Source organism: Toxotes jaculatrix, chromosome 2 (assembly GCF_017976425.1).
Source record: "Toxotes jaculatrix isolate fToxJac2 chromosome 2, fToxJac2.pri, whole genome shotgun sequence".
In the NCBI taxonomy this organism is placed as follows: Eukaryota; Metazoa; Chordata; class Actinopteri; family Toxotidae; genus Toxotes; species Toxotes jaculatrix.
In genome coordinates this window covers 3974006-4245938 of record NC_054395.1, presented here as the reverse complement: position 1 = coordinate 4245938, position 271933 = coordinate 3974006, and the positions used below count along the sequence as shown (strand labels likewise).

At 42.0% G+C, this 271933-nt stretch overlaps 14 protein-coding genes across 26 annotated transcripts; 6 read left to right on the top strand and 8 right to left on the bottom strand.

The window, feature by feature from the left end:
• The first annotated feature begins 21666 nt into the window (after positions 1-21666).
• Positions 21667-22256, top strand: nppal (natriuretic peptide A-like). The gene is made up of 2 exons (XM_041063667.1): positions 21667-21756; positions 21948-22256. Exons 1-2 carry the CDS (start codon positions 21673-21675, stop codon positions 22254-22256), a joined length of 393 nt encoding a protein of 130 aa, XP_040919601.1. The 5' UTR covers positions 21667-21672.
• A 3875-nt stretch (positions 22257-26131) lies between these two features.
• On the top strand, positions 26132-26824 carry nppb (natriuretic peptide B). Its single transcript, XM_041063740.1, has 2 exons — positions 26132-26254; positions 26525-26824. Exons 1-2 carry the CDS (start codon positions 26141-26143, stop codon positions 26822-26824), a joined length of 414 nt encoding a protein of 137 aa, XP_040919674.1. The 5' UTR covers positions 26132-26140.
• Positions 26825-29877: 3053 nt separating this feature from the next.
• Positions 29878-32691, top strand: nppa (natriuretic peptide A). Its single transcript, XM_041052176.1, has 3 exons — positions 29878-29988; positions 31497-31815; positions 32687-32691. The coding sequence occupies exons 1-3, from the start codon at positions 29878-29880 to the stop codon at positions 32689-32691; spliced, it is 435 nt and encodes a 144-aa protein (XP_040908110.1).
• Positions 32692-37541: 4850 nt separating this feature from the next.
• LOC121198208 (rho guanine nucleotide exchange factor 10-like protein) lies at positions 37542-63336 on the top strand. Of its 3 annotated transcripts, XM_041062176.1 has the most exons (29): positions 37542-37689; positions 37778-37837; positions 40152-40219; positions 42979-43269; positions 43364-43391; positions 43648-43721; positions 44891-45142; positions 45304-45443; positions 47645-47758; positions 47892-48000; positions 48364-48467; positions 48896-48973; positions 49431-49610; positions 49942-50058; positions 51231-51323; positions 51800-51970; positions 52173-52318; positions 53460-53626; positions 54301-54416; positions 54702-54829; positions 54931-55031; positions 55367-55488; positions 56342-56428; positions 56910-57127; positions 57500-57657; positions 57777-57919; positions 60049-60220; positions 60638-60754; positions 60939-63336. In XM_041062176.1, exons 3-29 carry the CDS (start codon positions 40183-40185, stop codon positions 61547-61549), a joined length of 4074 nt encoding a protein of 1357 aa, XP_040918110.1. In that variant the 5' UTR covers positions 37542-37689; positions 37778-37837; positions 40152-40182; the 3' UTR covers positions 61550-63336. The 3 variants fall into 3 exon arrangements, with proteins under 3 accessions (XP_040918110.1, XP_040918118.1, XP_040918128.1); XM_041062184.1 differs by lacking the exon at positions 37778-37837; XM_041062194.1 differs by lacking the exons at positions 37542-37689; positions 37778-37837; positions 40152-40219; ... (3 more) ...; positions 44891-45142; positions 45304-45443 and adding an exon at positions 46647-46830.
• Positions 63337-67202: 3866 nt separating this feature from the next.
• On the top strand, positions 67203-82659 carry LOC121198469 (immunoglobulin superfamily member 21-like). Its single transcript, XM_041062651.1, has 10 exons — positions 67203-67263; positions 74201-74313; positions 75549-75670; positions 75850-75968; positions 76705-76820; positions 78513-79038; positions 79798-79898; positions 81137-81329; positions 81423-81452; positions 82577-82659. The coding sequence occupies exons 1-10, from the start codon at positions 67203-67205 to the stop codon at positions 82657-82659; spliced, it is 1464 nt and encodes a 487-aa protein (XP_040918585.1).
• Positions 82660-84991: 2332 nt separating this feature from the next.
• vps13d (vacuolar protein sorting 13 homolog D) lies at positions 84992-128250 on the bottom strand. 3 transcript variants are annotated; one of them, XM_041062102.1, is made up of 69 exons: positions 127746-128250; positions 126836-127009; positions 126369-126446; positions 124906-125096; positions 124707-124787; positions 124159-124275; positions 123727-123831; positions 123146-123316; positions 122893-122993; positions 121929-122097; positions 121598-121699; positions 121151-121340; positions 120746-120928; positions 119795-119925; positions 119601-119655; positions 118863-119051; positions 118504-118634; positions 118288-118420; positions 115912-118182; positions 115641-115792; positions 114343-115398; positions 113585-113675; positions 113365-113491; positions 113077-113257; positions 112640-112822; positions 110180-110333; positions 109671-109887; positions 109315-109486; positions 108748-108863; positions 108320-108544; positions 107940-108235; positions 107422-107555; positions 107032-107187; positions 106230-106410; positions 105081-105155; positions 104773-104973; positions 103887-103976; positions 103549-103689; positions 103278-103403; positions 98591-98696; positions 98053-98205; positions 97810-97945; positions 97632-97679; positions 96715-96865; positions 96299-96515; positions 95962-96209; positions 95680-95871; positions 95448-95574; positions 95160-95302; positions 94212-94342; positions 93769-93944; positions 93254-93377; positions 92933-93168; positions 92730-92832; positions 92466-92623; positions 92204-92312; positions 91930-92100; positions 90017-90121; positions 89634-89783; positions 88432-88581; positions 88144-88240; positions 87904-88052; positions 87495-87629; positions 87163-87330; positions 86895-87027; positions 86241-86436; positions 85971-86102; positions 85588-85828; positions 84992-85438 (listed from the first exon to the last, which is right to left on the bottom strand). In XM_041062102.1, the coding sequence occupies exons 2-69, from the start codon at positions 126930-126932 to the stop codon at positions 85307-85309; spliced, it is 13086 nt and encodes a 4361-aa protein (XP_040918036.1). In that variant the 5' UTR covers positions 126933-127009; positions 127746-128250; the 3' UTR covers positions 84992-85306. The 3 variants fall into 3 exon arrangements, with proteins under 3 accessions (XP_040918036.1, XP_040918053.1, XP_040918043.1); XM_041062119.1 differs by having other exon boundaries at positions 98591-98693; XM_041062109.1 differs by having other exon boundaries at positions 128144-128249.
• Positions 128251-134038: 5788 nt separating this feature from the next.
• Positions 134039-147194, bottom strand: LOC121198495 (leukocyte elastase inhibitor-like). Of its 4 annotated transcripts, none has more exons than XM_041062706.1 (9): positions 147144-147194; positions 137146-137345; positions 136563-136703; positions 136239-136356; positions 135784-135926; positions 135350-135427; positions 134931-135020; positions 134678-134858; positions 134039-134531 (listed from the first exon to the last, which is right to left on the bottom strand). In XM_041062706.1, the coding sequence occupies exons 2-9, from the start codon at positions 137338-137340 to the stop codon at positions 134302-134304; spliced, it is 1176 nt and encodes a 391-aa protein (XP_040918640.1). In that variant the 5' UTR covers positions 137341-137345; positions 147144-147194; the 3' UTR covers positions 134039-134301. The 4 variants fall into 4 exon arrangements, with proteins under 4 accessions (XP_040918640.1, XP_040918649.1, XP_040918622.1 ...); XM_041062715.1 differs by lacking the exon at positions 147144-147194 and adding an exon at positions 146793-146835; XM_041062688.1 differs by lacking the exon at positions 147144-147194 and adding an exon at positions 138571-138685.
• Positions 142492-154444, bottom strand: LOC121198515 (leukocyte elastase inhibitor-like). 3 transcript variants are annotated; one of them, XM_041062726.1, is made up of 9 exons: positions 154422-154444; positions 145937-146138; positions 144990-145130; positions 144667-144784; positions 144212-144354; positions 143778-143855; positions 143384-143473; positions 143131-143311; positions 142492-142984 (listed from the first exon to the last, which is right to left on the bottom strand). In XM_041062726.1, exons 2-9 carry the CDS (start codon positions 146126-146128, stop codon positions 142755-142757), a joined length of 1173 nt encoding a protein of 390 aa, XP_040918660.1. In that variant the 5' UTR covers positions 146129-146138; positions 154422-154444; the 3' UTR covers positions 142492-142754. The 3 variants fall into 3 exon arrangements, with proteins under 3 accessions (XP_040918660.1, XP_040918679.1, XP_040918669.1); XM_041062745.1 differs by lacking the exon at positions 154422-154444 and adding an exon at positions 147144-147162 and having other exon boundaries at positions 145937-146133; XM_041062735.1 differs by lacking the exon at positions 154422-154444 and adding an exon at positions 146793-146862 and having other exon boundaries at positions 145937-146133.
• Positions 150061-167582, bottom strand: LOC121198564 (leukocyte elastase inhibitor-like). 2 transcript variants are annotated; one of them, XM_041062810.1, is made up of 9 exons: positions 154425-154556; positions 153569-153765; positions 152617-152757; positions 152293-152410; positions 151838-151980; positions 151387-151464; positions 150989-151078; positions 150715-150895; positions 150061-150568 (listed from the first exon to the last, which is right to left on the bottom strand). In XM_041062810.1, the coding sequence occupies exons 2-9, from the start codon at positions 153758-153760 to the stop codon at positions 150339-150341; spliced, it is 1173 nt and encodes a 390-aa protein (XP_040918744.1). In that variant the 5' UTR covers positions 153761-153765; positions 154425-154556; the 3' UTR covers positions 150061-150338. The 2 variants fall into 2 exon arrangements, with proteins under 2 accessions (XP_040918744.1, XP_040918752.1); XM_041062818.1 differs by lacking the exons at positions 152617-152757; positions 153569-153765; positions 154425-154556 and adding exons at positions 159717-159720; positions 167572-167582 and having other exon boundaries at positions 150062-150568; positions 152293-152442.
• Positions 162353-167079, bottom strand: lrrc38a (leucine rich repeat containing 38a). The gene is made up of 2 exons (XM_041063231.1): positions 166452-167079; positions 162353-162600 (listed from the first exon to the last, which is right to left on the bottom strand). Exons 1-2 carry the CDS (start codon positions 167077-167079, stop codon positions 162353-162355), a joined length of 876 nt encoding a protein of 291 aa, XP_040919165.1.
• Positions 167583-176706: 9124 nt separating the features above from the next.
• ephb2a (eph receptor B2a) lies at positions 176707-205183 on the bottom strand. The gene is made up of 16 exons (XM_041062230.1): positions 205117-205183; positions 190841-190905; positions 188741-189425; positions 184813-184968; positions 183007-183342; positions 182749-182873; positions 182427-182589; positions 181755-181863; positions 181045-181112; positions 180726-180848; positions 180081-180328; positions 179247-179462; positions 178481-178630; positions 178107-178300; positions 177846-178001; positions 176707-176815 (listed from the first exon to the last, which is right to left on the bottom strand). Exons 1-16 carry the CDS (start codon positions 205181-205183, stop codon positions 176707-176709), a joined length of 2970 nt encoding a protein of 989 aa, XP_040918164.1.
• Positions 205184-215730: 10547 nt separating this feature from the next.
• Positions 215731-221281, top strand: LOC121198402 (putative beta-lactamase-like 1). Its single transcript, XM_041062509.1, is given in 6 exon segments — positions 215731-215865; positions 217469-217540; positions 217643-217800; positions 218260-218480; positions 220028-220133; positions 220303-221281. Coding segments are annotated over 6 exon segments (1671 nt in total).
• Positions 221282-225719: 4438 nt separating this feature from the next.
• Positions 225720-229060, bottom strand: trappc6b (trafficking protein particle complex subunit 6B). Of its 2 annotated transcripts, XM_041063641.1 has the most exons (7): positions 228809-229060; positions 228632-228699; positions 227349-227466; positions 227143-227226; positions 226505-226598; positions 226400-226410; positions 225720-226265 (listed from the first exon to the last, which is right to left on the bottom strand). In XM_041063641.1, the coding sequence occupies exons 1-7, from the start codon at positions 228887-228889 to the stop codon at positions 226206-226208; spliced, it is 516 nt and encodes a 171-aa protein (XP_040919575.1). In that variant the 5' UTR covers positions 228890-229060; the 3' UTR covers positions 225720-226205. The 2 variants fall into 2 exon arrangements, with proteins under 2 accessions (XP_040919575.1, XP_040919584.1); XM_041063650.1 differs by having other exon boundaries at positions 225720-226410.
• A 1839-nt stretch (positions 229061-230899) lies between these two features.
• foxp3b (forkhead box P3b) lies at positions 230900-257594 on the bottom strand. 2 transcript variants are annotated; one of them, XM_041062791.1, is made up of 13 exons: positions 257504-257594; positions 257071-257126; positions 244408-244568; positions 242183-242273; positions 241716-241890; positions 238960-239052; positions 237935-238022; positions 236550-236624; positions 236176-236329; positions 234714-234790; positions 234298-234399; positions 231628-231749; positions 230900-231205 (listed from the first exon to the last, which is right to left on the bottom strand). In XM_041062791.1, the coding sequence occupies exons 3-13, from the start codon at positions 244555-244557 to the stop codon at positions 231148-231150; spliced, it is 1185 nt and encodes a 394-aa protein (XP_040918725.1). In that variant the 5' UTR covers positions 244558-244568; positions 257071-257126; positions 257504-257594; the 3' UTR covers positions 230900-231147. The 2 variants fall into 2 exon arrangements, with proteins under 2 accessions (XP_040918725.1, XP_040918732.1); XM_041062798.1 differs by having other exon boundaries at positions 244417-244568.
• Between the last annotated feature and the right edge of the window lie 14339 nt (positions 257595-271933).

Sequence of the window (271933 nt, the reverse complement as noted above, 5' to 3'; positions counted from 1 at the left end):
GCTGCCTGTATTTGGGAATGATTCAGCGTCATGCAATTACATTTATAAATGGGCCGAGGCTGCCCTGGATAATATTATTGTTTATAGTCTTAAGCATTGCTCACTTGTTATGTTCGAATCATTTTTTATGTTCCCACTTTAAATATGACCTATGGCACAGCAGGCGGTGTGCGGAATATGAGATTAAAAGAAACAGGGGATGCTATGTCCCGCTGTTGAAGCCAGACCTGAAGGACTGTTTGCCAAATACTTTGTGTGTCATATGACTTGTGGAGATTTAGACAGCGCCCTGTGCTTGTTTAGGAATTTGTAGTTTCTACAAATGTAGAGAACTGGCACATGGCAAAAAAAAAAAAAAAGCTGCAGCCATGGAACAAAAATGCAGAGACAACTCTGTGTAGTCTCTGTGTAGTGCCTTTATTATTGTTCAAATAAAGGTTCTTCTGATTTGTCAATCATACAAAGTGTGTCTGCATGATTTTTGGCTGTACATATTCATTCTAAACTGACTAAAGAATGTTATGTGTTCACTCTGAGTTAAGACAGTTAGTCCATTAATTAATGTGTAGATTGGTCATAAAAAAATAAAACAACCAGCAGATGAATCAATAATGATAATTGTTGCGTGGATCAGCTGTGTTGAAACTGGACAGTAAGCATATTATGGATGACTTTAATGTGTGCTGTTCATGCTGTACACTGTGTAATGTACAATGTTTGTGAGTTGAGAAAACAGAAGCGCCTTCATGTTCTGCTGCCTCTTAATGCTTAGGAAGAAAAGAGTTTTCTAATGTGCAAACACAGTTTGTGCATGTGTGTAATAATACGTTCAATATCATGACTGATCTCACACCAGTAGAAGCTGGCAGCTTGATGAGCACACCAGTCTGTAGGTAGCTATAGCTCGTCACTCATCAATGATCCCAGGATTATTCACAATGTTCAAATGTCCATAAAATTCTGTCCAGTCACCAGGTGGCGGTGATGCACCACAACACAACTCTGATATGCTGTACTGGACTGTACAGTCAAATAACTTTCTTTGGGAAGATGTTTGTTGCACTTAACACCCTCAGATTTTCTTTCCATCTCTTTTTTTTTTTATAATAGTCCTTAGGGCGATTTCTTTGTTTTCACCTTTTCAACAACAAAATACTTTCTTCAGGTTTTTTTTCCCTCCTTAAGCTGGACAGTCATTCTAACTCAACTTTTTATGAAAGTTCTGTTCAGTTAATCTAGTATCCAACATCACAGTACATCAGTTACCTCAGAGGGTTTTGCTCTCTTGCTGGGTAGCATCTCTTAGCCTGAGGACCCTCCGCCCGACGCTGAGAATGACTGTGACTCCTTCACACAGGTGCCACAGTTCCCAGCCAACCTCTGAGGTTGCTCCATCCTGGCCACCACACAGAGTGCTTGGCTCACTCCTGGCCCTTTGCTATCCCCCAGTGTCCTACATGCATTTTCTGTACTACATCAGTCTGTAGTGACTACAGCATCACCTGCACCTGTCTACTGCCCTTCAGCAGTATTCCATTCTACTGTGAGCTCACCAGGAAAGGTAGGAAACCTCTGTAAATCATTCTGTCCAACCCTCAGTGTAGTTCTTTTTTACTTGCAACAGCAAGAAGGATGTGCCTCTCTCGCTTGACTGGGTCAATTTGACACATATACACACCTCTGAATTACTTGGTTTAGGTACAGGGACCATTCCGGTGCACCAGTCTGTGGGAAACAGTTCCTGCATCTCAGGGTTATCAGGGAAAACAGTTTCCCATCTGCTTTGAGTTCATCTTTGCAGTCCCCTTCCATTTTACCTAGCCCCTCAAAAAGCCCCTTGCTGCACACGGTAGCTTGTTTGCTGAGTAGCAATAGCTGAACTTAACATAGCAGTCAGTAAAGAAGGTTCTCTTCTGTCTCCATGAAACAACCTCCCACTTCTTGTGCTCCACTTGGCAAAATTTATTGGAATCCAAAACCATAATGTAGGATACCACCTGTATCTGTCCACTGTGTGGCAGTGATGGAACATACAGCTCTGATAAACTATAATGTTTCAATTGTAACTAACTGCTTTACTAATCCTGGTAAGTTATTATCATCAAGTTATTATTAATAAGAACAATATTTGGGTTTCAAGTTTATGAAACATCATTTTTGCTCATGTTTCTCTTTTCTATTTGGTAATAGTACAGTTATACATGTTTTTAATCCAACAATAAATGGTCCAGAGAGCAAGTGTCCTGCTAAAGGAGACCATCCAAACACCAGCCAAGGGGATTTTTCACAACCTGGCAACCTTATAGTTGTTCTTTTCTATTTGGAATTCTTTTTTATAATTGATTAAGAAATAGTAAATTGTTAAATAACTATTAATATGTCATTAGGTGCATCACTAGAAGAGATTATAGGTTGTAAATAAGGACTTTACAAATTGTTTACAGCACCATAAAACTTTAGAGAATGATTCATTAGCTGATAATATGTTGTTAGAAGTCTGATTAGAGAGTGTTAAGATTGAGTCCTAAACATTACGAGATATCTCAGATTTCTACAAAATTCACTGTGGATATTCATGGTCTCCAGAGGATGACTCCTCCTGTGAATGTGAGGACACTATAAAATAAGATCAGGGAGGGGGAGAAATAAATGATGTTAATGGAGTTTCCTCATCAGGAGGAACTACAGAGATTTTGTGTGTGTGTGTGTGTGTGTGTGTGTGTGTGTGTGTGTGTGTGTGTGTGTGTGTGTGTGTGTGTGTGTGAGCCACCCAATGAAAATGACCTCCACAAATGGTCATCTGTTTATGCTTTAATCTTCAACACCTGTTATCATGTAAACTGGCAGAGTGGCTGGTAAGATTTTCCATTCGGATGTATCAGCAGGAGGAGCATGGGGCAGTGATTATGAGGTGTGTATGGTATACGCTGACCTACTTCTACTACAGCAGAGATGAGAGAAAATGTTCATACCACCAAGCAAATGATGCTCATCAATTACAAAATTGTCTGATTTCAGAAACATACTTAGCTAAGTATAGGAAGTATAGGAACGGAGTGCCCCACAGAAGAAGATCTCACATCAGCTGTGTTGTTCCATCCAAGCTCCACAGCGGTCAAACTAGCATGCTTGCTAATGGGCATTTCGAAAGCAAGCTTGGAGCTCAGAGTGCTGTTGTAGCCCTCCAGCTGTATCATGCTCCTGCTTGGCTTGGCTCACCAGCTTTGGTGATGGTTCACCAGCTCAGCCTACGAGCTGGTATTTCTAGTGATGTTCAAAGCAGTTCTTTTTAGTGACCTGCATCGCCACAATAAGTTTATTCAAAAGATTTGTTCATGGAATCCATCAGTGTTGATCGTAGCTCAGACTGCCTGATCCCTCTCACTGATCTGAAGCGGAACAGAAAATATATTTCTCATGATCCCCGTCCTCCAGAACCCAAAGCGCTGTCGCTTTGACAAACATGCCAAACTCTATAATTCTTCTTGAGAGTCCCCACTCATTATTGGCGATGAATTCTGGCTTTTAATGACTCCGAAATCTTTTGAATTTACCTACAGTTCAGAATCACTCAAGTGAAATCTTGTGAACAAATGAATGACGTTCACTCACAGGGATTCATGAATGAATGAATGACATGACACTTTCACTCAGTGAGTGAGTGTATCCCTGTACATTTACTCGTTTTTATTCCCTTTTAGGAATGACTACTATTCGTTCATACATGACACAACTGATTAGATTAGATTAGATTAGATTCAACTTTATTGTCATTACACATGTACAGGGACAGGGTAACGAAATGCAGTTAGCATCTAACCAGAAGTGCAAAAGCAGCAAGTGCAGGATATGGCAAAAAAAAAAAAGTGCAATATGTACAGTATTCACATTAGATATATACACATATGAATATATATAAACATGATATACAGATGAGTGTTTTTTAACAGTATGTACAGTTAAATAAGTATTATGAACATACTATACAGATGCATTATGTATCTAAGTGTATGTACAGATATACAGGTAATATGAACTTACTATATAGATGGATTTATGAATATATGTACACTATATAGAGAAGAAAAGTGGGTGGTGTGAGGAGTATGGTTGGTGTGTGTTGGTGGTGGGGGGATGTCGTCGGGGGGCAGGGTTGGTGTGGGAGGTGGAGGTGGGGGGGTTACAGGGGGGCTAAGTTCAATAAGGAGACAGCTGTGGGGAAAAAGCTGTTCCTGAGTCTACTGGTTCTTGTTCGGAGGCTCCTGAAGCGTCTCCTGGAGGGCAGGAGGTTAAACAGACCATTTGCAGGGTGAGAGGAGTCCTTGAGAATGTTGCGAGCTCGTCGCAGACAGCGTTTCCTCTGGACCTCCTCAATGGAGGGAAGTGGAGTCCCAGTTATGCGTTGGGCAGTTTTCACCACCCGCTGCAGTGCCTTTCGGTCAGCGACTGAAGAGTTTCCATACCAGACTGTGATACAGCTGGTCAGGATGCTCTCAATCACAGACCGGTAGAAGTTCACCAGAACGGCTGAAGATAGGTGGTTCTTCTTCAGTGTCCTCAGGAAGAAGAGGCGCTGATGAGCCTTCTTGACCAGGCTGGAGGTGTTGGTGGACCAGGACAGGTCCTCTGTAATGTGAGTCCCCAGGAATTTGAAGCTGGAGACACGTTCAACAGCCATCCCAACTGATGTGACCAGAGGCCATAGAAGCCACGAGAGTGTGACAGTGAGTCAACATGAACAACACCAGGACCCTGCACTGAAGCTGCTGCTGCCATCCCCATTTGATCATTTACATGTGTTTTTTCCTACTTTGACATGACAAAACGTCTGCTGTGTAATATATGAAGAAAACTAAGTCCAGTGTTAACCCACCACGACATGACAACAAACCGCAGTTTTCCTTGAAACTTGGTATTTCATAGATTATGAGCTGAGCACTGTGGACCCAGATAATGATGAATGACAGCCCTGGGAATCTCATTGTAGCACGGACAGGTGCACAAGCATTTACCCGTAAGTGGCCATTGTCAGAGCTGAGACGAACAGATACTCCCAACAGGTGCAGTGCAGCAGTAACCAGCTTTGACACCACCAACGCAGAGTTGAAAAGAAATCTGGCCTGAAAATGTCTCAGTAACAGGAAAAACATAAAGGCAGGAGACTGTTCTGTTAGGGCCAGTTTTAATGTGGTTGTTAGAACAGAGTAATGCAGGTATGACACTTTCAGAAAAGTAAAGACTGATTCTACTACACATATTTTCAGACAGTCTCTCGTGGGAGACGTTTGTAGAGTTGTACTCAATTATACACATTCAAAGTGCCAGAAATAATTGTATAACAAATAAAAAAAGGAGGCCTAGAAAGATAAATTCAAACCCTCTCTCACCCCCCGCACAGCTGGTCAGTCAGCTCATGTTGGGCGTGAGTGATGGATTGTCAGTTTCGGATGATCTAACTAAAGATCCGTGAGCCACAGTCAGTAACACCGACTGACCAACGGCACCAAATTACAAAAAAAAAAGTGGAAAGCGTGGCTGATGATATTTGGTTTGCTAACAAAGCTGTGCAGCAAGTGTTTCCTAAAAAGAACCTGAAGATGTTCTAAGAAATGATGGTAGATTAATGAGTGCCTCCTAACAACTGACAGGTGACTGAGATAATTTTAAGCTCTTTTTTCTATGCTTATATCATGAACAGTAATTTACATAAACACTTTTTTTTTCAAGTGATGTTTAATGTAAAATGTGTGTAAAATAGTGTTTATTTTGTAGTTAACAAAAGGCAACTAAACTAAAATACATGCACAAAGTAATCCCACAGTCGATTTCTGTGCCAGCTTCAGTCGTCATCCTCCCCCTCTTCCTACCTTCTGACTGAAATGTCACCTTCTTGATGATAAACCTTCAGGTTCTGTATCTTGCCTTTTCTTTTTTGACATGCTATTTGCCACATGCTGATGTACAGCAGGTCTGATACAGAAATGATGATGTTCACAATGTGTGTTCCTGAAACTTCCTGGGAAGCTTCATTCACATCGGTGGAGCAATCACATGGGGATCAGAACTGGGGAGTCTCTACTCTCAGGTTCCCCCCGAGTGCAGTCATTTCCACCCCCTCTGAAGACATCATGAACATTACCACAGTTAAACAGAAATTTGTCTGTCAAATGTCAGTTCACCACAGAGATCCATCAGCCTCCAGACATTACCTCAGAAATCCAGGAAACACTTTCTCCATCAGCTGAGAAGAAGGAAAAATCCAATTTTCTGTGTACAAAAATAACAAAGCTAATATATATTTTCCTATTACATTAGTGTAATATTAAAGAGACTGTGTGTATGTATCCAGTCTCTCCAGATATAGGAGGCTGAGCAAACTTTCACTGAGTGCACGCGGGATAGACACACCTATCACAAATGGGAACATACACACTGCTGTGGTGTTTACTGCAGTGAAACTAGAGGCCACTGCTTCTCGTCTTGAGGATCTGATGGTTTCTGAATGTTGGAGCGACTGCTAACTTTGCATTGTCACAAAAAACTGAAAATGTTTATGAGAATTGTAAAGTAAGAAGATCTGCTTGTCATTTAAACTCAACGTATTATAAGTTTTCATCCCCTCAACAGCTGTGAGCAGGTCAGATAGTCGTGTTTGTGGCACTTTATATTCTCGCTGCTGTAACATGATGAGAGATGATGATATTTACAAGAGACTCTTGTCACGCAACCTGGGCTGATTGAATGCCACGCTTTCATTTAGCTCCATTTAAACCAGCCAGTAACAAAACTTCACCTTTAACCTGCAGGGTAATTGAACCACGGCCTGTCTAACACACTGCAGAATGGCTGAGTAGCTGTTTGAAGAGGTGAAACGCAGGTCTCTGTCATTATTCAGAATTGGTGAGATAAGAGAAAAAAAACCCAAAACACTTGTGTACTGAGTGTAATTGTAGGTAATCCGTTAGCAGTGATGACAAATCACTGCAAACTGTCTGATGCTGTAAGAAGAGATGCGGCACCAGAGAACAAATCCTGACTGCTGCATCAGTTTACTCCTCTCTGATAGTCATATCATTTCCAAGTGTTATAATTACACACAGAGGCGACCTAATGGCTGGTGGTTAATAAGTCAGGTCTAATGGGATGAGCTGGAGGAGTAAAGATGGGTCACTGGAATCCCACCTTGAGCCACCCTCGCCTCCCTCAACAGTATCTCACTCATTTGCTTCATCTCCTCTCTAGTTTCAATTCACAGCAATTCCACCGCAGCCTGCCCTCCCTGCTGCCGCCTGCCTCCCCCCTGCTCCTGATGAGTCTCTCAAACTGTCATCTCTAACATGATCACTCTTCATTTTCAGCTCCTACAGGTTTGTTCCCTTCAGAATGTCCAATTCAACTCACAAGTAGATACTGATGGCTTGCGTTCACTTTCACTTTTTAGACTCAGACATGTCTCAATTGGAAGTCATGTTATTTTATTATGTATTTACAATACCTTACGCTTGATTGCTTTGTTATTTCAGTTCACTTTTAAATGATGAAAATGTTGGTGCTAGGCTGATTGGCTAGCACCAACAAGAATATAGCATGTACTGTACTGAATGATTGTTGCCATCAGTTGTGGAATTTAGTTAATTCGAAGAAAGCTGAGCAAAGCAAAACATGCTTTACACCCCTTCAGCTAACAGGAGTCAGGAGTTAACAAACCTGGATTCCAGTCAGTGAAACTGGATTGGAGGTGTGTGTTAGAGCCATTCTAACTTATAACAAACACACATTTTGAGTTTGGTGATTTGGGGCTTTGCTGCCTCTGGGTCTGAACAGCTCAACATCATGGAGGAAGAAATGAATTCCCGGGTTTGTATCTGACAGGATAATGTCAGGTTAGCTGGACCAGCTGAAGCTTTCATTTGTACAAGTACGTGCTCTTTCTGCTAAGTTCAAAGCCTGCTGCACCCCTGCTGGTGGCTGCTTTGTTAGCTGCAGGGTCATTAGCAGGGCACCGCTGCTCATGGAGGATTCATCCCTTATCCCAGAACATCTCATGGTGGCAGAGCAATGAACAGACGCCCCCTAAAACTAACCTCCACAAGGAGTTGCTAGTTCCTCCATGCCCTGTTCCATCTTCTCAGTCGGAACCAAAAGCTGTGATACTTTCCTGGTTGCCTTGTGCAGTCTGGCAGTCTTCAGAATCAGGTTTATTGTCATGTAAGTGAAAGGGTTTCACATTACTAGGAATTTGCTTTGGTGACTTGGTGCATACGTAGAAAGTAACTTCAATAAGCAATGTAATGTAATGCAATGTAAAAGAAAAATATATAGACAGTGTGAGTAGATGAGTAGATGAGTCACTGAGTCTCCAACTAACCTGAAGCACCCACCTCCACTGGGTGGAACCTCACACTCCATCCACCTTCCCTGCACTCTGTGATCAGATCTGCATAATTTGCCCTCTTCCTTTCATGGGCTGCCTCCAGGCTTCCTTCCCACAGGACTGTCAGTACAACCAGCAGTGCTTATTTTCCAGTTGTGGTCCTCAGCTCCACATTTGGTGGCAGTGTGGTGCTCTAGATTTCCCCTAGGAAATGTACCTGCTAGCCCAGATGCACCTCCATTCTCCACTCCAATCCTTACTTCAGGAGCTGAGGTGGTAGTCTCCTGTTAATGTTAGCTGTTGCCACCCCTTGATGAAAAATTAGTTGAGTCTGCGGAAGTTTCCAGAAGTCTTTCCAGCAGTGCCCCTGCTGTCCCTGTGCCACAACTTCATTCTGTACCTCTCCTGCTAGATCCTGGTAACCTCAGAGACAACAAAGTCCTTCTTGCTTGATCTGGAATGTGGCCTGGGTGGGTCTCCCCATCTGAGGCCTGTCCACCTGATCTGGACTCACCACCTCCTGATGTTGCAGTGTGCTCACTGTATTCTGAACTTTGTCCACTCGGGCATGCACATCCCTTCCCGCCTTGTTGGAGGAGTCCTATGACTCTCACCAACCTCACCTTCTTCTGTTGATTGTGCCCGAGTGTGATAGATTTCAAGGGTAGATGGAGTGAATTCCACCCATACAGACTTGCTGCTGAAAAGCACCACAGAAGTCCTAGTCATTGATGATGGAGTTGGCTTTTGCAACTGCCCTGCTTACAGGATGAGGTGACTTCAGACAGCTTCATGGACCTTATTACTCTTTGTTATATGAAGTGATAACACCACACCTTGTACTTTACTGGTAGCTGGTTTGAGTCGATCTTTGACAGACCCGCTGAAGGATGCTGAGGGATGGTTTTAACCATCTCCTTGTCTGTGGGACTGGGCTAGTCTGCGATGTGGGGGATGTTTTCCCTGCCTATGGTAAAGGTGGCCTTATCGCTCCACTCCCCTTTGACTTGTGTGGCTTGAATTTCCTCCATGCCCAGGCAAACTTGTCCAGGCAGTAGTGATGTAGTGGCCAGTAATGTCATCTTTATAGATCCTTATTGGTGGAAGCCTCTGGTCTACATGCAGCTAGACTCCTCCCACCACCTGCCTTGCTCCAATCAGTATGACTTCTTTGCTGCTATGAAGAGGGCAGTAGAGATGGGACACCCCAATCGCAACTGCCAGCTGCTGCTAGCCAGTGGTGAACTTTTGCAGCATGAAGCACATGTGCAGATCGTGGAAGTCGCTCATAACAATGGCCTTGATGTTGTGTGGGATGTAGAAGTCTGGTGCAAAAGCAGTGAGGTGGTGTGGTACTGACCTGTATGCATTGGCCAGGTCTACATCTATCATGTGCGGGTCTTTTGCTTCCTTCTTAGCGGTTTGGATCTGTTCCTTAATCGCTGTGGTATACTCAGTAGTGACAGGACCATGATCCTAAACATGGAAGTAAATCTGCTACAGAAAAACTTCAAAAAAAAAAAAAACTTCAAACAAAGAAAATCGACCTTTTGGAGCAGTCCAGTCAGAACCCAGATTTGAACCAGCTGAGCTGAAGCAGTTCTTTGATGAAGAAAGGTCCAAAATTCCTCCTGAACGTTGTGCAGGTCTGATCCACAGCTGCTGGAAGCTCTGATCTGAAGTTATTGCTGCCAAAGGACGTTCAACCAGTTATTAAATCCAAGGATTCACTTACTTTTCCCCTCAGGACTGTGAGAGTTTGATGAGTGTGTTCAATAAAGACACGGCAGATTAGAGTTGTTTGTGTGTTATTAGCTTCAACTTGTGACCAATTAATGCAGAAAACCAGGTCATTCCAAAGGCTTCACACACTTTTTCTTACCACTGTGTTTTCCACATACCGTTTTCCTTAATTTACCATAATCTCATTAGTGTTGTTGTTTTATGCCAGAGTCGCAATATCAGTTTCAATTCAGTCTGACACACAACTGTTTTTTTCTCCTTTTGTTCTTTCCTTCCTGTATTTATTCTCTTTCTCCTCTGTCCTCCCCCTCCTCTCTCCCTCTCCTTCCCCCTCTCCACTCATGTCAGCCACACTCACTTGTCCCGAGGTGTGGAAGGCGACTGAGATCATTAGGGGAAATGACTCTTGTGTTGCATACCAGCTCTGATAATAAAACTGTCACAAGGGGGGACAGCGTGATGACTGCAGCGCCGCAGTGATTAGAGAGAACACGCTTTCTGTCTGACTCGCCGTTCTCAACCGCTCCACCTTCTCCCCGCTCCATTTGTTTTTCTTCTTTGGTTATATAATCTTTTTAATGATGCTAAATGAGAATGATCATGTCTGGCTCCCTGAGCTGTCTTACAGTAGCTGTAACTTGTCAACAAACGTGAGGCACAGAGGCAGACGCCTTCACAGAGCAGGTCATTTCATTTCTTCCAGGAGAATGTGCTGCTTTGTGGTGGTGGCTATTTAGACTGTTTATGTTCATCTGAAATACAGCAGCCATCAGTCTGAGTTTACTGTAGAATACACTTCTACATCCTGCTGTCGGTTTAGGAAACTCTGCATGATCCTCACCTCAGTATATCCTTCTGAATTTTAATCAGCCAAATCAAGTGGGTATCCTCCAAAGTTCCAGCCTCTTCAGTGTGACTTTTTACGTTACTATTTTCCCTGCATGTTTATGAAAGCAAGGAAACTTTCATCAAGGAGACACAATGAGAGAACTTCACACTGGACACACAGTGAGTGAGTGAGTGAGTGAGTGTGTAATGGATGGATGGGTCCCCCTCAGTGCCACATGGACAGAAGGAAGCATTTTATAGACCAGAGACTGTCTCAAAGTGGACATGTGAGTATTGTTTTAAGGCAGACTTGAACCTGTTCTATCCTAATGATGATGCACCCTGAAGTATTCCTTGAAGAACAGCAGTGAGGTGCAGTGACACTGGAGCCAGGCAACCACAGCAGACGCTGCACAGAGGTGATGGCCGCAAGGATACACAGTTATTCGCCAAGAAATAGACCAAAGACTGGTCCTGTGAAAAGCACCGAATGCTGTTTCCATTGTAGATCACTAGCATCACAATGGCATGACATGTAAATAATGGAAACCATGTTACTACATGTGGATATGAATCAGTTACACATTGTTTTGAAGTGAAACACAAAGGTGAATATTGTTGCACTGACTGACTGAGTGCAGCACTGACTCTGTGATGTGATGAGCGCTGTAGACGTGTCAGTCTGGGAGGAAGTTCAGCACCTCTGCAGGCCAGATCTCTGTATCTACAAGGATCGCCTGACACTGTCAGGGCCTCGCTGACCTGCTAGGGGGCGCTGGGGTGAAAATGAACTGCTTGGACCACTGAACTAACAGGAGTGAATAGAACATACACAACACAACACACTGTAAGATACATAACCATAAAGGTCTCAAAATAAGACATTATTAGTTCAGAATAACAGGCTCATCATGTCAGCTGATGTTGTGTTTTATACCAAACATTCACATGCAGATTCTGAATTAAATCACTGTTGGGATTTGGTTGGTAAATCCAGTCAGAGACACAGCTGTGGTTGCCTTATTTTGAAGGTTTAGGTCTTTCTCTTATTTCCTTCCTTACACGACTATAAAGCCCGACAAGCAGATCCATTATGAAAGATGTAGCCCTGGCTCTGTCACTTACATACAGTACCAGGTTTAATGGCACATGAGTAATAAGAAATCCCATGTGCTTTTCATAACTACCCAAATGAGCAGATAATTATTCACAGGTGCACTGTGGGTGGTGTTGTTCGTGCAGTCGTCAGGTCTCTGCGGAGAAACTCCAAATTGCTTCCCCGGGGACTCGTTGGCATCAGATTAGTGTTTCACCTTTATAAACGCAGGGTATTTGAGAGTGCAAGCGGCCTGCTTGTTCGTGTAGACACCAGGTTGCTTTCTGTTCTTTGTGTGGTGTTACCACTGCATTAGTGACTGCGGGGGTCCTGGCAGCCCGAGGTAATGTCATTGATATCTGTCAGGACGCAGCGGGAGGCCAGCGGTGGGGAAAGGGGGGCACTAAAGAGCTTTTAATGACATTGTAAGCAGCTCTTTGCATCTGTGTGAGAACTATGTCTTGGAGGCATATGTGGAGTTACACACTGGAACATATTTTGATGTTGTTTTGTTGCTTTGGAGAAGGACTTTATGAATAGAAAATAGGGACTTGAACTGAGGCCACTCTGTCATTGTGTCATTCATTCTATATTATACAATAACCTATTAATTGGCTTGCTCCATGTACACTGAGTGACATGTTTAGACTCCATTCAAATGGAAATATTCTAGATTAATAAATAATAAAAGGAAAACAGTGAAAGAAGGGTGACTGTGAATTATGGCTTTCATTTTATTGATAGAGGCGAAAACAATCTGAGGGCTTCATGTGTCTTTGGTGTTGCTTGTAGTGTATTAACCAAATGTGAAAGCATGAATAGACACATAGTCACAGTGACTGGAAGTTAAGACGCGAGAAGAGTGCACTGGAAATTATTGTCCTTTAAAATCTGGAAAAATTGTCCATCCTTTTCCATCCGTTATGTCTCTTAGACAATGTCCTTTTTTTAAACGTAACTATAAAAAACACAACTTTTAAGAGCCCCTGCAGGTTCTGTGTCGACAGCCTGCTAATTTAAAAGACTAATGCAAATGTGTTGGCTCCACTGAAATAGAAAAGAGGCTTACCAACAGCACTGTAGGAAAATGGAGCCTGGTCGAAAAGATTGTGATTTAAAGCATAGTCACCTCTATCTGGCACTGTAACCTCCTCCATATCACAAAAACACAGCGATTCAACATCATGGTGCATTTCATCATAATGAGCAGCCAGAGGACGGTCGTCACCTTTCCTCTGAACTGTGCTCTCACGTTCGCTGATCTGTTGTTTCAGCCTCCTGCTGGTCTTCGCCAAGACCACAGGGCACACTGCGTCAAACAAATAACACAGATGGAGGCACAATAAAGTGTTTTTCCAGTCAAAGAACCATAAAAGAACAAAAGTCTTGAAGGTTATTATTATACTTATTACACAGTTTATTTGGCTGTAGTTGGGGAATGGGCTCAGGAGCGCCTGTGTAGGTGATAGCTGTTTAAATGCTGTAATATGTGACTGTGTTTCATCAACTCTGACTTGATCTGATCGAAAATGTTTTACAACTATTTCACAAAAGATCAGAGTGTGTTTTATGCTGTGCCCTGTTAAAGGCTCGACCCGCTCAGTTTTCATTTTCTGGTGGGTCTCTCTTCGGATGGGTTCAGGATGGGTTACAAATACAAGCTTCTGAAAAAAAAAAAAGTGGACTTTTCTGATGTGATGCAGTTATGAAGGGTTTCTAAGTACAACTTTAAAGCCATCAGTGAGTGGACTGCTGGTTTATAGAATGGTTAAAAAGAAAAAAAAAAAAAAAACTTTCACATTCTGTGAAATGTGTTTGGTTTAATAAAGACCAACTCTGAGATCCAACCATATTCTCTTGCTTTTTAAAAAAACAGGTAATAAGTTAAATAAGAACCTCCTATTGATAGAAATCTGTCTGAGCAAAATAGAATTTTTTATAGTGTGTTACTTTAGACACATTACGCAATAACCACATCTTTATCATTCAGGTTTTCTAACACCACAGGACAAAAATACCCTTCAGTCTAAATGGAGCAGCATTTAAATACAAATGCACTAACACCACAGTTAAGAGAGTCATTTTGATGAAGAGAGAAAGATGAAGGGAGACACCAGGACAGGAAACCACACAGATGTTTGGACATCCCTCTTACCCAGTGTGCATTTCCTCCTCCTCTGTGTCTCCGCTGGTTACAGAGGACGTTTGGAGGATGGAGGCTCAGTGGAGTCACTTTCCCTTGAGGAATTCTTCGATAAATCTTTGTTACTAATTTATTTCCCTTTAAGTGCTGATTAGTCTCTAGGACTGGCTGACTTCTTTATGGGTGTATAGTCGTCTGCACTTATTTACAGACTGGTTCCCATTTCCTGTGTTAAATTGCTGAAGGTTGCTTGACTGTGTTGACAGTGTTTGGGAGCTGATTTATTTATTTTTTTTGTCTTGCATCATTGCTCCTATTTCTCCTGTGCACCTGTCATTAAACAGGTGTGTAAGACGAGCCCTTCTGGAGTTTATATTTTGATTCAATACAATTTACTGCATGTGTTCTCATAATGCTCACAGATAAATTGTTTTAATTGTCTTTTTTTGCATTAAGTGACATATAAAAAAAAAAAAACAGCTGAGCCCAGAGACTCCACCTCAAGCACTCACCACGAGTGAAGCTCTTTAAAGGTAACAAAGAAAAGTGTGAAATGAATGTGGGGCATCTGATTCCCAGTGCAGTGCACTAAAGGCACAGCTAATGAGTATTAAGGCCCCTGACACACTCATCAAATCCATCACTTAACAGAAGCCAAGAGTTAATTAGCAACCACAATACAGATTCTAACTGACAGTGACATGTGACTCATTTTATCAACTGGAGGGTGGATATCTACAACACTAATCTGCAGGTCTGACCCAGTCAAACAGAGGCTGTCATGGGTTTTATTGTGCTTTATATTACACAATTTCTTATAGTAAAAAAAAACAAAAAACAAAGAAGAAATGTCAGCACCCAATCCAACGATCAATGACACACAGCGACAGTGACTAAAAGTGATCTGGGTTAAAAACAGCATGACCTGAGGCTAAATATATGCGACACCATCCGTGTTGAGTGAAAATAGCCTTATCTGTGTAAAGGTGGCATTAGAGGGGTCACATTTACAACATGTGTATGCTAGTCTTTCCACAGCCGGCGGGAAGGGGAAGGCATGATGTAATGGCGTGGGAGCCTGGGATCAGTCTAGGACAGGAATAGACAGCGCGGCCTGATGGATGCCGGGAAGGTTAAAATGGTGTTCTGCTGCAGCTGCAGCCGTCAGCAAGGTGGACTGAAGTGACACCGAGGTAGCACCATGATGCACAGCCATCTCTGAAAACTGTTTAAACTGACAGCTGGGAGAATACAGACCCCGCCCCCCAAACTTTGGAAAGAATGGCCCCCAAAAAGGCAACAGCAGTTGGAGGCAGACTGCTGTTGCCCTCCCCCCTCCCCTAAAAACATAAAACGACTCTATAGGTTGTCTGTGCAGCAGCTTCTTGTGACCCATAGTTACGCTTTATTGTTAGATGACCTCAAGCGATGGTTGCAGTTATTATGGGAGCAAAGGAGGAAGTCAGGTGATTTTGTATAAAGAATGACAAAAGAAAAAAGTTATTTTAAAGGAGGAATAAGTCTTTTTGTAAACACTGGAAACCTACAGGGAACAGACCTGGAAAACAAAACTTTGCTTTGGGAAAAACAGTATTAACCAACTTTTTCTTATTGTGTAATTAAAGTAAAAAGGGAAGAACAGCCACACATTATATCACAGCCTCAAACCTCATTCTTACTGTGTAATTAAAAGCATTACGATATTAATCACTAGGTTCTCTATTCAACATTAAAGTCGGGCACAGGAGCTCAACCTAACCAGACTGTCTGAGTGTTTTGAGTCCAAAGTTAATGTTCTCCCAGTGTGTGTGTGTGTGTGTGTGTGTGTGTGTGTGTTTTTCCCCACACCTGAGGTGAAAACTCAATAGAGTCTAGGTTTCAAACCTCTGACCCTCAATGGTATCATGCTGCTAAAAGCTAAGAGTGTGGTCACTTCCTCCCTGACCCTTCCTCATGTCGCTCAGTGTGAGCTCTGACAAGCCTCACTGGCTCCATCCTTCCCCAGATCTTCTCATTCTACAACTAATAAATGATCTTATCACAGGAAAATGATCAGTCCTACATGGAATACCATCTACAGGTACAGTACAGAAATAACCCCCGGCCTTCAATCATTCAGACATTTCATCTCCACCAACCAAGTTAACAAGTCAACTGGACCTACCTTATGGTTCACACGGACCAGTTCTGACTGCTATTTTTGGCAAAGTGGTCAATGATTACCAGAAAGTGGAAATGAGTAAGCTGTGGACTGAAGAAGGTCAGAAAGAAAGGAAAAGGTTAGGGTGAAAAGAAAAGAGACTTTTTTTTTTTTCTGAATGAAAACATTTAAAACATGAAAAGCGTGTAGAGTGCAGTAGGAGCATTCCCAGATACACGGATTAAAAACTGGGATTATCAGTGTGAATATAATGATGATGTGTTTTTATGCAGGGTAATCTGTTTGAGTCTGTCTGAGCAGGTCCCAGGTGCGCGGTATGAAACAGTTCTGTTGTGCTGCTCTTTCAGTCCAACAACACACTGTAAGCCAATGAGTTACACATATTACTCCATCAGTGGCTGAAGGGTAAACGTTTCAGTGAAAGTCTTAGTGTTTCACTGAAAAGCAGAATAAGGTTCTGCTCCAGCAGACAGTAGCAGATAGCAGCGTGTTGGTGATAAGATGATATGTTCATGGGAGGAAGTGCTGAGCCGGTGTTGACAGGATGGCACAGACGAGCATCCACAACTGACTGTCCCCCCCACCCCCCCCCCCGTCCCATCCTTTATCAGGTGCCACATTCCCTGCTTACACCACACATCACTGGACGCAGGGTTCAGACAGTGTTAGAAAACATGTCATAACCATGAGTTATTGCCATCCTTGGTGTTGCCACTGGCATGTTAGCAATGTGTCACGGCGTGTCTGCCTCAGGTGACGCTGTTTGGTAAAACATTACACTTAAGAGTCTCTCGCCCCTTTTCTCATTCTCACCCATAAAAAAACAGTTGACCTGACTGAGCTCACTGCATTGACTGATGTAATGGTATGAAAGGATATTGTAGTGGCAAAGTAAACTACTAAATCATTAATTATTAAAGTATTAATGGGGTTTTTCTCTTTAAGTCTTGTTCTTTCTAAAAGCCCCTAATTCCTGGAAGTAGTCATATGTATACTGTGCTGTTCTTACATAAAAAAGGAGATTTAATAAAATGGAGATTTAACTTGACTGTTTATTAGCAAGTAAAAGCAGGTGAAGACCTCACTTCCACCTCTGTTCTGAGGGGTTAGAGTTTTGACATCTAAAAATACTTGTTTAAAATCAGGGAAAGATCATGGTCATGGCTAAAGAGTATACAAAACTATTTTATACTATTTTACATTAACTGTACGCACCTTGATCTATAGACTTGAAGCAGCTTTAATCGGTATTTGGTCACATGGGGACAGAGGACAAATCTCTTGGATTGTTTGTGTCCACCTGATGAATCTAAAGTCTAAAGGTTAGCTCTGTTTCTGGTATCCACCAACTCCTGGCTCTTTGGCGGCTAAATGTTCAGCAGTTACTCTCTGACTGTGTCTGCCTGCTGTTTTCTGCTGAGCAGGTAGTGAACAGAGGCTTCTTATAGCTTTCAAGAGTTTTTAAGAGTTCCTGCTGGACCAGGTTTGATGAGAGCACTAAGACTGGACCACAACAGCACAGCTATGGACTGGAAAACCAAAACATTGAGCTGAGGTCAAAATACTCTACAGAGTTACTTTGGATGATGGAATGTGGTTAAGCAGGGCAGAGCTGGTTTATCCAGATGTTGCTTTGCAGACTTCAGATGTTTGTGATGAGGTAGCAAATGAGGTTTCCCTCTGATGATTCTTCCATGCAGAGCTTGTTGTGCATCAGTGCTGCCCAGTGGATCAGTGAACCACCTCTCCTGTATCAGAAAAACCTCTCTGCAGCTCCTTTGCGGTCATATGGGGTCTGTTTTTACCTCTCTGTCCAGCAGACCTCCTCCTTAATCCGAAGGTGTTCTTGGTCCAGATTGGTCTTTTCACGACCTCTTCTGCTTCTGTGGCATCAGCTAGCTTCATTTTCAGATCCTTAAAATAAAACGTAACTGTTTAAAGAAAGGCTTGTTTTTAATGTGTTTGCAGAAGCTGGATTTACTTCTTTACACTTCACATTTCAACAAAATGTGGAATTTTCTCCAGAGTGCCAAAACGTCTAACTTTTTAACTTTGCAGCCATCGGCATTCTGCATATGTTGTGGCGTGCGGGTAGTTGGTATATGTGCGAGGCTTAATGCTGATTAATTCTGTTAGACATAACAGTCTGGTCTCTACAGCACTCCCTCTGCTGTGATGCTAGTTTGTTGGAGGTTTCAGCAGCACGGTTCATGCATAGCAGCAGCTCAGTGACGTTGCACTTGGCAGAGTGATGTTTTGAGCTAAATGTTAATGTTTACCATGGTTGCCATCTTAATTTAGTGGTTCCCAGACTGGGGCAGAATCTAAAAGAGGACTGTCAAGCAAATATTTAGCAGATGAGGAAACCAAACCTCTGACTGCCTCAAACTTCACAGGTACAAAAACAAAGACAGGAAAAGATGAAGACTTGTGAAACATGTATCCAGCTGTTGATGGTCACTGAGCTGAATCAGACGGATCATGACCTGTCTCCCATCATCATCAATTTACTTACTAGATGACACTATCTATGAATGACAGTGTCATCACTAAATATGTGGCTCCTTAGAAAACATGATCGTATCTTGTAGTAGAGTTTGCTTTAGCATGATAACAGCTATGGCTGACGTGTACACCTTCAGTTCTATGCCAAAGTTTGGCTGTCTGAACCAAATGACATGGCAATCCATCCAATAGCAAAAGAAACAAATGTGAGCTTGCTGGTGGCGCTAGAGGAAAAAACAGGTTTCATCCATCTGGGGACGGACCACACATGTACAAAATTCCATGGCAATGCATACAGTATTTCATCAGAACCAGTATTTCAGTTTAGACCAAAGTACCAATCCATCAGGAGACATTTCCATCACTAAAAAGTGAACCACGTTTACTCTCCATTCTACAGCAGTGGAAAAAAAAAAAACTACATTCTCATTCACATCATCTACATTCTGTAAATTCAATCAGTTCTGGTTAAAGGAGTGATAGTTCTGTTAAACTGGTAGTCACTTCACTGGGGAGTTCCTCCTGAGGGACGAGCCTCTGGGAACCACTGCAGCATTGCCTGACACACAGCGCTGACATCAGTACAGATGCCTCTCATTTCAGAGGTCTTTGCTTTAGTTCAGCGAGCTCCATCGTTTAGATGATGAGGCGCTTATGTTCTAATTAAGGCCTTTAATGGAGGGGAACCAGTGTGAGGGTGGATTGCACGTTCTTCATCTAAGTGACAGTTAAGAGGTTTAAATGTCGGCCGTGAAAACCGGCACACTGCTCGGCTCAGTCCTTCTCAAGCTGTAGAGACCTACAGGGAACATACTGTCAGCTGATCAAATACTGTCACTAACAGTCATGTCGTCAGAGACAGAGAATCAGCCTGAAACTGTCATGTTTCAACAGCACACTCATCAAAGTGAAATGTTTGTTCATCAGTTATGTGACTGACACACAATGGACCACATCTGACTAAAATATGTTGCTTTATTCTATATTTAATTGACATTAACATTTTTTTCAGTGTACACTATTGATGCTGTTACTCATGTAATGGATCTAAATCCGCAACTTCTCATTTGACTTAAACACAAAAAGACAAACTTGAGTGAGTCACTCACATCACATCTTCCTCTGTGTGACAGGACCAACAGATAGAATTAGCAGAGTTCTGATTCTTTCCATGAAAAAAAACAACAACAACAAAAAAAAAAAAAAAAACGTGGAATATTCACTGCTGCCCTGAGGCCCTAAGTCAATTTGGTATGATGGCCCTCCAGTTGAGAAGCTGGTGAAATGTCAATTAGCTGTCATCCACCTCCACACAGTGCACTCAGTTTCACAGGGTCCAGGGCTAATCGCTCATCATTTGCCCTTGATACCTGTCTGGATGGTGGCAGGGCAATTGGAGGGGTGGGGAGGCTGGGTGGTAAGGGGATGGGGGCATGATGGAATTTGGGGGGCACAAGAATACAAACACAAGACAAGCACATAGAGGCATACACACACACACACACACACCAAGTACACAAACTTCAAATGAATCTTAATTTTCACCACCTCCACCTTTGCAGGTGCACACATCAGCCTCTTCAGAGTATTTGTGAGGAATGAGACAGAGAAAAACGACAGCAAGTGTCACTTCACACTGCTCATGTTTCCACTCAGCAGCAAACCAGGAGACAAGGCGTATGACTTTGATTTGACTGCACTGCAGGGAGACTGTAGGTTCAGGATGTGTTAAGTTTAAATCAACCTCACACCAGGGAAATGATTAGTTAGCCTAGCCCCAGCAAATATACGTGTTAAAAAAAACCCCAACAACCTAATAAAAGTGAGTCAAAATCAGATTAAAGATTCAGTGGTTTATAGATTAACATTCTGTATTTTAATCAATTATTATCTAAAGAACAAAGAGCGGCATCACTTGTCTCCTGTCAGTTTTACTTCTGTGTCTGTCACCACAATTTTCTGTTCTCCTTATAAGACAGTGCACAATTGATATCCAGTGCTATGACATCCACATATGACGTAGAATGCACCTTTGTGCAGCAATGTAGAATGATTCGATGATGGCTTCTGTGCACTGATTTTTGTAGAAAGAAACTTGTCACTGAACAAAATCAGGGTGTTGAAAACAGATGTCTTTCTGCCGACGGGGCACAGGCCGATTTCAAAACCAAATCTGCAGTGAATCTGAGAACAAAGTTTATGCAATGCAGCTACAGAATTCACAGTTTGGATTAACAGCTGCAGTTTAAGTTACTAAACAAATAAACAAACAAATGAAGAACTTTTTCCCAATGGAGCAAAAACATGGGAAATCAGAAAACAGGAAAAAAAGGAACCTGAGAGCTGAGGGGCAGCTCAGTATGACACTTAGCCCAAACAAAACCAACAAATGCTACTGAAGTTTGTTTAGTTTATGTTTGACATCGCGATGTTTGGTTTGTGGTAACTGAGAACTCAGATGCATCATCAATATGAAGTCCTGACCCCGAGCGGCTCAAGACCTCAGCCGAGTCTTCAGTCATGTCGTCAGACCGCATCAGAGGAGTTTGGACCCGTGAAGACTTCCAGTCCCGATTTTCAACACTCAGGTTAGCCTGTACTCCCACGTGGAAGGGCATTAGTCACGCCTCGTTAATTTCCTCAGACCTCGTGACGGAATCAGGTCGCGTATAAAGGCAGCACCTGCCCAACCGCTGGAGAGCCAGAGGAGCGCGAGACGGAGAGGAGCAGGGACGGACTGAGTCGCGCGCCACCTAGTCTGTAAGGGGACAAGAACTGAAAGAAAAAGAAAAAGAAAAAAAGATAAAACACTGGAAAAGAAAATGAACCCAAATGTCTCCGTGTGCTGTTTTTCTCTGCTTTTACTGCTTAATTTCGTTGGAGCCAAACCGGTTTCTGACCTACAGGTAAATTTACCTGTCCTTTAATGAGTGAGTGACATGTGAATGAGTGATTATGAGTGTGATTATAGGCTGGATTTAACTTCTCAGACACACTGAAGTGACGTGAATGCAGCAGGCCTATCTGATGATGAATTGGTGTTTTTATGTTGTTAGCTGTGTGTTTGAGGTGATGTTTTGTTTTTTTTCCCCCACAGAGTTTGAAGCAGCTTTTAGAAGAGGAGATCAACAGGGCGCCATATTACTCCTCGGAGGAGATGGAGGTGGAGGGGAAAGATGCAAACACAGACAAGTCGGTGTTCGGAGCTCCAGAGCAGCACCCATGGGACTCCTCCGACCCCAGCAACTCGGCACTGGCGGCTAAAGAAGACGCCCTCGCGCGTTTCTTCAAGGACCTCGTGAGGACCTCCAAGCGCTCGTGGAGCCGGTACAAGAAAGGCGGGCTGAGGAGCTGCTTCGGTGTCCGGTTAGAGAGGATCGGCTCCTTCAGCGGGCTGGGATGCTGAAGGTAGGAGTCAGGGAACCGTGGGAGAAATATTATGATTTCGGTACCATAGTTGTATTCACATTTTTTGTTTTAATTGCTTTAAACGGAGTTCCTGCGTCTTTGTTTTTTGTTTTTGTTTTGTTTTCCTTATTATTATGATGATATTATTAAATCTAAGACAATTTGTTTGTACAGTCACAGTTTTTATAAAATACAGGAAAGACATTACAGCACTGTGAGACGCTTTGTGTCTGTGGAATAACAAAAGGAAAAAGCAGTTAGACTGTGACACAGAAAAAAAAACCCTCCGCAGACCTGATTTGAAAAGAAAAACTACATTATCACAGTTATTGTACGTCCGATTTGTTCATATAATACACAAAAATATTTGATCTTATACACCAGTTTATCTGGTGTATAAGATCAAATTATCTTTTACAAAGATTGCACAGATTAAATATGATGCAGCAGACACATGCACACATAACAAAAAAAAAAGTTCAAATCCTCCGTGAATAGTTTTCTGTGATAAATTCATTTTAATTCATTAGCCTGAAAATACATCAGAAACATTTCATATGTACTTACACAGACAGAATGAACTGAATTGTAGCTGCTTCTTCACACTGACTCTGAGAATGGATTCACTGAACATCTGCATGGGAACAGCTGTAGGTTTAGGGGCTCCTGGCTCAGGGGGCTCCTGTGCAGCAGCTGCAGTTGTGACCGATTCAGAAATCAGAGCTTAACAACCCGCTCTTCATAGTCTGGTGTACTAATGTGTGTGTGTGTGTGTTTTTTTTTTTCTGTCAACAGGTGAATCAGTGTGTGACCATAACCAACACCGGAGCTGTCCTCGCACTCACGAAGCTTTGACTGACACTTTAAAAGGGCGGTTATTCTGTCTCCTCTGTCCATGGTTCACATGCAGAACTGTGATTGCTTTTTTCATATGTCAGCTGTTAAATAATAAATTATTGTAAATGTATTTATTATTTATTATTTTCTTGTTGGATAAGGTAGAGTTGCCTTGTAATAGACTGTGTTCTAGTAAAATAATTATTTTGCATAATAGCTGATTGAATTGGTTTCTTTTTTGGACACAGCCGAAAGCAGCTTTTTTTTTTCACAGGGAACACTGTCATACTAAATGCACGTTCAATAAACCGGTGTGTTAGATTCACATATTATATTTATTATTATTTCAGCTTTGAATCGTCAGCAGTTAAAGGAGCTGAGTCTGAACTGTTTCGGAAAACGTGAACACGTTTCGCCTGTTCATGCTGATATTTTAATTACACAGATTTCACACACGTATCCATGAACAGTGTGTATTTTAGGTTTTAGGTTTGTTTCCTTTTTAACCCCATTTTGGGTTCGATTAAAAAAAAAACAAAACCTAACTAACAAAAAAGAAAACAGCAAGCAAAGAAACAAACCAAAAAGGAGGTGACGGCACCTGGTGGTCTCCATGCCCGGGGAACCAGCCAACCTGCTGAACACAGCTGAACTGGATGGAACAGCTCGAGTCTCCGACCTTTACGCACGCAATAAAAAAAAAGTGCGCGTAGAACCTGTTATAGGCCGGATCCATGCCATCAACCTCCCTTTAAGCTTTCCTGTTACCGATCACACATCATCATGAAAATCAAACAACTTCACAGTTTTAAAGTATAAAATGAAATTTCCACAGTAACTCCATTACTGCCTTTAAACGTCTTTCTGACGCAGAGTAACTAAGTACATTTACCTAAACATGCATTTAAGTACTTTAAGCAATTTCAATTTCAATTCAATTTTCAGTTCAACTCAGTTTTATTTATATAGCTCCTTCCACAATCAAAATTGTCTCAAAGCGCTTTACAGAGACCCAGAGTCTGACCCCAGATCAGCACTTAAGGCGACAGTGGCAAGAAAAAACTGCCTTCTAAAAGGAAGAAACCTTGAGCAGAATTTGGCTCAGATGGGGGACCCTCCTGCTGAGGGCCGGGCTGGGTGAAAGGAGGAAAAGGAGGAAGATAGGACAGCTGGGAATGGAGGAGAGGAGGAGAAGGACATGCAGCATATAAAACAGGGTTGGCAGTGAACAATGTTAGAGGGCCAGCATTCAGATTACAGAACAGTGGATACTGAGTCCTCAGCAGATTACAGTTATGATAGGAAACAGAGCACAGAAGCAAAAAGCTGTCATGATTGGTAATTATTTACATTACAGTCTGCATAGAATATTAATCCAAAATGTATCTGAAGCAGAATGGAACATTAAGCATAGTAATGTGTTAGAAATGGATCATTGTAGACAATAAACAGCAGCAGGTGGGTGGAGTCAGGACCACAGACAGAGAACATGCAGCTCCGGAGCCAGAGACACCTGCAAAAAGGTACAGAGACAGAGAGACCAGAGAGAGACAAGCACAGGACTACGGGGGAGAGAGGACACAGAGTTAATGACATGGAATAAAGGTTAATAAATGTGAGAGTGGGTCTGAGGAGAGAAAGAGAGAAGAGAAGAGGTGTGCAGAGGATCATGGGAAGTCCCCCTGCAGCCTAGGCCTATAGCAGCATAGCTAAGGGATGGTTCTGTTGCCTGAGCCAGCCCTACTATGGGCTTTATCCTTAACTGTAACAGTGTCTATAGAAATAATTGTGACTAACTATAGGTTTAGTCATAAAAACTAAAACTGTAACTACAACTAATTATAAGATTTGTCAAACAAAAAGCTTTTAAGCCTAATATTAAATTTAAATTTAATTTCTGTAGTTTCCCGTTATTTATAGCCTCTCAGAACCAACTCTGAATGTAGAATTTTAGCAGTATATTTCTGTGTGTTCAAGAAGCAGCAGTACCATACACATGCTATATAATCACCTGATAAAGTTGCCGTGGACAGTGTACTAACAGATGCTGATTAACACATCAGTGGACACAGAGCAACACCATCCTTCATTTGGAGCCACGTCTAAGTCTAAGATGAATCTAAGTCCAACATTCCCTCTCTTGTAGCTCTGGTTTGGTCTCCACCAACTCCTGAGAAACAAACCTGGCTGCTAAACAGCTGCTACTGGAAACCAGAGTGATGAGAGAAGTGAGACTCAACCAAAACAGTAAAGCTGTAAAAACAAAACTGAGCTGAAAGAGGCTAAAAGAACTGAAGAGCTGGTTCTAATTCTCTGTGGATTCATCAAGTGTCACATTTTGCATTGTAGTCATTTGAACCATTGCTAATATAAAAAATATTGACTAGCGCATCCCTCATATTTTTAAATTATAAGTGATATATGTCAGACTGTAATATATAAAAATCAGACTAATAGTCTTTATGCTATGCTTCATGTTCATCAATATTCATTATGTGATGTTTCTCTTGCCTTTTGCCACAAAGAGGTCAGAGGTCACAACCCGCCAAAGAGCAGCTCCCTGAGAGCTGGGAGCACACTTGGCAGTCTGAGTTAGGTTCCTCCCATTGAAGGCCGGTCTCTCAAACCAGCAGGCTACCCTACCACAATCACGTACACCCCTCAATGTAGTAACACTGTCACACTCTGTGTTAGTTTACTACTTCCCGTAGCTCAGTGACAACAATGTCCTGTGTGGAGGGGGGGTTGGAGTATGTTTCTGAAACAAAGTAGCATATGGAAGCAGCTATGTCATACGAATGCCCCATATCTAAAAGACAACGCTTTAAAAGGAGCAGTTTCCGACAGCTCCTGTTATCATAATCAGGTGTCAGGAATGCCAGTCCAATTCCTGGCATACCTACTTGTGTCAGGCTTAAGTATAAAAGAGCAGAGGGTGCTGCTGTGGGCTCCAGCATCCAAACAGCTACTGGGCAAAAAAAAAAAAAAAAGCCGAAGAGCATCCATCCATCCATCGATCCAGTCACCAGGAACTCACAGAGAAACATGCATCTGTCTCCCATTCTCCTCTGCGGTCTCCTCCTCATCGTAAACCTGCAGCTGTTCAGCACGTATCCCATCAGCACCGGCTTGACTGACACTGACATGGACATCTTAAAGGTGAGTCTCCAAATATCGCATTCTAAAACTTGGGTGTGGAAAGTTGGAGTTTTAGGGCTCCACCATGGCTCCCTGTGGAAATGTAGCTGAACTTTGTACTGAAGTTGAAGTGCTGCTCTAAGTGAATAATAACATATGTAATCAGTACGTGACAATTAATTAGTGTCGCAACTGCATAATCAACAAAATGAACTTGAAGGACATTTTACATGACTGTGTTTATTTGGGGCTGAAACACTAACCCAACTCATGCCTGTGTGGATGCTGCAGGTGCTGCTTCACAGACTAGAAGAGTCAGTTTCAGAGCAGACTGAGGTGGACCAGAGAGTCCCTGCAGAGCAGGATGGTCTGGACAGCCTGAATACTGAGGAGGACGGAGGTGAACAGCAGTCTCAGACCGGACTGGATGTGGCAGCGATCAGGGAATTTCTCTCAGCCAAGAACCTGAAGAGCGTCCGCAACGACCCGTCGAGGAGGTCCTCCGGCTGCTTTGGTCGACGGATGGACAGAATAGGATCCATGAGCTCTCTGGGGTGCAACACTGTGGGCAAACACAGTAAGTTACAGTAACTCTACTTCAGTAATCCACAGCACCCCAGCAAATCCAGGCTGATCTGGTCTAACTTTTATGTGTCACTGAAAAAAAAATCCACACAAACCAGCAAAATAGCTCCACATGGTTTTTTTGCCTGTCTTTGTCCAGACAGTATTATATAGTTAAATATAGTACACACACACACACACACACACACACACACACACATTTGTACCATTACTGAAATGAATGAGAAGATATGAATCTTTATAACAGAGCTGTTGTCATCTTGTTCTCTTGCAGATCCAAAGTAAAGATGAAGTCTTACCATCAAAATTCTGCAACTGCAACGTCTCTACCAAAACATATTTTTATTTGAATGCTATTTATTTACTAATATTTATTGAATACTGTTTGTGGCTTACAAATATATTTATTTAAAATTGATATAAGATTGTTCTGTATTGTTGAATGTTTTAATAAATGTTTACAACTGCACGTCGTTGCTTAAGAAGTGATTACTTTTTCCATTATCAGTGTAAGAGATTTCAATTTGAAATTCAAAAATAACATTGCAGCTACTTTTCCCAGTAATGCTGTTACTTTGCCATTTGGCTATATAGGAGTTGGCTGTGTAGGATCAAATCAAGTCGAGTTTGTTTATAGAGCATATTTCATACAACAGGCTTCAAGATATAAAGAAAAAGAAACAGGAAAAGGTCACAAATGATAAAAAAAAACATATTAGAAGGTTTTACAATAAAAAAAGGAAATAAGATAGGAAGATATTTCCATCATTATAAAAAGGGAATGATGGCAGATACAGATACAAGTTTTAGTTATACAATGTATTTAGAACCTAACTAAAAACTTAGTGACCTTAGCAAATTGTATTGGATGAGGCCATTCACCAGGTTGCTGGCAGAAACTGATAAATATAACTGTGTGTCATCAGCATATAGGTGATACAAAGTATCATATAGCTCATGTGGAATTACAAACATGACCATAATGACTGAGGCTGATTTGGAATTTATCCTAGGTATAGTGAGGAGACCTTTGCTTGATCTATCCAGCGTATATTAAGTGAACATGTAAACACTGTAGGAAGGATAGAAGACATTCCTAGGAGTAAAAACAATAAGAAGTATCCTCAAATCAAACCTTCGTTTTACTGGCAGCCAGGGAAGAAAACTTAAAATAGGAGTGATGTGTTCAGACCTTAGTTGCAGGATCCTGAATGAGCTGGAGGTTATTAAACACCTACTGTATAGCTTTGCTACCCTGTCCCTGTGAGCAGGGTTAGGGTTAGGGGTTAGCACTTTTGCTGGTAGAGCGGCAAGGCTTTGTGTTAATTAATTCCACCAGATGTAACAAAAAATCATTTCTCCAGTACTCCCTGTGCTGTGGATAGTAAGGAGCACTCCACATTAGTATGGGATTTTTTTTTCTTTTCTTTTTTTTTTTTTTTTAGCTCTGAGTCTATTTCTTCTCTCTGCTGTAATCTACACATGCAGCAGTCATAATCACACAGATCTCCTGCTGTTTAAACCCCAAGAACATATCAACACTATAATGACTGATGAAGGCCCACAGTGTGGCAATGAGCTTTCACATTACATTATAGGCAGGGGCACAGAAATGAAGTCACTCAGCTTTTCATTCCTGCATTCTCCAAATGAAGCCTGCATATTTTAGTCCACCCACAGCTGCCATGACGTGGTCAACACGCTGAATGTTGCTTAGTTACTCGCAATTTGATGATCTGGCTTGATGATTGTTCGGGAGGTCCACGGGGTTCATGTTATAACTGAAATCAAAACCCCAAACAAAGCTCCCAGAATAAACAGGCCTTTTAAATGGGTTAAAACCAGTGGTTAATAAATGAATTCACAAGACAAAACTAAGGTTCAACCAAACAAAATAACTAAGACACAAGGCAGCTGAGGACTGTGTCTGTGACTGTTCCTCATTCACTTTGCCTTAATTAAGAGGTTCCTGAAATGTGAATCAGGTCCGTGTGTACAAAGCTACAGGAGGTGATTAGCGTAGCTAGGATGTTCACAAAGTAAGAGTTAAATCACATATAACTCCCCATAAAACCACCAATGGTCTTTGTGTTTGTACAGTTCTCTTTGTGTATGGAGTAAACAAATGACGTACTATGTTAATTAGTGAGCTTTAGAGGTGCACTGCTGAACTTCTGAAGAAACCAAGCTAGCATTTTCAAGTCTTTATGTTAAATTAAGCAAATTGCTTCCTGGCTCTAGCTTCATACTTAATTCAGAGTGGTATCAGTCTTGTCTCACTCTCAGCAGGAAAGCAAATGAGAATATTTTCTAAAATGTCAAAGTATTGCTTTAACATTGACTGTTGTCTGTTAGCATTCAGGCTTTAACACTGAAGCTCTGACTAAAGGTAAACAGCAGCATAAATGATACACCATTCTGTTTATTTTTCTCGACCTTACAAACTGAAACATGACTCAAAACCAGACAGAAGTAGGAAGAAATGTGATCAGCTAGAACATTAAATATTCCATTTGACACTGTTTCCTTTCCTCTCTCTAATCTAAAGCATGTAGTCACCCTGTAACCCAGGAGCAGCAGTTTTAACCCACTATGGTATTTTTCAGGCTCATGAGTGCAGACAGTGTGAAGTATTTGCATGGTGAATGCTGGATTCCTGTTAATACTCATTGCGTCTGAGCTCAGAGCTCCAAGATGGCTCCTGAGGTCATGCCACTGCTAGCTGGTAAGCATGATTATACACAGACACATATACTGCACACACACACACACACACACACACACACACATACACACATCACTTACCACCAAGGGCCACTTAAAGGGACATCTGACCAGCTGCCTTATCATGCAGAGGTGTCAGAATGCACTTGAGGTGGTCTACAAAATGATGAGCCACTGACACTGACTGTCTGTTGCATGGTGAGTGTATATGTGTGTGTGTGTGTGTGTGTGTGTGTGTGTGTGTGTGTGTGTGTGTGTGTGTGTGTGTGTGTTGGCATGTATATATAATCTTACAGTGCAGACTGTAGTATCAGTAGTAGCAGCAGAAGGATAACATGAGGACTGCGGTCCTGTGGGGCCTGCTGGCCCTACTGTGTCAGCACACACTGGTCAGCAGCCACATACTGGGAAGGGCCTCTTCTACCAGTGACCTTGCTCAGCTCAAGGTAAGAAGCCATGTCAGCCCTTTAGTCATCACACCTTTTTGTCTGTCTGTGTGTGCGTTTATTAATTTACAAGAATCTAATAACTGGCAGTGTGGAGAAGGTACTAGGTCAGCACTTCAAGAGCTTCGTGTTGCTGAACATGTTATTTTACGTGTCAGTTTTCTTTGAAGTTTCTACGAAAGAACCATGGTACAATATGTAACATGTACTAAACATAGATAAAAGGCATCCTCTGCATATTCTCACCAAAGAAACAGTCCCTATAAACACTGTGAGGTTTCAGGAGAGTTAGTTAATCAACAACTCATTTAAGTCAGGAACAAGTGTTTCATGTTAAACTGGCATTTAACCCATTTAACTCCACATTTGCCTGAGAACTTATGAAACCATTGTGTTAGTAACTTCCGGATGATTTTTCCATCAGAATTAAGTCATGAATTCCAAATTCCCCACTGATGACCCCCCCCCCAAAAGTAAAGCATGTCACCTAAAACTGCTGTGAAATGTTGTTTCAATTCAATAATATTTATATAGCTCCTTCCACAATCAAAATTGTCTCAAAGCGCTTTACAGAGACCCAGAGCCTAGATCAAATAAAAATGTCACCAATTTCTTAACAAATTATATATCTTATATAATTTGACAAAATCTAACCCTAATCAACATCCAGTCTCCTTAGGTTAACAGGAAAAGTTTCCATCTAAAGGTAATGGAACTAATATCACTGCTGTTATGTGAATATTAGAGCCTGGGTACATCAAGATGCAGGAGAAGAGGACACAGTGAGATTGTCTCATAAAAAGAGCTCCAATCAAAGCTCAAACAAACAAAAACAATATGGAAAAGAAAAGCTGGAAATATGACGTTTCTGTTCTTGTCATCTGTTCTAGGATGGTCACAGTCTCCACATCGCTCCACACAGATCTGATGTTTCATTCGCAGCAGCTTTTCATTTCTTTAGAGGAGCAAAAGCCTCAGTAACATTTAAGTCATATGCTTTGTGTACGTCATGACTTATTTGACGTCTTTTCCATATACAAGAAATCCTCATTTTAAATGATACTGATATTTATAATAATGTAAATGACTAATAATTCAGCTTTTGAATATAATCTGTAGTGTGGTTTACTTCATATTAGCAGGGTCACACACCCAGCTTTTGTTCAGCACATGCATGCATAGCAATACAGTTATCAGTTATCTAAAGTGCACTACAAAAGCTGCTGTGTGGCAAAAAGTGTGGGGTATGTGTATTTAGTGAGTTTATTACACTATTATTATATTATTCATTGTGTTTTTGCCATAAACCAAAAGAGACACTTCATCAGTTTTGAATATGGCACAAATAGCACTGGATCAGATGCTGACGGTGTGCACTCTGAGGGCTCTACCCAAGCACACGTGTTTAAAGTTCAGCAAGTTTTCAGTCAGCATGCTTCCTGAGTCTAAAACATATTAGCAGAATGCTTGGGTTTTGAATCTTAACCTTGCTCACCTCTCCACATCAGTCTTTACTGGAGCGCTTTGAGGAGACTCTGGCTCAAGCAGCCCAAGAGGAGGACTCTGAAGCTGATTATGAAGGGCCAAACCAAGAGCTTCAGCGCAGCCAGGCCAGCCAAGGATGGAGCCTGGACCAGGAGGGGGACCAAGAACCTCTGACATCAGAAAGATCTCAGCTACCGGCAGAGGGCCACAGCAGGGCCACGAGTCAGAGGAGCCGTCTGCAGGATCTGCTGCTGACCGCCAGGAAACGGGCCTCCAGCTGCTTCGGAGCCAGAATGGATCGGATAGGAAACGCCAGTGGTTTGGGATGCAACAGCGCGAGAGGTGAGAGTGCAGCTCAGGATGGCAGAAAGAAATCAAAGCAGGATTTAGATACTGGAGCATGGGCGTCAAAACTTTGTTCTGCTCAGGTGGTTATACCGTAGTTTATACTTTTGTACATAGCAAGAAAATGTGGCATGGTTATGTGACATTTTGTTTACGTCCTGATCTTTCCTCGCCGTGAGGGTTTCATTTCTTCTTGAACCATAAAAGGAGTCCATTTCCCCTCCAGTGCAACGCTCACACCTCTGAACACAAAAAATGTCTCGATCCATGAAATAGATCGAGACAAAAAATGTCCCATGGAGCACCTTCACTCTCCCAGATGATAAACCATCTCAGTTTGAAAGCAAAAGTTTTACATTTTTGGGGAAATATATTTAATCACTTTCTTTCTGAGACTGAGATGAGGAAATACATTTCAAAGTCATGTCTGTGAGTTTAATGAGGACCTGGATCAAGAGAAACTTTCCCCTGTAGAAAGTTATTGCTCATTTTCGGCATGAAATTGTTCCCAGCATGTAACTGCCCCTGAAATCACAAACTTTGAACAGGGCCATGATAACCGTTTCCCCCTGCTTCCAGCCTGACCCTCCATGAGACTGAGATCCACCCGAACACGTCACTGTCAGAAAGAAAGCAAACAACTATTTCCCAAAAATCTGAACCATTTCTTTATATACAACGTGATCTTTCCCATAGAATCACCTCATCCAGATCTGCTGCAGCTCACTGTTGGCTGTAATGAACACCGCAGCCTCTACAGACTACTAACATGAAATAAATATGCAGAAATACCCTCCAGTGTTGATGATGATCAGCTGTTCATAATAAATGATGTTTGCTTTTTGTCTTTGTGTCGTTTTTCCATCAGGGTAGTCTGACAGTTTCCTGGGACACATGTTGGATCATAGTTTTATCTCCAGCCGAAGACGCAGCCAAAGAGAATGGATGTGTATGATTTTGCTTTAGAGACAGTTCAGCTGTGTGTATCTTTCATGTGTTTTTCTGTAACATTAACACCCTGAAGGACACGAGTTCACTACATAACTGTATGTGCTAACAAAGATAAATAAACTCTTTTTTTCATATGAAGAATTCTGTCTTTTTTTAAGCCTCCTCCATGAAATATAGTAAATACTCTCTGTTGTCTAAAGAGGGCTCTTCTCTTCCTCATTCAAATCATACCTGATTTCATGCAGCACGGTCACTGTGATATGAGCTACAAACGTCTGTTTCTCTGACATGACATGTTAAGTGGACAATCATAATGTCATAAAGATAAGATACTGAATTATGTGTTCACAATCAGTTGAAGATCATTCCAAATCCCACACCAGCTTCCCTATGTTTGATTTTTCTTCTTTTAGGGATGACAGTGTCACACTGTACCAAACCATGGTCAAATCAAAAAGCAAGTCTACTTGAAATAATTTAATGGTGGTTTACTTCATATTAGCTGTTGACTGATCCTACCATCTGCAGCCTCAGCAGAAATCCAGATCCATTAGACCAGGCTATGGTTTTCCAGTCTTCAGTGGTCTAGTTTTGTTGAGCCTGTGTCCGCTGCAGCCTCAGATCTCTGGTCTTGGCCGACAGGACTGGAACCTGACGTGGTCGCTGCTGTTTTAGCCCATCTGCTAATAAATTGCTTCCAACTTGCTGTCAAATAAAAATAGATTGTTGAGAGAGGAAGTGAGTCATGCAGGAAATATGTCTGATTCACCCATTAATAACTGTTGTCTAACTGCATTTGACAGGCAGCAAGGCGGAGAAGTCACTGTGGGTTATGATGAAGTAACTGTCACACTGTTCTGTCCAGTTTGATTATGGAGACCATGGAGGTCAATTAAACTCCGGTACACCACTGAAGCATTTCACCTGACGGCAGCAGCCGGCCTGACAGCTGCTGAGCTAAACCAGCCCAAACTGACCCCAGTCCATTTATCACACCATGTTTCATAATGTCTTTGGAAACCAGCAGAGCAGTACAGGACTCTGAGGGTGGCTGCTGAAAGCCGGCGTTAATGGTCTGATCCCGGTGATAAGGACAGGCGCAGGTTTTCCTTTCCACTGTGGACCAGACTGACCTGATTGCTGGTCTGTGCACCACATCAATGGGAGCCTCGTTCTTTACGCTCCCTGTGAGTGGGAACTTAGAACTGGGCTTTAGAGATCTACCAAAGTAGATAATCAGCATGAACATGCATCTATTCACTCTGAACTCTGAGTCTGAAGGAATAATTGTACAACTGTCACACATATGACTAAGTAAGCTGTGTAAATAACAGCTTGTACAAAGACCTATTTAACAGGACTAAAGCCCTGCTGACAGCTGCAGTGATACACCACACCGTGATACAGCGTTAGACAGAATGATGTACCTGTTCTTAACATTAACATTGAATCTCTGCACATTGCTTCTACTGTTCTGCTCTACAGCTCTAAAACAAAAATGGGCACATGGCTGTGCCCATTTCCATGATACAACGGAATGAAGCAGTTAATAAAACCTCAACGGTCTCAAAACTGGGGGAGCTTTGATTTCCCAGGGGACAATTTGTCTCACAACGGTGTAGTAACAGATACCTTCACCTCCCCTCAGCTTTTTTCCGATCAGCATCACTTTTTATCAGAGAGCGCCCTCTAGTGTAGATTGACATTTATTTTCATTACAACTGAACTTGATTGTCATTGATGAATTTTTTATTGTGTGTGTTTTTTTTTTTTTGTTTTTTTTTTGGGTCACTTTTCAGTGGTGTTGTCACTGCCTCAACATCTGCTTCCAGATTTGGACAGTTATATTATTATCTCATTACATTTGTTACATTCATACATAATAATAAACATTATTATTCTTTACGTGGATCCAGATTTTTTTGATTTATGTTTAATCACATTTTTGTCTTTTTCATTGTCAATTAAAAGTATTTTATTGATCAATCTGATGATCTCAGTAATCTAACTAGTAACTGTAACAGTAACTATGCCCAGTACAGGCATCAGTTAAAATGCTGCCAAGGCACAATATACAATTAAATCAAATATTAAATTCAAATGAAAGTGGCTATAATCAGTATTTTCACTGCATGAAATGACATGTGTGATAACAATGTGACAATGTGGGTCGCTGATGGACACAGAGGATTATCAGATGAATCTGCAACTCCTCTCAGCTTCAGGGAGCTTTATAATGAGTTTCAGTTTCTTAATAAATAAAAATAAATAAACAAAAAACCCAAATGAAATTAAATTCATAAAACAATTAAATGACAGTACATTAAAAAAAAAATTAAACAAGGCAATTTAAACAATGAAAATAAATTATATTCACAAATTAAATTAAATGAAATATTTTTAAAATTAGAATTAATAATTAAATAGATACAAATAAATAAAAAATAGAAAAATGAAACAATAACTACATATGAATTCATTAATATTTATCCATTACATTGTGTTAATTAAATTAAATTGTTGCTTATTTTGATGTAATACTCTAAGTAGCATCTCCTCCAGTTAGAATAGGTGTGGTGCAGATACAGGTCAGTGAGCTCAGAGGTGTCCACCTCAGCTCACCATGTCTGATGACATAACTCATACAAACTGATCAGGACTGGTCTCGTGTTGAAGTCTGGTCGAATGTCCAGGCACGGAGACCAGAGAGCAGGGACAGTGAGTATCCACTGGAGCAGGACACGACAGGAGGTGGTGATTGAGAGACAGGTGCAGGTGAAACTGAGGCAGAGCAGACCATGAATCAAAGTGAGGAATTATAACACAAAGAATTCACTTTAGATAACTTTCGAATCAGCCGCACGTTACCACATGAATGAAGTGACTGATCTGGCGAAGAATGGAGTGAAAGGCTGGTGTTCAAATACTGCAGGGAAGGGGTGTGGTTGACTGGCTGATCGGGCACAGATGAGCAGGTGTGCTGGTGGGAATCCAAAAGTAGGTCAGATAAGCCCAGGCAGGAAAACAGACAAACAGGGGACAAACAAAGCACTGAGAATCACTGATATCAGTGATTCTTTGTACTTGTATGAATCACTTTAAGAACAGGTCTGTGAACAAGTTTGTCAGCACCTTCCTCTGTGTTGCAGTGACTATCACAGCTGAAAACCAGCCACTGAAAGCTTGATTATCCAGCACTCAACATGGGTGAAGCGATAACAAGGTTCCTGGAAGAAAGGGGGCTGCAGAAGAACCTGGTCCAAATTGCAGGTAATGGGCCCCGTGTCTATTCTGTAACACTCTTGATGAGAAGTTCAGTGATCTAGAGCCCACCACCATGACCACCAGCTCACCTCAAAGCTCTGAGGCTGGGATTAGCCAAATGTGGCTCCCAAGAGGAAACTGGAGCAAAGAGTTAAGACTTCAAACTGTTAGTTATAGCTGTATTGTTGATCATCATCAATTTCTGATTTGTTTAACCTAATAAAATTTTGTTGCATGTCAAAAACAACTTCAGACAACAGTCATATGACTTTGCAATGTTTACTGGGGTGTGGCAGAAACCAGTGTATTCACTTTAATCAAAGAAACGCAGCTAGATCAGCAGCTTATGCATTGCATGCTACTTGCTGTAGCCAACAAGGTTATGCAGTATTTACTCAGCAATGCAAAGTATGTTACTGATCAGAGAAACCAGAGTCAGTATACCGTGACGTGTGCTGAGCTGAAGCTGTGAACAGAAGCTTCCAGCTGGTGTCAGGCTGTATCTGTCAACACCATGAATATCTGTCAAACTCGGTGCTTTATTGATGAAGGACAATCGTTTGAGATTCTTACATCTGCAAGGGTGTACCTCTCCCCCAAAGATGCTGATCTGGGATCAGTCTTTCAGACCAGCAAACTGCCTCCTGAATGATGCTTTGCTTAAAGCCATGTCCTCAGCCATGTCCAGAGTGTATGAGTTTCCGTTCCAATTCTTCTCAAGTTCAAGTGAAACACAGATACGGTTTGTTGTATTATTTTAGGTTTTCAGACCTAAAATATAAAGATATGAATCTTTATAGAATCTTGAATAAAGATGTGTATGTGTGTAGTAACAGAGTTATAGATAGATAGATAGATAGATAGATAGATAGATAGATAGATAGATAGATAGATAGATAGATAGTGAACGTATTTATAAGCACAAGTGTAGTATAATATGGAACTACTTAAGTAAAGTGTACCTCTAGCTTGTTCTCACAGTAGAACTACTCGAAAAACAAAAAGAAAAAAAAAACCAGACGTCCACATCTGCACATATGGTGTTCATTCTAATTTTTTTCCCTTCACTTCAGTCAGATTTAAACTTTTTGTTTTGGATTGAGTTCCTCTACATCCAGACAAACCCAAGCACCACAGGGTGCTCCTGCTCGGGCTGAACTTAATCCTTGTTTTCCAGGCGGACGGTTAAAGCTAATATCGATAAACTGTCGTATCTACCGGTGGATGCTGAATGTACAGAAAGAACCGGTCGCCGACAGTAGGCAGCACATAATATGAGTGCTCAGACCTCTGCTTTGAACATATATATACATATATTTACACATATAGTGTCCCATTGAAGCGCGGTCTGCTCAGCCCGCACGCGGACAGAGGCTGCTGATAAAGGGTGTTTAGCTAAATCTCCGCCCCAGACTCCAACCGAGCCGGCTGCGCTGCTCTCTGCGGCGGGAGAGCGGGACAGGGAGAGGAAGAGGAGGAGGAGGAGGAGGAGGAACGAGAAAGGAAACACAACAGGAAAAGCCTGGAAAGAAGAGTTTTATTTGGTGGGGCGGTTGGAGGACCTGTGTTTAACCAAAGACATGTTTTTGGAGTAGGAGTGTGAGAACGCTGCGGGACAGCCGGCGGACTGCGTTAGTGGGACCTTTTTAAGGGGAGGTATGTCTGAGACAACTTGTTTGGCTTTCATCTCTGTCTTTGAACAGACAGCCCGGACTGTAGCCTGATACAGCTCAGCTGTGTCCAGGTTATTGACAAGCCAATATCAACTCTATGGGAATTATCAGTGAGGAACAACATGGAGGAGGTCTGTACATGAAGACCCTTTGACATGTGAAAGTCTACAGTGTTCAGTGTTAGACTTACAGCCTGTAGCTTATATTCTGTTTTCAGGAAGTTGTATTCCTACAAATTAAAATGTTTTCACATAGTTGAGTTGTCAAAAAAAGATCAAACCACTGAAATATAATGGTGTAGTCTGTTTAAAAGATGGGAAATCATGTCCATATTTATACAGAATAAACTATAAAACTACAACAGTAACAATATACACTGCTATATCTACTGGAATAAAACATCTGTATACAATAAGAAGTTTATGCATAGCAAATCTGGCAACCCCTGTGTCACAGCAACAGGACAGTGTGACTGCTGAAAAGGACCAGCATAGTTCCAGTCTAAGTTTATGAGCGACATGTGACCTGTCAGAAGAGCAGCACAGACTGCAGGTTTATGATTAGGTGTGTCTTCACCGTGTAATGTTCATAATTGACAGTCAGTGCTTCTGCAGCTGTTTGTGCTCCAAGAAAAACAATTGGGGACCTGCAGTAAACCTGCCCAGGGCAATGTTCACAATATCTGAACAGCCTCTGACTGACTCAGACTCCACTGAACAGTGGATATGATACAGCTTTTAGAGCTGCTTTTGTTTACTGTGTAACCAGAGACCATTTTCAATAACTGCAGACACATGATACTTTGACGCCAATTCAAATCCTAACACTCTGCGATCAGACTGCCTGGAGAATCTATGGCAAGGAGACTTTAGGTGGAACAGCACCTTACAGACACACCGAGTGGAAGAGGATTCATCCTGGGGACCAAAGAAAATATCATTAAACCCAGTGTTTGGCACAGGGAGTCATTTTAACTGATGATGGAGCCATCAGTGAAAATGTCACAGGGTCCAAAATCACTCAGAATCTGGCTGCTATAAATCTCTAATCCACATTTTCAGCTCAGTCTGGCCAGTGGTTGTTGACATGTGTTGTGTTGTTGTCCTGACTGACAGACTTACTGACGTTGTTGTCTCATACAACAGAGTTCATCAGCTTTCAGGGAGACATTATGCAAGAATGTGCCTTCATCTTGTTTCCATGTCCGGCTTGGGGCTTTAACTGAATTCTGTCATAGCAGTGGGAGTCAGTAGATCACTTATAGCGGACAATCCAGAGGCTGTTTTCTCATCACGGCCGACTGACAGAGCTCCCTCTCTCTCTCTCTCTCTCTCTGCTATTGTCCATTCAGATGCCAGGCCCACGGTTTCACCTTCAGAATGGAGGCTTTTTTTTTTTTTTCACCACATAGCCTGCTGAATTATTTATCCATCTTTGTTTTAATTTGACCTGGCACACGGGATTGCCCTCTCAGTCTTTATTATCTGAGCATTTACTCTCAAATGCTAATGACATGACCTCTAGTACTGAGAGGTCTAGTTACCTTTGAGAATGATCAAAAGCTGTGGTCTCATGTTTAAGTGGTTTGTCATCTGGTTGACTAACAGAGTCTGGGAAAGGGCATGTCTGGATTTGCTGTACAGGAATGTAACAGGCTCATGTTGCTTCTAGCAATACGCAGCAAAATACAACTATAGCTAGTTGTCCACATGGATAAACACAGGTTTCCCCAAACCTCTGATCTTCAATACATCTGTCTGTCGTCACATGTTCGCGTGAGAGCAATTTTCCAAATTTAAGAGATGCTTTACAATTCTGTTTTTCATTATTCGTTATCTGTGTTTCATTGTATTAGTATTCTTTATTTTACATTTCTGCGTGTGTTTATTCAGTAGACATGATTTTGGGGACGTCATTTGAATGTTGGATTTGAATTCTACTTTTTGGACATCATTTGGAATCCTACTCTTTCATCCGGATGATTTTCTCTGATTGAATCATTTCCAGACTTTGGTATTTTTTCTGAAATATAGAAAGAATTTTTACTCCTAAGTATTTACTCCACCGTTCATGATGGACAGTTTTAAAGAAACAAAAGGATCAGAATCAAAGCAGCCAAACCAGAGACGTCTTCTTTATTATTCCACACTCTCTTTTTTTTTTTCAAAATCTGCTGTCTACATCACCCTCAGTGTGACTCGGCTTCTGACGGTTGGGTGGGAGATCTGGGTGTGATGTAACCTGGAGCCTGCAGCCGAAATCCAGATCACTTCATCTAACTCCACCCCAGACACAAAAACCTTTACACATCGTTTTTCACATATCCAGCATTAGATGGGCAGCAGTATGCACTATGCAGTAGAAAACTATCGTGCTTGTGTCAACAGTTAATCATCTCTCTGAATAATTAAACTGTCTTTAATGAGGTGATTTGTATGTTCGCAGGAGCTGATGTGACCATTTAGAAGCACCCAGCATGACCTCTCCACACCCACTTCTCTGTCACCCTATGGGTGAGTCATTCATCTGTCATATTGATGTTCAGTGTCATCTAGATTTCCATGTGTGAATTCTTTCTCTCTGGCAGATGTGGATTGTATGGGTTTAATGAGCTAGCATTGGGTCTGCACCTCCACTCCCATTCAAAACACCATGTCTCTGGGTGGAAGAAAACGGTGGAACAACAACTTGGACAGAAGCAAAAAACAGAAAATCATACAATTGAACAATTCCACAGGTGTTACGCTGCTTAATGCACTGTTTGAATGTGCTGTCAGTCTGCGTAGCTATGTTTGCTCTGCAGAGGAAACCCAGTTTTACCTCTTTTTACTTTCTGTATGACTCCTGCTGCTTTCATGTTTAGTAATCTGCTCAGAAGGATGTTTGAGATCTTGAAAGCGTGTTCTTGACCAGCTACCATCACCTCCCATTTTAAAGCAGACGGGAAGCAAATACTGCTTTATTTTTACCAGCAGTCTGGTTTATAAGGATGTCCTGGAGCTGGAGGCTGTTGACTTTCAGATTTGTACTGTAGGAGATAATCCACTGTGTTCATGGTGCATTTGAAAACACCATTTTATAACAGTTCTATCAGACACTGATCTTATGACCCCTGTCGAATAATGATAAACAGCAGAAGCTGAAGGTTTTATTTCCTTCATTAATCCCAAATTAAATACATTTCTAAGTTACTCCACAGTTATTCACTTGCCAGGTGACAGGTCATTTAGGGTGACCTGTCACCTTAGCAATTCTCCCAAAATTCTGTCTCAGACAAAAAAGAAAAGGGAGAGCAGGAAATTTTTATTCTATTGTGCCAGGCTGCAGTTTTTGCTTTGTAAGAAAATAATCTCAGCTCGTCATCTTGTGTGTTATGTAAGATTAGAACTGTCTTTTGGATAAAAAGTACAAATGAATGAATGAATGATGGTAAGGTTATTTATTATTATTATTATTATTATAAACCATTACAAACTGTTTATTATTATTGAGTATGACATCAGTATGACATCAGTAGCCTTGTGCCAGGTGCAGAACAAGGTGAACTATAGTATTAATCTCCACAGACTGATGATGATGATGATGTTTAGATATCTGTAGTGGATTTCTGGATTCATGTAGTTCAGTGAGAGAAAGTGTCTGGTCCATCTGTACTGCTCTTCCATAAAGCTGGGGCAGATTTAAAAAGTAGCAGACTATTTGTATTCTGTCTTCTGAAACTGTCTCAAGATCAAGATGCCCCCTGATGACATCATCAGGGGAATTGTCTCAGAGTCTGTTTCCTAATGACACGGCATATGTCATTACACCCCGCAGCACGGAACAAACAAATTTTGACAGAACAACAAAATCTGACCTGTGCATGTGCAGCCGGGCTCAGGGGGGGATCACCTGTAGTTGAAGCCTGACTCATTAATCCCCTGCTGTTGTGGGGGAACAGGCCTACTGGCCTAGTTAGCATATGGCGTGTGAGAATGAGCAAGCCTCTGCAGGCCATATGCTTCTGAGATATCCCTGACACAAATCTACCTGTCAGGCATCAGCAGGCCAGGAGCGCTGGCACAGTGAACTCTGGATGCCTCTCGGTGGAGCAGAGGGCTTTGAATACAGGGAAGTACTGTGAGAAAAATACTCATATTATCAACAAGGTAAAGACTTTTCTTTATCCATGAGTTCATATCTTGTTCATGGACTAATTAAAACTGGAACACTGTCTGAACCCAGGTTAACATACAAATGAATTTAAGTACATGCTATTTCATTACACTTCAGTACGTAACTGTTATCAGGGGTGTTATTTTTATTGCCTTTTCAATCCTAAAGTTCAGCTTCTTTTTAAGGTGTTTACTATAAATACACATAATCACTAAATCAAAATGTAAATGTTGACCCTGGGGCTTTTGGGAGCCCTTAGGGCCCTCTGAGGCAAGGTGGGTGTTTGTTTGTAAGCTGTGGTACAAATGAGGAGTGACAGGTGGAGGGTTAGTGCTTAAAAGCCATATGTTTAGAGTGTAATCTCTCCCACCAACAGCTTTCCATGGCCGTGGCACAACAGCGACTAATCCTCTTGTTTTCAGTGGCTGCTGGTTCCCATGCTGCATCAATCTGTTCAGCATATTGTACTGTCTTACAGTGAATGAGTGGTCTGTACCTTTAGGGCACTCTACCTGCTGATAGATCCTATAGATCAATGAGGACAAATAATAAGTCACCTTGTACACTTTGTTGGCTCACACCTCCTGGGGCAGTTTACTGCTCCTCAGGCTAACTGGAAATCTGTGGCAGTGCAAGTACAAACACCAGTCAGTGTACAGTATTAATGTGACATGAAGGCATTTCAGTGACTAGCTTCAGCTAGCTAGCATTGCTCTGTCCAAAGTTTAAACATATACCTACCAACACCTCTAAAGCTGACCACAGTTTGCAGTTACAGATGCTGCTGGGTAGCTACAGTGTGTAGGAAGGTGACATCCATGTACTTAAAACCACGTCCAGAGCTTTGATTGGTCAGTTGCTTCTGCAGCCAGCTGACAGTGGGTAGAAATGTCTGAATGACAGAGGAAATTGAATGTTTTGGCGATGACTCAGAGGTTTGCAACCACAGCTTCCCTCTTTCCTCTTGACTCTTACTTTTTGTTTCTTTATTCCTAACCAAAGAGGTGGGCACGCTGGGTCAGTACTGGGACTTCTCCGATTCACATCTCAACCCGGCGTGGAAAGTCCCTGTTCCTGTCTGGAGTTTACATGTTTGTATCTCTCTGTCTCTCTGTAGTGGGCAGTAAAGTAGTGTCTGTACCTAATGGGGCATCGCACATCGAGGAAGATGAGGATGAAGATGAGCAGGGGGAGAAATTTGAGTTTGATGACTGTGATGACATTGGACCTCCAGAGGTGAACTCTGGTTCTCCTGTGAAGTGTGAATGGACCACACACACAGAGGTGTCAGACCTTTATGCCCAGACAAACACAGCCCAGGAGGCAGAAAGGCAAGGCATGAATGGAACAACCAGTGCAGGGCAGGAGGGCCAGACCACCTCCACTGTGAACCAGCAGTACTGCTCAGGTGAATGCAGCTCTTACACATACGGTATGGATATGATGAAATGAGGGTTTACGTGCTTGATTGTATTATAATGTTCTCATCTCTTCTTTGGCAGATATGGAAGTCAGAGAGTCACCCGAGGGGTGAGTTATGATGGAATAAATTATGGCCTGAAAATATTTCAAACACATCATGCACACTTAGAATTTCATCAGACTCTGTAGTGCCCCCCTGTGGCCCAATAAGGGGCCTACAGTACAGTTCCTTTACAGTGCAATAAACATAATGCATTTATAAACAAAGTAATGTAATGGGAGACTAAGGACTGTAGACATTTTAAAGTGAGAAATATTATAATTCCTTCTTTGAATAACCTTTAGACCAAAATGCTCTTTGCAGGCGTTCCACCTCCTCTGATCTGGGAGTGGCCGGGGACTTGGAGAGTTTCTATAAGGCAAACAGTATTTATGAAGGTAAGAAACAAAAGGAAGAGCAGCGTCTGATACCACACATCCACATCCAGGCCTGAGGAAGAGCTGGTCTGTGTCTCTGTGCTCAGCAAAGTGAGGATGTCTTTGTGTTTTTTCTGTTCTCGTTCTCGTTCTCATTCGGACAGTCCAGGCATCACATCGAGCCAAGGAGTGGCTCAGTGTGGTTTCAGAGCTCACACTGAGATTGAACAAAGGTACACAGCCTGCCTGTGCTGTTAGCTTTGTTAGCAGCTAGCTCGAATTTGCTGATTGCAGTGAAATGCAGCCAGTGAAGTTTGACCCAGCTGTTAGCTTTAGTAAGCTGCCCTCTGCCCCATAGCCCCTGTAATGTCTGTGTACATAAAGTCACAGTTCCTGATCTGTCTGAGTGTGTGTGTGTGTGTGTGTGTGTTCACACCACCAACATACCACAAACATAGACCTGTCATGTATTTCTACCATCTGAACAGTAGTTTACAGTGAGTTCAGTAATTAAATTGTACCTGTGGCAACGTTCAAACGTTGAACTAGTGAGACTGTGTTTGCTTTTAATTGTATCTTTCCAGTCTTGACAGGTAAAAAGCGTGTGATGAACCCGTTCTTCAGAGACTTCCTGTGTCATGAATTTAAATGAGTAATCTCCCCTGAAGGCAGCAAACATTCTATCAGAGAATAAATCAGTATTCAGAGTCTTTACAGAGACCTGACAGAGACCTGAAGACAACAACACATGAAAACTCAATGCTGTGGCCCCAGTTTACCATAATGATGAATAAATAATATCAATTGATCAAAGGTGTACAGACACATATCACACAATGACATGGAGTTTAAATGTACCACCTGAGCACATTTAAAGCCCTGCTCAACAGAGACTTATGAACCCAGACAGGTTCTGGGTGTATTAAGTATAACCATTATTTATTTTCTTTTTTTTTCACAATGTTAATACACTACACATTTTTTTCATCTGTTGAAACACATGCCTCCAACACTTGGAGCCTCATTTAACATGTAAAGAGCATGTTTTGCTGTGTTAAAATGAATGATAATCACTGGAAACCAAATCTGAAATACCATAGTCAAGTTTTAGACAACATCATGTAAAGTATGTGGGACATTCAACTCTGCTATGGTCCTTTAACACTGTGGTGACTTTTGCTGTTTTGTAGGAAAGTCTTCTTTAATGCCTGAATGCGGTCTGGAGTCCAGCAGTGCTGTAAATGGAGACGGTCCACAACAGGACACTGCTGAGGATGAGGCATCGTCTCCAGTCAGTCCACAGACTGAACGTCAGCACACAGCCGGTGAAGACGGACCAACCAATGAGAGCGCAGTGACCTGCAGCCCAGACGCTGTGGTCCGAGACCCTGAAGTCATCTACGATGACGTGCCTGCTGAAAACCAGCAGCAGCCAGTGGACAGTAAGTTGTCTGAAGAAGGTCTTCAGTTTTTTAACGCTGTGGACTACACAATGTAAATACAATAACTATAACAATAAAGGCTTAAGAGACACAACTGTTAACTCCGTTACTGTGTGAACCTACTCTCTGTGCTTTGTTCATCTGTTGGCTTCTGTGTGTAGATGTGGATGACATCTATGAGGACATCCAGAGACCTGACCACCGTGGCTCCAATGGCTGGAGCTCCAGTGAGTTTGACAGTTATGATGAACAGTCTGACAGTGAGACAGCTCCTCCAGCGCGCAGCAGCACCAGCAGCAAGGTAAGATTAGCAATATCTCACTGTGGGTCTCTGAGTAGAGTCAAAATTGTGTGTTCGCTCAAAGTTACCGTGTACATGCTGTGTATACATCGTGTGATGACATCTATCAGGGGCTGAAGAATCGATGCATGTTGTGAGACATCATGGAAGTTTGTGTCATTTCAGTTCTGCATTGGGCCATTTTTCAGATTTTAGTTGCACTTTTTAGTTTTGCTTTGTATATTATTTCTGGGTTTCGTTTTTTCAGTTGTTTTTCCTCATCAACATTTACTGGTTTATTTAAAATCACTAATACTACTGAAATAGGGAAAACATGGATTAGACTGATATGTGATCGATATATAAAGACATCTATTGGTCACATCTTTAAAAACAAGTGCACAAAGTGCTGTACAGATCAAGGATTCTGAGGTAATATTAACTAACTAAAGAACATGTTGTGTTTTTTAGGTCATGATTATTCAGACCACATATTATAAAACGTATAATGGACTTGATGGCAGTTAAATAGCCATTGGAGTCATGTTTGTGTCCATCAGACGAGTCTAAAGTACCAACTTCAGAGAACTAAAGTCGCTGGCTGAGTCAGAGCAATAAGACACGTCTGTCAGTGACTTCCTTCCACTTCAGTGGCTTGTCCACAAGTGGACAAGTCACTGTTAAGAACAGCTCTCAGCTGATCACACGATCATCTGATCGATCACATGTCCACTCAGAAAAGAAACAGCCAATCAGAGATGTTCTTAAGTTTGGGAGCAGGAGTAAAAGTGAAGGACTTTTAGTTTCATCTTTCACTTAAGTGCAAAGTTTTACTTTTAAACGTGTGCTAAATGCAGGAGCACTGAGACCAGAACAGTAAAATGTGGTCTGTAAAACTCAGGCAGTGACTTTAAGATCAGGTGGGTTTTCCAGCTTCATCTCCAGTGGAGGGCTGTTCCACAAACCTTTTATTTTTGCATTTATACTGTTGAATCATGAGGAAATAATAAAAAATAAAAAAAATCAGTGATTATTGACCATAACATACTGTTCCAACCCAAATATCACGTTGTCAGGGAAGAACCACAGCCAGACTGTAGTTGTTGTACAACGTGAATGAAACCTGCTTTGATGAAAAGAGGAAGTGGATTATTTCTGGCAGCCCCTCGCTCTGTCAGCACTTCTGTCTTCTGCTTCACCGTGTGTTACTCCTGCTGTCGGACTTTCCCCACCATATCATCTGTTAGCGATGTGAAAACGACACAGTGTAACTCGAGTAAGGCTTTCAGAGTGGAGATGTCACGAAGGTGGTGATAAGGAAGAGCCTGGGTGTGAATGCAGAGGATGCCTCTGGAATAATCTGGATGTTTTTATGAGGTTTTTGAAAGGAGATTCACTGATAAATGAGGTAGGCGTCTCGCGTTCTAAAGCTACGTTCAAAGTCAGCGAGTAACGGATGAATGAATGAGAGCTGGGTATTGAATGATGTTGATCTTTGAGCCCAGCTGGAATTTGAACTGTCACCTACCTAAAAGCTGACACTGTGTCAGTGCTGTGACACTCCGAGTCTTCTTGTTTCATTTGACCTGACTTTATAGAGAGATTGAGAGAATTTCTGATGGATTTTAATGAGTGTCAGTGCAGCTTGAATACGTTCATGGGTAGGATTCAGTGTTGGGTTTGAATTTGTTTTGGAGGTTGTGGCAGACGGCTGTGGCTCAGGTGGAAGGTGGCGGTTTGGTCCCCGCCTCCTCCTGTCCACATGTGGAAGTGTCCTTGGGGCAAGACACTGAACCTGAAGTCCCTCCTGATGTGCAGGCCGGCCCCTTGCATAGCAGCTCTGTCGCCATCAGTGTGTGTGTGTGTGTGTGAATGGGTGAGTGTAAACCCCCTAATACAGATTTAGGTGACAGAGATCTAATGTTTAATAGTCCACATTTAATTCTCCTATTTTGTTGTACTTTGGCAGGATTGGTCTTAATTTTTATGGTTTTTTATGAATAACTCCTCTTGTGTTTACTTATGGTATAATTCGATTTGATGTTTGGGGGCAGAGAAGTGTGTTGGACTGCAGCTCTGTCTCCTGCTCTCAGCTCTGGGTTGTCATGGTTTAGATATGAGAGCTGTTCCGTCCAAAGTGGGATTGTCTTTACACATGTACACACTGACTCCACGTTCATTTTAGTGACCTCAGGTGTGTTAATCTTGTATTGTTCTGCCAGCTGCCTGCAGATGTGCTGAGGCTGAAGGAGCGTTGTGCTGTCACCAGGAGGGAGCTGGCGCTGCGTCTCAGCGCACCTCATGTTGCTCACATCAGACAGAGCTGTGACACTAAGGTAGGAAATGCCTTCTTCTTTTTTTTTTAATAGATAGAGTTCAGTCTTTGAGGGAGGAAGAATAATAGATTTTTAACAAAATGGTGTTCTTCCATTTTTGATTTCATCATATGAAATAACCTGTGTTTTCCAGGTGCAGCAGTTTATGAAAGCAGCGAGGAACGGTACCAAGGATGGTTTAGAAAAGACGAAGTTGGCCATGATTCGCAAAGTGTCATTCCTGCAGAAGAAAGACTCCACAGGTACAGAAACTGGAACTGGGATGAGCAAGTTCACCTGTGGCAGTCGGATTTGTAGTCTCCCTTTAGCACCGAGAATGCCAAAGTTATTTATTTATTTCTTCCTTTATATACATAAGAGGACGTGCACACATTTTGAACCAGACAGATAAAACCGTGGATAAAATGATTATAACCACACAAAAACTCCAGTTGTTGCCAGCCACATCAGCTTATCAGGATACAGAGCTGAGAACTGACTGAAACCCACAGAAAACTGGAGAAAGATGCAAAAATCATTTAAGCCGCAGCTGTCCTGTAAACCTGTAATAAGACCGCCTGAACAGATTCCTGTGATGAATGAAGTCGCTGTGTTTCATTTTTCAGGTGAGGGAAAGGACGATGCAGGTTACATGCATGTGTCTGTGTGCGAGTTAAAGCACCCTCCACCACAACTCTGCCCCATGCCAGAGGGGCTCAGCAGTCAGCAGGTGTGTGTATGGATGTAGGTGTATGTACACTCATGCATGTGTGTCTTTGTGAAACATCTGCAGGAAGTGCAGGGGTCTCAGAGATGGTAACACTGATTTAAAAAAACAAAAAAACAACAACAAAAAAGCAGAGCTAAGTAGAAGCCAGTGGAATACATTTGTGAATGAAAACGATAGTGGCACTGGAAAGAGAAAGTGAGAGCAGCAGACTGGTGACAGAGTGGGTACTGATGAACCATTACATCCTTTTTTTATGTCTGACCATCACGGTACATGCAATGTTGGGGCACATTACAGTTGAAAAATGTATAAGATCCACTGTGGTGTTGTTAAAACAGTTTATCGGTAGAATCCTGTCATATTTACTTGAGGTCTTTCAGGTTTATTCCAGATTGATGTGAATGTTAGTTTCTCGCCGCCTCCCTCAGGTTGTCAGACGTCTCATCCTCAGCTCCATCGTGCAGAGCGAGAGCAGCTACCTGGACTCTCTCAAGAGAATCCTCCTGGTGAGTCCCCTCTGTCTGTCAGCTAACTTAGGTTAGCCGAGGAGGAAGTAACAGTGGAGTGTTTCCAGCTGTCTGTTCTTCTGTAGACTTTTCTGGAACTCACTCTAAAGTTTCAGTTCTTGGATTCTTGCGTGGAAAAGATCTTACACCAGTGACGGTAAGAGCAGCAGAACCCCACTGATGATGGCTCTGTTCTGTGCGTCCTCTCTTTGGGATTTGTTGTGATATCAGTCTCTGCTTTATTTATCTGTTGAGAAATAACTACAGTAAGTGTCTGGAGCGTGCACTTAACGGCACTACCTTGCTGAAAATATTTGCAAAATGAAAAAAGAAAGAAAGAAAGAAAGAAAGAAAGAAAGAAAGAAAGAAAGAGAGTAATGCTTTGTATGCCATGCAGTCCTGAAAGTGACAGCACAGATCTACCGTATGACCGTGCTGACCTGTCTCTTTCTGTTAGGAGTACCAGAAGCCTTTGCTGGAGCCACAGAACAGTTTCCTTAACCCCAAGAAAGTGCGTCAGATCTTTTACCGTCTGCAGGAGATCCATCAGTGTCACTCCATGTTCCAGATTGCCCTGGCATGTCGCGTGGCTGAGTGGGATCACAATGAGAAGATCGGAGACCTGTTTGTTGCCTCGGTCAGTCACAAACACTTCTTCTTCTTCTTCTTTCTTTATTCCTTTCTTTTCTAGCTATATATTATAGCGGCCATGTTTACTTTGTGTTAACCTCTATTTCTGTTGATATTTTTTGAAGCGGATGTTGGCTGTTCTTATTTGTTCTTTGTCCATTTTTAGGAAAAATGTTCCTAAAAATGATTAGAGCCATTTTATGGATTTCTGAATGAGTTTCACTGTAAATTTGAGAGGAACTCAAAACTCCACAATCTGGGTTCATTATGCTGTAAACATTATAATATTGATTATTTATCAGTCGCAGACTCCTGATGTTCCACTCTCTCCTCCACAGTTTTCAAAGTCCATGGTGCTGAACGTGTACAGTGACTACATCAACAATTTCACTGGCGCCATGGCACTGATCAAGAAGGCCTGTATGTCTAAACCTGCTTTCCTGGACTTTCTTAAGGTGCTCACACTTTGTGTTTTGTTTTTTTTTTGTTTTTTTTTTTTCAAGCCATGGCTTTAGAGTTGCTGACAAACAGCTAAACCCTGTCTGCCCTGGACGGGTTTCAGTGGAGTTCTACAGGTGTTTGTCGGAACTGAACCCCCCCCTCTGTTTTATCCAGTGCAACAGTCTGTGCTGGACATACACTGAAACTTAATACATTAAAAAAAAAAAAAAGAAAGCGTTATTAGTTTTTACATCAGCATTGAACCTCAACACCAGAGCAAGAAAAAATAAATAAACAACAGCAACTGCCTGCATGACAGAAATGAATAAAAACATTTATGCATTTACTTAATGAAGTTCGTGGACAGGCTATCAGCAGTGTAAATCTAACTAAGAAAAGCATATAGATTTATACCAAAATTTATTTATTTTACTTCTTACTGGTGTAAAATGACTGTGGCTCCACAATAAGTATATAAAAGTAAATCACTGGAAGCTTGTAGTTCACTCAGTCTGCATGATTCTACAAGAACCTCTAATGGCATTAAATTGTTTCTTAGCTTGAAGATGAAGTAAAGCCAACAGCACACCAACTGAACAAGCCTCAGGGTCGCCAAGGCCTTAAAGTCAAAGGTGTCTGAGCAAACCTTGGCTCATCACATCAGCCATAATATTAAGCCAGTCTGGCAACATGGTCCAGAAAATCTAATCTGCCCCTGTGGTACAAAGAGTCTCAGGTAAGGACTCAAGCGAGTCCAGATCTAGGGTCAGTTTAGCTGTTTAAGTAGTCATGACCTTATCGTGACTATGATATGGTCGAGGAAGCCTGTTCCTGGAACATCGTTCCTTCTCTGAATCGCTTTATGAATCAGTTATTTGTGGCTTATTAGGAAAAAAGAAAACCAGCAGGTGGATCCTGCAGTGCTGATGTGAAGCACAAGTAAATTAGCTTCATATTTACAGTCAGGAGTCTTTCTGCGGACCTGTTGTTGCAGGTCTCTGTCTGTCCCACCTTTACTTCTGCCTGTCTCCACTGTCCAGTCTGATTCAAACAGACAAGCAAATGAAAGCAAAACAGTTTTGCTTTCACTGCCTAATTTAACTCCTGCCCACATAGTTACCATTTGAAGTGCTATGTTTTCAAAGCAGAGAACAGCGACCAACTCTACTTTCTATGTGACTTGCAGAAGAAGCAGGCGTCCAGTCCAGACAGAATCACTCTGTACGGCCTCATGGTCAAACCTATCCAGCGCTTTCCTCAGTTCATTCTGCTGCTCCAGGTGAGTGAGTGACACAAAGTGCATTTAAAAAAACCCCAAACATGACCACAGAAATACGGTGATCCAAATGGGCTTGGATTCTTTTACAAACAGGAAATGTAAAGAAAGGGGCAGTATGTGATCAGTATGAAACTAAGTGCTGCCACTTCAATACTGGGCTTTATTTCAAGCACTGAGCTGTAGCTCTGAAACTTTGTGTAGGAGGTTCTGATAAGAGGAAGTGAAAGACAGTCACTCGCGTCTGTGCTGCAGACTGTTGTGGGTCCTGAATGCCAACAAATGGTTGTAAAGCAGCCCTCTTAACACCTACTATTACTAAAGGCAAGCTTCCTTGTTTCCGGTTTATTAATATGTAATCAACTGATTTGTCATGTGACCACCATAGATCTCATGTACACAAAACAACTTTATCATCATCCTTTTCTTCAAAAATAACTGAACTTTCTGTGCTGGTGGTTGTCGATGCATCGTATCAGGACATGTTGAAGAACACTCCAAAGTCCCACGCTGACCGGTTGCCCCTGCAGCTGGCTCTCACTGAACTGGAGACCTTGGCTGAGACACTCAATGAGCAGAAGCGTCTGGCTGATCAGGAGGCTGAGATCCAGCAGTTAGCGCACAGCATGGGGGACCGCAGCTTCAACAAGGTGTCTGTCAAGGCTTTTGACATCCAAACTAATCAGCCACATTCATCATTTATTAATTCCTTTAACTTCATGCTAACTTGCCTGCTAGCTTGATTTTGTCCTTTCATAGATCATGTTCTGTGAACTGTAGTTGGTTCGGAACAGCAGGAAGACACTGTGAGAAAGGATCTGCTGTAATCATCGACGTGCTTTGTGCTTCCAGCTGCTGAAGTCGGAGCAGAGGCAGCTGATTCAGTGTGAACCGCTGACTGAGATTGTTTATGGCGATAACGGTCAAGTCCTCAAGTCGAAGGAGCGAAAGGTCTTCCTGCTCAACAACACCGTGATCTGTGCTAACATCAACCTGAAGTAAGTACGTCCCAGATCTTGAAGGTGGTCCACAGTTTGAAACAGATTCTCCAGAGTCTCTCGGACTAGCTGAACTAGTCTCTCAGCCTAGTTCAGCACAAAGACTGAAAAGGGACTGGACAGGGAGAGACTGCTAGTCTTCTTCTCTCAACTGAAAATGCTTTTGCTCAACTATTGTGGTGAATGGAACTTGCTCAGACATTTGCTCCCAAGGTCAAGAGTGAATCTGTTAGAACTATTTCTTGCGCAACGACCTCTAACATTCAAAGATTCAAAAGATTTTTATTGTCAATTCACTATATGTGCAGGACATACAGACAAACCGAAATACTGTTTCTCCCTCACCAAGTGAGAGGTGCCATTAAAAATAAAGATTAAAAAATAGAAGAGTAAAGCTTATGTACAGATAAGTATTTAGGTAAAATAAAGTAGAATAAGAAAGAAAACCTATGTACAATCAGAGTGTGCAGTATGGCAGCAGCATAGTTGACATTAGTACAAATTTATTAAGTGAGTAAAGTTCAGAATGAAACAGTGCACAGGAGATGGTTTATTAGCAGCAGATGAAAAGTTGGATTGTGGTCCAGGGGCTGGGGGAAGAGGAGGGAGGTAGTGGATGGAGTTCAGCATCCTGACAGCCTGGTGGATGAAGCTGTCTGAGAGTCTTGTGGAGCCCGGAGACTCCAGTACCTTCTCCCTGATGGCAGGAAGCTGTGTGAAGAGAGTGTGTGAGGGGTGCCAGGTGTCACCAGCAATGCTGATGGCTCTGTGGGTGAGGCAGGTGTGGAAAATGTCCAGTGCAGCCTCCATACCACACAGTGATGCAGACAGTGAGGATACTCTCGATGGTCCCTCGGTAGAAGGAGCACATGATGGGGAATGGGACTCATAGAGGCGTGTTTGAGCCTTCTTGACCAGTGATGTGGTGTTGTTGGTCTATGTACGATGTACTCTGATTGTACATAGGTTTTCTAAGTGCAGTGAGTCCTCTTCTCATGGAGTTTCCAGGTTGTAACACTGAACAAACCCCAGGTGATATCACGGGGAGCGGGGATCAGTGGGGATGGGATGCTTTCCTCTGTGATTTAGACTGACGATTGAGAGCTATGTAGTAAACATTCATAATATGTTTGTCCACCAGAGGTCCCCCTGACATCACCAGCCTGGTTCCTGTGGGTCCTAAGTACACAGTGAAGTGGTTTGCTCCTCTGCTTCAGACTCAGGTGGTGGAGGTGGGACAGGACAGTCTGCAGAGCAGGGACAGTTTCATCTCAGCCAGACGCCATAGCTCCACCTCCAGCAGCACAGGTACACCCACACTGACATACTGCAAATACAAGGCCTGCACAAGACTCACAGAGCTGAGACAGACAACAAATACAGATAAACAGACACCAACACTGCACGTCACACTGTTTTTTTAGGAAATAATTTAATGACTGCTGTGTGGCAACATGTCTTCTCCTCAGGGGTTATCCTCTCCTCTCTAATGATGATGGCTGTGCTGATGAGTCACTGATCAACTAGGTGTTAAACAGTCACTGTATGTTCAGCAGTAATAGTGGCCACCAAAACCACACGGGAGAACTCATTGTTCTGTTTTCATTAACTTATGGACCAGCCCTGCACCATCTACAGTGCTGTATTTATATTTGTATTTATATTTGTATTGTATTTATTTGCTATGTATAATAACATGGCTACAAAGCAAGTTATAGGAAAGTATTGACTCAATTATATGTCTTATTTATGGATTTAAACAGTGGATAATGATCACAGATTAATAAATCAATAGATTTTAAAGGGTGACTCGTTTTGCCCGTAGTTTCTTTAAATGTTGAATTTATACAGTAGTTGAATTTTAACATGCAGTCTTTTAAATCCATCTTACTTGTGCATCTGCCTATGAAAGTCCAGCGCTGACTCAAAAAAAGTTTTTTGTTTTGGTCTGTCCGATCAGATTGTGATTCCCTGTGTTTCAGGTAAAGTCTTTCTGGGTCCTCCCAGACTGTACCAGGAGCTGGAGGAGCTGCAGCATGACCTGGCTGTGGTGGAGGAGGTGTCACTGCTGGTGGGGACGCTCAATGGAACCTACCAGGTAACAATTTTTATTATTATTATTATATTATTATAGACATACAGTTTGAGTAATGATCTTAATGCTCGTATTTCTTCACCTGTTAGACTTACCTCATAGAAATGTTGACTCAAACAACTATCAGACCTGAGGAACATTAACATGTGACCACAGTTAAAGCTGCTGCTCAGTATAGGCTGAAACTTTAGATTTTTTTTTCCCTCATCTTTCTCAGAATATGTTAATAAAGCAGAAGACAGTCTAACCGGCCCTTTCTTCCTTTCTCCTCTTGTGTCTCTTTGTCAGAATCTGAACACCACGGTGTCTCAGGACTGGTGTCTGGCTCTGCAGAGACTCATCCGTCTGAAGGAGGAGGAGATCCAGAACGCCAACAAGTGTCGCCTGCGTCTCTCTGTACCAGGCAAACCTGACAAGTGAGTGTCGGGAGGTTCATATGAGACAGGCTCGGAACAGGGACACTAAGGTTTTTGAATGTTAATGCGGTTTCGTGTCCATACTATACTTCTGCTCCCAGGTCCGGTCGTCCAGTGAGCATCATGGTGGTCTTCAGCACTCCAAGCCCCCTCAGTAAGATCTCCTGGGTGAACCGGCTTCACCTCGCCAAGATAGCTCAAAGTGAGTTCAGTGTCGTGAAGCTAGGTTTCCATCCTGATGTAGCACAAATCTTCACTGAATTTCACTGGAGATGGTTCATGGAGACAAGCAACCGGTGGCACTAATTTTCCAGACTGGTGCCGTTAAACCATCGCAGAAGACGAGGGAGCAATAAAATGATGTAATTAAAAGATCACCGGTGGAAAAACGACGTAGAAGACATAATGGAAATATGGCGTTTTGTTTCAGTTTGTTAGACGTTCTACATGAAGAAGTCACGCGGGACATGAGTGACAGTGGAGTGCACACTTTAAAAGGAACACTGAAGTTTCACTGTGTGTATTCTGTGTGCTCAGGTCAGGAGAACACTCCGGGGTGGGAATATGCTGAAGAAGATGGGAGGACCAAAGCTCCATTTAGTTGTCCACTGCTGGCCTGCAGACTGCCTGTTTTCTCTCCCAAAACACGGCCACTGAAGGTGAGAGCTGCTGCCGCTGGTTACAGATGGAAATATTCCAAAGGAATATAGAATATGGGACCCTGTTATTTCTTTTGTTGGCCCTGTGTGTCTGTGGTTTTAATCTCCACCGAGCAGCTATACAGTTTATGCCGGTTGTGTATCGCTCTCTTCGTCAAGCAAGTGGCTGACTACAGCTGAGGAGCTGTCATTTACATCAGACTGAGGCTGAAGGGAGAGGATGTTGCAGCATTTCAGCATCAAAATGATTTTTTTTTTTTTTTTTGCAAAACAAAGCGTGAAAAAGCATTAGAAGATGATGAAATTGAAACCATCACAAATCTTGAAAAAATCTATTTTCAAAATATTTTTCTTCTGACTCTCCAGGACCAGATCTTCATTGTCTGTGTTTTGGCAGAGCTGTGCCCTCTGATGTTTGATCTGCTTCCAAGGCTGTGTGATGCTGTGGGTTGCGCCTATGTTTTAATAACTGTTTTAATGACTTATTCATTAATAAATAGGCGCAAAAAAAACAAATAAATAAATTAAATAGTAGTCACCTGGATGGAGCCCCAGTTCTACGAGTATCTGGCTGTAATTCTAATGGGCTTCGTTATAGGTTTACGCCTTCAAGGCTCGGCCCTGGCATCCGACAGATCTTTGCACTCATCACTCCATTAGGAGGTAGCATCCACCCACTACAACATCCCAGTTTACCTGCTCCTTGCCTCGTAGGCTCTGCAGATTGTATCGTTGTCCAATGAGCCAGGTGGCAATTGCTAACCGGTCATATCAAGTCAAGCTTTAAGAGGAGGTCTCCAGAGGATGATGACAGCTGCTTCAAACGTGTCTCTCTCTCTCTCTGTTTGTGTAGCTAGGGGCAGCTCTTCACAGTCCGTCTCAGTCCAGCCTGCTTGGGTTCTGCACTGCCAGTACGTCCTTACCACAAGGTTACCTCTGGGTGAGTACAGAACTATGACCTTCTTTAAATGTACAGTGCTTAACAAATTTATTAGACCACCACCCAATGTAAGGTTTATGCCACAGCGGCACTAAATTAGCAGCATTGGTAATTACCAAAATCATTTTTTATGTTTCTGTATTGGTTAATAAAACCAGTTTGTAGAAGCTCTTTAAACTGAAATGATATTTTTATTGCTAAAATATAATTATTATTTTTATCCATGAATTTTTCAAATTTACTGTTTTACTATTTTTACTGAAAAAATAGTAAAGATGTCAAATTATAGTGATTTATTTAAATTTATTTATTGGTGGTTGAATGTCATGCTGACAGGTGGTCTAATAAATTTGTTAAGCACTGTATGTGTGTGTGTGTGTGTGTGTGTGTGTTCATGTACTTCAATGGTTTTTCTATGATATCGTCTGCTGATCTGCTCACTGTGTCTTGTTGTTATTTCCCCCTTTCTCACCCTGTTCAGGTTGCGGGTACAGGAGGCACCTCCACCCACGGCCAAGTGGAGATCTTCTCCCTGAACCGAGCCACTCCTCGGCTGGTCAAGACCGTCCCACTGAGGTCCCCAGTCCTCTGTCTGGAGTATGTGAAGGAGCCGTGTCCCAGCACAGAGGAGGAGGCCGAGAAGGCCCAGAGTCCTGCCAAGATAGGAAACATCATCTGTGTTGGCCTGCAGGACGGCAGGTCAGTCACCTGTGCCAGGCTCAGTGCCTCAGTCTGTAAACACAGACTCTGTCAGAAATCAAACAGAGCAGATACAGAATGTTATGTAGTGAACATTAGGGGTGTTGGTAGGTGTATTTTTGAAATTAGGACACAACCAGACTAGCTGTCTCCCCCTGCTTCCGGGATTAATGCTAAGCTAGGCTAACCACATCCTGACTCCAGCTCTGTACTTAACACACAGACACGAGTTTAAGATCCATCTGAACGTCTCACTTTCAGAAAGAAAGATGTGAGTTTCCCAAAGTGTTGGCCTATTCCTTTAAGACTGTCTTTGATTTAATGTGCACACTTGGACCTTTCAGTGTAATGTGTCATGCCTTGTCTTCCCAGCATCCATGTGTACAGCAGCGTGGATACAGCTGTTCAGTGCCTGCTGACCCTGGTGAACCCTGACAGCTGTCCAGTCCTCTGCCTCAAACATTCGCTGTCTTTCCTCTTCGCTGGTCTGGCCAACGGCAAAGTAGCTGTGTACCAGAGGAGGACTGGAGGTTAGTGCTCAGTGAAAAACACCTGCTGCACCGATGTGATGGTTTGGTTTGGTTTGATTTGCATGTGAGAACCAAGAGTTCTGAAGACGTGCTAAATCATGGACCACTGTATTTCTCAGAGAGGCTGTGGGACACGGACTCACGCAGGCTGGTGTCTCTGGGCTCTGAGCCGGTCTGCAGTCTGCTGACACTTGAAGACGCTGTATGGGCCAGCTGTGCCAACCAAGTCTTTGTCATCCAAGGTTCCAGCCTGGGCACACAGGTACACAGTTTCAGCCTAAAACCAGTCTGATATGATGAGCTCAGGCTTCTGAAGCTTCATATGAGCCTCAGTTAAACTTTAGAATGAGGACTGCGGAGTTTGTTAAAACCACAAACAAAGGGAAACCATGCCCAACACATCTATTAATGTGATGGACAGCTTGGTGAAGGACAGTTTGTTTGTGTTTGTTAATTTAAGAAGTGTCACAGTCTTCCCATCGTCCACCGGCCGCCATTTTTAATCTCTTCTGGAGCGGGAACCTCCACAGACGTTCTTACATTCTAACGTTTTTAAGCTTGTTCACATGTTCATATGGTATTTTTTATATGATACAAGACAGATGACATTTCATGAGTGAAATAAGCACAGCACCAAGTATTTCCACTTTGGAACTGCAGTGACCCAATGTCAGACTTTCATATGTCAAAAGCCTGAAACCTGAAACGTCCAGAGCAGAGTGGACTTGCGGACTTGCAGAGAGCGAGAGCTTGCATTAACATAACCACTTACACATTGTCAGCCAATCCCATTTACAAGCTAACAAGCTAACAAGCCAACAAGCAGCATAAACAAATAAAAGATGCTAACCACACTTATCACTCTGATACGTCTGCTAGTTGCCTATTTCAGGACACAACTGAGTCCTCCTCTGAGTTTGGGTCTGACCGAGTTTCTCTCTCATGTTGCTCTGGCCCTCTTCCCGCGTTCTGATCTGTCATTGGTCAGTCTAGAGTAAGCAGCAGAGTGGTGGGCGGGGCCTGAGGCTTGAATAGAATTTTTCAGGGAGGAAGTAAGCGTAGATGTGCTTTCTACATATATCACCACATGTCTGAAGGGGGACTTTAAGCCATGTGATTTCTATACTATACTTCCACTCATCTCTGTTTTTTGTTTCTTTTTGTGCAAATTGAAAATGCACATTAAAAACATCTGGATGGAAACACACCTACAGTACTGAACCATGGTTTCACACACTACATCTCACACCTGCCAACCAGGGAGCAGCTAACCTGCTAACATGAGCCGTGGGGCCCTATGGCTTAACTCTTAGGTGTCGCCTCTGAAGAACATAACACTGCTCCACATAGAATGAAATCACACTGCAGTGAAGAGATCTTGTATGATGCATTATGTTGGTGTGGGATCACATCAACATGCAACACTTTGCCAGACACTCACCCCTGCTGGCTTACAGTGCAGTACTGCTGCCATTTTCACAGAAGCTGAAAATTAATTTAGCTAAACTCTGTAAATTCAGATAATGATGTCAAGTCAGATATTTCATACCCCTGTCCCAGCAGTGATCGGCTCAGTGTCTAGTTTCCTTTTCCTATTACTCTTTCATCAGCATGAGTGTCACATGTAATGAGGTTGTACACCTTCCCCCCTCTGCCTCTATCACAGCCAATGTATATTCTCACCTTCACACAACCAGCAAGCACAAGCTGTCAGCTGTAATTCCTCACGGTGCTGTCACTTTGATAGACCTGTGTCGGGGATCAGGTGTACACGGGAGGTGTGTGTGTGTGTGCTGCACTGAGTCCCCAGAGACTCCCACCACTTGTTGTGTATGAGCCTGACTGACAGCTGAGTGTGTCTCTGGAGCTAACACGCTGCCAGAGGCGGTGAGACTCCTCTGCCTCCATGTCCACACTGATGATTGCGGCTCAGTCTCTGTGGGGAAGGCTGGAAAATTGAATTGAGGGAAAGTGTTATTTTGTGGACTCAGTGATGTGAGTGTCTGTATTTCTGCTTTTGTGGAGCATGTGACCTCCACTATCAGGCCTTTGTGGAATTGTTGATATATGAATAGAGACCTTACATGGAAAGGCATTGGAGTTGATGAATTTCAAGAAAAGAAGAAAAGAAAGAGTTTGAATTTTCTTCAGATTGAATGGAAATTTGGCCACTAGCTGTCAGGATTTCATGATCACAACTTGATGCACAATGACGCACCACTTTAAAGTCTAGTTTTCATATTGCATCCATTGTAAATAAAATCGTTTGCCCCCCCCTTCTTCACTGGTTGTCAAATAAAAGGATGTCATGTTTTACCTTGAAGTGCTTGCTGACAGATTACCTGCAGGCGATGACCCTCTCTGTCTCCCTTGCGTCTCTCTGCACTGTAGAGTTTTGAAGCCCACTCCGATCCAGGCTGCAGTGTGAGCCACATGGTTCGCTCAGGTGGGGGTGTTTGGATGTCCTTCGCCAAGGGCTCATCCATTCACCTGTTCCACACAGAGACTTTGGAACCACTTCAGGAAGTCAACATCTCCACCCGCACCACCCATCTGACACCAGGCAAGTCCCAATAAAGATGTTAACACCCAGTCGCTGACTGTAGAGTAATTCAGTACCATGCTCAATCAGACACTTTCCATAGAAGCCTCCCTAATAACATTCCTACATATAAGTAGGTCACGATGAACCATTTGATATCTCAGGGAAGTAAGATAATTATGTTATATCTGCTGACTGCAGTGCAGCTCAGCAGCCGAGCTCTCAGTTAGCTATCACTGTTAGCCGAAGCGGTTTAATCAGTCAGTGAAGGAGGAAGATGACCTGCACCATCTTTGATTTGACATGGTTTGGACTGACTTCAGTGGAAGGAACCTCTTCTGATCATTGGAAAGAATTGTATGTGTGGCTCCGTATGTGCTTGAGGTTGTTCTCTCCACCTTATAAATCATTAAAAAGATGACCTGCTATCTGTTTCAGGTGAGGTTTGTGTTTCCAGCTTGCTCATCTGTCAGGGCCTGCTGTGGGTGGGGACCAGTCAGGGCATCATCCTCACCTTCCCTGTCCCGACCCTGGAGGGCATCCCCAAGATCACAGGTCAGCACTGAGCACCTTCCTATCTTCATGCTTAAAGTAAACTAACCAACAATAAAACAAAAAGAAAATCAGTGTACTGGATCATGATTCTCTCTTTCAGATCTAGCTGTTGTAACAATACCATAGATCAAATATTAGTTTCAAACATCTGCTAGTGGATCCAATAGTGTGTTGTACCCCTCAGGTAAAGGAATGACGTCTCTGAATGCTCACTGTGGACCGGTGGACTTCCTGGTGTCGGCCTGCAGCTCCCTGGCCTCTGACTTGCTCAGACGGGACTCCATCCTCAACAGCAGCGAGGATGTTGTTAACGGAGACGGAGGGGGAGGAAGAGGACGAGGAAGTAAAGGTGATGTGGGAGAAGACGAAGGAGGGCAGAGGTTGGAACAGAGCAGCTACCCCCACGATTCAGAACCTTCTCTACCAATGGAGCAGAAGCCCAAGCGCCTGTTGTTGCAGTACCGCCTCCGTTCAACCAGTCAGTTGCCTGGTAAACTGCTGACAGCCCAGCCCGAAGTGGGGAACCTGAGAGCCCTCCCAGACTCACTGGAGCACAGCCTGGAGGACGGCTCTATCTATGAAGTCAGCGAGGACCCTGATGTGTGGGTGAGGGGGCGGCCTGTGGAGTGGGGGAGGGACGGGGAGGCCCGGCGCAGTAAAGTCACCTCAACAGCCATCTTCTCTAGTGGCAGAGGATACCGCAGGATAGGACAGACATCATCTGCAGACACCTGCTCAGACTCCTCTGAAAACACACTGCTGGTGTGGCAGCTCCCCCTAACTCTCAGCCAATGACAGACGAGCGGGGCACCTGACTGAGTGACGCATCTGTGGACTCCAGCACCAGTTTACCGCCAAACCTTTCAACTGGACATCTTGTCTCAAGTCAAAGGAGCAAAGGACACATCAGAATCAGAAAAAAACTTTATTAATCCCCGTAGGGAAATTCTTTGAGATGTCAGTGGTTCTGTTGTGACAGCACCATAACCAAATAATGTTAGCAAGCTAACGCTAGGGGTGACATTAACTGTGAAGCCTAACAATACTTTAGTGAGCAGCTACCTCCAGGAATGTGGGACATCAGGGAGACCAACATTCTTCAGCTCTTTTCCCACATGTGATTGTAACACCAGGGTCTTCAACTCTATCAGGTTTTCACATTGGGACTAGTTTACGTTCCTGCTTTTGGATCATGTTTTGCAAATTCTCCGTTGTGTCAGTAGGTGTACTGAAAGCCAGGCTACCTGTTTCCCTCTGCATCATCCAAATGCGGGCTGCGCCAATTCTCTTTGTAAATCTGTCCCTGAGTCTTCCTGTTGAGTACAAACTGTCATGTAATTTGCATTACATGCACCTTTAGCAGGAGGATACCAGCGGAACACACTGCTGCCATCTAGCAGGAAAACTTTTTGCCTTGTCAGAGTAACACTGTAAAACCTTGATGAACCTCCACTAAAACATTTACCAGGGGACTGTCATTCCTAACAGCAGGAATATATATATATATATATATATATATATATATATATATATATATATATATATTTCAAGACTACAAAAAGCACAACTGAACAGAACATGGAGGAAATGGTTGAGTGTAAGATTCAAATATTGACAGCACCAGACGTTAACAGGACTGTATGAATGTAGAGAATGGATCTGCAGAGCACTGTTTGTTCTGTGTTCCTGACATTGGTTTGGTGTTGTTGAGTTTTAATAAATAAAAGATCAAGTTAAAAAAAAAAAAAAAATTCTTAAACCAACTTGCTCACACCAATTAAAAAAAAAAAAAAAATCAATCTGAACTTGTTTATAAGATAAATAATGTCGCTTATGTTCAATGTCCAAAATCTATTAAAGGGATTAACAGCCGTCACAGTATTGATACGCATGTAAATGTAGCTAATTTCCCATAAGAGAGGCACTATAACATGCTCCTGACATAATCCTGTGTTTACTTTTGTGGTAATTCAAAGCACTATTGGTACTTAGAGTGATATTTAAAAGCCATGTCAAAATATTTTAAGGAACATGTTATAATGTATTCAGGATAATGTTTTATGTAAATAGCACTTTTATGAAACATTATAATATTACAAGATGATTTTATCAGAAGTGGGGAGTAAAGTTGTGATATTAGACATTAAATGAGTGCTTTTATTTTGAAATAAAGCAGTGATTTCATGTCTGTAGTGAAAATGTCCAGTGTCCTCAGATCCAGAGATCTGACCTGTTGAATACTGCGCGTCCACAAATATGTTTGTTTTTGTTTTGTTTGTGTGTGAAATTTATTTATGTATGTCATCAAGTGATGTGGTATTTACAATTTGTGAATTTTGGACACTTTGTCTCAGCGTCTTGACTCTTTGGCAGCATGCATTTGAACCTCTTTACACAACACTTTAGTTTGTTTTCAAAATGTACAACTGCTACATGTTGTATGTACATGGTACATTTTCTTCAGTCTGAAAAAGGTTCAGATTCAGATTCAGGTAGATTCTTCACCTTCGTGTTGTAGCCATGCTGTATTCAGTATTTACTGCTACATTTCACACTGGCACTTTTAGATACAATAAAAGAAAAGATGTTGAAAGAAGTAGGTTGTTTTTCCTTGTCTGGAACTCTGTGTTTTTTTTTTTTGGTTTTTTTGCATAGTGGATAAAATCTAACAGGACGAGTATATAACGACAGTTGGCTGAAACATCTGGATTACAGGTAGGCTTTAAGCAGGCGTTTCTTTTTTTAATTTAATTTTTAAAATTTTAATGACTTTACTGATCCCTCCTGGGGAAATTACTCTCTGCATTTTACCCACACCAAGTGAACGAAACACACACACAAGCATGCACATGCACTAGAGATGCTGGGGCAGGCACTGGGGTAGATCAGGTGTGAAAACAATAGGGTTATATGAGGTTTAAGTAAAAACATCCAGTTACATTCAGGTGTATGCACAGACCGTATACACACCTGCATCACTACCAGAGCAGCAACTGAATGGTATGTTCAACATGAAATTCGTCTGGAGTCACAGGTGGGAGTGGGAGTGTCCCACCCAAACTGTTACATACAGGCTGGGGCTTCCTTAACCAGAACAGAGACACAGATTCATTTCTTGATGGTCTCTGAGAGATGTGATGTGCAGAGAGTTATTTTTAGAAGCTCGGCAGAGTTTAACCATCTGTCCAATCCACTAAAAGGAGTAATGTCACAGTGAGAAGTGAGTCTGTAGGTCTGCAGGCAGCGTAGTTGGATAGAAAATGGGCAGAATATGGTCAGTGGTCAGTGTGTGTGTGTGTGTGTGTGTGCACCTGCAGCTGACCAAGTAATCATCTCACAAGTCACTGCTGTATAAGATCCCAGCTCATTCATCCAGACTCAGGCTCACCTGAGGTTACCTACGCCTGTTTACCACAACACCTGCCATGTCCAGCCTCGTCGTCTTCCAAGCTCAGCCTCGGCCTCGTCCACACCCAGCCTCGTCCTCGTCCTTGTCTGATGTTTCCAGTTTGTACTGCTGCTGTCTGCTCTCCTCTGCCTTCAGCCCCCCCTGCTATATCCATAAGCCATTGGTTCCATCTACAAGTCAAGTAACATTAAATTACTACTCCTGCTCTGCGTTTGAATTCGGGTCCAAAACTAAACACGTCCGACAACCACGGTGTTCTCAGTGAGGTGGATAACCAGAATAGTGTTTAACTTTGTGCTGCTGCAGCCATTTACTGAAAATTAATCCAGCAGTTTTTAATTCACGTTTGTTCTAAGATGTGAAAACTGACATTTGAAACAATATCACTGAGCATGTGCAAGAAAAAAAAAAAAAGTGATCTGATCTGGGCTGCGCAGTAACTGATGCTGCATTACAATGTGATCAGTTACCCAGTCCTGCATTACACATGAATGAAGTTACCTGTACTCTGTGGTTCTTTCAGTTTGCACAGGTATTCTGATTATATTGTCACTCTTCATTCGCTTGTCTCCCTCAGTGATTATTTATTTATTTATTAATTTATTTATTTATTTATTATCAGTACCACAAGTTCTAATTGGTCATTTCTGCTAACATCCTACATCTGTCCCTGCGTTTAGTATCTCATTACTTATTCTCTTTCAGCCTCTTGACCAGTTCCATTTATATAAATGCTCATGACAAATTTCTACATTTACTCAAGTTGACAGAACCACATTTGTTTCTCATAGTCAGCTCTTGGTCTGAGTGTGGTTTTTTTTGGCATTAACTGCTAAACACTGAGATGTCACTATGTAAATTTGAGCGGCTGATGTACGTGTGACAACACGCATGTGGTAACACAGCAGCTATAAGTCCATTTGCGGAGCCTTCAGGGGAGACGTGGCCTTATTTTTGACATCTTTTAATAACATGGCAGGCTGAGTACAGACCCAAGCACAGCTAAAATATGGTCTCTGGCAGTCCAGCTGTCCTTAAACACTGAGCACACACTGCTGGCTGTGGTACTGCTTCACAGCTCTACTATACAGCTGCTCCAAGATACAACTATACAAGCAAAAGTTTTCATTGATTTTCTGTTGGAAGCCACTCAGGTGTCAGAGTGTCAGCTGGATGTGGACTGTTTCTCCTTCTTGATCTTCCTCAGACAACACGTGATCACCCCAAGGTCTGTTGTTAGAGTTGGAGTTTCCAGGTCTTCCTGCTCCTTGCTGTAGGACTTCTCCTGTATGTCACCGCAGGAGTTTTGATCTCCTGCTCTGTTTGGAGAGTCCAGCTCAGCTCTCAGCCTCTGAATGAGCTTCCTGGTCCTCTGACAAGCCTTTCAGCATGAGACTTCATCTCACGCTTCATCTGAAGGCCGTTGTCTTTCTGTTCTTCAGTGTGCAGCTCAGTCTCAGCTTTTTTTTTTTTTTTTGCATTTCCTCCAGTTGTTGGTTCACGTGGATCCTCCGAGTTTGCTCCTCGAAGCACTTTCTTTGTGGAACACATTGTTCTCCTGCTTTCTCCTGCTCTGCACTCTGGGGAGCTTGTTGGTCAGATTCTGAGAGAGAGATTTTTTAGTGGTCTCTGACTTCAGGTCAGTAGTGGGCTCATTGTCAGGGGTGGAAGCACTGAACTGAATTTAGTCTTCTTACTGTAAAAAGGCCATTCTTTGTGTATTTTTATTTGAATCAGTAATTTTACTTTGACTTAAGCATATAAGTCCCATCTGTTACAGAGTAAGAACTAAAGTCCCATGAAAAAGCTGCAATGTGTTCAGCTGGAAAAAGAATGAAAAAGCCCACAGCGCTATCGTTATCTACCGTCGACCATTTTTATTTAATTATCTGAGGTTTGTCCACTTCCTGCTTCATTAAGACTGTACTGAGGGAGGTGGCTGTATATTTAGAACTAATGAGCAGAGTGTGCACAGGCTGCAAAGTGCTGTGAACTGTTCCACTGCTGTGTACGTTAACATATTAATGCATTTCAGTTTGTATCCTAAAGGTGTTCTTTAATTTAATTGGTCTCTTCCATATATATATATATAACGCTCCTTCCTCCCACTTAGAAAAATGAAAAATAAAAGGCAGCAATGCTTCCTCAGAGTATAACTGACCGACTTTTTAACTTTTAACTGCATTTTTTTCTCAAGTTTTTTTTTTATATTTGTACTTGAGTAAAAATGTGTTCTCAGTAACAGCACTGAGGTATTTAAAGAGCAGCTGGTGTAACAACACACACGGAACAGAATTACTGAGTTACACACCTCCTGTTCTTCTGTTTAAATCCAGCTTAGGTGGATTTCACAGCTCCACACCTGACATTCTCTAACAATAGGACTTTGCAATAGTGCAATAATTATGCAAATAATTATTATGCAGTAATAATGCAAATACTTTATGCCATGATGGTTTGAAGTTCTCCTACTGTAACAAACTAGTCGTTATAGTAGTTTATTTTATATTAGGGATAGGAATCAGGTAAAGATAACAGACTGATCTGTTCCTCCTTAACTTTATGATGCTGAAGGTCGGTTCGGACTCACAGGAGGAGGAAAAAAAAAAGGAGGTGCAGAGACAAGTCCTGCAGCCAGAGACTACTTCCTGAACCGGCATCGGCTAAGGCTCAGCCACGCCTCGGTGTTGAGTCTCAGGAGCAGCTGAGTCTGTCGTGCGCGGAACCATCTCCAAACAGCAGTCAGAGAAAAGTTCCGCGTAACGGCCTCCCCGTTACGCGTTGCCATTGCACTCACCCACGCCCCCGGTGAGCCGGAAAGCATGATGAGTCCAAAAACAAATAGGGCGCAGAGAGAGAGTGAGAGTGAGAGGGAGGGAGGGAGGGAGGGAGAGAGAGAGAGAGAGAGAGAGAGAGAGAGAGGAAGAGCTGTAATCCTCTGAGTAGCGGCGAGCGGCAGAGCGCGGCAGCCTCAGTGTGAAGGATGGGAGATGACGGACGGAGCATCCCTCGGTCTGAGCCGCAGAAGCCAGCAGGATGATGACAGCTCCTCTCGCCCTCTGCTGCCTTCTCTCCGCTCACACTCTCAGTCTGACAGCCGGTAAGTGGAGCTGACCCAGGCCGAAGAAAGGTCTGGGGAGTAACTACAGGTAGATTGAGTGTGGAGGTGACACACTGTAAAACCCTGACAGGACGCAGCCTGAGTTTTATCACTTCATGTTTTAACCTGACTCATTCTTACAAGCTGATTTATGCTTGAAACAGGCAGAAATGTTGTTACTGCTCTTGTTTTGGGAAACATAAAGTTTTTTAGACATAAAAATCTCAGATGAGATTTTTGGAATGTGGTTTATGTGTTGACTTGTGCTTTTTAGCTGAGATTATTGTCACCAGTACTGAGAGCAGCTCATTACTTATATTGGATTTTATTAATTAAATGGTGTGTGTGTGTGTGTGTGTGTGTGTGTGTGTGTGTGTGTGTGTGTGTGTGTGTGTGTGTGTGTGTGTGAATGAACCACACCAATACGTCCATACAAGTCATGAAACTTGAAAAACTATTTTTTAAAAAATGAAAAAAGATGAGATTAAATTCAAGGTTCACCTGCTACCCTTTTTGTTTCCACATCTTTCAAGCAAATCAAATGGTCTTAATCAGCAAATGGAGTTTTCTCATTGCTCATCATTTAACCCAAGTATGGAACTTAAGTCACATGACAAGAGTGATCATACATGAGAGATACTAAGGTCACGTGACAATCGCCCAGTAAACTATGTTCACTGGTAGAGACTGTGAGATGCAGAGGAAAGAAAGAAAAATCGAGTAAGTGGCCTTTGAATTTAAATTTGCTGTCAGATGTCTTCCAAAGCATCTTGTAAGTTGTTTTTTTTATGTGCAGTCCAAACAGCAGCTGGTTTCCACTCAAGATGAAAATCACCCTGCAGAGACAGAAACCGAGAAACCTGTTTGCTTTGAATAATCCATCACAGCGAGCACTGTGTAGTTTTATTGTTATTGCTGCGTGGTAACACAGAGGAGACTTTTCAAAACTGCATTATCACAAAATGTAAGTGTGACCTAGTAAAGGCAGGCGTTATCCACACTGTGACGGATTATGTAACTGAAGCAGGTTTTAAGTCTCTGCAAGTACATCTTCATATAGCAGTGAAATACAAGGCAGGATTACTAAGCACACAATTTGTGGTTTGAGAACACAATCTGCTCATAGAGGTCACATTCCTAAAGCTGTGTTGAAGGATGGTTTCGGTTATCACGATTTACGTCCAGTCACTACGGTCAGTGCCAACACAGGAAGTAGTGTGTCCTTCACACAGGAAGGTGGACAGACAGGGTGTGGAGGTTGAGACGGTGGATGAGAGTGCAGCATTTCTGACTCTAATGAAGGAGGACAATGGAGGACATTTTGTCACAGACTTGCGAACCTTCCCTGTTGCTTAACCGGGATCAGGATTTATAACTCTAACCCTAACCTAACACTAACCAGTCCAAACCAAAACCTAACCTAACACTAACCAATCCAAACCAAAGCCTAATCTATAGGTTAGGTCTTAGTTTCCTCACCCAAACCATGCTTAAAGGTATAGTGAGCGATTTTGAATCCAGATTTAGTGAGTATCTCCTCAGGGTCCGTTGTCTGTTCTGTGTGTGTGCTGAAAATAAATCGGTGTTCCTCCACAGCCCTGACCCTGTAAACGGAAAATAAAAGGTCACAAAACTCTGATCCAGCCAATCAGCAACAGCTGGGGCGCTCATACTCATACTCATGCACTGGACAAGGAAAAGAAGAAGAGGGGAGATGAGGCGAAATGAGAGACAGTAACTCAGTGACATGCTAATGCATTGAAGTCCTCAAAGAGGTGAAGGTTAGACAAGAGCAAAGAGACACCGGTGGAGAGACCTCAGAGAGTTTGCTGTCTCCGCCTCACAGGTGTGTGAAACATTAGTTTTACAGAGTCAGTGGGGTCAGTGTTGTTATGTCCCAGTTGCTAATATTTGCAAGCGCTAATCCCAACTGGTTAGTTAGTTAGCACGCAGGTACCTGTGTCACATTTGTGTGTCAGGTACCGTTAAATGACTTGCCCACAGACCAGTATGTTGTTGGTGTGATGTTAGCTACAGTAGTCCTCTCTGCATGTTAGCTTAGCAGCAGCAACTGTAGCTTCACTTTGCTGTCTCGTTGTTTGCTCTACATCATGGTATTTGTCAGGTAACGTTACCCTCTTTGTTAGCTACAGTCCTAAGGTGCTCTCTTCTGTCTCTGCAGTGTTTTTAAAAAAGCTGTCCAAACATCTAGTGTGTTTTGTATGTTGTGTTTGTGTACATGTTGTTTGTTTGATGATGTTTTATAATACAGTGTTTGTTTTGCTTCAGCTGTGAGAGACAGTATCCACTCCTACGCCGTATCAGATGCTCTGGATTCTACCATATTTTTCTTTTGGTCAGCTAGCCCAGTTGTTAGCGTCGTTGCCTTGGCAATGCGCGGCCATGAATTTGGGGGCTGGGGGGGTGGAGCTTCTGAGGGAAGGATTTGTTCAACTGTCTTTCTCCAGAATCATTTCAGTTTATTTGCCATAACCATGACCTTTCCCTGACCTTAACCATGCTCCGGTGTTGTAGGGAGTGAGGGCAGGGCCCTCCAGCTGCTTAACCAGGCCATTATGAAATTACTGGGAACCAGTGGCTGACAGTTTGTCTGCTTTGTTTCCAATAATAAAGTTTAGGGACATACAATAACATTGCTGTGTTGTGGCTCCAGAGCAGGAGAGATGTCATCTAAGTAAGTTACCTCTTATTTTTGGAGATGTTTTCTCTATGGGGATAAAAAGCCCATTGTCTGCCTCTGACTCATACTGCTGAAGGTAATCTGTCCTTTAAAATGATTAAATGCTTGTGCCTGTTCAAACCACAAAGTGCTTGGATGTTAATCCCGAAGCAGAAGTCACAGATTTTCTGTCCGTGATCTTGGAAGCCTTTGTCTAGATTTTAGATTATGAGTGAATCTCTGCTAGAAAGCAAGAGCCGAGGCAGCCGTGGAGCCCTGACACGGTCAGAGGTGCCAGGATTCGGGGGCAGGGGGAGGTGTGTGTGTGTGTTGGGGGGGGGGGGGTTAGATACAACCAGTTCAGCCTTTTTACAGCCGCTATGACAAACTGGAAAGCACCAGAAAAAAGATAGTCAGAAAGTGTAACGGTAACAATTAAATATAGTAGTAATGATTAAATATGAGAGTAAAGATTTAATGCAACTTTGGTGTTGTGGTTACATCATGAGCAGAGGGCGCTTGCTTTTAATTTTGCTTCATTGTAACTGAGGTTTTAACTGATTAATCAACATTAAGCCACATTATTTGCTCCAGTTGATTTTCAGTTAGGGATGTTTTGCCCCCCCTCCTTCCCTCTCTTAAATACATAATGACCCTAAATTGTAATTGTATAATCTTTTAAAATCTCCACGCTTTCTGAATAAAAAGGGTTTGGTGGTGTCTGCTGTCTGACTCCAGCCGAGTCAAAACCTTGCTTTGGTTGGTAAAATACACTGAAATCATTCATAAAGTATTTATTCTTTTCTTTCTTTCTTTCTTTTTTTTTTTTTAACCCTGTTGCCCTTCATTTTTTAAACTATACATTATATATTAAATATTCTGGTTGTTATTTCTTAACATTTTTCAGAGGCTCTGTTCGGTCAGAGCTGGACAGTCAGGTTGGACTGCAGAATTTTCTATTCAATTTTCTTTTTTTCTCTCTTCTGCTGTAGTAAAGACTTCCTGATGTTTGGGAGATGAAAGGATTTTCATATATGAGTTCTCTTTCAGGAGGGATTTTGGCCTGAAGTTTGGCAGCTTGTTAGCCAGATGACAGATGTGGTTGCCCTGAATATAGAACTGAGCTCTGTGATCAAAGACGGGCATTAACATGAGGTGAACCCTCCGTATTTCCCATTCAGAGCAGCTTTTGTTTTGCCTGATGTCCACCATTCCTAATGCACAGTGTAGCAGCACCAGTTGAACGCTTTTTATGAGTCTTTCAACAGCGCTGCGCTGAGTGGAGCCTTTTATCTGACAGCAGGGCCGACTCCCTGCCTTCTATACTGGGAGACATATACAAAGAGGAGTTGGATAAGCCAGATTTATCTCCTCCAGAAAAGACAACACAAGACATGGAATATCAAACACTTAACAGTACACAGGCCTCTGTAAAGGCTAAGCTGTTGAATTGTCCTTTCTATGTTTGTCACATAAAGTAGGGCAAAAGCAGCCAGAGTCCACAGCCAAACCTAAGCTGAGCCGCGACAGTGATATCACCCTTCAGTATCTCATTTCACTAACCTTAATCTCATTCCAAAATATGCTGTCCCTCAGTTAAATGATTGCTTTCTGTTGTTTAAAGGGGGACATCATGAATCAGTTATGATGTGTGAGTGCTGTGTTTTTTTTTTTTTATGGTTTCAGTGTTATTCTGATATGTGTTAATCTCTCTGCCACATTGTTTGTACGTGTGCGGAGAGACCAGAGCTTGGCAAATGGAGCCAGCTCTTTAGATGAAAAAGCTGGAGGGAGGATTACGAGGAAAAACATGGGGAAATAATCTGTAGGCAGGCTGACGTCATGCGTCGCGAGCCGGCGTTTGCGGAGGTGAGGCCTGACTGCGATGACAGAGGGCATCAGAGTGCCTCTCGGCTCCGCCAGGCCGCCGCTCTGCAAGGTGCCTTTGGTCCTGGTCCATGTGTCAGAGGGCAGCCAATTCAGCTCCTGGATACTGGTCCACTCCACAGTGAATACATGCAGTTCTGTAAAGAAGAGTACCCCGCAGCAGGCTGGGGTTTGTTTCAGTCCCCGACACGTCGAAGCACATGTGGGATTCAGCTTTTTCATATGAAGTGTAGTAACATGTACAAAGCACACAGATTGTGTATGAATTCTGTGTGAAAAAAACACTTTTACCTATATATGAAATTCATGTTTTCACATGTGACATGTGACCTATACTTATGTATGAATTAATAACATTGAAGTGAAATCAAATACATGAGGTCACTTCATTTTTAAATGAAGTATCTGAAAAAAGGATTTTTCACATGATGCCTCATGTGATTAAAATATATATACAGTATATAAAGTGAACTGATCATATAAAATCTCACATGTGAGGTTTTGCATTTGAGCGGGGTGGTGGGTGTAAGGGGCGTGGGCGTGGGGTGGGCATAAGGGTGTGTGGGTGGAGTGGGGTCGGTGTCAAACACTGATGCAGTTGAAGCAATTTGCATTAACCTATTTAATCTCACTGGTACCAGCGCAGCAACATCTACATCTCAGCCTGATGTAAATACCATTGCTGCTGGGGATTAGTACATCTAAGCAGTGAGCTGTGTGAGCTGCCTGTGTGTCTATCAGACTGGTAGGGGGTGGTGGAGGGGTCGGGGTCAGTTCACCGTTGAGCACACACTCGTGGGGCGGCCGGCCTTAATGGATGGAATGATTACCACGCTTTGCATGTTTGAACAGCACCAACTGATGCTGAGCCGCTAATCTAACAGACAGGAGCCATAAAGTGTCATAAAGAAGCTGCTGTACGTTTTTGCTCAAGTTAATCCCACCCTCTCCGAGGGATAGAGTCCAGATTAAATATTCAAGTGTCAGAGGGGAGGGATCTGGAGCGCTCCAAGGAAAAAGTCCAGAGCAAATACAGCTGCTTTGAACGCTGCAAACATTATTATTATTATTATTATTATTATTTTTGTAGAAAGTTTTGATTGTTATCGATCGCTGATCGTTTCATTATGGTTTCACCACAAGATAAATCGTCTTATTGCTGCTCTTTCTGAAGCTATATGATGTTTTCACTGAATTAAATATTCAAACCCATGACTCCGAGCTCCGTGGCTGCACTGCTGCATCAAATTGAAATATTTTAGATGTCTTCAGTGTCTTTTTAATCCACATTTCCCCAAAAATCAGCCTGGCAGATATGGAATCTTTGGAACCTTTTGTGATAGTAATTAGGATTGAAAATAAAGGTGGGTTTCCAGTGTGTTTGAACTAAGTTTGTCTGGAGAGTGTGACTTTGGAAAGACTAATCCATTACCTTAAACTCTTGGTCCATGTCCCCGGTGCAGCCTGCTCACGCTGCAGCAGGTCTGTCTCTGTCTCTGTCCCTGCCTCTCTCTCTCTCTCTCTCTGCTCTGCACCTTTAGCTTTTCTCTGTCCTTCTGACTTCCTCACTTTCCACAGTTTTATGTGTGTTTTGCTTTGCCCTTGCTTTGAGGTACAGTATGTGTCTGCGTTCCATATTCAACACTGCTTTCCCTCTGCTACAGGTCCCAGAATTTCAGCTGCTCATTTTCCACAGTGGCTGTACAACGCAGCACAGTCATCTTCTATTTTATTACTAAGAGATACCATTTAGGTTTGACTAACACCTACAGCAAATAAAACCCTTCCAGTATCAGCAGGTGGACACAATAGCATAAACACCTGCACATTAAAATTGATGCAACCACCTTTTAACTTGGGGGTTTTCCACGACCTGAGCTGTAAGAACCTTGTGAGCCTTTAGTTCTTCTGGTGTATTTTACATATTGGGACATTTTGGATACACAATACAAGGCAACACAATGCAGGGCAACAGTTGGACTGTCTACACAGTGTCATAAGTAGCTGTGGGTCAGACAACAGCAGGAGTGCTGTTAACGTTGATTTTCCTGTACCGTCAGTACCTCCACTGTCAGTGGCTCAGAACAGCCTCCACTGTGTCAGACACTTTCCTGATGTGTTTGCATGAATCTTTATTTGACCTGCATGGTGTAAAGTGTAAATGTAACGGTGACCTCCATCAAAAGGTATTGATGAAGTAAGAGCTCCATGTTTCTTAAATGAGAGTGCAGAGATATTGACTGTGCAGCTGCTGAGTTCAGTCCATCATGTCCAGCAATGCTTTCACTGCTGTGGGGAAAGCAGAACAACACACACACACACACACACACAGTCTCTAAACGTGTCTCCCTGTCTTTGTCTCTTGGACAGGCTACCTGACCGTTTCCATTGAGCCTCTTCCTCCTGTGGTCATCGGAGACACGGTCACACTCAAGTGCAACTTCCAAACAGACGGCAACCTCCGAGAGATCGTGTGGTTTCGGGTGAGCACACAGGTGAACTTTGTGTGATAACAGCTACCTGCCAACTGTGTGTGTGTGTGTGTGTGTGTGTGTGTGTGTGTCTGTGACTGATGAAACCTCAGTGTGTCTGTTTGAAAACATCTGTCTTTACTTGTACTGAACCATGGTCATTGGTTAGAACTGAGAAAAATGTATTTGTACTGAGTGTACGTCCCTTGGCGCTGACTTATTTGGTGGTTGTGGACACAAACAAGCAGATGAGAAAGTGCTTAGGCACAGCAGTGCTATCAGCTGATTGCTAATGTCAGCACACTAACATGCTCCTAATCACAGTGGGAACGAACATTTTCACTATCAATTAACCAGTCATTTTCCTGATTAACTGATTAATCATTTGATCTATAAAATGTCAGAAATAGTGAAAAATATGGATCGTCTTTTCTCACTGTCCTTGGTGATGTCATCAAATGACTTGTGTTGTCCACCTGAAAGTCCAAGACCCAAAAACATTACTATTAGTAATATTATCAATTACTTTAAAAATAGTTGCTGATTCATTTTCTGGACTGATTGATTAATTGACTAACCGTTGCAGTGATATTTAGCCTGTTCACCACTTAATGACATTTTGATCATGTATGGAGCTCAGGAGGTGTCACAAAGAAAACAAATAAAGCCTATAATTAATAATCAATAATAAATGGAGTCTGAATTTTGAGTATGAAGAAGACGTTTCTGAAGCCTCCAGAACCCTGAAGCTGAGCTGTGATGAACTGGATGAATGGATGGATCTGTAGTCTCATCAGAGTTTTACAGATTCAAGCTTCAACATGAGACTGTGGGACGAAAATGATGAAATGACAGATGTAGTCTCTTTATGCTACTCACGCCACTCCTTGTGGACGGGAGTGGTGGTTTAAGTCACCCGCTGTGGATTCATTCACAGGATTTAGCCCCCATGAAGTTCCCTTAAGAGGTACAGTGGTCTCTGGGCTTTCTTTACCAGGGTGGAGGTGTGTGTCATGACCTTGACAGGTCATCAACTGTTCGCCTGCTCCACCTCAGCTCCACTGATGTCGACAGGAGTGTGTGTGTCTTTGCCTTTGTTATCATTGAGCAGTAGGTTGTTCTCTGTGAACCACTGTTCTTGAAAACTTCACAGTAGAGTTCCCTCTGCGTGTAGGAATGACACAAGCGTGGCTAATTAAGCTGTATTCACACTGTCATGTGATGTAAACGTACTCTCACTCTGTCAGGTGACTGAAGGAGGCAGTGCCAAGCAGAAGATTTTCACCTATGATGCCATGTACAACACCAGCTACTCCCACATGGAGGACAACCGCAGGCGGGAAGACCTGGTCTATCAGTCCACTGTACGGTAAATAACCCATCCATCCATCAGCTATAATGCTAATCTTTAAGGGTCTGGAGCCTTGAAGCTGGAGCCCATCCCAGCTGACACTGGGTAAGAGGAAGGGGTCCCAGTGGGATCTTTCCACTCTAGTCTTAAAAAAAACTGAACTCTTAAAAATCTGTAATCTCTGTGTACATGAACAGTCTCCCTGAGGTCCAGATGGAGGATGACGGCCTGTACGAGTGCCACGTGGGGATCTATGACAGGGGCGCCAGAGACAAAGTGATTCTAGCGTTGGGCAGCATCGTCCTCACTGTCATAGGTGTGTACTGGTTTCTGATCTGGTCTCATGATGGGAAATAATGGAAGATGATTTCATTTCAAAAATTCATTGATTGATCCTTTTCATTTTCATATTTTTATGCCTCCACGTTGATGACAGCTGTGGCTGGAGACATAATGTGTTTTGGGTTGTCCGTCTGTCTGTCCCTGTCTCGCGATACCTCAGGAAAAACGTAGCAGTCGATAATCATGACTAAACCACACTTTTTCAGTTTAAGCGCTTCTGACAGAATAAAGAAAAACACCTCAGCCACCTATAGGTAGGGCCAAAATCCTGTGTTCACAGAATTTATCTGGTAACCTACATTATAACTGAAGAAGCTGCACAGAAGTGCAGGGGCAGTAAAATAGTTCCAGCTGGTTGTTCCCCCATATTTCTGTTTTGTCAGAGATGAACTGTGTTAGCTTTAGAGGGGATGATAGGTGTGGTTTTGAGCCTGGACTGAGGCTAGTTGTTTCCCTCTGCTTCCAGTCTTTATGCTAAGCTATGCTAACCTCACCCTGACTCCAACTCTGTGCTTTTCTAACACATGAGATTGAGATGCAGCTCAAAATTCAGCATGTTTCCAAAATGTATTCCTTCAGCAGTCTCTACTGATGCATCACTTAGCCCTGATTTCTTTTCTTTTCCACACAAATACCTCATAACTTATATTGTTTATTTACTTTCCTTCAGTGAATCAAAAGCCTATGTCTTCTTTGTATTGTCCCTGCAGTACCTCCCAAGTCCATCTCTGTGGTGGCAGCCAACAGTCCGGCTCCTTTCAGCCGCTACGAGGCCCAGAACTTCACTCTGGTTTGCATTGTTACAGGAGCAAAGCCAGCTCCCATGGTGAGATTCAGCCTTTTTACTCTTTGTCTCTCTTGAAGGACTTGGCGTCCATAATCTAATTTGCATCGCTGCTTTGTGTGTGAGGAAGGAAAACTTCATAATCCATCCATCTACCCATTTATGACCATGGGGAAAAAAAAAAACAACAACTCTAAAATCTTTTGGAAATCGTGATGCTTGTGTGTTCAGTGCAGGATGGGAGAGTGGGAGCTCTGCTGGATTTAAAGTGTTAAGTGGTCACAGACAAAAAGAAATCAAAAGCAGTGCCCTCGTTTCATGCTCGCTGCTGTGGATTGCAAGTTTAAAATGAAAAAAAAGCTATTTACAGCTTTGGTCTGTGCCCTCTGTGACCTCTTTGGAAAATGTATTGGGAATTAATATCAGGGGATTACAGGACAGCTGCATATGTGATAAAATAAAAGTCCACTGAAGAGCGGGTTCACATGTCCTCAGCACCATCACATGGAATCATAATCATGACAGAACCACACTTGATTTCATTTTTCTGTTTTCCATTGTTACTGTGTTTATTTACTGAACTGGACTTGCTGTCTTTCTTTAACCAAGGTCACCTCTGCCCACCACTGGGCTGTGGGGGTACGTAATGATGGCAGGCGCCAGTCTCTCTGGTCACATGACCATATGTTCCAGCAATAAACAGGATTAACAGCAACAACCAGCTGTAAACTACCCACTGACACACAGATAGCAGTGTGTACAGAGAGAGAGAACTGCATTAATGACCCAGCAGCACTGCTGGAGCCTGAACAGTAAGGAACTTAAATACCTGCTCTGTAATGATGACCCACTGCTGCTGCTGCTGCTGCAGTCACCCACACAACCAGGACCACAGCAGCACCTGGACCTCCTGGAGCAGAACTCTCAGAACTGGACCCTGATAGTCAGCTTTAACAAATCTACAGAGGTCCATAGAGGCCCTGCATGCAGGATTCTGTAGGTCCACATTAAACATCCAAAGAGAAACACCAGCCAGTTCATGTCGGGCAGAGTTAGTCTGTTACCCACTGATTATTAATATTAAACAAATGACACTTACATTTTGGTTATAGCTCAAACGGAGCCCCCAAAGACACACTGAGATTTCAGGCACCTAGAACCAAACCCCTAAAAGAGCCCCTTCTGTCAGCTGGTCCTGAGACTAACACATCAAACAGCACCAATACTGGTCCACTTCAGACCAGCACAGCAAACCAAATTAATTAAATGTCTGATGTCTGATGAGCTGGAACACTGGATGAATCAAACCAAAACTAAAACCGAACAGATCCGAACCTAATACAGTTAGAGAGAGTCAGAGACCACAGTCTGACCACAGAGAATGGACTACACAGGAAGTCCTGGAGAGCAACAGAGGAGAGAGTCTGTGGTCACTACAGTACAGGTGAGGCAGAGACAGAGGTGAGGCAGGGACAGAGGTGAGGCAGAGACAGATGAATTTCCTCTTCAAATGTGACAAATATGATAAAATCAGAGGGGAACTCACCGTAAACTTAGCTGCACAACAGGTGGCTGAAAAACAACATCAGTGAATCAGTGAAGTCAAAGCATACCAGTCTCTGTGGGGACGACGACATTAAACCCTTTGTTCTGTGATCAAGATCCACATTATTGTTAAACTGATGAGTCAGTCAGTGGTTAGTGCAGTGGGTTAACTTTCACTCTGTCTCTCAGGTGTACTTCAAGCGGGATGGTGAGCTTATTGATGTCGTGCCAACTCCCCAGTCCTCTTCCTCCTTAGTGGGAGACCAAAACAAGGCCCCAGTTCAAGACAAGAGTCACGGTAGGAACCAGGCGGGACTCTGGAACTCCCAGGTTCTGAGCAGTCGAGACCTTGATGACACCAAACTCCACAAGTCCCTGTCCCTGCTGGAAGAAGAGGGGAAGCTGGCTCGGCTGGGTCAAGACAGCCCCAATGGCCCCGAACACGGCCAAGAGCAGAGGTCCGAGTCTGACCCCAAACCGACCACTGAGGTGATCCCTGAGACGGTGGTGAGCCGGGAGTTTCCCCGCTGGGTCCAGAGCAGTGATCCGCTCTACTACTTCCAGAACCGGCAGCTGCCAGTGGGTGATGGCACCATGGAGGTGAGAGCCATGCTGACCTGGAGCCTCAACCCCCAGCTGGACAACGAAGCCCTGTTCAGCTGTGAGGTCCACCACCCGGCTCTGTCCATGCCCATGCAGGCTGAAGTCACACTGGGTGAGTCGGGCACAGAGGATCCCCTCTGAACCCTGTCTCTCAGGTCACCTGGTCATGAGGTGACTGCAGAAGAGAACCAATCAATTCACTGATACGGCTTCAGATTTGTTCGTATGTAAAAGTGGTGTATGAGTGCAGACCTGGGACGTAGCGTAGTGTAGCTTCACATGGTGAGCCTTGGGGGCCTGCCAGGTCTGTTCATGTACAAATACGACACAGTACGAATGACTCTCGAGGGCTCTGCTATGCAGGGCGAGGGTCATGTGACAGATGCAAACAACTAAACGTGTCAGTAGACTATTTGGTGACCTTGCTAGCTTGTCCACTAGCTTGCGCTGAAAGATGCAAATCAGCAAAGAAGTGCGTAACAGTAAAACTTGGAGCAACACATGACATGATGACCCTTCATGAATATTCATGTTAACATAACCTTCTGTTAATCAGATTCTAAAACAGCATTTAATAATCTCCAGCCTCCAACTGTCCAACCACAGAGGGACACTCTGAGCGGAGATGGTGGGGTTTTCTGTTGGTCAGGGGCAAGCCTCTGGATTCATTCATTCACAGTGAACACATGAGGGCAACAAACAGTAAATGGGTCACGATGAGCTTTCAGTATATTTCAGCCGGTTTATACCATGGTTACGTGAAAAGGCTGTGGACGGGAAGCTATATTCAGGTAACACGTGCTGTTACGACTGTATGTTGTCTTACTGCACAGCACCAGTCCAACATGGCGTTTTTTTTTTTTCCCACCAGCTGCTCCCAGAGGACCCAAGCTGTCCATGAGCCCCACTAAGGCCAAGGTGGGAGACACGGTGCGGATTGCTGTCCAGGGCTTCCAGCTGGGACCTTCTGCAGTGAGTTTCCTACACGGTTGCTCTTTGAACAGGGAGACATCCACGTATCAAAGATGTGGACAGAATAACCATTTTTCAGAGTCTACCACACGTTATTGGATTGAGTTCCTTCCTCCCGGGGCAGCAATTGGTTTCAGTGCTTTCTCTGAAAATCAGCTTGCAGAGGCTTGAATTACATTTTGTCATGTGTCCTACGTGACAATGAAGCTGTAGAAAAGCAGGGACAATGTTAAAACACACTCCAGACTGGCTCCTTCCAGGAAACTGTTTGACTTTCAGTTAGTGGGATTCTTCTGTATGGGAGCCTTACCTAAAGTCACAGAATGAGAATGTGTCTTGAGTGTGGTGTTTTCACATTCAGCGCTTGAGCAGACATGATTTCACACACACACTTTGCACAGAATGTAAACAGCCGTGTTATTTTTGCTTCTGAGGAGAACAGCGTGGTGCGGCAGCCTGCAGCTCAGCTCCTGAAGGAGGAGGAGGAGGGAGTTTGCCCAAGGACACTTGATATGGATTAACATTGTTGTGATAATTACAATGCTCTGTGACACATCTAGATGCAGAGGATTTCCCTCTGTAACAAACACATCTGTTTCCAGAGCGCTGGTATATCCCTGACATGACACAGATGGTGATGATGAGCTCTCATCTTCACTGCTCCGTCTGTTCCAGGGTTTTCCTGGAAAACAAGAACATGACGCAGGTTTTTCAGTTTGTTCCAACGCTCCAATAACATGGCCACAGATTTTCAGCAATGTGCAGTTATCACCTCTGCACATGATAACAATGTGCTGTATATTTTTGTATCGTCTCGGGGTGGATGCACACACCTCTGCCTCAGACGTGGCCTTTCAAGAGTTCAGTTCAGTTGAAGGGATCCAGGTGATAGTTGTCTTTGTTGTTATCAGCAGCTGCAAAGTTACACACTAACTTCTGTTTAAAAAAGATCTCAGATTAAGATGTTAGTCCCCCAGAGCCCCACATGCAGGCTGAGGGCCCTCAGGCAGGGGCCAGAAATGACTGAGGCTTTGCCTTCAGGGCCGCGAGGCTTTGAAAAAAGCAGCCTGAGGAAATCAGCTGAACCGAGTCATTGTCATCTTTAATATCACCTCTCAAAACGTTCAGAAATAAAAACATCTTTCTTCTGTTTTCAGATATCAGTGTCCTCACTATGTGACCTGACCCCTGCAGCTTTCTGCTCACACACCTGTGTGTGTGTGTGTGTGTGTCCACAGAGTGAGGTCTTCCCTGAGCCCATGTACACTTGGACCATGGTGGGCGGGCGCCTGCTGGACGGCAGAGAGGAGCACAACGGCAGGGAGCTCATTCTCGAGAGAGTTCCCGCTGAGCTCAACGGCTCCATGTTCCGCTGCACGGCCCAGAATCCACTGGGCTCCACGGATACACACACCCGCCTCATTTTGTTTGGTGAGTCTGTTTGTTGGAGAGGATTCGACCTCATGGTTCATTCATTTGTTCACTGCTCACAGTAATTTTTTTCTTGCGTGTGTGTTTTCACAGAAAATCCGAGACTGAAGAAACACTTAATTGGTAGGTCATCCATCCTGTGACGTCATCCGTTCAGGCTCCTTTTAACCGTCAGTGTAACTGCTGAAACTCAAGAGGCAGAGCTGGAAAAGTACAGAGTACTTCACTGAAGTCAGAGTCATTGGTACAAAACTGTGTCCACTGCAACTTTCAGAGAGAAACATCCAATCGGAGAGCTCCAAACTCTGTCGCCATGCAGCTCATGGTGGAGGTTGAGCTTTGTAGAACTCACACTGTGGATTCTGCCTGGAGTCTTAGACCACAGCAGTGTGGCTGAGGAGGATCATGGGTACTGTAGCTGGTACTCTGTATCTGTGTTTGTGATCACAGGATCCAGCAGCTCCAGCACTTTGCTGCTCTACAGTCAGTCAGTCAGGGTCAGTCAGTCAGGCTCAGTCAGTCAGAGTCAGTCAGTCAGCAGGCGTTTCACATGACGCAGCAGTTATTAGGCAAACAGAGTCAGTTCTTGTGGCAGTGTCTCAGATGGGATGGGGATTAAAGGACAGCCTTTTTCTGACTAAAACCATGGTGACTGAATGGGTCGTCAGTCACTGAAAGCTTTTACAGATTTGAGGGTCACTGTATAAACAGTGTCAAACCCTGACAAGGAAGCAGCAGCAGAGACCAGACGTTTCCCACCAGACAGGATTTTAGGAGCAGGCACGATTTCTGACCATAACACCAAACACCACAGAGGCCAATGAAAGTCAAAGTGGCCATCCTAGATTCAAACTTTGATTGACTGTATTTGAACCAAATGTTACTCAATCAGGAGGAAATAGTGCATTAGCTGGGACTAGTTTCAGCAGCGGATTAATCCGCCAGTGTTTGGGGTGGCAGGACAGTGTGTGTGTGTGTGTGTGTGTGTGTGTGTGTGTGTGTGTGTGTTCACACACTGCAGCTTTCTCTGCGGTTGAGAGGAGTCAAATACATGAGACATCTCAGGCTGTGGTACACAGTACGTGCTAGAGACGCTCAGTGTTGGTCTGACTCTTGCACATGTGATTTGCTTCCAGTAGAAATTCAGAACGCAGTCGTATCCTTTAATGTTAAGTCATGTTTGGTGTGTAATCATGTGTACCTACAGCCGAGCTCTGTAACACCTTCTGTATCTCGTTTGTGTGCAGCTATCGACGCCTCGGCCGGTCGACGCTCCCTCACCTTAAGCTCCATGCTGCTGCTGCTGAGCTTCTCCTGCGAGCTGACGTGACCCGAGGCTCTGCTGTGACCCCCCCTATTCCCCCACCCGCCACTGCCCTCCTCACACGCCCACATCTACCTGAGGCACCTGCTCTTTAATGACCCCCCCCCCCCCCCAAGTATCTAAACCTCCACCCAGCTGTTAGCAGCAACACTCAGCGCTGCTGCTGGAACGTTAAAAGACTTCAACCCTGGGAGAGAGGACAGATACTGACTCAGCATCTGACACACAACAACAAACGCAACACACAACAGACATCCAGCTGCTGTACGCCATGTCATCACACTGTGAGCAGCTGTGATGACACTGATCATGAGTCTGTACCAGGCTCTAACTGTTTCATGCTGAGGGAGATCCTGGATGTAGAGTCTGTAATATGTCACTGAGAAATAAATGCAGGGTTCACACCACATCCCAGTGTTTAATGGTGCTAGACAAGGACGGTCCTGATAGGCTACAGGCTCTACAACACAAGTCTACTAATCATACGATGACAACAATAGGGCTAGTTAATAGACTAACATTAATAAAACTAATAAGACTGACAATAACAGTCAATAACAGAGCCTAATAATGGGGCTGTAGGTGGTCCACAGCAGCAGATCCAGACTCTACAGCTCTGGAGGCAGGTGAACCTGCAGAGAGCGACAGCAGAAGAGAAGAGAGGAGAGAAAGAACAAGACTAAAGGAAAGAGAAGAAGCTGAGTTAGTAACAGTATTATTAATGGGATTTGTATGAGAACAGATAGAGAGAAAGAGAAGGAGAGAGGTTCAGTGCATCATGGGAAGTCCCCTGGCAGTCTAAGCCTATAGCAGCTTAACTAGGGGACGGTTCAAGGCAAAAGCCTGAGCCAGAAATAACGATAAGATTGTGAAAGTGATCAGAGGAGCCTGTGACCACCCACAGAGGCTGCTCAGACCATAAACCACCATCAGGCATTGACTGCTCTGGGCTGTTCACTCTGTGGGTTCTGGTGAGGTTGGTTTAAGGTTACCCGAGTTCTCAGACAGCAACACGTTTGCAGAGGAGCATTTGTAGCTTTTATTTTGTTGTACAACAGCCGATCACCTTCAGCTCCACAGTGACTGACAGCTGATGTGAGGTGAATTTTCGCCTTGTGTTACAAATACCACCTGTTTCAGTATTCTGAAATCTGCAAACAGCCAATGGGAGCACTGCTTTCAGAAAGGAGGAGACTAAGTAACAAGTAACAGATACAGATGTTCAGAACATACCTGATTGTCCCACAGTCTCTCTGATTTCTCTCCGAGCCCTCTCCTTTTTCTGTTTTGTCTCGGTAAATGACAGAACTCTGGACGGGCGTCCAGACGGCCATGAAAAGTTTATCCTTCATTTCTGATTGTCGGTGACGTCAGGAGAATCTCTGATCGCTGATAGGCTTTCATGACAAAAAGTTTTCACTCAAGTTGAAATATTTTCAGCTTGCGAGGTCGCGTCTACTCGTGTGTCTTTGCATTGACTGATCACCACATACCACGACCTAATGCTTGTGCTTAACATGTTGGCGTTGAACTGGATGGAAGATAAAGTTCTACTGTAAAAACACTGTACATTTGTTGTGGTTGAGTTTGGAAACAACAGGTCGCACACAGTGAGCGCTGCAGTCGTGGTGGCTTTATTTAAAGCAGTGTCTACGTGAAGGTTATTTTTTACAGATTCACAGACTGGGGGCCCTGTCCTGAACTCCACTCCTTCTGCTCTGCTCTAGCACACAATTCAAACTCCAAGCTCCAGAAAAAAATCTCATCTGACACCAAACTGAAAACCCAAAGCTCTCCACAATTAAACAGGCAACAAGTTGTGTGTACAATTTAGAGTGAAGCCTGGTTTAGAAGGCCGTCCGCGCTCTCCTCCCAGGAGGAGAGTTAGTGGTTAGAAAGAACAGAGGGGCTCATTTAAAAAAAAAAAAAAAAGGCTGCTAAATAAAAGTAGAGATGCCCAGACCTGGAGGTGTGTGACTGTAAAAGGCAGAGATAACAACACACAGCTCCAAGTATGATGTGTGAGGCAGGGGAGCTGCAGGTCCCTCCCCCCTCCCTGTGTCAGTGCAATTTACCCCATCCACACGCGCACACACACACACACACACACACACACAGTCTAATAGTCTCTTATACACAAAATAGAGATGTAAAGGCAGTTTGTTACATTTCACATGATTTCAGCTTCCGTTGTGATTCTTCATACTTCATCATTGATACAGTATGTACACTGCTTTATAGGGTTGGTGTGTAAGCTCTATTTACATTTCTGTCTATTCACAAACATATTGAACAGCTGTGGGATGTGTGGACCTGCTGCCATCAGCAGTCACATCAGCACAGAGAGCCAGCTTGTTACAGGTGTTTCCTACACATACACATAAACTAACTCTGCCTTGCATATGTGGTTTTTTTTTTTTTGGTTTTTTTTTACATATCATGTACACGTCTGTGCTTCATCAAACATCAGGTCAAGTGACCAAACCATGTGCACGGCTGCCTGACTGATTCCCTTTACTGCAGCTTGTTAGAGGTTAAAAAAAAAAAAACCAGGAGCCTACAAAAAAAAAAAATTCAATAAAAGCCATAACCTTCAGAGGATTTAAGAAAAGATAGAAATCCTTTCAGACCCTTTGTGAGAAAAGTCACGTGATCAGGACTCCAGCAGTAAGTAGTCCTCATTCTCAGTGGCGGGCAGCATGAGCTGCTGCTCGTAGTACAGACTCTTGGCGTAGTTGATTTCTTGAGAGATTTTGACGGCGAGGCTCTCGTTCTTCACGTGGACCTGCGGAGAGGACGGTTACATGGTTAGCAGCAGAGCCGCCACCACCACCACCAACACATGTCCCGGCATGTAATCATGGACATAAACCCTGATTGTTGAGTTTGGGATTTAACTGAGTGTAAAATCAGGATCAGTCAGATGAGTCTCACCATGGGTTTCTGGTGGGAGGGGCCAGGAATGGCCACCCCGCTGCTGGTGCTCTCAGCCTTCTTGGTGAGCTGAACGTACACCTTCCCATGATCCTTAGAGACCAGGCAGTGGTAGAGGTCGTCGTATTTGACCTCCAGGAAGATGGCCTCGCGGTCCACATAGTCCCCCGGCTTCAGAAAGTAGACCACTTTGGAGGAGATGAGGACGCAGTAGCTGTCGATGGGCTCCACAGCGATGAAGCTGGAGTGGGAACAGGAAACAGCTCAGTCTAATGGAACTGCAGGTAACCAGGGTATCACACACGCACGCACACACACACACACACACACACACACACACACACACACACACGCACACACACAGCCAAATGAGCGAGACTCACAACTCAGAGTGGATGTTGTCCGTGAGGCGGAAGAGCTGCTCCTGACCGTCAGCTTGAGTGCCGGAGTATCGAGGCAGCAGGCCCTGGGGCCCCTTACAGCAGCGAGGCTTCCTGACCCTCTGCACGCTGAGCCTGAAGCACACAGTGAGATCAGAAACACACACACTACTCTTTGTGTATTGTATAACCATGAGCTTTGGGAAATGCAGGTCTCCCCAGAGACTGGGTGTAATACAGACGGTGCAGTCATCGTACAGGTGACAGACTCACCTGTGGTTACTGAGACTGGCCATGTCCCGGACCGTCTGCGCTGTCTCTGAGGCAAAGTCCAGCGCTCCGGCCACCGGTTTGGTAACCGTCCCGACCAGACCTTTACCCAGGCCCGAGAAGAAGCCGCTGACCCCACCCTCTGTCTTCACCCCCTCCACCGTGGAGGTGATGATGCTGGTCATGCCTCCGATGATACCTGGGGAGGGAGGGGGGAGGGGAGGGGCAGATTAATCCCTGACCTCTGACACAGTACAGCAGCAGTTTACTGATGCAGGAACTCAGTGAGGATTATTTGATGTACGTCCACTGTATTACATATGAATTGCACTTTAATCTGTACTGACTGCTTACATGACTGATCTGCTTTTATATACTGTATATTTGTATTTGAAATAAATCTCTGCTGATTTCACTCTGTGCATTACACTTCATACAGACTGCAGCTGAGATTACAGAAAGTTAGAGCTCGCAGGTAGTGAGGATTAAACTGTGGCCCAGACCGTCAACGACCGACAGCATGTATGAATGTGCTGCTTTTCTATTTCGGTATAAAACAGCAGGAATATTTGGAAACGTATGTGACACTACATAGCTACCATAGATTAAATTAAACTAAGTGACAAATGTGTGTCAACACCAGGATTTAAAGAGTACCGTGAGCCAGTCCATGGATCCCTGCTACCAGGTGCTCTCCGCTGGTGGCTCCGTGGTATCTGATGTACTCCCGCTCGCTCTGGTGCCGGTTATCCATGGTCTTCCCCAGCCCGTCCGACAGAGTCCCTGCAAACTGATGCACAGAGGACACAAGGATGTTTCCAACTCCCTGGCTTCTTCCACTGTTACACCTTCCAGCTGCTTTTCTTTGTGATTCCCCCCCAGTGTGATCACACAGTACTAAAAGCAGTCAGACTCAGAGACGTACCTTGGCGGCAGAGTTGGACACACCGTGGGTCACATTGCGTATGAGACCGCCCACGTTGCCGTACTTGATGAGCTCAGACACGCCCTCGGTGACGTCATTGAGGAGGCCCATTGGATTTCCCAGGAAGTCCACGGAGCCCAGGATCTGGGCTGCCTGGCTGATCAGCTCCTTCAGACAGACAGCAAATTCTTATTAGTTCATCGTCCAAGTGGCACAAATTTGAGGACATGCTTAACACAAATACACGTTTCCATTGCAGCTACACTGTGTATGTGTATCATGAGTATCTAAGTTCCAACCCTTGTTATAACAGCAGCGTGTGTTCCTCTCACCTCCCTGAAGTGCTTGAGGATGTCATTGATGATGATCTCCTGGGTCTCGTAGGGGTGCACTCTGGTGAACGGGTACATGTTGATGACAGCGTCTTCAAAGCGAACCAGAGGAAAGCCCAGGGTGCCTTTCAGAGCCTGCAGTGACAAAAAAAAAAACAAAACAAAAAAAACATTGTCCATGTGAAGAAGATGTGAGAAGATGTAAAAGAAGAGAAGGTGGAGGGTACAGGAAGTCAGAGAGTGAAATCATGTGGTAACAGGAAGCGGCAGCATGACTTTCTGTGATCCGAACAGATGGATTAAACTTCACTTTAGTTTTTAAGTGTTCTTTGAGTGAGTAATACTTGCCTGTGCTGACTGAGTCTGACTAAAGGAAGAGTGGTTTTAAAACTGAAGTATGTCAGGTTACCTTGAGATCAGGAGGCAGCTTGTGCGAGGTAAAGACGCTCAGTTTGACCTGAGGGAGGCTGATCTTCAGGTTTTCAAAGTAATAGCGTTTGGGAGGCCCTGCGTCCTCACTGGGTTTCTCATGGAGGTTTTCATCCAGCTTCTCCAGCTCTGCATGTATCACAAATATTTGTGTTTTTTTTTACTCTTACTGAAACAGCGTCACACACATATCAACAGTGACACTGAAGTAATGACCCACCAGCTTCTGTCTGTCCGTATCCGAAGAAGCTGAGCAGCTTGAGCAGCAGTTTCTCCTCGATGATGACAGTGAAGCGTCGGGCCGTCACCATGAGGTGCTGCGAACACATCGGGGGGGGGGGGGGGGGGGGGGGGTTACATCACAGGACACGTGAATCTAGGATCACTCTAATGCATCGGAAATGTCGGGTTTGGGATGTACGGAGGAATTAATGGAAAAAGAAAGACTCCAGTTGTCTGGAGAACACAGTGATCCAACGTAACACGGCACTCATTCACCCTCGCTCACCTTGAAGAGATCAGTGAGCATGAGGTTGCTGGGAACCTTGACAGAGTTGACCTGCAGGGCCGGCCCGCTGTCGTTCACGCTGCTGTCACTGGAACCGGGAGTGACGCACAACATCACAGGCTGGGTGGTACCCAGCAGCTGGTTGTCCACCTGATAACCAGAACACAACAGACCAAGTATTTATACAACAAATAAGTTTATATGAGTACTGATCAGAGTGTGACATACGGTGTCCGTAACACAGGCATGACTTCACTTTCCAGACTGTATGATGGTCTGGGAACAGGCTTCAGCAGTCTGTGCTTCAGCAGAGACACCAGGACATTTCACCTGCTGACTAATCAGCTGATCAACACCAAATGTTTGCTGCTGAAGGGGGAGGTTGGTGGTTATGTTAATGAGCTTCCAACCCACAAGTCCAGATGGGACTGCATGATGGTGGAGGATGGATTGGTACCGTTCCTTCTTCATGATACTCTATCACCTCCAAAACATCCACATCCCCATCTCTCTTATTTGTGGTGCTGATTTTCGCCGATCTCTCTTACTGGTTCCAATGATATGTTTATCCTCCAACCCTCTTTCTTCCACACCTTTTTCTATCATCATAATGTCTCTCACCCTTTCGGATGCAAAAAAGCTCGCCCATGCCTTTGTGTCCTCCAGGCTTGACTACTGTAACGCACTACTCATCGGGATCCCTGGCAAGAGTCTTCAAAAAACTTCAATATATACAAAACAGTGCTGCCAGGATCCTTATGAGAGTGAGAAAACATGAACACATCACACCCATCCTCAAATCCCTTCACTGGCTCCCCATCTCCTCCAGAATTCAATAAAAAATATCCATCCTCACACATGAGTGCATCCATGGCAACGCCCCGGTCTACCTCAAAGAACTCCTCACTCAGCAAACGTCATCCCGCAATCTCCGTTCCACCAACAGCAACATCCTCCATACCCCCAGAACTAAGCTCCGGTCAATGGGAGATCGAGCTTTCTGCTCAGCTGCCCCCCCCCCCCGTCTTTGGAACTCCCTTCCAGACCATCTGAGGGCCCCACAGACTGTGGCTTCTTTTAAAAAGGCCTTGAAGACCTTTCTCTTCAAGAAAGCATTTTAAACTTGTTTATGTTTTTATTTTATTATTATTCTTATTATTATTATAACATTCTAGTTTCCCGATGTTTTGCAGCGAGCTCACTTGGATGTTCTGAATGCTGAGCTCCAACACCTCGTTGGCAGCGGTGCGAATGAAGTGGACGTCGATCCCGGACAGCGTAGTGAACACCAGCTCCTCTGGAACCTTGTTGACCAGAGACACGCCCAGACCTTCATCCAAGCTCACCAAGACCTGAAGATTAATACAAAAGAGAACAGGGTTCTCATTCAGAAAATTACTGTGGAACTGCATGCAGTGAATGCAACATTTCTTTTTAAATATAACAAAATAAGAACCAAATTTGATTAATATATCAAAGTAAGGTGTGTGGGGCTTCCTGAATATGTCATGTAGTAATTAGGAGTTATTGTTTTTTTTTTTTTGCAGGACGTGAAGTGACAAACCACGGTGCATGTAGCTCGTACCTCCAGCTCCTGCTCAGGCTCTTTCTTCTTCACGTCCTCTTTGCTGCGGTCCTGCTCTGAGCTGGGGGAGCTGCGGATCATTCTCCTCTGGTTGAAGTCACTGATCTACAAACAGTGAGGTCAAAGAGCCAAACAAACATCTGTCAGCAGAAGTGATAGAGGTCTATCATCACCGTTATGAGAGCTACTGCCAGATGTTCTCAGAGAATCAAAGATCCTTTACATTGTGATTTAAAAGCCTTCTGCAGCAAGAGCAAAACCTAGGATAGAAAGTGCAGCCAGACTGTGTAGTGGAAAGGAGCAAGGGTTTCATTTTGACTCAACTAAAATCCTTATTTAAAAAAAAACAAAACATGTTAAAAAGTATTTAACGGTCATAAATGTGTAACTACATGTTGTTGTGTTGTGTTGATAGTGTTCCCCATCAGTTCTTAGAAGTGTCACAGCTGCTGATCATCGCTTACATGTTGCTTATGTACTTAAACTCCATCACCTTTATATCCTGGTTCAGACGTCGGGTTTTAACAGTGCTGCACCACATGGAGAAAATGTAGAACACTGTAAAGCAGCGTGGGTGTCTCTTTGATGTGTGACTGACATTAGGATTAATTAGAGCTGAGAGAAGGAGGCTCACTGACAGTAACACAGAAAGGGTGAGTGCAGAGAGCATTCAGAATAAAATGGACTGTTACAGTTCAGTGTAGGAGGCCGGGTGAATTAACTGTGAACTTGCATTGATACACAGTATGAACACAGGTGCTTATTGATTTGAACAATGTTAGATTTAATACTTTTCTCTTGTGTTAAGTTCACTTTAATGATAAAGGCTAGTTTTTAGTGAGATTTTTGTTTAGTTGGTGGGCTCAGTCAGACTCAGTCGTCTCAGGCTGATTTCAGTTTTACTGGTGGGTTCAGACCCAGTCATCTCAGGCTGATTTCAGTTTTACTAATGGGCTCAGACTCAGTCGTCTCAGGCTGATTTCAGTTTTACTGGTGGGTTCAGACCCAGTCATCTCAGGCTGATTTCAGTTTTACTGGTGGGTTCAGACTCAGTCGTCTCAGGCTGATTTCAGTTTTACTGGTGGGTTCAGACTCAGTCGTCTCAGGCTGATTTCAGTTTTACTGGTGGGTTCAGACTCAGTCGTCTCAGGCTGATTTCAGTTTTACTAATGGGCTCAGACTCAGTCGTGTCAGGTTGATTTCAGTTTTACTGGTGGGTTCAGACTCAGTCGTCTCAGGCTGATTTCAGTTTTACTGGTGGGTTCAGACTCAGTCGTCTCAGGCTGATTTCAGTTTTACTGGTGGGTTCAGACTCAGTCGTCTCAGGCTGATTTCAGTTTTACTGGTGGGTTCAGACTCAGTCGTCTCAGGCTGATTTCAGTTTTACTGGTGGGTTCAGACTCAGTCGTCTCAGGCTGATTTCAGTTTTACTGGTGGGTTCAGACTCAGTCGTCTCAGGCTGATTTCAGTTTTACTGATGGGCTCAGACTCAGTCGTCTCAGGCTGATTTCAGTTTTACTGGTGGGTTCAGACTCAGTCGTCTCAGGCTGATTTCAGTTTTACTGGTGGGTTCAGACTCAGTCGTCTCAGGCTGATTAGAGGGCAGAGATGTATCAGCACTTCTCTGGGCTGTTTACTTTGTGAGATTTTGGCTTTCTTTTAACTTAAAGACATCAGGCTAAAGTTCAACTTGTTATCATTCAGACATGAGAATTCAACTGAATACCCCCACATCATGAGAGCTTTGGATTAGAATTTTTGGAGTGCAGAGCATCTTGGCTGCTCACCACATGACATGATGAAATGTACATGGAAAAAAAATTGAAAAAGGCAGACAGTGTTCCCTGGGAATAACTGCCTAACTCAAGTGGCTTTCAAGTGTATGGAAATGAAAAGAAAGGTTTTGTACTCACCTGCAGGACACGAGTGGGTCCGTCTGGCAGCACCTGGACCGACAGCACTCCAGAGCCAGGCCTCATCTTCTGGTTGATAAACTGCTGCTCAGGGCCAGGCTCCAGCAGGCCTGAGTCTGGTCCCAGCACCACCTCAGCTCCATCATACAGGCCTGCCATGCCACCCTTCACCTGAAGAGTAAGAGTTATGCATTGAAAATAAAACTGAAGGAAGTTATAGTGGAGAACACGTGAGATTAATTTCTGAATACTTTCTGAAGCGTGGTGGACCCACCTGTACTACCAGACGTGGAAGGCCACAGGTCAGCATGCCTGAGCTGAAGTACCATGTCTGGGTGGTACTGCGGCGTGAGTCTGGCCTCCTCAGCATCAAAGGCTCAAAACTGGGAGAGAAAAACACACAGGCATTCATTTCCATGATAGATTTCCTTTCATTTTATGGTCCAGGGCCCCGAAATAGTTTGTAAATTACTCCTGAGAGACTTATCTGTTGCGCTAAGCTTATGGACACCACTACAGCTGCACACAGCACAAACCTGTTGTCGCTAACGGCTGCAAGCCCAGCAATGTCCAGCACCAAAGAGGAGTCCAGCGGGCGCGGCTGGGCGGGTTTGCTCTGCGGCGGAGACGAGCCTTCGTGGCACAGCATGCCAGTCCCCGTCATCCTCCACAGCTGAGAGCGCTTCCCCGGCTCCTGCACAACAATCAGTGTACATGTTGCTACAGATTCCTAAATGGAACTGTCTCAGTGTTTCATTCATGGGCTGCAACTCATGAATATTTTCATTATTTTACAGTACCTTCTTTTTCAGGATGACCCTCTGAGTCTTGGTGTCCACATCCAGAACTAGTTCAGCACAGCTCACCAGACGCTTCTTCCCAACAGGTCTCTTCTCAGCGTTCCTGTACGAACAGAACGATGCTGCTTACCTTCATCTACACGATAAAACTTATAAGTTAGAAAGTGAGGTTCTTATTAGTCGGTCATGACATCGGTCCATACTGTGAGAAAGTGTGGGTGGCTGCGATGTAGATGAAGTTCTCGTAGTAGAGCTTGTTGTATTCTCTGAAGAAGTTCATGTCAGCCGTGACCTCTGAGGATCCAGCCCCCTTCACAGTCAGCGTGAGGTAGGGGGGCAGTATGGGCTCATCACAGGCGTAGTCCAGCTCTGAGCCTGCCTTCACCTCCGTGTGCAGCCGGATGTCAGCCACACCATGTTGCCAGAACTGGATGGGCACCTGAAGGGATTCAAACAGTGGAATCCATTACATGTATTCTAATTGGTTAAGTTAAGTTACTGAAGCTGTCACCTCAGTGGCTTACCTCAGAGATGTTGTCGATGCGGAAGGGTGGAGGCAGCTGGTCAGTGTCCGTGAAGGAGATCTGGTAGGTGGCTCCCTTCAGGGTGATCTCCGTCCGCAGGAAGAAACAGTTCCCCAGCGTGTCCCTGTTCATACAAAGATCCTGTCAAATACTTCACCCACCCACTGTACCTCAATGATGATGCACTCAGAGTGGGTGGAATATTAGGAAGAGTTCACTTCTTACACTTATTACAATAAATAATTCTAACAATATTCTCTGGTAAACAATGAAGAGTGGCAGGTGTAATAATATAAGGACCAGGCTAACTATGGACACATTTATGTTCCAAACTGACCAGTTTATACCATTTATACTCTCAACCACCATTTTCAACACAAGAACTCAATAATAAATAGCATAAAAACACATTTGTGATTTTGGGCTTTAAAAAAAAAGGATTTTACCTTATGATAACGGGGCGTAAAGATCCAACCTATTCTGAGTAAATAACATTTGTAGCATCTGTAGCTCACCTCATGTTGACATGGAAAGATTTTGGTTTGTTGACCTCGAAGCCTCCGGACCAGGTGCAGTTGGGGGTGTCCATGAGGCGCACGCACAGCAGCTGGTCGTAGTCATTGCGGGGCCAGTGGAAGACAACGCTAGAGCCTGGCAGGGTGGAGATGTATCCCTCTGGGTTGGCCGTACCCTTGAATGAACGTATTCATGAATGACCTCTGTCATTTTGTATTTATTGTCCTATTGTAAGAGAAACTGACCTTTGAACAATTTATTGCTTTCTTTCTTGGAATTTTGCTTTTCTCACATAGGTCAAAGTAGAGATGGCAGAGTAAACAGAGAGACAGGAAATGATGCAAAAGAGAGGGAGGGGTAGGACGCAAAGATCCTTGGCCTGAATGGTGTATTCCTTAACCAGTAGGCAGAAAAACAGCCGGTGAACAGGTGAATTCCTCACCTTTCCTCTCGCAAACTCTCTCTGAGCGAAGGCCAATTTGTGCGTCGAGCGGTTGTCCAGCAAGTAGCGCGGGGCAAAGGTCACTATGTGTGTGTCCCTGTAGCGTCCTTTCCCTTTGCGCACGCTGATGCCTGTGTGGATCAGAGAGGTAAACAATGAACGTCGGACAGACGTTTTTACTGATAACATGACAGTGGCAACCGAGATATTTCAGCTCTAATATCCAACCGTGAAGAATCTGAGAAAAAAATGTCTTAAAAGTTATATCTGCATCTGGAAAATGACACGCCATAAACAGGAAACTAAACCTAACTCTACAACTGCAGTGCCACACAGTAGCAAAGAAAGCCACAGTTATACGCAAACGCCTGGGCGATCACAGGCTGTCTCGCTCACACGGCCATGATCTTCAGTGACGCTCAGCCTGTGTCTTGAATAGTTCATGGTGGGCATGGTGAGATCTGCATCGGATCACTGTCTGTTGCAGAAGCCAGCCTCTTTTCCTTGTCACTGACTTCATGACATTTGCATCCAGAGTTTGCTGATATTCAGCGGGATCCATTCTTCCCTCCATCTGTGTAGCGTCACTCCATCTGCGCCACTGGCTGCCACACAACCCCCGAAGCAGAATATTTCCACTCCCGTTCTGAACTGTTGAAAAATCAAATCCTGCTCCCCTTTTTTTTTTTCCTCAGTCTGAACTTCATCTGTTTGTAAAACCACTCTGGTTTATCCTGATGAGCTGGTAGCGGTTTGATATCTTTTCACAGCCCCCTCTGCTTCTGTAGCATCAGTCAGCTTTTTCAGGCTTAATATAGGTCATTAAAATGATCTTCCTTGATTTCAATCCTATGGTCTGAGGATCGAGATCTGGATCCTGTGTATTAAAGCAGACACTAGTTCAGTTAGTGCTATCCGTTTGCATTGACGGTGAATGTAGCAACTTGCCTATGTTGTAGATGAGGCCGGGCCTGTTCCCGTGCTGTATAACCTTCACTGCCCTGACTCCACTCCCACCATCCAAGGAGAAGCCCTGGCACCAGCCTGGTACTCCCTCTGGGTGGATTCCTTTCCCAATCCGCATAGTACACCTGGGGTTTGTGATAGACAGGGAAAATATGGAATGCAAGGATAGATGAATAAAAAAACACCAGGAGGATGTCCTTTGGGTAGAACACTGCAGTGTGTATAGTCTAGATAACAGAATGGAGTGGTCTGGTGGTGGCACACACTCACATAGCAGGCTGCTCCTTGTCCGTGTAGCAGAACAGTAATGGGCTGAGGCTTCGGGCCAACTCGTGCTCTTCAAACTGACCTGCTGCATCAGCTTTGCCATTGTCCTGGCGGAAAATTAACGGCAGACCTGAGAGAGGAAAACTGCTTTAGGAAATGAATAACTGACTGGATTGGGTGTTTTTCTTTTGAAATGTGCACTACTGCAGTTTTTAAATTACAAAGACAACGTTACCAGTCTTGTTGATGAGCCAGTAGGGGGCAGAAATCAGGATCTTCAGTGCCCCTTGTGCCCGCAGGATGATGCGGATGGTGAGGCACAGCAGACGTTTGTTGGTGTCGTACAGCCGCATGCGAACCACATAGTTCTGAGTCCCAGGAGGAATCAGCAGCTCTTTGCACACGGAGAAGTTCTCCAGCAGGACTCCTGAAGGACACACATCGTGAACATCAGGAGTGAGAACATGGGAAGTGTTTAGGAAACGTGTGTGGTGACAAAGATTCGGTAGGTCCTGACCTAGCTCCATGTTCTGCGAGGTGTCGGCTGCATGCAGTACGGCCTCTTTCCCCGGCTTCAGTGAGCCTTTGATGGATGTTCCTTTGATGTAGAAGTTGAGGTCACATGGCAGCAGGTTGGCCAGCACCATGGTGGGCAGCAGGTAGACCGTGTGGCCCGGCTGTCGATAGATCTGCTTTGAACTGCCAGAAACTCTCTTGGCAGGCTGCTGGTCCGGGTAGTTCTCCTTTTTGATGACCACGCAAAATCTGCAAGACGCAGACAAAATGAGGGGAACGGTACCACACGTGAGGGAGACGACGGCGAAGAAACAAAACGTCTGAGTAACTGTTCTTACCTGAAGTTGCGCTTGAGATTGTCATCAAAGTCCGCTGACTGACACTCCCTCTTACTGCTGCTGATCTCTCCGTGCCGCTCCACGCTGGTCCAGTGGATGGGAACCTTACAGAAGAATAAGCCCAGACCTTTGGGCCGAGCCTGCAGTCGCCAGGATGTCAGGTGGAGGGGGACCGCCAAGGCCTGGCCAGGCAGGATGGGAGGCAACACCACTGGCTCTGTCAACACAGGTACACAACTGTAACTACAATTACATTTAATTCAGTTGGGTTATGATACAATAAGAAAATGAATGGAATGAAACAGGATCAAATATATCATATTACATAAAAGACAATAAAGGTACAATATAGAAAAAAATGATCATATAAAATAAATAATTCTTAATTGAATTAAATAAACGGAGCAGTGTCTTACTGTCTGGAGCGGAGGGGCTGTCCAGTCTGACCTCCATCGGAACATCCAGCCGGTTCTTCACCATGAGGGCAGAGCGCACAGTGATGACCTTCCTGGCACTGCCCTCCATGGTGATGGAGAAGACCACTCTGACTGGAGGCAGGGCCGAGAACTGAGGCACCAGAGAGATTCAGATCAAACCATCAGGTTCATACTGAGCACTGGTGTTTTTTGTTAACTACAGGTCTGCCATCAAACACTAAGGACATCCACAACTTTAAGTATTATTATTATTATTATGATGGTGATTATTTTTTTTTAGAGGCGGGCCTTATATTCTCATGCTCTGTTTGTAGTAGTATGTGCCACTATGTGTTAATGTGTTTTCCTGACTTCTGATCTGCTCCTGTTTGAATTCCTGTTCATCCAAACTCAACACTTCCTCCATCTTTGTGTTTTCTTGATCCATTCAGCATCATGTCCATTTCCACAGCTCTAATTCCATCAGTGCGACAACAGTGTCAGTGTCATAATCACATCTCTGCAGCTCTAACCTCTTCTCCAACAATATCACAACATTTTGGAAATTCACTGGTTAATTCCAGTCTCTTCTTTGCCATTTTTTAAGATTGCAAGAATCTTAAAGAAAGATTTAGGCTTTAGGTTTTGAACTGTTGGTTGGACAAAACAAGCACTTTGATGGTGTCACACTGCAATCTGAGGAACTGTGACTGCTGTTTCCCTATAATCTGATGTTTTATTAAAAAAAAAAAAAAAAAACATCTGCAGATTAATTGATAATGAGTTGCAGCCCTGAACCCAACTTTACTTTGAAACATCCACCCATTTGTTTAGTTTCCTGTTGAATAATGAGCATAAAGCTACTGACTGTATTCTAAATGCTCACTTATCTAAGAAACCAGACTTGCCATACTCACATAGACATGGGGGTGGATGATGTTGGTCCTACTGATAGGACTGCCAACCTGTGGACGAGTGAAGGACAAACGAAACATCTGACATCAAACTCTGGGCCAGTCCGTTAGGAACTCTTCAGATGATCAAGGCGAATTTTAATTTTTAGAGTTTTTGTTCAGGAGTTGTTCTCATGCTCACCGTGTTGGAAGAGTTGTTTCTGTCCGGAGCTGCATAACGGAAGAAAACACCCACTTTGTCCACAGACACTGGCTTGACTTGCTCCCATCCACACACCCGAACCAGCAGCTGGTGCAGCTTAAGCTCATGAGTGTGTCTGCAGAGGAGGAGGCAGCAAGGGATCAGTGATATATCATCACAATCTATGAAATGACAGGAACTAAACTGCTGAGTTAAATGTTATCAAGAAGTCAAAGTCTGTACCGGTGACGGAGTTTCTCTCGGGCCTCAAACTCAAAGGGAATCTCCTCCCCTGGCAGCACCTCTCTCCACTGGCTAACATTGTGGGTGTCATCAGTTCCTGGACCGTGGACGTCTGAGATGGAGTCTGCACTGCTACTGTGAGACAGTGCCACTCTGTGGGGAACAAGTGAATAGCTGTTTGTTCTCAAGGTGGTGCTGGTATAAAGGCCAAAGTACTGCATGAGTATGCTCAGTGAATTTGATGGGAACATGATCAATCAGGAGATATGTGTTTTAGCTTCATGTCCATCTGGACAGTGGTTTTTTTTTGAGACATGTTGCTCATATGCATACTAACAGGTTAGCATGTAGCACTGGTAACATATGGATGATGCTGATGCCAGTGTTCTCATTACTTGCGAGTTTATACCCAGCAGCAAAATTTGGTGCAAATCCAACCACAGGTGGGGATGTGACACCTTTTTCACTATATCAGGATAACGCCGTTCAAAGTTGGCATCCAGATACAGTTTGTGCTTTATAATACGGCCACACCTACCTTGTGGGGGTTGTAGTCAGAGTGGCAAACCACATGGTACATCCCGTGTGGTTGCGCAGAGCATATGGCACAAATGGCTGCCTCCGCTTGGACAGCTTGACATCTGCTGGAAACAGAAATGCAAACCCAATCAGAGAGAGAGCGGAGCAGCGTGATCGGTCGTTTTACATCATTCAAAGCTGACTTCAGTCATGACTGCTCAGGTCTAACAGTCATGCGCTTCCTTTTGTCCTGGGCTGTGAGACCTAAAAAGCAGCCAAGGCACATGTGCTTTGGAATTCCGTCCTTTAAAGGGGCACTCCGTCAATTTTACACAAAAAAAAATATCTGCAGCTCTGGAGACTCTGACACTTTACCCCTGATGATGTCATCAGGGGTTATTTCTCTCAGATTGGGCTTCGAGATTACAAGCATAAAAGTGAACAGAAAGCCTATATCAACAACTTGAACTATGAAAAGATGCTTTTAGGTGCATTATCCAGTACACTAGAGACAAAAAGTCAAGATGTCTCATCCTGGACCCAACTTTACAGAAATCACTGGAGTACCCCTTTAAAAAAGGCAACTTGTTTAGGAATGAATAAATCATACTGAGCTTCGCAAATTTGCAATTATAACAGTATAACTGGTTATAATTGGCTGGGTCTACTGCTCATTTTTCATGTTTTACACATGAACAGAAACTCACTGAGCACTTTATTAGGAACACCATAAAAATATTGGGTACTTCCTCCCATTGCTCTCTAACAGCCTCAGTTCTTCTTGTCATAGATTCCACCAGATGTTGGAAATCTTCCTTTGAGGTTCTGCTCCATGATGGCATGATTCATCAAATCATTCCTGCTGCCAATTTCCTGTTCTACCACACCCCATAAAGGTGTTCTACTGGATTCAGGTCTGGAGACTGGGGGAGGTCACTGAAGTTCACTGAACTCACTGTCATGTTCAAGAAACCAGCCTGAAACGCCGTTAGCTTGAACATGGCCAGCAACAACACTGTGCCGCCACACACCATCACACCACCACCACCACCATCCTGGACTGTTGACACAAGGCAGGTTGGCTCCATGGATTCATGCTGTCGACCCTACCATCTGCAGCCTCAGCACAAATCCAGATCCACCAGACCAGGCTACGGTTTCCCAGTCTTCAACTGTCCAGTGTTGGTGAGTCTGTGTCCACTGCAGCCTCAGGTCTCTGGTCTTGACCGACAGGACTGAAACCTGACGTTGGTCTCTGCTGTTGTAGCTCATCCACCTCAAGGTTGGATGTGTTGTTCATTCTCCCAGCACAGTTGTCCAGAGTGGTTATCTGAGTTACCGTTCATATGTTGCACTGCTGCCACGTGACTGGCTGACTGGATAAATGCATGTATAAACAGGTGTTCTGAATATAGGGCTCAGTGAGTATATAATATCTACAGATAAATATATGGTATCAAGTACAGACTAAAAGCACACAAACACTCATGTCAATTTGTAGATCAAGAATGATTTTGAATGAAGTCACTCAAAGTAAAATGAACACAATATTGCTTCAGTATTTTTGCTCTGTATGTACCATCGTGTTGGATTATTGCTGTTTTTATGAAATGCCACAAAACTCACGTCCTATTCATACACCACAGTGAATGAGTAAATCTTATTGAACAAAAAAAAACAAAAAAATAAAAACAAAATAGCTTCATGGCCAGTTTCTCTGTGTATGTGTGTATACACACACATACACAGAGAAACTGTAATTGTGAAATGCTCTAAAGCACACTACTCTGCAATGTCAACATGTGCAACGGTCTACAAAAATCAAAGAAGACTGCTGTGCCATGATGTCAAGTGAGTTTTCACAGGATTCACAACAACTGGCCATGCAGTGGAAAACAAACGACAAACCAGTCATGCAGTTCAGGCAAAGTGCAAAGCAGAAAGAAACTTAAATCACTCCGGAGGAGGAGGAGGAAAGACAAGACGGACTGTAATCATAGTGAAATCTAGGCTAGAAACTGACTGACTAGACTGATTTTAAACACAGTCATCATCACTACTCAAACCTGCAACATCACTGAATATACAACGTTCAGCTGTGGAGCAGATTTAACTGTAGCTGAAAGTCTGACAGAATTCCTGCTGTAATACCTCCAGCATCCACTTCCAACAGTGTATCTTCAACTGCAGAGGGCCTCTCAACTTTAACACTGTTCTGTCCAGATAAAGTACAACTACTGCTACACTATCCTCTCATTTTAATTGGATTTTTTAAAAATACATTTGTACAGTTGAATATGGTTTACCTGGCTTATTCGTCTTTTACAGCTCATGTCATTATGTCTTTCTAAATCTTTTTATTTTCTCATTACAAATACAAGTTTAGCCATCTCTCCTGTTTGCCTGCCACACATTACCAATTACAGTGGTTTGACATTCTTTTTGGCATAGGTGCTGTGGGACTCTCTCTGATTGACAGGTGATCAGGGGCCAGGCGTGTATGCACCAAATTCATAAGCCATTTCCCACACATTACATGTGTTTATATGTTCTTTTTTAATTCCAAGGTGATTGGGCAGGTAGTGAAGGTCTGTGAACTTATGCTGTCTCAGTGTCTACTGTCTCTCATGGGGACGCAGTGGTTCATGGTCGGAGCCTTGACTCCACAGGACTGCCCCGTGCGATGGTACTACTGCTGCTATTATCTATTTTGATAGATCTTGCTACAAACTGACATTGCCAAGATGTCTACGTACCTATGGGGAAGAGTTCATGATAACTGAATGAGAGCTTTGATGCTGAGTGTAGGGGGTGAAGGAGACTGACTGGGCGACTAAACTCTGAACTGTACCTCTGGAGTGAATCTGCTGCTCGAGGCAGGTCAAGCTCGCTGTGCTCCTAGTTCTAAGATGAGCAAGAGGAGCACCTGACAGCGGAGAGAGACAGTTACAACACAACAGAGACACATGCAGAGGGAACACACAAGAGGGTTAGAGGTTCATCATCCTCATTCAGTACTCTGTGCTGGCAATCATCACTTCTCTGCATATTAGAAACAGTGCAATTCATGCTTCACTTCAGGTCCTCTCCCTTCTATTTACATGTGTTCAACGCTGCAACCAACATATCACAAGTCCATTCTTTTCAAATTCAACTAGAGGACCAGAGGAACTTGGTTGATGAGTTGCATTTTTTTTTTTTTTTTAATATTGATGCTACTTATGTCATTAGCACTTCTTAGTTAATATTAAAAATAAAACAAAACACTATAAAGGCTGGAGCAAAGCAGCTAAAACCCGTTGTTGTGTCTACAACTCTTCAGAGCAGAGCAACCCATCAACCAAGTTTCTCACAGGAGAAACACATACAGACCAAAGTCACTGACTAAAGCCCTACCAATTTTAAACCAGCTACTTTATGGATAACTGGTGTTATTCTATGTTTTTCTTATGATCAACAACTCTCATGAAAATATAAAAAAAAAAATTATATTTTTGACTTCTCTACCCTTTCTGTCTCTCAGCTCCAAGCTCATTGGCTCCTGCTGAGGAGCCAGTCTTTGAATATACAGTTTCATGTTAAAAAAAGGCTCAGGAATTTACACGTTCCTCAAAATCCTGCATTTGTTGCGGACTATTTTCAGAAGTGGATTGATACACATTTGGTGCTCTAGTGAGTATTTGGGGAAGCAGGATGGTGTATGTGGGACTGATGTGTTATAGTTTTTGGACAACGGAGCTCTGTGGCTCAGAGGAATCAGATAAAGTGGTGAAGCCCTTGGAAAAGACCTGGTTTCCTGAATGAATGGGTCATAAACTGTGCTGAAGTTAATAACACAACACTTCACCTTTTATTTTGAGCATCCAGGAGTCGGCTGTGTGCCCACTTCAAGGGAGAATAGCTGCAGAACTAAATCGTCTCCACTTATGGACAATTTGTCTGATAGTAGAATGATGAAGTCACTGATTGGACTTCATATTTTTGACACTGACTTTCTTTTTCCAACTTACATTGTGATTGTTTAAATGATGTACTCAGTTTGGACAAAAACAACACAATGACCAGAGTGTTATTAGCTCAAACAGACAAACAAATAAAAATCTGACCAAATTTGAAGACAAATTTTAGAAAGAAATGTAGATCATTCCAAATTTCTCACCACTGAATATCAGACTTGTACTCACACACAATCCATGTTAGTAGGATACATGAATTGTTAGTTTAACTCCGAACATGAAATTTGATGAGGAAAAGAAGGGAAATATAGAATATCACCAGACTTATAATTATGCTGCCATTGAGGCAATGTTGTGCAGATTGTGTTGCCAGCTAACATGTTAGCTGTGACTAGTGCTGGTGTTTTCAACTGTAAAGACAATAACAAATAAATATGAAATACACCTGCACAGTGAAAACATATAAGAGACTGCCTATGAACTATATTTTAATTATCTGAAGCTTTCACCTGACTGTTTCGTTATATTTTCATTTATTATATATATATATATATATATATATATATATATATATATATATATATATATATATATATATATATATTTTTTTTTTTTTTTTAATAAATGTGTTATCCTGGATCCTACATCTGGTCATCCATTCAAAACAAATTTTTGACAAGAGTATTTTGTGAAGAAGTCCTTCACTTCCCAGTGATTTATTAGTGGTTCTTGTGTGTAGCTGACACTCACTTTGTCCGAAGCTGGGTGGGTCGACTGAGGAGCCCATCCAGGGCATGGTGGGAGAAGACTGGGGGCTCTCTTCCTCCTCGTTACAGTAGTCAGCTATCCAGGAGCTCTTGGTGGTGTTGTATTGTTCTGCAAGGACCAAATAAAGACATGTTCAAAATTTCTGGCTTGCTGGACAAGTTTGACACTGTAACTGAAAACCAGTAACCAAGTGGTACTGGGTGATCTGCATTTGTGTTTATGTGCAGAGGAGCACAATCCAGCCTTTGCTCACCCAACAGGACAGAGGTGATGTTGATGTCCAGTCTCTGCTTGGCTCGAATCCCCATCTTTAGACGTGGAGGGTGGAGACGGCCTGCGGCCTGCTGCTGCCAGGACAGGAAGCAGGGCCAGGGCTCGATGAAGGGTTCCCAGCCTGGCACACACATACAAACACACATGCTGATCACAGACTTGCATTCATTTCCCGCATACTTATGCCTGTAACCCTGACAGTAACTAAATTAGCGTTTTCCCAACTGGGGTCGTAGCTGAATTCCATTCATGATCAGAAAAATGTTGCCCAATAAATCATCAGAACATTAAATAAATGCTACAAGTAAACCTTATTACCAGACAGCTCTCTGTTGTAGTAGTCTCCAGACAAGGTGAAACTGGCGTTTCCTTCCTGGGTGGAACCAATGCGTTGCAGCACATAGAACCCTGCAATAACAAACAGTCTGAAGATCAGGCTGGATACTGTAATTCCCAGTAGGATCAGGATGTCCAGTTAATTCTCTAAAAAGAGAGTTTGCACACCTCTTCTCTTCTCTCTTTCTCTCCTCAGAGCCACTCTCACATTTACTAACCTTTATTCCATGTCATTAACTCTGTGTCCTCTCTCCCCCGTAGTCCTGTGCTTGTCTCTCTCTGGTCTTTCTTTCTCTGTACCTGTCTGCAGGTATCTCTGGCTCTGGAGCTACTCAGTATCCACTAACTGTTCTGTAATCTGAACGCTGGCCCTCCAACATTGTTCACTTCCAACCCTGTTTGTATCATGTTTTATATGCTGCATGTCCTTCTCCTCCTCTCCTCCATTCCCAGCTGTCCTATCTTCCTCCTTTTCCTCCTTTCACCCAGCCCGGCCATCAGCAGGAGGGTCCCCCATATGAGCCAGGTTCTGCTCAAGGTTTCTTCCTGTTAAAAGGGAGTTTTTTCTTGCCACTGTCGCCTTAAGTGCTTGCTCTTTGGTCAGGCTCTGGGTCTCTGTAAAGCGCTTTGAGACAATTTTGATTGTGGAAGCAGCTATATAAATAAAACTGAACTTCCTGAATGGACAGTCCTTTATTTATTTACATTATTTGCACCTGGAACATTGACAGTGACTTTAACTTTTAATGTGATATTTTCTTACAACCAGACACTGATAAAATGTAGCACTTGTGCTACATTTTTCATCATCAAAAAGTGATATCCCAGTCTTCATCATGTACTTATATCTTACATAAAAGAGACTTACTAGAGAAGGTGAACTCAGCCAGTGGTATGTCACAGTCCAGACAGTCATCGATAAAACAGATGCAGACACTCTCAGCCTTCACCTCAACCCCGGACAGAGGAGCAGAGTGGCTGCTGGAGCCAGACTCCGCCCTGGCTCTGGGATGGCCTGCCATGTTCTCAGCATTCTCCAGCAGCCACGTGGCTGCCTGGTCCAGCTGGCCTGAGGGACACATTATTCTGTCTTCACTCAGGTTTTCATTCAATAATACTTAAGACTTTCTTAGCTCTAATGTGCGTGAGGAGAACAGCATTAAAGGTCTCACTCACCTTTACAGTGGATCAGGGCTCTTTTGCAGTCCTCTTTCCTGAAGCCAAGGTCTTGTAAATGAGTCAGCTGACCCTCTGTGGAGACCAAAGAAATCAACCTCAACAGGAAGTCATCACTCTAACTAAGCAGTAGTCCTTCCAGCGTTTAAGCTAAAATACACAAATAACAACATTTAAGATTTTGTTGATTATTGAAGGGAAAAGAAGTAAATAAAAATATCTATATAACTTACATGCAAAAAAAAAAATATCAACAAAATGTAATTTTCTCCAAACTTTTGCATACAACAATAGGAGGTAGAGCTGAGATATGATCCTGTGTTTGGGAGTGAAAAGCTTCTGACCATGGACAATGAGACTAAACCTGAATAAAAAGTAACCTTAGAGCACGAGAACTAAAAGCAAATGTTGCACTGCTGTTAACAAGAAGCATCCTACCCTCAGTAACGTTCAGTCTCAGTCAGTAATGTTATTTGATGTTAGGGGCGGGCAGTATCTCAAATACACTTGCTGCGTCTTGTTCTATGTGGGACGTAGTAAATGACTATTTCCTGAACACTAAAATTGTCACGTCATTTTTTTAAAACCGCCAGCATAAGACTCACTTTGATGTTTTTCGCTTCTCTCGTTCTCTCCTATGGCAAAAACAAAAAACAAAAAAAACCCCACCTCACACACATATGTCACACACACTCTCCAGCCCACCACTCTCTTGGGCTAGTGTGTGTGACTGTATCTGGAGGGAACGTGGTAGCAATACCGCTAATTTGTTTCAGCGTTTGAAATGTCCCCCACTACTATCTCTCAATATCAAACCATCCAACAAGTGTGATCGTACACATCAAAGTATTTGTGAAGTATTTTTCAAAATAAAGATATATATATGTATTGTGTATCACGATATAGCCTAAAAATATCCCTATGTGACGATAGGTGATGTCAGTGAATCTTGGAGTGTATTTGGAGAGAAGAATACTGAAGAGTATTTTAGTGAACAAGTGAATGATTCGCAGTGGAGACGACATGTAGGAAAATTGGACTAAAATATATTCATTTTTGACTAAAACGAACAAAAATCAAATGACTAAAATTTGTCTAAAGCTAAAATACATTTTCGGCAGGTGCCAAATTTAACGCTGCTTTACATACCGATGAGAGCCTCAGTCTTCTGCCTGAAGCTATCTTTGGGTGTAGCAGCAGGCTCAGTGCTGGGTGCAGTGGAGGTGTCAGGTGGCAGCGGAGCGCTGGCAGTCGGGATGGACTTGGCGATGGCCAAGAAGAGCTGAATGTCGTTGTAGGACAGACGGATGTCTAGAGCAGGAAACTGAATCTGCCAGAGAATCACATGCAAAATGCACAGGTGATCATGTGAAAACCGCTGCATAAAGTCTTCTGTGCTTTCGCTTTGTCAAGTCAGAGATAAATGACTTGAGGTACGTCGCCCTAAAGCTGACAGACATTAACACTAAGCAGGAAGTACAACTGTTGTTCGAACCACTTAGATGTAAGGAAACCAAACACGGAGTCTTCACACAGGCAGGAAGTTGCTAAACTGCAAACTCCTGTTATGATCTCAGCAAAAGATGGAGATCAGGTCTTCAGAAGTGTTACTGGGTCCTATCACTTGTTGCCACTCTGTGACCCTTCCTGTTTTATGTCGCCACTGAGGAAAGCTCCAGCAGCGCTGCAGGTTACAGAGGTTCTCGGTGTCACAAGGCTAACAGCTATTTGTAAATTCATTATTATTATATTATTATTATAATAATTCATTCATTTAGTGTCATTTATTTTACTGTTTGTTGCTACTTGTCTTATTGTTTTGTATAGTTTGATGTAGCTGTTTTTATTCTACTTTCATTCTACTACAATTATTTGACAACTATATTTTCCAATCAATCAGCTATACCTGCTTATCCTTTGAATGGCTTATGGGGCTACGCTAACTCCTTACCTCCAGCAGTGGTGGGATGTCCTCCACATTGAAAGCGTCCAGCAGGCCTGAGCTGCTTTGGTATGTGGGACTCCCACACAGCTCCACCTGAACATTGACAGGGTCAATGATGGACAGTGCTGTCTCCTGCTCACTGCCAAGCCGACACGAGAACACCTGCGAACGACAAGATACCTCTGAATCAGAGCTTATCAAATTATAAGGTGGACATTAGTAGTAGTTAGCAGAACTCCTGCACTAATGCAGAGTTTATCAATCCCATTTTACATACAAAAACCACGAGTAACACTGTACTGAGCTTCACTGTATGCTGTTTCGGCCATTAAGGGTAGGAGTGGAGGAGTTTTAGTCTCATTAGACCTGTTTGACCATGAACTAGTGCTGTGTCACCTCTATTCCTGCGAGGCTGCCAGAGAAGGGTCTGTCCAGCAGACGGGGTTTATAGGTGAGGACAGTGGTGCCTTTCAGAATGATGGCGCTGGTGTCCAGACAGGATGTGTCCTCCACAACCACAAATTCCGTGCCTGAAGACCACATGAAAATGCAACATTTTAAAAAGGTGAATTGAGTCAAAATACACAGGCCAGGTTCATTTAAGGTTCACAGTTAGAAGTCCATATAAAGAACAAATGTTCATCATGGCTCTTTTTGGGCATCATATTTGACATGTGATTGACATGTCACTAGACTAACTGCCTTGAGTCTAACTAATCTGAGAAAGGCGACTTGCTGACTTTAGTATAGTGTGGAACAGTGCACAGACACCATGAAGGTTGAATCATAGAGCAGTGAGAGGTGACATTTTCTGAACGACTGTGATTCGACAGAAATTACTACTTGTTCTACCTTCACTGTTTCACCTGTGGCTCTGAGTGATCATTGAGCTGTTACTGTTAACCTTCTCTGACCTGTGACATTGATCTTGACCTCCAGACAGCGGTCCTGGGTGACTGGCACTGTGGACCTCTTGGTGACCACGCCACTCTTGACTGTCTTTGGCATGACGGCCCCAGTGGTGCCGGCGGTGGGGGTGCTCGAGTCAGTACTGGTGTTACTGGGCCATCGCTGACGACCCTCAGCATTGCCTGTCGTCTTCTCCGCCGGCATCCGCAGGAAGTCTCGCACCAGCTGGAGCCAGTCGAAGATGAGAAAGACCCTCAGGTTGTTGAGGACCACCGTGAAGCAGGAGGAGTCGCGTGTGGATCTGCAGGAAGGTAGACCGCAACTTTTGAGACTAACTCCTTACTATCTAACTATCTAAAAAAAAAAAAAGAGTCTCCAGTGATACCTGTAATGCAGCTCCAGCTGCAGTGACGCCCGGTTAGCGCCTGTTTTGGAAGGCTGGAGGATGCAATCAAAGACATTGTGCTTTGACCCGTCAGCTCTACCAGTGCTTCTATTCTGCCCAGAGTACCGAGTGTCATATGCCAGCAGGGAGTGGGACACCAAGTTGACAGACTTGGATCCATTGGAGAAACTCTCAAAGAGGAGCTTAGATTTCATGAAGTCGAACCTTTGCCAGAAAAATACAAACAAAATATTAAAGCAGCATTTTTTTTAAACCTCACTGTAGATATGTGTTTTGTTTTACACATCTCGCCCATGACAGAACCATCAAAGGGTTCAAATGAATTAGCAATAAGTTGTGAGGGATGTTGATTCGTGATGATTCGTGTGATTCGTGATTCGATTTGCATCTAATTGGAATTCGCCCACCTTGCTAAAGAGCGTTCGTTTTCAGTGGGTTTGGGGCAGTCCAAGAGCTCCAGACTGACATCCATCATGTCCACCAGGAATGACAAGCTAGTGTAGACATCTCCACTTAACACCGTCTGACAAGAAACACAACATCCCTCCATAAAACAGAGCATATATATCAAAATGAGAAAAACTGACCATTACATTGTATAACAGCAAATGTGGACTGATACTACAGGTCACGGGATTCTGAGGGCAGCAAAACAAACTACTGTCATCTTAATAAAGAAGTCAGGAAACCATTTTTTTTGTGCATCAGTAGAAAATGTTCAGTTTGTGTTAGCAGTAACTTAACGCAGCACTTTTTTTCTGGGAACGCTGCCACAGACACAGTTCATAATACAGTAGATATATAAATATCATACCATTAGAGATTGCCACTTTAAAAGTCAGATGGGTATAAAATACCCTACAGTTTTGTTAAATATGCTGTAGGTGTGTGTTTAACTGTGTATATTGTACTATACTGTAACTAATAAACTGTTGTGTTGGCCAGAGTGTATGTGTGGTTGCCTGCGTTCTAACATAGGTGCTGGGGTCCTGCAGGTTGTAGGGTCGCAGGAATTCCTCAACAGGCTCTCCCAGGTTGTTCTCCAGCAGCCCTCTGATCAGCTGGTAGTGCTCCAGGTTCAGACAGCAGTGCACTGACGACAGGCTTCCGTGGATGGACATATCAGGCACTGCGTGGCTCAGCTCCCTTTCAATGAGCAGAAGAGGGAGTTTGGATTGTGATTATGGTCCTATACTGACATATTTTCTTTAGACACAGAGGTACGATGAGGACAACAACAAGAAAAAAGCCTGAATAGCCCTAAATATGATTTACCTGTTAAATGATCATAGCTTTTGTCTTAAATAAATGAATGTAAAGCAGGACATACTTGTCTAAGTTGCGTTCCACTTTAAGTTTAAGGCGGCAACAGTCTTTCAGCAGGTTGTCTCCAGTGCGACGGACAGAGTATGAAGGAAAGATGAGGTCTGAGGTTTCAGGAGGTTTACCACTGCTGTCCTGGGGCTGACAGGGCAGACGCTCTGCAGCAAAGATATCCATCTCTTGTAGGTCCAGTGCAATGCAGTCCAACAGGCACACGTGGTCCACTGATAAGGGAAAAAAAACAAAAAACACACCTTTTTAATGGAGTGTACAGCGGAGAGAGAAAGTACAGCACAAGTGACAGGGAGACAACAAGAAGCCACCGCCAAGAAGAAAACCAATCATTACTGCTTTTTGTCTTGGGTTTATTTTGTTAAGTCAGTCTTTCAAGGTGATCCCTGTGGCTTAGTGTACTGAGTTCATTGCACATTTTCAGGTGTATCAGCTCTATCTCCTACATAAAGTATTTGAAGGTACATTATGTGGCTCTCTTTTAAGCTTTGCAGCAGTACTAACCAAAGCTGTAAGGGCTGTCCTCTTCAGGGGCCCTCCCTGTGCCCGGGGCCTGTGGCCTGCCAAGGGTGAAACCTGTGGAGGAGAAGGAACTGGAGGGGGAGGTTCTAGGCTTCTCCTGGTCACTACTGCTTCCCGCTGCACGCCGGACATGCTCCTTTTTTAAGTAAGTAGAAGGGAAAGAGACTTAGAGTTGTGCATTAAGATCATTTAGCAATATGATCAATACATACACACAAAAGCAGATTATTATTTTTTTTTTAAAGGGGCGAAAGCACGACATGAGCACAAACTAATTTATCCAGGCAGCTTGATATGATTTCAATACATGTTAATGATTCAGTTTCAATGATTTGCTTTACTACAGGAAATTAGTTACCAATCCCCCTTCAAGCATTTTCAACTTCTTAACGACAACGACAAGGGAGGACCGGGGCAATGATAACTGACTGACACTGTGGCTTTATCCCCTAAGCCAGAAAAAGAATTTGACGCAGCAGTGTCTTAGTCTAAAGGAATTACTAATAAATAATATTCTTAATGACAGCTAAGTAAAATTCGACAGACATTGGAATTTCAAAGTCAAAGTGTATCAAACCAATACACCAACTTTGGCCAGCAAGTTCTCTGATCAGTGTATACAGCACATGGCTTTAGGTAGGGTAACATATCGAGATTACTGAGCCAATTCTAGTTCCGATTTGAGCATCATGACTGAGTCAACCAAGACGCCAACCAGTTGACAGTCAGGAGGTGAAATCACACATCAGTGTGTGTGATTTGTCTTACGATCCAGTGGACTCATTCTCATTAAGTTTATTTTAAACAGGATTCACTTTTAAAACTGTAAACAGGACTGACATCATGCAGCAGGAGTAATACTACTTTAAAATAAACTGTGAGGTTATCTGTGTCACGGCATCATGATACAGGTACCTCGATATCTTGTTCTTTCCCCCTTTACCAGGGGAACAAGGCAGGGCTGCCACATATCATTTCCATCACTATTGAGCTGCTGGTTACATTTACAGGACTGGAACACCTCACAAAGTTTCATTATACGCAGATGATTACCCCCTATATAATACTCCACTGAGTATCTAGGGATCTCAATTACACATTCATTTAAAGTGAGATTCTCCCCTTTTCAAAAGAAATGGCCTCAAAAACATCACAATTTTTGGTACACAGAAGGGGACTGTTCTAGTCATACATGATCAGGCAGCTTGGAAAGTTGGTGTATTCCTTTAAACAAACCATGCAACACTTATTTTAGCAGAAAGCTCAGTCCATCACATAACCAACAGCAAACAGACAAACTGCAAACCAGGGGCTGACAACATTTCATTACAGCTAAAGCAGTGTAAATTTAAAACTGTATGATCAGAGGTTGTGAAATACAGGAGCATTACCATCTGAAATCCAAACCAAATGAAATCCTTGACATATACTGAGAGTTGTCAGCCGTCTATGCAATGTTATTGGGAAAGTTTCCTGTTCTGTGAAACTGTAAGATGAAAACTGAAAGGTAAAACTGTGAAATACTGTGACAACCCTTTTTCAACATCAAAGCAAACATGCCATAGTACCTTGTAATGGGATGGATCCTTGTATGAATTTGCATGCAGTATAAAATTCTTCACACAAAAACACAAGATGCATCAAAAAGACAAATAAACTAGTGTTCTCCTTCCAAAATACACTAATGATTGATGCTGACTTTCTTAAAAGCTAGTTTAAAGTGTATCTGAAAATGTGGCCATAGCCTTAAGCTGAAACCAACAGAATCTTATTCACAGTTAGCTGTGTCATGAGCAGGATTTTTCAAGTTCAGCTCTGGACACAGACATTTTAACGACAAGTACTGAACAATCAACAATTTTTGGCACAAATACATTCATAATACATAATGACTATAATCACTGATAATGATGTTTTTTCATCTGAGTTCTGAACATGGCTAACATCATTAACCCTCCTCACCTGAATCTGATGCTAGGCAAGGCAGCTAACCAGCTTAATAACTAAAATGTTGGACTTTAATAACATTAAATTTAAATAACTGAATGGCTACACAAAACCAAGCACAAATAGAGAGGTTGACAAGGTTAAGCAACCATAATTTACCATCTTAAGTAAACCATCAGGCAATGCTGTATTCATTGAGCATTTCATATCAGATTTGTTACTAAAATAGTAAGATGATGAGAAATCAGTACAGGGTTTCCATTACCTTTACAGGAAAGCCAGGCTGGCAAGTAAGCAGTATCACAAACCAAGAGGAAACCGTAATGAAATTTTACAACTTTGGTAATACCATTAAATGCTTAAATGAATACAGTGTCATTAGACAAAAGAAGATGAGGACAAACGACAGGCAGGGAGCACTGCTTGGGTGGATGAACTGGCAGCGTGACTCACCAGAGAGGGGAAAAAGGCATGTGCCATGGTGAGTTTTTCTACCTTGTCTCGAAGGGAAAAGGTTCCATGAGCCCCGGCGGGCAGGAAGCAGTTTTGCACCCTCAGCTGTCCGAGGTTGGCCACAATGACCCTTGGCGACCGCGAGCTCTCTGGGATGAGAATAACTGGGGCGCCAGCCTCAATATCCAGTAAAACCCTGGACGACCGCTGAGGATGATCCCGCACCTGCGTGGAGAGACAGGAGACAGGAGGCAGGAGACCAGAGAGGAGGACAGCAGGATTGGAAGACAGGAAGAAAAGGGTAGATAAAGAAAGAGAAATTCATAGACGGAGTATATATAATTACTAAGAAATATCTTGACATCAGAAATATTACTGGGTAATATATGTAAGACATTTTATTTGAATGCCATTTTGCCGGTCTAATGATCTTGCGTATGTGACCATCATGGTTAAGGGCTCCAGCAGGTAGTACTCACAGTCTGGCCCTCCATTGCAGCCCTCTGCCTGCCCAGAACATCCTGTAGCTGAGTGAAGTGTTGGATGAAAGCCACCACCTCAGCTTGGAAGCGCTGAGTGTGGACATACTGAACTGAGGCCATCTGCAAAGACACCTTGATATCACATTCCCGCTCCAGGTAGGGATCGGGCTGGCCATACCTAAGAGAACCAGAACACAAAGGTGACTGAAAAAAAAACAACAACAAGTATTTCTCCAAGTATGCTAATATCGAATAATTGCCTGTTGAATCTTCAGTGATACATACTTATGGATGTTGAAAATCAGGGCCTCTCCTCCTCGTGTGGTGAAGCGCTCTCTGTAGAGATCACCATGTGGGGTCAGGTCACTCAGGGACAAACTTCCCAAACTGCCTTGTAAGGCCAGGTCACCATCTGAAACATTAGACAGAATGTAACTGATCTTCACAAGTGAACCTCACAGAATATTATGTTATGTATAAATAAGGCATTTTTTTTTATACTCACCCAACATTTCTAGGTGAGCAGATAATTTGGAGACACTAGCTCTAGCAAGCTCATTGAGTTTCTTGTTCAGTACAAGAGACAAAGAATGAACCTAAAAATGAAAACATGGAAAAAGTTTAGTCATGAAGCTGTAGAACTGATTCTTATAGCTTCGCCAAGAGTGACAGAAGATTCAGATTTAAATGATTAGAATGATACATTTTAGAGGTAAATATGATATATAAATATGTTTCCACAGGTTTTTAGCCACCCCACCAGGTGCTGCACTTCCATCCAGTGATAGTCAGCTGAAAACAATATAGAATGGCTCTATGAAACGAAGCATGTACGATACAAAAGAGAGTGGGCATGCGTTGTACTACAATTTATACCGTGGTTTCAGTGTTGGTGCAGTATAGGCCAATAACACAAAATCTACTGTTTTAAATTTCATTTAAAAAGTCACAGGCATGCACTGGAACTATTTGGATGTGGATGGACAGACTGACACTGCCTTTCCTAGAGCAATGCAGCTAACCCCGGCTAATAAATGCTAATAACTCTCTCTCTCTCCTTCTCTCTCTCTATGTGTCTGTATGAGTATATAACTCACCCACTGTAACTAGATGCATCAGGTCCAGTGCATAGCTTTTGTATATATTGTGTATTAATCTTTTTTTTTTTTTAAGTGTCTTGTTTTTCCACCTCATGCGGCTCAATGTGCCTTAAATTGCCTCCCGGGGACAAATAAAGTTTTCCAAATCTGAATCTGAACCAACCTTTAGGTCTACTTTTGTGTTGACGGCCTCTGTTGTGTCCTCCTCACTGGTGTCTGGCTCATACAGAGGGTGTCCTGGCACAGGCTGAGGTGACATAGGGAGGACCTTCACTGCATGATTATTAGCTGTAGAGCCAATACCAAAGAAGTCCAGGATAACCACCCAGGTCTGCAGCGTGATCAGAACATCCAGGCAGTTGAAGTCAACATCCACGCTTCGTCCCACACTGCCATAGCGCGTTTTGAACTCTGGGTGGTTCTGGTCCACCAGCAGCACATTGATATGAACTAATGAGTCATCAAAGTTTGGTGGCGGCTGACTGGAGGGTGTACGGTGGGTAGGAGAGGGAGGTGGAGTGCTGGGGCAGTCCGGGTCCCTCTTGGATTTGCGAGTGCTGGCTGAAGGGGTGCTGGGATGCCTCTGGTAGAGCTGGAAGACATTCTGGGCCTCTTCCATATGGGCAGGCAGTGAGCGAGGCATGTCTGGGTACAGGGCATTGGATGCTGATGGACAGCTTTGTGAAAGGTACTCCTTTGGACTGAAGGTGGAGGGCTTAGGAGCGCCGCGAGACACCATCAAATGTTTGTACTTAGACTCTGGGTTCTGTTCCAGGAGGTCCTCCATTAGCAGCGAGCGCAGAGCCAGCTGGACTGCCAGTAAGTTAGGGTGATCTTTGGTAAAGTCTCCCTCCAGATCTTGAAAGCGCAGACTGACTAGGCCCTGGGAGCCCTGGGTAAGGTCAGCACTGAGCTGGACCTGCAATTCTGCCACATGTAAGGTGACTTTTAGCTGAGTGAATGAGGGGGAGTGAAGAGCAGGTTTGTGAGACTGCAGAGGCAAAGGGGAGGAAAGCGATGAGTGGGAGAAGCTGATGTGGGGAGGGTCCCTTGCAAAAAACCCTCCTTGGGGGTCAGGGAAGCGGTGAGGTCTGGTGGAGGAAGGAGTTGGTGGCGGGGGTGTGGGAGGTTGGCTGGGTGTGACACGTTGCTCCTCAATCAAGAACAAATTGTCCAGAGTCTGGAGGACTTGTTCATACACAGACTTGCACAGGAACACCTATCATCAGAGAGTCAGATATTAATACAATTAATGAACACACAGAACCCCACATGAAAACTTTCATTTAATGGCCCTGCACAGCCACCCTGGCGTTTTCACTGGCTGATCTGTCAAGACCAGTCTGAACAAGCTCAAACAATGGTGAAACTATTTCAAAATAAGATTCTGTTCAATGCAAACATGGCCATTATCTCCAAACTGACTTATATTTGAGAATTTAGTATAGATGTAGAGTATACCTGAACAGGGTTGACGAATTTGCCCTCAATTCTTAGTAACCCTGTGCTCCTGCAGGGCTCCTCTGTGGTGAGGAAGGTAAACTGGTTGTCCTCTTCAACAGGAACTTTCTCAAGGGTGAACTGTATTGTGGTGTCTTTCAATATATGGAACGCTGAAAGAAAATTATTTATATCGAATTAAAGGCTGCATATAAAAAGGTAATGTTTGCAAGACAGTAATAGAATCTACCAATCTAAATACAACTATCCTTGACATTTGTAACATTCTCACCTTTTCCCCGGTTGAGGGATTCAAAGAAGTCCTGACGTGTGAACTGTGGTCCATCCTGACCGATGCTCCCATTGCGGGATGGTGACATGGTGCTAGCACTATCCCCTTTGGGTGGCCTCTTCAAAATCAAATGACTCATGTTGAGTGAATACAGCCGAATATCTTTGACAAACACCTGCAACCTCTCTCCTTCAGAGTCTTGCCCTGTAACAAAATTCTGGATTGTTATGCTTCCCAGATGACCAATCAATAGCTCAGGGTGTCCAGGTTTACGGGGAATGGACACAACTGGTGATTCAATGCTGATATTAAGGGTGAGCTTCACCATGAACGTGTCTAAGGTGGATTCCTGTTCTTCCATGGGAACATCCTCGTCATCCTCAAATGGACCAAAAGTCCAGCTCTGGCTCTGAGTTCGACTTCTACGCGAAGGTGTCTCAAATAGTGAAACCATACCACTGTACTCTGCCGTCTTGGTGACCAGGACTGTTGACACTTTGGTGGCAGCACTTTTCAACATGGAGCGGAAATTGTCTTCTACCTCATTGGCAGATAGGCTCAGCTCCTTCAAGAACTTAGCAGAGTGGTTATAGTGCAAGGATGCCATTTGAAGTTGCAAAGAACACTCCCCTTGGGTTTTCTCCATGAGGCGAAAATTTAAAGCTTCTGAGGGAGAACTTCCTGAGTCAGCAAGGAATGTTAGATCATCAAGAGTTGAGGAGCTGTCCTCAGCGTTGCCAATGCTGACCACAAACTGGCTTCGAGCTCCTTCCTGGGTCAGGTCCACCAACTGCATGGACCCAAGTGAACCATTGATGTCCAACCGACTGCCCATGGACACATTGACCTTGGTGCCAGTGATGCTGGCAGTGGCAATCTTCAACCCTTTCTTCTCAGCAACCAGGACAGTGCCAGTGGACACAGTTCGAAGGAGAAGCAGGTTAAGGCGGTGGATCTCTACAGTCAGCTCTTTGTTCTGGTCATATGTGGTCCCTTCCTCTTCCTCACTGTTAGGCTGTGTTGTATGTTGTTGCCCCGATGACATCCAGCTGCTTTCTTCTTTGGGGAAGGACTTCTGGAGGAACTTGAGCAGCTCCACCATGGTCTCAGGGTTGAGAATGATGTCGAGATTGTTGACCTGCATGCTTGTCACCTGAAGAGAGCTGTCCAGGTTCATAGAAGGGCATTCTGAGCTCACAAACTGGTATTCAAGCTTAATTAGGGCCTCCTGGTCCTTGAAAATGGAACTGAAGGGGGAGATTCTATCCATGGGCATCCCGGAGGATGACTCAGAATTGTGGCCCTGATGTTTCGGAGACCTGCCATCAGGAGACGATACAGGGGAAGAAGGTTGGCTCTCTCGGAGGCTGCCCGTGGGTATGTCAAAACTGAGATGCTTATGAGAAGCCACAAGGAGGTCGAAGTCTGAGCCATAGGTCTGTAGGGTGTCCACTAGCAGAAGACCATGGACAGTCAGAGAGACTTCGGCATCATAAGGCCGCTTGACAAAATGAGCATTTGTGCCAAACACCTTGAGAACAGATATGTAGCGGCCATCACTCTCTACACCGAGCTGCATGTAGTTAATGTTGAATTCAGCCAACAGTAGACGGGACTCCACCAGGACTTCCCGTGTGTGCTGCTCTAAAGTCATCACACTCTGAGTCAGGTTCTTGGCTGAACCCTGCAGTTTCCAGGAGCTGTCCTCCCTCTGAAAGATCTTGTCATGGCGGAGGGTAAGAGGGTCAGGAGACCTTATATTGGGGCCTCTCTCTTGACTTTTGTCCCCTTCATTTACAGCTGGACTGCTTAGTCTAGCCAGACAATTCCTGAGGGCCGTCATCTTCTCAAGGTTGATATGGACTTTGAGGTCTGGTAGGGTTCCTGACAGCACAGCCCCAGGGAGCTGGGGGTCTGATGTATAACGCAACCTCTGCTCAAGCTGCAGCAGCACGTTAAACTTCTCCACCACATGAGTGGGGCCCACCTCACTCTCTTGAAGATGTTTCCAGTTGTCCTTATAGCGACCAACCATTATCTGAAGGTCCTTGAAGGACAAAGAGTATTTTTCATAAAGCTTTCTGCTGTAGGCCTGAGTACATTCAGGGGATCTGAGGCTGGGAAGTTCAGGGCTTTTGAGTTGTGCTTTCAAAGGCATGTCTAGTTCAGGCGGTGGAGACTCTGGCGGGGTGGCAAGGGGTGTCTGGTACTCATCGTCACTCATGTCTTCCTTTTCAGGCTGAGCAGCATTTGAACTGGCCTTATTGTCATCTTCAAAAAAAACGAATAACAATAGATGTGAGCTGGGTTGGAAACCTTATTAGGCAAAGGAATGATGACCTTTTTTTGGGGGGTAAAAATGGCGGATTGGTTTACCTTGAAAGTTTGTGAGGAGAATCCTGCCTAAATCAACAACAACTAGCATCGGGTCCCCTGACTGGAAGTCATCAGGAAAAATCACCTGGGGTGCGCAGATGTCTAATTTCATGGTCCAACGCTTACTGTTTTCCTACAAAGCAAATACATCAGTTCTAATTAGAAATTATTCAACTGACAATCATTTCACGTCACCATCCAGGAAATCTCCCTTACAATAAACTCTCCCACGAGCAGCTGATCAATGGTTTGCCGGATCTCTGCCTTGGTCTGCATCTTCAGCTTGTTGTACTGCCTCCTGGCAGCCTCTGCCACTCTCACCTCCAGCTCTGACTGATAACCAAAACCTGTGGATCAAAGAAATATGAAATACAATAGTCTGAATTCAAGGATAGTCATTTTGTGGCTTGCTTGATCAGTTTGCTTAGTGTGAATTTATTTTGTTACTTATTTTGTTATTTTTAAAAACAGCACTGATACATCACACAAATTACACACATTTACATATACACACACGCACACACACACACGTACACACACGTACACAGCAATTACAAGGAAGTTGCAGGGCTTACCTGAGGTGTGGACTCTTCCTTTATAGAAGAACTCAGTAACTTTTTTGATTGCTTGTGGGTTGTAGATGATGTTCAACGGACTAGTGTTCACTTCCAGTCTCCTCTCAAACTTACACCTTGCAGGGTTACGCTCATAAATCATCTCAAACACCGGTGATGGCGATGAACACTCTGCACTGCATCCTGATCCTGATGACACAAAAACCCAACACACAGAATCTATTAATAGACTGAATTTTTGGTAGATGCTGGTGGGAGTATGGTATGTGAAGAGATGCTGAACTGGTACCTAGTAAACAAGACCATTGTCATTACACCATACAATGTGAAAATGTTGGACTGAAGAGGGACAGGGACTGCCCGTACAAAACCAAATTGCTAATCTTGTAACCTTTTGGTTTCTAAAAATTACTGAAAAAATGTAATAGTAATGGGAACAGATAAGGGTGATGAAAGAGCGTGAAAAATATTTTTTTAAATTAAAAAATATTTACAGACAAGAAAAATCAGGAACCATACAGGCATGAATAAAGTTAGAAATGCCACTGGCAGGGCAGCTTTTGAAAGTTTATTTATACTCAGATACACAATGGTCCACATAAGCTCAGATTAGTACACGTCTGACAGCTTGGAACAAGGTAGTCACGTAGTCACAAGATGACTGAAAGTATTATTCAATATAGTTTAAACCTAAAAAATATTTTTCAATTCTTAAAAACATGAAAAGAAGAATCTTACCAGAGGTATTGCTGGACTGGCCAGATGGCTGATTGATGGTAACAACAACTTTGTCCTACAAGTGACAGATATTACAAACACTGCATGATACAACATACAGCATAAAATAATATCATGTGCTTGATGCAATTGACTTTTTCAAACTTTCCTTCACATTATAAACTCACTGCCACCCTCTGTCCATCACTGCTTACCATTTTGGGAGACACGAGGACAGGGAAGATGGTGCCCTGAGTGGTCAGGTCTCTCAGGAACAAACCACCCAGCTTAACCGAGAGCAGAGAGGACTCTGAGCGAGGGAGGGACTCCACAATCACCTTCACACCTGTGGAAAGGTGGTCACAGTAAATCAAATCGCTGTTGCTAAAATGTCAAATGATTCAAAACTGTATCATCTTACAGTTACTGTATTATTTTTAAGTTGAAGTGTAGGGTCTTTGATTTTATGTATAACTAAAAACATATCAATGCAATCACATTCTACTTGTGGTTTCCAACTAAGTCTAACTGTATGAACAAGGTTCTAAAAGAACCTGTGACCACAGCTTCCTCACTTTAGGCCAGACAAAACTGCAAGATGACACTTTGCCAAAGAACATGACAAGAGGCCTGATGAATGTTGGCAGCAGATTCCCTGGTCAGATGAAACCAAAATAAATGTGTTTGGATCAGATGGAGTCCAGCATGTTTGTTAGTTGTTTACCCACATACTGACTGAAAAGAAGAGACGATGATCTACACACACATAATGAGTCAAAGAGTTTAGTTTATCAGATGAACTGGCTTCAGTCTTCTTGGGTTTTGGCCGAAAATAAAATTGTATTAAAGGAACAGGATTTGTATTTATTTTGTATTTTAATGAAACTAACCAGGGTGGAAATGTGTAAATAGCAAATTGTATCTTGTGTGATTTATCATTTTAACCTCGGCTGCAGCTGTGTTTCAGCTTACATTCAGCAGACTTCTGATGCTCTTGTTCCCACTCTCACCTTCATGAAGTCACTCAGTCTGGTTTCTTATGGCTCAGGCAGCTCCTCACCACCATGTGGAGCCATGTTGCATTAGAAACAACCCAGGCCTAAAGTGAAGAGGCTGCTGTGTTCACAGGTTTTTTGTTTTTTTTTTATAACCTTGCCTCTGCGTACCTGAGAATTCCAACTGGATGACCCCACTCTCGTGCAGTGTGTCCCCCCTCCTGTCCTGGTGGCAGAGCGTGACTCCGCCCTTCTCCAGTAAGAACTCCAGCCGGGCAAACAAGTGGTCTCGCCTGGTGAAGGTATTCAGTGTGTGAGAGTCCTCCAACGGGTCGAACAAGTCTTCTGTCTCAGCTGGAGAAGTAAATCATCAGGGTCAGCAGTCAGTCCAGGAACATGATTAACAACTAACACTACAAAGTATCACATAATACAAACATCTAATTCATCATACAGGACTCTAGATTTATTCCACCAATGTCAAGAAATGATCTAGTGTAACAGAATATGTAATTCAGATAAAATCAATTGTGTTGTCAGGCCTCCTCTGGCACCAGACAGGAGTGAGTCTCTCACCTAGAATATCCCAGGAGGATGGACTGGGCAGGAGCTCTTCAGGCCTGTCTGGGTCCTGAGAATCTCCGTACCAGCCTCCCCAGCCCGGGAACCAAGACTGTAGGTACTGGATCATCCCTGAGCTGCCACTCTTAGGGATGGAGGTGGGGGGTGAACAGGGCTGAGGGTCGCTGCTGGGCTCTCGCACATTCTGGAGGATGAGACAGAAGGGAGAACACATGATGAAATTATGACAAAGAAGTGTTTAGGACATCGGTGAAAGTCTGATGATTTAATTCCTCTTTGTGTCTTTTGTGTGTTCACAGACAGAATAAAGCAAAGCGTAGTTTTGTGTACCTTAACCTTAGACCGAAACCTTAGGCATTTCTCTTCCCCCAAAGTCCACTGACGTACTGGAATTTCAGTTTCATACACTACTGAACACCTGTGGGAGTCATCTCAGCTTACCTCTGCGATCTCTTCCTGCTTTCGAAACCAGTCGTGGACAACTTCTCGGAGACCCTGCAGCTCCTCTAACGTCTGCTCCCCTTCCACTCGCTCCAGCTCGCCCTACGTGACAAGCATCAGTTCAGTAATGTGTGTTTCTAAGTCTGTCTGAAAGCAAATCACCACAATGCATGAAGTACAGCAGGGAATACAAGGGACAATATAACATCAAGATTTGTTAGTTGTTAGTGTTTAGACTTTGTTTAGTATTTGGATTATATTTAAGGATATGAACCACACATTCACTTAAATGTTTATTGATACATCATGTGTGTGTGCTCCAGTGCTGTACCTCTTCCTGAGGACTCAGTGGGACTGCTTTGAGCCTTCTGAAGTAGAGACTGGTGTAGGTCTGGGCGTCTCTCGCTCGCTGCAGGGCAAAGTCCCAGCTGCTTCGCCGCCGCAGCTCCCTGATCTCGCTCAGGTTGGCCTGGATGGCAAACATCCACCACTGCCGGCAGCTGTAAGGAAAAAACAACGTTACAGGCTCAGATTCAAAGGCGGGGTATGGTAAGGTAAGGTAAGGTAGGGTATACTTTATTGTCCTGCAGGGAAGCTTGTCTTTGGCTCCAACCTATTGCATTACATGACACACTTGCCAACAACATCATTGTACATATGTAATACATACAAAACTATACAAGAAATGCCTAAATCCACATGCTGAGGGTGAGACAGCAGTTCTGTAACCAGTGGACCAGACACCCTTGGGAGGCCCCTGTGCTAACAGATTCAGAGTCACATGTTGCCTTGTTGACCTTTACATGCTGGACTCTGTCCGTTGAATAAAAGAACTTTCATTTGTTTCCATTAACAAATGAGGGTATTAAAAGCTGAACTAAAGATCAGTGAAAACTAAGTGAGCTTTAAGTGTTTAAGTGTTGGCTGCGTTATCTGTGCTCCCTCCATGTCTATGAGCAAACTGCAAAGGGTCTAACTCTGGGTTTACGTCCATTTTCAGTAAAGACTCAAATCTGTGCTATAGGCCTATAATCACTATTTGATGCTGGACAAGAGCCCAGCTAACAGAGTGGACATCAAACTGGAGTGAGCAGGTTTTTAGGATACAGGTTGAAATCCAGTCCACTGGACTTCATAGTGTATAACTGACAAAACAGTGACTACACTACACTGCCTCAGGCTTGTATGCTTGTATCATCCTTCAGAGAGACTGAGGTAAAAGTCATTAAGATTGTTTGCTTGTTTGCTCCAAAAATAAAAAAAAAAACTTTAGTGTTTAAGTATGGTGAACTTACTTCCCAGAAATGGGGACTTTGGGTCTCCACTTCCTGTAAAGCATCTCTCTCTCCCGGCGGTCTAGCTCTTTAAGGAACGCCATGATCTGCTGGTACTGCACCTAAGGGGACAACAAACACAAACACATGCGCAAACAGTCACTGCTCTGTCTGTATGCTCCTGTTACGTAAGCTAATAAGCAAACATTCGCACTATTACACTATTACAAATAAAAAGTGACAAAAAAGCAGGGCCTTCTGTGTTTATACAGACCTGTGACAGGCGTAAGGACATGGGCTCCAGCTGAACCTGGCCTTCAATCCGTGGGGTGTTTCGGGACCTCAGAGGCTCCTTGGAGGCGTTTCTTCTGAGCAGCACGGAGGCACATACTGGTTCAAAGATGTACTGATGCTCACGGCTCTGCATACACTGGGTCATCGCATCCTGCATGGTTACAAAACCGACCAGAGAAGACATACTGAACTTTACACCTGATTTGGTTCTGCACCATCACAGTACATCACTCATTGAGTATTTCTAATCAGCAGGCTCCACAAGGTCTCGCAGAATAAGTGCTGCATCAAGCAGCTTTGTGCGTCATGTTTCACGATATTATTCATATCATAAGGCAGAGTTAGGTATTAAAAATGTTAATCATAAAATGGACTTGAACTGACATTTTGACTTGTTCATAATGTTCAAATTGAAGTCTTATCGCCAAATTCAATCTATAGTTTAGGATAAACTTTGTCTAAAACAGAAGAGAAATGGGCGTTGTTCAGAACCAAGCTCTAACACTCTGTGTCCAAGGTGTTGGCTCCTAACTGCTGCCTGCACCCCCCCATGTGTCTGACCTGGATCTGGTTTGCAGGCAGCTTCCCGAGCATTTCACACTCTGTGTCCCAGTAGACGCAGAAGTCTTCGATCTCAAGCTGCTTTTGTCGGACGAGCTTCTGGACCTGCAAATACAAAGAAAATTCCTTCCACCAGTCCGCATGTTGAAGTTTCCCCCCAAATGAATGTGTGTGTGCATGGGTGAATGTGACTTATAGTGTAAAGCACTTTGAATGGTTGACAGGACTGGAAAAGCACTATATAAATGCAGTTCATTTCCCATTGTAGTCCTGAATGGAGGCAGACATTTACATTATAAAGATCTCATGATTCTGGCATACAGTTCTTGTAAATATGTCATCGTCTATGTCATCATTGGTGAATGTAATGTGTTTCCGTATTACTGACCTACTACACGCATTGCTTTAAAATCACTTTGAGTGGACACATACCGACTCTTTGGAGGGGTTCTGAGCAGAAACGCTGTTGATGCAAACCCCAAAGGAAAAGGGTTTGTCTGGGTTGGAGAAGTCATCCTCAAATCTAAGATGCACATCTTGGATCTTCAGCTGCACATAGAAACCAGAAAAAAAAGTTCAACCTGTAACTCAGGTTCAAACAGTAATAAGTGCCTGGAGTTAGGGTATGGCTTAAAATCTTGTCTATGTTGTGTATAATTGTAACGTATTATATACGTTTGTTTGTTTACAGCAAGAAAAACCTGCTTTAAAGTTCTTATGAGCACCAGACTATTGCTTTAACACATACGTGAAAAATTGTGAAACTATCCTTTAAACTACTGAGGTCTGTCAGGGACATTGCTGACTCTCATATTCTTGTAATGCAATAGTCCTGCAATAAATGCTACCTTCTCATGGAGGACAATTTACTAACTCACTATATAAACTTCACTGGGGAGTTTAAACCGACATATGTGTTGTCATACATGTGCTGCTGATGTTATTGTCCCAACCAAAGCATCTAACGATGGATAACTTACCTCAATGTTTTCCACAATCCTGGTGACCACCGAGGCAGTGACAGAGTACCAGTAAGACTCTCCTCTCTGTTCACACTCACTCTGGAGGAACCAGACACATACCATCATATGCATACACATACACACAAACACTGTCAACAACAACAAAGAACGTCAAATGAGAAGCACTCTGTCTTATCTGTAGCGTCGATCCACCTACTTTGAATTTGTCTTCGAGAGCCTTGAGGAGACGTTTTTTGCGCTCTCTCTCCTCCTCTTGCTCCTTCTCTCCATCATACTCCTGCAGCTGGGCGGGGCCGATGATCAGGTTGAGCTGGGACATGGAGATGACCCATGGGTCACTGTGAGGCCGGTAGAAAGGGATCTGAAGAGTAATCTTTCCAATGAAGCCTGGTGAAAGACAGCAGGATGGATGCAAATGCATAAACATGGGAAAATGGTCTCAGACAGTGAAGCAGCAGTTCTGTGGAGGGAAACACCTTGTTGATGAGAGAGGTCAGAGGTCAGACTGGATGGAGCTGACAGAAAGGCTACGGTAACTCAAATAACCACTCTGTACAACTGTGCTGAGCAGAAAAGCATCTCAGAATGAACATGTCCAACCTTGAGGTGGATGGACTACAACAGCAGAGACCATTTCATGTTCCACTGATATTCCACAAAACTCAAGCAAGCGAGTGGGTGCGTTGATGACGTTTCTATCCTGCTTCCTGCACGCTCTGCCCGGGTGCCACCCATCGTCTAAACCAAACAGAGTACTTCCTGTAGCTGTCAACGTGTCTCACACGGACAGTCTCTGGTTGTGTGCCACATATATGAAAGGCCAACTCCAGAAAATGTCCAGGACTCAATTCTCCGAACACTGTCTAGAATTCATGTGTGAAAATGGCTTGAGAACATACATGTATAAACAAGCCAAAGACTGGAGGAGTCCAAATACAGATATTATATCTCACATCTGGAACCACAACATAAGGACCTACAAAAGTTACAGACCAGCGCTGGACACTCTGACAAGTTAGGGTTTCTTCCCTCCACTGGCCTCCAAATCCAAAGGTCCTTCTCTGTCTCTGGTACTGATGTTTCTCTTCTGCAGACCTTCTCTTCAGAAGTGCCTCTCCAGACTCACTCAGACTCATTTCATCATGCATTCCTGCATTTACTGCACGAATGCATGATGAAAAATGCTGCTCCTCCACCAGTACATGGGAGCACATCACCAGACAGGAAAATCCTGATCCAGACTCTTACTTTTTCATTGCAGCTACAAAAAAATGTCTAAAGGGGGAAACTGAGCTGAGATTTTCTTTCCATTCTGGCATCTGGAAAACAGTGTTTTATGGTGCGGTGGATCAATGTCTCTCTAACATTCCTTTCATTTGTTAACCATCTGTAGGTTTTGTCATTTTGTGATTTCCCTCTAACAATGTAATTTGAATGTTGACATTGACAGTTACCAAAACCCAAGATTTAGTCCATCAATTGTTGCACAACTCTACTCCAACACACAGAACCTTGCTTTATTCATCAAACAGTTTTGGAAACACATGAACCAATCAAAAAGGAGAGATCATTTTGGTAATAGTTTTTGTCAGTTATGCTTAAACTTTGGATGGTCGGTCGGTCAGTCAGTCAGTCAGTCAGTCAGTTGGTGTGTCTCACCTGCTTTGACTTCAAATGGCAAATCAAACTCTCGGAGGGCATCTTTCCTCAGAGGGAGGTTCTCCAGCTCCACTGCACCTGAGGAACGACAGGAAACAGACAAACGCTGTCTTTGGCATGCTGGGGCTGCTGATGATCTCAATTTAACCGATTAAAACACAAAAAGTTGTGTCTCAATTGTTGTCCAATGTAAAGGAACACACCACTAGTTTTAAACATCTCTAAAATTTACTGAATTTCCCAATAAGACTTAATATATTTTATTCATCAGTATTAATATGTAATTCCCATCAACACAACAATAAAAACCGAAATCATGATCACTTTAAAGGATTACTTAAGCCACTGATTTTCATACAGAGGAGGAGAAAGAAGGGAATACACTTTCAGTCATCAAGAACACTACAGCATACTTTGTGAAAATAATCAGATAGGTTTAAGTGACCGGAAAAGTAATGAGCAATTACCTTTCAGAAGGGCAATGGACAGCTGATCTGTGTTTAGGTTGGTGACGTATTTGCCCAGGTATGTGTTTAGCACCCAGGCAACAAGGCCCTCCAACATCCTGATAGCTCAGGGATGATGAGAGCTACTCCAAGGTGTGGGAGGAAATTGTGAAGATGACCCTCTTGGTTGTAGCCCTGACAGGGAAGGTGTACAATGTCTAATAAATATATCATCTAACTAAATATATTAAATATATCATTTACCAAACTCCATTCTAGAATCGGAGATTTTTAAAAAGTTGCATTGTTCATAGTCACAAGTTAGTACATGCTTCAATGTGATTAAAGACTTCAAGAGTTGTTAGTCTGTGAATAAATTCGGCATACTGGACATAATAATAAAACGTCAAGTTTACACAAAATGTTACTGCTTACTGGGGACACTGGCGTTGGGAATATTTCATTTCCTAATACTGACTGAGGGCTCCAAAGACGATTCTACTCTAGGCCTACAAAGTACACAAAGACGCTGTTTTCCAGAGTTTTTAATGAAGTATGTGTGAGAGTATTTCAACGAAAACTGAATATTCAAGGATCATCCTCTCTAAATTGGCCTCCTTAACTTAGACAGCTAATTTAATTAGCAACAATTTGGCGACAGTCACCAGACTGAAGTTGTCCGACGTCGTGTCTTCAGTGACAGCTAATACACTGAAGTTACAGAAATAGATAAAGGAGTGACAGTGCCTAATCACAGGCGATAGCTTACTTATGGCTGCCTTCACTTATCCGACGTTGGCAGAGTGACAGTAACTTTAAGACACTCAACTAAAGTTAGATGCTAACAAAGCAGCATCATAAACCCACCTGAATACAGCTACCATAAACTCAGCCTTAATGTAACATACCAACAGTAGTGTTACAGACTCACCGCTTAGGACGACAGCTGTAGCTCTTCGTCGACTTATCGACCCAGCTTTGCTAAGTCCATGTCGCTGCCAGCCTAATGCCACTGTCAGAAGGTGGTCATGTCTTGTCTGAACCACTCAGGGAAGGACTAACGCTACAGGGACAGTTAGCGTTACATGAACCGCATACTAAGGAATGGAAGGCATTGCCTAACAGACATTAGATAAACGAAGACAATGACCCTACTGAAAAGCAGTCACCATCAGCAGACAGTACAAATTCTCGTGGCTGTGGTGACGGACAGGGCAAGGTTGTGATCCTAGTTAGCTAGCCACTTAGCTACTACTAGCATGCGAAGGTTGAGCGCTCACAGCCAAAAACAAGGCAGCCAGCGGTATCACACTCAAAGGCAACACTAACCGGGTTCGTTTTCATAGAAAACACTGTCAATCCTCCCAGAATAAAGGGGTGATTGCTGTATCTCACGAGTTGAGAGCCGTGTGTCGCCGCATCGTAAATAAACACACTTCCTAGTTGCGTTGAAGTTCCAACGCATACTTCCTGTCACGTGACAAAAACAAACCGTTCCTGTCGTGCTGCTTTTGGTTTCAAACCAGACTGTATATTATATTATATTATATTATATTATATTATATCATATTATTTTATATTAAATTATAATATATTACACTATGTTTTTAATTTGTCTTGTTTAAATTTTAATTATCAGCATCCCTTAGCTCTCCCTCCACATACCACCCTCAGTACCTAAATCTGTAAACCACCCACTGCTAACAGGAGGTGGGCACCACCCTGCCATGCAAAAACAAACAAAAACAAAACAAACTACTACTACTACTACTAGTAGTACACACACACATTTTATATACTTTATTTGATTCCACATTACAAGGTAATATCATTAGGAACCAAATTTGCTGAAAGATCCAACTAATACTTTGACCAACAGAACTTATGCTATCAGAGTGTTACTTCAAGGAAACAGGAAGCATCTTTTTTTCCAGATAAACATGCTCCCTATGACTGCTGATAGGGAGCAGTATCTGGCCAGCTGTCTGGACCTTCTCTTACTCAGTCCACTGATGTTAAGTCCACTGACCACCAGCCTATGCACGTGGCCTAAACTGCCAAACACAAGCACAATCAGTAAACATTTATAGCCACAGTTCTCAATAGCAGATATTAAAGGTTGGTATTTTAGTTTTTTTGTACAGTAGGATTCCTCCATGAACAGGTCAAAGGCGCAGGCTATTTCAAAAAGTCTGACTGTTTTCTTCTCATGTGATAAACATATGATATCTGGTGTGTTAGCTATTCCTGAAAAATGGGTTATGGACAGATTAAACCAATGCGCATTGACAGGGGTGTGTTTATAAAGCTGCTCCAGAGGAGCACAGGGGATCTGGGCAGCGATGATGTCCACCAGTCTGTCATGTCTGGATATGTACAGTCCTTTGTAGGATGGGCAGCTGTTGAGAATGTGGGCTACTGACTCCAGGTGTTGCGGGGTTTCATGCATTATACAGAAGGGGGAGTGGGCAGAGGGGAACCACAGAGACAGGTTGTATTTTGTTGGAAGCACCTGCAGACGAGCCTTCACACAGAAAATGAGGATCTCATCACTGATGGCAGCATTGCTGTATATGGTGTGTGATACAGAGTGGTCAGCACAGGCCAGTCCAGCCAGCTTTCCCTGAAGCTTCAGGCTGCACCAGTACTCCATGTTGCGATCCCTTTGGATGGACAGTAGGGTTTGCCGTGATGTTTTAGGCAGCAGGAGATGGGTGGTGTTGTTGTGATGCAGCTTGGCTTGCACTGTGATCGTCACGTCGTCCACCACTGCATCAGTGACCTCTACTGGTTGAAGGTGGAAGAACCAATTCAGTTCTGTGCCTGTCCTCCAGCACAAGTCATTGAGATCAGGCCAGTCCGATGACACCCCGAAACCTTGTGCCCTGATATCCAACTTTCCACTGTTCTTCCTCCTGAAACCCAGAAAGTTGTCCTGCCCCCTGCCTGCACGGGGTATCTTCCGTTTTGTGAAGTCCAGCAGCAGTGATTCTCTGGCCAGTTGTCTCACGCTGGTATCATCAGAGTTTAGCATGCTGATGAGGTGTGACTGCCGTGCAGCTGTGTACTCCCACATACAGTTTGGAACACCCAGCCCACCATCTTGTTTTTTCTGGAAGATGAAGCATCTTGTGGAGTGTGTGTTGAGACACAGCCATTTCCTCACCACTTGCACAGTTTTGCTGTTCATTCTGTGCAGGTCTTTTTGTGGGATGTGGACATTTGCAAATAGGTGTTGGATTTTGGCTAATGCTATGTCTCTGATTGCCTGGACTTTCAGAGTTACTGGGAGAGGTGAGGCATCAATCAGATCCAGTCTGCTTATGAACTGCTGAACCATATCATTCACCTGCTGACTCCAGTCTCCAGCGATGTTAATTTTATGTCCTAGGTAGTTGTAGGCTTCATGTCTGGCATACACTTGGAGTGGCTGGTCCAAGATGGTGAAGGAAGGAGGTCGGTCGGTCTTGGCTCTATACCAGCGGTTTCCTCCACTTCTCCTCTCCCAAAACACTGCACATTTGCTCTGTTTAACCTGTAGGCCAGACCAGGTTAGGAAGCTGTTGGTGCAGGCCAGCATGTTTTTAATTACTCCTTCATCACGGGATGCGATGACCACATCGTCAGCATAGCCCTGGACTGGATTTGGTGAAAGCACTTGTGGTGGGGCGTGTGTACATAACCATTTTAGCCACTGATTAATGGCAATGATAAAATTTACTGCACTCCAGGGGCAACCTGTTTTGATTCCCACTTCAAGTTTTACAGGCAGGGTGAGCTGTTTTCCACAGATGATTTGTATGGAAGAATTCCTGTAAACATCTCTTATTATATCAGAATACATCTTTGGCAGGTGTATTTCTTCCAGTGCATTCAGCACACACACACACACACACACACACACACACACACACACACACACACACACACACACACACACAAAGAAAAGAAAAAGCCACTGCTGTTTGGCTTCTGAATTGAAGAGGAGACCATTGTAAGCCTTCTAGCACCACCTGCTGGAATAAAAGCGCTCCTGTGTTAAAAAATACAGCTGTCGAAAAACATATGTCGTCAGAAGATGTAGATTAACAATAGTCTTACAGTCATTTTTCTTGTAGTTCGCCTCTGGGGGTTTTGTTGCTTTTGTTTTCTCTCTCTTTCTCTCTTTTTCTATGTCCAGGTGGGTGTGTTTTCAGGTAGTGGATTCCTGGGCGGCCCCTCCCTACATCCTCTCGGTCCACCCTCGCCAGTTCGTTCCGTCATGGTGACTAGTTCTCTGTGCCATTTCTCATTGTGGATGGGTCACACTTCTTCCCTCTGTCTCTGTTATAAGCCAGGACAAAGATTTTCCACAGCAAGACAAAAACTTATTTATATAACACATTTCATTTACAAGGAAATTTAAAGTGCTTTACACAGTGCAAAGGAATATCAGAGCAGGAACAGACTGAAACAATAAGACACAAGTACAGTAATTAAAATTTATAAATTTAATTTTAAAAAAATTAAGAAAAGCATTACAAAGGCAGTGTAAAGAATAAAACACATGAAGTGCAGTGCAATTTTATTAAAAACCATTACAGACAGATTTATGGGTTCACATATGTGAGCAACATATAAACTAAAAGCATCTTAACCACGTTTAGTGGAGGAACCACTGGATGTTCAGGGGACCCACCTGGATATTTGAAGTTTTATCTCATACCTCACCCCCTCATCAGCACTTTACCAGCTTCTAATGGACTCATTCCCTCAGCTTGTCTGTTACCTGGCCCCACTGTGCTGGTAACCACTGCTAACCCGTGTTAATCGGTGTTAACCCATGCGTTAATGTACCAATGTTTGTTTTGTTTCAGTGGTTTGTGTTACTGTGTAATGTGTTGCATTAATGTACGCCAGTAAAACTGTCCATCACGATGTAGTGATAGTTCAGGTTATATACAGAAATAGGTTTGTAATTAATTACAAATTCTGTCAAAAACCTCTATCAGTGTGATCTTGGATGATTACAATAGTGTGTATAACAGATATGGTATGAAAAAAACCATCAACAAACTCAGAGTACAAGCTTCATAAATGCCTTTAGTGCACATTAAAACTGTATTAATTTCAAGAACTGTATTAACCATCAATATCACCAGAATTGTGTATAAAAGAATGCAAAAAAAAAATGATGAAATAAATAACTAAAAAAAAAAAAAAGTTTGTTTTTAGTTTGAAATTGACATGTTTGCTTGCAGAAATTGACTTACCTTTAAGTTACTTTGCACTCCCCACCCTAACCCCGCCTGGTGACCTCTTATGACATTGCAAAGGGAACATGAAAACCAGTATCAAATTTTCTGGTGGTCGATCTAACAGCTGGTGTGATATTTCTCTCAAAAGCACAATTGTCAAACTCATGGGGGCGCTAGCAGAAAAGTCAGTGGATTACTAAAGTTATTAGCATACATCCTGAATATCTGTACAAGCAAGAGGCATCTAAGAAACAGGCTAAAGAGCTCGTAAACAGATGTGTATGCAATATCTCAGAGGAATCTTATACTGAGTAGGGTGACAGTATCTTGATCTGCTGTGTGCTGCCAAAAATCCATCCAGCACAGTACCAACCGCTGTTCCTGATGGAACTATGTTTTTACATCTACTGGCCTGGCTTCATCTCTGCAGTATAGCAGCTCTGCTAAATGCAGTGAGAGCACTAATCCATCCGGATCACACAGTGTAATCTCTCCAGTCACAATCAGCTGGGAGCAACAGAACCACTGATCTTCCTCACCTCCTCCTCCCACCAACACAGATTTTGCAGATGTATATAAAGACGTTTTCTGAAATGTGTAATACTTATTCATGTTCTCTGAAATATTTATATTTACTTTGAAATGTTGTTGCCATGATAACGAAGTTTAGTTTCTCATAATGAAAAAATGCTATAGTTTAAACAAGATATTTTTCAAGATAACACTAATTTTCTCAAATAGTTTTATTTTAACTGCAATCATTTCTTTATTACAATGACTTTGCTATATCATGGAAAGTGACGGTGCTTTAATTCTGGAGAGGCTGGTTTATAAGTGACACCATTATTCTCCCATGGAAGTTCAGCAATTACACAATAAGAACTGGCCACAAACTCTCACTGACCTCTCCTAATGCTAAGGTGTGGTAAGGTGTGGTGCAGGTGTACAGGTGGTACAGGTGTACCACACCTTATCATCGACTCACTGGAACCATGTTCAACTTTTAAAATCAAGGTGCAGTTCCCATGAAGAACTTCAAAGTACTTGTACAGTTGTACCTGTTATGATGTGGAGGTGGAACAGCTCAACAGCTTGTCTGACACATCCAAAGGACACACAGTGATTTTCCATCTCAGCCACAAGCAATGACTTTTTCAACAAATACAAATCATCCGTCCATTTTCTATACCGCTTGATCCTGAGCCTATCCCAGCTGGCTACGGGCGAGAGGAGGGGTACACGCCAGTCAATCGCAGGGCTGAGACACAAAGACAGACAACCACACACTCAAACCTAGAGGCAATGACCAGTTAACCTAATGTGCATGTTTTTGGGATTGTGGGAGGAAGCTGGAGCACCCGGAGACAACCCACGCAGGCACAGGGAGAACATGCAAACTCAGAAGAGCCCAGACTGGAACTTGAACCTGGAACCCTCTTCCTGTGAGGCGACGGTCACTGCTTCACCATGCCGCCCCAAATACAAATCAGCAGCAGCACAAGCACATCTGCAAGCAGCAGACTCTGGGCAGCAACTGCGACACATGTAACATGTTCCACTTCAAGGAGTTTTTATAAATTGGTGCTTGTGAAAAATATTGAATGGGAATTTAAATGTAACAGTGATTCTCAAACATAAACACAGACCACAGGCCTAAGAGTCACTATGAACATGTACAAAGTGGAATCCATCCCATAAATACGGTTTGATGGCGATTGAGCAGGACAACTATAGAGATGAGCTCAAGGTCTAAGGCAACAAGAACATCATTAGTAACTTTCACCAGTTCTGTTTTTGTGCTCTGTGATATCCTCTGAATCCTGACTGAAAATCTTCAAACACAATTCATATGCAAATAATCACACAACTGATTCAAGAGATTTTCCAAGGACTTCAGAAATAAATGGGACGTTGCATATAGGTCTGCAGGTGCATAAAACATCTGGATCACAGGATGAAACGTTATGAAACAAAAATGACTCCGATGTGGCTACAATCATGTTTTATTTTCAGAAACATGGTGCAGTTCACAAGAAGCACTGGTCCAGTGTGCAGCAACACAGAAGTAGCAGGAACAAAGCTATAAATGCACAGTCAAAATTGCTTAATGCAGGGAGTTTCAAAGCTACATTTCAAAGCCTTGCACTTATTGTTCAGCAGCTCAACAGCTTGTTTGACACATCAAAAATTTTGGGACATTAAATGTAACCCTCCACTGGTTGAGTCTCACTGCTCCAAGGGACACAGTGCTCACACGGGGGAGCAGAATCGGCCGGCAAAGAGAACGCTCATGGTGGGGTTATGTCGGATGAAGAAGAGGAAGGGATGGTCTGCAGTGAAGTACGTTCTGTATAAACAGGCACTTAGAACCTGACAAAAGACAGCAGTGGCTGCAGCAGCCTCAGTTCCCTCCTCGTTCACCTCCACAAAAGCCTTGTGGGAGACTTTTGACAGGAACAGGTCTCTGGCCTCTGACATGCCTGTCACAGGAGAGAGAAAGAATAATAACTGCACTTCATGTGTTTATCTATACACAATAATCAGTATGCAGGCCACCTTGTGCTTTGGACCTTTCTATGAGTGTACTACATTTAAACATCGGATATGGTCCATGTATATGTCTCACCAGAGAAGTCACTCTTCATAGCATCAAAAGCGTCCACAATGCCCATGTTTTTTAGGACATTGTTCAGGTTGTATGTCTCCTCCATCTTGAATCGAGGCAGACTCACATCAACTTTAGCTTCAGGCATCATGTCTGGACGAGTCCACTCCACAAATTTCTCATAGGTCAGCTGCTTCTCCAGCTGGGAGGAGGATACAGTGTCAACAGCTAGTCCTGTCAGAGTGCATGTATAAGTGTGTGTGTGTTTTCCTACCTTCTCCAGACCTGTTGTATCATCCTGGATCTCCTTTGGTAGAAAGATGAGCATGCTGAGCTCCTTCTCTTTGTAAGGCATCTCTAGGATCTGAACAACAGAAGGTTTCACACATGCAGCACATGTGTAAACTGGTCAGACTTATGACGATTGCATTCAACAAGCAAAACCATCAACCTTCATGGGCACTCAAGTCTTTGTTCCTGTCACTGTGACAGTGACAGGATGTGCTGCTGAAATCTGATGGACAGCTCATCACAGATTTTAAGCAAATATTCTGCTGACAGAAAGACAAACAAACTATGAGAGAGAAATTACTTTTTGAACAGGGGTGATGACTGATGATTGGTTGATGTTGAGGAGTTCTTACCTGATCATTTAACAGCTAATAATGACCGATTAATCAGTTGTTTGATTACCTGGCAGTCGATCTCAGGAATGAATCTCAGAGGAAAGTAAGCGTCCTGGGTCATCATCTTCACCAGCTTAGTTTCCCTCTGAAGAAAAAGAGCAGAAGAAGAACTCTGATAACAAATCAATAATAACAACATACAGACATGTGATTTAATATGATAAACTGATGAGTTTATTTTGAGTCTTTCTGTCCCTGCAGCTTCTAAATGATTAAATACCGCTTGATGTTTCAAACATGAACTTTTGAAAGTGTTGAATCAAAAGAAATGTCAGATCATCAGTTCCACAACACAGACATAAACTATGTGTAGTTTCTAAAGCAATACACCAAAACACTGTGTTGCACTGTCCCAGAGACCTGCACTGTACCAGTCATTAGACCTGCTGCCACATCCTGACTGATCACTGGCTGTTTTTGTGTTTCTTTGTGCAGTTTCACCTTGTTCAGTTTGAAGTCAGCGTCTTCAGTACGTGCACAATTGAATGTTTTGTTCCAGGTGCCTTTAAAGTACAGGGCATTGACCAGCACCAGTCTGGTCATTCTGTCCACGGTGCCTTCAGCCACTATATCTTTGATTTTACCTGAAACATATGATGGTGTCAGTGAGAAGTAAGGTCACAGAGACCACAGCAATGTTTCCATCCACACATAGAGCATAGTTATATGAAGGCTCAGTGAGAAACAGTGAAGAACTCTTGTGTTTCCAGGCCTGTGTTTTGCCTCCTAACTTCAATTTACCACACGGGTGAACAGGAGAGTTTAACCTAATGAAACAGAGAGTTACTCCCACACACTTTCAGCATTAACACAGCAGCTTCTTTAACATATTCTGTGCTGGATTGATGGGGTCATGCACTAAACCCATAGTGTATATGTTACTGAGTGTGATCCACCTTTTGTCTTCTCCTCCACCCAGTTGTTGATCTTGACTCTGGCAGCTTCAGAGCTGGTTTTGAAATCCACAGCCTCCAGCTCTGCGTTGTAGTGAGTCCTGGTTTGTGTTAAGAAATCCTGAACACACAAACAACACATTTATGAACTCACTGACACTAAATCATCTCTTCTCATTTAAAAAAAAAATCATTGTTGCTTTGCTTTGCTGTTTGCTGACCTGTTTTAAAAATGTTAAAATACCTCTTTGTGCCTCTCATTCATAATGTCAGCACACACACATATGCATGAAGATGCACATCAACACACATTGGCATCACTGGCACCTCAATAAACTGGAAGGACTGCTCCCCGTACAGTCTGTTGGCCACACTGAGAGCGTACGGAGCATCAGCCTTGTTGAGCTCACTCAGCAGTTGGGCAAAACCAGTGTGGACCTCATCCTGACAGTCCTGGGTTTTCAGACACTGTGGACAAACAAGACGAGTGGTAAGTATTTGCAGTAAATGACAACTTTATAGGCCTGATAACAATCTGCTCTCTCAAAATAGAATGAAAGAATATTGATCTGGAATGAAACTGTTGCAGATAACAGATGAACAAAATGAATGAATGATTTTGCCAGTTACATCAAAAAAATGAAAAAAAAAAAAGACATTAAAAAGGGTAAATGTGGGAGTGTTGTGTTGTGAATCTTATGTCAGTTATAGTCACATCTTCTGGTTCTGCCCATCAATACAGCCACTTGTGGGCTTTTTTTTTCTACATGTGACCCTAACCATCTTCTATAAAGCTTAACATCAGCCCACCCTGCAATGCCAGGGATGTATAAACACTTGATTTGAGCTTTAATTTCTACAGACAGGTGTGTGTGCGTGTGCATGTGTGTGTGTGTGTACTGTACTGTACCTCTGATATCTGTTTGGCTGTGTTACCCCTGGCCCCCAGTGTCACCATAGCCAGGGCTGAAGAGATGCTAAAAGGAGAGAAGAAGATATTTGCTGTCTCGTTGTTATCGTTCAGCTTTTGGAACAGGTCCAGACAGAAGGTGATGTTAGCCTTGGACAGAGGGACTGATGATGATGATGATGACGACGATGCCATTGTGTCTACAAAGAAAGCAGAGAAGTACATTCATCACTACAATCATCTATTGTTGGGACACGCAAACACAATGTAAGACTATTTAAAAAACAGGTCTTAGTATTTATTGTTTAGTATTTATGCGACCTCCGTTTCAGTGGGTGGAGTAAGGGGTCCATGCAGTCTGCCCTGAGACACTGATGGACTGGACTGATGGCAGACAGGACTTCATTTGTCTCCTGATGCCACAGTGATAGGGACAGTTCGAGCACAGTCTAACAGCAGTTTGCCCAATTTGCCCAATTTGCCCAGTGCTTCAGAGGAAACAGAGGGTTGGAAGTACTGCAGTTGCTTCCTCTGGGACTGCTGAGTCTGCTCAGCTCTTGGAAAAGGTCCTGGTTCTGCTGCAGTAGGGGTGTGCCATCTAAGTCACCTCACAATTCAATTCGATTACGATTCACAGTGCTACGATTCGATGATTCCCCGATTATCGATGCATCTCGATTAATCTTTTTTTTCCCACATAGAATGTTTCTTTTCTCACTCTGTAGTTACTTGTAAAATAATGTATATTTTTAAATATCCATTCATTGAAGTAAAACATGTTTATCTCTATCTTTTCTTTTCTAACTCCTCTGATAAAAGAAGAAAAAAAGCATTAGCTCGCACATGTAATGCCTGTTTCATTTATTGATGTAGATCAAAAACAATAATAATAATACTAGAAATATATATTGTGTGGCTGTACTGACATGATTCTGATTTGATTATTTTATTATGAATATGTACATGAAAAAAATATCTGTTAAAAAAAAGAAAAAAATAGGGAAAGGAAATTGACAATATTTCCACTTCTATTTCCTTCCGTTATTAAAAGAATCAATTTTTGAACATTTATGAATCGATTCTGAATCATCAAGTGTCGGGTCACAATTAATCTATGAATCGATGAATCAGGCACACCCCTATGCTGCAGTGCCGTTGCTTCACAAGATTTAGTCAGATAAGAGAATCCAAAGCTGCTGTCAAACTACCGCATGTGTGGAGAGCAGTCAAAGCCTGATCAGGTTCGCTCTGGGCACGGGGACACTCGGAACCAAACCCAGTATGGAACAAACATTAGCTTAGAAGCATGTTGGGTTCAAAAATGAGCATCACCTTAATCAAGTTCTTCCTGTTATACAAAGTGTCTACAAGGCAAATAATGAAATCCTGCCATCACACACTGAACGATTAACATTATCTACTTACTGACGCACACTTTTCCTCTTGTCCTCTGGTGATCAGGAGTCTCTCTGTAACACAAAGATTTCTGTGTGTGAAGCATCCGTTGTAGACTGACTTATAGACTGACACACCCTCGACATTCTCAGCTCAGGTTTCACTTTCTCATGTGGGTTCCTGAACCCTCTGTGTTTCTGCAGCTTGTGATGAAACAACTATGACTCAGACTTCAGTCATAGTTACTTCCTGTAACATGTCCTGTTTAGACTGTCCACTAGAGAATTCATGAGCATGGCCTTAATCAAGTTCATCCTGTTATACAAAGTGGCTAGAAAGCAAATAATGAAATCCTGCCATCACACACTGAATGAGAAACCGACTGCTGACTGACACACACTTTTCTTCTTGCTCTCTGATGATCAGGTATCTCTCTGTAACATATGTCGTCAGACAAAAGATGTAGATTAACAATTGTCTTACAGTCATTTTTCTTGTAGTTCGCCTCTGGGGTTTTGTTGCTTTTGTTTTCTCTCTCTTTCTCTCTTTTTCTATGTCCAGGTGGGTGTGTTTTCAGGCCTGTCCCTACTCCATCCTCTCGGTCCACCCTCGCCAGTTCGTTCCGTCATGGTGACTAGTTCTCTGTGCCTTTTCTCATTGTGGATGGGTCACACTTCTTCCCTCTGTCTCTGTTATAAGCCAGGACAAAGATTTTCCACAGCAAGACAAAAACTTATTTATATAACACATTTCATTTACAAGGAAATTTAAAGTGCTTTACACAGTGCAAAGGAATATCAGAGCAGGAACAGACTGAAACAATAAGACACAAGTACAGTAATTAAAATGTATAAATTTAATTTAAAAAAATTAAGAAAAGCATTACAACGGCAGTGTAAAGAATAAAACTTATGAAATGCAGTACAATTTTATAAAAAGCCATTACAAACAGATTTATGGGTTCACATATGTGAGCAGCATATAAGCTAAAAGCATCTTAACCATGTTTAGTGGAGGAACCGCTGGATGTTCAGGGGACCCACCTGGATATTTGAAGTTTTATCTCATACCTCACCCCTTCATCAGCACTTCACCAGCTTCCAATGGACTCATTCCCTCAGCCACTGTGCTGGTAACCAGTGTTAATCGGTGTTAACCCATGCGTTAATGTACCAATGTTTGTTTTGTTTCAGTGGTTTGTGTTACTGTGTAATGTGTTGCATTAATGTACGCCAGTAAAACTGTCCATCAGGATGTAGTGATAGTTCAGGTTATATACAGAAATAGGTTTGTAATTAATTACAAATTCTCTCAAAAACCTTTATCAGTGTGATCTTGGATAATTACAATAGTGTGTATAACAGATATTGTAGCGGCATCATATTTTCCCCAAAAAATAAAAAATAAATAAATAATGGACATTCTTATACAATGTCCATTTCAAAACTCATTATAATAACAAAAACTGATCAAACTGCACGGTCAAAAACTTTTTTGGCGAGGCACCACACAGCCTTCGAACTAACTACTTAAGAGCACCTGTGCGCCTCACCTGACCTAAATAACTTTGGCTCCACCCAAAGACAAACGGGACGGCCGACCACATTGAGACTCAAAGTAACATAAATCCACAATTTGCATTTAAATACATGAAATATAGCCTAACAAAACAAGAAGAAATACACAAAATAAATTACTCTAATTTTGGCATCTACAGATATGGTATGGAAAAAAATATCAACAAACTCCGAGTACAAGCTTCATAAATGCCTTTATTGCACATTAAAACTGTATTAATTTCAACAATTGTATTAACCATCAATATCACCAGAAATGTGTATAAAAAATGCAAAAAAATAAAATAAAAATTGATGAATTAATTAACCACTTTTTTAAAAAACTATGCTTTTAGTTTAATATTGACATGTTTGCTTGCAGAAATTTGCTCACCTTTAAGTTACTTTTCTGGGTTTTTTTTTTTAAGTTGTACTTTGCACTCCCCACCCTAACCCCGCCTGGTGACCTCACATGACATTACAAGGGGAACATGAAAACCAGTATCAAGTTTTTTGGTGGTCGATCTAACAGCTGGTGTGATATTTCTCTCAAAAGCACAATTGTCAAACTCATGGGGGCGCTAGCAGAAAAGTCAGTGGATTACTAGAGTCATTAGCATACATCCTGAATGTCTGTACAAGCAAGAGGCATCTAAGAAACAGGCTAAAGAGCTCGTAAACAGATGTGTATGCAATATCTCAGAGGAATCTTATACTGAGTAGGGTGACAGTATCTTGATCTGCTGTGTGCTGCCAAAAATCCATCCAGCACAGTACCAACCGCTGTTCCTGATGGAACTATGTTTTTACATCTACTGGCCTGGCTTCATCTCTGCAGTATAGCAGCTCTGCTAAATGCAGTGAGAGCACTAATCCATCCGGATCACACAGTGTAATCTCTCCAGTCACAATCAGCTGGGAGCAACAGAACCACTGATCTTCCTCACCTCCTCCTCCCACCAACACAGATTTTGCAGATGTATATAAAGACGTTTTCTGAAATGTGTAATACTTATTCATGTTCTCTGAAATATTTATATTTACTTTGAAATGTTGTTGCCATGATAACGAAGTTTAGTTTCTCATAATGAAAAAATGCTATAGTTTAAACAAGATATTTTTCAAGATAACACTAATTTTCTCAAATAGTTTTATTTTAACTGCAATCATTTCTTTATTACAATGACTTTGCTATATCATGGAAAGTGACGGTGCTTTAATTCTGGAGAGGCTGGTTTATAAGTGACACCATTATTCTCCCATGGAAGTTCAGCAATTACACAATAAGAACTGGCCACAAACTCTCACTGACCTCTCCTAATGCTAAGGTGTGGTAAGGTGTGGTGCAGGTGTACAGGTGGTACAGGTGTACCACACCTTATCATCGACTCACTGGAACCATGTTCAACTTTTAAAATCAAGGTGCAGTTCCCATGAAGAACTTCAAAGTACTTGTACAGTTGTACCTGTTATGATGTGGAGGTGGAACAGCTCAACAGCTTGTCTGACACATCCAAAGGACACACAGTGATTTTCCATCTCAGCCACAAGCAATGACTTTTTCAACAAATACAAATCATCCGTCCATTTTCTATACCGCTTGATCCTGAGCCTATCCCAGCTGGCTACGGGCGAGAGGAGGGGTACACGCCAGTCAATCGCAGGGCTGAGACACAAAGACAGACAACCACACACTCAAACCTAGAGGCAATGACCAGTTAACCTAATGTGCATGTTTTTGGGATTGTGGGAGGAAGCTGGAGCACCCGGAGACAACCCACGCAGGCACAGGGAGAACATGCAAACTCAGAAGAGCCCAGACTGGAACTTGAACCTGGAACCCTCTTCCTGTGAGGCGACGGTCACTGCTTCACCATGCCGCCCCAAATACAAATCAGCAGCAGCACAAGCACATCTGCAAGCAGCAGACTCTGGGCAGCAACTGCGACACATGTAACATGTTCCACTTCAAGGAGTTTTTATAAATTGGTGCTTGTGAAAAATATTGAATGGGAATTTAAATGTAACAGTGATTCTCAAACATAAACACAGACCACAGGCCTAAGAGTCACTATGAACATGTACAAAGTGGAATCCATCCCATAAATATGGTTTGATGAAGATTGAGCAGGACAACTATAGAGATGAGCTCAAGGTCTAAGGCAACAAGAACATCATTAGTAACTTTCACCAGTTCTGTTTTTGTGCTCTGTGATATCCTCTGAATCCTGACTGAAAATCTTCAAACACAATTCATATGCAAATAATCACACAACTGATTCAAGAGATTTTCCAAGGACTTCAGAAATAAATGGGACGTTGCATATAGGTCTGCAGGTGCATAAAACATCTGGACCACAGGATGAAACGTTATGAAACAAAAATGACTCCGATGTGGCTACAATCATGTTTTATTTTCAGAAACATGGTGCAGCTCACATGAAGCACTGGTCCAGTGTGCAGCAACACAGAAGTAGCAGGAACAAAGCTATAAATGCACAGTCAAAATTGCTTAATGCAGGGAGTTTCAAAGCTACATTTCAAAGCCTTGCACTTATTGTTCAGCAGCTCAACAGCTTGTTTGACACATCAAAAATTTTGGGACATTAAATGTAACCCTCCACTGGTTGAGTCTCACTGCTCCAAGGGACACAGTGCTCACACGGGGGAGCAGAATCGGCCGGCAAAGAGAACGCTCATGGTGGGGTTATGTCGGATGAAGAAGAGGAAGGGATGGTCTGCAGTGAAGTACGTTCTGTATAAACAGGCACTTAGAACCTGACAAAAGACAGCAGTGGCTGCAGCAGCCTCAGTTCCCTCCTCGTTCACCTCCACAAAAGCCTTGTGGGAGACTTTTGACAGGAACAGGTCTCTGGCCTCTGACATGCCTGTCACAGGAGAGAGAAAGAATAATAACTGCACTTCATGTGTTTATCTATACACAATAATCAGTATGCAGGCCACCTTGTGATTTGGACCTTTCTATGAGTGTACTACATTTAAACATCGGATATGGTCTATGCATATGTCTCACCAGAGAAGTCACTCTTCATAGCATCAAAAGCGTCCACAATGCCCATGTTTTTTAGGACATTGTTCAGGTTGTATGTCTCCTCCATCTTGAATCGAGGCAGACTCACATCAACTTTAGCTTCAGGCATCATGTCTGGACGAGTCCACTCCACAAATTTCTCATAGGTCAGCTGCTTCTCCAGCTGGGAGGAGGATACAGTGTCAACAGCTAGTCCTGTCAGAGTGCATGTTTAAGTGTGTGTGTGTTTTCCTACCTTCTCCAGACCTGTTGTATCATCCTGGATCTCCTTTGGTAGAAAGATGAGCATGCTGAGCTCCTTCTCTTTGTAAGGCATCTCTAGGATCTGAACAACAGAAGGTTTCACACATGCAGCACATGTGTAAACTGGTCAGACTTATGACGATTGCATTCAACCAGCAAAACCATCAACCTTCATGGGCACTCAAGTCTTTGTTCCTGTCACTTTCCCATGCACAGGCTCATTCCTAAAATCACAGTCAGTCTATCCATGACTGACAGAAAGACAAACTATGAGAGTGAAATTACTTTTTGAACAGGGGTGATGACTGATGATTGGTTGATGTTGAGGAGTTCTTACCTGATCATTTAACAGCTAATAATGACCGATTAATCAGTTGTTTGATTACCTGGCAGTCGATCTCAGGAATGAATCTCAGAGGAAAGTAAGCGTCCTGGGTCATCATCTTCACCAGCTTAGTTTCCCTCTGAAGAAAAAGAGCAGAAGAAGAACTCTGATAACAAATCAATAATAACAACATACAGACATGTGATTTAATATGATAAACTGATGAGTTTATTTTGAGTCTTTCTGTCCCTGCAGCTTCTAAATGATTAAATACAGCTTGAAGTTTCAAACATGAACTTTTAAAAGTGTTGAATCAAAAGAAATGTCAGATCATCAGTTCCACAACACAGACATAAACTATGTGTAGTTTTTAAAGCAATACACCAAAACACTGTGTTGCACTGTACCAGAGACCTGCACTGTACCAGTCATTAGACCTGCTGCCACATCCTGACTGATCACTGGCTGTTTTTGTGTTTCTTTGTGCAGTTTCACCTTGTTCAGTTTGAAGTCAGCGTCTTCAGTACGTGCACAATTGAATGTTTTGTTCCAGGTGCCTTTAAAGTACAGGGCATTGACCAGCACCAGTCTGGTCATTCTGTCCACGGTGCCTTCAGCCACTATATCTTTGATTTTACCTGAAACACATGATGGTGAGAGTGAGAAGTAAGGTCACAGAGAGCACAGCAATGTTTCCATCCACACATAGAGCATAGTTATATGAAGGCTCAGTGAGAAACAGTGAAGAACTCTTGTGTTTCCAGGCCTGTGTTTTGCCTCCTAACTTCAATTTACCACACGGGTGAACAGGAGAGTTTAACCTAATGAAACAGAGAGTTACTCCCACACACTTTCAGCATTAACACAGCAGCTTCTTTAACATATTCTGTGCTGGATTGATGGGGTCATGCACTAAACCCATAGTGTATATGTTACTGAGTGTGATCCACCTTTTGTCTTCTCCTCCACCCAGTTGTTGATCTTGACTCTGGCAGCTTCAGAGCTGATTTTGAAATCCACAGCCTCCAGCTCTGCGTTGTAGTGAGTCCTGGTTTGTGTTAAGAAATCCTGGACACACAAACAACACATTTATGAACTCACTGACACTAAATCATCTCTTCTCATTTAAAAAAAAATCATTGTTGCTTTGCTTTGCTGTTTGCTGACCTGTTTTAAAAATGTTAAAATACCTCTTTGTGCCTCTCATTCATAATGTCAGCACACACACATATGCATGAAGATGCACATCAACACACATTGGCATCACTGGCACCTCAATAAACTGGAAGGACTGCTCCCCGTACAGTCTGTTGGCCACGCTGAGGGCGTACGGAGCATCAGCCTTGTTGAGCTCACTCAGCAGTTGGGCAAAACCAGTGTGGACCTCATCCTGACAGTCCTGGGTTTTCAGACACTGTGGACAAACAAGACGAGTGGTAAGTATTTGCAGTAAACTACAAACAACTTTATAGGACTGATAACAATCTGCTCTCTCAAAATAGAATGAAAGAATATTGATCTGGAATGAAACTGTTGCAGATAACAGATTAACAAAATAAATGAATGATTTTGCCAGTTACATCAAAAAAATGAAAAAAAAAAAAGACATTTAAAAGGGTAAATGTCCAGGGAGCGAACTTGATAACAAACTCATCCCAATCTTAGAAAGAACATTGAACTGGGCCTTAGATCATAGTCAATGGGCAAACACTTGGTGCAGCTCTGTAATCACAGTCACACAAAAAGAAGATAAGGATCCTACTGATATTACAGACCAATAACTTTACTGAATGTAGACCAACATCTGTTAAGCAGCATTATAGTAGATAGATTGTCAAAGATCATCCTGTATATTATAGACCCAGATCAAACAGGCTTTATCTCCTATTGGAGAGAGTATGTATGGAAATTACAATCATGCTATTTAATAACACCAGTGAAACAAGCTAAATATAATTGTTTAAAAAAAAAAGATCAAACTGCTGGAAGGAGTGTTGTGTTGTGAATCTTATGTTATAGTCACATCTTCTGGTTCTGCCCATCAATACAGCCACTTGTGGGCTTTTTTTTTCTACATGTGACCCTAACCATCTTCTATAAAGCTTAACATCAGCCCACCCTGCAATGCCAGGGATGTATAAACACTTGATTTGAGCTTTAATTTCTACAGACAGGTGTGTGTGCGTGTGCATGTGTGTGTGTGTGTGTACTGTACTGTACCTCTGATATCTGTTTGGCTGTGTTACCCCTGGCCCCCAGTGTCACCATAGCCAGGGCTGAAGAGATGCTAAAAGGAGAGAAGAAGATATTTGCTGTCTTGTTGTTATCGTTCAGCTTTTGGAACAGGTCCAGACAGAAGGTGATGTTGGCCTTGGACAGAGGGACTGATGATGATGATGACGACGATGCCATTGTGTCTACAAAGAAAGCAGAGAAGTACATTCATCACTACAATCATCTATTGTTGGGACACGCAAACACAATGTAAGACTATTTAAAAAACAGGTCTCAGTATTTATTGTTTAGTATTTATGCAACCTCCGTTTCAGTGGGTGGAGTAAGGGGTCCATGCAGTCTGCCCTGAGACACTGATGGACCAGGCTGATGGCAGACAGGACTTCATTTGTCTCCTGATGCCACAGTGATAGGGACAGTTCGAGCACAGTCTAACAGCAGTTTGCCCCGTTTGCCCTATTTGCCCAGTGCTTCAGAGGAAACAGAGGACTGGAAGTACTGCAGTTGCTTCCTCTGGGACTGCTGAGTCTGCTCAGCTCTTGGAAAAGGCCCTGGTTCTGCTGCAGTGCCGTTGCTTCACAAGGTTTAGTCAGATAAGAGAATCCAAAGCTGCTGTCAAACTACCGCATGTGTGGAGAGCAGTCAGAGCCTGATCAGGTTCGCTCTGGGCACGGGGACACTCGGAACCAAACCCAGTATGGAATAAACATTAGCTTTGAAGCATGTTGGGTTCAAAAATGAGCATCACCTTAATCAAGTTCTTCCTGTTATACAAAGCGTCTACAAGGCAAATAATGAAATCCTGCCATCACACACTGAACGAGAAACATTATCTACTCACAGATTTCCTCTTGTCCTCTGGTGATCAGGAGTCTCTCTGTAACACAAAGATTTCTGTGTGTGAAGCATCCGTTGTAGACTGACTTATAGACTGACACGCCCCAACATTATCAGCTCAGGTTTCACTTTCTCATGTGGTTTCCTGAACCCTCTGTGTTTCTGCAGCTTGTGATGAAACAACTATTACTCAAACTTCAGTCATAGTTACTTCCTGTAACATGTCCTGTTTAGACTGTCCACTAGAGAATTCATGAGCATGGCCTTAATCAAGTTCATCCTGTTATACAAAGTGGCTAGAAAGCAAATAATGAAATCCTGCCATCACACACTGAATGAGAAACCGACTGCTGACTGACACACACTTTTCCTCTTGCTCTCTGGTGATCAGGAGCCTTTCTGTAACACACAGATTTCTGTGTGAAGCATCAGTTGTAAACTGAACTAAAAACAGACACACCCCTGACATTCTCAGCTGAGGTTTCACTCTGTCATGCTGTGTGGAAGCTGAAAGGTCAAATCATGCAGCAGAAGATGGTCCATTATGTGTAGAGCTGAACCATATTTTGTTTGTGGAGTCTTCCTCCCAGCCTGATTACCTTCTACAGAGGCACCACCGAGAGTCTGCTGACCAGCTGCATCTCTGTCTGGTTCGGGGCCTTCAAGTCCTTTGACTGAAAGTCTCGGCAGAGAGTGGTGAGGACAGCGGAGAGAATCATTGGGTCCCCGCTCCCCTCCATCTGGGACATTAGTCACATGCGCTGCCTAACCAGAGCCCAATGCCTCCTCTGACCCCACCAAGCCAGGTTCATCCCCCTGGCCATAAGACTGTTGAAGACTCACACACAATTAATAAACTTTCATCTATAGGCTGTAATAATCCCACCCCCTGTACCCTCCCCACCGTCCCATGGATTCCTCACTGGACTGTAACAAGCTGCTACCTCTGATAGTGCAATATCACTATGTCACTTTACTCTTTTACTGTCTCTTTTATTGTCACTTATTCCTTTATACACTTAGTAATTTTAACTCTTTTATGTCATATCAGCATTTTACATTTTATATTCTGTGACTATTTGGTTTTTGTATTTGGATAATTGTGCCCACTCCACTGCGAGTCGAGGTATTGATATTTTGTTTAATATATGCACCGACAGTGTGTTTGTTGAATGACAATAAAACAAGTCTAACTCTAAGTCTAAGTCTAAGGATTTCCGGGAAATTTGTGCTCCTGAAAATATTGGATGGGAATTTAAATGTAACTTTAAATGTAACAGTGACTCTAAACCTTAGGCCCCAGGTCTAAGACTCATCGTTAACATGAACAAACTGGAATCTATCGGATAAATATGACTTTAACCTGTCTAGTGCTGTTTCTATAATCCCAATGACATGTTCCAGTCTCTGTAATAAAATGCTGACCGTGTCAAATGCAGCACTAAGATCGAAGAGGACAACTATAGAGATGAGTTCAAGGTCTGAGGCCATGAGAAAATTGTTGGTAACTTCCACCAGTTCAGGTTCTGATGTGGAGGTTCAAAAACAATGATTCTCAATGCTAAACACTTTGACTGTAGCTACTGGACATTAAATGTAACCCTCCACTGGTTGAGTCTCACTGCTCCAAGGGACACAGTGCTCACACGGGGGAGCAGAATCGGCCGTCAAAGAGAACGCTCATGGTGGGGTTATGTCGGATGAAGAAGAGGAAGGGATGGTCGGCAGTGAAGTAGGTATCTGGTGCTCATCAACTTGAAAAAGACAGCAGTGGCAGAAGCAGCCTCAGTTCCCTCCTCGCCCCTGCTCGAGTGGATTCATTTAGACTGACATAATCATCATGACATAGCCAGGTTTCAGTAAGACAGAATAAATCAAACTGATAATTAGACCGATAATCTAGTTCAATCATCCACATTTAATTCTCCAGTTTTCTTTTGCAGTGGTGGTCTTAGTTTTTATTAGGTTTTCATGACTAACTCCTCTTCTGTTTACTTTTGATTTAATAAATTTAGGTGGTCGGGGGGCAGACACAGTTTCTTTGGGGTTATGGGAGGGTGACAGCTCTAATGGAAGCACAGAGAAGCATGTAAGACTGCAACTCTGCCTCCTGGTCTCAGCTCTGGGTTTCCATGGTTTTGGCCTGTTAATAAACTCGTCCAGATTTCTAGATATGAGAGCAGCTCTGTCCAAAGTGGGATGGATACCGTCCCTCCTAATCAGACCTAACACAGACCACAGGCCGAAGAGTCACTGTGAACATGTACTAAGTGGAATCCATCCCATAAATATGGTTTGATGAAGACTGAGCAGGACAACTATAGAGATGAGCTCAAGGTCTAAGGCAACAAGAACATCATTGGTAACTTTCACCAGTTCTGTTTTTGTGCTCTGTGATATCCTCTGAATCCTGACTGAAAATCTTCAAACACAATTCATAAAGACCTAAAGACCTTCTATGACTCTGTGGTGGCGTCAGCCATCCAGTACGGTGTCGTCTGCTGGAGCAGCAGCATAACCGAGAAGGAGAGGAAGAAGCTGGACAAAGTCATCAGGAAGTCCAGCTCTGTCCTGGGCTGTCCTCTGGACTCAGTGCGAGAGGTCGGGGACAGAAGGGTCCTAGCAAAACTGTCATCTATGCTGGACCATGAGTCCCACCCCCTGCAGGACGTCCTGTCAGCTCTGCAGAGCAGCTTCAGTGACAGACTGCTCCACCCTCGGTGTGTGAAGGAGAGATTTAGAAGATCTTTCCTTCCTGCTGCTGTCAGACTCTATAATGAGCATTAACACACGAACATGATAACAATTCCGGGAAACTATCAGTGAAATATCAGTGCAATATCAATGTGCAAATTCAATTATTAGTGCAATATCATGTGCAACATTAATCCTCATCTCATAACTATGCCCATCTCATATTTATGTATGTACATACTACAGATCTTTCTTAGTTTTAGTTCTTAGTTATTCTGTTATTGGAATAGTGCCTATTTAATCTTGTTCCAGCCATATTGGCCTCTTACTTATATTTACTTACTGTACTGTACCCCTGCTGTTGCTGAATGCAATTTCCCCACTGAGGGACTAATAAAGGATTTCTTATCTTATCTTATATGCAAATAATCACACAACTGATTCACAAGAGATTTTCCAAGGACTTCAGAAATAAATGGGACGTTGCATATAGGTCTGCAGGTGCATAAAACATCTGGATCACAGGATGAAACGTGATGAAACAAAAATGACTCAGATGTGGTTACAATCATGTTTTATTTTCAGAAACATGGTGCAGCTCACATGAAGCACTGGTCCAGTGTGCAGCAACACAGAAGTAGCAGGAACAAAGCTATAAATGCACAGTCAAAATTGCTTAATGCAGGGAGTTTCAAAGCTACATTTCAAAGCCTTGTACTTATTGTTCAGCAGCTCAACAGCTTGTTTGACACATCAAAAACAACAATTCTCAATGCTAAACACTTTGACTGTAGCTACTGGACATCAAATGTAACCCTACACTGGTTGAGTCTCACTGCTCCAAGGGACACAGTGCTCACACGGGGGAGCAGAATCGGCCGGCAAAGAGAACACTCATGGTGGGGTTATGTCGGATGAAGAAGAGGAAGGGATGGTCTGCAGTGAAGTACTTCTTTTTTAAACAGCCACTCTCAAACTGGCAAAAGACAGCAGTGGCTGCAGCAGCCTCAGTTCCCTCCTCGTTCACCTCCACAAAAGCCTTGTGGGAGACTTTTGACAGGAACAGGTCTCTGGCCTCTGACATGCCTGTCACAGGAGAGAGAAAGAATAATAACTGCACTTCATGTGTTTATCTATACACAATAATCAGTATGCAGGCCACCTTGTGCTTTGGACCTTTCTATGAGTGTACTACATTTAAACATCGGATATGGACCATGTATATGTCTCACCAGAGAAGTCACTCTTCAAAACATCAAAAGCGTCCACAATGCCCATGTTTTTCAGGACATTGTTCAGGTCATACGTCTCCTCCATCTTGAATCGAGGCAGACTCACATCAACTTTAGCTTCAGGCATCATGTCTGGACGAGTCCACTCCACAAATTTCTCATAGGTCAGCTGCTTCTCCAGCTGGGAGGAGGATACAGTGTCAACAGCTAGTCCTGTCAGAGTGCATGTTTAAGTGTGTGTGTGTGTGTGTGTGTGTGTGTTTTTTTTTTCTACCTTCTCCAGACCTGTTGTATCATCCTGGATCTCCTTTGGTAGAAAGATGAGCATGCTGAGCTCCTTCTCTTTGTAAGGCATCTCTAGGATCTGAACAACAGAAGGTTTCACACATGCAGCACATGTGTAAACTGGTCAGACTTATGACGATTGCATTCAACCAGCAAAACCATCAACCTTCATGGGCACTCAAGTCTTTGTTCCTGTCACTTTCCCATGCACAGGCTCATTCCTAAAATCACAGTCAGTCTATCCATGACTGACAGAAAGACAAACAAACTATGAGAGAGAAATTACTTTTTGAACAGGGGTGATGACTGATGATTGGTTGATGTTGAGGAGTTCTTACCTGATCATTTAACAGCTAATAATGACCGATTAATCAGTTGTTTGATTACCTGGCAGTCGATCTCAGGAATGAATCTCAGAGGAAAGTAAGCGTCCTGGGTCATCATCTTCACCAGCTTAGTTTCCCTCTGAAGAAAAAGAGCAGAAGAAGAACTCTGATAACAAATCAATAATCAAATAATAAATCAGTAATAACAACATACAGACGTGATTTAATATGATAAACTGATGAGTTTATTTTGAGTCTTTCTGTCCCTGCAGCTTCTAAATGATTAAATACAGCTTGAAGTTTCAAACATGAACTTTTAAAAGTGTTGAATCAAAAGAAATGTCAGATCATCAGTTCCACAACACAGACATAAACTATGTGTAGTTTCTAAAGCAATACACCAAAACACTGTGTTGCACTGTACCAGAGACCTGCACTGTACCAGTCATTAGACCTGCTGCCACATCCTGACTGATCACTGACTGTTTTTGTGTTTCTTTGTGCAGTTTCACCTTGTTCAGTTTGAAGTCAGCGTCTTCAGTACGTGCACAATTGAATGTTTTGTTCCAGGTGCCTTTAAAGTACAGGGCATTGACCAGCACCAGTCTGGTCATTCTGTCCATGTCGCCTTCAGCCACTATATCTTTGATTTTACCTGAAACACATGATGGTGAGAGTGAGAAGTAAGGTCACAGAGACCACAGCAATGTTTCCATCCACACATAGAGCATAGTTATATGAAGGCTCAGTGAGAAACAGTGAAGAACTCTTGTGTTTCCAGGCCTGTGTTTTGCCTCCTAACTTCAATTTACCACACGGGTGAACAGGAGAGTTTAACCTAATGAAACAGAGAGTTACTCCCACACACTTTCAGCATTAACACAGCAGCTTCTTTAACATATTCTGTGCTGGATTGATGGGGTCATGCACTAAACCCATAGTGTATATGTTACTGAGTGTGATCCACCTTTTGTCTTCTCCTCCACCCAGTTGTTGATCTTGACTCTGGCAGCTTCAGAGCTGATTTTGAAATCCACAGCCTCCAGCTCTGCGTTGTAGTGAGTCCTGGTTTGTGTTAAGAAATCCTGGACACACAAACAACACATTTATGAACTCACTGACACTAAATCATCTCTTCTCATTTAAAAAAAAAATCATTGTTGCTTTGCTTTGCTGTTTGCTGACCTGTTTTAAAAATGTTAAAATACCTCTTTGTGCCTCTCATTCATAATGTCAGCACACACACATATGCATGAAGATGCACATCAACACACATTGGCATCACTGGCACCTCAATAAACTGGAAGGACTGCTCCCCGTACAGTCTGTTGGCCACGCTGAGGGCGTACGGAGCATCAGCCTTGTTGAGCTCACTCAGCAGTTGGGCAAAACCAGTGTGGACCTCATCCTGACAGTCCTGGGTTTTCAGACACTGTGGACAAACAAGACGAGTGGTAAGTATTTGCAGTAAACTACAAACAACTTTATAGGACTGATAACAATCTGCTCTCTCAAAATAGAATGAAAGAATATTGATCTGGAATGAAACTGTTGCAGATAACAGATTAACAAAATAAATGAATGATTTTGCCAGTTACATCAAAAAAATGAAAAAAAAAAAAAGACATTAAAAAGGGTAAATGTCCAGGGAGCGAACTTGATAACAAACTCATCCCAATCTTAGAAAGAACATTGAACTGGGCCTTAGATCATAGTCAATGGGCAAACACTTGGTGCAGCTCTGTAATCACAGTCACACAAAAAGAAGATAAGGATCCTACTGATATTACAGACCAATAACTTTACTGAATGTAGACCAACATCTGTTAAGCAGCATTATAGTAGATAGATTGTCAAAGATCATCCTGTATATTATAGACCCAGATCAAACAGGCTTTATCTCCTATTGGAGAGAGTATGTATGGAAATTACAATCATGCTATTTAATAACACCAGTGAAACAAGCTAAATATAATTGTTTAAAAAAAAAAGATCAAACTGCTGGAAGGAGTGTTGTGTTGTGAATCTTATGTCAGTTATAGTCACATCTTCTGGTTCTGCCCATCAATACAGCCACTTGTGGGCTTTTTTTTTTTCTACATGTGACCCTAACCATCTTCTATAAAGCTTAACATCAGCCCACCCTGCAATGCCAGGGATGTATAAACACTTGATTTGAGCTTTAATTTCTACAGACAGGTGTGTGTGCGTGTGCATGTGTGTGTGTGTGTACTGTACTGTACCTCTGATATCTGTTTGGCTGTGTTACCCCTGGCCCCCAGTGTCACCATAGCCAGGGCTGAAGAGATGCTAAAAGGAGAGAAGAAGATATTTGCTGTCTTGTTATCGTTCAGCTTTTGGAACAGGTCCAGACAGAAGGTGATGTTGGCCTTGGACAGAGGGACTGATGATGATGATGATGACGACGATGCCATTGTGTCTACAAAGAAAGCAGAGAAGTACATTCATCACTACAATCATCTATTGTTGGGACACGCAAACACAATGTAAGACTATTTAAAAAACAGGTCTCAGTATTTATTGTTTAGTATTTATGCAACCTCCGTTTCAGTGGGTGGAGTAAGGGGTCCATGCAGTCTGCCCTGAGACACTGATGGACCAGACTGATGGCAGACAGGACTTCATTTGTCTCCTGATGCCACAGTGATAGGGACAGTTCGAGCACAGTCTAACAGCAGTTTGCCCCGTTTGCCCTATTTGCCCAGTGCTTCAGAGGAAACAGAGGACTGGAAGTACTGCAGTTGCTTCCTCTGGGACTGCTGAGTCTGCTCAGCTCTTGGAAAAGGTCCTGGTTCTGCTCCAGTGCCGTTGCTTCACAAGGTTTAGTCAGATAAGAGAATCCAAAGCTGCTGTCAAACTACCGCATGTGTGGAGAGCAGTCAGAGCCTGATCAGGTTCGCTCTGGGCACGGGGACACTCGGAACCAAACCCAGTATGGAACAAACATTAGCTTCGAAGCATGTTGGGTTCAAAAATGAGCATCACCTTAATCAAGTTCTTCCTGTTATACAAAGTGTCTACAAGGCAAATAATGAAATCCTGCCATCACACACTGAACGATTAACATTATCTACTCACAGATTTCCTCTTGTCCTCTGGTGATCAGGAGTCTCTCTGTAACACAAAGATTTCTGTGTGTGAAGCATCCGTTGTAGACTGACTTATAGACTGACACGCCCTCGACATTCTCAGCTCAGGTTTCACTTTCTCATGTGGGTTCCTGAACTCTCTGTGTTTCTGCAGCTTGTGATGAAACAACTATTACTCAAACTTCAGTCATAGTTCCTCCTGTAACATGTCCTGTTTAGACTGTCCACTAGAGAATTCATGAGCATGGCCTTAATCAAGTTCATCCTGTTATACAAAGTGGCTAGAAAGCAAATAATGAAATCCTGCCATCACACACTGAATGAGAAACCGACTGCTGACTGACACACACTTTTCCTCTTGCTCTCTGGTGATCAGGAGCCTTTCTGTAACACACAGATTTCTGTGTGAAGCATCAGTTGTAAACTGAACTAAAAACAGACACACCCCTGACATTCTCAGCTGAGGTTTCACTCTGTCATGCTGTGTGGAAGCTGAAAGGTCAAATCATGCAGCAGATGATGGTCCATTATGTGTAGAGCTGAACCATATTTTGTTTGTGGAATGTAACAAGAATTGCACGCTACAAGGTTTCATTGACTATGAGAAGCTGCAAGAAGGTAAAACATTTAGTAAATCAAAGACACCCACACGGAAACAATAAGAACTGGCTACAAAATCCCAGTGACCTTTCCTAAGGTGTGGTACAGGTGTGCCTGAAGCTCATGATGAAAGAAAGATTACTCAGACTTCACTGGAACCAAGTTCTATTTTCAAAATCTGGGTGGAGTTTCCATGGAGAAAGTTTTGTACTTGTTGTGGTGTGAAAGTGCAACAGCTCAACAGCTTGTTTGACACATCAAAAACAATGATTCTCAATGCGAAACACTTTGACTGTAGCTACTGGCAAAGAGAACGCTCATGGTGGGGTTATGTCGGATGAAGAAGAGGAAGGGATGGTCTGCAGTGAAGTGCAGTGAATAAATTTAGGTGGTCGGGGGGCAGACACAGTTCCTTTGGGGTTATGGGAGGGTGAAAGCTCTAATGGAAGCACAGAGAAGCATGTAAGACTGCAACTCTGCCTCCTGGTCTCAGCTCTGGGTTGCCATGGTTTTGGCCTGTTAATAAACTCATCCAGATTTCTAGATATGAGAGCAGCTGCGTCCAAAGTGGGATGGATACCGTCCCTCCTAATCAGACCAGGTCTTCCCCAGAAAGATACAAGGTTTCAATGGCCGTGAGAAGCTGCATGAAAGCAAAACATTTAGTAAATCAAACACACCCAGATATCTGACTGAGGAGTTGGACGATCAACGAAAAGATAAAATTCCAGAGAACATCACAAAAAAGAGATAACATCTCAAACAAGAGATAAGGTTCCAGAGAACCTGAGACTTCCACTTCAGATGGCAGGAAAGCTGTCTCTGATTGGATGCCAGTGTTTCCTGTTTGTACTGTGTGAGTTTTTAATTTTTTGTTGCAGTTTTTTGTGGCAGATGCTTATCAACAATTTACGGAAGAGGATTAGGGTCATATTTGGAAAAAAAAAAAAAAAAGTCAAAATTCTCAGGAAAAAAAAATCTGAATTCTGAGATTGAAGTCAGAATCCTTAGATTAAAGTTTTTTGCGGCAGCTGCTCATCAGAGATTTATCAAAGAGGATTAAGGCCACATTTGGAGAAAAAAAAAAGAATTCTGAGATTACATTCAGAATTCTAACTTTAATTCTGAGAATAAATTCAGAATTCTAATTTTAAACTCACAATTCTTTTTTTTTTTTTTTTAATTTTTGCTGTTTTTGCTTTAAACCTGTAATCTCACTTTGTCTCACACTGTAAGCTTGACTGGGACGGTGCTTAAAGTCTGGACAGGCTGGTTTAAAAGCAACGGCAAGACCACAGCTGTGACACTGACCAGTCAATACATCTGATTATTATGGAAGTTCAGCAATCGCACAACAAGAACTGGCTACAGACTCACTGTGACCTCTCCTAAAGCTATTCAGCACAAACACAAATTCACCTTTGTAATCTTATTTAAATATGCACTCTGCATGCTTTCCAACCTTCCCACACAAAGAGGATAATAAAAACATGACAATCACACTCTATCATTCCCCCCAACCCTCCCCACATGCACCAGTAATACTGTCAGATGTGAATCCGTCACTACACTACTGTTAACAATAATAACACCCCCCACCCCAAGTCCATTGGCTGGCTGTCATGTGTCTTCCATGCATAATCCAGGGACAGGCGCACAGTAGAAAGGGGACCATCTGTTCCACGTCCTCCGCTATCAGACCGTCACATCATCTCCTCACATCACATCACACCCCCATCAACATCCTGAGAGGATTCTACTCATTTTCACCCTAAATCTCAAGAGTTACAGGGTGACCCATCAAAGGTCAGATGTCCACCACATTAGTCTGATATTAATGTTATGTGGCAAATCCCTGTCTCCTACAACAAACATTGTCATAAACGCAAAAACGCACAAAATACAAATGACTGATTATTGAGGATGACATGGTTAAAGCCCACTGGGCTGTGTGTAGTATGAACTCTCACCTCTATGCTCTTCTGCACATAGTTTATATGGTCAGTAGTACAAGTTGAACTATATTATAGACTTCTTATGGCACATTTAACTTTACCAGGGTTGGTGGCTCAAACACGCCTCTAAGAGTCCCATTCCCCATCACGTGCACATGTAATGTCAGTAATCTCCTTTGAACTCGGCTGCTGGGGATGAATTCATTCTGAATCTGGTTCTGTTCCTCTAAAACCAAAGAGATTGTTGTGGACTTCAGGACAAGACCTCTGCAGAATCCCCCACTGACCATCAATGGTGCTGCTGTGGACAGGGTAAGCAGCACTAGGTTCCTGGGGGTGCACATCTCTGAGGACCTCTCCTGGACCAACAACACCACATCACTGCTCAAGAAGGCTCAAACACGCCTCTACGAGTCCCATTCCCCATCATGTGCTTCTTCTACCGAGGGAAACAGCTTCATCCACCAGGCTGTCAGGATGCTGAACTCCATCCACTACCTCCCTCCTCTTCCCCCAGCCCCTGGACCACAATCCAACTTTTCATCTGCTGCTAATAAACCATCTCCTGTGCACTGTTTCATTCTGAACTTTACTCACTTAATAAATTTGCACTAATGCCAACTATGCTGCTGCCATACTGCACATTCTGATTGTACATAGGTTTTCTTTCTTATTCTACTTTATTTTACCTAAATACTTATCTGTACATAAGCTTTACTCTTCTATTTTTTAATCTTTTTTCTTACTTAGTGGCACCTCTCACTTGGTGAGGGAGAAACAGTATTTCAATTTGTCTGTATGTCCTGCACATATAATGTTAGACGGAGTTGGGTCAAGGTTGGCCAAGGCAGAACAACTTTAAGTTGTAAGTTCATCCTACCCATTGAACAGAGTGTCCAGGGTCACCATTAGTGACTCTGTGTCTTATATGGATGTGATGTCTCATTGTCTCAATTTTAAGAGGAAACCTCCTGTCACAACACAGCTGGCTTCTTTCAACATGAAGGTGCAGTGGCTCTACTCTGAGCTCCCCCTGGATCTTTGAGTTCCCTCTAAGGGTGAGCCCAGCCATTCTACAGCTGCTCGCATCCATGATCTCATTCTTTCAGTTTCTACCCAAAGCTCATGACCACAGGTGAGGGGTGAAACATGGATAAAAAAGCCTTCCAACTCAGCTCCCCTTTCACCACAACAGCCCAGTACAAGAACAAGGCCCTGAGACACTTAAAGCTCTTCAACTGGGGCAGCAACCATGGCCTCAGACTTGGAGGTACTGACTCTTAAACTGACTGTTTCACACTTGGCTGCTCACTAACACAGTCACATGTCACAGAGCCACAGCTCATTATGTGGCCTGTGTCTCTCTAAGCCTCCATCTGTCACCTGTCCCGCTGCACTGCAGCATCATGTGATGTGACGGCCTGATGCAGTGAGAGACAGAACTGTGATTATTCCACTGTGATGTTAAATAACACATCTGCATTCAGACGCGCTAATACAACGTGGAGCTTGTGGAAGCTGAAGTCATAACAGCATGTTGACTTTCTTTTTACTGTAATGTTAATTGCGTGTTTAACCCATCTTGTCTGTAACTTTGTGTGTAGCCTTGTTTAGCATGGACAACAATCATTGCTACTAGCTGCGGTTTCGTACTGGAACATGTATCATATCAGAGAGAATATCTCCAATCATACAAGTAATATCTCTGTTGGTCTGACTTGGTTCACTGATAACAAATAATTGCACATTCCTCTCTCCCTCCTCATATACACTCATACATACGACTGCCATCAGTCTGATTGCAGATTTGGTTTGGCCCTGGTGATGGTGATGGACCAGGCTTACGGACAGACAGATACAGACAACATCAAATCTATTTGGCACCCAAGGAAGTTAAAGGTAACTACATACAGGAAGAAGGAATGGGAGTCCACAATAACACACAGAGACATTAGAAAACATTCCAACAGCTGACCTGGGAAAATTACTTATAATACAGGCATAATAAGTAAAAAGTAAAGCAACTGTCAAAGTGCTATTTAAACCATGCATCTATGTTTGAGCTGATTTTGTCATTACTATTGGATAAACCCAAAGTTACTTTGTCTGAATCCAGATCCACAAGCCAGACAAGGTCACTTGAATTGTTGCACTTCATTCCTCCCAGGTGTCAGTGTTTTCTCATCACTGTCTTGTATGTTGTTTGTTGTAGTCTGTAATAAAGGTCTTGAGTCACTAAAAAATATACATCTAAATCAAATCCTGGATGAACAAAACTACATTAGAAAGATGTGGTCATCAAACAGTTTTGTCAGACAGAACAAAATGGACTAACAACATTCACATCAAAGCAAAAATATTTTTATTACTTTTTTTGTTATCCTCTGCCACTCACTCCTTTATGTTTCACACAATGAAGTATCCTGATAATCCTTGTTCATCGTTAGTGATCATAACACATGAAGCCCTTTCAAATTGGAGATTACAAATCTAGTTGGCACCCAAGTGACAGTAAACTCAGACCGGGAGTTTGTCCAGAGAGAGACGTAGAATCTCAACAGGCTGACAGAGGCTCTTCATGCCTGCTATTCATGGCCCCCACTCACATACGCGTAGAGTACCCCTGCTTTTGAATCTGCTTTCCGAATCTAGTCAAAAATGGGGCAAAACCCAGAAACAAATCTGCAAAAAAAAAAAAGATCAGTTAACATCTACAGGATGTCAACAGTCCTGCCTTCATCAGACCAATGGTAAACTGACATATTCTAAAAGAAAATGTTGAACAGCTGATGATTGACAGACAATAGAATGAATGAATGATGTTCCATGTCATCAGACTGAAACACAAAGGTCAATTTCATGAAGCCGACATGTAAAATATTGACATTCATGGGGATATGTCCATGTACTATTAAAAGTTTAAACAAATATGCTTGTTGTAGCTGTAAATGCAAACAGAATTTGATACCTGTTGCCATGAATACCATAAAGATGTGCTGTAATGCACTCAACCAAGCATTTTATTAGGAAAACCAGACTAAAACTGGGTAGTTCTTCTCTTTGTTCTCCAAGCAGCATCAGTTCTTGGTGGCATAGATTCCACCAGATGTTGGAAACCTTCCTTTGAGCTTCTGCTCCATGTTGGCATGATTCATCACGTCATTCATGCTGCCAATCTCCTGTTCGACCACATCCCAAAGGTGCTCTACTGGATTTAGGTCTGGAGAGGCCACTGAAGTTCACTGAACTCACTGTCATGTTGATGAAACCAGTCTGAGACGACTTTTAGCTTTGTGACATGAATCATTATCCTGCTGGAAGCAGCCATTAGAAGATGGTGAACTGTGGCCATGAAGGGATGAACATGGTCAGTAACAATACTCAGACAGACTGTGGGATTCAGACCATGATTGGTATTAAGGCCTAAACTGAGCCAAGAAACATCCCCCACACCATCACACCACCACCACCACAGGTCTGGAATGTTGACACAAGGCAGGTTGGCTCCATGGATTCATGCTGTTGATGCGAAATTCTGACCAAACCATCTGCAGCCTCAGCAGAAATCCAGATCCATCAGACCAGGCTATGTTTTTCCATTCTTCAACTGTCCAGTTTTGGAGAACCTGTGTCCACTGCAATCTCAGATATGAATGACCTCTGACCTATGACTTCTCTATGCTTTTCTCAGATCTATCGGAAATATTATTGCATCAGTGGATTACAGCAGGCCTCTGGACTAATCAAAAGTCTGCAATATCAGAAGGAAATGTTACTTGCAGAAGTTAAATCAAAAATATCTTATTCTACCTGTAAACCATTACTGCAATGGAATCGCCAAGAATGAATGAGTCTGCCAATTTGCAAAGTTACCAACTTCAGTTTTGAAAATAGAAAAAGATAAGAAGCTTCTGTTATAGTACCGGGAAACAACAAAAGACACGAAATAAAAATAACTGTTGATAAATGAGAGTATTCAAATATTTCAGAAAGCTAGCTTTCAAATCCCGACATCTGCTCTTTCAACAACCAAGAGGCTGTTGAGCAAGGCACTTAGCCACCAGCTGTAGCAGTGGACCCTCTCAGTAGAGGTCTGGGGCAGACCTGAACTTCTGAAAACCTGAGGATCCGACCCAAATCAGGTCTTTGTAGCGCACTGCACTCTGGGTAGAATCAGACTTAAAATGTCGACTATTTTTACAATTATTTTGTAAGCAAAGCACAGCTGCTTTTCTCATGACTTATATGACTCATTGAGACAATTTTATTCAATTCATGAGAAACTACTTCAAAAGAGCTGAAAGCTTTGGATTGCAGTTTGTGGTGTGTTTTAGTTGCAAGGGTCTGCACGCAGGGATAGACCACTGCAGTGAATCTAATTTTTAATGCAGTAAGTCCCACAAAATTGTGATAAACTGCCTAAAATTGCATTTGGATACAGCTTGTTTTATCCTGTGTAGTATAGTATGGTGGATGACAACCACTGCAACCCACAAAAGGCCCAGAATGTTATATTTTTTTTGCTATAGCTCTTGCCTGGTTTGACAACTTCTATGATCTGTAACATTAGCCCAGTGGAGCACAGGATGCTCCCCTGTACGCAAATATAAGAGTGGAGAAGTGAATTCAGGATCTGAAGTTGACAAACCACGGTTGTCAGGATCCAACATGTAGCCTGCAAAGTTATGGCAAGAATTTAAAAATCTGTGATTGCCTAGTCTGACACATCTCAAAGGACCAAAATATCCTGTAAGCTGATCCTGACACAATTCCCTTTTGAGTCGAGTGTATGTTTCAAGACCTGTGAAGACTTCAGCTCCCACTGTTACCTTCATACTTGCACCATAGGTAACACCTGCTGGAGACATGTTTTGTATTTCCCGAGGTGCATCTTAATCTTTGATTCTCTATGGTCTCTTCATCTCCACCTAGAATATATTTAATCAGTCTCAATCTTAATGAGGAGGTCTGCATATTTTGTTCCCAAGAGTGGTGTAATAGCTGTGCGATGCTACAGCTCTCCTGTTTGTAACAAAAAAACAAAACAAAAAACAAAACAGTGTCTCCACAGTCAGTACTGTCTGCCCAAGTGGAAATTCCTACATTCAGTGAAAGCAAAACCTCTTAATAGTGATTCAAGCCAAACTGATGTTTCCCAAATTCTGTGACTCTCATGACAGCGCACGTATAATCTTGGATTGAACATGTTAAGAGCTTTCTTGGTTTGGCATTTTTCTCAACTCATGGTCACTGCTCTCGTGTTTTGTCAGGCTCTCTCTGGGATACCAACAGGACCTCTGAGCAAGAGTTTTGTGCAAAACACTTGCACCTTATGTAATCATTCCCCCTGTCCTTTTGCTCATCAGTCGTTCCCTTCCTCCTCATCTCCTTTGCTGCCTTTGCTGAGGCGCTGGAAGCAGTGGACTGTTGAAGCGAGAAAGAAGCTGGTCATGATGGCTGCCACCGAGACGGATATGCCGGAGAAGATGACGATGAGGTAGTCGGTGAGGGTGAGGGTACCGCGGCACTCCCGGAAACTGTCTTCAGAGAGTAAATTGAGGGGAACACGACGTCCATCCAAAGGCAGGGAGCACTCTATCCCCTCCATACCTGGGAAGAGAGAAAGCAACAAGTGAAGCAGCTCATGGACATCCAGGACACTGGGCTTTCATGCCTGTCTTAACATTCTGACTCGCAACTCCTTTCCAAGGATAAATGGGTGTTCACATGAAATAGAGCACTGCATTGAAAAACACAAGGGGTGGGATGCCCCTGTGGACTTGTTATGGCGCATACCACACAACTGCAACATTCACCTTTCAGTTCCCAGGCAGAGAACCTCTGTTGCATGTCATACCTGTCTCTCCTCCAATGTCTCCAGTCTCTTTCTACTGACTGCCAAATAAAGGCAAATACACGGGTCGCTGGTGATAAAACAAAACTTTTTCAACACCTATACAGTGACCTGAGAAAAAACTCTTGTCCACAATCAGTGTAAACGGTTCAATGTTAGTTATCTAACCAGTCACTGCAACAGTTCTACAAACCAAACATCAATCTATCACTGCTTTGCTCTGACAGAATGAACACTAGTGATGATAACACTGCTTTGGTGCACTTTTAGAAACAGAAGGCCCAGTTTCGAGAACAGTTGACACAAACTCCACAATCCTGTTTCAGTTTGCAAAAAAAAATTCAATGCTCAAAATGGTGTTTCAACCGCTTCATATATTTAATTGCCTCCTACGCCTTTCTGTTTCAAAGCTTTCATTTCATTACTCTGTCATTGTAAACTGTTTGCCAGACCCTAGTTTCTGAATGAAAAAAGCTTTTTGTGACAAATCCAACCTGATCCTGATCATGTAACACAGTATGTAGTACAATACATGATATGTCTGGAGTAATAACTTTCACTCAGTCTTCTATGGAAATATTTCTTCTTTACATCTGCTTTGATTGCCCTTACATTCAAACCAAACAGTGACAGCTTATACAATTTAAGATTTTCTCCTGCAAAGCACACACACATGTGCACGCACGCCCCCCCCCCATGTGCGATTCCACCGCCTTGATCCCTGTCGTCCCCAGTCTGAAATACCTCCGACATACTGCGCAGTCTGCTTCGTAAGCATTTCCAGCAGCAACCAATGCAAGTAATCATTATCCTCAAATCAGTTGTTGTTAAACTTGCATTCTTCCATTTTCATAAATCTATGGAGACTGCCTCTGTGGGCGTCATCTCTAAGCTGTAACCCCCCTGAACACACCAACAGAAATACAACCAGAATTCATCCACATCTTAGTAACTACAGGAGATATTATTACTATTATTATTATTACGTAACCATTTTAAAACAAAACATTAAATTTTTATTTTAGATGTGTCTTGGCGTCTTTGCAAACCATCATTAGCAAACAGTGTTTCACGACACCAAGAAATAGAAAGCTAGTGGTGTGTTTTCTGTGCCGATGGACTGCAGCGTCCTGGAAACATTTTGTCCATTGTGCAGAGAGAGGCTCTTCCATTTTATCCTGATTCCTCCTTAGCACCGCTGTACCCAAGAGTCACTAGACATCATTGTCAAGTGTGTGTGTGCGCGAATCACTGTAAGACCAGAAGGGGTTTTCCACATGAAAAGGGACTCAGTGACCTCATCGCTTGGTGATGTTCCAGTCACGTGGCGCTACAACAGGCAGCCAGACTCATGCTCACACAGGCATGCAGGAGACAGACAGGCAGAAACACATCCCCTCACACACACACACACACACACACACACACATTCGTTTATATGGGCACATGGACAAAAAGCACACAGACGTGCGCCAAAATGTGTGTTTCACAAACTCATGCAGAGGTGCACACATGCAGAAACACGTGTTTAATAGTATGTACAAATGTTTCAGGTGGACACAAACGCACACAAATGCACACAAATGCACACAAGCATATTTTACACACAGTATTACATAAAACAAAGATAGGTGTGCACATACACATATCTACAGGAACACAAAATGGCAACACAGAGATGGGTACACACGGCTGTACACATGCATACTATATGTGCAGTACGCACACAGGTGCATACACACAAACACTGAGTTGTTGTGAATGTAGCCAGGGCCATGCACACAAAATGACTGCAAGGCAGTGTCCTCTGAAAGCTCTGCACAGACTCCCAGAAACATCCACATTTATTTTGTTGAAATCTAAAACCATTTCATTTCATTCAATGTGATTGTGTGTGTGTGTGTGTGTGTGTGTAGCTGTGTGTACAGACTTGTTTTGCTGTTTGGAATCAGTCTAGACATGGGTAGCTGGTGTCAGTGTTATGGTGTCAGGTGTACTGTAGTACTAAATAAGGCATATTACAGTATGTAGGCTGCCTTGTATTTCTCTCACTCATTCTTATTTAAGACTCCAGAGCCATGACAGCAGACTGAAGTGACTTGTTGTTATTAACCTGAAATTCAAATTTGGCCGTCACAGGTTGCTTTTGAGGTAACTGTTCAGCTTCTCTGCAAAGTGATTGGGTTTTTACACACCTACACTATGGTGTTCATATGACGGTTGTTAATAATGTAGAAGACTTTATCATATTTGTTTGGTAGCATTCATGCTAACACTTAAATACACCTTCATTTCCCTGACACTGACACAGATTTACTGAACTGTTGTACTTATTTACAATTTGCTTTTGTATTAAAATTTTATATTACTTTATATTTACTTTATATTTATACTCTGTGACATTTCAAGAAAATACTGTACTTTTTACTCCACCACGCTTAGTTGACAGGTACTAGTTATTTTACAGATTTTGGAGAACTTATATTACCATGTAAAACATGGCATAATACTATACAATAAATTACCCAACAGCATTTAAAATGTTTTTCTTACTCAAATTCTGTTTCAGTTGTGCAGCTGAGCCGGTTTTGGCCTTTTTTTTTTTTTTTTTTTTTGTGATCAACAGACTGGAATGGGTCACAAGTGGCAGATGATCAACATCATTAACTAACAGTCAGCAGAAAGATCAGGGTGGACAATCACATCCCAGATCATGCCAGGAACTATCTATGGACAAGACATAAGCTTTACAATCTCTCCCATACATGGCTGTATTGTGTGATTGATGTTCATGGTTGAGCCACGGTCCGACAACTGAGCAAACTTCAGCTGGTGCTGAAGGCCATGACACACAGCTGAAAGTTTAACTACAAGCCAGTCAATTAAAGTCATTTTACACACACATTTTTTAGTACAGTAGTGGTGTGTAGTAATGTGCAGTCATATAAGTATGACTTGCAGACGCTGTGAATCAGTGTTTATCTGAAATGACCTGTGATGAACCTGATTATCATCTTTATATTAACACTGATTCAGTTAACAAGTGAAGACTAGAACTTCCATCTTTTCATTTTTGCATTGACCTGGGAAGAATTACACTTTTTGATATGTGTGTATCATACAGAGTTTATCTTCATGTAAACTCCTGATATCTGAAAAACACTGGGCTGAGGTCAGTGCGGTTCAACTACACTGATGTCTGTATGAATGCCTTCAGTACTGTGCAGTGTGTAACGATGGCTGTGTCTCATCCACTGTGTCTGGTTCCACAGCTCTGCCTATCCTGATTCTGATGATAACACGTAATGTCAACTCTATCGCTCAATAAACAAGATGTAATTGTCCTCAAATTCACACCCACAGAGAGTTTGCTGCACCTCTGAATACAAAGATGGAGACCTGCTGTTAGTCAGAGCACTCTAAACAACAAGATTAGCTGTTTACAATTTGATGTTTTTGTCAATTCCTTGGCTTTACTTTGTTCTAATTGCAACTGATCAATCAAATGTCATGATTTAAATGTACCTCAGGGGATTGATTAGATTTCCTGTTTTCTGGCATGGGGTAAATGACTGCAGGTCCATACCTTAAGCAGAATATGTCTTACCCGTTGGGAGCTTGTGGCGGTTCTCTGTCAGCCATACAAAGAGTTTGGCAAAGTGGCAGTTGCAGAGCCAGGGGTTTCCCTCCAGACGCAGCATTCGAAGGGAAGGCAGGGGTTCCAGGACTCTGACATCCAGCGCTGTGAGGCCATTTCTTTCTAGCTCTAGCTCCCTCAAAGAAGTCAACCCCGTAAAAGCGTCCCTGCCTACCATGTTTAGGAAGGGGTTGTTTCCTAGTCGCAGTTTGATCAGACTCCTGGACTCCCCAAATGTCCCTGAGGGGATTTCCGTCAGGTTGTTGCTCCCTAAGTCCAAGAAGACTAATCTGGAGGAGGTGCTCAAGGTCCCTGGCTCCAGCTGGGAGAGGGAGTTATTCCTGAGGTCCAGATAGACCAGATCACTGTAAAGTACCAGGAAGTCAGACGGGATCGAGGGAATCCAGTTGTTGGAGAGCAGGAGACGGCGAACATCCAGAGGGATGGAGTCCGGGACCCTGGTTAGACCTTGGCCGGTGCAGTCAACAGTGTGATGGTCTGGACATAAACAGCTGGATGGGCAGTTGTGACCTCGCGTGAGCAAGGTGGAAGAGATCAAGGCAAGGAAAGGCTGCAGCCAGTTAATGCATGGTAACATTGTTGAGGGGGCAGCAGCATTAATCAGGAGACAGGGGGGTGAGGGGATCTCGACAGGGGGTGAGAGGGGAGGCCAGGGAAATGGACAGATAGGCAGGTTGAGATCACAGGAGGGGAAAGGAAAGGAAAGGTCAAATGATGTAGGTTCAGCGTGGCTCTGGCATCCTTTCGTGCTCTCTGAGCTGCAAAGCGAGAAAAAGCCATCGAGTAGCCAGGGACCGCTGTATTCTGGGAGATCATGTAACAAGCAGTCTGGATCAAATAGCAGCCTGCTGGCTTTGAGGGAAGAGAGGGGAGGAGCAAAACAGAAAGCGTGCAAGAGAGTGGTGAGGAGGGGAAGAGGGGGGTGTGTGAAAGGGGAGAGGATTAACACAGAGGTAAATAGAAGCTAACAAACCGGAGGCGAGGGGGGCGGGGATTTTGGGGTAAGCCACGAGACATGTGTTTGTGTGTATGTGTGTGTGTCTATGTAGACTAACAGGAACAGCCCTACATGCCTCATTAGCCAGCTACTGAGGTAAACCAACCACCCCTGTCATCAATGGGATCAGCTGATCCACAGCAACAGCCCTCCCTGACTGAAATCCTGTCGGTGTGTTTTGATGTAACACACAGGCAGACCTGAGGTGAAGATGAGGATGCCATCACCATCTGTGAGTCGCATGTGACGCTGTGACGTATGTACAGCCAACAGCAGCATCGCACGTAGGTGTCTGGAATCACCGCTGTTCCCCCCTCTCACTCCTCCTGGACTCCCCCTTTTAATTTCTGTCTCTCACCTTTGCTTCACACACTGAATGGGGATGGAAAAGCTGTACTTTCTCTGCACTGTCACCATGACAGTGGTTCCAAAACATTTTCCGAGAGGAGGATGTGCTGATGTAGGATGGAGGTTTCACTCTGCAGCTCCCTGCAAGCTGATTCACATATATCATATCATACAAAAACACAAGGGGCTCATCATAAACAGCCGTGGCAGCTGATAAAATCCTGATGTTAACATCTTTGTGGATATAAACATTGTTATTTAAACATAAACAATGTTTTAATGAATCTATTTCATCCAGTTCTTCACAGTAATTTGGTTTGAACGTGCATGTGAAAGTCGTCAGTGTAGAATCAGTGGAGTTCTAATCCTAAATCCCTCAATCTTCTGATTGCCTGTGACGTCAGGTCAGAAAAAAAATGAAATATTACATAAATATCACCAGTCATACTGAATCATAGAGTTTCTGCTCCGAGGAAAAAGATTAAAACAGAAAGAAATACACAAAAAGGTCCCGCTCTGATTTCTGTCATGTAAGAAAAGTAGTTCACGTCAACTGCCACATTAGGGAGAAGCAGTACAGCGTGGCTGTCCTGCACCAAGCTGACCCATACTGAAGTCAGTCCAATAACAATGGGATTTAATAGCCTGACTCAAATAGCCTAACCCTCTAAAGAACAGCGCTGGGCTGTGTTGGGATTTTGGTGGTCACTGTTGGAATTGCAGGTCACATGGCTGCTTGGCACAGAAAGATTCTTAACACAGTAATTACAAAAAGAAAGTAAAAGTAAAATGGTGAATGCATTTTTAAGCGGTCTGTGGCACAGGCAGCCAGGTTGTATCCCTCCTTTCTCCTGCGGCTGGCAAACTCTTCACTGGTGCCATCAGCATAAGCGCAGTGACCAAATCACTGTTGCATCACCTCGAGGATGGGAAGTCAAGGAACAAGGACAACAATGGTGCAAGGAACCTTTTTGTAGAGATTATTATTGTTATTATGCTGTGGAAATGTATTAATGTATATGCTCAAAAATGCTTAAAGCTGAAAAATGTTGACATTAAACAACAGTAGCCTATTGCAATTAGATATTGTTTCCATTCATTTCATGATATTACTTTTCAGGATTCACTGAAGGTTTGCTAGTGCCACAGCTGTAAAATTTAAATTTATTGTAAAAAAATATTTAATCAGCTTGTTGATTCTGAGTTAACCCTTATGGCTAGAAATACTAGTAAATCTGAGTACAGGGATTTTTTTGTGACATGAACAGACACAGTAGTATTGCGTTACACCCCCTACTAGGAGAGGACCCCAGTGCAGTCATTCCAGGAGAAGCTGAGCTCCTCTCAACCTCCTGTGCCATAGTGGTTTTATAATGGTGTTCACAGTAACACAGTAGCAGATGTATTTGCAGCAAATGACCATTTTAGCCATTGTCATTGCCATTTTAGCCAATCAATCCTGTCACAGGATACAGTTTAGCAAGTGATTCAAAACTTGGTGTTATCCAAGCTCTTGGTTACTGTGGTTATGTGTGTTTAATTATGCAATTAAACTGCACAGTCATGATTTTGCTGATGATACTGATTATTAAATATCTGTTTATTCTCTCTGTGGTGTATCTAGTGTCGCATGTGATGTTGTATTGTTTATGTCATTTTTAATTTGGCAGGTTAATGCTGATACAGGTGTGGCTGTAGGGTGTTGCATTGTCTCAGTCATTGTGTAACTGCAACTGTGTGTTAGCAGCTTTGTACTGCCACAGTGCATATTCTTACATGCTGTATCACAGCAGCTGATGCCAAACACATTATCCTCCTATAGCTATGAGCATAATAAAGTGCTGACAAAATAACTTCCTCAGTCTTCACTACTGTGAATATATAGACTGAGGGCCAGAACTATATAATTATAGTTTGTATCATTTGTATAAGATCATCTAACTGCAAAATTTTGTTATGTTTGCATAATGACAATAAAGACTCTTGAATCTTGAATCTAACTGATTCATTGACTGAATGGTGTTCAGCTTCAGGCAGATTCTCTACTTCCCTCTTGTGTCCAAAACTTGCATCACAGTCTGATAAACACAATGTGAGTGGCATTTTACATGCAGTGTTGTTGAATTGCACTGCCATAAAGAAAATATACATCGTAGAATGGACTATGACATTTGTACTGTGGGAAACTAAAGACGGTATTAAAGACTGAACTTGCTCATTATCCAAGCAGAACCCATAAGACATCAGTTCATGTAAGAGAATGAAAATCTGCATCCTCTGCACATTACCACAGGTTTTTTTCTTTCTTATTTTTATATAATACTTATATTCTATAAGTATTGAAGATACTTGCTACAAAACTCAGTTTGCTGTGTTTTCATTTCTTTCTTTACTTTTCTTTTCTTTTTTTTTTTTTACAAAATAAACCAATAACAGTATAACAAATAATTCAGATCCACAGGTATACCATCAAATATACATTTATACAGAAAAAAAAAAAACATGAAACACAAAAACAAAAGTCCAAGTGAGATCACAGTGGTAAGAGCTGAGAAGAGAGCCGTGTTTGGCTGTGGGTGACCCCCCTCTAAAATCTAACATTGACACCCCCCACCACCACCCCAGCCCTGCCCCTGTCCCATGTGCTTTGGACCAAAAGAGTCCAGCAAATATTTTTAAAACTCTTGTCTACACAGAGATGAAATGTTCTCAGGGTCACCTGGGTCAGGAAAAAGGAAGATCGTGTGGTAAAGGGAACAGGTACTGCATAAAGCTGAAATACTGGATTCTGAGATTCCATTTCCACTTATATTTTCCCGGGAAATTTAATGATTGTCAAAGGCGTTTTAACAACAGCAACTACTCTGAACAGTATATGGGGGCGGGTGAGTGTAGTTGAGTCTTTTTTTGATGCTACCACTCAGGATGCCATGGTTGGACATTTTCAGATTGTACACATCATGGTTTGAAAATAGTTTAACAATTATGAGAGAGACACTTATTCTCTTCCTTTCATGGAGTGAGATACAAAAAAAATCGAAAGCTCCTGTTTGCTTAATCCAAACACAGATTTCAGCGGGTGGGTCATGTCCTGGAAGTTGGAACTATTTCTTGACAGCTTGATGCAGTGACTTGGTGCAGTGACTGGTTCTGGAGTCCAGATACTGGAGGTTTGGGGCTAATACTAATATGAAATAATAGGATATATTTACAAATTTTTGTGTTGGCACTATGTAATGTAGACACTTTGTAAATGACCTCAAACATATCTTTGGTATGACTGAAGTTCATTTTTATTTTACTTACTAAATGATATATCTGTTATAAGCTAATCAGCATTACTGTTGTACTATTGTACCTGTACAGAGACACATGCGGATCAACCATATCTGGAAACCTGCACTCTACCTGGATACACTGCGAGAGGGGAAGAGGACAGATGATAAACAGCTGTTTGTAAAGACAACAGATGCGTCACAGATATGAGGCTGAGATCCCTTTATGCTTTCTTTCTTTCTCACTCCCAGAAAGAAAAAGAATACGCAAATGTCCAATCGTGTTTTTAGAGATAACATTTCCATCTTTTTTTCAGAAAAGAAAACCTAACCTCAGAACCAGGACATTTCAGCTCTGTGCCAGTACTGAGAAGCTGCCACAGTGCAGTTCAAACAATAACCCAGCATTTGGACGAAGCACGGCACACACACGCACACACATGCATGCACGCACACACACACACACCCACACCCACGCACACACACAAACGATTACAAAAAAAAAAAAAACTGTACATAGAGAGGTCATATTCAGGTGAGGTAATTTCTATCTTATGTTTGTGAATGACCCCACATACAGAGATGAGACAGCCAGTGATTAAAGCAGTGAATCTACATTTTGACTCTAAAAAAAAAAAAAAAAAAAAAAAAAAAAAAACTAAACCAAATCATATCAAGTGGAGTGAATATAACACTGGTGTGAGTGAACGTGTGTCTTTCAGTATCATCTCTAAGTAGCTAACAGATTTAACTGGTCTTCACTTGCTCTTCACCGAATGATCCAGGTGTTCAGTGTGAAATCTTTCCACAGAAAACAACAGAACAAATATTCACTACACTTTCTTGATTGATCCAAAATCTGTAACTTTATAATTAAGTTATTCATTTTTGTGAAAAACTTAATACCCTTCATCCAACCATTCATAAACCTTCATCCATGCTGAAATAAGGATCACATGCAACAACTAGCCTCTGAGGCCCGCTGAGATAATATGATTATCGACTCGCATTTAAAAAGTAGCGGAGCCACACTGTTTCTCTCTGAAGAGTCTCACATCAAATAATGCAGTGTTAACAGACACAGCTATTGCACAGTCTGAAAGTGCTGCATGGGCCTCAATGTGTGAGAACACTGAAAGGTGCACACATGCATATGTACAGTACAGTACAGTGTCTTTGTGAGTCAGTAAAACATACTGAACAATTGTTACAATAATGCCACACATACGTACACACACGTATGATAAAACAGTGCAGACTGGTATTGAAAATCTGACTGAACAACATTTATTAAATATCAAAGGTAAAAAGGAGGATGTGGAAAAAAAAAATCATGTGTTGGAAGAGCTTCAAAATGAGAGATGTGGAAGCACCTTTTTTTTTCTTCTTAGACTGCAGTCATGAGAAATTGCTAAACAAATTGTGTGACAGTTTGACACAGAGCACAAAGCGCACCCACTGTGTGCAGCAGTATGTGTGGCGTCTGATGTGCTTCGAGATGAGCTCGTCTCGTACGGTCCACCGAATCATATGGCATATGTTCAAACAAGCATGCACCAGTAAAGATTGTACAAGTAATGCGATTCAGTGCATTTCCTCAAACTCCAGCTTATGACCTCACTGTGCACCTGTGTGTGACAACAGGAAGAAAGGAGGTAAAGGTGCGATCCCACAGTTTCCTGCTTTGCTCCGACGGCTTGTTCAGCCAGTGTGAGTAAAACAAAAAGAAAGACAATAATAAAAGTTCAGCTCTGCGCTGAATTTCAAGTGAGAGTTTGTTTTCTTTTTGTAGCGGCGTCGAAAAAAATCTTGATTCCGTGAGCTGACACCGTGACCATTTACAAACAAAGACCAGGCTGAAAGGTTTTTGAGGTCAGTACATTAACAGTGAACGGGCAAGCCTGTGCTTTGTGCTGGTACAGTTGAAGGAAGAGGTTTAATACGCCAAATGTCCCAATATCGAAAAAAAAAAAAGAATCAGACATATCACATGACCCAAAGGTGACAGATCACTTTTCCATACCGTGAAGTATAAATTATTGTCCTAAAACCGCATAACATTTATAAAAAGCACAGTTTTATCAAAATTCACATTTAAAAAACAAACAAACAAAAAAACAGAGTAGAGTTCTGAGAGTCTACTGTGTGTGTGAAGTTTAAAAATCATGTTCCCTTTAGAACCCCCACCCAAAAGTGGTTTCTGAAACTCAGCATCTCACCTCAGCTGGAATATTTTAAACCATAAAGGGACGTGCGCATGTGGACGGATAATCAGAGCAGAGAGGGACGGAAGGGCCCAGACTTCATGGTGTTAATACTGAGTGCAAGGACCTGTGTGGGTGTGTGTGGGTGTGTGTGTGTGTGTGTGTGTTTGTGTGTCACACAGAAAACCTGAGAGGATGAAACTCACAGCATTAGTTGATTGCTCAAATGCACAAAAACTGTCTGTTTACATCTTTAATAGCCGTGTGAATTATGAACCAATTTCCAAGGGCCAAAGTAGGTGATTACACTATTATCTGAAGCATTGCACTATTAACCCAAACCATAACAAAATCTTTCCCTAGCACTGGTCAAGCAGGTTTAGCTATCCAAACCTAATCAAGCCTCAAAACGCTGTGGCTGAGGGTTTTGTAACTGACTTGTAATGAGGTCGTTCTGAAAGCCAGTGATGAATGATGTTCTTTGTTGTTTAGTTCATAGAACACGTTGTTGTTCTTGTGATTACCTCAAAGTGAATACTGAGGCTCTTTGTTCTGAAGAGTCTGTGCCTCTTATGTCTGTTTAATAACCTGTTTAATAACCCAACCATGAAAATGTGTACATGCAGAGGCTGTCGTGGAGAAAGTTTACACTACTACCTGCTTTTGTTTAGAGTAACCGCATCCAGGCTTAATGTTGCACTTGTGCTAGCAACTACACATATGCACAGTGCTACGCTGCAGATGAATGTGGTCACAACCAACTGTGATGGTTGTGAATTGTTGAACAGAACCCCCCCCCCGAAAAAACCCAAATTAGTCTTAGCTCACTGCTGTGCGCATCAAACTCAGAGTGTTATGTTTCAACTGCCTTCTGCATGTTTCATACACTGTGTGTGTCCCTTCTTCATGAATGGGGACCACAACAACATGTGACATCTCATTCTGTGAAAGAGGAAAGATCTGTACGATGTAATCATGAGAAAATAATCATCATTATAAAATTACATTTTTACAAAAAATAAGAGATGTTTTTTCTCATCATGACGAGTTACACACCTTTAATAATACTGAGACCAGCGTAGGTCTTGGAGCATATCTTGTCGGTTGTTGTGGTGGTCCCAGTTAAGAAGAAGAACTCAGGGTTTTGGCTAAATGCTAAAGGTTATGTTTTATTGTTGAGTGTAACAAATAAATGCCCATGGAGTGATTCCACAGAGAGGCATCTGTCCTTCAGTTTCATCTTTCCTTTGAATAAACTGACAAACTCGCAAACATGAGCATCAGATGAGATGCAGATAATTGAGATATTTCATCTTTGGTGATTGTGGTGCATTTCTGTACAACCTGTGTCATGCTTTAAAACACAGGAGCAATAGAACTAGGAGGAAACTTTGGGGCACTTTCTTAAAATCAGGTGGTATATAAACTAAAAAAAAAAATACTGAATCACTCAAAGATTGTACATTAGTGGTAGAGTGGCAACTAGACTAGAGATAAACACCCTTTAGCCTTTTTTTGGGGGCAGTGTATGCCAAAATAAAATCAATGTATATTGATATGTATGAGAAGATGACTGTGTTTTCAATGCAACGATTTCTCTTGGACAACTGGAAACCTTCTGCCTGTAAATGCCTGTAAACCATGAAGCATGTTGCCTTTACCTCTGAAACACACGCACAACGGTGAGAGAGCCTTTATCGCAAACATGTTGTTTCCTAACCCACAATCTGACCCTGACTTTAGGCTAACTCTGCACAGCCTCACAGTAAGTGGGACAGTGAAATGACAGTGAACAACAGACAGTATATAAGGTCCAATCAGCAGTGAGATATGGTCCTTTTCAGGTGACTGACATGTATTTAAAGGTTTAAATGTTACTTTCTTGGTAAGAAATATGAGTAAAAAAAAAAAAAAATATGAACCAGCTGGCTTTTTAGAACATCAGCAGTCATACTAATTTATGGCACGTTCAGATGACAAGCTCACAAAGGATTAATTAAGCTGGCCCTTTGGTCTGTGGGTTGAGAGTAGGTACAGTTCTTGGTTCTTTGATTTGTCACTAGATTCACCAGTCAAACAGGTACTGACAGACGTGTTGACATTTTATAGCAATTTAAAGGGCAAATCTCTGTAATGTGGGAGCCAGTAATCTGAATGAGGAAAACCCAAGGAACCTGCTGCATCTTGAACAGTACACACAACTTATGAGTGGAGCGCAGAGACTGTAACCTTCTATTAACCTCAAAACCCAAACTGGGTGCTGTCAAAGAGTGAGCTCTTCTCATTTAATGTGCCAAGATATGCTGTTGGTGTGATGTTAGCAGCGTCTCTTTTGGTCAGCTTCTGAGGGAGCACTGGGTTGTTTATGTTTGCTTGTTGAGTTCAAATAAGTAAATGGGTGCATCATGTCCTGTGAAACATTTGTGAATAGGGAGGCAGTTACAGAATGCAAACACATTCAGTGTCTGTTGCTGTTAAACTGTATTTAGTAGGACCAAAACCGGGATCTGTGATGAAAATGCTACTAATTATTGGCTAACTTTAAATAAAGGTATGACAATTGAAACTTGTTTGTATTGAAAGTTAGGTTAAGGTATAGTAGGTAAGTTAAGTTATTTTAAGTTATTTAATCCATAACTATTTGACTATTTTAGCTATTAAATAACTAAAACAACCAGGGCACACTGTGCCTGTTGCCTCCCAGTCAAAATCTAGAAGACCAATATCACTGTGTGACAGAGGTAGCAGTAAGAGCCTACTGTCAGTCAGCACCTAAACATGGCATTGGTAACTGAATGTGCTCCACTATAAAACAACTGGTACTACCAACTAATAACGTAGCTTGCATTTATCAGTAGTGGAATTCTTCTGTGCTGTGTTTCACTTTCATTCATCTGCAACAGCAAATCTTCGACCAATTTAAAGTGCAAGGCCAATTTCAAAACTGAATTCTTACTATTTCAATTTGGTGGTAGTGAAGCCAAGTGTGACGTGTTACCATTTTAAGAGTAAATTCAAATTATAAGGTGTCCTATTAAACAAACAGGGACTAAGCAGTTTGAAGACCGGGTCTGGATGGCTGTGTAAACTACAACATCAACCCCCCCAAGCATGACTGTTACCTGAACATAAAACAGCAACACAAAAACTGACAAGCATGTGATGTGCTGCAGACTGATGGAACCTTCTGGAGACAGATTGGGGGCGGGGTGGGGAGTGGGGGGGGGGGGGGGGGGTGGCCGGTGAAGCTGAGGTTGGGTTGAAGCCACTGTCCATGTGCAGGCCATCAGCCCTCCTCAGAGGTTCCAGGAGAATGCAGGGTTGCTGGCTGCTGGGTTTCCTACAGTAAAGAGAGCCTTGTGCGCTCCCGGTCTGTGAGATCACACTTCCACTGAAGTAATCTGGTTCATCTGGGCCCTCATGGACTGGATGCTGTTGAGGATCTTTTTCTGGTGGCCGGCTAGTGTCACTCCCACTCTGAGGATGTCCCTGAAGAGAAACAATCAGTCAGTTCCACCTCAGTATACTGCAAAACTGAAACTTGAAATCCTTCAAGACTTGCTGTTTTCAGGATGCTTAATCGCAAATTCTGTGTGTTCTATAACATTACTACAGCTACAAAGCCAGCAGTGATCAGCCTCTCATGCTTCTTACAGGCTACTCTAACCCTGCGGCTGAATCCAAATGTCTTCCCACCAAACTTGTGGACTGAGCCCTCACGGACTTTTGTAATACATACACAGTGACGTGTTCATCATCACATCAAGTCTGTGAGACTGCTGGACCATGAGAGGGTGAAAAGCGGCTGTGAGACAGGACTTAAAGACCTCATGTGTTTCCATGGAGATTAACTTGAAATTTCTGACCCTGTAACTGATTTCAGAGGATTTCTCTGAATGGTTCTTAATACTACTGATATTGACAAATCATGTACAGTATGTGCAGGTCTCTTTCATTAAGTCTACAACTGATATGCTCAGAATGAGCAGTCAAATTTTCCCTTTACATGAGCAGAAAAACACAATCTTATATGGACATAGAGCACATCCTTCAGCTGAGGATCCAAACACCACAACCTTTGCCTGTAGTTTTGCAGATTATAGCAAATCCAGAAGTTTGAGCCTTTTCATATTGTGTATGTGCAATATTAATCCTAGCTACATCACTAAAACACAAAAATGAAAAAAGAAAATGTCTTCAAACATGAATGTTACCTATTATTATTACTGTTTACACTTACTGCTGTGGATTTCCTGAGCACTGTCTGGAAAAGTTTGCACCCTTTGCAGAAGTCTGCATGGGGTCTGACTGAGCCCCTTTCGGGCTTGATGAATTGTGGATTTGGACAGCCCTCAGCTGTGGATTTGAATGGCCCTCAGCAGTCACAGACTTGGTGGGAACGTGAAGGCCACACTTCTGATTATACTCATGATTATACCTTTCATACATATTCAATCATTTCACTTAGAAACAGATTTACACCTTTACAGTGTGGATATTTCAAACATATCTAACATACTCCATGGTCATCTGAGACACCACATCAAAGCTGGTGAAGCCTTCGTTGGCAAAGTTCTCCTTGTACTGGCCCATCTTAATGGCGTCGAGCCACTCGTCCACTGTGCTGAAAGAGGAGAAGTCTGGAGTGCTGCGATCGAGTAGAGGTAAGTGAACACTGGAGGACAGAAAGAAGACAAAAGAAGAACGTAACAGCCTGTGAGAAGTTTGATTTGTGACGACCATTCACAGAGTGAAGTAATGGAGGTACTTTCTGCCATACCTTGACGACAACGGCGTCATGGCCTTTAGGCTGCTGGGGTTACGGATCATCTTGTCCAAGGTGCTGACAATCTGGCTGAATTTGGGCCGGTTGTTCCGGTCTTTCTGCCAGCAGTCCAGCATCAGCTGGTGCAGCGCACTAGGACAGTCCATAGGGGGTGGCAACCGATAGTCCTGCTCTATGGCATTGATAACCTACAAGAATTTATATGAAAACTGACGCTGAGTATCTGAGAACATGTCTGGAACATGCAAGAACCTGTTTCAGTACAGAACTACACGTAAGCAGAACCACAAATGAAATGAAACAAAACCAAAGTTTCTGTGATTTGTTCTAAAACATAAATACTGTCTGTTCTGCAGGGCTTTACTCACATCTTGATTGCTCATGTCCCAGTAGGGCCTCTCTCCATATGACATCACCTCCCACATGACAATGCCATAACTCCAGCAATCACTGGAGGAGGTGAACTTCCTGTACTGAATGGCCTCTGGAGCAGTCCACCGGATGGGAATCTTTCCTCCCTGGAATTAAGAAACAAGTGTGGAATTCAACAGTGGGACAGCGGACAGAAAGAAGTCCTCCACCCTAAATGAGCACAGAGATTGTTTGCCCCTCCCCTCTGATATAGCCCATACGAGCACTGTGCCCCCTGTCAGTGGAGATATGCCACAGAAAAACTGAATGTAATGAATGTAAACATGTCATTTTGGGGGTATTTGCAGGAATGATGCTGTCTCACATGACCGCTGCATTCACAATAAAACGTAACTCAGTTTAAGCTTCTGCGCAAAAAAGGATGTGGGGTTCTCACATTTTTTTCTGGCATGCCCCCCTTCAGAAGCCAGAAAAAGTTCACACAGCCCTAAAAATTATTTGCATTCAGCTTAGTTCCACTCCATATTTTCCCTGTGGTCATCCATACCCCACCACAGTGGCTCTATGTACCCCCAGGGGGACTGGCCCAACAGTTTTAGAGCCATTACCTAATGTAATCTACATTGTAATTTGATGTATTTTCATTTACTGGTTAATTCTATAATTAATTCTTATAATTTCTAATCAGGTTCCTTTTCCTTGTCTGACTAATAATAAGAAAAGACTCTTCGTGAGTATGCCGAGTGTGTGACGAAGACTCACCAGAGCGCTGGTGTACGTGGGGTCTGACGTATCATCCTCAAGGAAGCGTGACAGGCCAAAGTCTGACACTTTGCACACCAGGTTGCTGTTGACCAGGATGTTCCTTGCTGCCAGGTCTCGATGGACGTAGTTCATGTCACACAGGTACTTCATTCCAGCTGCTATGCCTCGCAGCATTCCCACCAGCTGGATCACTGTGAACTGCCCGTCATTTTGCTTTAAGAAAGACAAACATCAAATCAGTGTTTTTTAATTACCTTGTGATGAATAATACAAACAAATGAACAAATTCCGATAAATCTGCCACAAATCAACCACATCAACCACAGCTCCTGTCTAGTCTGAGGTCTGCATCATTGCTTGTTTCTGCAGTTATTTAAAAACAGTTGGAAATGAATAGTCATTGTCTTCATTACAGAAAATAACAATGAATCAAGGCCCCACAAGCATGACACGTGATGGTGTCACGTGATGGCTACAGACTGCCTGACCCGCCCCTCCCCTGAATCCCAAACAACAAGACTGCTACGATATGAAAGAGCTGAAGCCCACTGAATGAATTAATAATAATTGATTTTTTAATGTAGCACTTATTGATATTCCAATACGCAGCGGTCAGAGCGTGACCCCAGACCCCTGATCTCCAGTGAACTGCGTGTGGTGTAATAAGGGCAGGGCCATTAGCAGGGCTTTACACCTATTCAAACCTCACTCCCTAGCGTGTGCGCTGCTTTGGAATGAATGTTTATTGCAGCATGTGCAATGCAATGTATGAGCAGATCACAATCAGTGGCTGGGAGGCAACTTTGCCATCAGTCGATGTGGCTCCTTTACCCTGAGGAAGGAGTCGAGGGATCCGTTCTCCATAAACTCAGTAATGATCATCACAGGGCTGCTCTTGGTCACTACACCCTCCAGATGGATGATGTTGGGATGGTCAAATTGGCCCATAATTGATGCCTCGCTCAGGAAGTCCCTCCTCTGGCATTCAGTGTAGCCCGCCTTCAGCGTCTTAATGGCCACGAGGATCTCTCTCTTCCCAGGCTGACGGAGGTTTCCACTGCACACCTCGCCAAACTCACCTGACAGGAAGACAGGAGCTGTCAGTGGGACGTGAGTGGCATTTCAAAAAATAAACACACCAAACAAAGTGTATGCATTAATCTTAACGCTGTAGCTAGTGCTTTAATCTTTAAAAGCCATAATGAAATTCAAAGAAACCAAACCAGTACCACCATCAGAGTTTTCTGACATAATCCAGACCAGAATGATACACACAGTTTTCTCGTCAGACAGTTATTTGAGATACTGCATGAATTTGACAAGGCAGGCCCTAAATGTTGTATACCCTCAGAGGTACACTCTGCTAAAGAGTTCCAAAAAGTCCTGTAAAAAGTCCCCTTGTGAGACCCTGTCTCCTCAACCTGCCTTCTCTGATACATGACATAATTTCCTTTTTCATGCACTGTTTTCCTTTACCTGCACCAATCACTTGTTCAATCTTGACACAGGAAATGTCGATTTCCTTGGCAAACTCTCTGACCGCTTCGTTGGGGTCTTCATACGTGAAAGGGTCAATGTAGATCTTCATCCCCGGTGACACTTCAACAGAGAGAAAAGACAGCACCAGCTATACACACACAAAAAAACTGACACATCAAAACCTAAACGGCAAATAGATCCTGCATTTTATTTCCACACTCTGCCAAAACAAAACTCATGACCCCTGAAACATGAGTGTTAAATGGCTGTCAGTCTATCTGATGACAACATACTGTGAAGAGTAAGAAGTACTCACTGTGACCACTGGTGTAATGTTGGAGTTTGTCTGTGTACTCTGATTCTGGTCTGTCTGAACTCCTCCTGCTTGGGGTCGGGGTGGGGGGGGGCAAACACAAGAGGTTTGAGTTTCAACAGATCCATGAAATGAGCAACTGCCCTGATGAAGACCATATGATATAGATAAAGCTCTGGAAAAAAGCTAGTAAGTGGGCCCTGTACTGGGACTCTTTCCATGGCTTTATATGACATGCACATCAACAGATTCTGATGTGACCCAGCTCTGTTTGAAGGAGTGGCCACAGTTCCATGTTTCTCATGAGGAATGGATGATGACCTAAAGGAAACACCACTGAAGACCACTGGCACCTTAATCCTACAGTGTCTGATGATGGATTTTCTTACGACCAAAACATGTTAAATGTATTGCCAGATGTTTTGTCACTTAGCAAACTACAGTACTCATCTGGGTTTCGATTTTATCACTAACTAACTCACTGACGACATGTAATGTGACAGTGTTAAACCAACAGAGACTTGCCAACATGTCTTGAGCTCTATAGACCTTTTAAGGCTCTTTTAGCGCTTTGTTTTGTTTTTATAGAATACTTAGTGTGTGGTTTAGTTTACTGTGGATAAGAGTCGTCTAACGGTTAACAGTGGAAATAAGACATCATTAAGAGACACTTCTTTGATATAGTTTCATGACCTGCAGCATTACTGGCTCACCTGCGACAGACAATTATGAAGACAGTGATGGCAATGATGAAGACTACCCCTGCAGCAGCTGAACCAATGATGAGCGGAAGCTTCTCCTGGATACTGGAGTTATATTCCTCTACAGGTCAAAGGACAGAAAACCAAGAAGATGTGATGAATTTTCAAACATGGATTCGATCCATGGCTGGATTACATATTAAGTTGTGAAGTGGAAGTTTCCCTAAATGTTTTTCCCCTTTCTGTACTTTTATTTCAGTTTTTTTTCTCTCAAAGTTCCTGAAGGAACTAGAAACGCTGTGATTGGATGTTTCTTACTGAAAAGCACTTTGGGAGTTGCAATTCTCAGGTTCTGCTCAAGGTTTCTTCCTGTTACAAGGGAGTTTTTTCTTGCCACTGTCGCCTTAAGTGCTTGCTCTGGGGTCAGGCTCTGGGTCTCTGTAAAGCGCTTTGAGACAATTTTGATTGTGAAAGGAGCTATATAAATAAAATTGAATCGAATGATTTAACCACTTCATGCTGATCCGAGCTGTACAAGAGCTCCAACTGTGAATCACGCAACACTGTCTATGACACCAGGGGCGCCCAAAATAGGTCCTTCCACTTCGCAACCCTATTAGAACGCCCCTGGGGCAAACATATGTGTACATGCAGTTAGTTAGTGCATCTGACTGTCAATCCTACCTTCAGTCATGGTTTGGAAATACATTTTGCCACTAAAGCGTCCAAATCCAGCGACAGTCCGAGCCCGAACTTGAAAGACGTAGATAGTTCCAGGCTTCAAGCTTCGTATGACTGCAGTGTTAGTCTGACTTCTCGTTAGAGATGAGTTCCACTCAGCCTGGTTCTGAAACACATGTATCAAAAACCTTAATCAGAAAATAATCAGACAAATGCTGTCTGAGGCAGGGTACATCCTGAACAGGTCTCCGGGCTGACATATAGAGACAAACAACCATTCTCACTCACAGTCACACCTATGGACAATTTAGAGACAGCTCTGTACCTTCTCATAGTACTGCAGTTCATAGTCCAGAATAACTCCATTGGGCTGATCAGGCTGGGACCAGGACAGTGTAATGCTGTTGGGGGTTCTGCTGACCTGGTGGATGATGGACACTGCAGATGGTGCTGAGAACAAAATATGGGGAAACAAAGTCAGAGGTGGTTGGGAAAATACTTGACAGGCCACTGAAGCTACGACCTAAACATGATCATCACTCATCAAATCATTAAAGAGTCATTAAAGTGAAGCTAGGCTTACCAGCCTGGTTGGTGGTGATGTTGACAGATGTGTACTGTGGTGAATACGGGCTCTGGTCAGACACTCCGTTTACAGCTTGGATTTCAAAGGTGTACTGGGTGTGAGCAAGGAGGTCGCTGATGTGGACACGGGTGTTAGTCAGTCCCAGCTGACGCGGGACAAACTGCACGTTATCTCCACAGCGGGTGCAGCCACCCCGCCCACTGCCACAGCTCTTACATATGATGTTGTAGACGATATCTTCTCGGCCACCGCTGTCCTGTGGTGGGCTCCACTCCAACCTCAGAGAGGTCTCATTCACTATGGAGATGACATTTTGTGGAGCAGATGGAACAGCTGGAAGAGAAGGTGAAAAACCAAAAGTATGCTAGTAACGTCCTTCAAATAGCACTTCTGGGATTATGAGGAAGGATTGCAGCAAGTCTCCTGTCTGTCCACCACACTCAGGGGCTTGTCTGCTTCAAGAGAGTCACCAATGCTTAATCTGGACCACTCACCACTCTGGTCAACTCACCACTCGCATTTGGGTCCAGTCTACTTTACTGTGTAACTATAAGACAACATAAGGTACTTGGCTTCTTGTTGCTGAGGTGTTTTCAAGCAGAACTTTGACCCTTTGACCTTTTTCCCATCAGTGTTCAAGTTTCTATAGTTGGTGCTCTAACAGAAGTTGTCTGTTTAGCACAGAAGACCAGGGAGGATATCCAGGTCAATATATATCTGTATTTCTTAAATCCAGATCACAAAATTTTTTATATTTGGATCTCATTGGGATCACAAAATAAATACATGATGATGAAATCCTCCCATTCACTCTTGAACCTCAGATTCAGGAAGAACAATGTGGACCATGGAGCACTGGACCAGTCATTTGTCCTTGCAAGGATACAGGAGCTGTCATAAAGTCAAGTGCATTCTCAGTTGGTATTGGACTCTGCCGGTGTTGTGTCTCACACTTCTTCTGTTTATGACTTTCATGATGTGGAGGGTCTCTTTTTGCAGATTGGTTCTACTGGCTCCACTGTGCCTGGGGGCAGTCTGCAGCCCAGTGTGAAGGGGCCTCCACGTCTACAACACAGATCTCAGCCAATCAACAGTGGATTGCCCCTTCAGGTCAAGAGTGAGTCAAGAGTTCACATATCTTGAGGTTCATGTGTGAGGGTAAGATGACCAGCACCAGGACCTGCCTGACCTCACCAATGGTCATAGCCTTTGGGTAGTGACCAAAAGAATGAGATCACAGATACAAGCTAAATCTGAGGCTGAAATGAGTTTGCTTTGCAGGGTGAGTCTTAGAGATAGCATGAGGAGCTTAGACATGTATAAGGAGCTTGGAGAGGAACAGCTGCTCCTTGAATAGAGTCAGCTGAGGTTGGTTTGGGTATCTGATTTCCACATCTCTTTCTGGAGGATCTCTGGGCAAATCCAACTCAGTGAAAACCCGAAGGTAACTCATACCACACCTTTCGGCACTTCAGAACACTGGAAGAAGAGCTGGAGGACATGGCTAGGGAGAAGGACGTCTGGGAGACCTTGTTTGGCCTGCTGCCATGGTGACAGATGGATAATTATCTCGATTTTTACTTGTCCTGTCTAGTTTACCCTTTATTCAGCCTCAGTCATCACAGAAGCATAAACTCCATGTTGACTGTTGTCTCAAGAATAAGCAAACTATGTTGACACAAATGTATTGTTTGTGCACATCAAAGATGGGCAGGTGTTGACATCATATGGTATGAGCTGCTGTTTGCAGCTGGTACACTGCTCTCCATATAAGTGCTGTCAAGGCAGGTGGTTTATACGTACTGGTACATGGCATCTGTGGAGGGTCGGAGTCAGTGCGGTAGTAGCTATTGCGACAGACACAATTAGTTGCTCCCTCGCTTGTCGTTCGACTGTTAATGGGGCACTGCAGACATCTGTGGTCCCCCTGGGCAGCCTTAAAGAAGCCCGATGCACAAGCTGTAAGGGAGATACATGAAGGTGGAGGAGGTACAGGGAAGACAGGAGAAAGAGACAGAGAAGAGTAAGCTTGCTAAAACCAGAAAAAAAGGGTCTTATCAAATCAATCCACCGTGCCTTTAGAACAGCATGTCATATCGGCTACCGGCTGCTTCAGTGTGAGAAGCATCAGTATGACTATTAGTCAGATTCTAAAATATTGTGTCTGACCTCTTTCTTCTCTACATTTTCCATCACAGAGCATATGTCTAGCCATGATAGCCTGGATGTCTGTATCTCATAAAGGTCAGTTCATTGAAGAGACATGTGCTAGGACTCCTTCAGATGCTGTCATTCCTGCTGTCCACAGGGTCAGAAAACATGTCAGACCGTGGAGCAGAGCAGATTGTTATGGATTATACAAGACAAGAAATAAAGAAGAGGAGAAAGCAAGAAAGTTACTATCTTTCTTTTCTGAGTGAATGTATTATGTATGTCATGCTGTCATTTGACACTAAGGCCTAGCTAAAGTTTAAGTCGAAGCTTAAGTGAAGTTATGGCACACCAGGTTTATAATGTTCTCTTTTATTATTTATGCCTTTCTTCATTTCACATTCATTCATCTTTAATGTGTCAGAATGTGCCTCTGCTCCAGGGGAACTGCCTCACACCTTATCGACGTAAAGAGAAAGTTTCAGTTGTTAAAAAAATCTAAACTATAATTTATCAGGTTGTGTGTATTTCATGTATATTTACATAATACTTTTGAAAGAGACCATAGAAACCATATTCAGCCTTTACTGAATTCGGATGAAAAAGTGTGTATAATATAACTCACTGGTTACTGTATAAATGTCTCCTGGTCCTACTGTTTCTACACAACACAAGGAACTAAGTAAAGATGAAGACATGACATTAGCAGCCAATCAGGGAGGAGAGATGGTCATTACAGGATTCTCTGCCCACCAGATCACCACTCTGCCCATCTGCCTCTAGCTTGAGGCGCATCCTTCTGCTACAACAGCAGGTACCACATCAGGTTCCAGTCCTGTCGGCCAAGACCAGAGATCTGAGGCAGCAGTGGACACAGGTTCACCAAAACTGGACAGTTGAAGACTGGAAAAACATAGCCTGGTCTGATGGATCTGGATTTCTGCTGAGGCTGCAGATGATAGGGTCAGAATTTGGCATCAACAGCACGAGTTCATGGACCTAACCTGCCTTGTGTCAACAGTCCAGGCTGGTGGTGATGGTGTGGGGAATGTTTTTCTTGTCTATTGGGCCTTAATACCAACCAATCGTGGTCTGAAATGCTGTCTTTGCACCAATCAGACGGGTGGTTCTGGCAACAACAAGGTCAGCCACCAATCAACAGCAAGTCCACTATGCCTCCTATTAAACACATCCCTGAAGGGTGTGAGGAGCAGTGCAGATCGAGGGTCCCAGCAGTGAACACACCAAGAAGCCATCTGACAGTGTGCTTGGCTTAAACTTGTACATATGCATCAAGAGAGCCTGAGCTAGTAACTGAATATTCATGGTAGTGCTATTAGTTGTAGTGCACATTACCATACATTAAGTGACACATTATGCCTTGAAGTCAAACTAATGTCTTTTTCATTAGAAATACCACTATCCATCAACTGTATATTTTTAGTCCTGGTATTTTATCTTCACTTGAGATGAAGCACAGCTGCTGTGGAACAGAAGTGTCTATATCCTGTACCCTAAAGATTTCATAATTATGAGAAAAGAATTAGTGAGTAATTATCAGATCCTCGTCTTGTGATTATGAGAAAAGACTATCAGTCATTGTTACGTGTAGTAGCTGTAGTTTCGTGTTTGGTTTGGTTGCTTAAACAATTTATTCTACTTTGATGGGAACTGACAGGTGCTCCTGGAAAATGTAGGCACTGGATTACACTTACAAATCTGTTAAAACTGTAGAACCTAACAAGAAGGACCAACAAGCTACTGTTTGTCTGTGCGAGCTGCATTTCTTCAGCAAGGAACATAAAGGACGTATTGTTTCTGTCTCAGATGTTCACACGTGTGATGATACCAAACCTGACGAGACTTCAGGAAGCTGCACACTTTTGCTTTTATGACTTTAAGCACAAAGAAAATGAAGCTATAACTTATCTACAAAAGAAATCTATACCAGACGTGATGGTTACACAAAACAGAACGCACGTCTGAGAAAGTGACCACTGGGCACATCTCACTCAGCTGCAAAGCTTAATCCCACAAACCACTGCAGGGATAATTCAGCCCTTCAAGCTGGAGAATGTTTAGAAAATCCTTTGATCTTCATCTGCAGACAATAAAGTGCAGCATTGTCCTCTACTGTGTGTTAAACAGGTTTCTTTGCACAAAGAGTCTCATGTCCCAAGTAAAGTCCTCCTTCAGCCGAGAAGCAGTGAAGGACCTGATCAGGATTAATGATACAGATTGGATGGAAGACTTTAATACCAGGCAAACTGTGCACAGCTGGCAGGCACAGGATCATGTCTAGAAGGAATCACTGAACATCTTGGAAAATACCCACAGTGCTGACAACTATTTTGAATGGACTCTATCCACCCTTATCATTATCAACTATTATGAGATATCAGCTGCTATAATCTCATCAATACACACTTAAATCAACCTCTAATTACTCAAACCAGGCTTAAGCACACTGTTTACACCAGAGTATCTTCCCTTTAAATGAACAATCTAACATTTTTGGAGAGGTATACTCATTTGCTGCCAAATCCACAATCATTTGCACTATGCCACATCTAGAGTAAAGACAGAAGCATAGTATGTTTATTTTAATATGTGAGAATAAAACGCCTTTTCGTAATCCACAGCTTTTGGATTAACATTCTGCATCTTGTTCTTAACTGCAACATTTAAGTTGGTGGCCAAATGCAACCTCAAACACAAACATGGACAAGCTATAGCAGTTTCCTTTGTTCTAAGCTGCAATACATTTCCAGCCATCATTTACATAATCATATGAAGACGTGGTTAGCTGAAGATTTAGCACCTAGGGCTGAGACTGAATCAATATCACTCCTCTATCTCTCACTAGCCACCTTCATACAGCCTGTTCAAGGTGAGAATGTTGCACCTTATTGTTCTGCATAAAAGGTACAAACATGGAATTGGGGGTTGGGGGCACTGTTGTTCCGGCAATAAGCCAACAGCAGAGGTGATCACAGGCTCGATGTCTCGACCTCTGGCTGCCAAATACAGAGGGTTGTTCTCATACATACATAGCCAGATTTTATGTAGAGTTTCCTGGCAGTTATCATTACAAGGGATAATTACTTCATCATTAAAACAGAAAGCCTTGTTGTACTATCAGTGCAGTGCGTGCATCTGTGGTCATCACTCTGCCAGGCAATCCAGGCGGAAATATCTCAACCCAGACAATGAATTGACTTTGATCCCCTGATTTTTTGATTTTCATGATTGACTTGGTTCTGGCAGAGGTCAAGATATTTCACTGCATAGGTAATCCTTTGTCCCGCTAATGTCCCTATTAGGTTAAAAGTCAGTCTTTAGTATCACGAGGTGGGAACCACAAATATTTGTACAGACTTATGCAGTGCATCCAATATTTGATAATGAGATATTTCAGTCCTGGACCAAAGTGGTGCTCCAACAAACCTACTAGTATTTTCATTCCTTGAGCCATACTGCTAGTGAGGCTAAAACCACCTCTGACTCAAGAAGGTAAGCAGCACGACTAAGAAGGTGCAAATCTGCTGGGACAAGGAATCAAGAACTGACAGGCTCCTACCTCTGCAGACTGTACCATTGTCCACCGCCTCATACCCGGCTTTGCACATGCAGCGCCCGATGGGTACCATCCACTCCCCATCCCCATTACAGTACAGCTTGATGGGTACATCCACCTCCTCCCCATTGGGAACACACACCCCTCTGGCTGCTACCAGTGAGGTGCTCTCTGCTCCAGACAGAGTCTCAGGAAAGACAGCGCCATTTTGGATCACTCTGGGACATTTCCTGTAGAAGACTCGAACAGCAATGAGTGACATGCAGGCGCCATAATCCTGGAAAGCGAGGTAGAAGCCATTGCGCGAAACAGGTCCAAAACTTCGGACTTCACTGTTGATCTTCATGATGCGACCACCAAGATCAACCTGGGAGAAGCTTTCATCAGCTGCTATAGTGTCCACTTTCACCCAGGGGTTCTCCATCCAGGTTGGGGACGATTTAGTAGCCGTGTCTGAGTCCGACTCATAGTAGTACAAGTTGAAGGTCTCCTTGCAGGAGCCAGGGACATTGGGTATAGAACTGCAGTCACGCACTGAAAACTTCATCTGGACATGGATGCGCTGAGCACCACGGCGGCGGATGTATTTGGTGCGTATCCAGTTGTTCTGGCTGCTATCAAAGACATTGCACACCTGGTATGTTCGGATGGTATTCATGTTTTCATCATAGCCACTAACTTCTTCCCACTGAAAGAAAGACAAGAAAAAAAAAACTACTGATGACAAAACTACAGTGACGCACAACAAATACAAGTAAAACAAAACAAAACAAAACACTTTACCTTGATAGTAACAGTTATTCTTAAGGGAAACTGGTCCTCCAACATAAACAACTAAATATGTAGGCACACGACAAACATCCCGCAAGTAACAGTGTTCAAAGCTGTTCTTTTCAGTTTCCAGAATCTCTGGAATCAGATCATTAAAAAGATTTGTTCCAGAGATTCATTCATTAAATTGTTCAGTGCTTGACTAGGCTTCTGAATGCGTGGTCCCACTCACTGAACTGAAAATGAAGTCTTTTTTTCTGACCTAGTGAGCCTGATTCTGGCAGTTTGAGCCGCTGACTACATATATTATAAGTATAAGATAAGATAAGATAAATCTTTATTGACATTGCACAATCATACTTTGTACAAAAGTACAACGAAATTGAGTTACTGTCCCACATCAGTGCAAAAGAAGACATACAATCACAGTGCCGAATAAAAAAGTAAAATAGAAAAAGTAGAATAAAATAATAAAATAAAATAAATATATCCAGGATAGAAATATACAGTATGTAAAATATATACAAAGACAAAGACATTGTTTATTGCACATGACTTGCTGTCGGTGGCTAACCAGATTAAGTGTGGCTATTTGTTAGCATTGATTAGGGCTATTGCCCTGTTGTAAAAGCTGTCCCTTAGTCTGTTCGTACTCTCAGTGCCCCGAATCTCTTGCCAGAGGGCAGCAGCTTAAACACCCGGTGTCCTGGGTGTATGCAGTCCCTCAAGATGCTGCGTGCCCTCTTGAGACAGCGGGTGTTGTAGAGGTCCTTCAGGGAGGGAAGGGGATGGCGAATGATTTTCTGGGCGGTGTTAATGACCCTTTGTAGTGCCTATATGTAGTATTCTATATAGTTTAGATTTAAAATGTATCATTGTTGTTATTATTGCTATTATTATTATACCAGTTGGCAATCATTGCTGTAAATTAATACCATAAAATATGCAACTGAAAAACATGTATCTTCATATTTTGCATGTTTTACCATATCTGCGTGGGTTTCTTCTGGGTGCTCTGAAAGGCCACATTTAATACCTATGGGGCCCCAGGGCAAAAATTTGTTGTCGGGCCCTGATTAAGCCCTTTATGTCTGACAGTTTCATTATTTCCCCAGACACCTAGAAACCAACCAGGGTTTCAGAGCTGTTGGCAACAATTTTGATAAGTGATTAATCATCTAAGTTTCATTTAAGCCAGCTGTCCAGCTGTCAATCAAAAGACGTTCATATTTCGTGAAGTCGCCACAGCTGTTGTCACACTGTAACAGAACATCTGTATACTGGCTACATGTTCTCCACACTGTTCCCTGTGTCTTGGTTTGTGCCACTCACCCCTTGTGATGGGTAGATGGTCCAGCCCAGTTCTGCTGTTGCTGTTGTTGAATCCATTAGAACTTCTGCAGAAGACAAAAATGAAAAAATCAGAGTTAAAAACAGTTTTGTTTTGTTATCGTTTTTGGGATATATCCCTTCCATGAAGAAAGACTGAATTTCCTTTTAAGCAAACCACACAATTAAATGCATAGAAATGAAAGTTAAATACAGAATGGCAAATTAATGGAATTCGTGGAAATGAATACCACATTTTACATCACCAACACCAGTTGAGAACGGTGTCACTCTGTATGAATCAGGCTCTCAGAGGAGCACTAGAAAGAGCCCATATGAGTCTTGACCATTTTCTTCTTTTTAAGATAAAGCTATACTATAAAATCACATTTTAAATTTACTTACAGCTAAAAGTTTCTACTTTTTTCCATGGAACAATATTTTTCATGAAACAGCACTGTAGCAGAGTACAGCAGGCCTCCCAGCAAATCTTACTTAGTGACACCGTATTAAAGCAGTGGATTCCAAACTGTTTCTGTTCCATCTCATCTGTGAATGATATACAGTGGGGTCCAAAAGTCTGAGAGCACTAGTCAAGAAACTACTAACTAACTTTTTCAGTCCAAATGATAGTACGAGTTTAACAATTTGAGTGGAAATTTCAGGCGTCCCCATAAAGGTTCAGTGGGTTTGAAGTCAACCAAACCAAAAGTCCATGACAGTCAGGACTCCATGGTCTTCTTTGGTCTTCGAGTAGTTCTTGATCTTCTGATGGTGTGGTCACTTCTGTTTGGCTTGATTTGGATACAGCTGATCCAGTTTCTGCAAAGCGTGTTGGAGTCTCATGCACAGCTCCTTTTGCTTAGAATAACAATTTGACTTCCGACACTTTCACTTAGTGGCATTTGCCCACTATCACAGATCTGCTGAGAGAACAGTGATCTGCTAGAGGCACAGCCTTATTTAGAAACAGGTGAACACCAGCTGCAGGTTGAATTACTTGAACAAACCTCTGATGAGTTGTTGAGGTTGATCTGCATGCATACTTTATTGGAAGAGACACAACTCAAGGAAAGAGTTAACTTTTGGACCCCAGGCTATTTATATTTAAGATATTTATTATTGTCTGAGATTAATTCACATCACAACATATAATAATTATGCTTTGCCTCAGACTCAGATTCTGCCCAGCACGTGAATGACTGATCAATCTCACTGTGCAGTCGTATGTATGGTGATGTGACAGTGTGAAAAAACACAGTCCCCTGCTGTCTGATGAACCTGGACTGTATTCTATTTTCACTGGTTCCTGAAACACCTCCACCCCCTGCCAACACAATACCCCTTGCATTTTTTAAACAGCGTTAATTATATCCCCTGACATTCCCTCTACCTGCCTGGAGACATCTGCTCTGTCTGTCACTGCATCCATTAGCTCATGAGTGAGGCCCATAATCTCAGTGCCATCCTCCCCACTACAGAGGAGAAACCATGTCAGGTGAAACCGTGCTGCTAGGACCGTGTCTCCCACACATGTTCAATTATTCACATCATCCTGAGTATCTGCTGCTGAGTAAAGCTTCTTCATTCAGCAGCTATGAGGGGAGAGAGATGATCACAGAATGTTAGTGGCTGCAAATCACAGCTTTGTTTAATGTCCTTGTAATGGTTTTTGGATGACAGCAGAAGTTAACATGGTATCCTCTTAAACAAGACTGAAAAGGAGGAAATTGAAACCAAAACTCATTATGCTTAGCCTTCCACATTGATCAAGACTCACTATGTTTCAGAATATTCTTCACTCCATATTCAAGGTCAGTTAATCAAACGGGAAAATTCTCAAAACGAACAAAAAAACGTAGTGGATCATCCTGGGATTTTTGACGGGTGACTAGCTACAGCTAGCCACATACAAGCGTGCTCATCAAGATGCCAGTCACTCAGCTTCCACTGCTCTGAGATCAGTTGTGATATTGCGCACATTATTACACACATGCAGATGTGTGTGGAAACTGTATTTGCACATTAGAAAAGCTGTATTACAAAAGTTGTTTTGCTAATTTAACAGGTGTGATGATGAGGAGTTAGTTTGTATTGTTGATACAAACTGCTGTCAGCAGATCTGGTCCACCTGACAATTATCAGATAACTTGGTGTGTTTAGACTCGGAAGTACACCACCTTGATGTTTCATATTTATTTGACTGACATATTTACAGTTAATCATGTAACATTAAACTCAGTCCTTTTCATTCTGTTCTATAAATGTACCCTTTTAACAGAAAAACAGGAGTTTGAAATCTGTTCTGGCTCTGGTTTTCTTTCCTTTAAGATTATAATGACTCCGGCCGACCAGATGAATGGTAAGGCTGCATACCATATGGGCACATATGCCCTGAGCAGTGAGCACCTGGTTTGACTCCTGGTGGGCCTGACCATTTGCTGTACTACACTCCCTTCTCTCTTTTCCCTGTATTTCGTCACTGTAGCTTACATCCATCTGTCACTGTAGTGCACTCTCCAATAAAGGATGCAGAAATACCCCAAAATTGATTCTAAATAAATAAAAGATTAGTGAGTCTCTCATTTCAACTTTCTTTCATACATTCTTTGCAAGTAATTCATTGTGAACTTTATATGATATCTGAGCAATTTTTATCATTGATATGAACGTCTGCTGAAAATCCTTAAAGTTCTCTTCTCCAGAATGGCTGCCTGACTCCATGTTCCTAAATCAAACAACAGAATAACCACAGACCATCCTGCTGTGGGATCACACCATCCACAACACAACACAATACAGTCATTACTCAACCTTTGAACTCTCTCTTTTATCCATTTTGATCTCAGCTACACACCTTTAAAGTTTCATGGTTGCATCTTTACTGTGTGCTTATAGGATCCACTTCTTATATGCAACACTCCCCACACTTCAACAAGTCTGTGTATGAAAGAAACTGAAAGCCTACAAACAGAAGAGAGAGGATTTGCTGAACACACTCAAACATGCTGCTTTCAGTTACAAGTAAACTCTTAATTTCAACTTCACCCTTTCACAACCCAGATTTATCTAGATGGGGGAAGCAGAGCTTCCCTCTCCTTCATTTATCACCACTGAAGTACCCTAACTCAAAACAGAGGCCAAGAGATCAGACTGGGATCAGTCAGTTTAGTTTTTTAAGTGAAAAAAAACCCCCAATAAACTAAAACACATGACATGACCTGTACCATCACGCTACACTGCTCCACAAAAGGGGTTTGAAAAAGTGGTCACTGGTAGAAAGACCTCTCCTGAGTGAACAGTTAAGTGTGTGTGTGTGTGTATTGACTGTATTGAGCGTATTGAGCGTGCATATGGAGCTCTGATGCTACAGATTCACCAGATTCACTACGGCAACAGGCACTACTGCAAAACCTTGACAACCTTGCTGAAAGCAGTTCTGGCAGTTCTGGTGAAATAACACCAAACCAATAGGAACAGGAATTCACTGGACTGTGGCTGCTCAGCAGTGCCAGATTGACACAGCAGCATATGTTCAAGAAGTCACATCTTAACTACATTTTGTGGAGTTTTCATCACACAGAAATATTTACACTCTCTCCAGTATGATATGAGAACTGTGACAGGAATGTTCCATCAGAGAGACCAGTGACAACATGAAAAATAAAAACGACTCATAGATCAGCGTGTTATGCGTCTAAAGCTTAAAGGATAATTCCAGTTTATCTCAGAAATAAATGCGACTGTTGTGGCTCTGTGGCTCGTGCTAACTGTGCACTCACGACCTTCTTTGTAGAGATTCAGAAAAACAAGGAGTTGTGTAACATCCCCGCTGACCTTACCGCCCTGCGTTCACACGTCTCGTCATATTCCTTTTATATTTGGATATTTGGGGATAACTATCCTACACAAACTTTTGTTCTGAGCTGCCACTGGAGAGTCCCAGTGAAAGAGGAACTGAAGGGTTGTGTCAGACAGCTTCTTCAGGCTCAGCAAGAGGTGACAGACAGAAGCTCAGACAGATTTGTTGAAAAAAAAAAAAAAAAGCTGGCAGTGAACACAGAGGCAGTTACTATGGTAACCGACATCAACATCACCTGGAACTCAGAGTTTCCTTCAACTCACGGTTAATACTGAATCTGCTTTTTCTAAAAAAGATCTTTGTGCAGCCAGTTTTGAAGTTATACATAATCACTAAGATAAAGCAAACAATGTATTTATATTCTAAATTCATGTTAACAGAAAAATAATGCAACAGTTTGTGTCATTAGGAGAATCAGCTCTAACTTATTATTATTAATGTGAGTCTTGTATTGGTTTTCCATGTCAGGCTGGAATGCAGGCATCCACCGTTGAATCCAAATGGCCCATTTTTCCGGCTGCTCGCTTCCTGTTAGTATCAGCAGCGATTAATGAGGAGCTGGAAGGGGCGGCGAGCCAGGTGTCAGAGCCGCCGCTAAACAGGAATAAAGAGGCCAAGCACTGACCCGCAACCAATTCCCAGACTCAGCCAAGAAGGAAGCAGGAGTGACGGAGGAGGCTCACGATCTGAATGCTTCTCTGTGTTAAAACGGCGATTCAGCCCTGTGGTGTTTCACACTTTCATCAGTCCTCTTTGTTTACTGGTAGTGTTTCCTGTATCCCAGACATTTTCAGTCAGCCGACTGGAATCATTTTCTAATCTCGACTCACAGCAACGCTCTTTACTAATGGGTGTAGAACTTACATGACAAAATACCTGGTTTTTGCTAACAGTACCAACACACTACTTCTTCTGACAACTCATTCTAGTACCTTTTTCTTTCAACAAAATAAGCTGAAGCACTCAAACATTACGCTGGATGTCTAAACACAAGCAGCAGCCATGCCAGGATTCGAGATGTATGCCTAAAAAAAATGGACTAAAATTTGTTCAATTTTGATTCAAATTTAGTTGCAATAATTAATATCTGAATATAGACAATGGATCAATTGATTATCCATACTAGTCAATTGATCCAGCAGCAAACTCAGACACAGACAGGAGATGACATCAAGGTGTGTGCCAGGAGTGAACGAGACATCGACTCACTGATCCACCCTCACCAGGATCTACAGGGAGGATATCGGGATGGTATTTGGACTGGATAAACATGGCCGCACAGTGGCAAAAAGAGGGTAGGTGATGAGGACTGAAGGGCTGGAGTCACCAGAAAGCAGAACAGCAGACATACAGGACATCCCACAATCCAGTAGGAGCCAACATGAGGATACAAGGAGGTCAGCCACAGCCAAATACCTCCAGAGGGTAAGACGGGTGCTGATAAGCCAGTTCAATGCTGGGAATAAGACCCAAGACATCAACCTGTTCTCCCTACCAGTCATCAGATACTCAGCTGGAACAGTAAGCTGGCCTCCTCACAATGTACAGAGGGTTCCACCAAAAGTCCAGCACTCTGAGGCTCTCCGACCAACGAAACACAGGAGGGTAAGGATTAGTGAGCGTCAGAGCCACAATCCAGGATGAAACAAGGAGCATCCATGAACACATCAGGAAGATGCCCTGCCTTTCCCCACCCCACCCACCGGGACGAGCTGCTAAGAGAGTGCCTCAGGCAGCAGTAGACAGAGGGTGATGAGGAGAAAGAGAAAATATGGTGGGAGACCTAGCGCCAACATGGGCTGTACAATCAGCAGACAGAGGAAGTGATCATGACATCAAGAAGGACAACACAAAGGCTCTGAACATGGCAGCACAAGAACAGGACCTAAGCACCAGATCCTTAGAGGAAGAGGTGTATAACACAGCAGGGAGGACCTGAGGTGCAGGCTGTGCAACGATGCCCCTGAGACAGTGCAGCACATAGTAGCAGCGGTGTAAGATGAAACCTAGGACAGCAGACAGATCCTTCAAGTTCCAGACATACAGATAGATAGATAGATACAACAATCAATACAACAAATATTGATACAAGAAAAACTGCATCTTTTTGAAAAAACTAACTATAGACACAAGCCAGTTCCATTATTTAGCTCCTATCAAACAGATATTATCTGAGATTATCCATTAACCTGCGAATTTACCACCAGCTGCCTATATGTGCAGATGAATTTTACCAACCAGCAAACATAAAATCTGCCATGATCAGACAAATCAGGAAGAGGGGGAGCTTTGAAAGATACAAGTTAATATATTTGTTAATAATGAAGAGCAGTGCATTTAAAATGCAGGCTGGCGTTGGCTGGAGCTGCTGATGGGAGCTGGAGCAGCAGAGAAATGGGGACAGTGTGGGCTGGAGAGGGCGGGGTGCATTAGTATATGTTGCCCTCCTTTCGTGACTAGACATTCGTCATGGTGGCTCCTCAGTCTCTGCAGTTTGAGCACAACTGACACAACACAATATGCACTTGACGTGAAGGAACTACTGAATATCAACACTAACGACCTTCAACCCAAACTGGAACTCAAACAAAACCCTTAATGACTGTTACTGGCTGTATTATCTTAATGACTTATAATTATTATGGGATGCAATTTATATTTCAGTAAAAGCAGTGTTAGATTCGTGTTCTCATCAGACACTGTAAAGCTCACTTTGTCTCTTTCTCTGTCCAATAATGGCTCCCTCCCCTTCCCACTGGCTCCATCTGTCCTTGCATTCCTGCAGTATATAGAGAGAGCTCTTGTTCTGCCTTTCTCTGCATGATTCAATGAAAAGTAGGGCAAAGAGGAGGAGAGAGTGGGCCAACTAAGTCCAGCACACATAATCCTTGTAGGCTGCGCCACGCTCTGTATGCCACGCTGGATTAAACCCACAGGGATACATCAGCGAAATTCACTTTGCTTTATGTCACAGCGCTGCTTTGTTTTTAATGCCCGTGCTGCTCTCAGCACCAGCTTTCATCCTCAAACACAGGCTCTGATTATTTTTCCTTAATTAGGTATCAGACAAAATTTCATTTGAGTTTAAATGTAACCTGACGTGCTATGTTGAGGTGATGACGTTTTAGATATGATTCACTGTCCACTAATATCCATTAATCCCAGAGGCCCTAAAAGCCCCAAGTCTGCTCCCAGTCAGTTGTATGGAATTTGATTAATAGAGGATTTGTTTAGGAACTTTAACCACTAACCTGCAATGTCACATAACATGTCTGGATGTTAGTGTGTTTAGGTTTGAGTGTATTATAATGACTTGGTGGAGATTTTCTTAAATTAAAAAGGTTTGCTGCTTCCTACTAACTGACAGTCTCTGTGGGCACTTGAGTACCACAGCACTGTCACACAAAGCAAACAGGTCAGAGGTGGGGGTGGGGGTCCCCTTAAGGTCCAACAGGTCGGCCCATAATCTTAATTACAATGAAGTCTACTGTACTTCTATTGTCTTTTGATCACGTGCCCATCCATCGTGGTAATGCTCCTCAGGGCCGTGGCGGGCAGACCATCTCATAGGCCCCTCCCCCAGCTGATTTAATCCCAGGACCATGCTACATTCAGCTCCTCCCTTTTGATCACATGTTATTTTTGTAAAATTGAAAACTGGTGCAAAAAGTCTGGATCCAGGCCTGATGCTAGAGACTTTTCTGACAGCAGCTGACAACATCTCTGACTTTCTCAACTTTGCCTTTCAGAGCAAAGCAGCAGAGGTCTTCACTGGTCCATTCAGGTCCATTTAACCTAAGAAATCAGCAAAACAAGACCCTACCAACCCAATTAGACTGAGCGTTTGGACCCGGTCTGACTCAGGTCCCCACGTCAGGTCTTGGTTCCTCAAAATTGAGTGGACCTGCGAAGACCTCTGCACAGGCGTATTCTCCTTCAGGCGTTTCTAAGACGTGTGAGCTGCACTGTTTTTACCGGGCGGTGAGCACACTGCCAAGGGAAGTCACTGCAACCACCTGAGACTATAGTCCACCTAACCACCATCTGACCGTATGTGTTCTGTCAGACGTGTGAATGATTACAACGACAAACACACAGCTCACATTATTATCTGCTCCTTCACATTAACACATGAAAGCTCATTCCAGCCTCCATTTGTTAATGAAGACCTTGTGAAACGATTGAAAGCTCTGGAAAAAGCTGCTACGTGAACCAAACTATGATTGTTTTATCAGAATTTTCCAAGACCAAGAGTGAAATTGGAAGCTTAAACCAGACAAGAAGTCCACTTCATCACTTTATCCACTGATGAAATAATGAAGTGATCAGTGGGTAAATGTTTGAAAAAAGCCAGTAAGTTAGCATTGAGTTGTAACATCAGTCGTGTGGGAAGCCAACATAGTGAAAGAGATGAATCCTGGGTGAAGCACTTTTGATCATCTCTGGTAAAAACCTGCTTGTTCACCACAGACTTTCTTTCTCATCTCTTCTTTCCACTGTAAATGAATTCTTTCTTTCTTGTCCCTGTCATGAAAAATGGAAGCAGTAGTGGGAGCCTACAGGCTTTTCAATGTTCAGACGTCTCTTTAGTAAAAATGACAAAACATTTTTTTATTCTGCAAGTAGGTTTACATGAAATGTAACTGAAATAGCTTCTAAAGAAACTCAAATTGTAGTGGGGATCTATTGATTCTACTAGGTTTTCTCTGCTGTCTAAAACTGTCATCTAGTGAAAACTTGTCTGTTTTCCTCTGGTCATGGCACTGGGCTGCTGGATAACATCGTCAGAGCAGAGACTGATTGAGCAGATGTCACATGAACTAAATCTTATGATCCTCCTGGGGAAACAGAAACATGCCTCAATAGATTTATGCTCAACTAAAAGTTCCGCTTCAGTGGATTTACAGTCTCAGTGTCTCGCTGGGTTAAAAAAGCTCTGAACTACCTGTGCTTTTTACCTTTGGGGAAATTTAACGCCAGTAAGGAGCAGGACATGGTGTCACTACAGGTGTATCACTGTGTATTTCAGCTTTTTTTTTTTTTACAATAATGTTGCATTGGGAAAACTTGAACTCTGAAACAGATGGCATATGGTTATCATCAGGTAACTGGACAGGCTTGATACAGACTGGACGCAATTAAAACATAGACCTACTTCAGTTAAATGTTACCAGAGACATTTCGTGGACTAGCTGCTCCACAGTGGACACAGTCTGGCCACTGATGTGACGCTTGCTTTGCCTCTCATGTCATGACGACCATAGGCCAATGAAGAACTGGGTCATGGGCTGTTTTGATGCTGAATGTTTTCTGTCACTGCTCCCAGAGGCGAAAGAGTGCCGTGCCGCTCCTAACGCTGAATATTGATTGGCTTAGATAACTGACGTCCACTGAGAAATGTCAGCAAAGGGCACTGAGGCCAGACTGGCTTCTCTCCGGGGAACAAACAAAAAGTGTCGTCTCCGAAGGAATGAGGATGAATCTTAGGTTGAATAAGTCCAAAGAATACTTTCTCTGCCTTCTAGTTATTTATCATAATGATGTTACAGCCTTTGTGCATATTTTCAAATGAGTGTAAAAACTTATTGCGCATATCTGTGAAAACAGGGTCTCATCCTTGAGCGTCTGAGTTAGTTGAGAGCCAGTGTTGCTAGGAGACACGCTGTCAACCTCCATGTTGGGCTGCTGCCTGCAGAAAATCATACAGTAGATTATCAGCCATTAGCACGTTCATTTCTAATGTCCCTTACACCGTCACTGGGGAGGTCCCAGAGCGCTGCTGTGCTGAGGGGGTCGCTTAGCGTTAGCTTGATACTTTCTTAGCACCACATGTTGTTACTAGTCTTCCTGTGATCTCAGCGCTCCGTATGCAGCTCACATGCACAGTCACATTCCTTATGTACGAGCGCTGAGGTCACATGTGCAGCTAACACCTCGCTCAGGTCACATGGGATGGGTTGTAGAATTGGGGATGTTGGGGATCTCCATTAACTTTGGGTTGAGTTACCTCAAACAGCAGACTCTAGCTATGGCTGATGTGAGGCATCAGGGCTTGTTTGGTTTACAGACACATCTGTGTTATTAAGAGCCAAGTCGATTTACAGTACAATAAAATGGGGTACACCCGTGTCTGCTTCACTAAAATGTTAAGTCATCACAAATCCTGCCCATTTAATAGTATTTTATCTTTCAGGCTACTGATGCTCTTGTTCCCTCTCTCATCTTCATGAAGTCTCTCAGTCTGGTTTCTTGTTGTTTAGGTAGCTCCTCACCATGTGGAGCCATGCTGCATTAGAAACCACCCAGGCCTAAAGTGAGGAGGCTGCTGTGTTCACAGGTTCTTTTATAACCTTGTTCTTGCTTTTAACTGGAAATCACAGGTGTGATCACTTTAGTTGTGTTGAGGTGCACTGACACAGTTTCGAATCATTTAACATCTTAGTGATATTACACAGGTGTACTGTGTTTTGTTGTATACTGTATATGATGAGTTTCCCAGGTGTTGTTGCCAGTTGACGATGTGAACACTATTCACGAGACAGAGACTCACAACCACAGTAGATGTGACATAAACGTGGGTGACTGGAAACAATGGAGGACCCCGAATTGTTTTAAATATATTGTAGAGCGATCAGAGCTGCCTGTGATATCACATTTACAATTACACCAATCAAATTACAGGACAAAGGTCATCAGATGGTCCCGAAAATTTAGATTCACTGAAAAACAAGAATATGAGGGGATCTGTCGATGCAAAAAAATGAATTAATAAATAAAAATGAAAAATAAATTTAAAAAATAGTAAATGAACATTATGTTTTGCATAATAAACCAGCATCTGTCAACAGGAATTAATTAAAAAACAGGCATGTTTTTCTGATGAGTGTTTCCTCTCAGCACCATGATCTGTACCGAATCACAAGTGTTCTCGTTGTGATGGAAACAATTATCACGCGAGCACAACAACTGTTTCTGCGCGAGCTTCTCGAGGAGACACGGCCAAATATTAATGGCGTCAACAACACAGGCGGGTACAAGACATTCCAATTATGTGCGATACAGCTCCAGCTGCTAGAGAGGCAGAGAGGAGGCGTGATACCGATGCTGGATGAGCGCTCGGGTAACATCTGTGTTCCGCTGCTGCAAACGTGCCCTCCTAGGTTAAAATAACCAGAGAGTGTGAATGAGCTAAGAGTGGAAGCAGAGCGCAGAAGTGTCTGTATTAGCCTTGTTCCACCTCTTCACTAAAGTTACACACTAAATGGCCAAAAGTATGCAGACAAGCTCACATTCCAGCCCTTTGCATTAGTATGCACTCTTATAACAACCCCCTTCTGGTTTCTGGACAAAGACTTCTGGTATAAATTTCGGAACCCGGCTGCAGAGATTCACTCCCATTCAAACCACAAGAGCATTAATGAGGTCCAACGTTAATGCTGAGTGCTAATATCTGGCTCGCACTCAGTGTTCCATTTCACAGGTGTTGGATGGGGTAGAGCTCAGAAAACTGGGACCTGGCTTTGTGCACAGGGGCACCGTCATGTTGAAACAGGAACTGGACAAACACCAACTGTTACCATAACATTAGAAACACCCTGCTGTCTAAAATATAAGATATATAAGATTTCACTTCATTGGAACTTTACCCAGATCAAAGGTACCACATGTGTTCACATCATTTGGGCAAATACTGGAGGGTACTGTGGGATGCCTGCAGAGAACAGGTTTCTGGCTGAGACAGGAGATCAGTTTTGAGGATGCTACCAGAACTTGTTCCAGGCAGATAAAGCACATTTACCTGCTTCAACACTGCTAACATCACTACATCATGACACTCACTGGCTGTGAACAGCCTTCCAGTGGTTCACCAGCACTGGAGGACTGTGGACAACCTCATATAAAAACTAACTCCAGATTCCTTATTAACACAATGATGTGAGAGTTTTATTTCTCTGCAGCTTTGTGTTTTAATTATGTCTCATCTGTAAAATCATAATCAAGTGTCACTGAGAGTTTGAAAATATGATAAATAAATTAGGCTGAGTTCTAGATGAAACTAACACACTCCACTCCACAGTAGTGCAGTGGGGGTTTTTTTATTTTTATTTTATGTTACAGTACTTCACTTCCAGTGATTCAGCTCTGAATCATATGCACGTTCAGTGAGGCAGAGCAGGGTTATGTGTATATATTAGATGTGACAGACATGTTGTACATCTACGGATCATGTCCTGATGTCCTCATTCTTATCCTGCTCAGGTTTTGTTCAGTCCATTTTGTAAATTTGTCTTAAATTCATGTTCCCTATAGAAATGCATGGTTATGTAAGAGTACTCCCTTAGTCCCTGGTGTAGGCCAAGCACCAGAAACACTGAATCCTACATTTCCATAATGCAACCCAGCATCATCTTCAGACCTCCCTGCCTGGTAAACATGCACATTTTTTCAAACTGGAGCAGTTTGTAAAACATTTCAAGTCCTAAATCACAAAAAACTGTAATGTCACCAATATGAGATCATCAGGGTTTTATTTTCAGACTTAAGAAAGATCCTTCAGAGCCACAGAGGACATTACACCAGCCCCTCCTGTTTCTGTCCTCCAACTGTAATGACCACATAGACCACTGGTCCCTAAGCTCAGATACAAGCAGCAGGCACACTGGACTTTCATCATCGTGGATGGCTGTAACACAACCTGTAGAAGAATACCTGCAGACCTTTGTTGTCATGGTAATAATAATAATAAACCCGTGGTTAAGGTTGTGTGAGTGGTCATAGTTTGGTTAGGTAGAGGACCCTCGTCCTAATTAAGTTACAATAATAAAGACACGGTTAAGGTTGTGGAACCGTCATGAATGAAAGAAACAACGCTGGTGGTTTCAGACAGGAAACAAACAGTGGGGTTTTCACAGTAAAAGTCCTGGGTTTTGTCGACCCAATGAACATAGACTTTGCCGATCTTTATACTACGTCACATGACTTCATCCTTTGCTCTCATCTCAATTACTATGGCCACCAGAGGTCACTTACCAATGAAACATTACAGAGGAGGACCATCTCCAGTGTAGAGCTGCTCTCACAGGCTGAGAAGTACACGACAATCCATGATGAGTAAACTGATCTTCATTAGTAAATTTGTGGAGTGGCCCTTTAAATTTGACTTCCTGAAGTCGCCTCTTGACCATGCTTCTCTGTCTGAATCCAGTTTCAGGAATTAAAATATAATACTAACATTCTAAATAAATCCAGTGAATGACCCACAAGCAGACCTAGGACGGTGGCCGTGTCTCCCACCAATCAGAGTATGTATGACTTCTGTGCTGCTAGAGTCACACTGGCACACTACGGATTTCCTTACCTACAGGCGTTTTGGCACAGTTACAGTCCTATGTTGTCTTCACTAACTTCTGCTGGGACTTTGACACGTGGAATGAAAATAAAGGAAACAAAACCATCCAGATAAGCAGCGTTTTTTTTTTTTTTACAAGCACCAACTGATGACACCACTACTGATCTGCTGAGGGCTGATATTTAGTGGACTACTGTGACTGTGAAGGTAGTGGACTACTGTGACTGTGAAGGTAGTGGACTTTTCAGTCAGCTGATGAATTCAGATCTAGATCCACCTCTTCACTGAAGTTGCACAGTATTTCTGCTGGGAGAAATTTTCAAACCCCAAGACTATTTGTTTTTTGATTTGTTTCCAGCAAACTGAGATATTCTAGGAAAACAGTGCAGCGTTATGTAAACAGCCCCCTTAAATTATCTTTGGAAACTCTGCGCCATCCAACTGAATTTCAGATAAAGATCTGTGGGTTTGAACAGTGTTTGGCTGCACCACTTTGTGCTGACTGATCCTCACACGGTTTAAGAAGTTAAATAGTGTTTGTAATTTTGTCAGACAAGCCTGGTGTCTTCACTTGGATCGCGGAGGCTCACTTGTCCAAAATCATCCCAGACTCATATACACTGATTTTATGTGCTCTTCTTTATTATTTGGTTATTATTTCAACTATTGCGTGCGCGTTTTTCATGCTCACTGCAGTGTGTAAGTCTGCTGCAAAGACATTCAGGAACGATCTAAGTAACAATGATAATGATCACAGACCACCTCATTCAGCCCAGACTAGACAACGCGACAACTGCACTGATTCATTTTCCCGGCGGCCTCTGCCGGTGTCAGATACAGAGAAACAGACAGAAGAAGCAGACTGATCACAGCCTCTGCCGTCTAACATGTTTGCAGCCTTTCACAGAGCTACATTCACACACCACTTCTTCTTTTTTCTCTTTTCTTTCTCTCTCTCTCTGATGATGGAGGGAGCTCAGCTGTCCGTCTCTCTCGCCTCTCTCCTCTTCGCGCCGTCCACACACATTCAGTCATTCACATCCGAGCGTGAGTTGGACGCCAGCTTACCTTCGACAGCCCACACCGTTGGCAGCATCCACAGAAAACACAAGACATCCATAATTATTCCAGGCATTCGACTGTAAAAAGCCAATGCGTTCATCGCGCAGCCGTCCAGCAGTGGGCCATGGACTGTGGATTCATTCAGAGCGGCAGAGCATCATCCTCATCCTCATCACCATCCTCATTATCATCATCAGCATCAGTAGCAGCAGCAACAGCAACAGCAGCAGGAGGGGATAAAGGCTGAGGAGCTGCTGCTCAGGCCAGTTTGGGCGAAACCAAAACGAAGGGGCGGGAAAAAAAAAATACGCCGGAAAAACGACACAGCACCGGCATCAGTCTGCAGCCAGTGACTGAGCCTTAATGCAAGGCTGACTGTAAAAACACACAAGAGCTGGTCCTGGTGTGAAAATGAAAGAGCTCTTATTAATGAGCTGCGGGTTTAAGAGGAGTTACAGGTCAATCAATAAACCAAAGCCCCACAAAACTAAGTACATTCACTTAAATACTAAACTCTTATTTTCTACCTCAAACTCCACATTTCGCAGGTAAATGTTTTTTTTTTTTTAACTCTACATTTATTTTACAGCTGTAGTCACAGATTAAGGTTTTACGTAAAGTACATATAAGCTCCTAAAATACACTAAATAGATAAAGATTAAGTCAGATTCAACAACGACGTTTCATTTAAATGAAAAAGTGGTCAAATTATTCAATGAATTCAAAATAAACGGTAGGTTCCCATGAATAATTTTCCAACCCCTCAGATGCATCATGTGACTCTTTGGAGGATCTCGAAGTCCTCTGTGTAAAATAGATGAGTTAAACCCAGATCTGTTAAATCCTTACACTTTAATGCATCAGTGTTAATGATCTAATAATGTCAAGGAGATTTTTCCACAGAACCAGTTATTTTACTTGTGTTACTTTCAGTACATTTTGCAGACGATACTTTTACTTAAGTAGGATTTTAAATGCAGGACTTTTTACTTGTGATGAAGAATTTTTTTACAGTGTGCATTGGTACTTTTTGAAGTAAAGGATGTGACTACTTCCTCCACCAGTTTATTTCTCTTACAATTTACTGTAACTGATTTTCAGCTGCTCTCGTCTCCATTACTGCAATATTCCTCTTTTTTTTTCACTACATCACACACTTTACCTCAGTGATCGTACTGTGTTTTGCACATTATTGTACAGATTTGCACATTATTTGTACAGATTATCCTTCTCTTAGTACTTTCTTTCTTTTTTATCCTTCTCTTAATACTTTCCTTCTTTCTTTCTTTTTTCTTTTATATTTATATTTTTATTATCTTCTGTTTTTGCACCAACAACACTATGGCAAATTTCTTGTATGTGTAACATACCTGGCAATAAAGTTTTCTGATTCTGATTCTGATTCTTTTCTGCTACCACTTTTACTGCTTTTGGTCATTACACATCCTCTAATGCTCCCACATCACTCGTGTCTGACTCTTTTACACTGGAAAACATTTCAACTTGCTTATATTCTTACACTGTTTCAAAACCTCCAGAGACTCAACATTTTTAGTGCCTTCGTGCAGTCACCTGCTTCCTCTGTCTCAAAGGCTTATCATCCAAGGAGGTCCTTGGCCTGATCTGACCTGATCTGCTGCCTCTTTGCCAAGATGAAGAAGGAGCTCAGTGGTCGCCATTTTGACAGTGATGATGATGTCATTGCTGCTGTGGACCACTTCCTGGAGGTCCAATACGCTGATCTCTCCAAAATAGGGGGGGGGAAGGAAGAGGGGAGGTAAAATGGGGGGGATACTTTGTCAGCATGTCTCATTCTCATTTCATATACCTCAGTAAACCTTTTGGCATTTAAAAAATGTGTCTCTACAAATAACTAATATTATATTACTCTGAAACCTGTGGCTATGATGTTTGGTTGTCCACATTGTTTTGGCCATGTAGTGTATAAGCATTCATCACATTATCTGTGTTTTATATGTTTCACATGCTCTTGAAGAATATAAATAACTGGGAAGAAAAAAATCATTTAAAAAAATAATAAATTAACATTTACTGTCCAAAATGCTCAATCAGAACAGAGTTCGGTGCCTTAGCTTCACACTGCTGTCACATCCACAGAGGATCTGCAGCTGATCTGACGGAGCTATCTCACCAGAAAGGACTGCTGGAATGAGAGTGAGGAAGAGAGAGAGAGCAATAGAGACTTCTCAGACTTTTAAAAACAATTTTAATGAAAAGAACAGAAATTGAATCATAGAAACAAACCCTTTACAAGACAAAAATAGAGATGGAATTAAATAAAAACATCACTAAATCTTACTACATCATCCAACAATGAACAAATGAGGTCAGTATAACACCACTGATATACAAACATATCCATGCTATTCATTAATTTATGAAATTTTAAATCAGTTAAAACTCTTGTGTTTTACAAGGAAGGCGAACGCAGTTTTCCTTCTGCCTCGCTCTGCCTGGTCATGTATATAGACAATTCAGTTTAAAAGCCACCACTTTATTGCATTTATTTTCTTGTGTCCTGCTGCAAACAACCAAACAAACAAAAAAAAGGACTGTGTCACGACTGAACATGGATTGAACCCAAAAGCACGACTCCAGAACAAGGTTCAAAAAAGAACTTCTTTATTTCAGAAATAAAAATCACTCGTGGTGAGGCAAAAAGGCAACAAAAAATTAAAGACTACAAAAACACAATCACTCTTAGCGAGGAAAAATAATTGACTATGAAATAAACCAAAGTAGCAACAAAACAAGACAAAAGATTGAAAGAGCAAACTGTGAATGAGACCTGACAAGAAGAGCGATTTAGCTGGTTCTACTATCATGAGACAGGACAAACTGGCACAGAACAAAGCGAGACACAGACGATATATAGACACTAGGTAATGGGGAACAGGTGGAAACAATCAGGGCGGGGAAGACAATCAGACTGGCAGGAACACAAGGGGAAGGGCAAGCTACCTGAAACACAAAGGGAGAACAGGTTACAAAATAAAAGCAGAAATCACAAGACAAAAATAAGCACAGGACAAAACATAACAGGACATTATTTCCTCACTGTGACAGACTGTTTTAGACCACGCTTCACTAAAGGAAGTAAAGAAAGAAATTAAAACACCAACAAGTTCCCAAAGTCCTTTAGTGTATAATAAAACAACTCAAAGTCAGAACAGTCATTAGAAACTGTGACTGATCACTGAGAGAAAAGAATTCACTCCATATAATACTCTCCACTGGGAGTCACCTGTGTGCTTGTTTAAAGGTAGTTTATAAGACTCTCCAGACTTTGGATTTGGTAACAGTCCCAAAGCTTCGTCTGGAGCTTCCTCACCTTCCCAATCTCTTCAATTCAGATCAGTTTTATTTATATAGCTCTAAATCATAACAGAAGTTATCTCTAGGCACTTTCCATATAGAGCAGGTCTAGACCGTACTCTGTATAATATTATCTACAGAGACCCAACATTTCTCCCAAGAGCAGCACTTGGTGACGGTGGCAAGGAACAACTCCCTTTTAACAGGTAGAAACCTTAACAAAACCTGGCTCATGATGGGCGGCCGTCTGCCTCGAGTGGTTGGGTTGAGAGAGACAGAGATGGAGACAGAGAGACAGAGAGAGAAGGAAAGAGAGTGAGGAACAGTCTGTCTTCACCTCTGTCTAACATCTGCATTAATGACCCAGCAGCACTGCTGGAGCCTGAACAGTAAGGAAGTTAAATACCTGCTCTGTAATGATGACCCACTGCTGCTGCTGCTGCTGCAGTCACCCACACAACCAGGACCACAGCAGCACCTGGACCTCCTGGAGCAGAACTCTCAGAACTGGACCCTGAGAGTCAGCTTTAACAAATCTACAGAGGTCCATAGAGGCCCTGCATGCAGGATTCTGTAGGTCCACATTAAACATCCAAAGAGAAACACCAGCCAGTTCATGTAGGGCAGAGTTAGTCTGTTACCCACTGATTATTAATATTAAACAAATGACACTCATATTTATACTTTATTACTCAAACTGTCAGAGACACAAAGCACAGACAGATCCAGACCAAATACAGAGACCACAGTCTGACCACAGAGAAAAAACAAGACAACAAGTCCTGGAGACCAACAGAGGAGAGAGTCTGTGGTCACTGCAGAACAGGTGAGGCAGGGACAGAGGTGAGGCAGAGACAGAGGTGAGGCAGAGACAGATGAATTTCCTTTTCAAATGTGACAGTTAGGATTAAATCAGTGGAACACTGAGAAATTTGATTTGTTAATCCCAAACTTCACAGAGAGAGGAACTCACAGCAAACTTAGCTGCACAAGGCTGCATGTCAACAATAATTACATGGGCTATTGTACATATGGAACACACACACAAGGAAAACACATATTTACATTTTACATTCATGCAAATAAAGCATAGTGAACTGAACTGAATTCAACTGAATCATGAGAGAGAGGGTGAGGGAGAGAGTGAGAGTGGGTGAGAGAGCAGGGGTTGGGGTGAGAGAGAGAGAGAGAGAGAGAGAGAGAGAGTGGGGGAGGGGGGGAGGGCTCAGTGAGGAAATAGAGCAGAAGAATATGGGCCTGACAAAAAGGAATCCAGCCTGCCTCCAGATGAGTGAGGGCTGCAAAACAACAGATTAAAGGAACCCAGGGCTTGTTCCCATGGAAACCTTTGCCCAGGGAGACGACGACGAGAACGCAGCAGATTGTAGGTCAGATGAGCCATCGGCGGCCCAATCAGACGTAATCTGTCTTGACTTGTGGGTCATAGATTGAGCAGTAAAGCTGGTGCGTTTCTGTGGTTTCTCTCACCGTTGGAGCCTCAGTCCCAGCCTCCAGAGCCAGAGCGGTGTCTTCTGTGGTCACTGGAGGACGGCTCCGTGGGCCAGGTCAAAACACTGGATCAATACAGAACAAGTTTTTGTTAAATATGTTATTATACTTTTAATTGAATAATTTTTTTTTATCTCAAGTACTGTAGTAAAAACAGAAATCACATGAAAACATCAAAATTAGCCATGTGAAGAAAGAAGCTGCTGGTGAGTCTGAGGCCACTGGAGGGCAGAGCTCCATGTTCAGAGAGGAGATGGTCTCAGCCACGCTCAGGTGTGTGGACACTAGAAAAAAGTACAATAAGAGGGTTCACTCCTTTCAAGACATCATTTTCCAGGAGACTTAGCAGGACACTTTCAGAAATATAAAGCTGATATGTCCAGGTATTTGATCTAGACTTGGTCTAGTGTTGTCCGGATGGAGAAAATGCAGTGAAACTGCCATGATTTTGCTTTAGTACACAAAATGAGTTTCACAAATTTGAAAGTGGGTTAGCAACAGAGTTACGTCTTTAAGTAATCTAACGCCCTGTTTGGCTCCATGTTGTCTGCCTTAATGCTTTATTCTACCATCCATTCTCTGAGAAGTAGCGGGCTGTTTGATTCATGTAGCATACTGATACATAAAGTCATGGACATCCGTGGTGGAGATTTTTCTTTTCTTGAAAAGCTGTACTGAGGGAGGTAGTTTTTCCTTGCCACCGTCACCAAGTGCTGCTCTTTGGGGAAATGTTGGGTCTCTGTAGATAATATTATACAGAGTACGGTCTAGACCTGCTCTATATGGAAAGTGCCTTAAGATTACATCTGTTCTGAATAATTCTATAAATAAAACTTAGTTGAATTATATTGAATATTTACAGGGCCATATGAGGGTTAAAGTTAGGATGAGTTCAGGCCTATGACTGACAGGAGCCCTAAAAAATTAATAGAACATTAGGTACATTTTTTTTCAATGTTAAATTATTAACCTATCAATGGTTTCTTTTTCTTAAAAAAAAAAAAAAAAGGTAAAGATCCTGGATGTTTGCATTTCATCAGTGCAAGCAAAATTTTAGCAAGCTATTCATACTAAATAAGTTGTCCCTGTCCCTGCCTGGAGCCAAGCCCAAGAGATGCAGCTTCAGACCCTGTCTCCCCATACCCCATACCAATGAATCAGCCCTACTCCCTGCATTTACTATGAGCTGTGTGGTCCCTATATAACTGGAATGAGAGTTGTGTCTGTATTCTTGGCATAAAGTCACACATGTTTTCGGTGGGTGTTGACCTCCGCCAGGGTTGTCCCTTGTGGCCAGTCCTGTTTGTGATCTTAATGGACAGGACTTCAAAGCACAGACGTGGAGAGGAGAATACCTGGTTTGGGGGCCTCAGAACTGTGTCTGTGCTATTGATGTGCTTCTGTTGGTTTTATTGAACTGGATCAACAGTCTTCCACTGATCATGTGTAAAGGCCACGTGCTGTACTTTTTTGGTATAAGATGGGAAGGGCTAAATTTTAGATATGAGTAGAATCATCCCGAAAATAACCAATGAAAGGTAAAAAGGGATGTGGTCAGACATGCGTCTTGGTCTGTAACACACCTACAATTTACAATATAAAAAGTGATGCACAGATGGTGAAACTCAGTCGTCTCCGTGGGACGGCTCAAGCTTTTGAATTCTGTATTGAAGAATAAAGCTCTATGGATTCAACTTCCCTTGTCTCCAGTGTTTAAGATGTGCCTCTTTGTGTTTTCTTTTAAAAAGAACAGTTGAACATTTAGAAGTTTTTTGGGAAGAAAAAGAAAGAGAGAATGAAGAGTAAAAGAGTAAGGTGTGAGGACTCGGCCGGACTTGGACTCAGCTTCAACTGGCCCTCAGCTGGGTCTACAGCCTGGCCTGAAAAATCAGGGTATATGTATATTCTAAGGGGGGGTATTGTAGTATTTTTATTTTATTCAAGTTTTTTCAATTTTATTTTTATTTTCATGTTTATTTATGTCTTTTATGCTTATTTTTTTTATTTTAGAATTTTTTTTTATAATTTTTTATCTTACTTCTATCTTCTAACTCTCTGTGTACTACGCTGCATCATCTTCATTGGGAGTTTAACCGTAACTAAAGAATTTCCCTACAGGGATTAATAACGTTTTTCTGATTCTGATAACCGGCCTGTGGTAGGTAGGGTAAAAAGCTCTGACATCTGGAAGGAACTCAGAGTAAGGCAACTTCTCCTTTGCATCAAAAGCAGCCAGTTGTGGTGGGTCAGGCATGTGATTGCCTGACACACTTCAGGACAATGCAAAGGTAATATGTGCCAGATGCAGAGGGGAACATGAGAAAGGTAAAAGATGCAAAAATCAGATGCTGCAATTGTGGCGGTGGACACAGTGCTGCTTTTGACAGATGTCCTGTTCAAAAGCAAGCTAGAGAGTCTGAAAATAGACTATTAAGAGAGGTTCCATCTCCCACAACAAGTCAGAAACAAACAGAAACAAATCCATGTAAAGAAGATTAATGTTGACACACTGATTATGGATAAAATCAGCTTTGTTGCTTTTATCTGTGAGACTGTGAATGTTGCAGTGCAACAACAGAGAAAAGGTGATAGTTGTAGAAACAGCAACAGCAGAGATTTTTGGGGATTAAAGAAGTTTAGGCTGAACTGATTCAACCCGTCTAATTATGATGAACCGTCTCAAGGTGCTTAGCTTCCTTGTGGTAATGGGCAAGAGTTAAAGAAATCCCAGTGCTGATAGATGTACTATGTCTGGCAATTCCAAACAAGCAGAAAACTGATCCACTGGGGTTGCAAGTGTACATAGTGGAAATCATTTAGATGAAATATATAAACAACAAAGAGGCGACATTTTAAGAGCTAATACTGACGTGACAAAGAAAAAGGATGGTGATGGATCATCACTTGACATGGACTTTACACGACATGAACTGTTACGCTATGTACAGACAATTCCCAGATGAAGTCCTGAAAATGATATTAAAGCTGTTTAATAAAATATGGAGAGAATGTGTAACACCTGACAGTTGGAAAAGTGCTCTGAGACTACCTTTTTTTTTTTTTGTGAGCATGGCAAAGACCCAGTTAGTGCAGGAAACTACAAGCATGTAGTGCCAGCATCACACTTGAGTCAATGGATGGAAAAGGTAACAGTTCATAGCCTGTCCAAACTTTTTAAAACAACGAGGACTGCTTAGTACAAGTCAGCCTGGATTTTGTAGATCTACAGTAGCAGAAAGAACAATAACTATGAACAAGAGAAAGCTTATGACTCAATGTGGAGAGAAGGACGACTATTGATTAAATTGCATAAAACAGGAATTGGTGGAAGACTGGAAAGCTGGGTTTCAGACTTCCTATCTTCCTATCAAGGCAAGCTATTAGCCATATTGTTTAAGATTAGGGTGGCACAGTGGTGCAGTAGTTAGCACTGTCGCCTCAAAGCAAGAGTATTCTGGGTTCTGTGTGGCGGAGTTTGCATGGTCTCCCTTTGCCTGTGTGGGTTTCCTCCAGGTTCTCCAGAAACAGAGAAACATGTGAATGAGGACAGCTGTACTGTGAATTCAGTATGAATTCTGTGAGCACTGAGAGGAGGAGAGAGGCAAACAGATAAAGAGCTGAGACCAGCTGAAACTAGGCAGGATGCAAATACAACGCGACAATGTCATTAACAGGCTAATTAGCGTATTGTCATCTGGCATCATTTAACTACTTTTTGAGCAGGTTTTTGCTAATTTCCATTGAAAGTAGTTGTTTACAGTAGATCCACACTGACCAAGTCTCGTTTCCAAAACATATTTGGCAAAACCACTAATGTAATTTTTAGGAGACGGGGGTTGGGGGACATACAGTAGGCCAATAAATGTGTTGGATAATAATCCCAGACTTCAGCTGAGCTTGCTGTTGATAGTGATGAGAGGTGAAGGCAGGATGCTGCTTTAGGCTTCTGCACCAAATAGCAAAAAAAAAGAGCCTTGTCGGGAAGTGACATGGGTCCACTCCGGGGAAACAGTTTCCACAGTTAAACATCACAACTGTGTTGTCTGAACCGCAGGCCATGAACAAACACAAAATATTTAACGACTAATGTCACTGTCATGCACGGCAAGCCAAAGCTTTCCTGAGGAGATGATGTCAGCCTGCACCAGTCACACATTTGGAATTTGTGAACATATATAAAGGCCTGTTGCTGACTAAATGAAGCTTTTACACTGAGATCAGCAAGTCTGGTTCTGCTTTAGATGAGCAGTACATTAAAGAATGAAATGTATCCTTTAGCTTGGAAATGGTAGTTTGTTCAATCAAACAAATTGTTGTTTCCCAAATATCAAGACGCAATTATTTATAAAAATAAAGTTTCATCAGTAAAAGAATAAAAGTCATTCCTAAAAAATTTTCCACAGAAACATACAGAACAGTGTACAATATCTGCCATATCAGTTTATTATGAAATGCATTATGTGTAATTCCCCTTTTGTTTACAAAGGCAATGTTACACAGGTTATGGTGGAAGGGCATTTATTGAAAGCCTACAGTTCCCTCTAGTGGTTGGAGTGGTCACTGCATGCAAACACTAGTGGTGTGAAAATTTTTTTTTTTTGTTGCTTAAATTCATTTATTACCAAAATAATATAAAACAATGTGTAAAATTAATTACTAACGTACATAATACATTATATCAAAGGTTTAATATTTATATGGCTTATTGTATATACTGTGTATACCGTGCAGGTTATTTGTAGAGCCTACTCAATATGAGATTTTAACCTTGCATACTCTACACTCTGCCTTTGTCTTATCGATGTAATTGAAAAGGGCGGCTCCAGCTCCCAAACAGGAGTCGGCTCCAATTCACTTCAAAGAGCCGGCTCTAAGAGCCGTTTCGTTTGCGACTGACAAATCACTAATGCAAACAGGTGTCATAAGGTGATCTAACTATTGACCTTTGCTCATACAGTCATACAGAGATTTTAGGTGCTTTGGGAAAACTGTTCCCTTGCAGAACCCATCCTAGCTCTATCTGGAGTCTGTTTTTCAAAATGCTACGAAAGATTTGAAAAACTTGGTTTAGTCCCTCTTTTCTGCAGGATACCATCAGACCTATGCTCTCACACATCTAATAAATCTTCATTAATTTCCACAGCACCTAACCCTGATCTCTCTGATATAGTGGCGTGATACAGCAGTGGATGAGTGATTTGTGCATAGAATTTACCTCAGAGAATGTGAGATGATTTGATTGCTGAGGATGAGTGCTCAGCAGGTTTTCCGGTCCACAGTCCTCCTTACATTTAACTCTGTGGCTGAATCTCCCAGCAGATTATGATGTCACGGCGGAGTGGGAATAGAGTCAGCCCTTCATCTGGAGCCAGGATTAAGTACATGTAGGTGGTGGTTGGTGGCCAGTGAACGCTCAGGAGCAGTGGAGCTGAGTTCACGCAGTCCTGCTGGCTTTTCCCCCTGTGAACCTGGCAGGAAATGGAACTGGATTTTATGTTGTCTGAAGATGAAGAATGGCACAAAGAAAATGAAAGACATCTAAGCCGTGTTTTCACTCCTTTGGTAAGTTAAATGATTGAACCTGCTGCTGCTTGTTCATGAGAGACGTTTATTTAAGTTGTTAACGTTTCTAGCCAGCCAAGCTTTTCATGTCAAATATCATGAAAAACGTACATATCCAAGTGTGTGCTTTATGTTGTTCTTTCAGTCTTCAATGCATTTCACTGACATTTTTTTCTAGACTGCTTCAGCTGCCCATAACAACCACTAAGCAAGATGAAGGTGAAATGGACCATGTTGGGCATGGTTGTCTTTTTTCTGCTCTCCGTGGTCATGACCTGCTGTTTCATATGGCAGTACAGGATGCCAAAGCTGAACACAGGTAAACCCACCCACTCATAACCCTTTTATGTCATAGAGTATTTCCAACCTGGAACTGCATGGGCCTTTCTTAGCCTCTTTGGTGTAATTGCTCGTTTTGAGAAGCTGGCAGCAGGATTACACGAAGCTGGAAATAGTAGCGGCAGGATTAGCTGCCTGGTTAAAGCGGACTTTAACTCCTGCTGAGAGGTGAGAGGGGGAGGGAGGATGGGTCGATGTGGTGGGGAGGGGGGACAGAGCAGTGGTGGGTGTTTCTAGATAAAATGACAACAGCCTTTATCCTGCCTTCAAGTGCTCACTTTGTGTATGTGACATGAATGTGAGTGAATGTGGTTCAGGGGCAGCTCTCAGTTCAGGGTGTACTATCTGACTGTATCAAACACGCTGTACCTGAAGAAAATCAATAAATTACATAACATAAAAAACAGCTCAGCTTTATAACCTTGTAGCCCTGGGAACATTAAAGCAGGTCGACATGTTTGCAGCACTTAATCATGAACTGCACAATAATTATTGTTTTATGGCTGGTGTGCACATGCAGGAGTAATGAGGAGGGCGTCTGCAGTGGATTTACAAACCAGACAAAAGCAATCTGAAAGAAAGAAATGTAAAAGACAAGATGGAGAGATTTTGGAAGAAAAGATCATTGGTCAAACATGTCAGGTCAAATCTCAAACTGAACGAAGCTCATCTCGCTCTTATGTGTAGAGTCAATATCAGTGTATTTTGTGTGTAAAGAGTCTGGAACTTTGGCCAAGAATGATTTGCATTTTTCATTTGCACAACAGAAATGTTCTGAAATACTTGTGATATGGAACATGCAGTTCATGTTTATGGAAATCTCATTTCAGTCAAAGTCAGCTTATCTTTTGTTGGCAGTTTCTCCATGATTGTTGTAAGTCAGCAAAACTAAATTTGATATACTCACGGGGGACAGGAATTTAGTTCAGGTTTCCAAGTGGTTTGGCTAGAAACCTGAGTTGTGTTCATTTACACAGAGCTCCAACCTGGCAAACCCCACTAAGAGGACAGGACTTCAGAGATGCAGCATACAGTCAGTGTATCCAGCAGTCGCACAACAAGTAGCTCCTTTTAATAGCTGCTCCTAAAACCTGCATGTGTTAAATCACACAATATTCAACAATAGACAGAGTTGGAGTTGTTGGAAAGTATCTTCTGTCACATTTGACTGAGCTAATCTAGCAGTTTCCCCCTGCTTCCAGTCTTTGTGATAAGCTAAGTTAAATTACACCGCTTTCATCCACAAGGCCAAGGGTCAAAGGTCAAGATCTCTGTGACCCCACAAAAAATGTTTTTGGCCATAGCTCAAGAATTCATATGCTACTGGTGATAAAACACACTTAATACCTAAACCTTCACTATATATATTTTATGAGTGTGGACAGACATGGATGTAAACTGCAGCTTGATTGGTTTTCGGCAGTGTCCTACTACATCCACAGCACCTGAAGCTGCCAAAACAGTCTAACTGTGCACCTCTGGTTGTACAGTTGGAATGTATATCACACCGGGACAGACAGATAAGCTGTGTCTGGATGTTTCATCTGTGATGACACCGTCTTTGTCCCCCATTCCCACAGAAGTGACTGTAAAAAAAGCAACAGAAGAGGAGCTGTGCCCTCGCTTCCCTGAGCCTGTGCCCCTCAAACATCCCATCACGTCACTGAGGAGGGCCTTAGAGAAGGTGAATCTCTTTCAACCTTTTTTTTATTCATATTACAATGTTTTATAATACAGTTACTCTGGATGTAGTTACAGTTAGTTTCACTGAAGTGTCTCCTAACAGATAGACGTGCTCCTGAGGTCCAGCGTTCACACCACGAAGCTCCCAGCGATATCGGCCATCGTGGTTTTAAATGACTCTGTTCTGTGGAATGGAAACTTTGGCAAGAAGAATATAAGCGACCCCTCCTCACCTGTACCCAATGAGTACACAGTGTACAGGTGAGATTTACAGACATGCTCAGTGTGTAGAACAAGTGCGGACAAGATTAACATAAAATATGACAGAGATATGGCAAAAGGGAAGTAGTGATTTATCTAAATGCCAGATACCTAGTTTTTAATATTATCCAATGCTGAAAGCTGCTCAGCTGGTCCATAATATTAGCAACTCCATCTGAATAATAATCATTACCATACATGATGCAACCTGAAGTCTAATTCTGTTGGATACTGTATTTGATTTGAGGCTTACAGTTAGAATTAGGGGTAGTGGTTGGGATTAGACCTTCACTGTATTAAGTAAGCTTCATATAGGACCTGTGATCAACCAGACTCAACCACTCAGTAAATGAAGTACTTAAATCTGTGGGAGTGCTATGTGTTATTAAACCAGGCTACATTTATTTATTCGAATGGAATGAGCATGTGTAGCGCTCACTTTAATTACTGTGATTGCAGAATTGCGAGCCTCTCTAAAATCTTCCCCACACTGATGCTGTACAAGCTGTGGGAGGACGGCCTGGTGGAATCTCTGGACGACCCACTGGAGAAGTATGCAGACAACTTCACCATCAAGAACCCACTAGGGAAAAGCGGGGGGCCTGCATCCTCATCCGTCAGGACCCTTAGCAGCCGCTCTCCTGCACTCAGTCTGCGCAGGATGGTCAGCCAGCTGTCTGGTAACTACACAATCTGTTTTAACAACATGGTGACCATCTGTGATTCATCTTTGTCAGAGGAACAAGCGTCAAAGAACTGTAGCACAGATTCACGCCTCTGAATCACCAGCATTGGCTATGATTGGGTCAGTGGTTAAAATAAGTCTGTGCTCCCACTGAAGAAACAATCAACCAAACAGAGCTTGACAGGGCTAATAGGGAAATGGAAACAGGTGTATGGGTGGGCTGATGGTAATGGGGTTTCAGATGCTATTAATTAAAAGATTGCAGTTAGGGTTAGAAAAAGTTAGCAAACACTAACTGCTGGTCTGTGACAGGATGCAGGCTCCAGTTTGCGTCATGACAGGGCTCAATACATTAACCTCCTTAAACGTCCACGTTGATTGTCAGGTTGGTGCTGGACAGGGATGATTTGGTCTTGATTATGCCTCCTAAAGGTTTAATCCTCCAAGTACACACAAAATGCACAGGCAAATATGAGGGAAATGCTGCTCACATCACAGCAGCTTGTCTATGCACACACATACTGGTAAAAAGCAAAAACCTAGATCTAGGTTTGGAGTTTAGGTTGGTCTCTCTTTCTTGTTTCCACCTCATGGATCATGAGCCAACGTGTTGTTTCCACCAACACGTTGGATCATGATGAAATCCAATCTTTGCAAAGCTAGCATGGCAAATCTTTCATTTAAAGCTAGAATGTACTTGTTAGTAGATGTAAGTCTTCATGTGTTTTTCTATTTATCAACAACTATAATTCCTGTGGGTACACATAAATGGAGGCTGCTGTATGAACAGCTAATGGATAACAATATAAAACACAGCAAATACTGTACATTAGTAAGCACTAAAATGTCCTTATATCTACTTTATAACTACATGATAATGTGTTATAAACCATTTATTAAATAAAGATGAGCACCTAAGAAAAAAATGATTAGAAATAATAATACATTTAAAAGATGCAAAGTTAAAAAAAACAATATTGTGTAACTGGTGGTTCGACAATGTGCAGGACGCACATTGGTCGAAATGTAGGTCTAGACTCTTATACTCCACATCATGTAATTACTGTTAAGAACATGTGTCTACCACCCACTACAGCACCTTAGCTAACCTGGGCTCACACGAACTGAGGGAGGAACTATAATTATACAGAACTGTGTCCAGAGATAGAGCTAATCAGCTCAGCGTCAGCTCAGTTCCCTCAAAATAAAAAAGGAGGGGAAAGCCCTGCTGAGGGGGAGGTCTATCTGCAGACTGTCTGAGGACACCAGACTGATGACCAGAACTCAAGCTGCTGGACACTGGAGGAAAGAAAGGAGATCACTTTTCTTAACATTTACTGTTGGACAGGTTTCATGCTAGTACACACACTAACATTCAACCAAAGTGCTAGATGAAACTACATTTCCAGTTGATCCAGTGACACTGGATCAGGATCACCTCATATTTCTTTCCACAGATGTCTGTGAAATATTTTCACATAAGATTACAGAACATAGTCCCGTCTTTAAAGCACTCACTGATGTTTTCTAATATTTTTACAGGGTTACCCAGAAGATTAAGGTCAACTAATCTCCTTTGGAGTGGAGACACACAGGCAGCCCTTAATTTGTTACAGGATGATGTCCTTGTGGCAGAGCCAGGCACTAAGTAAGATGGCTTCCTTCTTATGGTGCTCTATTTTTGACTTTGACGACTTTAGACAACCTGTCCATTTCAAGGGAGGGTTGACGTCTATGCATAAGACAAGGATCCTTTTGGTATTTTGTATCCAGTCCACTTGCAGATATCTGTGACATTGTTATCTCTTTTCCTTCAGATGCCACTACAGCAATGTTGCTTTTTCCTTATTGGCCAACATCTTGGCCCAGAAAGTAACAGGCTCAGACTTTGAGAGCTGGGTGTCAGACAACATTCTGGAGCGGCTCAGCATGGAGGACACCGGTTTCAACTTAACTCCAGTCATTCAGAGGAAGATGGCTTTGGGTGTGTACAGCAACGGCAAGCCAGCTCCACTCTACAACCTCGGCTGGTACCGACCTGCAGGTCAGATGTATTCTACAGCAGCTGACATGGCCAAGCTCATGATGGCTCTTCTGGGTGTGTATGGTGGGACCCTGCTCCGCCAGGACACCCTGAACACCATGCTGAGCCCAGTCTTACGATGCCACAGCGGCTACTTTGCCAACTCCACCGGCACGCCGTGGGAGATCAATGAGCAGTTGGGCTATGATGTGGTGAGGAAGGACGGCGACCTGGATGGTTACGCAGCCACACTCTCGCTAGTGCCACGGCTCAAGCTGGGCCTGGTAGTTCTGATGGCCGGGGTTCGGCCTTCTGACCAGGACCTTGTGAGCCAGGCCTACAGCTATCTCATCCCTGCAGTGGAGAGCGCTTTCAGGGACGCTCAACAAACTCTCAAACCGCCTCCGGATCCAGCTCCATATATTGGCTTTTTCACTTATAGGAACATGACTTTCTATGAGATTAAAGTGGACTCAGATGGAGTGCTAGTCATGCAGCAGTTTGGACCACAGGTGGACACAACTGTGCCATCCAAGTACCGAACTATTCGGCTGGATTACCTACAGGACAGGGTGTTCAGGGTGGTGTTTGAGAGCCCATACCCTTGCAAGCTGAAGGTTAACAGTGCTTCAGTTTCCCTGGAGGCACAGGACAGGCAGCTCTTCAATTTTTATCCCTTTACCAAGAAAGGTGTGTCGCCAGGGTTTGATTCCCCAGGACTCAACACTTACAGGGTGACAAGGATATCTGGCAGACCATACTTTACTTCATGATGACAGAAATTCAGCTGTAACTAGGGAGTTGGGTCAAGGACAAATGCGGTGGGAAACTTGGTACTCAACTGTTTGCTCAGTGGTCATGTGTGGTCACTATCACTGGAGTCAGATGCTCTCTCTCGCTAACGCTAATGTGATTAATATGAACTTGTATTTTAATTTTATTTAATACTCTTCTGCCCATTATACCAATGTTGTCATTTAATCTTGCCCAAATCTCCAAAGCAGTTTTTGAAAGTTATTCTTCTGCTAGGTAACTAGCACAAGCAATGCAAAGCTAACACACTGTCGCATAAATGTCTGCTAAGGACAGGTTTGGTTAATGGACATCGTGGCAGTATTCATCTTTAATCTTTAAGTGCCTACTGTGTGTGGAAAAACTGGGGTAGATTTCATGCCTCATGTTTTTCAAGATTCAATCTACTAAGAGAGCGTGTAAACAAGTTGTCTATGAGCAATAAAGACAGTCACAAGTTACAAGTTACTATGCTAAATAAAACCCATATTGCATTATAAGTTTTTACTGAGTGTTAATTAGTGATTAAGTGGAAAATATACATGTAAACATCAATATTTATACATATGAAAGGAAGTGGAGGAGGGAGGTAAACATTGCAAACCTATAACAACAATCAGTCTTATGTTTACTTCCTGTGTGTCATTTCCTGATTTCTTTTTCAAAATAAAAGTCAAAAATTGCTGATCTCCTTCACAAACCACTCCAAGAAAGCCTAAAATCTGTTAGCACTGGTCTAGACTGTGTAGTCCACTGCGTGGGAGACATTCCCAGGATGCTCCACAGAAAACCTCTGAGAAGTGGCTGTGTGCCGCATTTTGACGGAGGTGGGGGATGGAGGTTAACCAGACGTTAGTCCTTGTTTTTAAGTCTTCTGTCTTGCAAAACCAAAAAAAAAAACAGGTTGAAAACACTTTTCATATAAGGTACAAATTAAATTTTACATTTATGTTGCCTCTTGAAGTTAGTTATCATTAATATATTCCTACAAGTTGTGTTAGTGGAGACACAAACAGCACGAGGTCGATGTCTTCACAAGCACAACAACACATTTAAAGAGGATGTAACACCGATTCCAAACAGCAGACAGATGCAGTCAGAGAGCAGCTGCTGAACACAGGGGAGCATTTAGCAGCTAAAGAGGCAGATATTTCTCTCAGGAGTTGGTGGAGACCAAAAACAGAGGGAGTGAACACTCCAAAATGAATGATCTGGTTGTTTCTGTGTCATCTGAATGTTACAGTTCTGTTGCCCTAAAGTGGACAAAAAAAGGAAACTTCTTTCATATTAAAAGTCCAAATATGTATAAGTCCAAATTGGCCACCATAATAAAATTTTGAAATTGAAGGTTGGGAAAATGAAGGTAAGGAAACATCACCTAACAACAACAACAACAACAAAGGGGAAGACGTGTTATCTGTTAATGATCTGAAGCCACTTTATCATGTGCACAGTGCAGAGTAGTGTACACTAATCAAATTCAAATCCTCTATAAATATATTGCAGCAGTCTTATGTGCGGAGCAGGGCTGAGAGACGATCCCAGAGGAACGAGAAGAATTCATTACCCATCACAAAAAGCAGCAAAGATGAGGACCACCGTCTGTGTGCAGTGACTGTCACGGTAAGAGCACCAGTGTTCAAACAAACCTCCTGTCAGGTATATCACCTAAATTCTCATGTGATTTTGTGAGTGGTTGGTTTTGCTTTTGCTGTCTGTACTTATAGAGTTCTGGTGGTAAGGAGTTATCTTTGCACTTTTTTGGCCCAGTAGTTGAGTAACAAATGAAAAAGTTGGGCTACAGAGAGAGAAATCTGACACTTGGTTATGCAAAGTTGTGTAATTTCTTGCAGGAGGGAGACTTTCAGTTCTCTCTAGAGTCAGTCAGGGCACTGGGGACTCTGATGACTGGGGATGATGCATCAGCAGAGCAGGAGCTCCGCCTAGTGGAGGCCAAAGCAGCGGCTGTGTGTTCTCACCCTGGTCTGCCCGAAGACTTCAAACCTCTTTGTCTGAGGAAAGATGCTGGAGCGTCTCTGGCCAGGCTCGGTAAAGCCCATGTTTCTGTGATAGTCTGATTTCAACATACATTTCCTGATATTGGGGAAGTACTCATTAGTAGCCCCATATTCAGCTCAGGTACATGCCACAAACAGGCAGTGTATCTGCAGTCAGAGCAGGGGGTAGGGATTGGTCCGCTAACGCAATGAGCAAGAGATACCTGAACTAAGGTTCTGGTTTAACTGATAAGAAGACACAAGAAGAAGGTGAAGAAGACATAAGAAAGAAAAATATCATATGTTCTTCTGTAATATTAAATATTAAATACTTTTACCTCAAACTGCACCTGATGCTACAAATCCTTCAAAACGAAAACCAAAAATCCACTGGGAAGTTATGTTACAGCATTACTACTGCAAACAGTTCCATTGCTCAAAACACATTGACGTCCACATTGAGAGGTCACAAGCAGATACTTTTATTTGAACGGGTTACTCATCAAAAAGTTTGGAAACTTCTGACCACCCATAGGAAAAATGTCTTGCTCATCTGTAGTTCAATCTCGTCTCTTAAGATCAGTTTGAGCTTCTCATATTCGTATCATTCTGTGATCATTTGTTTCTGGGTTACTTCTCCTACGGGTCCCTTAGGAGAAGTAACTCAGAAAGCTAAAAAGAGAAAAGACATCATAAAAAAGATTTTTTTTCAGGGGTGTAAGAATTCTGACTTTTTTCTCAGAATTTTGACTTTTTGAATTCTGAGATCATGCATCAGTCAGGCTCTAGTCAAAAGGTTAGAAAATACTTTGTCCCTGAGATAGGGGTTCCAAGTAAGGATATCAAATTGAGACAAACTTGAGAGCAGCACAATATGTCTCATTTTTCTCTTAAACTGAGATTTGGAAAAGAGACAGCTGTGAGAGAATTTAGAGAACTCGCACAGTGCTCACTGTGAGACTTATTTCTCAGGAGAGACATTTGAGAAGAATGAGAAAACCACTTTATTCTCGATTAGTGCTCATTTATGTCTAGGAGATGTAAATGTGACATAAAGGAGATCTCATCCTCAATTTTGCTTTGCTATGGGCAGAGCCACTTTATTTTGAAGGCACAATGAGAGTGAGCACACCTGAGAAGTGCTTAATGATTAACTGGCTGCACAGGTCAAGCAGTTCCACTCAGGAGACGCACTTTTTTTGAAGCGTACTGACGTGTTAAAGATGGTGGTATCAGTCTGTCTGTTCAGTCTTCTGGACCACAGTAAGATGTGTCAACAACTACCAGCCAGATTTCCACGGAGTCTTCTGAGAATATTCATGGTCCCCAGAGAATGAATTTGAAAATTTTCCTTTTGGTCTTTTTCAGCGTTGGTGGCTACCCACTCTGATGCCTGTGAGATCTGTGAGTCTGTCGCCTGCACTGGCTGCTGAAAGGGAAATCTGCATTGTGGTGCTATCTTTCACCGAATGATTTCGTCTGTAGTTAAAATTGAGAATTCTATTTAAAATGAAGGGAAAAAACACTGATATCTTTGTTCATGCTTACTGATTATATTGTGTTAGTTCTATACCTGTATAGTTTGGTGAGCTCAAGGTGACTGGCTTCAACAGAGCAGAATATCTATGGTCAAAGTTTTGTATCTCTGGTTCAAGCTTTAAAGTCGTATTGGTTTATTATTTGTGGTTGAAGTCTCAATAAAATACATGAAAATTACAAAAGATATATTTTGTCTCCATATGTTTCTGTTTGAATGCAGAGTTTATGTGGAGTTTCTCTGACTTGGACTGGATTCCTAACTTGACAACATGGACTTGAAAGTTTTGCAGCCTGCTGCTTATTGCTACATTACTGAGTACTCATGTAATAGTAATGTTTAACATAGTTGTTGATATGTTAATGTTAATGCTATCAACAGTGATAAATGCTGATTTATTATTGTTAACTTTATATCACTTGCCATGAGTGTGTGACAGGACGTTGTAATTTGCACTATAAATGCTGTTTATTATAATATTAATATTATCTCTATATAATATTATAAGTACAACAATAACAAGCTAAGTTTAGCTAGAGAAAAAAAAATTTTTTTTGAACACAACAGAAGGTTCCTGTCACACATCTTAGAAAAAAGAAATCCCAAACTAGAGACACCCAGGTTGTACTAAAGCTACACTGTACCCTGCGAGCAGGAGTGAGAGGACAACACCGGAATCTGTTGCAACTGATTCAACCTGGAGTCAGAAAGTAAAAAAAAAAAAAAAAAAAATTCATGTAATGTACAAATGTTATGTCTGATCCCTGTGTGGGAGCTCTGGGGAGGACTGTGATCACAGACTAATCTTCCTGCATTCATTCACTCCGAACTGCTCACTGAATTAGAAAGAAATGGAGTTGTAATAATTTAAGCAGCTCAGCTGGGTCCAATTTCTCCATCTTTATTTATTTGTTTATGTATTTGGTCTGTATATTGTTATTTCATCATTTTATGATTTGCTTAAACACACAACACGTTTCTGAAAAGCATTTAAACACTAATGATCATAGATGAACTAGCTGGCAATATTCATGTCATGTCAATGATAAATTCTAAAAAAAGGTTATTGATCATTATAAATGTTTTTATTATATTTATCCACTTAAAAGTTATCTTTTAATTGATTAACAGTTTACATTGTGCATCAAATTCAAACTGACAAGTTAAAGTTTACGCTTGCACCACTAGAGGGCAACAAAGCCCTGCCATTATGACAATACAGTCACACATTCCTTCAGTGAGACACATTTAGACTTTATATAAAAGAAATAACATGTTATATAATCATTCTCAGGAATAATCATCATGGCGTTGGAAAGTGTTTGTCCACTTATGATAATAATGACACACTTGTCCTCCGAAGGCTGTTAATCAGAAACTGGAGCTGTGAATGTGAAGTCTAGACAAACCTTTGACAGTCATCACTGTAACCTGTGAAGTGTAGAGAGAAGTCTGATGAAGACGGGAGACATTTCGGGAGACAAGCACTCAAGGATGTATGAAGGCGAGAGAGAGTGCAGAGTGAGTTTGGCCTGTGCTTGATGCTACAGCTTCTGGATCATCACCTGGAATTTACCTGCACAGACAGGACAGAACAGAAAGAGGAGAAAGTATGTGTGAGTGAGAGCAATGTCTCTGATTAGACGACGGACAAGTGAAGTGTGTCTTACATGCAGGCATGACGGACACCTCAGCAGTCACAATGCTCTTTACTCCCAGGTTGGACAGAGCTCCTCTCACCAGACCACAGGTGAAGGCCAGATACTGCAGAAAGACAAACAGTCAACTATTGATATGATGAGTAGGGAATGTCCTAACACAATCCACTGCTGTGTAATGTGTGTCTTGTGTAACTGGACTACACTGAGACTGAACTCGTTTTATTATTGCTGGAGAACAAGAGACAGGTTGTGTAAATCCTGTCCAAACCTTGCAGACACTGACAGTTCTCTACAGTACATCACACAGTACACCACAGGAAACTGCCAGAAGTGAGCTGGGCTAGGCTATCACACACATCTAACTTTAATGCAGGGCTTACTGTAGACTGTCCAGCAAACCCTAATATTCCTAACAGAAAATAAAGAATGGACAGTAGATATTAAGTGTTAAAAGAGGTGGATAAGGGGGACAAAAAAAAAAAAATCAGGATCAGGATTAACCAAGTAACTGTGACTGCAAGCAGCAAAGGGAACATTTAACCACTTATCTTTGTTTTTAATCTGCAAACAAACACAGATTTTGTACCTCACTTACCCACAGCAGAACAGCAGAAATGTGTTGTTGTTATAAATATAAAGATAAGCACCTTAGGGGCGTGTTCCAGGTACTGTTTACCAGCTGACAGCTGACTCAGTAATCGGAACTTGTTGTCCTGGAGAACGTAGATGCCCTGAAACACACAACAGCAAAGATAGTAACACTAATGATATTCATATATCATGGATATTAAGTTCATCAGGGCTGAACCTGTGGCACACGATGCCCTCTAACTGACAGAGAGCTAAGCGTCACCTGGTGATTGGTTCGAAGGTTGTCAATTTGCTTCTTGAACACACAGGTCCAAAAGTCTTTACAGATGAACTTCATGATGTCCAGCTCGTCTTTGAACCGAGCTGTGTCTTTTGTGAGTCTGGAGAAAAGGAAATGCTGATCAACTGAAGGCCAGAAGCAAGTCGCTAACTCAAATCAGAGCATTACTGCCACAGTGGAATGACACTTGGTTCAAAGTTAAACACCCACATTCAATTCACTTTCATTATTGGTTGTAAAATGTGCTTGGAAAGAATAAGTTTGGTGTTATTCAAGATTTTTCTCTTTGTGTCATCAAATGCATGAAAAGATCAAAACCAGTAACAAAGGGTTGTGCATCTCACATGTATTTTCATTATCAATTAGTCACAGATTATGTCAATGAAATGTCAAAAAAACAGTGAGTAATCCCTTACGCTGTTTCACTTTTTCCTCTGAGGTTTCTTCTCATACAAGTGTTTCAAACTCTATGAACTGCACAAACTTTAATCACTTGTTACATGAGATTTGATCACTGGCACAATTGACAACCCTAAATATCCATCAAAGGCTGCCTGTTTATACTGTTTCAACAAACACTATTCAATTCAATTCAATTTTATTTACATAGCGCCTTCCACAATCCAAATTGTCTGAAAGCTCTTTACAGAGACCAGAAAAACTCCCTTTTAACAGGAAGAAACCTTGAGCAGAACCTGGCTCAGATGGGGGACCCTCCTGCTGAAGGAGGAAAAGGAGCAAGATAGGACAGCTGGGAATGGAGGAGAGGAGGAGAAGGACATGCAGCATATAAAACATGATACAAACAGGGTTGGAAGTGAACAATGTTAGAGAGCCAGCATTCAGATTACAGAACAGTGAGTGGATACTGTGTGCTCAGCAGATTACAGTTATGATAGGAAACAGAGAACTACTGAGACAGGAGGAAACTGGTCTTGTTTGGTGGATCAGAGGAAAGGGAGTAGTGCTGCTGCTCCTTCGTGTCAAAAGGAGCCAGCTGAGGTTGTTGGGGCATATGATTAGGATGCCTCCTGAGCGCCTTCCTTTGGAGGTCTTCCAGGCACATCCGACTTGGCAGGAGGCCCCAGGGCAGACCCAGAACACGCTGGAGAGATTATGTCTTTTGTCTGGCCAGAGGACATCTCATGGTCCCCTCCCCTATTTTAACCTAGACCAGAGCATTTGATGTACTGTACAGACAGAGACATACCAGAGTGACACACTTTAAAAAGAGGAACATATGTTAGCAGCAGTTAGCGTGTTACCTCTCTATTAGTCCTTGGCCGACTCTAAATCCCATACTCTCCAGTTTGGTGACATTTCTTCCATTCTCCTGAATGAATGACAGAGGAGGACTCATGAGAAAATCAAGCCAACGGCTGCTAACTGTCCAGGTCTTTAAGCTGCCGTGGACAAAACACTCCTGACCGACACTTTCTTACCGTCTCTCCGTTTTCAGCTGTCTTGGAAATGTACTGTATCACTTCGTTATGTAAAAACTGGAAAGGAGCTTCGTCCGCCATTCTTCTTCCTCGGTGGTTCTGTCAGCATGTCACCGTGTCGCTCACACTGGGACCGACATCATTTCATAAGGACTGACAACTGAAACACAAAGCCAGACCCGTGTACAGGGTCCTTACGAGACACAAACACAAAACAAACGCTTACGGACGCTTCCTCATTCTTCTTGTTTACCGGCGAAGGGAAGTGCGATGGCAAAGAGCGCATTACAGTTTTATTACCGCCACCAGCTGGCGTGGAGTTGCAACTGTCACATAAAATAAAATAAAATAAAATAAAATCATGAAACTCCTGTTGCGTAGTTAAATATTGAAGTCATATATAAATATTATTAGATAAATAAATAACTACAATTTCATAAAAAATAAACATAGAATACATGAACAAATGAAACAAAAATAAATATGAAATGCTGAGTGCAAGCCCCCTCCAATGCTACCCCCAATGCCCTCTTGCGAACTATGACAAAATTGACAAAATTAAGGAGTCAGCTTTTTCCTTCATGATGACCTTGCAAATTGTTCAACGAAAACAAACCATCAGCTTATGGAGTTAAGTGAGCAAATAACATCTGCTGACGAAGACCATGATACCATTCAAAGTTGGAAATAGCTTGAAAGGTAACCTTAACTTGAGATTTTTTTTAAAAATAAAACTTTTAAGTAATATCTTCTGCTTTTTTGTGTGCATTAGTGTTAAAGTGATGACACAACAGATATTGTAGTTAACTTTTACCAGTGACAGAATATGTCCTACTAACAGGTAGTGTGTGCGTCACACACTACCTGATATTTCCATTGTTCTCCAAAACTTTTTCAAACACAACAGAGGCCATCTCCAAAGGTCTAAATATCTCCATTGTCATAGTTCCATTCCTACAGTTTGTCTGACACAATAGACACTTGCACTAGGTCGGAAAGTCAAAAAAAAAAAAAAAAACAGTTAACAATCGCAGTACTGTATTTTTTTTCCCTGACATTTTCTTGATGATTTTCCAGATCATTTTGATTCTAAAACAGATTCATTTAGAATCAGAGTCGCTAATGCTCCCGTTAGCTGAGAAAGTTTTATGGTTTTCAAACCACATGTATGCAGATGACATGCAAATTTATATAGCTCTGTCACCAAATGAGTACAGCTCAAGAGACACGATAAGAAAATGCAGAATGCAGAAATGAGTAACTGAAAGTTTCAAAATCTTCTCCAATTAAATGAGGACAAAACCAAAGTCCTTGTTTTTGGGGCCAATGAACAGAGACTTAAAGTCAGTGCTAACCTTAACAGTCTGTCCCTGAAGAGTAAAAACAAAACTAGACACCTCGGTTTTATCCTTCACTCAGACCTCCATTTCAATAATGAAACTAAATCAATAACAAAATCAGCATTCTGCCACCTTAAAAATATCACAAGGATCAGAGACTTGATGTCAAAGCAAGACCTCGAGAAACTGGCACATGCTTTTATTTCTAGCAGGCTGGTCTACTGTTGTGGACTTTTTAGGTTTTAGGTTTGTCTAAAAAAAAAAAAAAACAACTGATCCAAAATGGAGCTGCCAGAGTTGTAACTAGGACCAAATCTCAGCATATAACTCCAACCCAGAAATATCACCAGATTGTGTTGACTAAATCATTCTTGTAGTGGTAATTTGTTGTGTTACTCCACAAACCGCACTCGTAATGCCATCAGTGTTATGTCTCAGTATAGAACATGGCATGGTAATAATAGACATTTGTCATTGCAGTTTTTACATGGCTTATCGTTGCGTGGGAAAGGGAAAAAAAATGAGAGTTTTGGAGGCTAATGACCCATTTTCAGTTTGTTTTTGTGAAAGTCAAGATCATAGAGCTAAAAAGAGCAGATGACAAAGTGTAGGAGGGAGCTCTTTTATAAGCGCACTTAGGGTTTATGTGGGATGATGTGAACAACTTGAGCAAGAGACCTCTGACCTACTGAATGAAGGGAATTATCTGCCTGTGAATGGATGAAATCAGATTGAGGGGAAAACAGCCACAAACGTTGGCTCCATTTATTTTACAACAATTCTTTTGAATCAGCAATCAGCGAAGCGCAAAAAACTGTTTCCCAGTCCGTGTACAACAAAATCTCTATGTAACAAACAATACAATCATGTTTAACCAAGTCACTTGAAAATAACACAAAATAAAAATAGACATGTCGACAGAATTCTTCATTTCTTCATACAGCTCTGATTAACCACCTTTGTGGCTCCAGAAGTTCAGCGCCTGGCATCTGTTGGTGTTCAGTTGTCCTCTGGACAGTATTGGGAGTAGGATGTGAGCCACTTGACAGGACAATCCCTGAAAACACACACAGTTAGTGGGACAAATAAACTCACACACACACACGCACACACACACACACACACACACACACACACACACGCACACACACACACCGACAAACTGCACTCTCACCTCTTTTTATTTCTATAAACTATGTGCAGATATTTGATGCTGAATTATAATCTGCTGCATCTGATGCGGAATTGAATTTCAAATTTCTTCTTTTCCTCTTCCGTGCCCTCCCGACCTCCTCCTGTCATTCTCTAGATCCTCATGTTCTTTTCTACTTCCTCCTTTTCTTTTTTAACTGCTCTTTTCTTTTTCTACCTCCTCATTTCCTTTCCCACCTCTTTGTTTTCTTTGTAACTTTGCGAACCAAATTTAACACTTCGAGGCTCAAATATCTGAGGTCGTGTTTGTTGTGTGGATGTTTGTACCTGTGATACTTCTGGCCCTTCCTCCTCTGGTATTCTGTTTCGTCCACTGTCCACACCGCTCCCTTTCCTCCCTCCACTCGCACAAAACACTTGTGTAGGCTGAGGTTGTGACGCACTGCATTCTGGACAGAACAGGAAAAATCAATTTGTCATAAAAGCACGATAAAACATCTTCTCCTCTTATGGAAACCACATGTGATTTTTTTCTTCTTTGTTCTTTTCAGTATGTTAAACTGTCTGTAATGTAACTATTACCTAAACACGGTACCAAACCACAAGACATCAAGACAATGGCATTTGACAGAGTTTAAGTCAGATGGGAGTTACTGTAATTAGCAGTTTCTGACCTACTTGTGAAGCCGGGAAGTCGTATCTCACACAAGAACTCAGCAGTCACACAGAGTTCACAGAGTGAAGGTCAAAATTAACCAGCACACGCTGAAACTGTGACGTTATTGGGAACGAACAACACGTTTTCGGCTGTGGCTTCTTCAGATTCACACGGCAAAATTACATGAGCTCTCACAAATACTTATGGCTCACGTGTGTCTAATTAGCATTATTACACAGAGTTACGAGAATGACACCGTTTCACACAATTTTAACACGATAAGAAAACTAACTACCACATACAACTGACTGAAGAGGAAGACCTATATTCCTTTAGAAAGATACACTATGAGCCAGGGGACCTAGTGGCTCTTCTCTCCCTAGGGGCCCAAATTACCAGTATCTCTCTCTCCACAGGTTACCTTGATGTTAATGTCATGTTCTTTACCAGTAAAAAACACTTTAAATAATGAAAAAATGAAGACTGCGCTAACTAGTCACGTGAACCATGCGTATCACACCTGTGAGAGCATATATTATTCCGCTGACTGAACCTGAGGAAGCTACAGGCGAAACATGTTGTTCACTCCTAATAAAGTCATTGTAAAGTCATTTCAGTGTGCAACCTTAAATTTTGATCTTTATTTGACATGTTCCTGCGATAAACCAGGGACCAGATCGCCAGCACAGATACCTCTGTGCATGAGGAGTTATGTCCAGAGTCATACAATTGCCGATAATCGTTATCATGGGGATTCTTCCCATGTCTACTATGATGTAAACGCAGTGTTGCCCTAATAAACCGTGTATCGAACACTACCTGAAAAATTTCCAATCTAACTCTAATGTTCACAGTTCTCTCACCAACTTCTGCTGCACATGTAGTAGAGCAGACGGTGGTGCAGAGTCGAGCAGTTTCTTCACTCTAAGTTGCTAACTAGTTCATTTTTTATATATAAAGAATATTGGTTGATATGATATATGAATTTTGGAAAAAATTTGGTTCCCTAACATCAGTATTGCCATTAGCCCCAGGAACCCAGTATCAGTCAGACTCTACTAAAGAACAATCACCCTTAAACAAGTCAACAAAGTCAAAACACAAAGTCAAAAGACTCTATTTTCTGAGGAAGCTCAGATCTTTCAGTGTGTGCAGCAAGATGCTGAAGATCTTCTACCAGTCTGTTGTTGCAAGTGCCATCTACTGTGCTGTGGTCTGCTGGGGGAGCAACATCAGTGCCAAAGATGAGGGAAGGATGAACAAGCTCATCCGTAAGGTTAGCAGCATAATTGGTCAGGACATGGAGACGTTTGAGTCAGTGAGGAACAGGGGGTCACTGAACAAACTGCTCTCCATCATGGACAATCCATCACACCCCCTCTACAGCACACTGCAGAGACAGAGGAGCTCGTTTTCTAACAGACTCATTCAGCTCCGCTGTCGGAAGGAACGGTTCAGGAAATCATTCCTACCATTTGCAATAAAACTGTAGAACATCTCACCTCTGTGTGACAGATGAACATTTCAACACAACTGTGAGTTCACTGTTCACTGTTACGACTATGTGTATATGTGTATATGAATGTGTATATGTATATTATGTGTACATAACTATACACTGCTGCACAACTGTACATATCACCATTAGAGAACCATGGCTCTAACTATTTATCTATACTTTATCATATCTATCTATTTATCTATACTTTATATACTTTATCATACTGCACACCTGACAGGTTATATTTTTACAACATTGTATATATTATTGTACATATTATTCTCCTCCCTGTTTTTATTTTATCTTATTATTATTTTTCTTGTCATATATATATATATATATATATATATATATATATATATATATATATACACATTCACTCTTTTATGTCTTTATATTTTGTTACACTGTATTTTGTAGAGTTGCTAAGTGCTGTCAACTTGTCCTTTCCTTTCTTTTTGTGACTGTTTTACTTGCTGCTGTAACATAACAATTTCCCTCTGAGGGATGAATAAAGTATATCTATCTATCTATCTATCTATCTATCTATCTATCTATCTATCTATCTATCTATCTATCTATCTAACTATGGTATTTTTTAACAGTCTTAAGTCATCAAACATCAACATGATGAAATTCAAGATGTTGACTAGTGTGAATAAAATGAACTTAGTACAGTGTGAACTATTTCTGTCATAATTCCGATGCGACTGGGTCCCAAGAGAAAAGGTGCAGCTGCTCTTTAGTGCACAGATGTTGATTTAGCAAGTGACATAAGGCTCCAACAGTGAAATGCATTATTTCTACAGGTATCAGAGTGAATGTATGTGGTCCAAACCTTCCATGTTGCAGTGTTGTGTCTGAAGTAGAAGAACATGGTAGTAAACCAGTTGTAAATCTCATTGAGAGTACGCTGTTTGTCTGGAGACTCCAGGATAGACTGCAAAAAAGTCAGACAGTGAAGAACACACAGGGACAAGCTGTGACAAAAACAGTAATCCAGTGTACTGACAAATTAACCGTCATTGCAACAGTTTATAGCAGACAGGCTGGCACAGTCAGCCATTTTCCCTACTGTAAATCTAGACTTAACTTTATATCACTCGCATGCTAAACTCCAACACGCACACATTTGTAGTTCCTGTGTACAAATGTTGCCATGCCATGGAACTGAACACATTCCTACATCCTACAGAGTGTGAAATGAAATCAGTGACTCAATCACAAAAAGAACCTTCTCTGAAAGAGACTCACCCATCTTATCAAGTAGGCGTAGGTGTACGGAGGCCTGATGTTGTTGTATTTGTAATATTCAATGCTGGGGACCAAATCTGTGCAACAACAATAATATGTCATCAATTCACATCAGCAAACACATATGATTATGTGGGTATTCATCTGATCTTCTGAGCTACCCGTCTGGAAATACTGCAACATGTCAACATTCAGCAAGAAATTCTGAAGATGCTTCGAGTAATTTTAATTTTTTTGTACCACATTCAGGTACTTACTTATTTGTATGAAAATTTGATTACAAGACAAGCTATTCAAATTTAAAGATTGAGATTATACACTGTTCTGAAACTGATTTGCTTACTGCATAAATTTCATTTTTTTTTTTTTTTTTAAATTTAATCTTATATCTTATATCCATAGTTTGGATTGATTTGCAGTTTTGATTCAAGTAAAAATGTCAAACTACAGTAAAGCTGAAGTAATTCAATTGAGTTCACACAAACAAGTTGTAACAACTTCAATAATAATATCTTGTTTTTTCAGATTTGAGTCAGTGATGGAAAAAGTAGATAATATCACACAGATCGTTTTTTTCAAACCATGAACAATGCACAACTGAATTGTCATACACATTTGATAGTCAGGTCTTGTTGATTTTGAATGGGTCCATGCTGCTAAAGGTCATCTATTTGCAACACCTACTGGTTGTTAAAATGTACTGCAGGTTCCAAATATTTTATATGTTAAATTTTAGTGTACAACCTATTGTAAACTCTGACTGTATGAGTCTAATAATACAACACAACCATTAAGGCAACACCTTTCTGCTGGGCTGTTGTTACAGGATTCTTTTTGATTGTGTAGGGTCTCTGGATATTCAGGGTTTGTGTTATCAAACAGAAAGTTAAGCTCAAATCAATGATTGACTCATAGTGTGATTGTATTGGATTTGTGAATTTTGTTGCATTTTCCCATATTCATCGTTTTCTCCTCTTTCATGTTTGGTTGTATTACTTAAATTTATAACATCAGACCAAGCACCTTTGTGCAAAGCCACATTCGTAATAATACAACCTGCCACCTTGTTGCTTATTTTCCTTTTAATTGTCTTTCAGCCTAAAATCAAAGGGATGAAATCTTATTTGAAAGTAGTTTCTTGGACTTGATTGACTAGAACTAGACAAAATCATTCTTCTGATGACTAAAATGTCAAATGTTTCCGTCATCTAAAACTTGATACAAACCTTTGACTAACATGAAACTAAAATGTTTAGAGAGTTTTAGTTGACTAAAAGTCGACTAAATATGACTAAAATTAAAACTGACTTCTGATCTCAAGACTAAGACAAAATGAACACCGCTGTTAGTAGTCATCAGAATGTGATAGAAAAACAAACTGAGAGCATGGAGCTTTGAGTTGAGTTGATTTTGTTGTTGCTCTAATGTTTTGTCATAAAAAACTTCCATAGAACTGTGTTACCTGGCAGAAGGTTGGCAGAACCAGTAGCTCTGTAGCCATGCCGGGACAACTCTTCCAGATGTTTAATGTACCACTGCTGCACTCTGTCTCCATCTGCCATCTGAGGCTGTGGCAGGAACAGAGGAAGGCTATATGGCCACTCAGAAGCTGCCTTCTGCATGCAGTGATGGAGGTGAACATTAGAAGACAATTTTTTTTTTTTTTTTTTTTTTTTTTTTTTTTTTGGACAGGGAAAAAAAATCATGCAAGAAATTCAAGACTTTTTATATTCTTGTCTTCTTAAAATTCTTCAAGTTACCCTAAGAAAATAATTTAATGGAGCAAATCAAGGTGAAAGAAACAGTGAAAACCAAGAGCAAAGTGAATCAACATACCAAATCAGTGTATTTGTTTTCAGAGAGGTGCAGGTGAAGCTGCATTGCAACGAGTTTCTGTTTTTCCAGGATGAGCTGAAACAAGACTTGAATTTAATAAGCCATCTCACAACTCAAGACCCACAGAGAGCTAGTTAGTCATTAGTTAGCTTAATAGTTATTGTTGTACTAGTCTCAGATCAACCATGCATTATTGCAGTTAGGGAATTTTTAGAGAGTATCCCCCTTTAAAATACACCTTGACCCCATAGGTTGTTTGTTTAATATGGGAGCCTTGAGAGGTTTTGTTTTTGTAATATTAATTTCAGCCACAAGAGGCTGAAGTTCACCACTACCCCTGTCCAAAAGGACTAAAAGTATTCATGTGCTCTTCCAGGTGATTTTTAATATCTCAATGAACTCTAAACACAAAGTACATACATTGTGTGTTAGCATGTTATGTAATACCACTGTCTTGACATTCTTTTAGTCAAAAAAATCAGAAAAGTTCCATAATAAGTAAATCATGGTGGATGCATGGGTTAAACACAATACCCCCTAAAAATGGAATTAGGGCCAAAAGTTGTATTTACAACAACAAAAAGCCAATAGGCTAAGAAACCAAAACCATCAAGGGCGCTGGGAGGAATCCTGATGGGCCGCCACAACAGTGGGCCAGTGGCTGTCCCCTGTCTGTTCTTATTCTCTGCGAAATTACAAATCCCATGGAAGAACACATTAAGGTTTTTAGTCCTAGTTAGTTTAGTTTAGTTTAGTTTAGTCAGTTTAGTCTAGTTAACCTGGGGTAGTGGTGAACTTCAGCCTCTTGTGGCTGGAATGAGTATTACAAAAACAAACAGAAAAATCCTGACAAAAAGTTTTGTTTTTTTTTCACTTGCCTCTCAGGCCTTCCAGAGTACAAGCACCTTTTTTCGACCTAAAGCCAAATTACCATACAGCAGTGGTGTCCAAACTGTTCCACAAAGGGCCGGTGTGGCTGCAGGTTTTTGTTCCAACCAATGAAGAGCACACAGTGTGACCAATCAACTGTCTGAAGAAGATCAGTTGATTAAATGAGTCAAGTCTGGTGTGCTGCTGCTGCTTGGTTGGAACAAAAACCTGCAGCCACACCGGCCCTTTGTGGAACAGTTTGGACACGTCTGCCATACAGTGTTTTTCCTGCAGTCACTAATGCAGAACACTGTAGCAACAACCATCTTTTTCCACCATTCTTAGTGGTTGACTGTAGGACATTGACCTACAGTCCAGATGAAGTTACACTTTCTTAATGTTCATGGGTTCTTACTTAAAGGGCATATACACCAACTGAAGTGTTAAAAGCCATGATCTAGTGTGAGAGGGGGCAGCTTTTATTTGTAGACCTTCTAGGTTTCTTTAATTCCCACCTGACTCTCCAAGCACCGAACCATATCCTGCTGGACCCTCCACTGAGCAAGGCTTCTGTCACCATGACTGTGTTCAGAATGGAGATGCCTAGAAGACAAAATAGGACAAGCTTATATAGGCCACCATATATATATATATATATATATATATATATATATATATATATTTAATTTTATTTTATTTTATTTTATTTTATTTTATTTTATTTTATTTTATTTTATTTTATTTTATTTTATTTTATTTTTTTTGGGGGGGGGAAATACACTTGTTTGCTATGAAACCCAAAATCAGATGATGTGCTCTGATCTTTAGTGTCTGGAACAGGGTCCAGTGAAAGCTCTCATCCTAACCAGCCGTCTCTGTGATGTCTCTCTGTCTAACTCTGTCTAACCACAACCTGATGTTAAATGAAATCAAGTTGACATTTTTCACTCTACTCTACCATCTGGATGCAGAAAGAGAACACCTCGACAGGACTTAGATGGTCTTGTCTGGTTCTGGGCCTGTTTCTCTTTGATTATTACTATTATTATTATGAATACATTAGCTGATGCACTATAATCAAAATAGAGTAGTTTTAGTCCTTTCTTTGCATTTAAACATAGGATAGGGAATTTGGTTTTATTTGAGTAGAATGTCTCAATGTCTCCAGCAGAATTTTGTGTCCATCTCAGCCAAATTTGGATGATTTCATCCTTATTTACTCATCAATACATAATAAATATGTTACTTGCTCTTCATTTCCCATGTTAATTGTCCCTGTAGATTTAAACATTTTACACAAACCAAATTAATTAAAATGATCTTAATTAAGATAATTATTATTTTTTTAAAAGAATGGACAATATGTAAGATGTTGGGTTGATCCATGTCTCTGATTGGCTTTCTTCCCTGAGCTCTGTTCAGCGGTTCATCAGTAACCTGTACCTACTGAAAGCAGAATATAACCGTTCCTAAAAATGCTCCAGCACCTTGGTGTTGAGTGACTCTGTGAATGTAATGTGGTCTTCAGCAGTCTACTTACTTTAAGAAGCTGGAAAAATCTTTAGACACTGCATCACAGCCAGGCCAGCGGCAGAGGCCACTCACAAACAGAGCACTGGTCCCCTCAGGGATGCTGGAGGGAACAGAAAAGTCTGACATTGTATATCTGTGATACTTAAAACTTAAACGTGTGGTACATGGTACTACCTCTGGAGAGGAGAAAAGCAGTTGAAAGATATTCATACAATGAAAAAATCTTCTACTGAAAAAAAAACTGCGCAGCTGTTGCAGACGTTGGAAAAGCAACTTTCTCAGCCAAAGTTACAAACTAGATGTTATGTTTGATGTTTGAGGCCACAGAAAGCTAAAGTATCTCCTTATCTGTGAGGACAGTGAGTTCAAGGCACACTGTTTTTTTTTTTGTTTGTTTTTTTTTTGTTGTTGTTGTTTTTATTGTCACGCCATGGTCACATTTTCTTGGGTATAAAATTGTGTATTTTTTTCTTTGGTTCTCTTTGTGTTATGTTATTGTTTAATTGGACCTTAACCGATCATTAAGCTCAAATGTCTATGACAGAGTGTTGTTAAAGAGGTCAGTCAAAAATATGTTGTTACCAACATTGACCACAAGAGGGAACGTACCACTCGGCAAGCTCTTCTGTCAAAAGTGTATGTCGCCAATTATTTCACATTTTGGTGCGATGCTGAGACAATGCTGGACAACAATGTGGTGACTCCAATGTGCTGTTGTATCGTGTATTTTTGCAAGTAAGCAGACACAATGTATGTATGTTACCTCACATATAACTGTGCAAGGTGTCACAGTGAAAAACTGGAGTCGCCTGGAGTGACAGTAATATTTGATTTAATACAGTTCCATTGTTTTCTGTGAGGTATTTCATTCTTTTGTTAACGGCAGGAAACGTAAGAAACGTGTAAACTGACATGTCCCTTCCACATACTGTCCAGCAGCACTGACACAAAACACTGGACAAGAAACATCTGAACAACAATGCGCTAATGTAATGTCTGTGTATTTTTGTAGAATGCACAGTAAAATCAGAAGAGGGAAAAGTGTGCTACATATCTCTCAGTTTATGCTCAACCTCCTCAACTTCTGACACAAACATTGGGTTATATATGAAATGAGTTTCTTCCAAACTGAGGCCCTACTGCAGTGGCATCTGGGAATTTGGCAACACTGATCATATTAAGTGTGCGAGAAACAGCAGCTTTTTTTTTTAGGTTGGAAACAAACCAACCTGTCTTATCGTCAAACTTCTTAGGAAGAGAAAATGGACTCTCAAACGCTCGGTTGTAAATATTCATCACAGCTGAAGCACTTCCAGCTTCAGCATTAACCCCAGTACTTTGTTGTCTGCACACAGATTTCCTGTGCGATGAGGAGTCATCTGCAACATTTCAGTTCACTTTTTCAATTTGATCTCTAAATAAAATTGTTCAGATAATGTGGAAAAGCTGGGGCGGCACGGTGGTGCAGTGGTTAGTACTGTCGCCTTACAGCAAGACCACAAAGGAATCCACATTCAAATAACCTAGCCAAATAAGGGAATTTAAATTCTAGTATGTAGATATATTCCAGTTTCTCATTACAGCATATGAGCCGGGACTTTTCTGTGTGGATTTTGCACATTCTCCCCGTGTCTCCAGGTACTCCTGCTTCCTCCCACAGTCCAAAGACATTCAGACCCACAAAAGGTAACACAAGTTCTCAAGCTTTCCTTTAACTATAAAGGTGTCAGATCATAAAATAGCCATATGTGTCATTCTTAGAGGGCACTGACAATGTTGTGCTGACAACTGTGGTGCCAAATCAGAAAGGGCGCAACAATGACAAGTGATGTTTTCAGAGTATGTCTGTGGAGATCCTCAGTGATCCAGGTCATGGTATTTCCTAAAAGCTACAGAAAAGAACTAAAGCAGCCTTTCGGATGAGAGGTGAAACGTCTTGAGAAATCTCAAGCAAGTCCAGTTTCCCTTGTATAGCTTTTGGAACAATCTTTTCAGAGGACTTGTAGCCTTAGGGACAGGGTAAGGAACATGCCTTTGCAGGAGGAGCTTGGAGAAGAGCCATTGTTCCTTCAAATAATAAAAAGTTGAGTTTGGAGGGAGAGTCAGAACATATTGGAGAGGTTACATATTATGTTGTGTCTTGAACACCACGGCATGAAGCTACAGAGATCCCACTCTCTAGCTCACCCTTTTTTTGGGTAATTACCCAAAGCTCATGATCACAGATGAGAGTTGTTATGTAGATCAACCATTACTGCTGACAGGGCACCAATCCATCTGTCAACCTAACCTTCCATCTCACTCTCATTTATGAATGAGACCTCAAGACACTTCAGCTGTTGCACCTTTCGTGCCACAGAACAACCTCAATCTATCACACCAAACACTCTTTGCATCTCTGCTGCACCTTAAGATTCTGTCCATGAAAATCACAAACAGAATCTGTGACACACTCCTGAAGTATCCCAGACACCTTGTGGGACAAGTCCACAACACACATGTAGACTGGATGGGAAAACTCCCATGACCCCTCCAGTTGGTCCACTGTTGCACGGCCACAAAGGAATCCACATCCAAATGACCTAGCCAAATAATGCAATTTAAATTCCAGTATGTAGATATATTACATTTTCTCATCACAGCATATTTTTTTTGCTGACCGACTAACTGGACATCGGATTGTCTTTCTGTCTTATGATGCACTTAGCCATTTAAATATTTTTTCATTTAACGTAAACCTTGATGTGAGAACAGAACAGTCACCCATCATGAAGCCTGGCCTCAACGGAGCTCTGCTTTGGACCATCTCGCCTCAAAGGCAGCAAGTCATGGTTTTGCCTGAGTAGGGAGCCCATCTGTCGTGAAGAGGACTGGGAAAGATGACCCGAATCCACCTCTTCCTTGCAACTGGAGGCAGCTTCGCTATTTCCTGGATGCACTACAGAAAGAAATCATTGGTATAACAAAATATGCTCTACGGCATAAACTAGTAGAGAATGGTCTTAAAAGCCTTTATCAGTTAATTTATTCAGGTAAGAAAAGAAATATACCAATGCAATCATGGCTGTGTCTCTAAAGCCTAGTTGGTTACTTTATGATAAGGCTAACTTTGTCGGTGCACAATGGAAAGAATGAAGCATTCCTAAAAATATCAGCACACATAAAATGAATGTCATGTAGAATGATGATGATGTTGCTGCGGAGCTGAGGACACCGAAGTGTCTGCCTACCGTGTTGTCGCCTGGAAGCTGTTTGGGAAACTTGACGCAGCACTGATGGCCTCTGTTGCCTCGGCCTTATGTCTTCCATACTGTCCCAACACTGGAAGAAAATTACAAATGTCAAGAACAGCATGTGGATTATGTCATGTCATGTCATCATCTGCCTCTTATCTGGGCCCAGGCCCAGGTCACAGGGGCGACTGACGCCCAGTCCACAATGCACCTAAGTCCTACGGCACCTCCCACATGTGGTGGGCCCATGGGAGGCAGTGCCGCCCGGAGTGGGGCTCACCCAACAACCCCAAGAGATTGATTCTTGTGCTCTACTAACAGAGCTAACCGGGCGGTCATGTGGATTATGTCTCACATTAAATTGTAGCCATCGGGCCTCAGGCAAGAACTTTTGTACTGTTACCCTTAACCTCCATTACTTTTTAAAATCAGATTGTACCAAGCAGATTCACTTCGTGGACAAACATTTCATCAATCGCTTGTTTCAGCCTGATGAACACCATTCGTTCACAAGGGGGTGCAGCTGCCAACAAACTAAACTCGAAATTTGGCAACCCACGACAACGAATAGAGTGTTAATTATGAGGTATGTAAGTGAAGAATTTTAGTTAATTTCAGTGTCATATTTAAACCAGACTCATTATGATTTCAGGTCAAATGAGTGTGTTTTCCTTCTCGTAGAGACAGAGGTATATGATCTTGACTTGTCTGTATGACAGGTCCATTTGTGAATTTACTCATCATAAACAGTGCCTTGATGGTGGAAGGCCTCACAATGTCAAAAATATGGAGTACAGATATGTAAAGCATTCGTTCAGAGCTGTGATAAGGTCAGTGTTTAGCAAGTCACAAGTAAACCTCAACTTGGCTACTAAGTCATGAGTCAAGTCCCAATTCAATACCGAATAGACATGCAGCCTTTAAAATAAGCAAAGGTCTGTTACTCTGAAAATTTTAACATTTCCAGTAGAACGATACAACACTTAGTTTCATCATGTTCACCATAGTCTTTCCTCTTACTCAATCCTTCCTATTTTGTCCTACAAGATAGAGAGTGAGATGCATGAAGAGGTGTGCCTGTGGGGGGAAAGCTTGACCTTGTGCTCATGTGGAAATACTGGCGACTCTCTTCTACAGAACATATCAAAGGTTCCTTTAGGGTCTTGAGAGTTGGCAACACTGTCTGTAAAAGCGCTGTGATGACGTAATAGAAACTGTTTGCAGCAATTCATTTTGAAAGAGCAACCGCCAACACTCTGCTGAATGACCAACCGTGTAACTACATCACTACATCACCGTGTAATACACTCACACAGTAATTCAGACACCAGCAATACTCCTGCCTGTTTTGTGAGAGTATTTGGGCAAACTGCACTTTCAAATCTATGCATTTACTTTTTTTTTTTTTAATACAAAATACAAATATTGTTGGAAAGATTACATGTACTAACATGCCAACAACAATCTATGTGATTGTATACATAAAAAAAATAAAAAATAAATTTAGTGTGTAGTTGGCTTGTGTTGGAAACACATTAGAATGATCTAATTGCACTGGCAGCTTTAATCGCTTGTAAGCACAAAACAAGTGTTAGGATATTTATTAATTTGAATTATTAATTAATTAATTAATAATTGAGTAATCAGTAAAACATTTTTCTGCAGTTCAAAATATGAGCATCTTAAATAATATGATACATTGTTACAGAATAAACTACCAAACAGCAATGAAATTTGCAGTAGAATTAGTGTAGTGATCAAGATCATTGAGACCATTAAAAATGCTGCATACTGTTGTCCACAAGGTTGGAATAATTTTGTTTTCACATTCCTCTTTTTATCCCTATTTATACACATCAGTAATCACATTGGAAGAAAGTGATCAATAAAGTTTTGAGAAGATATGCACTTTGTCTATCAAGAATAAATCACATTGCCACAATCATTTCATGAGAAGAGGTAAAATATATTTTATTCCAACTTTATCTGCAACAGAGTAATAATAATAATTCAGTAATTTTTAATTAATTCTAATCCAGTAAAGTGATGTATACTATATAACGCTGTGACACCTTTAAAGGAAGCATTCTCCATAATGAGCACTTGAGCGTACTGAGAATTTGAACACTTCTGACACCACCGCCTTCAACCCCTGTGTATATGTGTTTAGGAAGTGGTAAAAGTTTTTCCAGCGTAGTCGTATCATGTCAATTGTTGCATACCTGACTTACTGAGGCAGGTGGTGACACCATGTCCCTGGTCTGAGGAGGAGGAGGTGGTGGGCATGACTCCTCCAGATGTTTGATCTTGTCATGCTGTGGCTGGGCCTGGTGCTGTCCACGTCTCACGCTCTCACTGGATGTCTCTGGCATCTCTGCAGTGACTGGAGAGACATTAACAAACAAAAAATGATGTTTGGAGGGGGAAAAAAAACACACTTCCATTCCACACGAACACAAGATCAGATTTAGGATTACAAGCCTTTAAAAACATTTTTCATAACTGTTTTTAACATACCACTCTAAGGCTATTTCCCTGAAAACTGCAGTTATTAAGCCAATCTTTAAAAAACCACTGCAAAGTAAAATCATCGCAAAGACTACTGCTCAACAGTGGAACACCTTCCCGGACAGACAATTAGCCATACCAGTAAAAATTAAAGCATTAGTATGCAAGATCATAATTAATGGTGCTCCAGTTTTAGCTAGCCGCATTTAAAGCCCATTGTAATGAGGAGTCAGTAAACCTGACCCTAACTAATTATCATTCTACAACTAGTGAAAAAAAGCGGATAAACTGTTTGCTGATGAATTGAAACTTCACAGGATTTTAAAAAATATGATTCATGAGATGAAAAACTTTATAAAAGATCAGATCTGTCGATAAGAGCACACGATACAGTTTTCCCAATAGCCTTGAATTCTTCACTCTCTCTTCTGGAGACCAAGAAATGCTGAACAGGCCAATGGAGCTGTAATGGAGTTACATAAGGCCACTACATGTATGAAGGGAGGAAAGCAACGAGCCCCGATGGGCTTCTGATCCATTTCTACATGACCTTTAAAGAAAGCCTGCTGCCTCCTTTTTTTGTGGACATGTCTGACCTCTCTCCGGAGCCCTCATTTTGAACATCCTCAAGCTTGATAAACCACCATCTAAATGTGAATCATATACACCCATATCACTTTTAAAGTCAAATACTAAGCTTATAGCTAAAGCCAGAGCAGTGAGGTTAGAGAGATGCCCGCCAAATTTTATAAATATAGATCAAAACCGGCAGAAATTTCACAATCACTTCAAACACTTCAATGTTTCACCACTCAGACCTATTGTTAGCAGCATCAATTCAGTAACCTACAATATCGCTAAGCATGTAGCCAACATCTTAGCCCCCCTGGTTGGAAACACACCACATCATGTTCACAACTCATTAGACTTTGTGAACAAAATCAAAACAGAAGTCCAGATATGGCCATTCTGTCCCTGGATGTAGAGAAGATAAAACAACTGTGCAGTAACCATTGCACCATTAGCCTACATCAAAACCCTTTAGCTTGTCCAGGGGAACATGCCAGGGGTGCCTGCTGTCACCCCTCTTCTACTCCTCTTTGTATTCTCTATTGAACTGGAAACAATGAACACCGCGTTGGCACCTACGCAGATGATATTATACTCTTCTTAAAATATCTGGCACAGCATCTGGTCTATCTCTGGTTACAAGGTGAATAACAAAGTCTAATATTCTCTATGTTAAAAAAAACAAAAGAGACAATCCACCAGTAGGGAGCACATTTCACAATTCACCAGTTTGTGTATCAGAGTCCCTTAAAAGAAGATTCTTTAAGTCGCTGTGTCAACATGTCATATTAAAATCTTTATATTTATTCCAATCCATTCCTTTACACTCCCATCTAATCTATTCCCTAAACCACAAGAAATAATAACTGACATTATTTTAATTTAAAAAAAAAACACCCAAGACTTAGACTTATTTAACTCCCTCCATGTTGCATCACTTTGATAATAATAATCCTGATTTATGTATTAAATGTGGCCTAGATCACACATTACTCCACTGCATCTGGATCTGGTCAAAAATTAAACATTCTTGGAAAGGGTTAAACAAACTATACCAAATATTAGGTTGCCTGTCGGCCTTCTGGTGTTTATTTAGACAAGTTAAGACTGTCAGATGCAAATAAAAAGACTTCTGCCAAAACACTGTATTGCAAATGCCTAGAGACACCGACAGCTGGACATTGGTTTAAAAGTCTTAGCCATGGAAAAACTAATGTATGCCACCAAGGAGAAAATACTAGTTTTCTTAAAATCAGAGGGATAATTTATTAATTATCTTTAAAGTCACCTATGAAGATGTTTGCTGAGTACTTGAAAATGAGAATGTCGTATTTTTGGATGTGTGGAATTTTAGGTCGGAGTCATGGACTCCGACCTAAAATTCAACATCCACATTAAGATCTTAACTAACACCTTAAGAACATGTCAATAATTAAAGACGTGATATCTCAGCAGGATTTAGAAAAACCTGTCCATGCATTTATCTTCATCAGGCTCGACGACTGTGATGCTGTCTTTACAGGTCTCTCTAAAAAACTCATTCAGACAGCTGAAAGCTGATTCAGAATGCTGCTGCTGGGGTCCTGGCAAAGACCAGGCAAGTGGATTACATCAGTCTAGTTCTCACATTGACTTCCTGTCAAGATGTCAACAAATAAACCAAATCATTCCGATACGATCAAAATGACAAAGTAACTTGTAACTTGCAAAAGGCTTGTAACTGCCATATAAAGTTTTTCATTTATTAGCCATGAATAAAGCCATCAGCTGCAACATCTAAACGTTTCATAAAAACATCCTTATTAGAAAGTGCCACCCTGCAGTTTGCAGGCAGCTGGTTCATCGAGAAGCAAGGGCTTTAGAGAGCTACAGATGCGTAGGGCACATTTTACACTTCCTGTGGCTTTGAGTTCTCTGAGGTCTTGGAATCGTAAGCGTTTTGCTTCTTCTTCTCTCTTCTTCTTCATCAATGTTGGTTTCCCTGATGTATGAGCTGGTATTTCAGACTGCCTCTTCTCCCTGATTCTGCCAATTCCTTGGACTTGCTTCTGGAAACAACAAAGGACTGAACACCTGACCTGGTGACAACGCCAGGGTGGCTGGCTCAACTGGAGCACAGGATATGGTGACATCACAAACTGCGGGAGCCAGAAGTAACTAGGCAGGTTGGAAGACAGGAGGCAGTGGCCAGGTGATTTGGAGGACAGGACACAGTCCCCAGGTAAGTTGGGGGGCAGGAAATAGTTGCCAGGTGAGTTGGAGGAGAGAAGGTAGTCACCAGGTAAGGGGAGGAGACACTCCCCAGGTGAGTTTATGTATAGTGGACTGGCTGGACAGCTCAAAGTTGTCAGTGTCGTATCTGGGTCTTGGTGGTCGGTGGCTTGTGAATGTGCACAGTCACATACATTTAGATTGGAAACCAGCTTGGAATATTATATTTCATCATCATCTTTCATCATCATCTTCAGTCATCATTTACATTGTTCATGATTTTCTTAAATGGCTGTATGGGGTAAGTAGCCCAATCCCCTCTTGTTTGTACTTCGTACTTCAGAGTTTCTCAATAGAATCTGCACACTCATCTTTCCTGCCTTGACAACCATAATGTGGGATTGGGGACTCTCTCCACGTTACAACCATACACAAACTCCCTGCTGTGTAGCTTAAAAAAACAAAAACTCGTAAAAACAAACTAGAAAGTTAATGATTATTTTGTGTCCACAAATATTTAATTTGTATGTTCTTATTAATTTAAGAGCCTAAAATAAGTAAATCAAGAGCACAAATGAGTAATTTATGTGCACTATTTAATTATTCAAGCACACATTGTCCTCACAAATGATGCTATTATGCTACAAAGCTTTTCTTTTCTCAGTGTAGAATAATTATTGTTCATTTTGGACAATACAGCTACATTTAGGCATTAACATTACTGTAGCTGGAAGCCTTCCATACATGATGAATAAGTATGAACACTCTATCAGAGCTTTGTGGTTGTCTAAAAACAACACACCCCACACCCTACAGCCAATCAGCATCCAACATTCACTGCAGCCACATACACAGTAAAGTCTTCTAAACACTGAATGTGAAGGCTTTCCTGTACCAAACCTCCTGACAGAAAGGCTGTGGTTGTTCACAGCAGGTGCACTGACACATGTACACAACCACACAAAGACACACACATACACACACTTGCCCTACTTGTGTGCAGCATGGTGATATATATGTGTCAACTGCAACCACTGCTGGGACCTGTGTTTGTCGAAGATGCCTGGATGGTATTTCCAGCTCAGATGCTATCTTTCCTGATGTAAGTGCTCCACTGTGCGATGCCAGGCTTTATCAGTTGTGTAAAGTTCCCAAATTCTTCATTCTTAAAGTGATCCTGGACACACACACTTGCATGTGTGTGTCCAGGATCGTGACACTGTGCACGACTTTCACATACACTAACTCAGTGCTCATTCATTCATTAATGGCAGGAGAGTCATAGGTGGATGGTAGATGCAAAATGTACTTTAAGCATCAACAGTAGTCATCCTTATTCTGCAGCTATGATGGCCACTGCCAGTGTTTGATTATTTTCAACTATGCATTGACATCAAGTCAGCATGTTAATGTTGTAGCTGGTTAAACTATATGTATACATATATATGTGTGTGTCACATGTCATTGTAGTTTTTAAAATCCTAATCCACAAAGTATTTGAGGTATTAAGTCACAGAAAATATATCTTTTAGTAGAACTATGTCAAAACTGTATGTTTGTACAAATTGTACAACAGTACTTGGTAACACTCATGCAGTATAATATTTGTTTCTATAATATAAAGACTGTATTATAAAGTGTTAGCCAGCACTTTAGTAACTGTAGTTAGTCACTTTCCACCACTATCGTTTTGTACTCCGAAGATACATATTAGATTATAGTGTTTCTGTAAAGGTATTTTGCGGAGTTTTTGACCACTAGTGGCTCTATGGAGAAACGGTTTTATGAGCAGGCATCCATTTTTGTTTGTACCTTAACACATGCACACAGTGACACAGAAAAGTATCAAGTGTTCCTGGCGACGATTTCTCGCTAATCCACTAATTGACGGTTTCAGTAACGTGAGGAGAGGTTTGGTAAGGTTTGGGTTCAAGCACAAAAACAGCATGGTTAGGTTTCAGGAACCATCATGGTTAAGGTTAAGATCACGAAACAATCTCTGTCACGCACTGACCATTACAGGAACCAGACAGGAAACAAACAGTCTGATGATTTGTCGAGTCATCCATCTGTAGTCATTATGTCATGGTATTACAAGATCAGATAATTTAGATTTTTTTTAGCATTAGCAATAGCATTTTCCAGATACATTCCATATCAAGGTACTTGCAACATATATATTTTCTTCACATACTATGTTTTAATGAAGGTTAGATGCTTATTACACACATGCATGACACATATATTAGAAGATGTTATACGCTGTTGTTTACAGAATTACATTAAAGGTACTCAGAAAGAGAAGATACTGGAAATTTTAGTTTAAACAACATAAAGATGAAGGGGTGGTCAAAGGTTATGCTCCACATTTGAGAAATCTGAAATCAGCTATACGGTGCTGCTTGAAAGTTTGTGAACCCCTTGAGTAGTTTAGATTTTTCTGTTGTTTTACCATGATTTTCTTATTTTATCATCACCAGTTTTTATACATGAAATGTCAGGTTTATGTATAGCAATTCCATGTACTTGTTTTGAGGGAAATGTGTCAGTAGCCAGCAGACTACGTGAAACATGGAATCAGAGTATGTGCAAAAGTAAGTGAACCCCAGCTGAATTGGTAAAATCAAGTCAGTAAAAGGCTCAGGTGAAACACATGTGGGTGCTCAAGTAATCAATTAAGCTGACCAATCAAATAAGACATCCTTAGGAAAGGTTTTGAGCAGCACTGATTAAAAGAGAGAGGAAACCAACCAAACCACTGTTGTGCCAAGGCCTGAGGCATACAGATCAACAATGCTGAGAGCAAAGGAGATGTCAGAGGACATCAGGAAGAAGGTGGTGACAGCTCATCAGTCTGGGGAAAGCTACAAGACCATCTCCAAAAGATTCCAGCTCCATCCATCCACTGTAACACAAATCATTTACAAATGGAGGGCACTCAGCATCACTGCAACTCTGCCCAGAGGTGGATGACCATCAAAACTCTCACCAAGAAGCACCAGAAAAATAATAAATTAGGTAAAGGCCAACCCACACATCACCTCTAGAGAGTTACAGACCACTCTGGCAGCATCTGGGATAAATGTACATGCGTCTACAATCAGACGACAAACGAACAGACATGGCATTCATGGGAGAGTTGCTAGAAGGAAGCCTCTGCTCTCAAGAAAGAACAAAGTTGCCCGTTTAAACTTTGCTAGACAGCACTTGGACAAACCAGAGGCCTTCTGGAAGTCCATTCTCTGGATAGATGAGTCCAAAATTGAATTACTTGGCTACAATCGCAGGCGCCATGTTTGAAGAAAAGTCAACACTGCATATCAAGAAAAGAACCCCCTCCCAACAATGAAGCATAGTTGTGGAAATGTGAAGGTCTGGGTCTGCTTTTCTGCCTCCACACCTGGACACCTCCATATTATCCAGGGAACCATGAATTCCCAGACCTATCAACAAATTCTTGACAAGAATCTCCTGCCATCAGTCAGGAAGTTGAAGCTTGGACAGAAATGCATTATGCAACAAGACAATGACCCAAAGCATTCCAGCAAAAATGACCAAGGAATGGCTTAAGAGAAAGAAGATTCATACTCTGGATTGGCCTAGTCAAAGTCCGGACCTCAATGCTGTGGCAAGATCTGAAGCGGGCGGTACATGCCAGATGTCCCTGGCATGTACCTTTCTCAACTGGCTGAGTTCTGCAAGGAGGAGTGGGCAAAAATCCCCATAAGCAGATGAGAGACACTGTTTAGTGGTTACAGAAGACATTTGATTGAACTAATGGCTGCAAAAGGGGGTGTCACAAGCTACTATCTAAAAGGGTTCACATACTTTTGCGCATAGCAGATTTTCAGTTTTTTGAGAGATAAATTACTTTAGTTGAATAAATAATGAAAATATAATTTTTTTCTATGTGTTCCTTATTTGGACGGTCTGCTTTACAAATTGGAATTTGGATGTTCATTTCATAAGGTTATTTTAATTTTTTTTATGAAAACGATGACCATGTCTGGAGGGTTCACAAACTTTCAAGCAACACTGTATATCATACTCTGAGGATTGTTGACTGTTGTTTTCACTGAAGAGTAAAGTGTGGAAGGAGACACGGGGGCCAGCAAGGCTCACGCCAGTGGTTCTTCTCATCCACAGTATCCTCATTACATTAAAGGAAAACATCTGGTTCCTGTTGCACACAGGTTGTATATGAACATAATTCTAGGAGACAGGGTTGATCCCTCTGAACATCTGACTCTCAATCAGAATGAAAGCAATCAGCATTTTGAAGCAAATGAAGGAAATAGCACAGCAAGGAAACAAATATATATTTTATCTATTCATTTTATCTGGTTTATCTAGCTGTTGTTAGCTTTTGTTCCTCGCTCTACAGATTTTGTTAGCTGATCAGTTGAGAATGACACGCAACCAAACCCCCCCACCCCCCCCCACCCCAGATCCTTTCTGATGGATTGATTATATCTGCTTCTGTGTGTTTGGCTTCATCTTCTTCTGTATTTTAAAAGCATTCAGCTATGATGCTTAATCTTGTTTAGTCATGACAGCATATAAGCCTTCAGAGGCTCCATCATGTAAATAAGGTATCGCGTGAAGTGTTAGAGCGGGGGCCCTTTTCTTTCAGCTATCTCACGTCATATCAGAGGTGGCTTTAAAGCTGTAGGGAAGCGCGCATCTAGACAATAAACCAAACCATATGTGTTCTGCAAATGCACACCCACAGAAACAGGAATTCAGTAGAAAGTGAGAGCACTAAAGATGTCTGTGGCTTCTCACAGCCACCTCTCATTCTGGCTTTCCTTCTTGACTTCATCTCCTCTGGAAGAAGCCCATCAGAGTCTGAGTCTGTTTAAACAAAACGGGGGGGGGGGGGGGGCTTCAGTCACAACACTGGAAGTGTTGTGACTGAGTCAACGTGCTGGCCAGAAATGGGTTTGATGAAGCATTTCCTGTTTGGATATTGTAATCAGCCACATTATAGCTTGGGAAGTTGCAGGTGCCTCATACTGGTACTACGACGTGTGGGTTCATGATTTACATAATCCCATATCTCAAATCACACATCCCGATCACACTGATACACATTGAAATTAATGTGTAGGAGACTCTTGTTTTCAGATCTTTGATCTAAAATTGCCCAACCAAGTGTTCAAAGGTCAACTATTCATACAGAAATAGTCATTGTTGTCACATCACATTTGCTCTATTTAAGACCAATTCACAAATACGGAGATATGTAAGTGTGTGTGTGTGTGTATACATGTGTGCACACACATACATTTGTATGTGTGTGTGTGTGTGTGTGTGTGTGTGTATATATATATATATATATATATATATATATATATATATATGCACACGCACACAAGAATATCTTACTTTTTGTTTTATTTAGAGTTTTTTGTACACTTGGTTTATCAGTGCGTTTGAAAGGATGGAGCATGAAGTCCAGGAAGCAGGGTGGCAGGCTGAAGCATGAAAACGTGTCTGTGTTTGATCCATTGGCAGATGTGCGAGCCATGTAACCAACAGAATTTGTTTTTCATTTGTGTGTTTCGCGTATATGGATTTTTAATGTACCTAAGAGTGCCCGTGGAAATTTAAACTTTTTTTTTTTAAAATTCATGCCAATATTTTTGAAACACACCGGAGATTGAAAAAAAGCACACAAAAAAAAAAAAACAGATTCAATAACTGAGAGCCTTTGTCTAGTGTGATGGACAAACAAATGAAGGAATAAATCCACAGCTCAGTTCCCTCACAAAGTCTGATGCGCTGCTTTGTATTTTATAAATCCACCTCAATGTTGTGTGGAAACCAAACCAAACAGTGATGCACATCAATTCAGCCAGTTCTTGTTAACTGTAATACAGCCCACGATTTCACTGTAATTTCACTGTATGAGTCAGGTGCCAATGAAATACTGACTGGTTCCTACTGATACTTAAATGTAGGTTCAGTAGAAGAAGACCGAGATTATTGAAAACAAACGAGTAAATATTGGACTTTTGGTGGAAAATAGAAATCAACGAAACTTTGTAAACTTTAAACTTTTTCAGAAATACTGGGTACCTATGCAATACAGCCCTGGGACAAAAAAAAGTTGTTAACCTCATGTTCATGTTGTATAATTAAAGAGTGAAAAAGGAAAAAATATATATAGAATATAACTAAATACACAAAAATATATCAACAAAACACATAAATATTCCAAACATTTAATTTAAAATAATAAAGAGGGGAGCACAGCTGACACTCGGATCAAACAGCTTATCTTTAACAATGATAAGTAATTATTATTTTAATTACACAGTAAGAATTAGGCATGAGGGGTTGTAGTATTTTTAAAAAATATTATAATATTTCTATGTTCCTCTTAAATGCCCCGCTGTTATTTCCCCATTCCCCATAATCTTGTCTTCTTCCTCTGTACCTATATTTAAGTACCAGCAGAAACCATTAACTATTATACTAGTACTTTTATAGAATAGAAGTCCAGTGACATGTGACTTTTGTGCCATATTATCAGAACTTGAATCCATTTTTCAGAAAACATTCTCATACTATCTGCACTTTGTTAGCAGGTTTTGTTATCTGATGCAGATAACACATCATGCCTATCAAAGCAGTTTCATCATTCTTCACAGCCTTCAGACCAAGAGGCACCAAAGCACATTAAAAAAAAAAAAAAAGGTTTAAAATGACTGGAGGAAAAAGGAAGTAGGCACAGAAGAGCACTATAAGTTGTAAGTGACACCTATAGTGTTCTCTGAAGAGGTCACGAGATCGTGCCGATATGCTCCTGAGAGCATTAGATCATTATTGTAGGACAAGTCATACCTTTAGACAAACATGAACACCACAACAAGGTCACTGGTTATCTAGATCTTGGAGCTAAACTCAGTGACAACCACAACAGTATCACCTGCTGTGGTATTTAACTACTAACTTCATGTCGACAGGAACTGTATCTCTTCACCAGACTACACCCCTCCCACCCCCCCACCCACAAAGCCTAGGATGTTCAATCATTTGTTTGACCAAAAAAAAGAACTTTCACACTGAAAGTTAAGTTCAGGGTAAATATAACATGGGTACTAAGATCTTTGATTATCTCTGGTTATATCTTTTTTGGACAAAGCTGTTCATGGACAAACAGGACTGCTTCATGTTAAAGTGCATGTTTCACTGGATTAGCTGAGCCTGACATTCCCGTATGCTCGTTTGACCGAGGAGCGTCTGACCAGATAGAAGCACTGCCGGTTTTAAATGTGTGAAATGTTTTAAATTTGCATGGTCAATGGGCAGAATTGTAGTTTAATCACTCCAAATGACACTGAGACATATCTGAGGTTTGAGGACTTTACTGAAAGTCTGTCGAGGTCTGTGAAGCAGAAACCAGATTTACAGTATTTCCTCTTTGAAGTTTTAGTTACTGCTTACAACTTACAGTGCTATAATTTCATTTGGATTTGCTAGTTTATCTTCCTTTTTCATCTAGTTGGCAAAGAATTTGTGGTTTCAAACAATAGGAACAAATGATTTGGAGATAGCAATATAAGATGAAAAGAAAGGACATCAAGAAGTCAGTTTTTCACTTGTTGTTGATGAAGTGTTTCAGTGTTATGTTTGGACTGCTATTTTCCTCCACAGCCCCATTTCCTGATTTCTGCTCAGAAGACGGCTGCAACCTTTCAAAAAGGCTTCCTGAGATGTTACATAGCATACACAGGAATACCCCGTCCTATGCCCGGCGGTTATTCTCATGACCACATTTTAACATCTTTAAGTGCATCACTGCAACAGCGCACAAAATGCATAACGCTCTACAGTAAGACATCTCACAGAGTCGCAGAGACTGAACAAAACGCACATTTAGACTTCTTTATCTACACTAAATGGTGATGGGGACATATGAGTCATCTTATAAATGGAAGCCGTGCGTGTACGTAAGAGTGTGTGTGTGTTTGTGTGTGTGTGTGTGTGTGTGTGTGTGTGTGCTCTTTCAGTATGGAAAGTGTGCTTAATCTGACATTTCCCCTTAACTGTAGAATAACGAGATGCTTGTTAGCACCTTAAAATTGATTTTCAGTCTGTGAAGTGAAACTCACTCAGATTCAATGTACTGTGATGAGGTGTTACATGTAGAACGTAGAGTGCCGGAAACAAAAAGAGAAACAAAACCATTCCCACTGACATTACATCAGACTTTCATCACTATTGTCTGGTTTGTATTGTGTGTGTAGTATAAAGGAGAATAAGCAAAGTAAAAAAAAAAAAACAAAAAAAAAAACCTGCATTCACTATAATTAATTAGAAACGGGAAAGTGCAGACACTGCGTAGGAAATGAACTTTTATGGGAATATACTGAAGATTTTGTCTTTAAGGCTAAAAAAAAAAAAGAAGAATCATCTGAAAGTCCATCTTCTACTCTCAGTTTCCTGTACCTCCCTGTTTTTTTCTGTTTTGTCATCCTTAAAGCCAAGCAGGTCTACGTCCAGCCACTCATCACCAGTCAGGATCAGTTCAACCACTGTGTTCATTTTATTTAGGACACACACACACACACACACACACAGATATAGATATATAGATATATAGATAGGTAGATAGATATTATACAATATATTTTATTAGATGTGTATCTTGTGACCCCCAAATGGATGTAGAACCACTATGATAGTCATGATCAGTATTTAGTCTTTCAAAGTCTTTCAAATCTAAGACATCAGAGACAAACTGGACTTAATATTTGAAGACCCTGACGATGCTGGTCTTTACCAACAGTCAGAGCCTTGTTGATGTTGTTGATGGGAAAAAAATGTATTTTCTGTCTTTTCATTAAATGTAAACATATTTTTGTTCTGTGTAAAATATGATATCGTTTGATATTTCACAGATAAGGATATTTTGAATGAAGATGCTTTTATTGGCAAGTGCTGCGTTGTTGCTGGTAAAGTCACATCCTTTGACTGTTTCCTGCACTCAGAACTACAGTCAAATGTGACTATAACACCGCTCTGAAGGCTTTACGTTTATTCGAAGAGTCTCAAAAGAATGATTTTGTTTTGGCTTGGTTTTTTGTTGTTGTTTTTTGTTTTTTGTTTGTTTCTCAAGGAAATTTAGCATCATTGTACTGAGCATTTAGATCAACTGTCAATCACTGTCACTTTATGTGAGAGGAGCTTTACATGTTTGGAGAAATATGTGAAAGGAACGTATCAGAATTATCTCTGCTGCTAAAATTGAATCAGAATTTCTTTTTAAAACAAACAAACAATTCAGCAAGAATCCTCAAGAATGTGGTTTCAGATCATATTCATAAAAATATCACCCAAAACAGATTTTTGGTTCCTCCCACCTCTTCTTTTTATTTATTTATTTATTTTTTTCTTTTTGTGTATGACACTACTTTTGTACGCAAGACCGGATTGACAATGACCGTGCACTGCTCTCTCTGAACACATGCCTGAATCCTACACATCTAAAGCCTTTTTCCATTTGCTCTGAGCAAATCACTGTGATGATAATCCCGTTCGGATGAGTTCTAAGTTTTAGGCGTAAAATCAGTAAGATGAGTTCTTACCTTGTCACCTGCATGCACAACCTCTCGCTTGCCTCTGTGGTTCTTCGAGGGAGAGACTTTGAAATGATTCAGAGGGGGTGTTATTCCACAGGAAATTTGGTTTTTGAGAAAAAAGTATGACAGGTACATCTCAGACTGAAGAAGGCTGCATAATTGTGTGGTTTAAGTAGAAAATGCAAGAAACAAGCAATGAGAAGCAATCAAGTAAAAAAAAAAAACAATTAGTGTGCTTCACAAGAACTTCTGAACTATCTATACATTTTGTGGATAGCTTGCATTTACGTTTGAATTTTGGTTCAGCTGTTTGAAAGAAGAAAAAAAAAACCTATTTAAATTGAAATGCCCAAATAATAATCATGTTGCTGTCTTTAAAAAACGGTTTATGATGGTAGATGTTGATAAGAATGGGTTAGATTTGGAGGTAGACACTCACCTGACAGCAGTCTGAAGGGAGGAGGGTGCATTAAAGCTGCCAGATATCCACTCAGCATTTATATGCACAGCAAGAGACGGAGCAAAGCTAAAGCCCAGCAAATCAAAACACAACAAGAAACTTCAACACACACACACACACACACACACACACACACACAGACACACACACACACACACACACAAAAAAAAAAACGTTTACACTTTCCAAACACCTCTCTGACAACCTAAAAAAATATGTTTGTTGGAAAGTAAGCTGTTTTATACCCGAGTCAGAAAAGAAAACGAACAGGTCAGGTTTTGTGCAGAAGTTGATGCAGCCCAGGGAAAATAACCGCTTTTTCCACCTTCACACACATTTAACGCATCTTTGTTCGAACGTTCTTTCATCAGCATCAACAACGGCAAGCTTTCAGTAAACAGGTTCATAATTTCGTAACGTGGTCTTCTTGTTCGCAGTGTGCCACCATCAGCCGTGGGTTTACCCCGACGTATCTTTCTATTCCGTCTTCCATTCCAGATCTGTTTCAAATGCAACGCAGTTTTTCAAAATGAAGATAAAATTTAAGCTGTTTCACACCTTTTGAAAAAATAAATCATTACACAACAAATGATTAAAAGAAATGTCTTTAATGAAAATTAGGTTTCTGTTTTGTTTCAAATAAGAGGCATTTCTCTTCATTTGAATGGATTATTTTTGCTTAATTAAGCCTCATGTTCATCTTCTTTTTTGTGTGTGTGTGTCTTTCAGACATCCATAACAAAACATTCATCGGTAAAATAGCCTGGAGTTTAACACATTCACATCTCTGAACTTACTTCTTAGTGGTAACGTCTGTAGTTGACGTTCAATTGGAGTTGCTGCTCAGACTTTCCTCACAGCACCAGAAGAGAACAGGTAAAGTGAAATGTTTCTACTTTTTTTCTACTTTTTTTTTTTTTTTTTTTTTTTTTGTTATGCTAAAATCAGTGAGATTTCTAAGAAACACTGCTCCACTCATTCAGGAGACTCCACAGGCCTGTCTGTAGATCATCAAAAGTAATCAGATTACTCAAAAGCTGGGAAGAGAAGAATTTGTTCAATGAGCCTCCAAAGAGGGTCTCATAAAACCAGCTGTGGAGAATGGAACAGAAATTTACTGTATTTGTGTGTGTGTGTGCCTGTGTGTGTATGTCTTTCTGAGCTTGTGTGGACAATTTGCGATTTGAAAGAGCTGCTGTGAGGACATTTTGTCTAGTCCTCACTGTCTGTTTGAGAGTTCAGACCTGGTTTTTGGGCTCAGGTTGGAATCAGGTTTAGGTTAGGGAAAGGGGCTAGGGAATGCATTATGTCAATAAGTGTCCTTGCCACTAACATAAGACAAGAACCTGTGTGTGTGTGTGTGTGTGTGTGTGTGTGTGTGTGTGTGTGTGTGTGTGTGTGTGTGTGTGTGTGAGTTGGACACACTTTGCCTTACTGCCGTTTTATGTGTCCAGTTGACATGTCATTAAGACTATTTATGTTATATTTATTAAAAGGTTGCCAGAATTCCGGAATCAGGAAAATATTACTACAATAAAATATATTAATTTAATATAATATAAATATATAACATAGGAGGTAAAACACAGAAGTCACAGATTTACAGAAAGATACTAAAGAGGAAAACATGTCCCGCGTATTGCAAACGTGATGTGTGTGTCAGTGACTTTTGTGATATTTAAACACCACCACAATCATTCCCACATGCTTTACGTCGCCAACCCAAACAACGTGAATCATGCCTTAGTCACTGTGCATGTAATCTGCGTGTCATTACATTTCTGTGACGGCTGCTGCGGGTTAGCAGGATGCGTACTGGCCAGCACCTGAACACAAATTAACGCCGGCACATGAAGAAAATTTGAAATATTTAAGGTTTAAAACTTTTCGATTTGGTTTTCACTTTGATTCACGGCAAACATTTAACGTTTGATTTAATACCATAGCTCTGCACACATTTACAAAGCCTTACACGTTATATTTACTAATGTTTTTCCAAGAAGCAAACTGGTGAAGAAGTTTTGTGGGAGATGTAGTTGTTGTCCTGTGATGGTATAAGCTGTAAATATAGCTTCAACATGGGAAAACGGTCTATGCTTCCTTTTCCTCTCATATCCACGTGTCCTGAGCACTGGCTCTATGCTTTATGGCGTCTTTAAGTTGCCCAAACCAAACTACTGTATATACTGTACCATAACACCAGCCTCGTCATAGTATGAAAAAAACAGGTGTTACTTACTAATGGTTAGGGTTAGGGTTAAATAATTCAATGAAAAATGGCTGAATTCCTTTCAGCTGCTTCAGTTCTTTAATTATTTACCCCTTATTTACACCAAATCCAAACCCTAATCATACGTTTTTATAAAAAGACTTTTTTTTTTTTTTAAGCAGATATATACAGCAGCAGTGTTAGGGTTCATGGATTACTTCAACTTGAAATGTGCAGATGTTTCATTTGCTTGGCCCTCAGTCCTGAAAATCTGTCACACCCAAGCGAATGCGGAATGCGGGCTGGAAACATTGCCTCATTTTTGAACGTGCAACCAGCGCCACGGCTCAGAAATACACAAGGCTCCCATGCCGAGCGCGGCCAATACCGTATCTTTACTGTGAAAGTTACGTTCTCGTGTGAATAGCTAGTGAGAAAAGCTTTGATGACTGTACTTTCTGATCCCACAACACGCCTGACCACATGATGATGATGATGAGGCCACAATTCTAGTTTTAAATTCTTGCTGACGAGATTCTGGAAGACTAGAACATGTTCTGTAAATGATGATGCCCTGCCAGTGTATGCGTGATTCAGAGTGAGAATCATATTGTCGATTTGCCAGTGATTCACTCCTTCCCTCTAAGGTGTTGAATATGAGGGCTTACTCAGCTGATTCAGGCTCAGAGTGGGGGTGAGTATTTGCTGCATTAGAGGTCAGATTCTACCAGAGCCAATGACATCTCACAGTTAAAGTTAGTTGAATTCCAAATTTCAAAGAAACCAGGGTTTTTTTTTCTTCTTTTTTTTCAGCTTTCACTTCAAATATGGTAAAAAAAAAAAAAGGTAAAGAAAAAGAAAGAAAGAATTTAAAAAAAAAAAGGTTTTATTGATTTATAGAGGAACTGAACAAATTGAGTAAGTACAAAAAGTATTCTTCTGTGATTTCCAAACAGAATTTTGTTTAGAAAGCTTGTGACAGCTCAGTCACTGGGCTGTGTCTGTACGTATTTAAACCATCAGCACTAACACTACACATTATTCATTTATTTTTGTAGCCTTGCTCAGCTCAGTGGATGTCTGAACATTTCTCATTGTCTGAGATTGTTTCTTTTTTTTTTAACTTTACTATACCCATCAGCCTCCATGTGTAACACTTAACAGAACAGAGCGTTTTAAACCATTTTATCTTATTTTTCATACGAAGCCATACAGTTTCGTAGGTTTGTGTTTAATATACCAGTGAAATGTGGGGGGGTGTTTTGTGCTGCTGGATTTGTAGTCACGGCAGGTGACAACGGGACTTTCCCAATGAAATTGCAATTTCTTTTTTTAGGCATGCAAGGGCCATGCGGGGCCCCAGACTTGTAGAAGATACATTTTATTTCTACTTGTACAGTGCAGAATTAATTTTGTTTTGTTTTTTACAACAGGCTTTTATTTGTCATATTTTTGGCCATTTATTGGTTATTATAACTACTCAAAGTGCATTTGCTGAGATCTGGAAAGGCAGTGACACTCCCACAAAGTCCATCAGTGTTTAAACCTCTTTACTTGGAAGTCAAATTTAAAGTTAGGAGAACTGTGTGTGTGTGTGTGTGTGTGTGTGTGTGTGTGTGTTGTTACATGGGTGCTGTAAATTCAGGTAACTGACAATAAGTCACCTGGAGCTCTGGAAAAGCGAGCTAGCTCATAGAGCCAACAGAAGACAACTGTGGGGGATTTCCATAGTTCTGCAGATAGTTAATCTACAGAACTTACCAACCAATGAGAGGTCTTCATGGCACTACATTCCTTATTTATGCCTGTTGGTTTGTTTCTAACCTGTGTAATCATCTGACCTGGTGGCGGCTTGAACAATGGCTCCGTGTTCCCAGATACCAGCTGATAAGTAAAAGCTACAGCTGATTACAGCTTGGGGTTTTTCTTCAAAACTCTTTCACCATCTATTTTATTAGATAAGATAAAATTGTACTCATTAAAGACATTTCTGAGTTTTCAGCCATTTTAGCAACATTGCAAAAAAAAAAAAAAAAAAAAAAGGTCCGGGTGAGACTTGTGCAGCCAGACAACACTCCACCTGATCTGTTCTTACTTTGGTGAGTACAGTGTTAACATTATTGCTAACAGGAGTGATAGACACAACTACGAAAAGGTCTGTCTTATTCCACGTCTGTGCAGATGATGCAGCATTGTAAGCATCTCTGAAGAACCTCAAATTTGTGCTGAATAATGGTGAAACAAAAAGAACCCATGATTTCATCTTACAACGTACTGACATCCCTATATCATAATGGTACAGAAACTGAAGTTGTTCAGTCTTCTTTAATATCTTTGGGTGGTTTGCAGTTTGACCTCAGAACTGCTGGTTTCCTTATATCAGAAACAGCATGTTTTACTCAAGGATGGGAAAATCATTGTGAAATCAACCACCGTGTCTGGATCTGAGTTTGGGACATCTTGTCTTCCATGTTAAAGCAACTTGCTGCAGTTTACAATGTGGCCTGCCTTTCAACACAGGAGTGACTTATATTTATTTCTACCTAACCTCTTTTATAACAAGGCCACCATGTTGCCAGATCTCAGCTACTGACATAGTGATACTATTCCCTTGTAAAATATATTGATTTAGTCATTTTTAACCTTGACTGTTGGTGAACTGTGCCTTTTTAATACACTTCAGTGATAAAATTCACTTATACTAGCAATTATAGAACAGAAACACTAACACCCTTAAAATGAGGCTCTGAAATTCTCTCAAAAAACTTTTGTTGTGACATGTAAGCACCACATTTGGAGCTAGGAACTGCAAAAACAGCAGTTTTTAAGCTTTTTTGTTTTCATACTTGATGCTTTTTCACCGAATATCTTATTATTGTTTGAATCTCCTCAGAAATATTATTTCCTGATGTCAGAATGATTGTTCTGTGTAAACTCATTTTCTCCCTCACCCTCAGCATCAACAACCTGAAATGGTACACCAAATACATTCTCGAGGAGGAAACATTAACTGCAGTAAGCGGGGGGGAAGCCCAGTAACATGCTATGACATTCTACATGTGTAAACAGCTCGTTCTGAGGTTATTTTTTGTGTTGTCAAAGGTCATCTCACCTAACAGAATGCCACTGAGGCGCAGCGGAAGCCTGAGTCCTTTCAAATCTTGATTTCCTTTAGAGGGTTTTGCCATTATTATTAACCTTATTAGGTAACCTTTGTTTTCAGAACTTCATCAGGTGGTTGCTGCACTTCTTTTAGGGACCTTTTTTTCTGTATGTGAGATGTTTTTGCAAAATATTACACCAGCTACAGGTTCAATAATGTACAATTTAAATGCAGATTAAAACACCAAAATAACAAATGTAGAGAATTTGAAGGAGACATGTGCTGTGTGAGTACTTTCTGTTTCTTTTTTCTTTTCTTTTTTTTGAAATCCATTATTTCTTCATGCAGTATTTTAAGGCTCCATTTGCTCAGTTTTCACCACAGGTTTCAATATGTAAAATTTTTGTCAAACTGACAAAAGTCTTACTTCTAAACATAAAATGCTGACCTTACATACAAAGTGCAACTGAACACTGAATCACACGCTCAGAATACACACACCTCATTTTAGCACAAGTTTCAGTGCCTATTACCAAACATACACATCACTCATGCATTGCAAAAAGTTTTTACTGCTCATATCTTTACTGAGCGAGGCGATCACAACAATGTTGTCAAGCTAAAGCCAGTCAGGTCAATGATATTCATGTCACCACTGTTTGTTTCCCATCTGAAACCAGTAGTCATCGTTGTTTCTTTCATCCATGATGGCTCCACAACCTTAACTGTGTGTTTATCACTGTAACCATGATGACAGAGGCCCTTTCTGTCCTAAAAGTAGTACATATGTCAACCCAAACCACAATCTTTTTCTAAACCTAACAAGACCTGTGGCCGTTCAGTAAGATTAATCACACGTGTATTATTATAACCATGACAACTCACTTCACTTACAGTAAATAAAACTCACAACTACTACACTAGAATATTACCTGGACATGAAAGACCAGTTGATACCATTGGCAAGGAGTCTCTCAGGAAATATTAAACTTCCTGATGGAACCTTACATCGTCCAGTAATAACACTGTAATAAGGCTGGACAGTTGTCCCTTCAAAGATTTTCCCACTCATCCATTCAGTGAATGAGCCATGAAACTCGGCATCCACACTTTTGTGAAATGACAAGATCCTGGTTCCCTTTGTAAAAGACCTATTCATGTTTATACAACGTTAACCAACTGACAGTTGGACATCTTCTGGTTCTATCATCACTACAAACGATGAACAGCTCTGTCAGAAAACAGTTGGCTCTTTGATAAAAAGCCGAAGGCAGGAACCTTGTGGACATACAAATGTGAGACTGGAAGTCAACTGTGACTCCCAAGATGTATTCAGTAAGACTCAGATAAGATAATGCTGTTGAGAAAACTACACTCTGCATCTTCAATAATTTTATTTTTTACTGTCTGGGTCAGATGAATTTATGGCACAAGTATACCACACATATACAATATATAATAGATATACATATACATATATTCACACACACACACACACACACACACTCACACTCACATATTTTTATTTATTTATTTTGTGTCTATGCATGGTAATTATGGCAATTGGGGGCAAGAATGGCAGCTGAATAAAGTAAATCCGATAGGATTTAGGATGTCACAGTGAAGGTGTACTAGTTTTTTGTCTGGACAGTGGTGGGGTTAGTGCAATTCTTGGTGGGGCTATAGCCCCATCTAGCCCCAGTCTACAGCAACGTACAGGACTTCTGCTTAAATTTCGTTTTTTTCCCCCTCATTTCTATTTGCATAATCTTTGAGGAAGTGACCACTGTAGACCCGTAACCCAGATACTGTTTGACAGCATTATTTGATGATGATCATTTCATTTTGTTTCCATTTGAATGTACAACTGATGAGACTGACTAAGACAACAAACAGGACTATTACCACTAGAATACAATAAGATAATATAGGCAGATGTACAGATACGATAAGATATGATGATACGATTATTGTCAGTGAAACATCAGCAGGATTCCAGAAGATGTGCACTGTGTTTATAGCATTGTAGCATTTATATTTTTCATTGGGTGTCTATGAAGATGTATTGGCACCTTTTGCGTATCAGTTATCAGTTTACATAGTCATTAAATTCTGTGATCTGCAGTTTCGTAGACATAATAGTGATGAAGGATTAGCGCATATGAACGAGTGTGTTAAGTGTCCTACGCGTTAACTGCTGTGTCAGATTAGGTGGTTTTCAAAGTGTCTCATTTGAATAAATGAATCATGGAGAGACAAGATAAAATCAGGTTTTTTTGCATTTATATTTCATTAGTTCGTCAGTGAAACTTTATTGGTCATAAAACTTACGTTAAATTGGGTTTCTTTTTTACAGTTCTGTGCATGTCTTTGTATGTGTAGAATGTATGTTTTAATTTAATCTTTTTCTGGAATGGAACACCATTGCAATTCAGTTTATTTTGCGGTTCTTGCATTCCCTGAGCTGGAAAACCTCATTGATAAACTCCTGCTGACTCCCATTTACCGTTCGTGCAACACAATACAACAGTACCACACTGTAAAACAGCATAATCAGTAATAATAACTTAACTAAATTTTTATCATAAACTTGTTACAGTTCAGTGTGTTTGTTAAGTGATGAACGAAACACTGTTAGCTCACTAGCATACTTCTCAACATTGGATTTCATTTGAAAGCTTTATTTTTTGCCAGTTTGAAGAAAGTTATGTCAAGTTGCCGTGTGTCCTCACGTGTCTCAGATGGGTCACATGGTCTCATTGATCAAAAATAAAAAATACAAAAACCATCAAGCAAACCTTGATGATGATGATGATTAGTATTATTATTACTAGTACTACTGTTATTGTATATTTTGGATTGAATGAAGCCTCTTGTTTATAAAGGCAGGAAGGTGGCTGGATATGGATATCCAGTGATCTTTTCTGAGTGCATACCATTGAAAATCAAACAAGGATCAACCACAAAACCTGTAGTGAATATGTTTATATTAAGTCCATGGTTCATTTTCAGCTCAGTACAGCAAATACGTAGCAATATGACTGAAAAACAATATCTAGATATTTTTATGCCCATCTGAAATTAAACTGCATGATTTTTCTGCTACATCACAAAGGTGTTGATCAGTGAACGCAGTCAGCTCAGCTGTCACCATGTGACCTACAGTCAGAATGAAATGATTACATGTGGCCGATGAACCCCCCTGAATCTGTTCAGATATGGTCTCTGGTTTGAAATGTCAGTGTTCTCCTTGAGGACTCTGTGTGGATTGGTCTGTTGTTGCCAAAGGCCCTCACTGTTTCAGTGAAACCATTCTTCAAGTTTTATGATCATCCAGTGTTTTTCCCAACACGTTTCTCTCTTTCATACCCACTGCATACTCCAGTATGCAAGGTTTGTGCAGAACACCACATTTGCTTCATTCCAAGAGATGCTGTAGCTGTGGTCAGCATTTCACAGAGCAGACAGCTGCTGAGGCACAAAAACACAACTGACTGGCCGTGATGAGGGCACTGATCCAGGCCATACTGTGAAGCTTTTCATGTCATCGCCGCTGCCACATGTTCCAGTGACCTCTGTTAACTCCAGCCCAGTAGGCTGCAGACACAGATCCGACTACCCCTGCATGACTGCCATTAGAATACACGGAGCCCCGCTGCAGCTGCCTCATTAGTAAAAACAGAGGTCATTATCATCTCCATCAACACTACAGCTACATACATGCTCGTGCTTAATGAGGGACTTCATGGATTTTGCTCGCTGACTAATAATTTCTTCGATAACGCTTACATTACTGACCTGGTGAAACATGGACTCAACATCTGCCATGATCACCACTGGTTCCTTCCTGAATCGGGTTACCACTTCAATTAGTAAACTGGTCAGATCAGGTCCTTGTAGATGCTGAGCATTAAGAGATGTTCCTTTGAAACTCGCGCCACAATCAAAGACAACTCTGATCTTCCCTTTTGTAGGATGGTAGACACCATGGTGCGGGATATACCAGATTTTACCATCGCAGCATTCCAGCTCCTCCTCAGGCACCCTCTCTGCATAACCTTTGGTGACCAGATCATTCATGAAGGCTACATAGTCTGCATGGAATGCTGAGTCTCTCTGCAGTCTCCTCTTCAGGTATGAAGCACGCTGCTCAACAATTTTCCTGTTCTTTGGCATGTTGAGTTCCATGTTTCTTAATGGTAAACTAATCTGGTAATGACCATTCACAATTTTTGCTGAGTTTGTGACCAGTTCAACAAACTTTTGATCCTCCCTTGATGTTCTAGATTGTTCATCCATACTGCATTCAGGGAAATCCATTTTGAACTGCTGCAGCCAAAGTTCCTCCAAATTCACAACTGAAACTCTGTTTACCAAAAACTCCGGTGCTCCCTCACTTTCCACTTTTAGAGGTCCATTCACAGTCCAGCCCAGCATTGTCCTGATTGCAGGTCCACCATTTACACTGCGAATGACTTCCAGTGGTTCCAAAGCCTCTGGAACATTTGTCCCAATCAGCAGCTCAACATCTGCATCTATCTCAGGAAGATGCACAGATCTCAAATGAGGCCATCCATGAAGATCCCTTTCTGTTGGAATATTCCTCCTGTGGACAGGCATACGCTCCTGAGTATAAGTCTTGGGCAGTTCACAAAAGTTGTCACCTTCTAAACCAGCAACCTCCAGTCCTGAAACAATGTGGCTTCTTACAACTTTCTGTTGGCCCATAGTCCGCAAGAGAATGTGTGATCTCTTTCCTGTGAGGCCTAGTTTGCACATCAGTGCCTCAGTGCAGAAAACTGCTGTATTCCCTTGATCCAGAAACGCATATGTGTTGATGATCATGCTACCTTTCCTGGACTTAACCTGCACAGGAACAATAGGGAGTTTACAATCATTATCACCAGCCCCAGTGAGCCCACTTGACACCAAGGTGTTGTCCACTACCACCTCTGGTTCCATTTTGACTTTTCCTTTGGAGGAATGTGAAGTATGCTTGGATGTTGGAGACCACATTTTACACAGGAAATCCGTTTTCTGCAATCTTTGCTGATGTGTCCAATACACAAACAGCCGAAACAGACACCCTTTTCTCTTAAGAAGCCTATCTTCTGTTTGTGGGTTCTTTTCTCCAACTGGGGGCACGAATCCAAAGTGTGGATTCGTTCCTCCTCCACAGCAAAGACATGTCCTCCTGGCTGTATTTGCTGGCTGAATTTGCTCCTTTTTTTTAATCCCTGGTTGTGTCTTGTTCTCCATAGAAGCCACAGTGGTGGCAAAACTTGTTCCTTTGGCTCCAGAACGAGATTGTGGTTTGAATTTGTTCATGCCTTTATTAGTTGTCACTTAGGGTGCATCCTGTATGTTCCCAAAGACTGGATCAGTGAAAATTCTCACTTGTCTTTCAATAAAATCAGTGATGTCACTGAATGTAGCTCTCTGGTTGCGCCTCTCTTGCAGTTCACAGGCTGCAGTTCTCCATTTGTCTCTGAACTTGTAAGGCAATTTCTTTATAATGGTAAGCATGTTGGCAGGCAGATCAAGCTCATGCAGATATTCAACTCCTTCCATGGCATTAGAACAGCCTCTAAGGAAAAGTCCTGGAGAGCCTTTATGTCTTCTGTCTTAATAGCAGGCCATGAAAGAGCCCTTACCATGTATGCAGAAGCAACTTTCTGTGCATTCAGTGCTCACATAACAAGGCTTTAGTTTTGACACAGCCTCTTTCTGGGTCAAAGTGTTGGCAACTTCTCACAGGTTCCTTAGGGTGACCCCTAGTGAACTGTTCCAGGACATAGAGTCTGTCACTGGAGTTCTCTGTATTTCTCTCCACACCATTCTCAAAAGCTTTCATAAAAGCATGATATTTTAATGGATCCCGATCAAAAACTAGGATTTCTCTTTTTTGTAATGATGAGAGGCATTGCTGTTGCATTAAGAGTGATGTTATTTCATTTTGCTTTCTCATGATTTCCAGCATATTGTTTTGATTGTCATCTGTTGACCCAAATCCTGAATTCAAAGTGTATCCATATTGAGTTTCTGTGTCATTCTTTGCCTGGTGATTCACTGAATGATGTTTAGGTTCCTTAACTGACACAGGTTTATGCTGAGTGAATGAAGGTGCAGTTTTCTCTGGATGCAAGCACTCATGTTTAGCCTCCCTTTGTTTCTCTGGCATTTGTGGAATAAAGAAATTTGCATTAGCATTGAGAGCTTTTGATTTTCCTTTTCCCAAATACGAGTTCATTCCATCTGAACACCTTGTGGAACTCTTTCCACTAAGGATACTCTGAGACCTTAACACATTTAATTTTGCCATGTGTGCTGCAATGTCTTAATCCATTTGAAGCTGCTCCTTTTTCCTTTTCAGACGTTCCTCCTGTTCCTCTAGTTCATGTTTATCTTTTAGCAGTTTCTGTCTTGCCATTAATGCTGCCAAGTCAGCCTCGGCCTTCAGACGTGCAGAAGAAGCAGTAGAAACAGCAGACTTTCTTCTAGTAGAAGAGTTTTTTCTTCCCACGTTTGACACACTGTCATTTGGTTTTACGTCATCTTGCATGTCCTCTGTGCTGAGTATTGATGCAGCCTGAATTGGAACTTGAGGTGAGTTGAGCTGAATCAGATTGAGGTGGGTTGAGGATGTTATGTTGTTGTGATTCCCCTGATTCACCCAGCCAGTTCATAACATCTTCTTTAAATGTGTCGCTGTATTTCATGATGCTGGAAAACCATTCATTTTGTCTGTTATGTTCATCCTCCATGAGCAAAGGAATCAAAACTTCATGTGACACAGTAGCATTTTCACAAAGTTGTTTTAATTTTTCAAAATGGGACTGAACATGTGAAACATTTTCCTTTGTTTTCATAAGAGACTTCATTTCTGGTATGAGTGCTTTCATTTTATTCACAATGACTTTGCGCTCATGTTGAAGCTTTTCGATTTTATTTGCCCAGGCTTTGGCTGTGAGTTTGCTTTATCTTTTCCCACACTCCATTTCAGCAGGATTTAATTCACTCATTTTCCTTGATTTCCTTTTGATTGTTTTTCAGCTTATGCATTTAAAACACATCCATTCTACAACTTGCAACATCAGCATTTATTTACACGTTTCCTCTTTTAATTTCCGTTTGATTTTGTTTGTGCATTTAAGAACACATCCACAGACAAAAGCAAAAGCATCCAAAGACAAAATTTATCCAACACAGATCATCCACATTGAACGCAGCAGCGGAGCAACATCAACTTCGGAGACAGAGCGCTGATTTACACTTACAGCAGGATACAAGATAATTTTAGCATCGGAATACATTGCACTGAAGAATCCAATCCTCCATCAACCAGACAATTGTTACCAATGAACAATCAGCAGTCAACATACAGGCCTCAATCCCTCCATTGATACGCGGCCTCCACGCGCACATCCACAGGTGAGCTCACCTGGCAGTAGTTCGCTTTGACAGCAGCTCCTTAAACTTCACTTTCACAACCAGCGCCTACCTCCATACTTTGTCTCCGATGTCTGTATTTCATCCTCTTCCTCTTTTCATCCTCTTGATTTCGGCTCTGTTGCTCCGTCAGATGCTTATGATTGTGACTAAGGTTAATGCCTTTTTTGTTGACAAAATGTAGCAACTTCGCAGTCCTAAGAGTCGCTGAGAGACAGAAGGATGGGCCCTATTGTCTGACACGCTACCTAAAAAATCCACTGAGACTTCAAACCTAAATTAAACAGTTTATTAACAAACAAAAGATAATCAACTCATCATAACGTGCTCCAAAATATAACCAAAAATAATCTCAGTGATCAAAGAAAATTAGCGGTCAACAAAAAATACCCCGTCCCACCCGCTCTCTCTCTCTCTCAAACAAAAAACAGACCAACAGGTGATATCAACTAATATACACGCCCATGATCATGTGACCCGCTAACCCCCCAATCAACATGATCACATAAACAATATCCTAATAAACAAAAAAACAAACAAACAATATCCCTTGACCTTACAACTAATAGAAAAAATACATAATACATTCATGGCTCCTACAATTACATTGATCACTGAAAGCATTTACTATTGGATCCTGGACTTCCTATTTCTTTCCTTCATGAAAGAGTGCTTTATATGTTACATAAAAGAAAAGAAACTCATGACAACATAAAATGATACATTGAATTTAAAAAGAAAGAAACAATTCAAGGTTTTATGCTTGAGATAAGTAGATCACTATCAGTCTCAAGTCTGTGTGTTAAATACTGGGTTGAAGGATGTGGTTAGCAGTCAGTGCCTCCATCTGGCAGTCACACCTTTTGTGCTGGTGCACAGTACTTGTCACTAATCCTGTCTTTTTGAGTGAATTATTAATGTTTCTTTATGTCAGTACATTTTTTGCTGGCATCCAGTTGCAGTTGTTTTTTTTTAAAACAACACTGTTCATCTACTGTTAATGGCCCTGAGGGGCTGTGCTCAGGGACAGTGGTGCTTTGATCTAAATGCTAAGAATAGCATGCTAATATGCTAACACAATAACAACACTAACATGTTGATGTAAAGCAGGTATGATATTTTTAACCATCATAGGTATGTGTATTAGCATGCTAGGATTTTGCTAATCAGAAAAGAACCACAGCTAAGGCTGCTGGCAATCTCATTACTTTTACAGGGATAAAAATGGCTAAATAAAACTTTGACCTGATGATGGCGCTAAATAAAAAGTCTGATGATCACCAAAATGATTGACTGTCCAAATCTAATTTCAGTCCATCCAGAGGTCATTGAGATATGTCATTGAAAGCCAAAAATGTCAGGTGTCATGGTGCCAGGTGAGTCAGTACTTTTCATCCTCTGGGAACCATGAATGTCTATACAAAATGGCAGTCTGCCCTATGGCTGCTGAGTTACTTCAGTCTGGACCAAAGTGGTGGCTTGACCTGACCATCACAGCGGTCAATGTAAATTATATGTTATTCTATATTGATATATATTTCTAGTAAATAGTGACAAAAATGTGACATAAACACTGATTAAAAAAATAGGATGTTATGTGAAACACGGATTATGTTGCATTCTGAAATTAGGTGAACTGATTTTTATC

Coding starts and splice junctions, on each gene's coding strand:
- nppal (XM_041063667.1), top strand. CDS start 21,673: ATGAACCCAAATGTCTCCGTGTGCTGTTTTTCTCTGCTTTTACTGCTT. Junction 21,757..21,947: donor AACCGGTTTCTGACCTACAG/GTAAATTTACCT, acceptor TTTCCCCCACAG/AGTTTGAAGCAGCTTTTAGA.
- nppb (XM_041063740.1), top strand. CDS start 26,141: ATGCATCTGTCTCCCATTCTCCTCTGCGGTCTCCTCCTCATCGTAAAC. Junction 26,255..26,524: donor CTGACATGGACATCTTAAAG/GTGAGTCTCCAA, acceptor TGGATGCTGCAG/GTGCTGCTTCACAGACTAGA.
- nppa (XM_041052176.1), top strand. CDS start 29,878: ATGAGGACTGCGGTCCTGTGGGGCCTGCTGGCCCTACTGTGTCAGCAC. Junction 29,989..31,496: donor GTGACCTTGCTCAGCTCAAG/GTAAGAAGCCAT, acceptor TCTCCACATCAG/TCTTTACTGGAGCGCTTTGA.
- LOC121198208 (XM_041062184.1), top strand. CDS start 40,183: ATGACCTCTCCACACCCACTTCTCTGTCACCCTATGG. Junction 49,611..49,941: donor GAGACCTGTTTGTTGCCTCG/GTCAGTCACAAA, acceptor TCTCCTCCACAG/TTTTCAAAGTCCATGGTGCT. Junction 55,489..56,341: donor CCAAAACACGGCCACTGAAG/GTGAGAGCTGCT, acceptor CTGTTTGTGTAG/CTAGGGGCAGCTCTTCACAG.
- LOC121198469 (XM_041062651.1), top strand. CDS start 67,203: ATGACAGCTCCTCTCGCCCTCTGCTGCCTTCTCTCCGCTCACACTCTC. Junction 74,314..75,548: donor GAGAGATCGTGTGGTTTCGG/GTGAGCACACAG, acceptor TCACTCTGTCAG/GTGACTGAAGGAGGCAGTGC. Junction 79,899..81,136: donor TCCAGCTGGGACCTTCTGCA/GTGAGTTTCCTA, acceptor GTGTGTCCACAG/AGTGAGGTCTTCCCTGAGCC.
- vps13d (XM_041062102.1), bottom strand. CDS start 126,932: ATGTTGGAGGGCCTTGTTGCCTGGGTGCTAAACACATACCTGGGCAAA. Junction 106,411..107,031: donor ACATCCCACCACTGCTGGAG/GTAAGGAGTTAG, acceptor ATTCTCTGGCAG/ATTCAGTTTCCTGCTCTAGA. Junction 103,977..104,772: donor GGCTGAGTTCACCTTCTCTA/GTAAGTCTCTTT, acceptor TTGTTATTGCAG/GGTTCTATGTGCTGCAACGC.
- LOC121198495 (XM_041062688.1), bottom strand. CDS start 138,646: ATGCTTCACACACAGAAATCTTTGTGTTACAGAGAGACTCCTGATCAC. Junction 135,021..135,349: donor TTCCTGAGATCGACTGCCAG/GTAATCAAACAA, acceptor TCTGTTGTTCAG/ATCCTAGAGATGCCTTACAA. Junction 134,859..134,930: donor ATACAACAGGTCTGGAGAAG/GTAGGAAAACAC, acceptor TCCTCCTCCCAG/CTGGAGAAGCAGCTGACCTA.
- LOC121198515 (XM_041062726.1), bottom strand. CDS start 146,128: ATGGCATCGTCGTCATCATCATCATCAGTCCCTCTGTCCAAGGCCAAC. Junction 145,131..145,936: donor CAGCCAAACAGATATCAGAG/GTACAGTACAGT, acceptor GTTTGTCCACAG/TGTCTGAAAACCCAGGACTG. Junction 143,312..143,383: donor ATACAACAGGTCTGGAGAAG/GTAGGAAAACAC, acceptor TCCTCCTCCCAG/CTGGAGAAGCAGCTGACCTA.
- LOC121198564 (XM_041062810.1), bottom strand. CDS start 153,760: ATGGCATCGTCGTCATCATCATCATCATCAGTCCCTCTGTCCAAGGCC. Junction 151,465..151,837: donor CTGACTTCAAACTGAACAAG/GTGAAACTGCAC, acceptor CTTTTTCTTCAG/AGGGAAACTAAGCTGGTGAA. Junction 151,079..151,386: donor TTCCTGAGATCGACTGCCAG/GTAATCAAACAA, acceptor TCTGTTGTTCAG/ATCCTAGAGATGCCTTACAA.
- lrrc38a (XM_041063231.1), bottom strand. CDS start 167,079: ATGTTACCATGCATTAACTGGCTGCAGCCTTTCCTTGCCTTGATCTCT. Junction 162,601..166,451: donor CCGCCACAAGCTCCCAACGG/GTAAGACATATT, acceptor CTCTCTTCCCAG/GTATGGAGGGGATAGAGTGC.
- ephb2a (XM_041062230.1), bottom strand. CDS start 205,183: ATGCCTGGAATAATTATGGATGTCTTGTGTTTTCTGTGGATGCTGCCA. Junction 190,906..205,116: donor AACGGTGTGGGCTGTCGAAG/GTAAGCTGGCGT, acceptor TGTCTTCTGCAG/AAGTTCTAATGGATTCAACA. Junction 176,816..177,845: donor GTGTCTCAGATGACCATGGA/GTATGTTAGATA, acceptor GTTTCTCTTCAG/GGACATCCTCAGAGTGGGAG.
- trappc6b (XM_041063641.1), bottom strand. CDS start 228,889: ATGGCGGACGAAGCTCCTTTCCAGTTTTTACATAACGAAGTGATACAG. Junction 227,467..228,631: donor GGCCAAGGACTAATAGAGAG/GTAACACGCTAA, acceptor CCTTTTCTCCAG/ACTCACAAAAGACACAGCTC. Junction 226,599..227,142: donor ACCTGGAACACGCCCCTAAG/GTGCTTATCTTT, acceptor GTCTTTCTGCAG/TATCTGGCCTTCACCTGTGG.
- foxp3b (XM_041062791.1), bottom strand. CDS start 244,557: ATGCCAGAGACATCCAGTGAGAGCGTGAGACGTGGACAGCACCAGGCC. Junction 241,891..242,182: donor AGCTTCCAGGCGACAACACG/GTAGGCAGACAC, acceptor TTCTTTCTGTAG/TGCATCCAGGAAATAGCGAA. Junction 236,625..237,934: donor TTCGGTGCTTGGAGAGTCAG/GTGGGAATTAAA, acceptor GTCTTGTTTCAG/CTCATCCTGGAAAAACAGAA.